Here is a 281,143-nt window from a genome sequence, read left to right on the forward strand (position 1 = left end):
GATAGATTCAAATTTGAGATGGTGTTGGGTACTAATATTTGATATCCTTCAGGAGCCCTTGTCTGTTGGAAGAAGTGGGGAATAGCGTGATATAGCTATTGAGAGCTCGAACTTTGGGGTCAGACAGACCTGACTTAGAATTCCCCAGGCTGCTACACTAGCTCTGTGACCTTGGACAAGTTACTCAATTTTTATAAGCCTCAGTTTCTTCATCTATAAAATAGAAACAATAGTATTTCTTACCTCTGATGGTTATTGGAAACGTTGAATAAGATAATCTGTGTAAGTCACCTAACTCTGTTCTTTTTTGGAGGATGTGAGTTAGAATTGACATCCAAACTGTTTATCTCAGAGGGAAGAGGAGAAACCTGGGTAGTAGACCTGTTTCTCTCTGCTCATCTGAAAGTTCCCCAGGACAAGGGCCGTGTCCGATACGTCTTGTGCCCATGGTGTCCCCTCTAGACAATGTGCGTGTTTGTCTAGATGCTTAGAAGTCCAAGGTTCTACACTTGCTCTTTTGGGGGGCCTTTCTCGTGGTAGCGAGTGGAGGCTACTCTCTAGCTGCGGTGCACAGGCTTCTCGTTGCAGAGCCCGGCTCCAGGGATGTGGACTCGCTGTCCTGTGGAGTGTGGGATCTTCCTGGGCCAGGGATTAAGCCTGTGTCCCCTGCGTTGGCAGGCAGATTCTCAACCACTGGACCACTGAGGCTGGGGCCCGCTCTCCTTGTCCTTTTTTTTCCCCTCTTTGGCCACACCTGGTGGCATGTAGGATCTTAGTTCCCTGCCAGATCCCTGTGGCCCATGGAATTTTTCTGGACCAGGAGTTGAACCTGCACCCTCTGCAGTGTAAGTGCAGAGTCTTAACCACTGGATGGCCAGGGGCGTCCTCTGAACTTGTCGTTAATGTTCAGGCTTGAGCCACGAAGCATGGCCCCTGAGTAGAGGGCACAGGAGGGAAAGCTCAAGCTGACTTCCCGAGCGGCACCAGGGCGCCCCAGTGCCCTGCACGCGCATCATTGGCAGGAGTCCAGGGAAGTCTGCTCAGCCAGCCAGCAAGGCCTACTGTAGGACCCGAAGGGCCCCAGACGTGGAGCGAGAAAGAGCGGGCGCAGTGGGGTCAGCTTTTGATCGGGCTCCTCTCCCCGCAGGCTGCCGAGAAGGGTCACACGGACGTCTGCTCCCTCCTGCTGCAGCACAGCCCAGCCCTGAAGGCCGTGCGGGACCGGAAGGCCCGGCTCGCCTGTGACCTGCTGCCTGGCAACAGCGACCTGCGGGACCTGCTGGCCAGCTGAGTCGCCGCCTCCCGTCTCAGTAGCGCTCGGAGGACTCGGACAGCTCTCCCAGCCCCCACCTGGACAGCACCCGAGTCGCAGGGCGAGAGCCCGAGGCCGACGGACCGGCAGAGCCTCATTCTGGCCCCTTAAAGGGAGGGAATTCAGATTGCGGGGGCTGCCAGGGTGACTGCCTGGACAGATGATCGTATTCTAAATTAGCTCATGTGGAAACATCTATCCATGTAGAAAAAATAAAGTTATCGCCTTACCTCATCCCCTGCACAAAAATAAATTTGGAGTTAAGACCCAAATCTGAAAATATAAAACTGCGTAAGCATGAGAAGCAGCTATGGATTACGTGACACGTGAAAAGCTGCTTTCTAGCCAGGTGACCTTGGTACAAGTCACTGTACCCATGGTGTCCCGTGGCCCCATCTCAGGTAGGAGTGACTGGTGGGGGGTCCCTGTGGGCACGAGACAAGTGGAGACCTGAGGAGCACTGACGGGGCGCCCAGAGCCTCGCAGGCAGCATTTGAGCTCCCACCTCCCGAAAACGTGGCCCACACCTGCATCTATACCGTAAGTTCATTCATGTTAACCGAGAGACTGCCGCTGCTGCTAAATTGCTTCAGTCGTGTCCGACTGTGTGCGACCCCATAGACAACAGCCCACCAGGCTCCGCCGTCCCTGGGATTCTCCAGGCAAGAACAGTGGAGTGGGTTGCCATTTCCTTCTCCAATGCATGAAAGTGAAAAGTGAAAGGGAAGTCACTTAGTCGTGTCCGACTCTTCGTGACCCCATGGACCGCAGCCCACCAGGCCCCTCCGTCCACGGGACCCTCCAGGTGAGAGTGCTGGCGTGGGTGCCATCGCCTTCTCCGTCTGGGACTACAGGTGCTGCTGCTTTATGTTGCGTCCATTGCCAGTTTCTAGTGAGGCGGAATGCCTGTCTTCGGTGACCTTGTTCAAATTTAAATTTTTCAATTTCTAAATTTTTTCCTTGATTCATAGGAGTCATTTATGTACTTTGGATATTGGTCCTTTGTTTTGTATATATATCCACATAGATCTTTTTCATGCTCTCTTAACTGTGTTTGTTGTTACCTGTTTATGAAAATTGGTACAGTGGATGGCAGTTTGGCAATATCTACTAAAATTTAAGTGAGCAAGACCAATACTTCTAATTTCTCTGTAGCTCCCTAGAGAAATATCCATGTATACAAAGTGTGTGTGCGTGTGTGTGTGTGTGTGTGTGTGTGTCTAGAGAAATATCCATGTATACAATGTGTGTGTGTGTGTGTGTGTGTGTGTGATCTTAGTTCTCGCACCCAGGATGGAACCCGCATACCCTGCATTGGAAGCACCGAGTCTTAACCACAGGTCCCCAAAGATGTCTATTTACCGATGCATTTACAAAGATGTGCACTGGAGCATGGGGTGAAATGTTGAAAACAGAAAATTAGAGCTAAACCCAGTGCTCCCAACAGGGGGACAAGTAAGACTCCGGCCTTGGAACCACATGGGCAGAGATGAGGTTCCCGCCCATGAGTGCAGCCTGTGCCGACGTGGAGAGAGTGCTGAGTCGTGACCACAGTAGAGGAGGTGGGGCCACATAGGAACACAAACACACTCACACACACTCAGGAGGAGTGTCAGGAGGAGGTGTGTGAAATTGCACCCACTGTTTCCCCAGGTAGGGATCCTGAGCTTGATTTGTGGACTTAGGTAATTTTTTTCTTTGATAAAGTAATACCAACAATAAATTAATACTAGTTAGCTCCATGTGAGTACCATCAGTCTTCCGCTGAGCATTTCAGATGCAGCGTCGATACCCTCGCCCTGGGATATTGCAGGAGAGGAGTCGTGGTGTCCGCGGCAGGCAGTGGAGTCTTGAGTTCAAATCCTGCTTATTTTTGTCGGTTTCACCTCACTCTCCTCCAGGTAACTCTTCCCTTCCTCAGGACCACAAGCCAAAAATCACCTTTGAGAAAAACACCCTGGGCTGTAAGCACAGAAGAGTTGCTCTAAAAAGCCCTGGGCTCCCCAGGTCTGGGAGCTCAGAAGCTGTGGTTGGGCCCTCAGCGGCCCTGGGCCCACAGCTCTCCCTCCCCCGCGCCCGTCCTGCTCAACTCTGCTCATGTGGCTTCAAGGCCAGAGTCTTACCAGCTATCAGGTTTCCTTTCAAAGGTCAAGGCAGAAATTCAAGGCACAGCTGGGTGGAAGGCATGCTTGGTGTCTTAGGGAGAATCAGGAAGGTTGACCAGTAGCTGCAGACGAATTGCTTTGCAACTGGGTTAACGGTTAACATTTGTTCTTGGACCTGGAGCGCGTCTGAACCTCACCTTGCTGGGGAAGGATGTGCCCCAGGCCCAGCAGGGTGTCTGGCTGGGGACCTGCATGTGAGCCATGGAAGTCTCTTCCAGAGGCGTGAGGTGCCAATGACAGACTGGGCTTGGCTCCTGATGGTGGCCTAGCTTAGTACGTTGACCTTGATCATTGGAGTGGTGAGGGGGCAGGGGGTTGCCTGGGGAAGGAAACCAGTGGGAGCAGCCAGGTTTCAGGTTGGAAACTGGCTGAGAGGTGGGAAGTCACTTGGTTTCTTCCTGTAGGAGCCAGGAAGCTTCCTGAGGCAGAAGTCAGCCTCTTTGGCCTCTCCCGTGGAGGTCCGCTTCAGGATTCTGGCCTCCTATTGCCAGGGTTGTCACGCCGTCTCCTGGGGTCTCCCTCCACAGCAACGCGGAGGCTCACACTTCTTTTTCTCCATGGTGTCTACATTTAGGAGCATGCCTGTGTGCCAAGTCGCTTCAGTTGTGTCCGACTCTGCGACCCTATGGCCCGTAGCCCGCCAGGCTCCCCTGTCCTTGGGATTCTCCAGGCAAGAAAACTGGAGTAGGTTGCCATGCCCTCCTCCTGGCTGACCCAGGGTTCAAACCAGCCTCTTCTGCATTGGCAGGCAGATTCTTTACCACTAGCGCCGCCTGAGAAGCCCACACCTGGGAGAATAGGAGACATTTCCCCTTGAGCCTGGGCTGGTGGCCCCGCGTCCGGGATGTGTTGATTGGTTGAAGCACCGCTGAGTAGGTGCGGGATGGGGGTGTCTGAGGATGCAGCTGACTCAGCTCAGAACAGCTCCTGCTCCTGCCTGCCCGGGCTAAGTGCCCGAGGCAGTATTTTGGTGAGTTACGGAGCCACAGAGTTATCCGGCCCAGGCCCAGGCCTCTGCCTTGCCCTTCTCCCGCCCGCCGCTGGCTCTACTATAAAAGGGTTGAGCTGCGCGGCTCCTCTCACTAGGGGCCTGAAGAGCGGGGGGACCATGAACTTCAGCATCCAGCAGTTGGTGAGGACTTGGGGCTGGGCGGCGGGGGCCGGGCAGTGGTCTGGGCGCCCCGGGACTGTCTCAGCAGAACGAGGGGGTCGGGCAGCTGCTTCGTGCGGCCTGAGGAGGTTTGAGGAGTAGAAACGTGCGGTTCCGTTCTGGTCGGTCTGCCCAGGTCTCACGTGAGGGGCTAGGGAGCGAGAGAGGAAGACAGGAAGGGGCCAGGCCACGGTCGTCAGGAAATTGTTTGAGTTCAGTGGGTTCTGCCCTTGACTGTGGTGGCAGGAGTGGGAAGTGGCACGCTACCCCGGGAGACACGAGTGTGGCCGGGCGCTGGCTGAACTCAGCTGTGCTGCTGGTCGTGGGGAAGCGGTCTGGAGGGTCTGCCCGCCTTGGCTCGGGAGGGGAGACGGTGCTCGCGTTCCCTGGGCAGTGAGAAGCAGGGACACCGGTGGCACTTCAGGCTGTCTTGCGGGAGGCCGGGCATGGAGGCCGCGGGCGTCACTTCACCCCACAGGCCCCACTGCCAGCCAGTTCAGCCTGTGCTGGGAGGCGGGTTGCAGGGCCCAGGAACTGTTCACTTTAGAAGGGAATGGAATAGAGTGCCATGTGGCTGGAAGCCGTACACTCTGCCATCCTATCATTCCAGCCTCTTCTCTCCCCTCAACTTGCTTCTTCCTGGGTGATGCCAGCTTCTGAATCCTGGGGGCGGGGGCCAGGGGAGGGAGAAAAGAAGAGTTTGCTGTACAATGGGCTCCACCCTAAGCACAGCCCCAGTAACTCACTTCATCTTCGGCACCAAGGAAAGAGCTAGCTTCCCAAAGAGCCGTTGAATGCAGGGATTTGGCATTTTACCCAGGAGGCATCTCCGCTGTCCCCCTACCCCCTGCCCCCACCTGGGGTCAGGTGGCAGTGTGGCGTGATCTGGTAGGAATGCAAGGACAGCCACCCACGAGGGAGGCCCTGAGCTCACCTGGATGCGGCCCAGCAGTATAAATAGATGCGGTGTCAGGCGCCCGCTGCTGGGTTCTGCTGACAGGACAGAGTGGGCAGCAGCCAGCTGCCCTCCTGGGTCTCAGACGATGCTGTAGGTGGTGAGAGCCCAGGAGCGGGTGGACCGCCACGGCACTCTGCACAGGTCCAGACAGGCTTGTTGATCTTCGTGTGTCAGCTCCTGGCAGGACCCCCCGTCCAGCACAATTGTGTTTTCTAAGTTTTGTCACTTAGTCGTGTCTGACTTCGCAACCCCATGGGCTGTGCAGCCCACCAGGCTCCCCTGTGCATGGAATTCTTCAGGCAAGAAAACTGGAGTGGGTAGCCATTGCCTTAGGGCTCCTCCTAATTTTCCCGAGTCTTTGTCCTCATCTGTCCCTACAGGTAAGTGGAGAGAGAGTTGAAAGGACGAAATTGGAATGTGGACATGGAGTTCCTGATCCTGGAGGGGGGCTTCGCAGCTGGAGGCTGGGGCCCCAGGAGGCCGAGGCCCGGGAGAGGCAGAAACTGGACGAGGAAAAGAGGAGGAGAGTGAGTGGCCGGAGGTGGCGGCCGGGGGGGCTGGGTGTGGGCACGCTGAGCGGCGGGGCTTGGGGGCTGATGGCCTGGGTGGGCACTCCTGCTGCCTAAAGACAAGGGTGAGACCAACCAAGAGATGCCCCAGGGCTCCAGTGGCTGACGGCTGGCATGGTCCTATTTCTGCCACAGCTTGAAAGATTTAACAGTTCCAGAACTAACTTGGAAAACCTGGCTGATTTGGAAAAGTTGGTTCAAAGACGGAAAGAAAAGCGACTGAAACGCAGGGTCCCCCCCAAGACACCCCAGCCTGAGGTCAAGGTGAGTGAGGGTGCCACACCTGGGCTGGAGTTCATGAGCCAGAGCCTCCTGTCCCCATGAGAGGCTTGGGGAGGAGCTGCCCAGCTCTCACCTGGAGACCACTTTGCCCTGGCTCAGTCTGCCTTAGCTGCTGGCAGAACAAAGTACAAGCTGGGGGCTTAGACACAGCTGTGTATGTAAGGTCTGCTCAGAGGCCGGCAGTCCGAGGCCAGGGGTTCATCTCTGATGAGGGCTGGTTCATCCCGGGGCTCTGGGGTGGATCTGTCCATGCCTCTCCCCAGCTTAGGGGTTGGTGGTAATTTGCTGTCATTTCCTTGGCTTGTGGACGCACTGCCCCGTCTCTGCTCTGAGCTCACACGGTCCACGAGGCCTCCCCCACGTGCATGTCAGTATCCAAATGTCCCCTTTCAGTAAGGACTTGTCGTATTGGCACAGGGCCCACCTACTCCAGGATGACCTCGTCTTTCAGTTACAGCTACAGGGACCCCATTTCCCAGTAAGGTCACGCTCAGAGTGCTGGGGTTAGGACCGTAACATATGAGCCTGGAAGGGACACAGCTCAACCCGTGACCCCACCCCATACCTGCTCAGTCTTCTGTTCTTTAAAGCTTGTATTCATTTACGTAATTGGCTGTGTGGGGTCTTAACTGCATCATTCTGGACCTTTGGTTGCAGCGCATGGACTCTCTAGTTGTGGCTCCCAGACTTTGAAGCGCACAAGCTCTGTAGTTTTGATGTGTGGGTTTAGTTGCTCCGGGGCATACGGGATCTTAGTTCCCTAATCAGGGATGGAACCCATGTCCCCTGCTTTGCAAGGGAGATTCTCAACCACTGGACCACCAGAGACGTCCCTGGGGGCAGGTTTTTTTAATCTGTTGTTTGTATAAGCTGATAGTGCGCTGGTCCTCAGCCGGCTCTCTGGTTAGACTGGTGAGGCCGTGCATCCCAGCAGCCTCTCGAGTGAGTGGGCCTTGTCCTTGAACTTACCTGGCTTTCCTGGTGGCTCAGATGGTAGAAGAATCTGCCTGCAATGCAGGAGACCAGGGTTCGATCCCTGGTTCAGGAAGATTCCCTGGAGTAGGAAATGACAACCCACTCCAGTATTCTTGCCTGGAGAAAACCCATGGACAGAGGAGCCTGGCGTCTGTAGTCCATGGGGTCACAAAGAGTCAGACATAACTGAGCAACTAACACTTTGAATTTACTCAGCCGCAGCCACAGGCCCAGCAGGAACCCGTGGGCCTGGAGGTGTTCCTGAAGGCAGCTGCCGAGAACCAGGAGGCCCTGATTGACAAGTACCTGGCGGACGGAGGGGACCCCAATGCCCATGACAAGGTAGCAAGGGTGGTGCAGGCATGGTGAGCGCCTTGGAAACCACGGGCTTTTGCTTCATGGGGCACAAGTCCCGTGGTGCCTCCTGAGTCGGGAGGGAGTGGGGCTGGGAGCAAGGTCATGTGGTGGGACCGCCAAGGGTGGCCAAGCTTCCCGCACCTGACCTCCCGCTCTCCCCAGCTTTACCGCACGGCCTTGCACTGGGCCTGTCTGAAGGGTCACTGTGAGCTTGTGAACAAGCTGCTGGAGGCAGGTGCGGCCGTGGACACTCGGGACTTGGTGAGACCCAGGGAAGGGCCACCCCCACGGCAAACCTCCCACTCGCTTCCCCAAACATCAGGGTGAGTTGGGTGCTTCTGTTTGCAGCTGGACAGGACCCCAGTGTTCTGGGCCTGCCGCAGAGGGCACCTGGACATCCTCAAACAGCTGCTTAACCGGGGCGCCCAGGTCAACGCCCGAGACAAGGTAAGGGCACAGGCCGGGGGGAAGCCCATGCTCGTTAGGGGTCGGGACGCAGCCGTGCCAGCCGGCGGTGACACCGCCGCCCTCACTGCTCCCTCAGATCTGGAGCACGCCCCTGCACGTGGCTGTGCGCACGGGACACTGTGACTGCCTGGAGCACCTCATTGCTTGCGGGGCCCGCATCGACGCGCAGGACAAGGTCAGTGTCTGGTCACCAGAGGTTGGGGCATCTCCCCACCCGGGGCTGGGGACTGAAGGAGCCCAAGCTCAGCCATGCGTGGTGCCTGCTGACCTGCCTGCCCCGTCCCTCTCGACAGGAAGGCGACACGGCTCTGCACGAGGCAGTACGGCATGGGCGCTACAGAGCAATGAAGCTGCTGCTGCTCTATGGGGCTGCGCTGGGCGTGCGCAATGCGGTGAGTGCGGGTGGGCAGCTGAGCGGAGTGGGCGGCTCGGGGACGAGAGTGGGCACTGAGCCAGCGCCCTCCTTCCAGGCTTCGGTGACCCCAGTGCAGCTGGCCCGGGACTGGCAGAGGGGCATTCAGGAAGCACTGCAGGCCCACGTCAGGCATACCCGGACCCGGTGCTGATGACCTGCGGGGCCGCTCAGTCTCATTCCAGCCCCATCACCTCCCGCCCTCCCCGTGGTCCTTCCTTGGTACACCCTCCCACCCCGGCCTGACCCCTCGTCTCCAGGCAGCCCTGTCAGACAGGGCCACTCCGAGAGGGGGACAGGTAAGAAAGCCTTCCTGCCTCCAATCTGCGGCTGAGCCGTGCCCAGCAGGGCGCTAGCTGGGGGCCAAGGCAGAGGACCCGGGTATGCAGGGCAGGGAACTGGGTCCAGACAAGGGGCAGCAGGGGGTCGGCGCCAGGATGGAACGGGAAGGGAGCGAACCTCAGGCTTCCGGGGCCAGTGCAGGATGCAGCTCCTGTGTCCGCTGGGCCTGCGGCCCGGAGACGACCAGGCTCAGCCCTCCACGAGGGCCCGCCTGCCGTCAGGGGTGACATGTTGCGTGGCCAGCGCCATCCGGGCCACACAGGTGCCCTTGGGCACAGGTTTCTCCAGGGGCCTCAGTTCCTATCAGCAGCAACCCTGATAGCGTCCGGAGTGGCTCCAGACGCTTTAGCCTTGAGGCTCTGAGCTGGGTCTGCTGTCTGGAGGGGGCTGCTCAGCGGGTCTGAGCCCCCCAGCACAGAAGGCCAGCCCCAGCCTGGTTGCCTCAGCAGCCCCAGGGCTGATGAGCTGGAGCTAACGTTAACCCCAGGGAAGCCTTGTGCTTTGGGTCAGGCCCGCCTGCCGCACTCGTCCGCCAGGTGGCAGCTCCTTGCAGAGGAAGCGCCCGGGTGCTGGGGGTTGCTTGTGGCCCACTCAGCTTCTGGGGCGGTGGCCCGTGACCCTGCTCTGCCCTGGGCGTGGACGCCCCCTGGCCCGAGCGCGGCACCGTGGCCTGGCCCCTGTGGCCACGCCGCTTCACCCTCCTTCAAGGCAGGACGCGGAGGGCTCTGAGCTCACCTGCTCCTTCCCCTTCTCCCCTGACGAGGTGGCCTAAGGCCCAGCCTGCACACACTCCCCAGGCTTCCTCTTAGCACCCTTCCCAGGCCACGCCGCGCACACGCAGACTTGTGCCTGTGCCGCTGGCGGGGCTGGGTCCTGTAACGCCAGAAGCCAGAAAGCAAGCCTTTGAGAACAACTTTGCCCCAAATGGAGAACCACAGGCAGAGTGACGGGCTCCCGGACGGAGGTCAGCCTCCGTCACATAAGGAACCTGGGCTGACAGCCGCTCTGCAGCAGTTATTTTTTGTCTCAATGGCCGGCCGCCTTCTCAGGCCGAGGACAAGGCAATTTCTACTCAGTGAAAAAGCTGGCGAGAGCTCCGAAGGACGGCCGCATGCCTTCCCCTCACACGGGCAGCTCCTGCCCTGTCGTGACAGAGCCCCCCATTCGCCCAGACATGGGGGCCATGGGTGAACAGGTGGTCAAGTCCACGGAGAAGACAACTTCCCATCTAGAAAATGAGGACACTTAAGTGACAGACAGAAATACCTTTTTATACACATCACTATTTTTTGTTCATTAAAACTGGCTGATTATCCATCGTGGCCTGGTTGTCCGTTCTGGGCCAGAAGGGCCAGTTCCACTGGCCCTGGGCTTCATCTTCCTCAGCAGCAAAGCCCAGGCCTGATCACCATGCTGGCCTGAGAGCAAGACCGGCCCCTGAAAGCACAGCAGGCAGGCAGGGCAGTGCTTCTCAGCTCGGCTGCCTGTGAGAATGAGGAGGGAAGGTTTCAGAAATCCTCCTACTGGGTTTCCCTGGTGGCTCAGTAGTTAAGAATCCACCTGCCAACACAGGCAACATGGGTTCAACCCCTGGTCCAGGAAGATCCCACATGCAGAGCAACTAAGCCTGTGAGCCACAACTATTGAGACTGTGCTCTCGAGCCTGGGGCAACAACTACCGAAGCCCACACGCCTAGAGCCTGCACTCAGCGCCGAGAAGCCACAGCTGCAGATGGCACCTACTCAGCCGGAGAAGACAAGCGCAGCAACGAAGGTTCGGCACAGTCAAAAAAATTCACTGAAAAAGTCGTGATGTTCAGGGAATTTCGAAAATTCCCTGGTGGCCCAGTGCTTCCACGGCAGGGGGGCAAGGGTTCAGTCACTAGTCAGGGAACTAGGATCCGGCATGCCACATGGCCAAAAGGATAAAACAACACAAAGCCTTGATGTCCAGCCTGAGTAAATCAGAATCCCAAGGTGAGCCCAGGAATAAGCATTTTCATACAGTTGACATGCCTGTCTATGAAGGTGATCCTAAGGAATCTTACTTTCAAAAAAAAACAAAAACAGCACCTAGGATGATCTCAGGATACAAAATCCTTTTTCTATATACTAGTGATGATTCTGAATACTAAAACACACAGTACTACTTATAATTTGCTAAAAAGGAAACCCACTTAGGTGTAAATCTTACAAAACATGTCAGGACCTACAGGCTGAAAACTACAGTGCTGATGAATGAAATCAGATTTAACTAGACGGAGACATACACACGGATTCAAAGTCATAACCGAGCAAAGATGTCAGTGCCACCTATCGATACACAGGTTTAACCAGTTCCTGACAAAATCCCAGCAAAATTGCTTTGTGTTTTTTTTTAGATTAGAGAAGTTATGTTAAAATATACAACTCTGGAGAAGAACAAAATGGGAGAAATCAGTCTACTGATTTCGGGGAACGACTGAATAGCTCCTAGGTAGCGCTAGTGGTAAAGAACCTGCCTGCCAATGCGGGAGACAGGTCAGAAATGTGGGCTTGATCCCTGTGTCAGGAAGATCCCCTGGTGGAAGGCATTGCAACACACCCCAGTACTCTTGCCTGGAGAATTCCATGGACAGAGGAGCCTGGTGGGCTACAGTCCGTGGGGCTGCAGAGCTGGACACGACTGAAGTCACTTGGCAGCACTCAGTGATCAAGACAGGATGGCACCAATGGAGAGACAGACACATCAGTCAGGGGAGCAGAACAGATGACCCAGAAATACATAAAACAAATACGCCAGAAGACCCAAAAGTTACTCACTGGAGAAAAGACAGGCTTTACAACAAATGGTACTTAAGGTAATGGACATCTATAGGCAAAAAAACACAAAAACAAACCCACCCTTTACTCAAAACGGATCACAAAGGGCTTCCCTGTGCTCAGTGGTAGAACCCACCTGCCAACGTACAAGACACGGGCTCGATCCCTGGGCTGGGAGGATCCCACACACCATGAGCAACTAAGCCCATGAGCCACAGCTACTGAGCCTGCATGCCGCGAGCCTGAGCACCACAACCAGAGCAGCTGCCACAGCAAGCCTGCAGCCAAGAGCAGCCCCGTTCCTGGCAACTAGAGAGAAGCCCGAGCAGCAAGGGGGACCAAGCACAGCCAAAGATAAATGATTAAAAAAAAAAAATCACAAACTTAAATGCAATGAAAAACTATAAACACTTTATAAAAACAATCTTAATGATCAAGTCTAAATTAAAAAAAAAAAACTAGGTAAAGATTTCTTAGGTGGTTTAGTTGCTAAATCATGTCTGACTCTTGCAACCCCATGGACCGTAGCTCCTCTGTCAATGGGATTCTCCAGGCAAGAATACTGGAGTGGGCTGCCATTTCATGACACCAAAAGCAAGATCCATAAAAAATGAGTAAACTGGAATTCATCAAAATTTATTTCTGCTCTATAAAAAATCCCATTAAGATTAAAAAAAAAAATAAGCTACAGACTGGGAGAAAATACTTGCAAACCAAAAACCCAATAAAGCCTAGTAATTCTCAAAACTCAGCAGTAAAAGAACCAAACAATCTAACTGGAAAATGGACGAAAGACATAAACAGACTTTTCACAAAGTGAAATAAGCACATGAAAAAATACACGTTATGGAAATGCAAATAAAATCCACAATGAGATAGCACTACACACCTACCAGAAGGGCTAAAATACTTGACACCACCAAGTCCTGGGAGGATATGGAAAAAAACTCAACATATTGCTGGGGGGAATGTAAAGTTGTACAGGTGCTCTGAAAATGTTTGGCAGTTTCTTTTAAAACCTAAATATGCAATAACCATACAGACCTGGCAACTGCATGCCTAATCATTTAGCTCAGGGAAAAGAAAACCAATGTTTGCATAAGAAGCTGTGATGAGTGTTCATAGCAGCTTTATTTGGAATAGCCAAAAACTGGAAACCGCCCAGATGTCCTCAGACAGGACAGTGAGTCTGTGGTGGAATACCACACAGCAATCACGGAGCAACAATTGACTGACATGTGCGACAGCCTGGAGGAGACTCCAGAACAATGTGCCGAGCGAAGAAAGCCAGTCCCAGCACTTACATACCATAGGGTCCCGTTTATACAACATTCTTGAAATGACAAAATTACAGAGATGATGTACAGATCAGTGGTTGCCAGGGGTTAGGGGTAGTGGCCGGAGGGGTGGGTGTGGCTTTAGGAGCGCCTGTTGGGGGAGGTCCTAGTGAGGAGCAGTTCTGTATCTAGACGGGAGCAGTGGTTACCCAAATCTGCAGGTGGTGAGACGCTACAGAGCTCCACACCCACACTGCGCCAGAGTCAGGTTCCCGGCTTCCATACTATAGTCTAACTGCGTGCGACAGTGTAATCAGGGAGGAAAACTGGGGGAAGGGTGCATGGGATCTCTATCTTTGCAACTTCCTATGAATCTGTCATTATTCCAAAGTAAAAAGTTATAGGAGAAAATAGGGGAAAAGGCAATAGCTCTAAATGCAACCTGGTGTCCTGGGTTGGGTCCTGCAACAGAAAAGGACATTATGGAAAATTAGATAGAAACCTAAGTGAAGTCTGTAGTTCAGTTAATAGTTTTGTACCAATGTTAATTTTTTAATTTTGATAAGTGCACCAAGGTTATAGAAGATGTTAACATTCAGGGAAGCAGGCATGATCTGTGAATAGAAAATAACTTTGCAGAATAAAATCCTGATGCCTGGACTGAGTAAATCAGAATCCCTGGGTGGGTGGGTTGGGGGGAGCGGCCGAGGGAGCAGTACGTTTAACTTGCCGTGTGTGTGATTCCAACGTGCAGCCAAGGTTAGCAAACACTCTTCTGCAGAGAGAAAATATTTTCAAGTATCTGTTTCCCACCTGGGTTTGCTCTTGGGAGAGAATTCCTTGAGAAGAGTTTCTAAGTGAGCATGCCACTGTTTTTTGGCCTTCACTCCCACTGATCCTGGATAAGGACCCAAATGCCACTGAGAAAGGTTCCAGAAATCCTCCTGCCTCCCTCCCCAGGGTCCCCACGATGCCCCAGTTTCTGCGCAGCTAAAGCACCATGGAAGGTGGATGTAGGTAACCGGAAGACGACAAAAACGCCTTCTTGTTGCCACTTCTCTAAAGCCCCAGAGCTGGGACGGGAAGAAAGCCGAGAGCTTAAAATGTTTCAGAGCTCTAAGAAAAGCTTCTGATGTCACCTTTTCTGCAAAGAAAGGTGACGGGGGTCGCCCTGGGCCACACCCAGCCCTGCCTCCCTTGCTGCTCCCCAGGCACCTTCCAGCCACTCAGCACCCCGGGGGCCGCCGGCGACCCACTCTGGGATCCGGCAACAATGGACCAGGGGCATCACAGCAGCCCTTCCCCCGACCTGTGACCTCCCTCCTCTTAACACGTGGAAAACTACAATACTGTTAGTGGTCACCGAGCCAGGCAGGTGGAGGCGCGGCAGGAAGAAGGGGCTCCTGAACCCGGCAAGGGCCAGTGTGCTCGCTCTGGGCTTGGGACAGGGCAGGAAAAGCCACCTCCATGGGAGGCAGCGGGCCTGGAGGGACACGGCTGCTTCCAGGTTTGGCACGTGGGGCAGGCCAGGTGCGTGCTCAGAAGCACGCTGTCCTAAGGGGAGCCAACGTGGTGGTGTGGCCAAGGCCGTGGGCGTGAACCCCCAGCCCACACGGTGCTCTTGGTTTGCTCGAGAAATGCTGCCCGCAGCAGAAGGTTGGCAAATAAAGCAGAGAGAGTGCAGGCCACGGCCACAGGAAGGCAGTTACCGCGCGCACACCGTGGCTTGCCCGGAAGAGGTATGAATACACTGTCACAGGGAGGCTGGCCCTGGGGACGGGAGTGGCGCTGTTCCGTTCATTCCGTTCGGAAGCAGACCTGGTGGGCTGGCCTCCACTGACCCCCATGTTCTAGGGGTGGGGAGGCAGAACCTGCTGAAGGCTCCTGGCACTGATGTCTGGTTCGGAGGACAGCCAGGACCTGCATGTACAAGGCCATCTAAAACGTGGCCTGCAGGGGACGCGATGGGCTGGCAGGAAGCTGCTTTCCGGCTTGCTCCAGTTCCCCACGTGCTTGTCTGTTCCCCAGACCTGGGGCTGCTTGACAAGCGGCTAAACTCCTGGGTTCCGCCCGGGGCTCTCCTCTGCTGGGAGGCCGGGTCTGCTGTGGTTGGATCCTAGAGAGGAAAGGAGGGTCAGCGTTAGAACATCAGTCAAGGGAGCGGGTCCTATGAAATCAGGTGTAAATCCTCTTTAGGAAGGGAGCGGGCGGGTGAGGCAGGGGAGCCTCAGGCCTCTTCAGGAGGCACTGAGGCAGAGCTGGGAGGATTTAGTTAGGGAAATGGTCAGCCTCACGAGAGAAAACCACGGTGAGGATGGAGGCCATCCAAGAGGCAGGGGAGGCAGGGCTGCTGCCCACGGGAGGCCAAGGCCACAGGGCCAGGCAGGAGACACCTGCTCTGGACAGCACACCTGGCACCAGAAAGAACGGTCACTGCCAAGCCTCCTGCCTTCCAGGAAAATGACCTGAGAAGCAGCCACAAGGGAAGGAAGTGCCACTCAGCCCCATGGAGGAGAGCCTCCCTCCTGGGGGGAGAGGTCTGCAGGGCACCCCCAGCAGCTAACAGGCTGGGGAAGGGAAACAAAAAGGAGGTGAAGTGAAAGGAGAGATATTTACCTGGGGTGCTGTCTTAAGCAAAAAATGCTCACTAGTCCACAGTCAATTATCAACTGCAGTTTCCAAATGTGCCAAAGAGGGAAAGGTCTACTGGAAAGGCTAGAGAGAGAGCAGAGGAAGAGGGGGGAGGAGGGGAGAGAGAGAGGATGCGAGCTACGGAGCTGAACCCGCAGGGCCCCGGCTCGGCAGCGCGGCTGAGGCGAGGCCGCGAAGCCAGAGGGGCCTGGGCGGCTCAGCACTGAGCGCAGCTCTCCCTGGCAACCCCGCTCAGGCAGCGACGGACGTGGTGAGCTTCCAAAGTTCAAACAGCAGCCCAGGGCTCAGAAAGCAGTGTCAAAGAGCGTGCCTAGGTTTTGTGGGTCTTGGTGACAACGACTCAGCTCCACTGTCATAGCTCAAAGGCAGCCGCATGCCAAGCCATCAGCAGATGGGCACCTCCAATAAAACACTATGAGAATGGGCAGACTTGACCCTCCGGCCATTTGCCGACCCAGCTGTATGCAGCTGCAAATTATGGTGCTTTCCAAGCATTTTAATAAAAGCAGTTCTCTGCTGGGGAACCAAGAGCCGGAGTCACTCAGAAGGCAGTTCTGACCTGCGCTGTTTCAGTAGGGCACTGGGACATGTCCACTGAGCTCCCTCAGCAGCAAAGCACAAGGTTAAGAGAGATGAAATGCAAGACCCTGAGAGCTGCCCAGGGCCAACATCAGGCTGCATTTAGGGAAGAATTAACATTGTGACTATCGAACAGGGCCTAATAATCCATTACAAAGAGGAAATGACCCAAAAGCCACTATAAACCATTCCCCAGCGGACTGTTCAACAAGTGGCTGAAACCACAAAAGGATTTTTTTAAAAAACTCTGGTAAAAGATGAACAGAAAAACCAGGATTCTTAGATTGGTACTTTAACTACAACCCGTGCAGTCTAAGTAGGAGATGGAGCCAGAAAAGGCTCACACGTGAGGAAACTAAAGCCAAGAGGCTCACACTCTGAAACACAAAACCACCCTGGCTTTTGAGACCTGAGTCTAAAGAGATGGTGTGAATGTCTGTGCAAGGGGTGTCTCACAAAATAAAAGGTCATGGTGGGTAAACATGGGAGTGGGCTGAAGGGAACGAAGGATCTGTTCATTCAGAAAGGGCCGAGACTGTGCCCGGCTCCAGGACCCAGCATAACCCGGGAGTCCTTCACCAGTACCAGACTCACAGAGTGGAGCCACAGCGAGGCCAGTGGGGTGGGCTCTGCCCCTCACGTCTCAGGAAGCACCTGTCCATTACTGAAACGTGTCTTCTTCTCAACTGTGGCTCCAGTCACCAGACCCATTTCCTGTGAAGCACCACAACCCACAGGCCAAGGGTACGCCCAGTTTCTAAGACAGAGTGCCTGTCTCTCCTGGCCTCCAACTCTCATCTGGAAAATGGGCGTAACAACTACCACTTCTCAGAGCTTCAGGGAAGTTATCTTAGCCGAGTCAGGACAAGGCGGGCTCTCAATGCAATGCAAGACACAGGCAGCCTTCAGGAAGATCTCCGTGTCCCCACTGCAGGGTGGGATGCGCTGGGGGATGGAGCAAGGGGAGTCAGACCCCTGCAGGCCCCCTGCGGCCTCTCCAAAGCCCCACCAAGCCCTGGCCCTCAGAGCCCCACCCGGGAGCCTCCTGAACAACCAGGGCAGGAAAGCTCTCTGGCCTGTCCTACCACTCCCACCCGAAGCCCCTAGTTCACGGACTCCTGCTTGTTTCCCCTCCTTACACAGTTAGGGTGGGGTTTACCCTCTCCCTTGCAGAGTCCTCTTTCTCGTTCTCCCAGGGGAGTCCCACGGGAGGGGTACCCTGAACAAACGCCTCGGCAGGTGCCCCTCCTGGTTCTGGGATGGGGTCTACTTGCCACCCAACCTCTTAGTCAGGCCCACTGGACCTAAATCTTCATTTTCCAGGTGCTGTGCTGTGCTTAGTCATTCAGTCATGTCCGTCTCTTTGTGACCCCATGGACTGTAGCCCACCATGCTCCTCTGTCCATGGGGATTCTCCAGGCAAGAATACTAGAGTGGGTTGCCAGGCCCTCCTCCAGGGGATCTTCCCTAACTGACTAATAGCGTGTCTGAATCCACACTTACTCCCATTTAGCAACTAGAGCTGACCCGTAAACAACTTAGGTATGAACGGCGTGGGTCCACTTACATGTGGGATTCTTTCCGACAGTAAATACTACAGCGCCGCACAGGCCATAGCTGACTGAATCTGTGGATGTGGGATTGCGGACACAGAGGACCAACCATGTGATATGCACAGGTTTTCTACTGCACAGGGAACTGACACCCCTTACCCATGTTATTCAAGGGTTAACTGTATTCCCTAAATAAACCAAACCCCCTGCAGGCCCTTGAGAGGAAATGCTAACCTCTGTGCTCTACTCAAAATGCCAGCTGGGCTGTAGCTCCGTATTGTCTAAATTATTAAAAACACAAGAAGGGAGACAGAAAGGATGAGGAGATGAAAGGAGAAAGAACAGACGGAGGGCAGGGCAAGGCAGAGAGCAGGGCCATGTGTGTGCAGCCAGGAGGGCAGAGGGCACACTCACCCTGGGTCGACACTGCGGGACCCGGGCTTACCTGGGGCTATGGCCGCCTTGTCACCGAGGAGCCTGGTCTGGCTGCCAGGAATGGCCAGAAGCTCTGTGTTCTCCGGGGACTGTGGCAGCGCCTGGGCGCGGGTGGCCAGGAGTGCGTTGAGGTACTGCAACCGAGTGACCTGGGGTGCAGGAAGCATTGCAACTCGTGCGGGCAGGCAGGCAAAGTGAGACGAGGGCCCACAGCACCCCCTCCTGCCCTTCAGCACTCAAACTTGGGGTGGAGCCACACCCTGCAGGACAAGGGGGAAGGAAGCACCCGGGGCCACTAGCTAATGGCTAAGATCCCCAAGGACACCGGGTGCCTAGGCCACCAGCAGACAGAGCGGCCAGGCGATCTGTCCTTCAGAGCAAGTACAAGGCTTTGCTCTGAGACTCAAACACAATTTAATCCATTCTAACGTGTGACCAGCCGCTCTAGCCCTTGGGGACACAAAGCTGGTTAAAAGCCAGCACTAAGGAGCAACCCAGATGGTCACCTTGATGAACTGTAGGTCCGAGAGGGCCCTCACGGTGTAGTCAGGACAATATGCAGACAGGCGGGTGCCGTCAGTGGGCTCGGGCGGTGGGTCATAGCGGAGGGACTGGAGCGAGGAGACGGGGGACTGGTGAACTGCAGAAAGCACAGTCAGTGATGCCAGCTGTCAACGGGGGAGCGGCCAGGCCCCCGCCCAGCCTCTGAGATCCACCCTACTGATCCCCCCAGCGAGGGAGTGCAGCCCGGCACTCTGGGCAGGAGGGCAGATGCGCCCCTCCCGGGACAGGTTTGGCAGGGGTAAGAACAGCAAAGGCGAGGCCTGAGGAAGCCCTGCCCTCCCCTCCACACAGCCAGGAGGCGGTAAGGGCCAGCAAGTCCCCAGGCAGACCGCCCTGCAAGAGGGGCCTGCGGAGCCCCCACAGTGCCCACCCAACCCTGCCTCCAGCGCCAAGAGGAGTACCCAGCTTACCTGAGGATGGCGCTGTCAGGGCAGAAACCCCATAGTAGGTGAAGGCCCCATTCTCGAACTTCAAGCCCTCCTTACCGATCTCCACCTCCACCCTGCCCTGGAGGTGCGGGGAGAGAGGGAGGAAAAGAGGACAGGGAGAGGGGTGGACAGGTCACCTTTCCTGCCAGCAAAGAGCAGGAGGAGAGAGCATGGACCCCCCTATCCAGGGGGCATGCACCTGGGTGTTCCTCTTCCTACACCCTCCCCACATCCTGGGCAAGCGGTGGGCTGCAGGCCGGCTGGCAAGTACCTGCAGGATGAGGATGAAGTAGTCCACTGGCCGGCTGCGCTGGTACAGGTAGTGGTGGGCAGCCAGGCGGTTGCTCTCATCAAACCGTACTTCCTGGTTGACACTGGGATGCTTCAGCAAGTGCAGAAGGACCTTCTCAGAGACCCGCAGCGGGCTGAAGACGTCCACCTCTGCCCCACAGTGGGAAAAAGGGATGGGGACACCGTCCTCTGGGCCCAGCACAGGCCATGTCAGCACACCACTGCCCGTCTCGGCTCCCCCAGCCTCCCCGACACCCACCGGACACAGCTTTCTGTTGTTGGCAGAGGACAGCCACCCTCCGGTGAACCGAGATACTGACAGGGCAGAAGAGAGGAGCGCCAGGAACGGCAGGGGGCGGTGGGGTGAGCCGGAGAGCAGGGACGAGGCCCACCCCGCCTCTCACCTCGGGACAGGAAGCGCTGGGTGGCCAAGAGCAGCTGAGGCGAGATTTTCACTTTACAGTCGTCGTCAGACACCTTGAACAAGGAGAACTCCTCTTTCTGCCTGAGAGGGGCGTTCAGAGACACAGGCTTCTTCTTCACTATGGTGTCTCCTGGGGTGGGGTGAAGAGGGCCTGCTGAGGCGCCAGGAGCCCTCCACCAACACGACCGGACTGAGGGGTTTGCTGCCGCTCCCGCCTCCAAGGCCTTGGGGCTCCTGGGGGAACGGCGTCAGGACCCCAGGCCCTGTCCTGGGCACCGCTGCTTTGCCGGAACCTGCCTTGCCACCCCCACCAGGCAATGATCCAGTACCCGCGTCAGGGGGGCAGTGGCCTGCGTTCCAGGGACGGCCTGAGAAGTAGCAGAAAGGCCTGCTCCCCTCCTTGGAGCTGGGAACATATGATGCAGACTAACAGCAAAAAGCTTACATAGGACAGCAGCCCCCTCCAGGAAGCATGAGTATGAGCACCACTCGTGCCAAACAGCCAGCCGCTCATCTGCAGACCCCATGCCTATGGCTGTCTGAGGAGCCGAACCAAGACGTCGCATTTGGGGAACAGGCACCCGGGCAAAGAGATTCACGTGCAAACTCACAGGGGCGGGCAGCTAGCTTTCTGGGGCCCCTGTGAGTCCCCACCAAGCACGGGCTGTGTTTGCCCTGCAGACTGCAGCCACCTGAGAGGCAGGCCCTCCTAAGACACAACCACAGGCCCCAAGATCATCTGGTTGGGGAAGAACCTCTCGGCAGTAAAGCAGGGGGTTCTTTGAGAACTTCTACAATGTACAACAGGACAAGAGGCCAAGGAAGAGGAAGACTGGGCAGCGCCCATTCAGGCCAGAGCCTAGTCCAGTGCCGGGACTGCAAAACCACCAAAGGGACGGTCCAGCCACAGGTGAGCCCCATCTCCAGTGAGAGGCAATTCCAGCCCCCGCAGGGGTAAGGACACGGGCCTGGGGGACGTGACAGCTCTGCCCCGAGATCCAGCCCCACTTCGAACAACATGGGCACCTCCAGCCTCTGATATACACGTCTCCGTAAACTCGAGACCAGATGAGCTGGAAACACACAGGAGCCCGGACTCACGGTAGTCTTCAGACTCGTCTAGGATCTCGGACTTGATGACCTCCTCAATGACGTCCTCCAGGGTGACCAGCCCCAGCACCTCGTAGAAGGGGTCACCTTCGCCCTCGTTGTTCACCTTCTGCACGATGGCCAGGTGGGACTTCCCTGCAGGGAGAGAACGCTCACGTTACAGCTTGCTGGAGGCCTCTTGTTTTCCCTCATCTCGACTGACAAGGCTACCACAAGGATGGAAGCTGATTTGTGTTCCCACGATGCGCCGTGCCTCAGGAGAGATCATTCCTAGCTTCTCACTACCTAAGACTCTCCACGTGCCCGTGAGGATTAAATCTCAGACCCCACGTCCACCTGCCCAAGAACCCCCCAGGCAGCGGCAGAGCTGGAGCCACTCCAGGTCTGCGTGACTCCACGCCGCAAACATGGTTTAGACAAGGAGGCGTCTGGACCAGAACAGACATGGTAAAGGGCAGCTGGACCGAGGACAAGGCCCTGACGCCAGAGACGCCGGCTCCCCAGGGACCATCTGGACGCAGGAGCCAACAGGGCCACATCGGAAGTCTCCAAGGGAAGCATTCCCAGTTCTGAATGCTGCCCTCTGTTTTCACGAAAGTCAGGCAGGGGGATGAAGACAGTGGCAACCTGGGCAGTTAGAGCCCAAACTGTGTGGGAGGAAGAGCATGAGGCTGTGATTCTTGTCCTTCCTCCTCAGGCCAGCCAGCTGCTTGTTTAAAGAGAAAACGTAAGCTTGAGAGAAGCCTAGCCTCAGAGTGCTGGGGACTGTTGCGGAAACCTCAAGAATTTACTCTGCTTCAGCTAAGTGCTTTCCTCTGTAAAACTTTGTTATTGTTGTTGCTTAGAAACTAAGTGGTGTCCAAGTCTTTGTGACCCCATGGACTGTAGCCCGCCAGGGTCCTCTGTCCATGGCAAGAATACTGGAGTGGGGTGCCATTTTCTTCTCCGGGGGATCTTCCCGACCCAGGGACTGAACCCACAACTGCTACACTGGCAGGTGGATTTTTTTTTACCACTGAGACACCAGGGAAGCTATAAACCTTTATGCCTGTCCAAAAGAAATAGAACGCAAGGCAAAGTTTTTGAGTAGCTGTGTTAAAAAAAAAAAAGAGAAATGAAATTAATAATATATTATGATGAACTCAGTACAGTCAAAATATCACAAAATGCAATCAACATAAACATATGAACAGATATTTTGCCTTTGGGGGGCACTAGATCTTGGAAATCTGCTACGTGTTTGGTGCTCACTGCACACCCCAACCTCAGTTAGGACTGTTGGTGACCTTTCAAGAACTTAGCAGCCACATGTGGGTAGTGACTACTGGCCCAGGCTGTGCAGATCTGGGATACAGAACTGGGAGCAAACTCATCTCAACCATGCCTTTTGTCACTAGTGAAAAAAGCGCAGGGTGGAAGCTGGCCTGGTGTGCTTGCTTCAAGAATCTTCTGGCAAAGCAGAAAGCGAAGTTCACGTCTGTGTGTGAATCTTACTCTACATGCCCTGGGTTCAGTGCCAGTGCAAGGGACTGGGTTCAGAAGCACATTCTTTGGAAGCATCATGCTCTGCCTCATTCTTTCAGCACCTATGCCCCACGCTCCTCCCCAGCCCATTCCCCTGCCCCCAGTAATCAGATATAGGAAGGCCTCTGCTCCAAAGCTGGATGGAATGAAACTGTCCAGAGTCAAGCAAAAGCTATTACTACTAGGCCACTAACCAGATGGTCAAGAAAGGCATAAGGGACTTCCCTAATGGCACAGTGGTGAAGAAATCCACCTGCCAGTGCAAGGCCCAAGGGCTCAATCCCTGGTCCAGGAGTACCCCACATGCTGCAGGGCAAATAAGCCTGTGCGCAACTACTGAGCCTGCAGGCCTTGAGCCCGTGCTCCACTAAGAGAAGCCACCGCAGCGGGAAGCCCGAGCACCACAACGAAGACCAAGCGCAACCACAACTGAATAAATAATTTTTAAAAACACATCAAGTAAAAAAAAAAACACAAAACTTCAAACCACTATACATATATAAAACCAACACAATGAACTCAACTAATTTTTTTTTAAAAAAGGAATGAGGCTGTAAAATAAAAAGATCACATTTACTGTATTTCATCAAATCCAAGACATCATCAATCACGAGACTAGAGAGATGTTGAAATGCAAAAAGACCGTGCATCTGAGCACGGATGAGATGCAGTACAGGCCTACATGGCTTCAATGTGCTCCACAGACACTGCACTTCTTGCAGATGGAAGGTTTGTGGCATCCCTTCACTGAGCAAGTCTGCTGGCACCATCTGTCCAACAGCATCTGTCCAGTGTCTGTGTCACACCTGGGTCATTTCTGCTGATTTTCAAGGCTTTTCACTGTAATAACAAAATATAACAAGATATAATAATATCTGTTATGGCGATCTGTGATGTTCTACTGTAACTGTTTTTTTTTTTGGGGGGGGGTGGTGGCACCACCAACTGCTCCTCCATCTTTGGATGCAAAGGATATAACCAATCTGATTTCGGTGTTGACCATCTGGTGATGTCCACGTGTAGAGTCTTCTCTTGTGTTGTTGGGAGAGGGTGTTTGCTATGACCAGTGCGTTCTCTTGGCAGAACTCTGTAAGCCTTTGCCCTGCTTCATTCTGTACACCAAGTCCAAATTTGCCTGTTACTCCAGGTGTTTCTTGACTTCCTACTTTTGTATTCCAGTCCCCTATAACGAAAAGGATGTCTTTTTTGGGTGTTAGTTCTAGAAGGTCTTGTAGGTCTTCATAGAACTGTTCAACTTCAACTTCTTCAGCATTGCTGGTCGGGGCACAGACTTGGATTACCATGATATTGAATGGTTTGCCTTGGAAACGAACAGAGATCATTCTGTTGTTTCTGAGGTTGCATCCAAGCACTGCATTTCAGACTCTTTTGTTGACCATGATGGCTACTCCATTTCTTCTAAGGCATTCTTGCCCACAGTAGTAGATATAATGGTCATCTGAGTTAAATTCACCCTTTCTAGTCCATCTTAGTTCACCGATTCCTAGAATGTCGACGTTCACCCTTGCCATCTCTTGTTTGACCACTTCCAATTTGCCTTGATTCATGGACCTGACATTCCAGGTTCCTCTGCAATATTGCTCTTTACAGCACTGAACCCTGCTTCTCTCACCAGTCACATCCACAACTGGGTGTTGTTTTTGCTTTGGCTCCATCCCTTCATTCTTTCTCGAATTATTTCCCCACTGATCTCCAGTAGCATATTGGGCACCTACTGACCTGGGGAGTTCATCTTTCAGTATCCTATCTTTTTGCCTTTTCATACTGTTCATGGGATTTTCGAGGTAAGAATACTGAAACTGTTTACCATTCCCTTCTCCAGTGGACCACATTCTGTCAGACCTCTCCACCATGACCCGTCCGTCTTGGGTGGCCCTACACAGCATGGCTTAATTTCATCAAAAAGCAAGAGAGTTCCAAAAAAACATCTATTTCTGCTTTATTGACTATGCCAAAGCCTTTGACTGTGTGAATCACAACAAACTGTGGAAAATTCTTCAAGAGATGAGAATACCAGACCACCTGACCTGCCTCTTGAGAAACCTATATGCAGGTCAGGAAGCAACAGTTAGAACTAAACATGGAACAACAGACTGGTTCCAAATAGGAAAAAGAGTACGTCAAGGCTATATATTGTCACCCTGCTTATTTAACTTATATGCAGAGTACATCATGAGAAACGCTGGGCTGAAAGAAGCACAAGCTGGAATCAAGACTGCCGGGAGAAATATCAATCACCTCAGATATGCAGATGACACCACGCTTATGGCAGAAAGTGAAGAACTAAAGAGCATCTTGATGAAAGTGAAAGAGGAGAGCGAAAAAGTTGGCTTAAAACTCAACATTCAGAAAACTAAGATTATGGCATCCGGTCCCAACACTTCATGGCAAATAGATGGGGAAACAGGAAACAGTGGCTGACTTTATTTTTCTGGGCTGCAGATGGTGACTGCAGCCATGAAATTAAAAGACGCTTACTCCTTGGAAGGAAAGTTATGACCAACCTAGACAGCATATTAAAAAGCAGAGACGTTACTTCGCCAACAAAGGTCTGTCTAGCCAAGGCTATGGTTTTTCCAGTAGTCATGTATGGATGTGAGAGTTGGACTATGAAGGAAGCTGAGCGCCAAAGAATTGATGCTTTTGAACTGTGGTGTTGGAGAAGCCTCTTGAGAGTCCCTTGGACTACAAGGAGATCCAACCAGTCCATCGTAAAGGAGATCAGTCCTGGGTGTTCATTGGAGGGACTGATGTTGAAGCTGAAACTCCAATACTTTGGCCACCTGATGTGAAGAGCTGCCTCATTTAAGACAGGCCGGAAGTTAGGCCTCATGCGTCAAACAGCCAAGTCATGAGAGCAAAGAATCAGTTCTTGAAGGAAATTAAAAGAGCTACTCCCTCAAAATAAACACAAACAAGCATATAAATAAATGCACTACTCAGAGGGCAAGAGGAGCAGGGGACGACAAGGATGAGATGGTTGGGTGGCATTACTGGCTCAATGGACATGAGTTTGAGCAAACTCCGGGAGATGGTGAAGAACAGGAAAGCCCGGCGTGTTGCAGTCCACAGGGCCACAAAGACTCAGACACAACTGAGCGACTGAACAACTCAATGAACACGTGAATGATAGGAAAACAAAATGGTCTTATTGCTGATATGGAGAAAGTCTGAGTGGTCTGGAGAGAAGATCAAACCAGCCACAATGTTCCCTTAAGCCAAAACCTAAGCCAAAGCAAGACCCAACCTGTTGTCAATTCTATCAAGGCTGGGACAGGCGAGGAAGCTATAGACGAAAATTTTGAAGTTAGCAGAGATCAGTTCATGAGGTTTAAGGATTGGAAGAAGATACCATGGAGAATCTCACAGTCAAGAGAGGAGAGGTCAAGACCTGGTTTCAAAGTGACCCTGCTGTCGGGCTAATGCAGTTAGCAGGTGACTTCAGGCCGAAACCAGTGCTCACTGACCAGCCCTAAAACCCTAGGGCCTGTGCAAACTACACTAAATCTACTCTGCCCATGCTCTACAAGTGGAGTAATAAAGCCTGGACGGCAACACAGCTCTTTACAACGTGGTTTACTGAATATTTTAAGCCCAGTTGAGACCTAGTGCTCAGAAAAGAGATTCTTTTCCAAGTAGTTCTGCTCACTGACAATGCATCTGGTCACCAAGGAGCTCTGATGGAGATGTCCCACAAGGTGAATGCTATTTTCATGCCCACTAACACATCATACTGTGGCCCACAGACCAAGGAGGAAGTCCAGCTTTCAAGTGTTATGATTTAACAACTACATTTCATAAGGCCATAGCTGTCATTGATAAGATTCCTCTAACGGACCTGGGCAAAGTCAACTGAAAAACTTCTGGAAAACACTCACCACTCAAGAAGCTATTAAGAACATTCATGATTCATGAGAAGAGGTCAAAATATCACACTAACAGGAGTTTGGAAGATGATTCCAACCTTCACGGATGACTTTGAGGGGCTCATGACTTCACTAGAGGAAGTAACTGCAGATGTGGGACCAGCAAGAGAACCGGAATTAGAAGTGGAGCCTCAAGAGTGACTGAACTGCTGCCACCCTGTGGTAAAACGTCCACAGATGAGGAGCTGCTTCTCCCAGATGAGGAAAGAAAGCAGTTTCCTGAGATGGATGCTATTCATGTTAAAGGTATTGCAAAGACTGTTGAAACGGCAAAAGAGATTTCAAACATTCTATCTAGTTACCTGATAAGGGGTTGGCAGAGTTGAGGGGACACACTCCCAGTCTGGAAGAATGTCTACCATGGGTAAAACACTACCAAACGTTTCTGCCGCCTGCTACAAAGAAACTGCTGGTGAAAGGGAGAGTTCATCGATGCAGCAAACGTCACTGTAGTCTTCTTTTAAGAAACGGTCACAATGGAGTATTACTCAGCCATAAAAAAGAATACATTTGAGTCGGTCCTAATGAGGTGGATGAACCTAGAGCCTGTTATACACAGTGAAGTCAAAATAAGAAAAACAAACATCATGTATTAATACATATATATGGGATTTAGAAAGATGGTTCTGATGAACCTTCTGCAGAGCTGCAATGGAGACACAAAGAGAAGGCACTTGTGGACACAGTGGGGGAAGGAGAGGGTGGGGCGAATTGAGAGAGTAGCAAGGAAACACATGAATTACCACATGTAAAACAGGTGCCCAGTGGAAACTTGCTGTGTGACACAGGGCGCTCAATCGGGTGCGCACCCTAGAGGCTGAGATGGGGCGGGCGGTGGGGGGAGGGGACATACGTAAACCTGTGGCTGATTCGTGTTGATGAGTAGCAGAAACCAACACAATATTGTAAAGCAATTACCCTTCAATTAAAAAAAAAAAAACTGCTGTGGCCATGCCAACTTTTAGCAGCCACCACCCATAATTATTAGCCAGCAGCCACCAACATGGAAGCAAGACCCTCCTCCATCAAGGTTTATAGCTCACTGAAGGCTCAGATGGTGTTAACATCTTTTAGCCATAAAATGTTTTTAAACTAAGATATATACATTGTTTTTTTCAGACCTAATGCCGATTGCACACTTAACAGACTACAGCATAAACGTAACTTTCATTGGCACTGAGAAACCAAACAGTTTGCAGGCCTCACTTTGCCATGGTGGTCCGGAGCCAGGGCACGTGGGTACCGTGCGCTTGCCTGCTGTGTGTCAGCCACCAGGTGCTTTACTCACTGATCCACCTACCAAACCTCTGGCAACAAACTCTATGAGGCACATAATATTTTTTATTTGCATTTTACGGTTTACAGAGAAAACTGAGGCCAAGAGAGTCAGTGACCACCCCCCGCAATCTGGCACCCAGACAGTTGGCTCTGGGTCCACTCTCCTAACGCCCTGCACAAGTGACTTTCACTGAAGAGAACAGACTGGACCTCAGGAGCCTCATTCCCTTCGGGTGACAGGAATGGCACCGAGGCATCGTCCTCAGCACAGGGCCCAGCTGGAGAGGAGCAAGCAGCCTTCCTCAGGGGGCTCCACCATCCTGGGACATCAATTAACGGCAGAAACGCCCACGTTAAGTTGTCTCCCCTCTTCCCATGAGGAACGGGTGAGGGATGCCTGGGGAACTGCCCGCCCAATTCCTGCTGAGAGACACCAAATGAGGAACTTCTAGGCCTTTCCCACCCCGTGATATCTGAGCTGGGAATGGCTGACACCAGTGGGTAGGCAGCATCGCTACGAGGGCCCCGGAGAGACAACCACAGAATATAAATCCATCAGGCCACATGAGGAAGGCTGAGCCTCAACACAGAATATCGGTCAGCAGTCTTCTTGGATTTTGAGAACCAAAGCTCAGGTTTGAGATGGCCACCTGGGAGCAGAGAGGACCCCTTCCTTCCAGGAAGCCAGTCCCTTTGGCAGTTTATCTGCAGAGATGACAAAGTCCTCCCATGCTGCCAAACTTCTATAAAAGAGGCTCAAGGTTCTCAGTGAGGAGATGACTCAATAATGAACAGAAGAAAGAAGATCCCTCAAACACTGGCTGTGTGACTTAACCTTAAGACAGAACGTTTGAGGGGTCCAGAAGGCAACCAGGAGAAAGGGCAGCTGGAGAGACTCAAGTTTCTCATCTGACTGGGTAAAATGCTCGCAAGACACGGGGCTCTGCTGGCTGACTACCAACACTGACACATACCCCAGGACAGAGGCCTCGGGCTCTCCCTGCACACCTGCCGCCACCGCCAGGAAGCCGGGGAAGCGCTCACGCTCTCACTTTAGTTAGCAGGCTTGAGAACACTCACCAACGACACGGACGCTGCTGCTAAGTCGCCTCAGTCGTGTCCGACTCTGCGCGACCCCATAGACGGCAGCCCACCAGGCTCCCCTGTCCCTGGGATTCTCCAGACAAGAACACTGGAGTGGGTTGCCATTTCCTTCTCCGACGCATGAAAGTGAAAAGTGAAAGTGAAGTTGCTCAGTCGTGTCCAACTGTTAGCAACCCCATGGACTGCAGCCTTCCAGGTTCCTCCATCCATGGGATTTTCCAGGCAAGAGTACTGGAGTGGGGTGCCACTGCCTTCTCCAACATGGATGCTAGAGGACCTAATTTCTAGAACATTCCTAAAACTGCAACTGGAGTTGAAATTCCTGTCTTCTCACTTCAGTTTTCTTTTTAACTGTTTGAATGTATCCCATGAGAAAAGTACTGTGTGATCATCCCTCACAGATGTCTGAGCAGGTCTAACTGTTTTCAGAGTTGGGACAATCCTTTGGTTTCTGCTAAACAATGAACCAGAACTAGTGAATCTGAAATGGACTCCGAAAAGCTCCCCTCTTTTAATTCCTCCTTTGGCTGAATGTCCTTGAGGTCGCTGAGGCTTGACAAGGAAAGCAGGGGTTGATGGCTTTACCGAAGATATGTGCTACTTACTACACCATCTGCTACTGACAGGAGTTGAAGACAGTAAGAGGAGGTGGCAAGAATACACAGAAGAGCTGTACAGAAGAAGGTCTTCAGGACCCAGATAACCACGACGCTGTGATCACTCACCTAGAGCCAGACATCCTGTGGTGCACAGTCAGGTGGGCCTTAGGAAGCATCACTATGAATAAAGCTAGTGGAGGTGATGGAATTCCAGTTATTTCAAAAGACGATGCTGTGAAAGTGCTGCACTCAGTATGCCAGCAAATTTGGAAAACTCAGCAGTGGCCACAAGACTGGAAAAGGTCAGTTTTCATTCCAATCCCAAAGAAACACAATGCCAAAGAATGTTCAACCTACCAAACAATTGGACACATCTCACACGCTAGCAAAGTAAGGCTCAAAATTCTCCAAGCCAGGCTTCAACAATATGTGAACCGTGAACTTCCAGATGTTCAAGCTAGATTCAGAAAAGGCAGAAGAACCAGAGATCAAATTGCCAGCATCCGCTGGATCATTGAAAAAGCAAGAGAATTCCAGAAAAACATCTACTTCTGCTTTATTGACTACGCCAAAGCCTTTGACTGTGTAAAAAGTGAAGTCACTCAGTCATGTTCGACTCTTTCCGACCCCATGGACTGTAGCCTACCAGGCTCCTCCGTCTATGGGATTTTCCAGGCAAGAGTACTGGAGTGGGTTGCCATTTCCTTTTCCAGGAGTCTTCCCAACCCAGGGATTGAACCTGGGTCTCCCTTTGACTGTGTGGATCACCACAAACTGTGGAAAATTCTTAAAAGAGATGGGGCTATCAGACCACCTTACCTGCTTCCTGACAATCTGTATGAAGGTCAAGAAGCACGTTAGAACTGGACATGGAACAATGGACTGGTTCCAAATCGGGAAGGGAGTACATCAAGGCTGTATAATGTCACCCTGCTTGTTTAATTCCTATGCAGAGTACATCAGGCAAAATGCCGGTCTGGATGAAGCACAAGCTGGAATCCAGACTGCCGGGAGAAATATCAATAATCTCAGACACACAGCTGACACCACCCTTATGGCAGAAAGTGAAGAGGAACTAAAGAGCCTCTTGATGAAAGTGAAAGAGGAGAGTGAAAAAGTTGGCTTGAAACTCAACATTCAAAAAATGAAGATCATGGCACTTGGCCCCATCACATGGCAAATAGATGAGGAAATAATGGAAACAGTGAGAGACTATTTTTTTGAGCTCCAAAACCACTGCAGATGGTGACTGCAGCCATGAAATTAAAAGATTCTTGCTCCTTGGCAGAAAAGCTATGATCAACCTAGACAGCATATTAAAAAGCAGAGACAAAAGCATTGCCAACAAACGTCCGTCTACTCAAAGCTGTGGTTCTTCCAGTGGTCGTGTATGGATGTGAGAGCTGGACTATAAAGAAAGCTGAGAGGGGCAGTCCTAAGATGGTGGAGGAATAGGATGGGGAGACCACTTTCTCCCCCACAAATTCATCAAAAGATCATTTGAATGCTGAGCAAATTCCACAAAACAACTTTTGAACGCTGGCAGAGGACACCAGGCACCCAGAAAGGCAGCCCATGGTCTTCAAAAGGAGGTAGGACAAAATATAAGAGATAAAAAGAGAGACAAAAGAGGCAGGGACAGAGACCCATCCCGGGGAGGGAGTCGTAAAAGCGGAGATGTTTCCAAACACCAGGAAACCCTCTCACTCCCCAGATAACCACCCAGATCTTAGTTTTTTGAATGCTGGGTTTCAAGCCAACTTTTTCACTCTCCTCTTTCACTTTCATCAAGAGGCTCTTTAGTTCCTCTTCGCTTTCTGCCATAAGGGTGGTGTCAGCTGTGTATCTGAGATTATTGATATTTCTCCCAGCAGTCTTGATTCCAGCTTGTGCTTCATCCAGACTGGCATTTTGCCTGATGTACTCTGCATAGGAATTAAACAACCAGGGTGACATGATATAGCCTTGATGTACTGGGGAGTTTTGGAATCTCAGAGGGCAACATAACCGGGAGGAAAAATAAATGAATAAATCAAGCCCACAGATGACGTGCCTAACGGCACCTCCCAGCAGAGAAGTTGGCCAGACGCTGGCATCCACCACCAGCAAGTGGGGGCTGAACAGGGAAGCGAGTGCTGCAGTGCGGATAAGGACTGGGCCTCCTGAATGCCAACCCAAACTGTGGGATAGCCAGGCCCGCTCACAGAACAAAGGACTGAGCGAATACCAGAGGAGAGCTAGCCGTCTGGGGACCGGCCCATCCCCCGCCAGAGGCAGGGAGGCAAGCGGGTGGCAGCCAGAGCCGGAAAAGGGCTATCTCGGCCCCAGAGGCGGCATCCTCTACCAAACTGCCGCAGGCTCCCAGTTGCTAGCCGAGTCTTCCTTCCTGGGATCCTGGACAGTGGACGTCCGCCAGGAGGGTCGCAGCCAGAGATCAGCTCCCCAGAGGAGACAGAGGGCACACCCGAGAAACCGAGCGGCTGGGACGGGGAGGCCATACGACACCCCGCCCCACCTGGGGAGAGTGTGCTCGTCAAGCACCTGGGCGCCTGAGCGGCTGGGACCTGGGAAGGGCACAAAACGCAGGCCCAACCGAGTCTGTGCCTTTGCGGAGTACCCGAGAACCTGAACCCAAGCGGCTCAGACCTGGGAAGTACACGCAGCCCACGGCCCACCTTAGACAGTTCCCCTGCAGAGCAACCTGGAGCCTGAGCAGTGTAGACCAGGAAAGCACACACACCGTGAGCGGGGGCAAACCCAGTGTGGCCCAGACACTGCGAGCACTTCCCACACACGCCAGTGATATTTGTTTGCAGCGTTCCTTCCTCCCCACAACACAACTGAACAAGTGAGCCTGAGTAAGTGACCACCTTTGCCCCCTTGTGTCAGGGCAGAAATTAGACACTGAAGAGACGTGCAAACAAGAGAAGCCAAAATAACAGAGGGAAGCTGCTCTGGAAGTGACAGGTGCCACAGATTAAAACCCTGTAGTTAGCACCGACTACACTGGAAGGGGCCTACAGACCTTGAGAAGTATAAGCTGGAACAAGGAACTATCTGAAACTGAACTGACCCCACACTGCCCGCAACAGCTTAGAGAAATTTCAAGATATATTTTTACTATTATCTTTTTTTAAGTTAAAAAAACATTTAATCCTTTATTACTCCTTTAATTTTCATTTTTGTAACCTATTCAGTTCAGTTCAGTTGCTCAGTCGTGTCCGACTCTTGGTGACCCCATGGATCACAGCACGCCAGGCCTCCCTGTCCATCACCAACTCCCGGAGTTCACTCAGACTCACGTCCATCGAGTCCGTGATGCCATCCAGCCATCTCATCCTCTGTCGTCCCCTTCTTCTCCTGCCCCCAATCCTTCCCAGCATCAAAGTCTTTTCCAATGAGTCAACTCTTCGCATGAGGTGGCCAAAGTACTGGAGTTTCAGCTTTAGTATCAGTCCTTCCAAAGAAATCCCAGGGCTGATCTTCAGAATGGACTGGTTGGATCTCCTTGCAGTCCAAGGGACTCTCAACAGTCTTCTCCAACACCACAGTTCAGAAGCATCAATTCTTCGGCACTCAGCCCTCTTCATAGTCCAACTCTCACATCCACACATGACCACAGGAGAAACCACAGCCTTGACTAGACGGACCTTAGTCAGCAAAGTAATGTCTCTGCTTTTTAATATGCTATCTAGGTTGCTCATAACTTTTCTTCCAAGGAGTAACCTATTACCTTGCAAAAAAAAAAAAAAAAACTATTTTTAAAGCAAATTTTATATATATTTTTATAATTTTGTGATTTTTTTTTTAATATTGTATTTTTGAGAGTCTAACTTCTACTCTAGATTTTTAATCTTTGCTTTTTGGTATTTGTTATCAATTTTGTACCTTTAAGACTCCAATCTTCAGTATCCATTTTTACTTGGGAGCGAGATTACTGGCTTGACTGCCCTCTCCCCCTTTTGACTCTCCTTTTTCTCACCAGGTCGCCTCTATCTCCTCTATCCAACTCTGTGAATCTCTGTGTGTGTTCCGGGCTGTGGAGAACACAGGGAACTGATTACTGGCTGGATCTGTCTCTCTCCTTTTGATTCCCCCCTTTATCCTCCTGGCCACCTCTGTCTCCTTCCTCCCCCTTCTCTTCTCTGTGTAACTCTGTGAACATCTCTGAGCGGTCCAGACTGTGTAGAGCACATAGGGATTTGATTACTGGCTAGCCTGCTCTCTCCCCTTTTGAGTCTCCCTCTTCTCCTCCTGGTCACCTCTATCTCCTTCTCTCTCTCCTCTTCTCCATGCAACTCAGCGAACCTTTCTGGGGGTCGCTCACTGTGGAGAATCTTTTCTCCACTAACCTAGATGTTTTATCATTGGTGCTATACAGATGCAGAACTCTTGAGGCTACTGTAAGAATAAGACTGAAAACCAGAGGCAGGAGGCTTAAGTCCAAACCCTGAGAACACCAGAGAACTCCTGACTCCAGGGAACATTAATCAATAAGAGCTCATCCAAAAGCCTCCATACCTACACTGACACCAAGCTCCACCCAAGAGCCAACAAGTTCCAGAGCAAGATATACCATACAAATTCTCCACCAATGTAGGAACATAGCCCTGAGCTTTAATATACAGGCTTCCCAAAGTCACACCAAACCCACAGACATCTCAAAACTCACTATTGGACACTTCATTGCACTCCAGAGAGAAAAAATCCAGCTCCACCCACCAGAACAGGGACACAAGCATCCCTAACCAGGAAACCTTGACAAGCCACTCGTCCAACCCCACCCACAGGGAGGAACCTCCACAATAAAGAGGAACCACAAACTGCCAGAATACAGAAAGGTCACCCCAAACACAGCAACCTAAACAAGATGAAAAGGCAGAGAAATACTCAGCAGGTAAAGGAACATGATAAATGCCCAACAAACCAAACAAAAGAGGAGGAGATAGGGAGTCTACCTGGAAAAGAATTCAGAATAATGATAGTAAAAATGATCCAAAATCTTGAAAACAGAATGGAGTTACAGATAAACAGCCTGGAGACAAGGATTGAGAAGATGCAAGAAATGTTTAACAAGGACCTAGAAGAAATAAAAAAGAGTTCATCAATAATGAATAATGCAATAAATGAGATTTTTTTAAAAAAACTCTGGAGGGAACCAACAGTAGAATAACTGAGGCAGGAGATAGGATAAGTGAGGTGGAAGATAGAATGGTGGAAATAAAGAGAGAGGAAAAAAGAATTAAAAGAAATCAGGACAACCTCAGAGACCTCTGGGACAATGTCAAAAGCCCCAACATTCGAATCATAGGAGTCCCAGAAGAAGAAAACAAAAAGAAAGGCCATGAGAAAATACTTGAGGTGATAATAGCTGAAAACTTCCCTAAAATGGGGAAGGAAATAGCTACCCAAGTCCAAGAAACTCAGAGAGTCCCAAACAGGATAAACGCAAGGCAAAACACCCCAAACACATATTAATCAAATTAATAAAGATCAAACACAAAGAACAGATATTAAAAGCAGCAAGGGAAAAACAACAAATAACACACAAGGGGATTCCCATAAGGATAACAGCTGACCTTTCAACAGAAACTCTTCAAGCCAGAAGGGAATGGCAGGACATACTTAAAGTGATGAAAGAAAATAACCTACAGCCCAGATACTATACCCAGCAAGGAGAAATCAAAAGCTTTACATAAAAGCAAAAGCTGAGAATTCAGCACCACCAAACCAGCTCTCCAACAAATACTAAAGGATCTTCTCTAGACAGGAAACACAGAAAAGGTGTATAAACTTGAACCCAAAACAACAAAGTAAATGGCAACAGGATCATACTTATCAATAATCACCTTAAATGTAAATGGGTTGAATGCCCCAACCAAAAGGCAAAGACTGGCTGAATGGATGCAAAAACAAGACCCCTCTATATGCTATCTACAAGAGACCCACCTTAAAACAAGGGATACATATAGACTGAAAGCGAAGATACTTCACGTAAAGGGAGGCCAAAAGAAAGCAGGAGCAGCAGTACTCATATCAGATAAAACAGACTGAAATACAGGCTGTGAACAGGGACAAAGAAGGACACTACATAATGATCAAAGGGTCAATCCAAGAAGATATAACAATTATAAATATATATCCACCCAACATAGGAGCACCACAATATGTAAGGCAAATACTAACAAGTACGAAAGGGGAAGTTAACAGTCACACAATAATAGTGGGAGACTTTAATGCCCCACTTACACCTATGGATATATCAACTAAACAGAAAATTAGCAAGGAAACACAAACTTTAAATGATACAATGAACCAGTTAGACCTAATTGATATCAGTGGGACATTTCACCCCAAAGCAATGAATTTCACATTTTTTCTCAAGTGCACACAGAACCTTCTCCGGGATAGATCACATCCTGGACCATAAATCTAGCCTTGCTAAATTCAAAAAACTTGAAATAATTACAAGCATCATTTCTGTTCACAATGCAGTAAGATTAGATGTCAACTACAGGAAAAAAGCTATTAAAGATACAAACATATGGAGGCTAAACAACATGCTTCTGAATAACCAACAAATCGCAGAAGAAATCAAAAAAGAAATCAAAATATGCACAGAAACGAATGAAAATGAAAACAAAACAACCTAAAACCTATGGGACTCAGCAGTGCTAAGGGGAAGGTTCAAAGCAATACAAACTTACCTCAAGAAACAAGAAAAAAGTCAAATTAATAACCTAAGTCTACACCTAAAGCAACTAGAAAAGGAAGAAATGAAGAACCCCAGGGTTAGTAGAAGGAAAGAAATCGTAAACATTAGGGCAGAAATAAATGCAAAAGAAATAAAAGAGACCATAGCAAAAATCAACAAAGCTAAAAGCTGGTTCTTTGAGAAGATAAATAAAATAGACAAACCATTAGCCAGACTCATCAAGAAACAAAGGGAGAAGAATCAAATCAACAAAATTAGATACGAAAATGGAGAAATCACAACAGACAACACAGAAATACAAAGGATCATAAGAGACTACTATCAGCAACTGTAGCCAATAAAATGGACAACTTGGAAGAAATGGACAAATTCTTAGAAAAATACAACTTTCCAAAACGGAACCAGGAAGAAATAGAAAATCTAAACAGACCCATCACAAGCACAGAAATAGAAACTTTAATCAGAAATCTTCCAGCAAACAAAAGCCCAGGACCAGAAGGCTTCACAGCCAAATTCTACCAAAAATTTCGAGAAGAGCTAACACCTATCCTACTCAAACTCTTCCAGAAAACTGCAGAGGGAGGTAAACTTCCAAACTCATTCTCTGAGGCCACCATCACTCTAATACCAAAACCTGACAAAAGATGCCACAAAAAAGAAAACTACAGGCCAATATCACTGATGAACATAGATACAAAAATCCTTAACAAAATCCTAGCAAACAGAATCCAACAACATATTAAAAACATCATACATCATGACCAAGTGGGTTTTATCCCAGGAATGCAAGGATTCTTTAATATCCACAAATCAATCAATGTAATACACTATGTTAACAAACTGAAAGATAAAAAACCATGATTATCTGAACAGATGCAGAGAAAGCCTTAGACAAAATTCAACATCCATTTATAATAAAAACCCTCCAGAAAGCAGGAATAGAAGGAACATATCTCAACATAATAAAAGCTATATATGACAAACCCACAGCAAACATTATCCTCAATAGTGAAAAATTGAAAGCATTTCCCCTAAAATCAGGAACAAGACAAAGGTGCCCACTCTCACCGCTACTATTCAACATAGTTTTGGAAGTTTTGGCCACAGCAATCAGAGAAGAAAAAGAAATAAAAGGAATCCAGATTGGAAAAGAAGAAGTAAAACTCTCAAAGCAGATGACATGCTCCTCTACGTAGAAAACCCTAAAGACTCCACCAGAAAATTACTAGAGCTAATCAATGAATATAGTAAAGTTGCAGGATATAAAATTAACACACAAAAATCCCTTGCATTCCTATACACTAACAATGAGAAAACAGAAAGAGAAATTAAGGAAACAATTCCATTCACCATTGCAACGAAAAGAATAAAACACTTAGGAATAAATCTACCTAAAGAAACTAAAGACCTATATATAGAAAACTAAAAAACACTGATGAAAGAAATCAAAGATGACACAAATAGACGGAGAAATATATCATGTTCATGGATGGGAAGAACCAATATAGTGAAAATGAGTATTCATTCTACCCAAACCAATATATAGATTCAATGCAATCCCTATCAAGCTACCAATGGTATTTTTCAGAGAACTAGAACAAATAATTTCACAATTTGTATGGAAATACAATAAAACTTGAATAGCCAAAGCCATCTTGAGAAAGAAGAATGGAACTGGAGGAATCAACCTGCCTGGCTTCAGGCTCTACTACAAAGCTACAGTCATCGAAACAGTACGGTACTGGCACAAAGACAGAAATATAGATCAATGGAACAAAATAGAAAGCCCAGAGATAAATCCACACACCTATTGACAACTTATCTTCGACAAAGGAGGCAAGAATATACAATGGAGAAAAGACAATCTCTTTAACAAGTGGTGCTGGGAAAACTGGTCAAGCACTTGTAAAAGAATGAAACTAGAACACTTTCTAACACCATTCACAAAAATAAACTCAAAATGGATTAAAGATCTAAACGTAAGACCAGAAACTATAAAACTCCTAGAGGAGAACATAGGCAAAACACTCTCTGACATAAATCACAGCAGGATCCTCTATGGCCCACCTACCAGAGTAATGGAAATAAAAGCAAAAATAAACAAATGGGACCTAATTAAAATTAAAAGCTTTTGCACAATGAAGGAAACCATAAGCAAGGTGAAAAGACAGCCTTCAGAATGGGAGAAAATAATAGCAAATGAAGCAACTGACAAAGAATTAATCTCAAAAATATACAAGCAGCTCCAGCAGCTCAATTCCAGAAAAATAAACGACCCAATCAAAAAATGGGCCAAAGAACTAAACAGACATTTCTCCAAAGAGACATACAAATGGCTAGCAAACACATGAAAAGAGGCTCAACATCACTCACTATCAGAGAAATGCAAATCAAAACCACAATGAGGTACCATTTCACGGCAGTCAGAATGGCTGCTATCAAACAGTCTACAAGCAATAAATGCTGGAGAGGGTGTGGAGAAAAGGAAACCCTCTTACACTGTTGGTGGGAATGCACACTAGTACAGCCACTATGGAGAACAGTGTGGAGATTCCTTAAAAAACTGGAAATAGAACTGCCTTATGACTCAGCAATCCCACTGCTGGGCATACACACCGAGGAAACCAGAATTGAAAGAGACACATGTACCCCAACGTTCACTGTAGCACTGTTTACAATAGCTGGGACATCAAAGCAACCTAGATATCCATCAGCAGACGAATGGATAAGAAAGCTGTGGTACACAATGGAATATTACTCAGCCATTGAAAAGAATACATTTGAATCAGTTCTAATGAGGTGGATGAAACTGGAGCCTATTATACAGGGTGAAGTAAGCCAGAAAGAAAAACACCAATACAGTATACTAATGCATATATATGGAATTTAGAAAGATGGTAACAATGACCTTATATATGAGACAGCAAAAGGGACAGAGATGTATAGAACAGTCTTTTGGACTCTGTGGGAGAAGGCAAGGGTAGGATGATTTGAGAAAATAGCATTGAAACATTAGATTATCATATGTGAAATAGATCACCAGTCCAGGTTCGATGCATGAGACAGGGTGCTCAGGGCTGGTGCACTGGGATGACCCTGAGGGATGGGATGGGGAGGGAGGTGGAAAGGGGGTTCAGGATGGGGAACATATGTACACCCGTGGCGGATTCATGTCAGTGTATGGCAAAAACCACTACAATAATGTAAAGTAACTAGCCTCCAATTAAAATAAATAAATTTTTTAAAAAAGAAAGTTGAGAGCTGAAAAATTGATACTTTTAACTGTGGCATTGAAGAAGACTCCTGAGAGTCCCTTGGACTGCAAGGAGATCAAACCAATCAACTCTAAAGGAGAACAGTCCTGAATATTCATTGGAAGGACTGATGCTGGAGCTCCAATACTTTGGCCACCTGATGTCAAGAGCTGACTCACTGGAAAAGACCCTGATGCTGGGAAAGATTGAAGGCAGGAAGAGAAGGGGACGACAGAGGATGGGACGGTTGGATGGCATTACCGACTCAATAGACATGAGTTTGAGTAAGCTCTGGGAGTTGGTGATGGACAGGGAGGCCTGGTGTGCTGCAGTCCATGGGGTCGCAGAGAGTCGGACATGACTGAGGGACTGAACCGAACTGAACTACACCTCCAGAAGTCTACACTCCTCCTGGCAACGTGTGCACAAAACAATCAGCTGTCACCTCAGGTCTGCACCCTGACTGAGGGGCACCTCACCGGGGAAGGGGCCTCTTCCAGACTCTAACGTTCCAGAACAAACCACAATCTGAAAGAGAAAGGAATGGGGCCTGAAATGGTACTGCCAAGATGCCAGGGCCTTTCGCCTCAGGGAATTCAGAGGGAACCCTGCCTCATACACTTGGCAGAGAGACAAGGGGACTGATTTCTAAAACCTTGTGCACCACGGAGGCTACAGTATGCTCTATGTTCATGAGCAGAGGGATGAAGAGGAGGGCTGGGTCAATGAGGACTTTAGCGAGGAAACATAAAGGAAGCTGCCAAAGGACTGCATGGCACAGGAGAAGCAGAGAGTTCAGGTGACACAGGAAAGATAAGGCCATCCTGCCCCAAGAACGGCCCTTACCCTCCACAGGAATCAGGAGGCCAAGGGGACCAAAGAGTCCTCCATTCAACCTCCACACTGCACCCCTGCACTACCTTCTAGAAGGGGGCTCTCCAGAGCTGCCCCAAGGCCACCAGCCCAGAAGAAGAGCAGCCTGCACTGTGGCTGTCCCTCCCTACCAGCAACTTCCTACCAACATTTAGACCTAAGCCCACGGGACTCCCACACATCAGAACCAAAGAGCAGGGCGTTCCTGGTGGTCCACTGGTTAACCAAGATCCACGCTTCTGGCCGCAGGGGCTACAGTTCAGTCCCTGGTCAGGGAACCAAGATCCCACATGACACACAGCCAAATTAAATAAAGAAATAAAAACAGCAGAGGAAGGGGACATATGTAAAATTATAGCTGGTTGGAGTTACTGTACAGCAGAAACCAACACAATATTGTAAAACAATTTTCCTCTAATTAAAAATTTTTAAAAAGCTAACAAAGGCGGGGAAACCCCACCAGAGCAGAAGGCCTCCCGCCCTGCCGGGCCTCTCCGAGCCCCCGCTCTCTAGCCTCCTTCACTGCTGGCCCCCACCCCAGCTTCCCCACACCATGCCACAACTGCTCTTGCAAGGTCAAGGGTATCCTGGCTGTTGGATCCAAAGGACATGATGCAAGCCTCCTCCCCTGATCACTCTCCTTCCCTCAGCTTCCGGGACATTCCAGGGCCCTGGCTCTCCTCAGCATCTGTCCTCACTGCCCATCTACCCCTGCCCTGCTAGCGCCTCTCTTTCGGCTTCCAGGATCACTCCCCAGGACCACCTCCCCACCGACATCCAGATCCTTCCCTCTTGCTTGAGACTTTCACTTGTGCTTCACTGTACATGGGCTGCTCCTAGCAACCCACGTCTCAGGCCACTGCACACAAATTCCAATGTTCACAACAAACTCGTCTGCCTGCCCCAGCCCCAACCCCAACCCCCAAGCCCTCTCTTCCCTGCGTGTGCTCAGCCTCAGGGAAAGGCAAGGCCACCACCAAGCCAAACCCAATTCATCCTCAGCTCCTCCTGCCTCACAGCCCCTCTGCTGCTGCTGCTGCTAAGTCGCTTCAGTCGTGTCTGATTCTGTGCGACCCCACAGACAGCAGCCCACCAGGCTCCCCCGTCCCTCGGATTCTCCAGGCAAGAACACTGGAGTGGGTTGCCATTTCCTTCTCCAATGCGTGAAAGTGAAAAGTGAAAGTGAAGTCGCTCAGTCGTGTCCGACTCCTATTGACTCCATGGACTGCAGCCTACCAGGCTCCTCCGTCCATGGGATCTGCCAGGCAAGAGTACTGGAGTGGGTTGCCACTGCCTTCTCCCACAGCCCCTCAGCAAACCACAAAATCCTAAGTTCACCTTTCAATGCCCTCTTGGGTGTTCCTTTTTATGCTCACTGAGCACCGTTGTTCAGGCTACCATCACCTCTCACTGGGCCCCCCAACCACGGGGACCCCCCCTACTCTGGTCTCCACACCAGTCAGTGATCTGTGGAAACCACTTAAACAGGGTGCTATGCTCTGCCTGCAGCTACCGCCCTGGTGGTCAAGCCTGGCCTCAAGCTGAAAGATGGCAGGGGCAGGATGGTACCCTCCCCTGCTGACTCCAGGGCCAGCCCGGCTGGCCACACAGCCACGAGAACCACCACTGCCTCAGAAATACCATATTACTCAGAGATGGAGCACTTGCTCCTAGGAGGCTCTGCCTGCCCGGATCCCGGGCTCCTCTCCTGCAGAGCAGGGCTGCATGGCTACATTCTGAGGAAACAACCAGAAGCACCCAGAGATTCTCCAGTGCAGCAGCCAGAGCTGCCCATCAAAGTCTCCCACCCAATCCTGAGAAACAGTAGTAACAGTAACTGCCTAATTCTTTAAAACTAAGGAGATGGTGCAGGAGGGTGCCCACTAGTGGCTGGCATGCACCAGTACTAATGGTCACTGCAGCAGAGCTTTGCCTCCCTGCCCTGACAGTCCAGGGGCTCACAGGGAACCTCCTATGGGATCCTGGGACCTGGAGACTTCACAGCTATCAGGAAGTCATTATGAGGGGGCCTTGCTCACTTCTCGGCCTCAATTATGCAGTCTTTATGGTCAAGCTCATTCAGAGTCCATAAGTGTCCTTCCAGAAGTTCAGGTGTGAGAAGCATGACCAAGCTCTGGGGAGGACCTCAAGCCCCATCACCAAGAGGGAGACTGCAGGAGAACCCGAACCTTCACAATGGGAGGGTCTCAGTTTTCACCTGAACCCGGGTCAAAGGAGAGGACAAAAATGTGGAGTTAAGAGGACTTGAGCCCTTACTTGGGTTTTGTTTTATTGTTTGTTTTTAAAGGAAGGGGAGACTGTCTGGCCTCCATCAAGTTGCTTCTGGTGAAATCAAAGTGGAAGTTTCTTTCACACTGCAGGAAGTAATGATCAATCATACCCTTTTCTGTAACCAGGAAGGCAACAGCCCATCACTGACCTTAACAAGGACGCCTTGAAAACATCACAAGTTCAGCTAGTTTGGTATTACATATGTGCAAACAACAGCGTCCAGGTATCTAGACCGTATACTCTACGTTCTTTCAGTTTCTATCCAGGAGTCCGAACCTGCCACAAAGCCCAAGCCCATAAAAATGATCCGGTAAAAAGCTGGAGAGTTAGAATCAAGCACACATATCTCCCCAAACTGGGGGCCTGCCCGGAAAAGCTTTTTGTTGTCTATAGTACTGTCATTTTCGGAACCAAAGGCTTTAAATGATATTTTGCAAGATTATTCAGAGCTAAAAAACCATCAACTTCACTAAAAGGGCGCTCAGAGGCCTCCCTGTCGTCCACCGGGTTGGGACCTTTCCCCAAGGCTTCCCTAAACCTCACTCTTTCTCTGGGGAGAGAGAGCTGACATTCGCGTCCCCTCCGCGATTCCCCAACAGTTACCTCGCTTGAACTCCTCCAGGACGGCGTCCAGCTTGGTGTCGTTGAAGACGAAGTGGAGTGGGTGATTATAGAAGCGGGTGATGGTGCTGAGCGGCGTGCAGTCTTCGGGGTCCACGAAAGCTAAGTCCTTGAGGTAGAGCATGTCCACGATGTTGGAGCGCTCGTCCTCGTAAACGGGGATGCGCGTGTGGCCGCTCTGCATGATGCTGGCCAGGACGCCGAAGTCCAGCACGGTGCTGGCATCTAGCATGAAGCAGTCCTCGAGGGGCGTGAGCACGTCCTCCACTGTTCGGCAGGGCAGCACGCCCTTGCTGAGATCGCTGTAGGGGTCGCCGCCGCCGCGCGCCAGCTCCAGCACGCGCTCGCGCAGCCTCCCTGGCCGCGCCGCCAGCTCCAGCAGCTGGCCCACCGGCAGCGCTACGGGCAGGGTGAGCAGCACCGCCAAGCGGCTGAGGATCAGCGCGCGCGGCGCCAGTGCCAACGTCCAGCGCCCGCTCACGGCGGCCGGCACCACCTCGCCCACCAGGAACACGAGCCCCGCGCTGCCTAGCACGGCAGGCACGGCGCGCTGGCCGGCCGCGCGGTACAGCAGAACGGCCAGCGCCGCCTGCGCCAGGCTGGCCAGCAGCAGCAGCGCGCCCAGGGCGCAGCCCGCCCAGCGCCGTGCGGGCTCCAGGCGCCGCGCCGCCGCACGCTCCGCCTCCGAGCCGCTCTCGCGCAGCACCTGCACCTCGGCGGGCGCCAGCGCCAGTGCGCTCAGCTGCAGGCCCCGCGCCAGGGCCGCCAGCGCCAACAGCCCCGCCGCCCCCAGGCCCAGAGCCCAGGGCGGCGCCTCCTCCTCGGCTGCCGAGCCGCCCGGCTCCACACGCACGGCCAGCAGCGCCGAGTGCGGGCGCGCGGCCTCGGCGCGCAGGCGCAGCAGCGCGCGCCACTCGCCCGTGAGGGCTGCCGCCTCTTCGGCCGCCGAGCCCCCCGGCTCCCCGCGCACTGCCAGCCGCACAGAGTGCGGGCGCGCGGCCTCGGCGCGCAGGCGCAGCAACGCACGCCACTCGCCCGTGGGAGCCGCCGCTTCGTCGGGCGCTGCGGCCGGCCCGCCCTCGGGGCAACCCGCCCCCTCAGGAGCCACCCAGAACCAGGAGCTGTTGGAGAAGCCCGAGCCGAAGAGGCGCAAGCGGAAGGTGGCCTCCGGCGCGGCCCGCACCTCCCCTTCGTGCGCCCACCCCGCGCCCGCCGCTCCGTCCTCCTCTAGACAGACGCCCAGCACTCGCGGGCCCGGCGCCGCTTCTCCGGCGGCGTTGCCCAGGCAGAGCGCGGCGAGCAACCAGCCTAGCCGACCCGCCGCCGCCGCCGCCACCGCCATCGCCTGCTACCCCCTCTCGGCCTCCCGCGCAGCCTACCTCTCCGCCTCCGCCGGGCCAATCGTCGCCAGCCCTGGAGCCTCTTCAGCCAATAGGCGGCGGGCAGGGGCGGGCCCCAGGGTCGGACTAGGCTGCGCCGGGGAGTAAACAAGCGGCGGCGCGATCCCGGGGCGGGCCGGGGGCGTGGGGCTCTGGGCCCTGTGGGCCTGGGCCGCGGCACCCGGAGGACGCTGGGCGGCCAGCTGGCCCGCTCTCCGTGGGGGTCTAGTTCCCTTCGGCCGTCCCCAGCGCCGGGAGGCCAGGCCCGTACTCTGGGAAGTCCCTGGCTCGGCACTTGGGCCGCCGAGAGCTGTGGCGCTCCTGAAATTGCAGATAGAGAGTTTAACGAAGGGAGATGGTCCGTTTCCTCAGAAACCGACGACCCAAACCTCGAAGAGGGCTAAAAGAACCGACGACCGGGCGTCGGAAGCTAAAGCTTATTGAAAGTATTCCTTGATCGCGCGCGACTCTGCTATGGGTCTGGGACGTGACACACTCAGTCCCTCCTTAGATGAACTTGCACCCCTGCCAGAGAGAACGAAGGACGTAAACACACGAAATCACCGCCTCATTGGATCCTCGCAGCTACTTCATTATTAATACACTTTACCAGAGAAAAGTGAACACTACTCGGGCACGGATGATGGGTTCCAAAGCGACCAGCCTAATATCCTGTCGCCATCCCAGCAACACTAGGAGTTGGCATCTCTGTCAGAAATTACTGTATCTGGTCACTTCACTTCTAGGAGAGCATCCTTGGGAAAGTAATTCCTAACGACCAACAGGAACTATTCAAGAGGATCCTCCCCGGATTGTTGTTTTAGAAGACTGTATGGTCCTTGACAGTATGGAATGTTCCTCAACCTGTTATATGTGAACTTTACCTGGTTGGAAGGAAACAGACAAGCTAACAAGACTTCTCTATAAGTGTCCCGACAAAATGTTTTTTTTGTATTTTACATTTTTATGTATTTTCAACTTTCCTAACATAAGTAGACTGATAAGAGCATCCATATACGTGTCATTTAAAATGGTCTTTGCAAGGGCTGTATAGAAACACATATGTTGTCATGAAAATACTATTAAAAAGCTTAGGCACTGTGGTCACAATTAAGTGAAATATACTTGTGTGGAAGGTAATGTGCAAAAATGAGTAAACCTGTGGTGAGTGACCAACAAAAGTATTGTGTGAAAAATTCCAGAATAAGCTGCCAGCAGAAGCAATTATGACCTCTGACCCTTTCCACCAGACTGGCATGCCTCTTTTGAAAAAATAATAGACTCAGTCCCTTTGGTTCACACTTCTGTCTCCAAGTCCAGATAAAAATGCTGACACAGATAGAATGGACAACAGCTTGAAATGAGCCACATGCCTGAAAAGTTAACCAGCAAAGAACAGTTCCAGAGGCAAGGTGGGAAAAACGCCCAGTACATCTACACAGGGCTCTGACCTCTGACAAGTTACTTTTCCTCTGGTCTCAGACTCCCTTGGAAAACAACCTTGTAACTTATTTTGGCAGGGAAACCTTTGGATAGAACAATCAGATCACACTTGGAAAACACAAATGATGATTTAAACCATGAGACCCAAAGGATCCAGTGCAGGGCAAATAAAGTTGCCCATGAATGACTTTCTGTGAACAACATAGGTCCCACACCACTTTACCAGCTTCTGTCTTCCTTGGCTCTGCACCATTCTTTAGCTCATTATCACAGCATCCATCGGTGGAGACACTTGTCACCAGACTTTCAGGTCCCCCATGGGCGATTTTCCTTTCTGGCCATTCAGCTCAAGACATTTCCATGTTTTATCGAAATATTTACTCTTGAGTTTTAAACCCATAACTAATGTGTGTGACCCCTGACTGACTCTTCCTCCTCTCAAGTCTATACGTCACTTCCTCCAGCCAGTTTTCCTCGACCATCATTACTAGGTTCAATCAAGGTTATAGGAGCAGCATGCTCCCCTCCAATAAAATCCGGTACTTACCTTCTGGTAAGGCCCATTCATTCATTCATTCAACAAGTATTTCCTGCATCCGGTGCTTGCAGTGCACTGGGACTGCAGTTGAAATAACAAATACCCTGACCTGCTGGAGCTTAAGCTCTAGTGTGAGGACAACAAAAAATACACAAATCCTTATTTTAATACGTGACAGTTAAGTTCTACAGAGAAAAAAAACCAGGCAAGATGAGGAGATGGACAGAGGGATGGGGGCCAAGCTCTTTTGGGTGGTCTGATGGCGGAAGGCCTCTTCAAGGAGGTAGCGTTTGAACAGAAGCTTAGATGAAGCAAGGAGTGAGCCTCACAAAGACTTGGGAGAATGTTCCAGATGGAGAAGATAGCCTGCGGGGTTGGTGGCATGTGGCATGTAGCAGAGGCTGAAACGTGTGTGGGACGGCTGGATGAATGAAATTTACTCTTGCCCACCTATACACAGGACTCTGCATTTGTTGCTCCTTTTGTCTGAAATGTCCTCTTTCCTTTCTGCCTACCCAATGCCTAACATCCCCCCAATTCCCCTCTTAAGCCAGGGTTCCTTGAGCCCCTGGCCTGGGTGCACTCGATTGTACCCTCCGGCTAGGCACATGGGGGCGCTGTGGGAGTCTGCCCGACTGAAGCCTCCAGAGTGGATGCAGTGAGGTCCCTTCTAGGTGGGCTCTCCGGGGGTGGGCACTCCAACTTGGAGACCACGACCAGCCTCCAAGTCTGGACCGAGAGGCAACTGCTGTTCTTAGACAATGTGATCCCAGTTTTAGATCAAGCAGCTTTCTCCTTTAGCCCCTAGAGGAGAGAGGAGGGGCAGTTTGCCCATTCCAGCTGCCCTTGGTCCTCTGGTTTCCATTTTACTGAATTCGTAACAGTGGCAGTTGAGCACACTTGCCGTACCGGTCTAGCAGCAGCTGGCACTCTCTAGCTCCTGTGACAACAGCCTTGATTATGTTTTTGTAAGTTACATGTCTCCATTTCATTATTTTTAGTGCTGAACAGTCCCAGGATGCTTGCCTCTTGCCCTGTCATAGCCAAGCACAGCCACTTCGAGCTCTGTGACAAGTCCTGAGCTCAGACAGGCCAACTGCAGGCTCTCCAAGATTTATCCATATTTCATTTTTTTATTACCAATCAAAAATAAATTCCATATATTGTTTAGCAAATATTATCATTGTTTTGTGACAAAAGACACAAGAGTCATAACAACAAAACTCCCCGAGAGTCAAAACTCATAACAATGCCAAAATAAATCACAAAAATATACAAATTAAAATCTTATGCAAAATAAATACGAGTTATTTGCTACGGTGGCTGTGACTCGCCTACCCACATGGAGGCCTGCTGTTTGCGGAGGTCCCCCTTCCACGGGAAGACGCGCAGGGCTGGGCCAGGTCCAGGGTACGGCTCAGCCCAGGAACCAGAGGCTAGAATAGGAAATGAGAAATTGCACTGGGAAGAGGAAGTCATCGGACCAGTAATATTTGGAAATAACCATGACCCTCCGCCGAAAGTGATTATAAATGGGGACAGGGAGAGGTGGGAAGGAGGGACCATCTCTTGAGAGCATCTGTGTGTGCACAGAGGTAGCAGTGGAAGTGTGTGCACCTGCTCCATGGACTTCACACACAAACACTAGGTTCGGGCAGTGCGTGGGCTCAGGCAGCACTCAGGCCCCAGGAAAACCACACTGCAAGACCCCACGTGGACGTGGAGAGCAAGCTCCTCCTGGAGAAAACAAAGGGGTTTCCCTGGACAGGGCACGAAGGTCTGGTGTCTTCCTTATGGCTGAGAACCCATAGGTGTCACCACCTTCTCTCCAGAATTGTAGGAATCACTTCTGTCACTGGGAAGGCCTGTTAAACTGACCAGGGCCCAGCATACTTGGTGCAAGGCATTTTCTGGTCATTGCCAACAGAGCACTTGGGGTTCCAGGTCTCACAGGTTGAGGAAAGAAGTGAATAAATAATATGCGGGAAGGCTTGCCGAGGCTCCCTCGTCTGTTCCAGGCCCCTCAGCAAGTGTTCCCAACCAAAGGGTCAGAGTGGACCTTGGTCCCACAGCCTCCCCGACAGTAGGAAGCCTGCTGCTCAGAAGATGGTGCAGGACTGCAGATGGGGCTGGGGCATTCAGGGTCCAGTACCACGGGCTTCAGCAAAGACTGGGATGACAGCTCACACTAGGATCTCACACGTGTAGGACAGGGCTGCTGGCTGAGTGCCTTCTAGGTGGAAACCTCCTTTCCTGAGTCTGTAAGTGCGTGAACAAGGTCAGGTGAGCCTCGGCCACACAGGAAAGGCCGTGAGAACCCACTTGGGTTGGCTTCCTACACATCCTCCTGACCTCAATCCCTAAGAGACACTGGGGTTTGGAATTAGAAGCACGGAGTCTGGAAAGAAGGGCTTTGTGGGTCAGTAACAAGACTGGACTTTGGCCATGGTGGGGGATAAACTGATTGCTAACAACGTAGATGCTCATGAGCAAGTTCCCTCCTGGCCCCGAAAGGAGCATCACAGGTAAGCCCCTCTCACACAGACACTCTCCCCACCTGGGGAAAACCTTTGGTGAAACTGAGGGCAGGGCCTGGGAGCAGTCTGGTTAGCAGTCTTAAAAGTGTGAGACCCTGCCTAACACTTGGAGTCAGCCCCATGACAAGTGGAGAGCTGTCCAAAGGGGTGTGAGGCAGATCGTGGGGACAGGGCTGAGAGGCCTTGGCCCAGCCCAACTCACCAGGAGACCCCATCAGCAGAGTTCTAGGAGGTTCCTGGGTCCAGCGATTGACAGGAGGCGGCGTGCTCCTCTCCACAGTTGGGAGTATCACCTCCCTGACTACGGTTCCCAGAAAAATCCCTTGGCCTCGGTGACGACAGGTGAGCCTCAGCGTGTGTCCAGGCAGTTTTTTTCAGCGCTATTTGGTTCTTTGCTTCCTGGGAAGAACTGTCTTCTCTCCCAAGAAGAAATCTTCCTCCAGGAAGCCGCAGCGGTGCCATCTCTGGAGGGCGTGGAAGAGGAGCAGGGAGAGGTGGCTCCCTGAGTCAGGGATGCAGCCAGGGGGTCACAACTGGGAGCACATTATGGCTATTGCTTCCTGGGGTGAGAAACCCTACCCCTTTTAAAGTTTTTGTGGGAAAAAAATTGCTTTTAAATAAAGTTCCTTAACCCTGTCTTCCCTTCCCCCTGTGATATTTAAAAAGAGGTGCAATGAGCTGAGTTTAGAAGCGCTCCTGGTCGCCGGTATACTACCCCACAGTCCAGGGCTGTGCAGCTGCCACCTCCGAGCTGTTCAGAGGTCCCTGTCAGAGACCAGATCCCCCTCAGGCAGGGGACCCTCCGGCTGCTCAGTCAGACAAGGTAACTGTACCCCTTCCGGCCTAACAGGCTCCCTGTCTTCTTGTGGGCCCACTGGGGAGGCCCCCGCGGGGCTGGCGGGGGACCCCGGGCCCTCCTGTCAGATGGCGCTCTCGTGAGACGTCCTGTGCAGCAAGGAGTTGCGCTCATTCAGCAGGTTCGTGGTCTCGTCCACCGGCGGCGGCTCGGCCTTGTCAGCTGAGTTCTCGGTGCAGATAGCACACCCGTCCAGGGGGAACTGGGGGCAGTTCTCCATGCGTGAGGCCAGCAGCCCGTTCTGGTACTGTTGCCGGGTGATCTGCAGGGGGGTGGGCAGGCGTGGGGTGGTCACTGAGAGCAGGGTTGGGGGGCAGGGATAGAAGCTGAGTCCAGGAAAGCGGGCATGACCCAGGGCAGAGGGTATCAGAAGCCGCCCCCCCACCCCCCAAAGACTGAGAAGCTAGAGTAGGAAGGACACACATCCCAGGTCCGGGCCCGCGTGCTGGGTGCAGGTGCCGTGTGCTAAGTCACTTCAGTCGTGTCTGGCTCTTTGCGACCCCATAGACTGTAGCCAGCCAGGCTCCTCTGTCCACGGGATTCTCCAGGCAAGAATACTGGAGTGGGTTGCCGTGCCCTCCTCCAGGAAATCTTCCCGACCCCGGGATCGAACCCATGTCTCTTGTGTTTCCTGCATTGGCAGGTGGGTTCTTTACCACTAGCTACACCTGGGAAGCCTATCCATGCTGGGTGCCGTGGATCAAAGAAGCTGCCGATGGCCTGGAGGCAGAGCGATCCAGACGCCCCGGAGGCAGAGGGTGGGGCTGCCCCAGGCAGAGGGCTCACCTTAATGTACTGGAGGTCCACGAGTGCCCGCACGCTGAAGTCAGAGATGTACTGGCCCAGGATCGAGCTGCCAAACTGGTTGCTGCTGCCTGCCAAGGGCACGGCGTTCGCCGTCTCGGAGCGGTCTGGGTAGCTGAGGGAGGCCGAGCGGCTGAGGGCCGTGGGGTGCGATGGAGAGCGGTCTGTGACGGGGACAGAGACCGTGAGGTCACCGGCCAGCCTGGCGCCCCGCACAGCCTGCTGGTCCAACCGCGTCCCTCAGGCACCTGGGCAGTGGTGCCCTCACGGGAAACGGGAAGGAGTTCTCGGGTGCAAACAAAGCCCTTACTGCAAGGTCTGACTTCATCAGAGCAAACGAGTTAGTTTGTTTAGAAGTGTTGTGCAGTAAGTGTTCAAAAGTCTACCCGAACAGAGAACAAAACAGAAAGCAAAAAGCTGAGACACAGAAAGTCTACGTCTACAAAAGCCCTCATTTCCCCAGACAACTAACGAGGCAGGGGCAACACAAAGGTGGCCCGAGTGTGGTAGATAGCACCGCGATGACCGCTTCTGTCAAGGGATGTGAACTGCACACTTTTAAACTATATGGAGAGGAAGAACCTCTTTGCACTCTCTCACCATACACATAGACACCCCCAACGTGAAACCCTGCTCGTATCTTACAATGCTTGTAAGAGCTCAAAAGCGTGTTCTGTGAGACTTGTGTGTGAAACAGTCCTGCCTGTGTCTGCTGAGCCCAGCCAGTCTAGCAGGGGGATGGAGGCAGCACACTCTTCTCACAGGAACCTGGAGGCCCCAGAGCTCCAGCTTCCCATGCTGGGGTGTCTGGAGACTGGTCCCAGTCTCTGTCCGAGGAGGCAGAGCCCTGGGGTAGCTATGCAGTGGCTCTTCCCATCACTAAGGGCAGAACAGGCTTCACTCAGCTGATAGTAACCAGGAAAGAGGAATGACTCAACTTCCAATGAGGAAGGAACCAGCTCCTTATTTTGCAAAAGGAAGGGCACACACATTATTGTACCTCATTAGCTCATATTTTGGGGGAACAGTCAGAGAACAATGAAATGCACCAAGAAGTTAACTGTGAAGGCATGCTGGCTTGTTTTAAACAAACAGGCAGTGGACTAAGCTGATCTGCTTAGTTACCTGCTAACTTACTAATGACTCAGTTAACTATTCTAACAAACAGCCCAGTGAAAAAAGCAACCACTGAGTCTGGGTGACTGACTGAATTTCATTCATAAAACCAGGAACACACAGTCTGGATATTCTATGATGGGTAGCATACAGCAGCAGTCCCCAGCCTTCTTGGCACCAGGGTCCAGTTCCATGCAAAACAATTTTTCCATGGACCGAGGTGAGGGAAGGATGGTTTTGGGGCAATTCGAGCACATTACATTTATTGTGCACTTCATTTCTATTATTATTACATCGGATCCACCTCAGATTATCAGGCATTAGATCCCGGAGGTTGGGGACCCGTGGTATACAACCACTAGAGGACCATGTGCATCTATCACTCATTCAAACTTAAGTAACACCCTGTAAGTTCAATATTTCTTATTGTTTAACATTAATTATTTGGATGACAGAATGCTTTTAATTAATGCTTATTAACACTCCAGAAACAGGGAGTGAACTTAAACCAACATACATTAGTCACATGGTGTGTTAAAACAGAGGTCCTAGAAATTTAAAAAATACAAAGTTTTGTTTCTGAATAATGAAATTATGATATTTAATTTTCTTAGGATTTTTCCTACTTTTCTAACTTTCTAAATAAGCTATGGTACTATTAAAACAAACCCAAAAAAGTAACAAAAAAAGAAAACCACAGGTAATTTTGACTTGGTAATTCCATTTCTGGAAAAAATATTCTAAGGACATAATCTTAAACACAGAAGAAGTTTTTCCATAAAGAGGTCTATATCATGCCATTATTTAGAATACAGACCCCCATGAACACGCATAAGGGGGAAGTAACAAATGAAGGCACCTCTGCTTGGTGAGACCCTGCACAGCTCTGACTAGAAAGCTTACGGAAAAGTCTCGGTTCCCTTATCAGGTAAGGACATTAGGATTCAAGCCATGTGTGTGTCAACCCCGCCATCTATGAGACAGGAGCAAGTGGAGGCAAGGAGAGGGAGGCTGAGGGGCTGGCCAGTGACACGGTCCACTCTTCTCATCAGGCAGCCTCCTGCTCAAAGGCCACTCATCACAGCCAAAAGTTGGCTGCGTCTGAATGGGACCAGTGACTGCTAAATCACCTTTTTACTTTTTTAAGAGAATCCGTTTGTTTTTTTTTTTAGGTGCGCTTTCGTATATTTAGGAAGGAAAGTAGCTCAACTGTATGAACATCAACAGGAAACAAGGGCCTGAAGTGACAGGTTTCTAGGATGGCCAGGGTCCCAGGAGCTGCTTGAAGCTTTGCACTGAAACTGGAGCCCAGAGACACTCGCCGTGCTCCTCACCCCCGGGCTCAGCAGCCCAGGCCACGGGTCTGCCAGCAGGACCTCTGCTGCCCCAGTGTACGTGGGATACGGGGATCCCATGGACTGAATGATGCTGGGCCAACACGGTTTCCGTCGACCCCGGTTCAGCACTCAGGAGTGTGACCTGTAGGAGGCCAGAAACAGCACAGGGCCTTTGGACTTTTCCCAAATACTTCCTGATTTGACTATAATAGAGAAAGTACAAGTAGTAATTGAGCTCTAGCTAAACATTTTATATCAATTCTCTTGCCTACTGTGGCCAACAATTCTTAACAAGTGGGCACATGTCTTGTTCCCGTTTCACAGGAGGAAATCAAGACTCAGAGAAGGTCAGTCAGCTCCCAGAACCATTCAGCCGGTCTTGGTGGAGACGCCACTCAACTAGGGCAGTCTGAGTGGCCGCACTTCTAACTCCCAGAGGCTGCCTCCCGCTGACCGGTGGACACCATTTCAGCCACAGAATAAAAAAAGCAAAGCTTGTGAGGAAAGGTGGGAAGTGTATTTTAGAGAAAGTTGCATATGTGTGTGCCCTGTCACTTCAGTCGTGTCCGACTCTTTGCAACCCTATGGACTGTAGCCCACCAGGTTCCTCGGTCTTTGGGACTTTCCAGGCAAGAACACTGACAGGTGACAAGTCATCCTGCTGAAGTCTGTGTGGCCCTGAGCAGCAGGGCTCACTTGGCCTGGCCAGGAACAGCCTTTCACTCCCAGCCTGTCACCTGCAGGGGTATGTGCGTGTGCACGAGTCTTCTCAAAGACTGAAGGACCTTCGAGGAAACCCTTCCAGGACCTGGGCAAAGGGACACAGTAACACAGAACCCCAGGTCAAGCAGAACCAACACTTGTCAGGCTGGCCCACACACGTAAACGGGCGGGGTGCTGGGAGGAGGGGGCACAGGCGGCCCCAGTGCCTGCTGGGAGAGGCTAACGCAGCTGCAGGGTGCAGGCTCAGGCGACAGGAGGCAGTGCACATTTTCCAGCCATGCCTTGTTACCTGAGAGCCAGGAGAGCAGGGAGTTCCGCTTGCCAGGCGGACACCCAACCAGGGTGGAAGGTACTGGAGCAAAAGAGGAGAAGGTCAGTGATGGGTGGGGTGGACACAGAGCCACAGGAACAGTGTGGAGAAGCAGCCCTGCTGGGGGCCGGGCTGCCTTGAGCAGAGAGGGGGCACCGGCTCTGCCGGGGAGGGCGCTCAGAGCCCACAAATGAGCCCTGATCAGAGAAGGGCGGAAGCTGGCGGAGTGAGCCAAGTTCTCACAGTGAACACAGAGCCCCCAGGAGTCATCTCCCCTCCCTGCCGGCCACTGCACGTGGAAAGCAAGGGCCTCCAGGTCAAGACAGGGCCCAGGCCCCCAACCCAGCTCTGAGGCACCGCTGCAGAGAAAGCGCTTAGAGGAACATCCTGTGATGGTGTGCCCTGCTTTAGAAGGCTTCCCCAAGCTGGATGGTAAGAGGTCCTCCTGGGAGGGGCAGAGACGTCGCCCCAGGCCTGGGGCACCTGGGCAGGGGCACCTGTTCCCAAATCTGGCTCTGGAGCCTTGTTTCCCATCCCCCTCCCTGCAGGTGCCTGCTCAGGCCGGTAGATGTGTGCCCGGCCGCCCAAAAGGATAGCAGCAGGCATAGTGTGGAGGCGCCCATCCCCCTACCACGCGCCGCTCAGCACCAAAACAGACTTTCCCCTCTCCAGCCCGCAGAACTGCGGCTGCTCTCAAGGCTTGGAGGCATCACACCACTAGCGAGATGCCAAGCTGGGTGACACTTGGGCCTTGTCTGCAGGGCACCCACTCCAGCCACAAGGCCCCTCTGGTGACAGGAGCCTGAGCCACCGGAGAAGCAGAGGGCACTGGGGCGGCAAGAGAGGCCTTCTCAGGGGCTGCCAGTCCTCTCTCTGTCCCCAAGCTCCTTTATTCCATTAGAGCCGACTCTCAACCAAGAGGCGGTGGCTCAGCCCCTTTCCTGCATGGCCAACAGGCCCTGGCCTGGCCCCCGGCCACGGGCGCCTCGGATTCCTTACCCCATCCGACGCCCCTGGCTGGGTCTTCACTAGTGAGGCCACACAGCCTCCTTCCACCTGCCTCTCTTTCAACTGTTCCCCACCGGATGGCGGCCTGCCTGCCCAGCTCGCCCGTCCTGCTGGCGTGGGCCCCCCTACTCACGGGCCACTAACGGCCTCCTGCTTTGTATCATGAGCAAACTCCATCGACTTCCTGGGCCTCCCTGACACACACCCACCAGCTCCCTTGTCTCCTCCAGGCTGGTCTCACCATCTCAGAACGCACTCTCCACTCCCCTCCAGGCTCTGCTCAGAATCCCCTTCCCATCTCCTCCCTCCACCCTCGGACCCCTGTCCCCATGGGCAAATCATCTCTCCAGCCTACCTCCTCAAAGCCCGGACCCTCACTGGCCTCCCCTCCCTGAGGGCACCTGGGCAACAAGCCTGTAGACGGCCCTAGGTTCCGGGGGGGCAGCCTGTCCATATCCCGACCCCTCCAGACGTGCTGGGGGAGGTCCAACGACTCACCAGAAGGGGCCGAGGACAGGGCCATGGTCCCATAGTAGGAGAAGGCACCCGTCTCAAACTTCATGTTCTCCTTCCCGGCCTCCACCTCCACCTTCCCCTGAAAGAGCAAGGGTCAAGGTCACAGACTGAGAACACCACCAGGGAGAAAAGCCTGAGGCACAAGGGAGGAGCAAGGCGTGAGTGGGCGTGGACCCCGGGAGACCTCGAGGAGGCCAAGGGGGCCCTTGGGAGGAGGATGGGCAATGGGGGGTGGGCAGAGGGCAGGCGAGGGGGCAGCACAGGCACGGGGGGCGCAGGCCCACCTGCAAGATGAGGATGAAGTAGTCGGCCGGCTTGTTGCGAGTGTACAGGTAATGACGGACATAGTACTTGTTGTGTTCGTCAAACTTGAGCTCCTGGATGACGTCTGGGTACTTGAGCAGCCGCAGCAGGATCTTCTCTGATATCAGAGAGGGGCTGAACTGGGGGACCTCTGAGGGAGGAGAGAGGTGGGTTTCACAGGCGGCCAAGCGGCACCTGGGGCCCGGTCACACCTGCGCTGGACAGCTCCTCATCACCTGGCCCTGCCTCCCTGGGGCGGGCCGGGGGTGCAGCCTTGGCTCCGGCCTCAGCAAACATGAAGCTGTCTGCCTGCTGGAACCACGGCTCCTGCACTGATAGAACATGACCGCGGACACATTCCTTCACCTGAGTATCAGGTTCCTCAACTGTAAAATGGGGATTTAAAACGTCATGGGGTCACTGCTTGCTGAAATGGGATAACAGACGTAAGACACTGAGACACGTGCCTGCCATGTGGGAGGTGCCTGGTACACATGACTAGTGCTGCTGTCAGAGTCCACAGCATCCATATCCTGGCAGAAAAATCACAGGATCACAGCTTCAGCAAGTGAGGGTGGGAAGGAAGCCAAGAGTGAGGGGAGAGGATGGGGCGGGCAGGCATGCTCCCATTTAATCACCCAGGTCTCCAAGGGAGCTATGAATCAGGGGTGAGAAGAGAGAAAAATGATTGACTGGGAGGTCAGGTCCCGTGGGACCCAGCAGATGCAGGCAGAGGGGAGGTGGAGAGATGAGAACAGAGCAGGGTCCAGGGGCTTGGAGAGGATGAGCCGGCAGGGCTGCAGGTACACCCACCAGGAGGCAGCATGTGGAAGGGCCTTCTTCTCCCTCCTCGGTGGGGATCCTGGTGCCCACCTCCCATCCTCCCAGTACAAAACCTCCAAAACAAACCCGGACGCTTCCTGGAAGTTTGCAGCAGCAACTCATTAATTGCAACTCCAGCAATCCCTGGAAAATAAACTCCAGGGATTGTCAGGGGGCAGATGGAGGGACAATGCCCTGCCCCCTTCCAGAGACAGGCAAGCTTGCCCAGGCCCTTCATCTGCCACAGCCCTCTGGGGAGGAGGAGACAGGATGTCTCCCTCCACGGCTATATTCTGGTCCTACCTAAAGGGCCCCCCTCTTGCTCTTACCCGTGGACAGGAAGCGATGAGCAGCCAGAAGTAGCTGAGGTGAAATTTTCACCTTGAGTTCATTGTCAGCATCTTTGAAGGCTGAGAAGTCGCGCTTGTTCTTCTCAGAGACCCGTTTCCGGCTTCGGTTGTCAGCTGCAAGAGAAAATCTGGAACTGAGGCCAGCGTCCCGCGAGGACTCGGGAAAAGACTAGAGCCCACCCGCTGGCTCCCAGCTGAGCGGGGCCTCCTTCCACCAGAAGCAGCACAAGCAGCGTCTGGACCGAGACACGAAGGCCGGGAGGAAGCACGGCCCTGGCCTCACACTCAGCCTTCCCACCCCAGGACAGCAGGGTCCGTCCCAGCGAGGCAGGTGGGGCAGGGAACTCACTGTACATATCAGACTCGTCCAGGATCTCGGACTTGATGATCTCCTCGATGACGTCCTCCAGGGTGACCAGGCCCAGCACCTCGTAGAAGGGGTCACCTTCGCCCTCGTTGTTCACCTTCTGCACGATGGCCAGGTGGGACTTCCCTGAGGAGAAAACGTAATGAGTTGGAGGAGCAGAGGGACCAGTCCTGAGACTCCTCGAGCAAAATATTAACACATTTGGGGTCACGAGTCCTGAAGTTTTACTGGAAACGGATATTGCTTTTACAGAAAAGAAAACCAAAAGTATTTTTTAATTTAGGATCATGTGTTTAAATAGAATGAAGATGGCAAGTCCCTGCTTGGTGTGGTGTATCAGGGGCTCCTGGGAAGGGGAGAGCCCCACCCTGACAACCTGCAGACACAGACAGCATCCGTCAGAGCCCTGTGTGCGCCGGGTGGACACGGGGCTCCCCAAGGGGCCCCAAGGGCCACCCACATTCCTTCAGCCAGTGCCCCTTGGCAAAACTCCTCTGCGTGTACCCAGGAGCCATGATCCTGCCCAAAGCAAGGCTCTCAGTTCCCAAAGCCATGAACAAATTAGCCCAGGCTATAATTAGGCCAGGAGGGTACTATAATTAGAGGAGGGCCACCCTTGAACCCAAAACAAGAGAAAGCTAGGAGGTAGACGGTGGGGAGGAAGGACCCTCCCACAAAGCTGAGTGGAGTGGCAAGGCTTCTCAGGCCTTCTTCTGGGGTCCCATGCTTCTCGCAGGTCCCGAACCCCAGCAAGTGACAATGACAGGGCCTGGCCCCCACTCTGGGTTCAAAGGGACTATGTGCCCCTCACACAGGGACACGGGTCTGGAAAGGCCTAAGGGGGAAAGAGCCGGAGGGCCGTGAAGGTCAAGTCAGGTCTCCCGCTCAGCTTCCCCTTCATGACCCAATCTTAGCCGTGACTCTGCACCATGTCCCTGGAGGAGGTTCTTCAGGTCTCCAGGGTCCCTGGGAAGCCCAGCCCACAACTCCCACGGGCCTTGGAGGGGGAACAGAGAAATGCCACTTCCTGTGACCAGCATTTTATAAATTAAAGCAAAAAATCACAGAGGACACCACATGTGACGGGGGAAGTATTGCCCCTTTCATGAAACTTTTCCACAATGTGCCAGTCACTGCGGTACACTGATTTCCAGTTGTGGTCAAACAAGGCCTTCCCAGGAGGCACTGATGGTAAAGAACCCACCTGCCAATGCAACAGACGTTAAGAGATCCAGTTTCAGTCCCTGGGGCAGCAAGATCCCCTGGAAGCCCCTGGAATGGCCACCCACTCGTGTTCTTGCCTAGGATATCCCATGGACAGAGGAGCCTGGCAGGCTACAGTTTATAGTCACAAAGGGTGGGACACAACTGAAGCGACTTAGCACGCATGCACATGGTCAAATAACTCTCAGCACCTTGCCAGGCAGAACCATGGCTAGAACCATGGCTTTCCCAAGGGTCTTGAGAGATGAGCCAGCAAGAGCTTGGCCAAGGTCCTCTGTAGGCAGCAGCCAGTCAGGGACTCAAGCCTAGGGTCCAGCCCCCAGTCTCTTCACCTGCTGGATGCAGCCGGTCCAGAAGTGCCCTCTGGAGACAGAAGCAGTGTCCCCAGGGGCCTGGGGCAGCCAGTTAAACTACGTCATGGGGCGGGGCGGGGAGCCAGGATTAAAGCAAGGCAGCTCTTACCACTTTCGGACTGACACGTCCTAATTAAGCCTGGCAGTACCCAGTGTCGGGGAGACACACAGGTCCTCACAGGCAACTCTGTTGGGCAGGTCGGTCGCTCATTTCAGCAGGCCAAACTGGCAGTATGTCTCAAAATTCAGGGTCCCCAACCTTGGATCTGGGAATTTCAGGGGTAGGAACTTTTTCTATGGATGTAATTTTCAAAATGCAGAAAAAGCAAAAGGGTTCATCAGAACATTCAACAATCTCAAACCTTAAGGGCAATGGATGGGGAGGGAGGTGAGAGGGAGGGTCAGGATGGGGAACACGTGTACACCAATGGCTGATTCATGTGAATGTATGGCAAAAACCACCACAATATTGTAAATTAATCAGCCTCCAATTAAAATTTAAAAATTAATTTATTTTTTAAAAAGGCAGTGGAGCAGGGGCCACTGCCGCTCCGGGAGGATGTGGCAGAGCAGGATGGACCAAGCATGGAATGAAGCCCTGGAGAGACTTCACGGCGACAGAATGCATGGCGCCGCCTGCAGTCATGCGGGGTGGGGGTGCTAAACCGCCCTGCCACTGTCGGGAGGCGGTGATGACGGTCACCTCTGGGGTATCTGGAGTTTGAGGGAGGGCCCAAGAACCCTTCTATATCGCTCTACTTGCTGGGCATGTTTCACTTCTACAGCTTTTTTTTTTTAATTGAGAAAAAAAATGAAGGGGAGAAACAAATTAAAGGGAACAAAGGGAAAGTGGTGAAAGAGGGTAGACAAGGGCCCTCCACGCCTAGCCCCTACCACAGACTGAGCCTCGGGAGCAGGTGCGTGTCGGACCCCCCTTAGGGGGTCCCTGCTCACAGCCTAGAAGTCAGAGCCCCTAGAGAGAAAGGACAGTTCCTCCCCTCCGACTGACGATAACTGCAGCCATGAAATTAAAAGACGCTTGCTCCCTGGAAGAAAAGCTATGACAAACCTAGACAGCATATTAAAAACCAGAGACATCACTTTGCTGACAAAGGTCCATACAGTCAAAGCTATGGCTTTTCTAGTAGTCGTGTATGGATGTGAGAGTTGGACCATAAAGAGGCTGAGTGCTGAAGAACTGATGCTTTTGAACTGTGGTGGTGGAGAAGACTCTTGAGAGTCCCTTGGACTGCAAGGAGATCCAGCCAGTCCATCCTAAAGGAGATCAGTCCTGAATATTCTTTGGAAGGACTGATGCTGAAGCTCCAATCCTTTGGCCACCTGATGGGAAGAGCTGACTCATTGGCAAAGACTCTGATGCTGGGAAAGATTGAGGAAAAGAGGAATAGGGGGAGACAAAGGATGAGATGGTTGGATGACATCACTGACTCGATGGACATGAGTTTCAGCAAACTCTGGGAGACAGTGAAGGACAGGGTGCTGCAGTCCATGGGGTCCCGGAGAGTCGGACATGACTTATGACTGAACAATGGCTGAACCCTCTAATTAACCCACAGGCTCAGAACTAGCCCTGCAGCACAAATGGTCACTGGTCACCCTGGGCCTCACTGGGAAAGGTAGGTAGCTTCTCTGAAGGACCAAAATGCCCCTCCTGTGGATGAAACGAGTAGATTCCTCAGTTCCCGCTCAGCCCTCTCGCCTCCTCTTTGGGGCACCTATGTTTGTGGACTCCACTGCTGGGTGTGGGCGCCCTCTAATGGCAGTACTTTCCAGCCAGGTAGGTACCCTGTAGGTGAGTGGACCTGGGGCACCTCCCTCAGCCAGCCCTGCCCTGTAGGCTGAGAGCATGGAGCCCTGGCGCCAACTGTGGCTGGCCAGTTGGGGCCCTGACACAGAGGTAAGCCTCTGCTGACCCGAGTATGGACCCTGGGCTGTGTTTGCCTTTTTCCTAACTTATGTGTCTCCAGAGAGGCCATTCTTCTAGCAGAACCTTCTCCTCCCCTGGCCAGAAAACCTCCCTTGCCCAGGTCACCAATGACCTCCGATGGTGGCATCTCATTCCCAGGAGACCGGCCCTGGCTGCAGTTTCTGAGCAACTCTCTCCCTCCTCCTGGAAACCCTCCCTGCCCTCGGCTTCCAGGCACAGCTCTCCTGGTGCTCCTCTGACCCCAGGGCTGCTTCTCCTTCCTGAGAAGAGTCCTGGGGCTCAGTCCTTGCACCTGGCCATTGCCTCAAGACTTTAAATACAAACTATACATCAAGGCATCTCCAACAACTGTTTGCAGCCCTCTCCTGTGCCCTCTAGACTCACATCCAGCTGCTGGCTGACAGCTAGCTCCACATGGATGTCTAATATTGGGGTTTTCCTGTAAGACGTTATAGAAAAAAACCTGAATCAACTTTTTGGCTAACCCAATATCTTGACCTTGACTCGGTCAACCTCCTGCCCCAGACCTGTGGAAGTGGATGGGGGCCTGGGGGCATAAACTGCTTCCACTACTTCTCTACCCTTCTGCATCCAGCCAGTTAGCGGATCCCATCAGCTCTGCCTGCAACGGACACCCAGAATCCAACCGCTTCTGGGAGCCTCCACTGCTACTGTCACATGCTGCTGCTGTTTAGTCGCTGAGTTATGTCCGACTCTCTGCGACCCCATGGACTGCAGCCCGCCAGGCTCCTCCGACCATGGGATTCTCCAACCAAGAATACTGGAGTGGGTTGCCATGCCCTCCTCCAGGGCATCTTTCCGACCCAGGGATGGAACCTGGTCTCCCGCATCGCAGGCAGATTCTTTACCACCTGAGCCACCAGGGAAGCCCAAGAATACTCGAGTGGGTTGCCATGCCCTCCTCCAGGGCATCTTTCCGACCCAGGGATGGAACCTGGTCTCCTGCATTGCAGGCGGATTCTTTACCATCTGAGCCATCAGGGAAGCCCAAGAATACTGGAGTGGGTTGCCATGCCCTCCTCCAGGGCATCTTTCCGACCCAGGGATGGAACCTGGTCTCCCGCATTGCAGGCGGATTCTTTACCACCTGAGCCACCAGGGAAGCCCAAGAATACTGGACCGGGTAGCCATTCCCTCCTCCAGGGCATCTTCCCAACCAGATATGGAACCAGGTCTCCCGCATGGAAGGCAGATTCTTTACCACCTGAGCCACCAGGGAAGCCCAAGAATACTGGAGCGGGTAGCCATGCCCTCCTCCAGGGCATCTTCTCAACCAGATATGGAACCAGGTCTCCCGCATGGCAGGCAGATTCTTTACCGTCTTGAGGATGCTGAGCCACGGGCATCTCCTCTCACCCAAAGAGCGAGATCCCAAGTCTTCACCCTGGACCTGAGTCTACTCTCCACACAGCAGCAAGGGGGGCCCTGCTGCACCCCAAACCCTCCAGTGGCTCTCTCACTCCACAGAGATGCCACACTCCCCACAGAGGCCTGGGCCCCAAAGCCCTTCACGCCGCCCTCCTCTCCAGCGCAGGTGACTCTCAGCCCCCGGCTCTTCCTCAAGCACCTGAGGCCGCTCCCTCCGCCTGACCTGCTCCTCCCCCAACACCTGCCCAGCTCAGCCCTGCTTCAGGCCTCCCTGAGTGCAGAGGGCCTCACTGAGTACTGCAACCCTTCCTCCAGCCCCACAACCGGGGTCTTTATCACCTAGAATAAACAATAGGAAGTGCTTGTTCATTGCAATTATCGTTTCATGGCCCATCTTCTCCCACTAGATTGAGAGCTCCATCATAGCAGAGGCTTTCGTCTGTGTTCCCAGAACTCAGAACAGCGAGCGGCACATAACAGGTGTGCAATGAACACGCGTGGAATGGATGACACAGTTCACGTGGTTGTGCCTTAGGAACCAACGGTGGAGGGGGAGAGGGACAGAGTCTGGGCAAAGAGTCCTTCTGAGTTTTAGTCATCAAGAAGCTTTCTGGATCTCCCAGGGGGCCCAGTAGGCTAGGACTCTGTGCTCCCAATGGAGGGGGCCCAGATTCGATCCCTGATCAGGGAACCAGATCCCATGTGCTGTAACTGAGACCCAGTGCAACCAAATGAAATCAATAGAATATATATATTTTTTAAAAAAAAGAAGCTTCTATAATTCAGGAATTACTGTTAGCTGATTTACCATTTAGAATAAGAGGATCAATTCCGGACTCAGACTTGTGACTCTCATTGTATGATATTTATTAAATCTAATGTAGAATTTTATTTTAAGGAGTCATCTCATTTGATTATGAATGTCCATTCAACTGGATAACTGGGTTTTGGGGGATGGTCTTGCCTGGAAAATCCCATGGGCGGAGGAGCCTGGTGGGCTGCAGTCCATGGGGTCATGAAGAGTCGGACACGACTGAGCATCTTCACTTTCACTTTTCACTTTCATGCATTGGAAAAGGAAATGGTAACCCACTCCAGTGTGCTTGCCTAGAGAATCCCGGGGATGGGGCAGCCTGGTGGGCTGCCGTCTATGCGGTTGCACAGAGTTGGACACGACTGAAGCAACTTAGCAGCAGCAGGAATGAGAAATGAAACATGTAAACTGACATAATGTGTCTACTCCAAAAACTGACAATCCCACATTTTCCAAAGTCCTAATTACCAGCCCCAGCACCCCCCCCCCCCGAAAAAATGTAGCAAAAAGATTACGTTTGGCTGAGCCATATGAAATTACTGATGTTTGAGTGTTTCCAATTGGAAAAAAAGAAAAAAGACAATTGCAATTCAAACAGTTTAACCAGTCTAGGAGGATTCAGTATGGCTTCTGTTTTCTTTTTTATACTTTCCTAAATAGAAATTCTAACATTTCCATAGTCAATAGTACAATCAGGAAGAAACACATAAGAAAGAAACTCTTACAAACATTCTCAACGTTGCTTCTTGGAGCTTAGGGCTTCCCATGTCTTCTACACTCAAGCACTGAGAGGACGGGGAAACTCCTGTGTGGCCGGAGGCACCTTGAAGCTGCTGTCCCCAGGGCACCTCTGGGCCATATCTGGCTGCAAGCTTGCCTGCTCCACCCTGGTCAGCCTTGGCCCAGGTTAGAAACCTGCATGTGAGACCTCGAGAAACCCTGGCGCGACTGGCAGGTACAGACTGCCAAGTAGCCCAAGCAAGCCTGGGCTTCTTTCACTGCCCTCTCCCACGGGGAAGAGGAGGCAAGAAGAGGGAGGACCCAGAACCTGCCCGAGTTCCTCAGCAACCCTCCCCCACCTCTCCACCCTTCCACCTGCCCAGGCTCAGCCCTGGGTGCCCTGTGAACACTCACTGCCCCCGCCGCGCCCCAGGTCTTCCTTTCAGTACTTGCAGGGCTTGTCTCATCAGCCGCCTGGCATCCAGCCAGGTTAGGATGCAGCTCGGCACGGCACGGTAACTCACTCCTCTTCAAGCATCCTCCCACCACCCCTCACCCAATGCCAGCACACAGCAGACACTCCAAAGCCTTTGCTAGAAACACACAGGGAGGTCTCCAGGGGCACCGGAAAGCCCATTCCTCAACCCGCCACAACTCCCATTTTAGCAACCGCCTGTGTCCTCTTCTCCATAAAAAACCTTTATAGTCTCTCAAAGACCATAAGAAAAACACACGTTACTAGGTGCTGGATTTCAAAGTCCACAAGAGCTCCAAGAGGCCCTACTCACCTGCTCTAGCCGCCTTTGCTCATGGAAAGATCCAGGGGCCCCAGGTCAGACGCGGGCATCCCACAACCCAAAATGGTGTCCTCGGCATCTCTTTCTGGCCTCCCGCAGGTCCCATCTCCTGCCAACCCAGGTTCCAGGGCTGGCCCTGAACTCTCAGCAACCCCCACCAGGAGAGGAGCTGGCCAGGCTGCCAGAAGATAGAGCCCTGGGCCAGAGGTCGGCACCTGCAGACAGGGGGCACCCCCATTTCCTGGGAATCCCCCTCCTCTGCCCCCCTCCATCCGGCCAGGGCAGGATTAAGCTGACTATTAATAGTGCTGACCTCAGCCAGCAGGAGGAGCCTCGGCCCAGCCCAGCAGGAAGGCAGGGCTGGGCAGGAGAGGGACCAGAGAGGCAAAGCACAGCCCTCCCAACCCCAGTGCCATCGATTCCAGAGGGTGGGAGAGTTACATGCAGAAAGAATACCGCAGAGCACCTACAGCAGGGAAGGCCTGACTGGGATGGGCCGGGAGGGAACTGTTTAATCAATGAGCAATTTAAAAGAACAGAGGGGCTTTCCCGGTGGCTCAGTGGGTAAGACTCCACCTGCTAATGTAGGAGACACGGGTTCAATCCCTGGTCCCAGAAGAGCCACGTGCCATAGAGCAACGAAGCCCCTGTGTCACAAGTACTGAAACCTGCCTGCTTCAGGCCCCCCAAGCTGCAACTACCAAGCTCGAGGGGTGCAACTACTAAAGCTCTCGTGCCTAGAGCCTGTGCTCCGCAACACAAGAAGCCACAACAAAGAAAAGCCCCAGCACTGCAATTAGCGTATTCCCCCACTTGCTGCAACTAGAGAAAGCCCACTCACAGCAACAAAGACCCAGGGCAGCCAAAACTAAAATTAAATAAATAAAACTTTTAATATATTAAAAAAAAACAGTGAAAAAACTTTTTAGTTTTTTAATGAAAAGAACACCGAGGAGGTCCTTAATTCATTAGAATCATTTTAATAAATTAAAATATGAGGCCATGGTGACTAAAAGAGAGCGCTATTGGAAAGAACAATGAAATTTTTCCATCATGATCTGACAGCATGCATCAAGACGTAAAACATGTAAGACCTTGGCCTAGCCAGTTTTCTTTCACTCCTAAGACCTTAACACAAAAGAAGTGCCCAGGCCATGAGCAAGGTGCGCCCAGGAGGGTCCTACCCAGTGTGGTTTATGACACAGTACGCCAGCCACTATAAAGGCTAATGTAGACACAGATTTATTTATTTACATTTGTGTAAAGCGGATAGCTCCAAAACAGGGCAGCAAGAGCGACAGTGGTTTCTTTTGCTTTGGCTTAATGCATTTTTAAGGGTAAGATGGTAAAGAATCTGCCTGCAATGCAGGACACCCTAGTTTGATCCCTAGGTCTGGAGGATTCCCTGGAGAAAGGAATGGCAACCCACTCGAGTCAGTATTCTTGCCTGGAGAATTCCACGGACAGAGGCTACAGCTCATGGGGTCGAATTTTAAAAGGAGTTTAACGTCAGCCTGTGTTACTTTTTAATGTTTCCATTTATAATCAGAAAAGAAAAGAAGTCTATCTCGTTTTGAAGGGGAGAAGCAATCTAGTTCGCTGCTGACTCACTGGAAGAAAACCCAACAAAAACCACAGTGGCAGGATGAGGGCGACTCTTTTAATTCTCAATCATTTCCCACTTTTCTGACAGTTTCAGTGATAAAATCCACTACTTCTATTTTTACCTGAAAATATAAGGCACACCTTTCTGCACCTGGCATGTTGCACTCGGTGACGTCACTGTAGCACAGGCCTCCTCAACTGCCCCGTGGAGAAATCCGCTGGTAGGGGCCAGGATAAAGCTTCTGCTGATGGACACACGATTGTTTCCAGGTGTCTTCCTACTGCAGACAAGCCCGCAAGGATAATCCCTCATTTGGCACATGTGAGATAACATTTATAGATGTGGAGTCACTAAGTCAAAGGGCAAATTTGACAGAAACCTCCAAACTGCCTTCTCCGGGATGTGTCCGCGTTTACACTCTCACCTATAGAAGTTATACTTGGTGGTTGCTGACTCATTCCTCCATGTCTAGATATACAGCAGGTACTCGGTAAGTAAGCTACTCAGTAAATATCACCAATGAAAATACTGCCTTTTGGTGGGTTTTTAAAAGGAAAGACATGAAAATGGATGGCAAGAAAAAGGGTTAAACAGAGCAAAGCAGAAAAAAAAAAAAAAGAAAGTGATATGGGGACAGCCTCATGGAAAAGAGAAATGGAAACGGAGACACGGGCGCTCACTTGCACAGGAGTGCACAGGTAAAAGGGGTTCACAGACTGACCAGGAAACCAGCCAGCCCAGCCACCCTGAGCAAGACAACAACCCAGGGACCTCCCCGGTGGCCCAGTGGTTAAGAATCCACCTTCCAATGCAGGGGACTGGGGCTCGATCCCTGAGCCGGGAACCAAGACCCCACAACCTGCAGGGCCACTAAGCCCAAGCACAACTAGAGAGTCTGTGAGCCACAACGGAAGACCCCGCATGACACAGAGAAGATTCCACGTGCCACAACTAACACCCCAACGCAGCCAAATAAAGAAAGATTAAAAAAAGACAGCAACGCAGACATGGCTTGTCAGGACAGGATCTCCCAAGGCGGTACCTATCCCCGACACTGTTTCCATGGATTTTTAATCCAAGATATATAAGCAACTTTAGCTTTTGTTACTACACAGACTGACCATGGGTGGGTCCAGACTAGGTCTGCAAGCCAGCAGGTCACCAGCCATCACGGTTGACCAAGGGGCTCCGGGGCTCCTGCACACTCTCACTCACACACTCACTCACTCACTCACTCACTCATATTCTAGCAAATCGAGAGCAAGTGCAGACAGGGATTTACACATGATGTGAAAAACATAACTGGAGCAAAGCTCGCAAGATAGAGAGCTGCTTACCAAGGAAATCCTGGGGTGAAGACAGAGGCCCCTACAAAGGCCCTCTTGCCACCAGCCGCCCCAACCAGCATTGGGGGGAAATCAGTAAGGATGGAGTCAGGGCTGAGTGACTGGCCAAAATAATTCACAACAAAGAAAACTATGTGAAACATAGACATACAGCCACTGTCACTATTGAGGGACCCCAGCACAAGGGTATTTTGTGCCTTGAGAAAATATATAAAGTATTTGCTAGAGATGATAGGAAGTGATAACTATTAGCAAAACATTTTAAAAGAGCGGTTATTCTATTTTTACTTCTTTAAAAATTTTTTCCTTTGTTTTATAATATTTGTATTAGTAAAACATACATGTGTACAGTGTTTGAACGGAAATAGAAATTTTAAAAATTTAGAGGCAGGACTTCTCTGGCAGTCCAGTGGTTAAGAATCTGAGCTTCTTACTCAAGTGGCAAGGGTTCAATCCCTGGTCAGGGAACTAAGATCCCACATGCCGTGTGGAGTGGCCAAAACAATTACAAAAAAAAAAACATTTTTTTTTCCTAATAAGGTCCATAATCCAAAAAGTTTAAAGAGCTGTTTAGAGCCTCCCTGTAAAGGTGGCCACACTTTCTTTGTCCCTTCACTTAGTGGACACTTGGGTGTCCCTCCCAGGGTCCACTCCCCCGCACCCCTGAGCAGTCAGGGCGAGTGAGGTGGGGGAGGGGGGCGGGAACTGTCCCCCTCTCCTCTCCCCCAGCCCTGAGGAGCACCTATGATGGATCCACTCTTCACAGGAGGGAACCCCTGCTCAGAGAGGTCCCTGCCCAGGATCGCACTGTGAGGGAGTGAGCAAGCTAGGATTCAGAAATGGGACTTCCCCAAAAGGCCTTCTTTAACCCAAGTGCCCCAGGGGTGAAGCTGTTGACAAGCAGATGCTGGGGGACCCTAAGCCTGGTCTCTCACGCTGGGGACAGGTCTTCATGCCTTTGATTTTTCAGTTAGCCAGTAGTCTCTAATTTCCAACCTTTTATGATGGAAAATAAAAGCATATACAAAAGTAGAGGAAATAATATAATTACACCCTTCACGTACCTCAAACAATTAACGACTCCTCTGGCCAATCTTGTTTCCTCTCTCCTCCCACCCACTCCACTGGCTTATTATGAAGGAAATCCCAGATCTTATCTGTAAACATCTGCTACTTTTACCCAAGCACTTCAGCGGTGTGCTTTAGTCACTCAGCCATGTTCAACTCATGCGACCCCATGGACTGTAGCCCGCCAGGCTCCTCTGTCCATGGGAGTCTCCAGGCAAGAACACTGGAGTGGGTGGCATTTCCTTCTCCAGAGATCTTCCTGACCCAGGGATCAAACCCAGGTCTCCTGCATTGCAGACGGATTCTTTACGAACTGAGCCACCAGGGAAGGAAGCCCAAACCACTTCACTGCTGCTGAGTCGCTTCAGTCGTGTCCGACTCTGTGCGACCCCACAGACGGCAGCCCACCAGGCTCCCCCGTCCCTGGGATTCTCTAGGCAAGAACACTGGAGTGCGTTGCCATTTCCTTCTCCACTTCACTAAGCATCTCTAAAAGTTAAGGCCCCTTTAAAAAAAGCAAAGCCACAAGAGTATCATCACACCCAAACATGTAACTCCTTAAGATCCTCAACAGTCAGTGCTCTAACTTCTCCAATTTTCTAGTAATTTTTTCTCACATTTAACTTATTTTTACATGATTTTTTTAATAGCAGTAACAACAGTAGAAGAAAGAAATTAATGTAACTTTTAATCTTGCCTTTCGTCAGAGGTAAGTACTGGTAACTGCATGTTTTCTTTGGCCTTTTAAAATTAATATACATAAATAAAACAGTACCATACACCAGGGGCCAAAAGGTTCATTTGTGTTTTTCCATGTATTCAAACACTTGAACTTTCTGGCCAACCCAATATATCTTCTCCATGCACTGGATCATCGGGTAAATAGTTTTGCACCCTGCTTTTCAAATATTCCACATAGTCTGTATTTGCCCATGTCGTAGAAATATCTGTAGAAACTGAATGGCCTCATAATATTTCATTGTACACATATACACATAATCCCAAGCCCCACTGGGTTCCTAAAATGTGCCCTTCCCCTTTTCTTGCCGTTATGAAAATCCCTGTAATAAACATATTTGGGTCTATCTTCATGTCCTTAAGATAGATATCTGGAAGGAGAATACCTGGATCAAAGGACAGGGGTTATTTCTTGTTTGTCTGAAGTTTTTCAGTTAGCTGAGGTGTGAGTTCAGACCTCGAGCTGGTGTCTTGGTCCTCAGGGATATAGAAACCTCTCCCGGAGGACACAGGCGGGGATGGTGCAGAAGGCGGGGAGGAACACGGAACTGGAGGAGCGTTACACAGCAGAGGAAATAGGAGAGAAGATGCTGGCCCGGCTGACCCGCTCTGTGACAGGAGGAAGGAGCAGCCAGCCTCCTGACTTCAGACACTTCCAGCAAACTGATTCTCTCTCGCCCAGTCCTCTGGTCTCAGCAGCCCCTCTGGCCTTTCCCCCTAGAACCCCAGCTCCTGGCTGCCTGGCCTCCCACCCCAGAGGCCCCCACCCCAGGAGGCGCCCCTTCCCCTTCACTCCTCGCAAGACGGCTCACAGACTCACAGCGTACTTACTGCCTTGAGAGGCATCCACTCTTCGGACCTGTTTGTGCAACCAGCTGATAATCTACAAGCAAATCAATCTAAAAACTGGACCACCGTCCAGGAATAGAGATGCAGACGTAGAGAACAGTCTTGCGGACACAGTGAGGGGAGGAGAGAGTGAGACGAGTTAAGAAAGAAGCACTGAAATATATATGTTACCATGTGTAAGAGAGCTAGCGGGAAGCTGATGTACTTACTCAGCGCTCTGTGATGACCCAGAGGGTGGGCTCCGGGGTGGGTGGGACGGAGGCCAAACAGGGAGAGGGTATACATGCGCCGTATGGACGACTCACCTTGTTGCGAGGCAGAAACCGACACAACATTGTAAAGCAATTATCCTCCCATTAAAAATAAATTTAAAAAAATTAAATGGGGCATCCATGGCCCACATGTCTCGTGTTAGCCGTGAAGACATAACAGGAAATCCTCTTAAATGCTGACATCAAGATACCTTAAGTCTAAAGCTGAAACTCCAATACTTTGGCCACCTCATGCGAAGAGCTGACTCATTGGAAAAGACTCTGATGCTGGGAGGAATTGGGGGCAGGAGGAGAAGGGGACGACAGAGGATGAGATGGCTGGATGGATGGACGTGAGTCTGGGTGAACTCCGGGAGTTGGTGATGAACAGGGAGGCCTGGCGTGCTGCGATTCATGGGGTTGCAAAGAGTCGGACACAACTGAGCGACTGAACTGAACTGAACTGAGGGCTGGTTTTCTCCTGAACTAACCTAGTAATCCTACCCCTTTCACACGCAAAAAAGGGGGGGGGGGTCCCTTGGTGAATCCCAGTTGGTTCCTGATAGTCACACATGTTCCCAAATAATTTGTAAACTATTAAAATAACTCAAGACCTTGATATCATAAACCTGAAGGAGAAAAAAACTAAAAAATGGGGGAAAAAAGAAAAAAAGACCTGCAGCAACATTTGCTGTGATGTAAGAGGCTTGTTGTCAGAAGGAGAAGCAGGTGAGGCGGAAGGAGAGGGTGAGAATATTACTTACTATGTTCAAATTTGCTTGCCTAAATTGGGATATTTTGAAAGAAGGGAAAAGATGTAATAATTAAGCAATTATTTTTCCTATCACAACAAACAAAAACCTAACAGGGACACCCTATACTAATATCTTTCTCAATTGTTTTTTTTTTTTTTTAATGGCAGAAGAAATAATTAGAGACCTATCTCCCTCATGAATGTAGATACCAAAATTCTAAAAAAGGTACTGGCAAATCCAGTGATGTGTAAAAAGAATACATCCTGACTGTTAGGTTTATTCCAGTTATGCAACAAATGTTTAAGGATTAACACTCAAAAATCAATCAGTATAATTCAGAAAAAAGGAGATTTATCATTCAATCATCTCAATAGATATTTAAACAAGGATGCCCGCTGTCACCAGGTCAACATAATCCCAAAGGTCCTAACCAGTGAAATAAGGCAAGAACAAGATATAAAATGCTTAAAGTTGATCAGTAGTGTTGTCATTATTCATAGGCAACATGTGTAGAAAAGCCAAAAGAATCTAAAATAAACTATTAGAATAGTCAACTTGGTAAGGTCAATAAATTCAGAGTCACTATACAAAAATTAACTATATTTCACTATACTTGTGTAATGTAATAAAGAATATATCTGAGATTTCCCTGGTGGTCCAGGAGTTAAGAACCTCCACTTCCACCAAAGAAGGCTCAGGTTTAATTCCTGATGAGGGAACTAAGATCCCACATGCCACACAGTCCAGCCAAATATATATATATATGTGTGTGTGTGTGTGTGTGTGTGTGTGTTTAATAAAAAGAATATACCTGGTCTCTGATCCTGCTTCCTGTCAAAGAGTTTGGAAAACGCTTGGACTTGCTGAGTGACAGCAGTGTCTCCGTGATGTTAATAAGGTGACTCTAGGCGGGACCCTAGAGGGAGACTGGAGATGGTCACCAGTTAAATACAAGAAGCTACACAAGGCCCTGCCTCCAGGGAAGCCTGATGACTGCACCAGTCATGCTAAGGAAGTTCTGACGATGAAAACTCTAGATCTCAAAACTCAGGGGAGCATCCTGGTTGGTGAAACCACTGATGGACCAGGAGCGTGACACACCCTGGCTCAGGGGGAGAAGGCCCGGAACACTCTGTCCCTCAGACAGACCCCATCCTAGGTACAGCCCTTAAAATAAAGCTGCAGTCCTGAGTGGAGCACTCTTCTGAATCCTGTGAGCCATTCTAGCAAATTCTCAAACCTGAGGGGGGCTCATGAGAACCCCGAACTTATAGCCAGTTGGCCAGACGCACACAGGTGTAGGGAAACCCGCTTGAGGCTGGCATCTGAGGTGAGGGCAGTCTGTGCAGGACTGAGCCCTCTGAGGGCACTGAGGCTACCAACTCCAAGTGGCTAGCACCTGAGCTGGACTGCAGAACACCCTGGTTGGAACAATCTGAAACAAACATTTGGAAAAAGAATTTTTTTTAATCACCAAATATCTAGCAATAAATCTAAGAAAAGCGTGAGACTTCTACACAGAAAATGACTATTATCATTGAAAGAAATTAAGAGAGTACAAATTAGGAACTTCCCTGGTATTACAGTGGCTAAGACTCTGAGCTCCCAACGCAAGGCACCTGGGTTCCATCTCTGGTCAGGGAACTTGATCCCACATGCTGCAAATAAGATCTGGTGCAGCCAAATAAATAAAATGTTAAGTATAGATTTGAAAAAACAGAGAGAGAGAGCATATACTAATACAGCGGTAACCATGTTTGGAGACTGGAAGATTCTTTACTATAAAGATGTTAAGTTTCCAAGTTATGTATTAAAAAAAAAAAAAAGATAGTGCTAAGTCTGATTCTTTCGATCCCACAGACTGCAGTCTGCCAGGGTCCTCTGTCCACGGGATTCTCCAGGCGAGAATACTGGAGTGGGTTGCCATTTCCACCTCCAAGAGAATCTTCCCAACCCAGGGATCAAACCCAGGTCTCCTGTATTTTGGGCAGATACTGACTGAGCTACACAGGAAATCAACGCAATTCCATACAGTTCCCAAGCAAGAGGTTAAATCTTGAAGAACAACAAAGAACACAGTGTTTAACATTAACCAAAGTTCACTATAAAACTATAGTTCACTATAAAACTACTGCAATTGTGGCAACGCAGTACTGGAAAAAGTAAAAAATAAACAGGCCAATGGAAGAGGATCCAGAGACAGACCCCCACATAGAGCACGTTCAGTGGAGGAACGAGTCTTTTCAATGAGTTCTGCTGGAGTAGTTGGACATCCATAGGAACAAAAAAAAAAAAAAAAATTTTTTTAACCTGTAACACATAAAAAACAAATTCCAGAAGGATTATAGCTCTCTAAGGTAAACAATACAGCTTCCCAAATATAACACAGGATTCCTCCTGGTTTTCATACGGGCAAAGAATCTTAATGCATTTGTGTGTGCATGCTCAGTCGTGTCTGACTCTTTGTGACCTCATGGATTGTAGCCCGCCAGGCTCCTCTGTCCATGGGATTTCCCAGGCAAGAATACTGGAGTGGGTTGCCGTTTCCACCTCCAGGGGATCTTCCCGACCCAGGAATTGAACCTCTGAGTCTCCTGCTTTGGCTGGTGGATTCTTCACTACTGTACAACCTGGGAAGCCCCAAAGAATCTTTAACACAGAATCAAAAGCATTAATCACCAAAATGGATGATAAGCAGCTGAAAATGTGATCAACAATAGTCACTAAGAAACTCTACATTAAAATCACAAAGAAAAGAAAATCACAGTGATATACTACCACCCACATACCTGACCGGTTAAATAACTTTTCTTTTTTTAATGTAGAACAGATAGTACATTTTTTAGCCTGGGGTTATTGGGATATCCCAATCTTCTGGTCTCATTTTCAGAATCTACAATCTCACTAAGTGACACAGAACAGCAGTTGAGGGCTTGGCCCCGGGGAGGGGAGCAGTCTGGGGCGGCCACTTAGCTGTCACGTGGCTGAGAAAGAAAGATTTTTGTCCTCTCTGAGCCTCGGCTCCCCGTCTACAGCGCTTGGAGGGTTAACCCAGGATTCAACAAAGGCTAACCATTCATGAAGGCACTTCCTTCTTCATGATCCCTGCTCCACCCTCTTCCAGACCGTGGGTCCCCCTCTTGCTCCTGCTTCTCTGTCACAGCCTCTCGCCTCCCTAGCCGGGGAACCAAGGAGGACCGGCAACTGGCAGGTCCTGAGATGAGAGAACCCACGCAGGGCGCAGCCACACTGCTTCCCAGGCCATCCCCCCAGGGCAGCGACCCCCACTCTGTGCTCCTGCAGTGAAGGCGCTGGCGATCGGGATGGTGGCAGGAATTTGCAGGAAAAAAAATTATAAGTAAATGAGGAGCATTTCCTCAGTTTTAAGTTACCGTTCTGGACTTTTCTTTTCCTTAAGCTCTGGCTTCTGTTACCCTTAACATACCCGCTAGGGTCCAGATAAGATGCCACCTTAAATTAAAAAGAATTAAAAAGAGCCTGTAATTATATAGCAGACTCTTTTTGACCTCAATGTCTTCATAATTCCAAGAAAGGCACCACGCCCAGACGGTGGGGCAGCTGCCAGCCAAGCTGGTACGTGAGAACCACCATGGCCCAAATGGGGGCATCTTTCGGACAGTAATAACAGTAATGTTTAAGACAGCTGACCCTGCATGACGACACGGTGTCGGGCCCTGAGCTAAGCCCCGTGCGTGCCTCACCTCATTCCGTCCTCCCCACAGCCTCTGGCTAGATGCTGTCATTAATGTGGGTGACCGAGTCACCAGCCACCACATAGCCCGCAAGCCAGTCACTGTTTTGAGCCTTTAACAAAATAAACTCCACTACATAAGCTTTTGCCCCTCTTTAAACTCCCTCTTGGGAAAGTCTGATGAGAGACGGCTGTACATTAAAGCAGGACTCCAAGGGACTTTGCATATGTGCACAGGCCTGCGTGTGTGTGTGTGTGTGTGAGTGTGTGTGTGTGTGAGAGAGAGAGAGAGGGAGGGGATCACCTGCCTGGAGGGGAGAAATGAGTATGCCTGTCTGCCCGTGTAAAAGCATGTCCCTTTGTGTAAGTGAGCCTGCCTGTGTGGGGTGTGTGTGGCTGGATAGGGGGATGTGCGCGTGTATATGGACGTGTGTGGGGTGTGCAGTGGGTGGGCAGGAGTTCTGTGAGTGTGCGGGTGTGGGTATGGGGCTGTGTGTGTGTGTGAGGGTGTAGCTTTGGGGTTGTGTGAGTGTGCGGGTGTGGGTATGGGGCTGTGCGTGTGACTGTGCCGGTGTGGGTATGGGGTTGTGTGTGTGAGTGTGGGTATGGGGTTGTGTGTGTGAGTGTGGGTATGGGGTTGTGTGTGTGAGTGTGTGGGTATTGGTATGGGGTTGTGTGTGTGGGTATGGGGTTGTGTGTGTGAGTGTGCAGGTGTGGGTATGGGGTTGTGTGAGTGTGGGTATGGGGTTGTGTGTGTGAGTGTGGGTATGGGGTTGTGTGTGTGAGTGTGTGGGTATTGGTATGGGGTTGTGTGTGTGGGTATGGGGTTGTGTGTGTGAGTGTGCAGGTGTGGGTATGGGGTTGTGTGTGTGAGTGTGCAGGTGTGGGTATGGGGCTGTGTGTGTGAGTGTGGGTATGGGGCTGTGTGTGAGTGTGTGGGTGTGGGTATGCGGCTGTGTGTGTGAGTGTGTCGGTGTGGGTATGGGGCTGTATGTGTGTGCAGGTGTGGCTGTAGGGTTGCGTGTGTAAGTGTGTGGAGTGGGTGGGTGGGAGTTGTGTGTATGTGTGTGTGTGGTTGTGTGTGTGTCAGTGTGGGTATGGGGCTGTGTGTGTGTGTGTGTGTGTGGCTGGTTGTTGAGTGTATGGGTATGGACGTGTGGGGGACTGTTAAGTGTGTGGGGGTGTGGATGTGTCTGGGTGTGCAGTGGGTGGGCAGGAGTTGTGTGTGTGAGTGTGCGGGTGTGGGTATGGGATTGTGTGCGTGTGTGGGTATGGGGTTGTGTGTGTGAGTGTGCAGGTGTGGGTATGGGGTTGTGTGTTTGAGTGTGTAGGTGTGGGTATGGGGTTGTGTGTGTGAGTGTGCAGGTGTGGGAATGGGGTTGTGTGTGTGAGTGTGCGGGTGTGGGTATGGGGTTGTGTGTGTGCATGCGGGTGTGGGGTTGTGTGTTGAGTGTGTAGGTATGGATATGGGGTTGTGTGTGTGAGTGTGCGGGTGCGGGTATGGGGTTGTATGTGTGAGTGTGTAGGTGTGGGTATGGGGTTGTGTGTGTGTGTGCAGGTGTGGGTATGGGGTTGTGTGTGTGTGTGCAGGTGTGGGTAGAGGGCTGTGTGTGTGCAGGTATGGCTGTAGGGTTGTGTATGTGTGTGGAGTGGGTGGGTGGGAGTTGTGTGTGTGTGCGGGTGTGGGTATGGGGTTGTGTGTGAGTGTGTGGCTGTGGCTGTGGGGTTATGTGAGTGTGTGGCTGTGGGAGGTTGTTGAGTGTGTGGGTATGGGCGTGTGGGGGACTGTAAGTGTGTGGGGGTGTGGATGTGTCTGGGTGTGCAGTGGGTGTGGGTATGGTGTTGTGTGTGTGAGTGTGTGGCTGTGGCTGTGGGGGTTGTTGAGTGTGTGGGTATGGGCGTGTGGGGGACTGTAAGTGTGTGGGGGTGTGGATGTGTCTGGGTGTGCAGTGGGTGTGGGTATGGTGTTGTGTGTGTGAGTGTGTGGCTGTGGCTGTGGGGGTTGTTGAGTGTGTGGGTATGGGCGTGTGGGGGACTGTAAGTGTGTGGGGGTGTGGATGTGTCTGGGTGTGCAGTGGGTGTGGGTATGGTGTTGTGTGTGTGAGTATGTGGCTGTGGCTGTGGGGGTTGTTGAGTGTGTGGGTATGGGCGTGTGGGGGACTGTAAGTGTGTGGGGGTGTGGATGTGTCTGGGTGTGCAGTGGGTGTGGGTATGGTGTTGTGTGTGTGAGTGTGTGGCTGTGGCTGTGGGGGTTGTTGAGTGTGTGGGTATGGGCGTGTGGGGGACTGTAAGTGTGTGGGGGTGTGGATGTGTCTGGGTGTGCAGTGGGTGTGGGTATGGTGTTGTGTGTGTGAGTGTGTGGCTGTGGCTGTGGGAGGTTGTTGAGTGTGTGGGTATGGGCGTGTGGGGGACTGTAAGTGTGTGGGGGTGTGGATGTGTCTGGGTGTACAGGGGGTGGGCGGGAGTTGTGTGTGTGAGTGTGTGGCTGTGGCTGTGGGGGTCGTTGAGTGTGTGGGTATGGGCGTGTGGGGGACTGTAAGTGTGTGGGGGTGTGGATGTGTCTGGGTGTGTGAGTGAGCCTGCCCGGGGCGGTGGCAATGTGGAGGAGGGGGAGACCTTCCAACCCAGGCTTCTGGCTGCCTGCTGGCCAGAGGCCAGGGTTCCGGAGAGCCCGGGGAAACCAGTCTTTCGAGCACCCTGCCCAGTGCACCCTGCCCAGCTCACAGTAAATGAGCCCTGCAGCAGGGGAGCGCCTCTGGCTGTAAGCTCTGGGGACCGCTCCAGCAAGCGCAGCTTTAACCCCCAACACAACAGGCTGGAGGCTGCACACCCCAGCCCTCTGGGCTCCCCTGTCAGCCACAGGGCACAGTCCAGCCCTCAGCCTTTGGGAATCCTCCTAGACGCTCCTCCTAAGAAACCCAGGGATAGAAAGGGATTTCATTTCTTATCAAAGGAGAAATCTGAAGAAGGGATCTAAACTCTGGTCCAAAGAGCAGAGCAGCAAACTGTGTACACAAACAGTGATTTCAATGTGAAAACACATAAGGACAGCTAGTGAGAGAGTAGAGTTAGTCACTCAGTCATGTCCGTCTCCGCAACCCCATGGACTGTGGCCCGCCAGGCCCCTCTGTCTGTGGAATTCTCCAGACAAGAATAATGGAGAGGGTTGCCATTCCCTTCTCCAGGGGATCTTCCCTCCCCAGGGATCGAACCCAGGTCTCTTGCATTGCAGACAGATTCTTTACCACTGTGCCACGTGGGAAGCTCAATGGAGAGAGCATGACAGTAAAAATGAAAATGGGTTTGACCCTGTTGTTTTGTCATAAGACTTTTTAAACTTAGAAGAAAAAAACATTTAAGGGACTTCCCTGGTGGTCCAGTGGCTAAGACTTCAGCTTCCAATGCAGGGGGTACAGGTTCAATCCCTCTCGGGGGAGCTAAGATTCTGCGTGCATCGAGGCCAAAAAAACCAAAATATGAAACAGAAGCAATATTGTTACAAATAAAGACTTTAAAATGGCCTACATCCCAAAAAAAAGTCAACAATCATTAAAAAAAATATTTTAGTTTCTTAAAAATTTATCACAATAGATCAAAATATCAAAAGTGGTTCTTTCTATCTACAAGATCACAGGCTTACAGATATTTTGGTTTGATTTCTGTGTGTTTTCAAAGGTTCTGATAATAATTGTCTCTTCAATTAACATCAGTGAAAAGAAATGGAACATCACATAATCAATGGAACCGGAATAGACTACGGAGTCTAGAATCCAGTCCATGAAATGAGCCAGGAGTCTGTGCTGTAGCCACGAAGCTTTGTACAACCAGATGTCCGTCCTGGATGCTCAGGTGTGATGAGGGGACAAGACAAGCTGTCCGTTCCCACAGGGAGCGGCTGTAGTAACCAGGGGCTCTGCCAGAATCAGTCACTAAGTCAGTGACAGAAGGGCCCGGTCCATCCTTCCATTCCGGGCACACTCCCCTGTTAGAGAGTGTCTGATAAACAGGCTTGCAGTGCCTTCCATCGAGGAGACAAGGAAAACGTCACAAGGCACCATTCCTTTCCCTCAAGGACGTCCCAGCTGTTCAGTTCCTGGCTCATCAGCAAGACAGCACTACCTGGGGGATGGGCACTCAATGCGGGAACCTCCCCGCCCCTCTGGGAAGGCCTGAGAGGCAGTCACAACACACAGAAGCAGCTTTCTCCAAGGATGGCACCCAGAGCTGAGAAGCTCATTTCCCACCCCGTGACCTCATCCAAGTGCTTGCAGCACGTGAAAAGAGCCGTGTCTACTCTGCTTTGAAAGCCAACTGAAACGTCAGACTTCTACTGACAACCCTCACTTCCTGGGAGTCTCCTGCCTCTTCCCCGCTTCTGTGGACACAGGTCTGCGGCTTGGGGTTTGATGTCTGGGCACTGTCCGATACCCCCTGTCCTGACCAGAGTGGTCAAGGAAAACTCTGGAGCTGGTCTTTTGAATTAGGAACACAAGACTTTTGACAAGCTCAGCTCTAAGCAGCTCTTACTAGGGCCTGGCTATAAGGCAGCACCTTCCAGGACACACACAAGAGCTATAGGAAGAGGTCTGTAAACAGAAGATGGCTCAAAGTGCTCTCAGCCCCAGCACCTCTGTGGTAGCTGTCCATGGGCTGCACAATGCCAGCGAGGGGAAGAGGTGCCCACAAGCCTCACAGTGAAGAGAAGCAGGCGGCAGCCTGGCCAGCATCTTTTCAGCTGCCCGCTGGCATCTCCCTCACTCGCTCAGATACACCGGCCCCCGGAGAGGCTTCTGGAGATCAGATCACCAGCTTGGATCAAGACTGTTTCTAGGTGGCATCGTCCAGGTGTGGGACTGCCTCTGATCTCCACTCTGGAGGCTGCCCTCTCCCAGCTCCTCCTGACGACTATCCCATCCCACACCTGGGCTCGCTTCAGCCAGGCCCCTCCATGCCTCACACACGCTGCTCGCTCTCAGCTGACTCCCAAACCTTTCAGCCCCACTCGGGCCTCACTCCCAAGCCCACGTGGGACCTGACCTGCACACCTACCCGGGTGGACTTTGCCCTCGTGCTGCTCAGGGTGGTCTAGGACCAGCAAGCACATGCTAGGACCGCCCCACTGAGTTCTGTTTGCGCCCCATCTGCACATGAACAGGAAGCCCAGGCGGGGATGGACGCTCACTGACCCACTGCCGCCCCTCCCCTCACCCTCGCCACACTGGCTCTGCTCCCTCCTCCACCCGCTTCCCTTAAATGACAACATCTTCAACCTGAATCCCAGGCAAAAACCTCACATGTTCACAAATACTTCCCAGTCAGACTTCGACATCTCTGACATAATCACTGGGTCCCATCCTTCTAACTTCAGAAGTTTCTGGAAGCCTAGGCCTTCCTGGGAGCCCCACAGCAGCTACCTAAGTTTTGTTTACACGTCTGTCTCCCTAGTAGACCGCGACTTCTGTGAACAGGGCTGTGTTAGTCCTCTGACTCCCAACAGCCAGCACACCATCTGACACACAGGATTCCAAAAATTAGATGTTTGTTGAGCAAATGGAAGAACAAGCAGGCGGAGGGAAACAAGATACTTTTAAGGTGTGCCAGATGGTAGGAACCAAAAGCAAAAATTATGCAGTGTTCTTTCCGGCTTTTATGAAGTTGTTTCAGGAATAAAATTAAGCTGCTGGGGAAGAATGTGATGTGGCATAGGAAAGACAGGAGGAGTTTTTAACGAAATCATTTCTAGCTTTTTCCCTCCAATATATAACCCACTATCTGTAAGGAGCAGTAATAGGTCTAAGGTTACCTCAGGAGTCAGTGACCAACCCAGAGTTTAAATCTTTACTGGGGGCCAGGTGGTTATAAAGTGGGTGGGGGAAGATAAGACGACTAAAGAAGAGCTCAGTGTCTGGCAGGGGGAGGGATGAACCGGAGGGAGGGGCAGAGCAGAGGCTGGAGGGTGGGTTTGAATCAGGGGCGGGGCTTCCAAACCCTCTAGTGGAGAGTTCATTCATTCCTGTGCTTCCAGGGTCTTTGGAGGCATCGGTGGTGAAGGAAAGACATGGCCAGCCAAGAGTCGCCCAGGGAGGCTTTGTTTTCAGATTTCCAGCTGTGGCCAAACTCAGCCACAACACCCGGTACTGCCAACAGTCTAGGGGAGGTTCAAGTAGAAGCAGGACCAAAGTTCCAACAGCAGGAGCCTCCCAGTGGCCTGACAGCCCCCACCAGCTGGCAGGCCTTGCTCCCAGGGCCCACAGCAGCGGGCATCAGGTCTCACACACTGTACAGGGCTCAGAAAACACATGGCAACAGCTGCCTTCTGTTGGAGGCAGAAGCAACTAGGAAGCAGTCAGGTGGGCATGCAGTCACTCAGCCGAGTTCAGCTCTTCATGACTCCATGGACTACAGGCTCCTCTGTCCATGGGATTTTCCCAGTAAGAACAAGAACACTGGAGCAGGGATACTGCCTTTTCCTCCTTCAGAGGATCTTCCCTACCCAGGAATCGAGCCTGTGTCTCCTATGTCTCTTGAACTGGCAGGTGTATTCTTTACTGCTGAGCCACCTGGGAAGCCCAGGAAGCTGGTACCTCCTTGCTTTAGTTTCAAGGCAAAGCTCAGAGCCGCAGGCTTGCAATGACTCTCTGCGCCTGTCTCTAAGTGTGCAGAGCATATTCATGATTCTTGCTGGTGAGTGAAGTCACGTCAGCTCCTGATGCTCAAAGACCTCTTATTCACTGAGAAACTGAGGCACAGGGAAGGGGAACCAGGACCCCAAACTCTGCTTCTCAGGCCGTGACCTGAACCTCTAACACATGTGTCTCTGCAGGAGCTCCTCCTGGCTTTCCTGGTGGAGCTGGAAATGGTCAAGTCCCTGGATAACAGCACCGCACACCCATTTGTCTTTATCCCTTATCAGCTCCTCAAAATTCTAACACTTCTGGAATGGGGGTAATTCTCAAATCTGACAGGTCATTTGTTCCTTCAGTGACTTTTTTTTTTCCCTTCAGTGACTTTTTAATCAAAGTCTTACTATGTACCAAGAACCATTTTAGAGCTTCCCTGGTGGCTCAGTGATAAACAATCTGCCTGTAATGCAGGGGACCCAATCCCTGAGTTGGGAAGATCCCCTGGAGGAGGAAATGGCAACCCACTCCAATATTCCTGCCTGGGAAATCCCATGGACAGAGGAGCCTGGTGGGCTACAGTCCGTGGAGTTGCAAGAGTCTGACGCAACTGAGGGAACTAAACAATGAGAACTATTTTATGGGTAGGGATATATGGGTGAATAAAACTTAAACCCTGCCCTTTGGTACAGTGGGAAGAGTCAGACAATAAAAATGTAAACTCATAAATCACACAGTTGTTAGAAAGTGATAGGAGAAAAAGAAAAATGAGCACAGGGTGGGTCAGGTTAGATCAGGAAGGTCAAGGAGGGACCAGGGGTTGCAGTTTTAAATAAGGGTGACAGGAAGGCCTCATTGAGAAGATGAAGCAGACACAGGGAGGGGAGAGTGAGCCACAGAGTCTGGGGGAGAACATTCCGCCTGCAGGAGCAGCCAGGGCAAAGGCTCCAGGCTGGGAGTGTCCTCAGGGCCAGCAAGGCTGGCCTGGCTAGTGGCAGAGCCACTCACTAGTTGCTCACTCATTGTTTAACAAACGTTTACTCTTCGTGTCTTCGCCAGGCAAATGAGTGGAGAAAGTGCTAGCACGGCACAATGCCCACCCTCAAGGAACTCACAATGCTGGTGGGTATGACCTTAAAAGAGGGTCACAGCCACAGCGGAAAGACTCTGGAGGGACTCAGGGCCCTCATCCAACCTGGAGGTGACGAAAGGTCCCCCAGAACACGGAAAAGCCTCTTGGCTCGACCAGGCAGGGACCCCGGCTCAAATATCTGTGCTGCTGACAATGCTGGCTGTGTTAACCTGGCTCATTGGTTTTTCTTAACAACAACAACAAAAGAAGCCTGGAACCTCCCTGGCAGTTCAGGGGCTAAGACTTCACGTTCCCAATGCAGGGACCTGGGTTCGATCCCTTGGCAGGGAACTAGATCCCCACATGCTGCTATTCAAGATTTCACAGGCCAAAACTAGAAAGATCCCATGTGCCGCAACTGAGACCCAGAACAACCAAATACATAAATATTTTAAAAAATGAGAAGCCTTCTAAATACCAGATTTGTAAAGAAAAGGCAGTAAGTTGCAGGTGTACACTGAGCATTGCCATGTCCAAGAGGGCCTCAGACTGAAAACGCAGATGCCCAAGGAGAAGATGTGGGAGAGATCACACTCTGGGGAGCCCAGCACAGCCACGAGTTAAAACTAGGAACCAAGAAGTGATGGTGTAATGCCCAGGGCCTCACAATGCAGGGAGCAAACTGTGCCTGCGCGCCCACAGAACTACCAGCAGCCCCCCCAGGCATCAGCCTCAGGCTACAGGCTTGATAAGGAGGAGGGTCCAGGGGACTAAAGTGTGTGTCTGCAGAGCCCCACTCAACACAGCTCTGCCCTCAGAGATGCTAGCTCTGTTTTCCCAGCTTCAGGAAGTGGTGGTATTTAAAAGAAAAAAAAGATGAGCCCAAAGATGGCCCTGCCGGGAGTCAGGAAGCTCCCACCCTGCTGGTCAGGGGCTGGGAAGCCTGACCATGCCAGTCCATACGGGCTGGATCCAGATCCGGGCTGGACGATGCAAACGTGCTTGTCGGGTGTGTCACCAGCAAGTCCCAGAGACCACAGAGGTGGTGAAGGAGGAAGCCGCCCTGGTGAGTCCCAACCCTGCTCCTGACCAAGCAACATAGGAAAAGTCCTCCAGGCCTAGAGGCTGCAGGGTGGGGGTGGAGCTCAAGTTCCCCCTGCTCTTCTGTTTGGACTTGATCCCTGGGGGAAACATTCCTGGGTCTGCCCACACTGAAGCTCCCCCGGGGCTGTGCCATTACCACCAGCCCCTCTGCAGACCACTTTACAGGCTGTCTCCCACTCAAGCTTATGTAACTGGAGTTCTCTCCTCAGCTCTGATGCTGAGATTCAGTCTGTCAAACTGAAAAAGGGAAGGTACCCAGTCCCCACCCTGGCTCTAACCCCAGCATCCTGCCAGGCCAGCTCCTCCCTATCCTACTCTGTCACCCACTGATCCAGCCAGTTGAGGCTCTCCAGAACTGAGCAACAACGGGCTGAGGTCTTGGGGAGTGAAACAGAGCTCTGGGGTTTAGGTGACCTCCCTCATTCCTTTATAAAGAGCTCCCCTTTCGGTCTCCTCTCCGCCTTTGGCCGAGGAGGGTTTTGCTCCATAATTGGCTTGTTTAGTGTCACTCGGAGTGGCAGAGGCAGGAGGAAAGTTTTGCTAGAAGTAAGGAAAGGGGTGTGTGCTCTGAGCGCTGAGGCTGCCGAGTAAACCCTCCAAGTGTCTAACAACCAAGAGCACGTGTGAGAAAAAAAACACCAGGCCGACTGAAGATACCCAGCAGACCACAGGAGGGAAGCTTATGTGGGGTGCCTGGGAAAGACAGAATAACCAAAGCTTAATCTGCTCGCTTCTGCTGAACAGTCAAAAGCGTTACTTGGCATTGCTCTCTGCAGGGAGCCAATGAGTGCCCTCCCAACTTGGCTTCCGTGGGCCAGGCGCTCCAGTGACACCGTTCTCGCTTGGCTCCAAAACCTTCCAGAGCTCCGAGAGCCCAGCAGACTGACTGCCCTGACTTTCAGGTTCTTCCCAAGGCCATGGGTGACTCGGTCTCTCCCCTACTGACCACTGATCAGCAGAGCCTGTACCCACAGGAAGGGAACTACCTGCTGAACCAGAAGCACATCGTCTGCTCCCCAACTCAGCTTCTCTGCTCAAGGGGTTCCCTCTGCCTCAAGGACCAAGTCTCCCCAGCTTTCAAGGATTTCCCCCAAATGTTCCCTCCGCTGTGAAGGTTTTCCGGGTTCCCCAGCCCCTTCCCCACCCGACCACAATAGGACCTGCTGGCTCCAGTACCACACCCTAATCTCCCTGCCCCGGTGCTGGCCTCCTTGAAGGCATTAGCCTCACTCCATCCTGCTCCCACGCAGGCAAGTATGTCTTGCCCTGCTTGGATCCACCTGGGGCACAAAGCACACTTCCTGGCAGATGCTTAAGAGCTATTTCTGCTGGTCTGAGTGCCCATCTCTGCCGAGGCATCGGGAGTGCTGGGCAAATGAACAGAGTCACACGAATGGAATGCTAAGATCAGCAGACACAAGACAGGTCAGGATACTCGAGGTACCGCATAGAGGGATGCGGGAGCCACATCCTGGGGCCTCACCCTTCTTGAACTCCTCCAGCATGGCATCCAGCTTGGTGTCGTGGAAGACAAAGTGCACTGGGTGGTTGTAGAAACGGGTGATGGTCTTGAGCGGGGTGCAGTCATCGGGATCCACGAAGGCCAAGTCCTTGACGTAGAGGATATCGACGATGTTGGACTGCTCATCTTCAAACACGGGGATGCGGGTGTAGCCGCTCTCCATGATCTCCGACATGGTGTTGAAGTCCAGGATGGCATCGCTGCGGATCATGAAGCAGTCCTGCAGCTGGGTCATGATATCCTCCACCGTCTTGGTCCGCAGTTCCAAGGCCCCCTGGATCATGTTCAGCTCCTCTTTCACAAGGTCGTTGTAGGGCTCCGTCACCTTCAACATCTCCATCAGCTTCTCCCGATTGTAAACGGTGCGGATCTCCTGACCCAGGACGAAGTCCAGGAGCTTGCTGATGGGGTAACTGAGGGGGAAGGTGATCAGCATAAAGAATTTGGTGAGGATGATCGTGTTGGCACCCACGGCCAGCCCGTGTCGGGAGCACAGGGCCTGAGGCACGATCTCCCCGAAGATGACAATGCCAATGGTGGAGGAGGCCACGGCCACGAGGCCGGACCCGATGAGGTTGTCTAGAAGGATGGTGAGGGAGGTGTTGACCAGCACGTTCCCCAGCAGCAGGGAGCAGAGCAAGTAGTTGCCCTTGCGACGGATGGGCTCGATCTTGCGGGCATACCGCCGCTCCTTCTGAGTGCCACAGTTCTGCACGATGCGCAGTTCCATGGGGTCCAGGGCCATCAGCCCCAGATTGAGGCCGGAAAATATGCCCGACAGCCCCAGCAGCACCATAATGATGAGGATGTGCAGCCAGAGGGGCAGGAGCCTCCCAGGCTCCTCCACCATGAGGAGCAGCGAATCCTTGTCCGTCCACCTCTGCCAGGGCCCGTCCACGCCCGCCCGGGTGCACAGCGCATACAGTTTCATGTTCTCACTCCTCCGGAGGAACTTAGTGAGCACCACCAGCATCCCCGACGTGTCCCCGCGGCTCACGTTGACCAGCTTCTGGACGACCAGGTCCTTGGTGAGCTCGAGGCAGTCAGTGGAGTTGTGGAAGGTCTCGGCGTTGTCCACCTCAGTGAAGGAGATCAGGTTGCTAGAGAAGGAATCCAGCCCCTGGCCGTACAGCCTCAGGTTCACCGTGCTGCCCTCGGACACGTAGATGATGCCATCCGTGTTTATCCCACACGATTTGTTGCAGCTCGTCAGCCTCATGCCCAGGATCGCGCTCCGCTGGGGGTTGCCCTGGCCGCGGACCCCCGGCGCCCACAGCGGCACCAGCAGCACCAGCGCCGCCAGGAGGAGGCGCCCTCGGGCCGGGCCACTGCCGGGGCGCCCGCCCCCGCCCACCGGCGCCATGTTGCTCCGGCTCGGCCGCCGCCGCCGCTCCCCGCGCTCCGCCGCGCAGCCCCGCTCGCGCCGCCACTCCTGCCGCTCCGCCGCCGCCGAGCCAACTGTCCCGGCCGCGGGCCTGACGTCAGGTCAGCGCCCCATCTGCCCCGCCCCGCGACCCACGCCTCTCATTTGCATGGGAGGCTCCGCCCCTGGCGCGCGGCTCGCGCCCTCCCTTAAGGAAGTCCGGCATTTAAGGTGGCGTGGCGTGAGAGCGCGGGAGCAGCGGGAGGCTCTCCGCCCCGCCCTCCTCATCGCAAGCTTTTCCGCCCTCTTGGCGGGTCCTGCTCTCCTCCGCGCCGCTTTGCTCTGCCTATCGCACTGTCCGCTTCCGCAGCCTATCCTGGCCTCGCTTGCTGGGCTCGTTCCCCTGCCCAAAAAAGCTGCAACGGAGGCGGTGACTCTTCTCTGTAAGAACCTCCGAAGCAGCACCACGTGGTGCTCGGGGCCAGAAAATTGCTTTTCCTGCTTTAAGAAAAGAAAAGGAGAACCGGAGAGCAGAGGCCTGAGGGAGGTCTTCACGTCCACAGACGTTGTTCTGACCTCTACACTCCTGGGGCTTTTGCCCACCTTGCCCAGAGGCCAGAAGTTGATCCCCCAGGACCAGGCCAGAGATCTCTGGGGCCAGTGGAGGGGAAGTCTGGGGGACCAGATGCAGGGAATGCAGATGGAAGGAGCATGGTCTTTCATTTCCCTTTAGGACACAAAGACTGAGCGCTCCGGTGCTGGGCACTTGTTCCAGGCTCAAACAATATAGCAGTGGATGAGCCAAAGATCCTGCCCCCTGGAGCTGGCAGTCTAGGATAGGAAACAGGCAACCAACAAACACATGCAAGGACTTCCCTGTTAGTCCAGTGGCTAAGAATTTGCCTGCTAGAGAAGCCCCTGTGCCGCAATGAAGACCCAATTCAGCCAAAAACATTTTTAATACAGAATATTTTTTAATCCTCCCAAACAACCCTAAGATATTTCCGTATTACAGATGAAGAAATTGTGTCTAGGCACAAAGCAGGGCCCATCTAGACTGTTATCTTAAGAGCAGGCTTGTGTGACTTCAGTAAGACAAGTTGGAATGTCTCTAAGCCCCAGCTGCTTCTTCTGTAAAATGGGGGTAAGAATGATAACACAGGGACTTCTCTGGTGGTCCAGTTGGTTAAGAGTCCACCTTCCAATGCAGGGAATGTGGGTTCGATCTCAGGTCCAGGGACTAAGATCTCACATGCCACAGGGCACCTAAGCCCGCAAAGCAACTGCAAGGAAGAGTGCACAAGCCACAACTAAGAACTAACGCAGCCAAATCAATAAATAAAAAGCAAGAAATGCTAACAGAGCACCACGTCACTAACCTTGTGGGAACAGCTGCCCTAGGCATGGGACAGGACAGGACGACTCTCTGAATGCTCTCTGACTATGCAGCTGTTATTGTTATTGTTGTTGTCGTTGTTATTGTTATTGTCTGCCCTTCCGGGACCAAACTCCTAACCCTAGATTGTGGTGACTGACCAGCTGGGACAGCTGCATGTGGAAACGAGCTGAGAGGCACGGCGCCAGGCCTAACCCTGAAATGACTGCTTCCTGGCCAGCCCTCCTCAGTGTCAGTCAGCAACTATGAATTGAGTGCCAAGCTCTCAGGGTGTGGGGGAAGACCAGCCGCAGCTGCCACTCCTGTTGGGGGTGGGGGGAGGAGAAAGACAGACAAACATCCTTATAATAATCACAGAGGTGTGCTGACGAGAGGATCAAGTACCAGGTTGACCACTGGGTCTTGAAGCAAGGATTTTGCTGGCCCTGGAGACACAGAAATCCATTTCACTCTCTACATAAACACTGGTGTTTATTTTTATAATGGCGTGCTGTTTGCCAGTAGAAGCAACAATCAATACCAGCCGGAAAGAGACTAAACAGAGAGGAACAATCATATAGTGTTTAGGAAGGTGGCAGAAGGCTGATTCAAATAAGCCCTGTTAGCAGGGGTAATGAATGTGGCATCCCAGGCCAGCCTAAAGCAATCCCTTGCAGGGAGGTCCCTCACTTCATATTTCACAGGGAGCACCCAGCTTGCCAGTTTTTCAGAAAACAGGACCCTCAGGTGGGCACTGGCCAACACAGAACACAAGCAGAACCTTTGACCAGCTGTTTCCACCTACCTCCTCCAACCAGCATGTGCCATTGCCTGGGAACAAGTGCAGTCTCAAGGGGTCTTCTGCCCTCATATCTTTCCAGCCAGTTTTAGGACCAGCGCCCTCCCTCAGGGTCCTCGGAGACTCCCATTCTATTATCAACCAATTGGCTGTTTTTATTTTGCCCTTTTCAGATGTCTGTACTCAGAATCGTTCTATGCATGCACTGAGCCAATAACAGAAACCAGCAAAGAGAAGGAAGAACAAACAGAAGCTTTCGAGATACTTAGGTTAAAAATGCAAGGGGTGGGTCTTCCCTGGTGGCTCAGTGGTAAAGAATCCACCTGTCAATGCGGGAGATGCCGCTTTGATCCCTGGGTCAGAAGAGCGCCTGGAGAAGGCAGTGGCAACCCACTCCAGTATTCTTGCCTGAGAAATCCCATGGACAGGAGCCTGGCAGGCTACAGTCCATGGGGTCGCAAAAGAGTCAGACATGACTTAGCGACCAAACCACCACAGTTCATCTAATTACACCCGTCCATGCTGTTATTCACACCAGTGATTAACTGAATACAGCCAATCCAATGAAGTCAAGAAATGAAATTCCCCTTTCTATGCTACCCCAGCAGGGGTCCATACAGCCTTGCTCTAGGTTCCCAGTGTAACTTAAAGGGAAACTTGCAATGTCCAGAATCCTTGATGTCCTGCAAATGAAGGAAGAGAAGGAATCTGTTATTAAATAGTTTATACGGTCTTAAAAAGAGGGAGAGAAAGAAGAAAGACAGAATAAAGAAATTCCTCTTTACCCTCCCAAGGCCTTTAATCTGCAGGTAAGACAAGAGTCGTTGTTGTTCAGTCACTAAGTTGTGTCCAACTCGGCGACCCTGTGGACTGCAGCACACCAGGTTTCCCTGTTCTTCACCATCTCCCAGAGTTTGCTCAAACTCATGACCATTAAGTTGATGATGCCATCCAACCATCCCACCCTCTGTCGCCCTCTTCTCCTCCTGCCTTCAATCTTTCCCAGCATCAGGGTCTCTTCCAATAACTCAGTTCTTCGAATCAGGTGGCCAAAGTATTGGATCTTTAGCATCTGTGGGATTCTCCAGGCAAGAACACTGGAGTGGGTTGCCATTTCCTTCTCCAATGCATGAAAGTGAAAAGTGAAAGTGAAGTTGCTCAGTCGTGTCCGACTCTTAGTGACCCCATGGACTGCAGCCCACCAGGCTCCTCTGTCCATGGGGTTTTCCAGGCAAGAGTACTGGAGTGGGGTGCCATTGCCTTCTCCATTCTAATGAATATTCAATGTTGATTTCCTTTAGAATTGATTGGTTTCATCTCCTTGCTGTCTGAGGGACTCCCAAGAAAAAGTCAAATGCAATATAACCCAGAAAATGGCAGAAGAGGTATTTGAGGCCCAGACTGGAGTCCATGTTCATTCTCTGCCTGGCTTTGGTCCCTGGTTAGGGCATTTAACCTTTCCTCATCTGCAGAGTTCCCACAGCATGGTGAGGACCACGTGGAGATGGAGGTGTTTCAATGTACAGAGCAGGAGGCCTGGGCCATGTCTGGCTCCTGTAAACCAGTCTGTGAGGATGGCACAGAGGGAGCTGCAAGTCAGAATCCTCTCCCCTTTGGGGGGCAGACCTGTTCTACCTGGGGCAGAAGCCTTTACTCACCTGAGTTTTCTCCATTTGCAAGTAAGGAGTTTAGAGAGGATCCTTCTCTGAGGGGTCCTGATACCTGACCCCCCCCCAAGCCTCACAAAGCACTCCATTCTTTATTAATTTATTATTATTATTATTTATTTGACTGCACCGGGCCTTAGTTGTGGCATTCGGGATCTTAATTAATTAATCCTAATAGTGGCATGCAGGATCTAGTTCCCAGACCAGGAATCAAACCTGGGCTCCCTGCATTGGGATCGGGCATCTTAGCTGCTGGACTGCCAGGGAAGTCCCCCTAAGCACTCTGTTCTTGACATGGGCCTGAAGCGTTCTTTCCTGGCCCTATGGCAGCATGTCTACAGCTCCTGTGTCTGTGTGTTTTTTTAATATATATATTTTTCTTAATATATATATATATTTTATTGAAGTATAGTTAACTTACAATGTTTCAGGTACCCAACAAGGTGATTTGGATATATATATACACATATATTGAAGAAGGCAATGGCACCCCACTCCAGTACTCTTGTCTGGAAAATCCCATGGAAGGAGGAGCCTGGTGGGCTGCAGTCCATGGGGTTGCTAACAGTCGGACACAACTGAGCGATTTCACTTTCACTTTTCACTTTCATGCATTGGAGAAGGAAATGGCAACCCACTCCAGTGTTCTTGCCTGGAGAATCCCAGGGACCGGGGAGCCTGGTGGGCTGCCGTCTATGGGGTCACACAGAGTCAGACATGACTGAAGCGACTTGGTAGCAGCAGCAGCAGCATACACATAAATTATTTTCAGACTATTTTCCATTAGGTTATTACAAGATATTGACTATAGTTCCCTGGGTTATATAGTAAATGTTTGTTCTTGTTGCATATCTATTTTTTAAATTAGAAATCTAGCATTCTATTCATACTAAGTCAAATAAGTAGAATCAAAATGCCATTAATATTTTAGGCAAAAGTTCATAAGTTTTCTCATATATATATATATATTACACATAGTATTTATATACTTGCATGCCAGGTGCTTCCGTTGTGTCTGACTCTTTGCAACCCTATAGATTGTAGCCTGCCAGGCTTATCTGTTCGTGGAATTCTCCAGGCAAGAATACTTGAATACAAGAATGTATTCAAGTCCCCACTAGTGCCACCTGGGAAGCCCTTACTGTTTGTATATATGTATACAAAAGTTTTTCTACTACCCTTGATAAGGGTTTGAAAAAGAACATCAAAAAAAAAGAAGAGATGGAGAAATTGGAAAACATAAACTGAATGAGACAGGAGCACAAGCATGTCTGCAGCTCCCGTGGTTGCGTCCACTCCTTTCTGGTCCTGTGCAGGGAGACAACCTTAAAGGGTTCTGCCCTTTCTATGCCTGGGATTGTGCTGACACTGAGGATCCTTGGTGAACAAGGTCTTCAATCAGTGACCTGGGGTCTCCTGCCCCTCCCTACTCCCTAGGCTGGGATCCTCCCGGGCTGGTTTCTTAGCCCTCTTCAACCTCTGGGTCTACACAATGGGGAGCTGCGGGCAGAACAGCTGCCTGTCCGCTGGTGGAACTCAGAGCCTGAGGCCTGCCACAGCCCCCATGCTGGGCAGAGCCCTCCAGGATGCTGTGGGCCTGGCGTATGAGAGCCTGGATAGCAGCAGAGTGAGACACGGGCCATCCTCAGTACATGCTGTGAGGACTTCCCTAGTGGTCCAGTGGTTAAGACTCTGCCTTCTAGTGCAAGGGACGCAGATTTGATTCCTGGTTGGGGAACTAAGATCCAACATGCCGCAGAGCGACTAAGCTCTCACACCACAACTAGAGAGAAGCCTGCACACTACAGCAAAGATTCTGCATGTTACAGCTAAGACCCAATATGGCCAAAAATAAATAAATTATCCTTTTAAAAAATACATGCCGTGGCCTGTTCACCACTGTCTGTAAGTCTACAGTGACTCTGAGCATTGCAAGATAGATCTGTGCTATTTAATTGTTTCAGAATGGAAGGGGCAGTTGTTCCTCCTCTGAGGGATGAAGCAAGTATGGAGGTAGCTGGATGCTGCTCTTTTCTGGGGGGAGGCACGCCTAGGGGCATGTGGAATTGTAGTTCCCTGACCAGGGATTGAACCCATGCTCCCCGGCATTGGAAGCCCAGAATCCTAACCACTGGACTGCCAGGAAAAAGAGTCCCTGGATGCTGCCTTGACTCACCTTCCAACTCAGGTCATCCCAGGGGGTCGGGTCATGGGGACCCCGTGTGTGAGAAAGACTCTTCATTGAGCCAGAGAAGTGGATGAAAACATCAGGTCAGCAGATCCAGGCCCATAAAAGGATGTGCCTCTGACAGGCAGTCAAATGCGGGAGTGGCAAGGGGGAGGCGCGTTTGTACTCACTGGGTAGGCTTCCTACTGCCATACGACAGGTTGCTCTCTTTTAGGACAGGCCCACAGGAGGCAGGATGCCCCACTATTCAGGGGATTCAGGTGGAGCTCTGGAGGCCCAATTCGCGGGTTGGCTTGTCCACAGATCACTTGCATGACCTAGGACTCTGGGACACCCTTGAGTGCCTAGTGAGAGGAAGTCTGGCCCGTGGTGAGAGCTCAGTACATGATCAGTAACCACGACAACAACGGGAAAGAGGTAGCCAGGATTTTCAGAGCATGTGCAGATGTCCTTAGCTCCCCTACGTCTCCCCATCCAACTCCAGCCGGTCTTCTTGTCCTTTCCGTTCCCTTCCCTTCCCTGCAGAGGGAGGAAATCAGTTGAGGATGAGCGGGAGATCACTAAGGCCTGAACAAGACCGCATGGGGGCCCTGTGGGCCTCCGTGGGAAAGGAAGCAGGGAGGCTGGTGGAGTGTAGCTGCAGGGAGTGTCACGCGCTGCTGGGAGGGAGAGAAGGCTCTCCCCCGGGATCCTGATCAGACAGACCTAACAGTGCGCAAGCTCAGGCTTGGGGAGTCCCTGCTAACCCAGGGTCCCCTTGAGAACCTCAGGCAGCGCTGGATGTGAGGGTGGCCCTCAGGCCCAGGCCTCTGCCCCCGTCCCTCTCCCCTGCTTCCCCCCCCCCTCAGAAGTACGGGGACACCTTCTGTCCCCAGGACTGGCAACCCCAGCAAGCTTTCCCTTCTGCCTCCCTTTTTTGATGTGGATCATTTTTTTAAAGTCTGTATTCGATTTGTTACACTATTTGTTCTGTTTTATGCTTTTTTGGCAGAGAGCCATGTGGGATCTTAGCCCCCAGACCAGGGGTTGAACCCGCACCCCCACCCCTACCCGCACTGGAAGCGGAAGTCTCTTAACCGCTGGACTACCAGTCCCAAGACCCTTTACTATTTTAACAAAGTCATGGCTCATTACTAGAGAAAAACTAGGAAGAGCAAGATAACAAACCCTGAGTATTTACAGAGACTTAAGAGCGGTTTTCAGAGTCATTGTCCCTAATCTCGGACTCTTCCTTGGAGGAAATGTCATGGGCTTTGAACCTCACCACCTGGTAAACTGGTGCAAAGTGCTTGGCCTCTTACGGCATTGGTTTCTCCACCTGAAAGATGAAGATCATAATTACATTTTACTGATTTCCAATAACTCTTCTGTAGACTGAAGACCTGCTTAAACTGATGATAATAATGATCAAAATGATGACCGTGATGTCTATCCAGAATAAGAATTCATATAGCTAAAAGAGGAAAATTGAAAAAAAAAAAAAAAAGATGAACAAGAAACTTTTCTTGATGTATTAAAAGGACCAAATAAGTCCAAGTTTGAAAGTTTTGCTCTGGAAACTTCCATTGTGGTCCAGTGGCTGAGACTCCAAGCTCCCAATACACGGGGCCTTGAGTTTGATCCCTGATCAAGGAACTAGATCCCACACTCTGTAACTGAAGATCCTGCATGAAGACCCCACAGAGCCAAATAAATAAATGAAAAAAAAAATTTTTTTTTAAGCATTGCTCTGTAAACCTTGGTTTATTTCCCTTTACCCAGGCTAGGACTTTCATATTACTATACCCTTCATTCATTTCTCCATTTGTGTATTTTTTTATATTTTTACTAGGCTTATAAAATAACCGAGTTATACATGTTCATTGAAATAAATTCAAATAGCACAGAGTGTATAAAGTAAAACATGGAAGTCCCCCTCACCCCCTTTCCACTGCCCAGGGGCTGTCTTTCTGCAAAGTATTCCGCCACTCTCTGCCTTCTTCATTTTCATCTCTTCCCTACTCTGGACTAGAGGTCAATTCCCACTGGGTCGAGAACACTTCAAGGACAAAAACTGTGTCATAGTCATCTCTATATCCAGAATATTCAGCGTTCCATATGCATCTGTAGAATGAATTGGATTTTCCTTAAAAAGAGGATGGGAAAAACACCAATGGGGACCAAGGATGGGAAGTGAGAGGAAAGCATTTAGCCAGTAGCTTTATGTATAAAATTGTAACTGAGAAAACTGTCTCATATTTGTCCCTTGATATCATTTCTCCTCTGCTCTATTTCTTAAAAAAAAAAGAAAAATCTGATCTTGACCCAACTAAATTGATGTCTTGACAGATTCACAGCTTGAAAAACACTAGTCTCAGGCACTGCTCATGAGCATCCACTGGAATTCCCTTCGGGAGTGCCTATGAGCATGGTGGGAATTAGAAGACTGTGTTTGTAAATGGCCCTCACACCCACAGTGCGTGCCATAATCCACACGTGGCAATAAATAAGCCCAGCAGATCAGTGAGCCAAGTTCCTGATTCCCGAATCTTACTGGCTCCCAGACTGACCCAGAAAGGAGACAGCCTTTCAGATATTTATTCCCAAGAGCTCAAACAACCGCCAAGTCACCAAACACCTGTGGAGCCTTCAGCAACCAGCTCATCTTGCAGGCCTCAGGTTTTTATCTTTAACCTGAGGGAACCGGATCAGATAATTAGGTTCTATTCCAATTTAAAGTCTTTGATCTTGGATTCTTCCTGGGTAACCAAGGGAGGAAGGTAAAGGCCAGACCAGCAAGATTAGAGGTAGTAGTGGGCCTCTGTTGCTCTGGTCTGCTCAGCTTCCTTCCCCTTCTCCTGAAAATGGTGCCTCCATTTTTCTCCGGGGCTTTCCTGATAGCTCAGAGGGTAAAGGATATGTCCGCAATGTAGAAGGCCAGGCTTCCTGATCCCTGCGTCAGGAAGATCCCCTGGAGAAGGGAATGACTACCCACTCCAGTGTTCTTGCCTGGAGAATTCCATGGACAGAGGACCCTGGTAGGCTATAGTCCATGGGGTCACAAAGAGTCAGACATAACTAAGCAACTAACACTTTCATACTTTTCCTCTGGGAACCTGTCCCACCAGCATTTTCATGGTTTCTAGTGGAGGTGGGCAACTGACCAGGCCTGAACCAAAGTACCCTAGGCCACAAAAGTTGACCTAGGGTGGGCAGGACACCAAGAAAGGCCAACTAGGAGTCTGGCCTAGGTTTTTATAAATAGCAGAAAAATGAAAGTGTTAGCCACTCAGTCGTGTCCAACCCTGTGCGGTCCCATGGACTGCAGCCTCCAGGCTCCTCTATCCATGGAGTTCTCCAAGCAAGAATACTGGAATGGGTTGCCATGCCCTCCTCCAGGGGATCTTCCCCAACCAGGGATTGAAACCCAGGTCTCCTGAATTGGCAGGCGGATTCTTTACTGCTAAGCCACCAGTGAAGCTTAGGAGGAAACTGCTATTGCAATTCAAATGTGAAGGGACAGGTAGCTATTAACAAAAAAAGCTCCCATCTAGTGAGTACTCTGTGCCAGGCTCTAGCCTTTGAACTGCTTTTCTCATTTAAATATTTATAGCAATTTCATGAATAGGGTTATTATTATTATTCTCCTTTTACAGATAGAAAAATCAGGTCCCAGGGAGGTAAAATAACTTGCCCAAGGTCATACAGTTAGGCAAGGTCAACAGAGCCATGTCCTGAACCTGAAACATGTCTACTGCTGATGCTTTCCAAGCTGTCATTTTCACTGAGAAGTGTTGAAACCAAAGGGCATCCTAAGTTTTCATGACAGAAAACAGAAATCTTTATTATGAAACAGACATACATGTGTGCTAAGATGCTTAGTTGTATCTGACTCTTTGCGACCCTATGGGCTGTCACCCGCCAGGCTCCTCTGTCCATGGGATTCTCCAGGCAAGAATATTGGAGTGGGTTGCCATGCCCTCCTCCAGGGGATCTTCCCCACCCAGTGATTGAAGCTGCATCTCATATCTCCTACATTGGCAGGTGAGTTCTTTACCACTAGTACCACCTGGGAAGCCCAGACATGCATGTGTATGGTTGTTTAAAGAAATTCTAAATGGAATACAATTTAAAGAAATAGAGCCATATTTTTATAACTGGGCTTCTTGCACATTAATCTTCAGGTTTTGTCCGTTAGTGTTTAGTCTAACCTTGACTTCTTGGCTTCCTCCCAGAGCCAACAAACCTCTACATGACTTTGGAAATGGCCATCATCAGACTGACTTAGAACTTCGAACCAGGTTGATTTCCAAAGGCAAAGGATGGCCTCCCTGGACCCCATGGCTCCCAGTCACCCTGAAGCGCCTGCCACTGCTGTGATGGGCTCTGAATTCTCTGCACAGAATGAGAATGTCCAACCTCATCCACCTCCTCCCACGGCTTCTCTCGTAGCTGTAGCTCAGCTGTGCCTAAGCACTTCCCCACTCATCCAGCTCCTGGAGAGGTCAGGGCTCCTCCACCCATCCATTTTCCACAGGAAGGAGAATGAGGAAAATTATACCCAACAAAGACTTCACTTGGCTGTTTGACCTTCAAAGCTATGTGTGTTAGTTGCTCAGTTGTGTCCGACTCTTTGTGGCCCTATGGACTGTATGTAGCCCACCAGGCTCCTCTCTGTGGGATTCTTCAGAAAGGAAAACAGGAGTGGGTTGCCATTCCCTTCTCCAGGGGATCTCCCCAACCCAGGGATCGAATGCTGGTCTCCTGCATTGCAGGCAGATTCTTTACCATCTGCACTACCAGGGAAGTCCTATAAAACTATAGCTTATTGTAATTAGAAACCCTAGTGATAAAATTTGCACATTACACAACTTCCACTCTGCATCCCAGATCCCTGAGCAATATCCTCAGATAAGCCAGTGGTTTCCACTTCATTTAGAAAGCAACTCTGACAGAGGTACTTTCTTCCAAAGGGACCAGAACACAGTGCAGAACACTGCGGACAAGGCATAACAAAGCCTTCCAAACAATAGTAACTTCTGTACTTAAGGCACTCTTCAGAGTCAGCAAGGTGCTTGTGCATCTTCTATGCATTCTTTAGTTTAATGCAGTCAGCAATCCAGTGTGGTAAGTTTCATCACACCCAGTTTACAGATAAGGAATTCGAGGCTCAGAGAGATTATATAATTTGCCCAAGGTCATACAGTGGAGCTGGGTTTCAAAAGGGCAGAGGTTTTCATTCCAACTCAAATATGCCAGGGTTCTCCTCCCTCCCCCACCCCCTGCCTGCAATTCTTGATGACACTTATGTCCCAACTCCGTGACAAACAGGCCTCGGGATGCCTAGAGGCCATCCCTAATCTGTAGGCGTTCTACCACTTCATCGAGTCATTGCAGATCTGAGTTCTGGTCCTGAGGACACTGACTTTTATTAATTCACTGATGAGTTAATAGATTGGGGAGGGTAGGCCACACTAATTAAACACATAACTAAGTGGTCGACCCAAATATGAATTTCCTTTTTAAATTAATGTATTCTTGGCTGTGCTGGATCTCCACTGCTGCTTGTGGGCTGTCTTTAGTTGCGGCAAGTAGGGGCTTCTCTTTGATTGTGTACGCAGGCTTCTCACTGTGGTGGCTACTCTCACTGGGGAGCACAGGCTCTAGGCACGTGGGCTTCAGTGCTTAGTTGCAGTTCCCGGGCTCTAGAGCGCAGGCTCAGTCATTGTGGGGCACGGGCTTAGCTGCTCCTAGGCATATGGGATCTTCCTGGATGAGGGATCAAACTCTTATATTCTGCATTAACAGGCAGATTCTTTACCACTGAGCCACCAGAGAAGCTCCCAAATATAAATCTCTTAACTAATATACTAATATTTACTATATAAAAATATACTAATACTAATTTCTTAATATGTGTGTGTATGTTCGATCGTGTCCAACTCTTTGTGACCCCATAGACTGTAGTCCACCAGTTTCCTCTGTCCGTGGAATTTTCCAGGTAAGAATACTGGAGCAGGTTGCCATTTCCTCCTCCAGGGGATCTTCCTGACCCAAGGATTCAAACCCACTTCTCTTGTGTCTCCTGCATTGGCAGGTGGATTCTTTCTCACTGTATCACCTGGGAAGCTCAATTTCTTAATATACTGAGAAATTAAACTGCTAAGAGTCTGTAAAACAACTGTGCTTCAAATAAAAAATTTAAAAAACTGCTAAAAGGGTTGGAGTGTTCAGTGGGAAATCCTCATGAATATATTAGTAAAATAGGCTTGATTTGAATACCCAACACAGGACATTTGGAAATAGCCTCTCTCTTCATGCCAAGAGTTGACTCATTGGAAAAGACTCTGATGCTGGGAGGGATTGGGGGCAGGAGGAGAAGGGGATGACAGAGGACGAGATGGCTGGATGGCATCACTGACTCAATGGACGTGAGTCTGAGTGAACTCCGGGAGTTGGTGATGGACAGGGAGGCCTGGCATGCTTCAATTCATGGGGTCGCAAAAAGTCGGACACGACTGAGCGACTGAACTGAACTGAACTGAACTGGACAGAATTGATACACCCTGACATATTTTCATCCCTTGAGTCTTCTTTTTTCTAAATTGTATATTCCTTTCTTTTTAGTTATGACAACATTGTTTTGGATGCGTCACAGTGATCTTTATAGGTTATAGCTAATCACAGTTTTCATTTTCTGCAGGAAATTTAGAAAACACCACACACACACAGACACACACAAATGTATACCCAGCACATTTCCTAATCATCTCCAAAGGAGATTTTATAAAGCTTTTTATTATGGCAACTGTCAAACATCTTTAAAGCTAGAGGGAATCCCCATATATTCATAACTCAGTTTCAATATTTATCAATATCCTGCTGCCTTTTTTTTCTTTCATTCTATCCTACCCTAGCCCGAACACACACCATATTCTCCCAGGGTATTTTAAAGTAATTCTCCAAGCTAAGCTTCAACAGTATGTGAACCAAGAACTTCCATATGGTCAAACTGGATTTAGAAAAGGAACCAGAGATCAAATTGCCAGCATTCACTGGATCATCAAAAAAAGCAAAAGAATTCCATAAAACATCTACTTCTGCTTCATTGACTACACTAAAGCTTTTGACTGTGTGGATCACAACAAACTGGAAAATTCTTAAAGTGATGGGAATACCTTACCTGCCTCCTGAGAAACCTGTATGCAAGTCAAGAAGAAACAGAACCGGACATGGAACAACATGGTCATAGTAGTAGTGGCGTTAGTCGCTCGGTCGTGTCTGCCTCTCTGCGATCCCACAGACCATAGCCTGCCAGGCTCCTCTGTCCATGGGATTCTCCAGGCAAGAATACTGGAGTGGACTGCCATTCCCTTCTCCAGAGGATCTTCCTGACCCAGGGATTGATCCCGGGTCTCCCGCACTGCAGGCAGATTCTTTATCATTTGAGCTACAGGGAAGACCCTATGGAACAACAGACTGGTTCTAAATTGGGAAAGGAGTACATCAAGGCTGTATATTATCACCCTGCTTATTTAATTCATATGCAGAGTACATCATGAGAAACGCTGGGCTGGATGAAGCACAAGCTGGAATCAAGATTGCCGGGAGAAATATCAATAACCTCAGATATGCAGATGATGCCACCCTTATGGCAGAAATCAAAAAAGAAATAAAGAGCCTCTTGATGAAAGTTAAAGAAGAGAGTGAAAAAACTGGCTTAAAACTCAACATTCAGAAAATTAAGATCATGGCATCAGATCCCATCACTTTATGGCAAATAGATGGGGAAACAATGGAAACAGTGAGAGGCTTTATTTTGGGAGGCTCCAAAATCACTGCAGATGGTGACTGCAGCCATGAAATTAAAAGACGCTGCTCCTTGGAAGAAAAGCTATGACCAACCTAGACAGCATATTAAAAAGCAGAGACATTACTTTGCCAACAAAGGCCTATATAGTCAAAGCTATGGTTTTTCTAGTGGTTTTGCATGGATGTGAGAGTTGGACCATAAAGAAAGAATTGACGCTTTTGAACTGTTGAGTTGGAGAAGACTCTTGAGAGTCCCTTGGATTGCAAGGAGATCAAACCAGTCAATCCTAAAGGAAATCAGTCCTGAATATTCATTGGCAGGACTGATGCTAAAGCTGAAGCTCCAATACTTTGGCCACCTGATGTGAAGAGCCAACTCATTGGAAAAGACCCAGATGCTGGGAAAGACTGAAGAAAGGAGAAGGGGACAATAGAGGACGAAATGGTTGTAGGGTATCACCGACTCAACAGACATGAGTCTGAGCAAGTTCGGAGAGATGGTGAAGGACAGGGAAGCCTGCCATGCTGCAGTCCGGGGTTGCAAATATTTAGACAGAACTGAGCGACTGAACAATAACTGATCCTTATCTCTAAATTCAGGTGCTGTAAACTGCTTGAAATTTACTCTGTTAACTGAGAACAAATGTCCTCATCTGAAAGGAGAGCAGTGGCTGCCTTGTCCACCACGCCAAGTCCTTGTGATGTTAAAATGAGGGACTGGAGAGGGCTGTGGGTCTGGAAACTGGCTGAGGCAGATTCTCTGGGAGGTAATTTTTGAAACCATATCCCTGGGCCCTACCCCAGACTTATGAATCAGGTGTCTGGGAGTCTCAGGCAACTGTACATAGCAAAAGCACTCCAGGTTATATAAAATTGTGACTTGTTGGGAAGTCAGAATTTATGCATTGCCAACTGGTTAATGTTCGAGCTACTGTCGCTTTCTGTCCTCCAGAGTCTGCTGGGAACGCGGTGGGTAGAGCCAGGTCAGGTGTAACTACAGGGCTGAAGATGAGCCCAACCGCAAGGCTCAACCTGGATTTCTGAGGATCAAGGAATGGTCTACCTGGAAGAATAGAAGGCTTGATGTTAAACCTTGCTCTGTGTCCTAGACTTGGGTGAGATTTAAATGGAATGTCAAGGTTTAGAACTGAAGGGTAGTACTAACACAATATTGTGAATCAACTATGCTTTAATTTAAAGAAAAAAAAGAATTGAAGGATGGGAGAGAGAAGAAAGGATGGGGCCAAGCTTCTACCTGGAGCCTCTTTCATGGAGGAGCATCAGGCTTCCAGGTGCTCCTGAGTGAAGGTGCCTGTCTGATTTTGAAGACAGGAAGCTAGGAATTATCCAGAACTCCAGAATGCACAGTTCACTTTGTACATGAATGCCCTGTCCCTGGAGATGTGCAACCCCAGGTCGTGATTCCATGGAGTAAAGAGGAATATTAGGCAGCTGAAAGGGTGATGCTAGTGGTAAAGAACCTGCCTGCCAATGCAGGAAACGCAAGAGACGTGGGTTTGATCCCTGAGTTGGGAAGATCCCCTGGAGAAGGAAGTGACAAACTTCTCCAGTATTCTTGCCTGGGAAATCCCATGGACAGAGGAGCCTGGCAGGCTGCAGTCCATAGGGTCACAAAGAACTGGACATGACTGAAGTGACTTAGCACAAAAGGGTGGTAGGTCAAGACCTGACCCAGCTTTCAGAAGTTGCGTCCATGTGTGTAGGGCCATGCTGGAGGGGGACATGGCTCCTTTCTCTCTTTCCCTCCACCTCCCCTCCACACCTGGACATGCTGAACTCTGTCTGAACCCTGTAATTCTGGAAAGCAGCTACGGTCAAGAAATGCCTTCCCTGTTTTGGTGTCCCCTCCCCACCCCATTTTGAGTTCTGAAAATGACTAACCTTAAAGGAGGTTAGTTACAGAATATTCTGTTAATAGAATATTCCAAGATAAGACTCACTTCCACACTTCCTCGCTGACTCAGATAAGCTTCTCTCCAGCCTTCATCGTGACGGCTCCTTGTCTACCTGCCCCTATAAAGCCCCAGGTCTCCCACTTTTCCTGTGATACACTCCTCACTAGTGAGCATTCTCCTTTTTGCAACAGTCTGATTTATGGCCCTGTGCATTTTGTCTTTCACACCCCTCTTTTATTCCCTTTTTATTCATTGTGATGAATTTTATAATGAGAGATCTCCTGACACAATCTACAAAAAAATCCAGCTGACAGGCTGCCCAACAATGTGAATGTACTTAATGCCTCTGAACCATATACTTCACGATGGTTAAAATGGAAAATCTTATGTCTATTTTACTACCATAAAAAATTTCCAGCTGACAGAGAAATACAATGGACATTGTTTATTAAAAACAATTAGAATCCCTACTATGTGCTGGGTGATGGGTTAAAGAGTCAGGAAGTGGGTGGGGCCTGGGCTAAGAAATGAGTAAGATGTGTTCCCTGCCGTCCAGGAGTACCCAGACTTGCTGGGGCAACAAACACATACTCTACTAATTGAGCTCTGTAATTCAGGATGACACACATTGTAATAGACACACGTAGACTGACTTGATGCAGGCGGAGCAGGGCCTTCAATGTTATACTAGGGAGTTTGAATTTTAACTCCTGGTAATTGGAGGCATGAATGATTTTAAAGCCAGGATATGACACAAACAGATTCATTCAGTTCCTAAGGTTTTATCACCCCGTCATCTGCTTTGTGTAAAGATCAATGGCTGTGACAACTTTAATTTTAAAAAATTGATTCCGCATAGAACAGGCTCATATTCGTGTGTTTGTGTGCTCAATCGCCTCAGTCACATCTGAATCTTTTCGATACCATGACTATAGCCTGCCCGGCTTCTCTGTCCGTGGGATTATCTTGGCAAGAATATTCAAAAGTGAAGTGAAAGTGAATGTTGCTCAGTCGTGTCTGACTCTTTACGACCCCATGGACTATACAGTCCATGGAATTTTCCAGGCCAGAATACTGGAGTGGGTAGCCAGCCATTCCCTTCTGAAGCGGACTGCGACTCCCTACTGCAGGGGCTCTTCCTAATCTAAGGATTGAATCCAAGTCTCCTGCGGCTCCTGCATTGGTGTAGGTGGATTCTTTACCACTGAGCCACCTAGGAAGCCCTCACAGTCATGTATCTCCTATTAAATATATTTATGCTCAAGAAAGAAAGATTTAACTTTGATTAAGTCTATCAGGAAGACAAGCAAATGCTGTGTAAGAAATGTTCTTGGAACACGGAAAGCTCAGAGTGCCTGAGAGAGTCAGGGAAGGCTTTCAGAGGAAGTGGATTAAGGGAAAGAAGAGGAAACAGGGAAACTGGAGCATATAGATGAAGGACGGGGGCTGCGGGTCAGATGCCAGAGGGCTTTGTGTGCTAAGTTGAGGGGCCTGAATCTCTTCCTCACGGGTGATGGTGAACCCTCATTTGTGTGTGTGCTCAGTTGGGTCCGGCTCTTTTCAGCCCCATGAACTGTAGCCTGCCAACCTCCTCATGTCCATGAAATTTTTCAGGGAAGAATGCTGGAGTGAGTTGCAATTTTCCTCCTCCAGGGGAACTTACCAACCCAGGGACTGAACTTGCACCTCTTGCATCTCCTGCACTGGCAGACAGATTCTTTATCACTAGCGCCACCTGGGAACCATCATGGGCTTCCTTAATAAGGATGATTCTTGGACTGCAGGGAGATCAAACCAGTCAGCCCTAAAGGAAATCCACTGGATATTCATTGGAAGGACTGATGCTGAAGCTGAAGCTTCAGCACTTTGGCCACCTGATGTGAAGAGCCCACTCATTGAAAATGACCCTGATGCTGGGAAAGATTGAAGACAAAAGGAGAAGAAGGTGGCAGAGGATGAGATGGTGAGATAGCATTGCCGACTCAATAGACATGAGTTTGAGCAAACTCTGGGAGGCAGTGAAGGACAGGGAAGCCTGGCGTGCTGCAGTCCATGGGGTCGCAAAGAGTGGGACAAGACTTAGGGACTAAACAGAAGCAGTGCTTACAACTTGCCAGACACTACTCTAATAGCTTTATCAATACGGACTGGCTTAACCCTGACACCCGGGAAAGAGCACGGCTACATGGTTTAGATCACTTGGATGGCCATGTTGATGATGGTGGCCAGAACAACAGTTGGGACACTTGTTGCTGTTGTTCAGCAGAAAGACAGAGGGAGGGATGGAAAGGCTGTGGTGGCTCTGAGAAATAATTAAGACTAAAACCATCAGTTATTTATTGGTTGGGTAATGGAATTGGTGCAGAAGAGAATGGAAGCTGGTGCTGGTATGAATCTCAGTTTTTTGGCTTCGGGGCTGGAGATATGAATATACTACCAGGTAAAGGATTGATTACTCTGTTTCCTTTCTCAGAGGACCTGCTGAAGTCCCCCAGAGCCCCCTACTCTCTCACAGATTATATAGAAGTGAGTTTACTTTCCAAACATTTGGGGATTTCTCAGAAATCTTTCTGTTACAGATTTCTAGTATAATACCGTCACGATAGGAGAATATCCTTCGTGTGCATTCAATTCTTTTAAATTTGTGGAGGTTTGGAGTTTTTTGGCTCAGATTATCTTGGTAAATGTTTCTTTTTCACAGAAGAGAATGTGTCTTCTGCCATTGTTGGCTGGTTTTATAAATGTCATCAGGTCAAGTTGTCTGATAAGTACTCTTCAAGCCTCTTATAAATTTGATAGTTTTCCAGCTCCTTGAGTTGTAAAGTTCTCTATTTCTCCTTTCAGTTCTATAGTCTTTTGATTGGTACCTCTGTAGAGTCAGGAGTGAGTGAGTGAGTGAGTGGCAGTGAGGCTAGAAGGTTTGCGTGGGGACTGGAAGAAACATTTTTTCTCCTTAAATTTACTCCAGAACGCAGACACAAAATGGAAATCGCTATGTATGCCAGGAGGCCTAGTGGCACTCAGGATAAATGCAAAAACGTAAGGGAGTCCAGGCGAGTTGGCAAGGCAACTGGTACTCAAGCCAGCCAATCGGTGAAAGTCTCACCTGCGGAGGCGGGGATTATATGAGAGCCAATAGGACGTGAAGCAGATGGTCCCACGGACCAATGGCTTGGAGGACGGGGCGGGCTTTTAATGAAGGGACGGCGGTGGGAAAGATGGCGGTGGCCCTGGGACCCTTTGGGTGGTGGCGGCGGTGGCGGCGGCGTTTGTCGGCACGGGAAGTTTCCAGGATGTTGCTCCTTCTCCTTTTGCTAGGGTCTGGGCAGGGGCCACGGCAAGTCGGGGCGGGTCAAACGTTCGAGTACTTGAAACGGGAGCACTCGCTGTCGAAGCCCTACCAGGGTGAGGCGCCGGGGGCGAGGTGGTCGTGCACGGGGAGGGCTTCGGGACCTGAGCTTGTCCGTAGAGGCGGGGGCGGCGAAGGGCTTCGTGACCCCGAGGAAGCTGGCGGCGGTGGGTGGGAGCCCCTGGGGACTCTCGCTGTGTTCGGGAGCCACGGATCCTAAGAGCAGGGGTCAGCTTTCTCTCTCTCCACCCCTCGGAATTAGTCCTGGAAGTTTCCAGCAGGTCCAAGCAGGGTTCTCAGATGCCACTAGCGCCGGGCGTGGATGAAGGGGATTTAGAGATGGACAGGTGGAATGTGGGCAGGGGAGAGAACTGCGAACGGTGGACCATGATTGAGGGCCACTAGCAGTGAGCTGGGCTCCTGATGGAGCTGCGGATGTGCGAGAAATGAAGCATGAGGCAGAACTGGGGTAGAACTTGGCCGCACTGAGAAGATAAAATTCTGTTGTCAATTAAGACACCTGTTCTTCTCCAGTCCGGGAGCCCTACTGATGAAAGAGGCTGGTTAGCTTTGGTGTGTTTAGTGTACATAGGCCACTAGGCACAACTCATCAACCAGCAAATTTACATGGTTAGCTGCAAAGAGGACCAAATCAGTGCAGATGGCTTAATTTGTTTCCCTACTGGAGGATATGGGGACAGCATACAAACAAAACACAAAGCATAAGAGAGTATACTCTGCTGCTAAGGGGGATCACTTATTCACTTAGAGGATGTCTCCAGTGCCTTCTCCTTGCTAATACTGTGGGTAACAGACTCAGAGTTCTCACTTGCAAGGGGCTGATAATCTGAGGTAAGGGGGAAAGTAGCTTCTCCTTCAAAGAAAGAATGTGATTAAGCCCTAGAGCCCCAGAGAGTCAAGCTCTTTTTGGTATAACTGGGGAAATTTTTTCTTTCATGGTGCTAAAGTTTACTCACATATAAAATGGGGAAGAATGAATCTGAGCAATGGTTACTGTGGCATGGATGAAGCGACAGCTCTGATGTGCTCTAGGGTCTTCACCTGAGAAAGTATTTGTGAAAAGAAGGAAGGTGGTAAAGAGTTAAGATTTAATGAGTGACAGGAGGTGGGACCTGAAGCGGGAAGAAGGATGACTCCAGCTTTCAGAGGGTCCATGGCGGTTTTCCAGATGGGTTGGGGTTGAAGAGAATGAACTGATCTACTTCCTCCCCGTAGGTGTGGGCACAAGCAGTTCCTCCCTGTGGAATCTGATGGGCAATGCCATGGTGATGACCCAGTATATCCGCCTTACCCCGGATATGCAAAGTAAACAGGGTGCCCTGTGGAACCGGGTGGTAAGAATCTTTCTCCCTCCTGTGCTGGTGACCCAGAAAGTACTAAAAAAAAGTTCAGTGGCATACTGACTTATTCTCAGTCCCCGCCCCCACCCCCGCATATTCTGTCTTCTGTGAATATGAAGTATTTTCATTTCAGAGATTATGATGACGTTCATATTGAAATCAGATATTTAGGGAGATGATCTCTCTTCCCGTAATTATAGCAAATAATTGGTTTTGATTCAGTTTTCTGAAATGTCTTTAGTTCCTGATTGACCTGATAGTGTTACTTTGGAGGATAATAAGTCAACTCACATTTAATTACTTTGCTTTATAAAATAAAAAACTACTCTTAAATTTATCCTACACTTCATCCCAGTATCCCTGACCCCCTTCCCCCCCAACCACCCCTTGTTATTTCCTTTTGAGTTGAATTTTAAATTTTATTTTCATGTAAAAGCCACTTTGAGCCCTTGGTCATTTTATTTGTCCTTCTCTGGGCCTTTTCTAGCGACATTGTCTTCCTTGAGGTATGGCGGCAAGAAGTGAATGCAGTATTCCTGGTGTGGCTGCACTGTGATTTGGTACAAGTGTAAGATGATGCTTTCTTTTCGGTTTCCAGGGCTCTTTGCAAATCTTTTATGATCACTTTACTTTGGGGAGTGACCTTGGCATTCTTGAATACTTCTTTTGGGTTCTCAGAGGCTAAGAACTTACTTTCCCATGGTTTTTATCATTGGTTGTGGATAAGTGCATCTCAGAAAAAGGAACAGTTTCTTGTTCCTGCTTATTTTATGTGGCAGAGAATTCTGAAGAAGCAGAGAGACAAGAAGTTTCTATGTGAGCTATTTGTACACTCTGGCCCCTTAACCCAGATTGCAGTGCTGAGCTCATTCTTGGACGGAATGCAGGGCAGTGTGTTCGGATAGAAGAGGTGGAGGGCTGGCAGCTGAAAGACTTGAGTTCTCAATCTAGTGGTCTCACAGACCCTCTGTGAGCCCTGGCAGTTATTTATCCTCTCTCAGTTTTCAGTTTCTCCAGCTGTCAAATGAGCTTCATCATATTGGTTCTACTTGCCCACTAGGGTTACTGTGAGAATAAAATAAGGCAATAGACGTGAAAAAGCCCTGGAAAGTTAAGATGGTTACAGAAATGCGCTGTTGTTTGTTACGTATCTGTTACAGGAGTCACTGATACAGGTCTATGGATTATAAATGATTTTGTCCAAGGCTTGATGCTTTGCTGTTATCTTGCTAGCTGTCTCTATGTAACACTTTTATGTAGCAGTGATTCTAGTCTAGGATCTAGATATCTTGCTCTTTTTCAGATGCTCTGTCACCTACATTTTGTGTTACCTGACTGTCAGAGTGAGCCTTAGCATTGTTTCTGAGTTATTTGAATAGGATGGATTTGTTTGAGCAGTAGTGCTCCAATTTGGTTGTCCTTTGGAGTTAGTGGCTGGGTCCCACCCCCAGAGATGCTAATTTAATTAGAATGGGTACATCTTGGACACTTGGATTTTTAAAAGCTCCCTAGGTGAATCTGACGTGCAGCAAAGTTTGAGACCCATTGTTAGACATAACCCCGAGCAGGGCTGTATAGCATTGAACTACACGAGGCCAAGGGCAAGAGCGTCGGACCCTTCTTGGCTCAGTGTCTTCCCAGAGGCGTAATACTTAAGCACTGGCTATGGGGGCAGCTTCCTGCCACTGAATTTCACTCTTGCCCTGAAATCAAAATGAAATAGCAGAAAGATGAGAACCCAAGATGACAACTGGGGGCTTGACTTATCAGAGGAGGGGAAGCTATTGGAGATTTCAGGGTTCTTTGGTGAACTCAGAAGTGTCCACACCCCTTTTCTTTTGACTATGTACTAATACTAGTACTTTCAGAGGATTTCCCAGAAATTGAAAATGGAAGCTGAAAATAATTGTTGCTCAAGAGCCAGAGCAATCTACTGGTTTTTTTTGTTTGTTTTTGAACAATCTACGTGGAGGGCCTCTGCCTGAACTGGCCTATCTGCTCTTCATTCCCCTCGTTTTTCAGGGTGAAGCTTAACTAGGAGCCTCTCTAAACCAAATACTTACTCTAGTTTCTCTTTGAAAGTGTTCAACTGTTTAGAACACTGAATTATCCAGTTACTTCTGTCTCTACTTTTTTTTTCCCCCCTAGGTTTTGATACAAAGTTCAAAAGAAAAACAGGAGTCCGTTTAGTGCCCACCTCCTTCGCGTTTTTCCACCAGAGGCTGTCTCTGGGGCTGGGGGTGTCTCCTTTGGTGGATTTCTGCTCCTTGGCTGAGGGCCTGACACTGGCGGGGGCATAGCTTATCCCTTCTCGTGGGAACTCTGGGTTGCCCCTCAGCTTGGCATAGGGCCAAGTCTAGCTAATTAGAGTTGTTTGTAGCAGATGTTAATTATTCCTGGAGACCTTTGCATGATGACTGAGGTTATTTTTTTCTTTTGTAATGGATGAGGCTTTGACCTTTCTTGAGATCCCAGCTTGTTAGAGTCCTTCTCTCAGAGGGGTGATCATAATTGCAGATGAGTATTAATTCAGCCACCTCTACCCTGGACGCTGAGATCTTTTGCTGGGCGGGTACAGGATCACAGCAGTCTAACATTAAGTGCTCTCGTCTTTTCCAACCTTGGGATGCTATCCTGTTTCTGTTGGGAGATGGTGACTGATTGGGAGGTGTGTTCACTTTTCATATTAAATACCGTATACAGATAAATGGCTCAATCTGTTTAATTTTACTACACAAACCCTTAGCAAGTCTTAAATTTTGGTTCTGCGTCTTAGCCTCGCGTGCCCCGCGTTTGTGTTTCCCAAGTCTGTAGGCCGTGGATGAGGGCCCGAGGCCTGGTGTCTCAGGCTCCTCTCTGACTGCAGCGTCTCTTTCCCTTTAGCCGTGTTTCCTGAGAGACTGGGAGTTACAGGTGCACTTCCGAATCCACGGGCAAGGGAAGAAGAACCTGCACGGGGATGGCTTGGCCATCTGGTACACCAAGGATCGGATGCAGCCAGGTACTGGGACCCTGGGCTGCTCTTGTGGGGGTGTGACAGGCCTGCTTTTTCATGCCCTCTTCGTGAGACGGGCACAACTTCACAGTGCCAGTGGTGTTCCCTCTCCCTTGATGTTTGGATAAACACTGGCCTGTCTAGTCTCTAGGATGGGGTCTGAGTCCTGAAAGCAGCTGACCTTGACTCATTCTGGGATGGTTTCTTGTTTATTGCTTACTTCCGCTTTCTCTTTGAAACTTCGCGGCCCAATTGGCTGAAGGAAAGCACTGGCCCTCCCAAATACTGACGCTGGGCATACTGGTTTCTCCTGGGCCCGAGTAGAGACCCATCGCAGAACTCCTGAGTCAGGAGAAAGAAGAGTTAGCTGTTTTTCCTTTTTGTATGGGAGGCTCTGCTGCAAGTACATGACAAACTGAGCCTGATCTGACCTGATCTCTTCTGCAATTAGAAGCAGAAACTTGGGAATTCATTTCACTCAGGGGCATAGTTATCAACAAGTGTTTGTGAAGCAGAATTCTTCAGGGGCACCTTAGCAACCAGGTCAAATCAGGGAGCAGCTGGAGTGCTAAGCAAGGAGACGCTGGCCTTCTCTCTTTCCCCTTTAATGACAAACAACTGCAGGTGCTTACTGAATGCTTGTTACAGGCTGAGCCCTTCACGGGGTGTTTCTTCAGCTGTGTCCTCATCTTAAAGGGACGCCTGGGGGTCCTTTGAATCTCACTTTTTCCTCCATCACAGTGATGTATTATTCCTTTGTCAACTCTTGGCTTGGTTTCACTGTTGTTCATCATCTGTTCTCTCTCTCTAGGGCCTGTGTTTGGAAACATGGACAAATTTGTGGGGCTGGGAGTATTTGTAGACACCTATCCCAATGAGGAGAAGCAGCAAGAGGTAATGGCCAGTGTCCTAGCTTAGGTCAGCCACACTGAACTGACCCCACAGCCCTTTGCCTTAGGAATGTTGTTCAGGCGGGAACACAGAAGAGGACGTGAGGGGTTTGGTTCTATTTTCTTCGTCTGTTGCACTTCAAGAGTTAATGTCTGTGTCAGTTTTTTTTTTTTTCTAGAAGAGAGTTGTTCATGGTGCACAGTCTTGGGAGTGGTCCTCGTGATGAGGGCTTTTCGGTGTTAATCAGTGTCCTCTCTCGCGCTCATTGGGAGCCGCTAGACTCGAGCATGCGTGGCCAGGTGGTGCTGTGGCTCCTAGGCCAGAGCGGGCTGAACTGTGTGCCTCCGCTCCCCTGACTTCCTGTGTCGCTGCTGAGCTCGCTTCTGCAGCTGCTCCCCCGTCGCCCGTATCCTTTTCTTCTTCCTCTTCTCAGACCTTTCCTCTAGGAAAGGCTGTAAAAGAAATTGATGAAATCTCAGCATTTCGTTGAAACCTGGTAGAGGATCCAGTCGACTTCCCTGGTAGCTCAGTGGTAAAGAATCCGCTTGCCAGTGCAGGAGACACGGGTTCAGTCCCTGGGCTGGAAAGACCACCCAGAAGAGGCAGCCTACTCCAGTATTCTTGCCTGGGAAATCACATGGACAGAGGAGCCTGGCGGACTACAGTCAGAAAGACTTAGTGAAGACTTAGAGTCAGCAATGACTTAGCGACTAACCAGCAACAGCAACAGCAGTCTGGCTGTTAGCAGAAGCATCCTGCGCTTCGTTCGCTGACCATAGGGTTCTCTAGTACTTGCTTATACCATCTGCAGGCCTGTGCGCTCTCTCCGCCTGGTGACTCTGCCAGCAGATGGTGGGAAGATGATTAGGACATGTTGTTGCTGGGTATCCTATCACTAAATAATATTTAGCAAGAAAGGCACAATTAGAAATGAAAGCAGAACTTAGTTTCTCCCCAAAAAGTTCTTTATGAAAAATTTCAAACATATAAAAAAAATTGGATGAACAGATCATTGTCTATGCAACACCCAGATTCAGCAGTTTTTCACATTTCCATAGAGAGTTTGGCTTAAAGGGGGTGGAAAGTGAGACCTGAGTTACAAGGGGAACCTTTCGTTGTGGGTCAGTTAGAGACTTGCTTCTCAGTGTCGCTTCTGGACTCTTCTTCAGTCTGCCAGACATCAGCCACTGTTGAGGTGCCTGGCCTGGGAATCAGTGAGCGAGATCTGCGTGGCCCTTGTGCTCGGTAGCTCTGGCATGTGAGCGTGCTAATGGGGGCTCTGCGGAGGTCCTCTTGGAAGACCTGGCAGGAGCATCTCACTGGTGGGGGGACTTCCTCCAGGAAGTGATATTGACTTTGAAATCTGCAGAATTAGACCAGATTAGATGCAGATAGAAAAGCGTATGTTAATGTGTTAAAGTTAGAGAAGGGACAATGAATGTGACGGGGAAAAGGCGGGGTGAGAGAGAGATGAGGCTAGAGAGAAAGAGGGCCCTCAGTCTCCCTGTGTTCCAAGGCTGCCCTTCACCTTGCGTTCTTTGCTGCTAATGCTCTTCTGTCCCAAGCGCATTCCTGGGCCACTGTGACTGAGCAGCGTCTCCTCGGGTGGCAGGTGACCTGACTGTTTAGACCAGCAGCAGAGCTATTTGAGTGTAGGTGACTCTCCCTCAACCATGCACACGGTGGGGCGAGTTCTGAAGGGTGCTGTACCTATCAGGGAGTCTGGAGCTAAAAGTATTTTAGGATCTTAATGAGGGGGATGTCGTGAGAAGGGTTTGCAGTCCCGCTGAGGAAATAGTGGTGGTTAGAAATGCATCTGAAGCACACATGGGCTTTAGGGCTTGACTAGAGTTTTACACATGGCTCTCTGTTTCTCCCAGAAATAAATCATTCACGCTCTCAGCTTCCATTTCACCATCAGTCAGGAGTCATTCTGCTTAAGAGGGCAGATCTGATGGGCCTTGTTTTGTAAGGAGAGGAGATGTTAACCAAAAATATCAGTTTCAGGTGGTTAAAATTGGGACTTCTTTTCTGCCTCAGCTGCAACTGCCCTCGGAATTATCTGCAAAGCATTTAAAGCTACTGCTCTCTAGACCCCAAGCTCAGAGAGTCTGATAGGCAGCTTAACCTTTTCAAACATCTCTAGGTGAGTCCCATATATAGCTGGTGTAAAGGACCCCTGGACGCAGAAACAGCTGGTTGGCGAGTGGCGTGAGCAGCTTACTGCTCTTCTCAGATCAGGCCAGCTTGGAAGTCGAGTTTGAGGTGCTTCCCATATTTTTTTAACGTAATGGTTGTTTTTCCTCTTTTGAAACTGGAATAAGCAATAATGTGCCGTGAATTTAACAACACATTCCCTCCAACCTTTATGTTGATGAAAACACTGATCCTTCTTGCTCTCTTCGTTGTTGGTGGAAAGAATTTTTACATTATTAAAAGAACTCTATAACTTTGTAAATTCTCTCGTTATACTATTTGGATGTGATTTAGTGGGGTTTGTTTGTTTTTTCTCAATCCTTGGTGAGGCAGTGTTTTCTAAGAGACACTCCTTTGGAAATTAGGTCCCAGGAATGTTGGCCAGCTCTCAGATGTCATTAGGGATTGAGGCTGAGAAGTAGAAATGTATTAAGGCTACAGTTGAATACAATAAGATTTTACATGCAATTTCAGGAGGTTCCTGGGTTCCCCAAAGTAGAACTGTAGACAAGATCTCCTCTTCCACAGAGTTGAACTATGTTCTCATTAACAAGAGCATTCACATACTGAGCTTTCCCAGTGGTTCAGTGGTAAAGAATGCGCCTGCAGTGCAGGGGACGAAGGAGACAAGAGTTCGATCCGTGGGCTGGAAAGATCCTCTGGAGGTAGAAATGGCAACCCACTCCAGTATTCCTGCCTGGGAAATCCCATGGACAGGGGAGCCTGGTGGGCTATAGTCTGTTCATGGGGTTGCAGAGAGTTGGCTGCACTGAGAGTTTACAGCACAGCGCAGCATTCCCATGCTCCCGTAACGGTGTGTGGCAGTGAAGGCTCATACGTGCCTCTTAGGACAGGGTAAACTCTCAGAAAGTGCTGGCTGTTTGTGTGCGCAGCGCTGAGTGACGTCCCCGGGGACATTTGCAGACATCTCGGCAGTGCTGCTGAGGCTGCGTGCTCTCCCTCTCCCGCCCCATGCTCCTTGTCTTCACACCTAGGTTCCAGAGAGCAGACCTGGTCAGCTTGCTCAAGTGCAGTGTTGTTTAGGTTGGTAAACCTGCTCTGAGAGTGACTCCTGGATGCTGGTTCATAGACTTGTGTTGGTTGGTAACAGAGCTTCCCTGGTTTGACAGTAGGAACAGTGAAGTGACTTCTCATAAATGTGAAATGTTTTATTATTTATTTATTATGAAATATTTCATTTTTTTTCATTTAAAATGTTCTTTTTAAAACTGATGTTTATTTTAGATGGCTGTCTTGTCATTGTATTTTAATATAGTTATTGTATTTTAATTGTATTTTAATATATTTAATAGGCAAAAAAAAAAAATCAAGAAAAAGCAAACCTATTAATCCCCAGAATGTGTTATGTGTTTGGAGATTTTTAGTGGTCCGTAACAGCCAGTGGTCTGGGAATTCCTGCTCTAAAAAACATATGTTTGGTTTTGTGTTTACATATGAGCACCTGCAAACAGTGTTTAGGTCTAGAAATTCACTTAGTCTTTGAATGAATGTCTGTTGACCCCCGTTGGAGTGCCGGGCACTGTGCTGAACGCGCTGTGTGTCTCACGTCATCTTCATGTGAGCCCTGGGAGCTGCGTGTTGGCCTGCCTGAGTACAGTGTGGAAACAGGATCTCCGAGGCCACACAGGCAGGAGTCGGCGCCTGCAGTGAGAGCCCAGGCCTCCCTGACTCCAGACGGCTGTGTGCGCCCCTTCCTCTACCTAGTGAGTCACAGCGAGTGCGCTTTGCACCTGTGGGGCTTTAGCATAGGAGTCACAAGTTCACGAGTCTCTTTTCATTCAAGGTGTGCTGAAGGTACAATAGTACCTTGTAGCACAAAAAGTTAAAAGCACATCCCCACTCTTCAGACAACCACCATTTGGACAGCAGGCAGGAGCTCCTAATTTTTGGTGGCTCTTCAAAGAGGAATGAAACCGCTACCTTTGCCCAGTCAGGGTGACTCTCCTGCCTTTGGTTCTGGCTGAATATAGGCTGCTTTCCAAGGAAGGAAACTTAGCTTCTGTGTGAAATTAGTGGGTACCCAGGAAACCCTTCAAGAACTCCTGACTAGGCATAGAAGTTAAAGTGGCATTTAAAGACTTATGGTTAATGTGAGGTGTCAAGTTGAAAGCCAAGCCATGAGTTGCTGAAGTGGACAGATTCCAGCTTTGAAGCTGTAGGCCTCTGTCTCGTGCTATGTTTCTTAAATTCGCCTGGCACATCCCAGTCATCCATAGTGCCTTTTTTTTTTTTTAATTAACTACATCAGTTCTTAGTAGCGGCACACAGGCTCTCTAGTTGGTACCCCAAGGCTGTGGGATCTTAGTTCCCCAACCAGAGATCAAACCTGTGTCCCGTGTTTTGGGAGGCAGCTTCTCAACCGCTGGACCGCGAGGGAAGTCCTGCCTTTTAAAAAAGACATAGTCCCATGCCCCATTCTAAACCTGCTGAATGAGGCTCTCTGACTGTAGTTCCCTCATGTATGCGCAGTTGAAAAGCTCCCCCAGGTCATGGTGAGGCCCAGCTGACCTCTGGCTGGTGCTAAAAAAAGGGTGCCTCACCAGCCTTGGGACCCTTAGGTTAAGGATCACTGTTCTCAGCACTCCCTCAAAAGTTACAACTTAAACTTCTGATCCCAGATACTGGGGTTGATACATCAAGCAAGCCTTGGGATCACCAGAGCTCCCGAGTGCATTTTCAATCCCTTCTTTTCCCTCATTGTTCATTGAAGTGATGCACTTCGTCCGAAACCCATTTCTGTAAACTGCTGACAACGCATTCATGATTCCCTTGTCCTAAATGATAGTTGTAGAAGAGTAGTTTTCCAGCAGTTTAATCATCCAGTGATTCATTTCATTCCTTGTGTAGTCCTGTACATAGGCCACTGGTGGTATAAGAGAACAGCTTGGGGAGCTGGTCTGAGGCTCCCCCAAGACCCTTACTGTAAGACCCAGCATGGTCTGGCTCCCACCTCAGCTCCCACCAGCCTGTTCCTCACTCATTGAATTGCAGACACTCCTCGTTCTGAAGATGCTAACCTCATGCTTCTTCAGCCCTCAGATTTCTTGGTAGATCCCCTCTGACTGCTTGGTCTCAGTTCAGATGTTGTCTCCTCAGGTATATTTCTCCTCTGTATTATATTACCTATTTTATTTTCATCAGTATTTATCACTGTCTCAAACAGTGACAGACTTTATTTTCTTGGGCTCCAAAATCACTGCAGATGGTGACTGCAGCCATGAAATTAAAAGATGATTACTCCTTGGAAGAAAAGCTATGACCAACCTAGACAGCATTTTAAAAAGCAGAGACATCACTTTGTCAACAAAGGTCCATATAGTCAAAGCTGTGGTTTTTCCAGTAGTCATGTATGGATGTGAGAGTTGGACCATAAAGAAAGCTGAGTGGCAAAGAATTGATGCTTTCGAACTGTGGTGCTGGAGAAGACTCTTGAGAGTCCCTTGGACAGCAAGGAGATTAAACCTGTCCACCCTAAAGGAAATCAACCTTGAATATTCACTGGAAGGACTGATGCTGAAGCTCTAATCCTTTGGCCATGTAATGTGAAGAACCGACTCACTGGAAAAGACCCTGATGCTGGGAAAGATTGAGAGCAAGAGGAGAATAGGGCGACAGGGGATGAGATGGTTGGATGGCATCATCAACTCAATGGACATGGGTGTGAGCGAACTCTGGGAGATACAGAAGGACAGGGAAGCCTGGTGTGCCGCAGTCCATGGGGTCGCAAAGAGTCGGACCTGACTGAGCAATTGAACAACAAGGTTGATTGTATGTCTCCTCCCCTGTAATGTCAGCTCCATGAGAGCAGACATCTGCCTGTCTTATTTCCCATTGAGCATCCAGTGTCGGGGACAGTGCCTGGCTCATACTAGGTGCATACCGAGTATTAGAGAAAGGAATGCTGTGGGTTCTACCCCTTGGCCCACAGTAGGGCAGAGCTAAACTGAGCTTGTGTAGGCGCCTCTTGTCGCTGGTGCTGAGAACTGTAGCAGTTTTTTTGGAGCAAAGCTAAGCACCCTCGAACCTCGTGACTTTGCTACGTCTGTCCTGCTGCAGCGTTCCCACGGAGCTCTTTCTTGCCCACATGTTGTAGGTTAGAATAACAATAACTGTTTGGAGACATATGCCCATAAGGCTCAATTAGAGGGTAAATGACCCCTTTGGATTAGAGTTAATTTGATAGTCTCTGAAGTGGGATTTTTGTCTTCTGGGCAAGAGCTATAGCCGGAGATCCTGGGCAGTAAAGGACACCTTGAGTTTGGAAGAATCTAGCCATATTTACCACCCTCGTCTCTCTCCTTGCTGCAGAAGTACTGTCATCTGGGCATAGACAAACTCACGGCCTGACCTTTGGACTGTCAGAGACATAAGTGAGGGCTGCTTACAGAATGTGATGCTGGGTGTTTTTGTAAAGTTGTGAAAGTTTAGGACCCTGTGCGTGTTAGAGAGGTCTTCCTAATGGGCCCCCTTGAGAATCTGATGATGGCAGCAGACCTCCTTAGAAAATGTACAAGCACCTGCTTGTGTAGTTTTTTCGCCTACAATTATTTTTGCCTATAGTTTTGAGGGGTCTGATGACTTATGGAATGCCCTCCATGGACCCTGAAATTCTATTTGGGGATTGAGGTTGGTGCTCTTCCACTGCAGCTGGGTCATAGCTCTTGCACAGATGTTTCTTTCTGACTTGGTCTCCTGTCTTCTGTGCCCTGTCTTGTTTTTATAATAACCTGCTGGACCCTCTCAGGCCCAGAAGAGGCGGTATTCTCCAGGAGTCCAGGTACTCGATTCTTGACTCACTGTGGCCGTCCCCGATCCCCTTGTGTGCCCATCCAGCGTTTGCGACTGTTCACAGTCAGTGTGGCCATTGTCTCCAGAGTCACCAGTCTCCAGTTCCGCCTGCATCTTCATCTTGCATGTTGATTGTCTAGAACCACGAGGAACTCCCCAGAGAAGTGGCATGTCTCGTGTGTCCTGTCCTCTCGTCACCCTGTCTCTCTCTTCACTGCCTTAGCCCCAGGCTTGTTATGAAATGGTTAGCTTGTCGTTTCTAAGGAAGAATTTGCTCCACAAGGGCTACTGGAGAGAGAGGGTCTCCGAAGTAGTTGGGAAGATGGGTGGGCTCCGGGGAGACTTGCAGTAGGAGAACCTTGCCCACTGAGTATTATTGGGAGAAGGTGTGTGTAGTGAAGGGCAGGAAGGTCTTTTGACTGAAGAGAGTCACCTGTGGCTGGAGAGTACCACCAGGCCACTTGGTTCTGGCACTGTCCTTGCTGAGTCCTGATCCATTTCACATCATGTGCTTATAGAATGTTAGAATTTGAAAGGTGCTATCCTAAATGGAAAGAGTTCCCTGAGCGAGCAGGTATTTTCGAACAGAATACTTGGGTGCACCAAATATTAGGTTGGCCAAAAAGTTCATTCGAGTTTGTCCATAAGCTGTTAATGGAAAATTAAAACTTTTTGGCCAACCTAGTACTTGCCCTTGTCGGGGAAGAGGTGGAGCTATGGTGGACACATACAAAGACGCATAATAAATGATTTTTCAAGAAGTTTACATGGCAGTTGGTGATACGTGTTTGTATGTGTGTGTATATACACACACACACACACATACACAGAGGGGCTTCCCCAGGGGCTCAGTGGTGAAGAATTAGCCTGTGATGCAGGAGTCACAGAAGACTCGGGTTCAGTCCCTGGGTCAGGAAGATCCCCTGGCAAAGGGCGTATTAACCCTTTTACCAGGGGATCTTCCAGTATTCATGCCTGGAGGAATCTGTGGACAGAGGAACCTCTGGGCTACAGTCCAGAGGGTTGGAAAGAGTCGGACATGACTGTAACAGCTTAGCACACGTGCACATACAAAGAAGAAGGAAACCAATCTTGGGTGGAATATCAGTGCCAAGTGCTGATCTCTGGGAGGATTCCAGTCAGACCCCAGAGTGTCAGAGGGGCCATTTCGGACCCACCCCAGATGGGAGAAGGATTCCTGGAGGCAGGTACTGAGGTCAGTCACTTCCGGGCCTTGTTCCTCGAGTGACCCTCCGAGCGTGGGCTCTGCGAGGCTGCTAGTGACAGGGCAGAGTGGTCGTCCGGCCTGTCGTGAACAGCTCAGCTTTGTGTGCAGAAGTCCTGTCACTGTTGGCACAGGCGTTCCTGCGAGCTCTTCCTCACCGCCCTCTGCTTTGCCTCCCCTGCCTTCCCAGCGGGTGTTCCCCTACATCTCAGCCATGGTGAACAACGGCTCTCTCAGCTACGATCACGAGCGGGATGGGCGGCCTACAGAGCTGGGGGGCTGCACAGCCATCGTCCGCAACCTCCATTACGACACCTTCCTTGTGATCCGCTACGTCAAGAGGCACCTGACGGTGAGTCCCCGTTCCGGGTGACGCCCGTCAGCAGTGTGGCTGTCTCGCTCCGCTGCCGGGGCCCAGCCCTGACCTGCCCCCGCCCCCCGCCTCTGTGTTGTAGATCATGATGGACATCGACGGCAAGCACGAGTGGAGGGACTGCATCGAGGTGCCGGGGGTCCGCCTGCCCCGGGGCTACTACTTTGGCACCTCGTCCATCACGGGCGATCTCTCAGGTACTGCCCTGCGCGCTCCTTACTGGCCCTAACTCAGGTCATGTCTCACGAGACAGGCCCGGGCGTGAGAGCCAGCTGGGCAGAGCTCTGGCAAGCAGGTGCCCACAAGTGCTCCCCTTCTTGCATTCTTGTGCGTAGAGCCCAGATTGCCCAGGCCTGGGGTCGTCTCGCACAGTTGTGTCTGGGAGAGGTTTGCTGCTAACAGCAGGCAGTGCTTGCCTCTTCATCAGGCCGGTGCTTCCAGTCTGTGCTCTCCTTTTTTTTGTGCCTGTTTCTGCAGGCAAGTCCTTTCACCCAATATGCTGACTTCCCCTTCTCCTCGCAAAGCTTCTCCTTGACTGACCCCCAAACTCTTTTGTGCTCAGAGTTCTTCTTTTTTTTTTTTTTTTAATAAAACCTACATTTTATTTATTTATTTATAGTTGGGCTGCACTGGGGCTTCTCTTGATGTGGCGTGTGGACTACAGAGCTTGCAAGCTCGGTAGCTGTGGCTCTTGGGCTTAGTTGCCCAAAGACATGTGGGATTTCATTTCCCCAATCAGGGATCGAACCTGCGTCCTCTGCATTGGGAGCACGGAGTCTTGACCGTGTGCTCGACTTTTGGCCGTGTCGGGTGTGCAGACCCCTCTGTAAATTACCAGCGTGGCGGATGCTGCATTCGGACCCGTGTCTCTACCACGGCCCTGCTCTCATGAAAGCCCCCTCTGTTTCTTTGCTCTGCGTGTTTGCTCTTTGTCTTTCTCTTGAGCTCATTTGACCGGTTACCCTGAAACTCCTGCCTTACTTGACTTACGTGACATGAACAGAACCAGGCTCTTGTATCTTCTCTGGATTTTCTACCTACTTGTTTCCAAAGTTTCTCTTTTATGTCCCTAAGCCTCAATCATGACGTCTTTCGAGGTAAAGAAACTTTTGGTTCTTTTGATTAATATAGTGTATTGTGAATGAAGCTGGTATGAAATGGAACTTTCTTGTGTCAAAACAGAAAGGCAAATGCCCACCTGAAACGGGCAGCATCTACTCGGTCCCAGCTCGTTGTTGCCAGGAGAAACTGTGGGCTGTCCTGTTGTTTAATCTCAGTCCTGGCACAGAAAACATTTTTTCTAATTGAAGGTAAATCCAGTTTGTTTGTTTTTTTTTAACCTGGTTTTACCTGCTAAAGATTCTAAGAGCCCAAACAGCCGTAAACGTCATCCTAATAATAGAGATGGCAAGAAGTCCCGTCTGGAGTAACAACCTAGGAGCACTGAGCACCTCTGCACTCCTATTTGTGGCCTGTTAATACCAGTTCCCACTAACAGGAATAAAAGCTTCCTGGAGAATGTGTCTGATGCCAGGTATAAGGTAGCAAATACAAGCTAAAAACTTTCCAGAAAAGCAAAGAAGATATCAAAAACTTGTCGGTTCACGTTAAAGGACTCAGGAGTCAACTTGAATAGGCTCCCCCTGGGTAAGGTTGGTTTGAGTTGAGCATCAGTAAGAGGTTCAACTTCAGTGTATTTTGTTGTTCGGTTGTCCAGTAATGTCCGATTCTTTGCCACCCCATGGATTGTAGCATGCCAGGCTTCCCTGACCTTCACTGTCTCAAAGTTTTCTCAAACTCATGTCCATTGAGTCAGTGATGCCATCCAACCATCTCATCCTTGGCTGCCCCCTTCTCCTGCCCTCAATCTTTCCCAGTATCAGAGTCTTTTCCAGTGAGTTGGCGCTTCACATCACGTGGCCAAAGGATTGGAACTTCAGTGTCAGTTCTTACAATGAATACTCAGAACTGTTTTCCTTTAGGATTGACTGGTTTGATCTCCTTGTTGTCCAAGGGACTCTCAAGAGTCTTCTCCAGCACCACAGTTCAAAAGCAACAATTCTTTGGTGCTCAGCCTTCCTTATGGTCCAGCTCTTACATCCATACATGATTGCTGGAAAAACCATGGCTTTGACTATATGGACCTTTGTTGGCAAAACGATGTCTCTGCTTTTTAATAAGCTGTCCAGGTTTGTCATAGCTTTTCTTCCAAAGAGCAAATGTCTTTTGATTTCATGGCTGCAGTCATGATTGAAACACAGTGATTGAAACACATCAAATATGTTTGAATCTGTGAGTTTATAATGTTACTTTAAAAGGGGAGAGAAAAAAAATTGAGCCCCTAACTCCTTTATCCTTCTCTGGTAATTAGTGGTGAGATTCAGGGTCATAGTCACAGGAACTGGGAAGAGCTAGCCACAGTCCAGAAGGGAAGTGTGCTCCAGGCCAGTAGCTGTGCCCTGCTCACGGCCCGTTAAACAGCTGCTGTGCGGCCCGCTCCTCTTTCGGTCACGTGTGTAGCCCATGTTAAAAGGAAGCTGCGGGGCTGCTGTGTCTCCTGAAAGGTCTTACCTGTGTTTGGGGCTTAGCTCTTGTATTATCTCTAAATTTTGAAATTATATAGGGGGCTTCCCTTGTGGCTCAGTGGTAAAGAATCCGCCTGCCAATGCAGGAGACACAGCTTCAGCCCTGATTCAGGAAGATCCCACGTGCTGTGGAGCGTCTTAAACCCGTACGCCACAACTCCTGAAGCCTGTGCTCTAGAGCCCGTGCTCCGAAACAGGAGAAGCCGCTGCAGCGAGAAGCCCGTGCGGCAGCAAAGACCCAGCACAGCCAAAAATGAAATAGACAAATGTGTGTAGGTGATGCGTGCTTGTTGATGAAAACTATATACATAGGATAATGTAGAATATCCCCTGTTACCTGACCTTATTTTTAGATGAGAAACAAGAGGATTGTGGTGGGTTGTTTTTTTTTTTTTTTTTTCAGGTCACTCTGAACTAGAAGCTTGAACCAAGACATTCTTCTCAGGGTGTCTTGAGTCATCCCTTTGTCATTCTGTCTGTCTGTAGACAACCATGATGTCATTTCCCTGAAGCTGTTTGAGCTGACGGTGGAGAGGACCCCGGAAGAGGAGAAGCTGCATCGGGACGTGTTCCTGCCCTCAGTGGACAACATGAAGCTGCCTGAGAGTGAGCACAGAGGTCCCGGGAGAGGGCCCCACGGCCGGCCAGGGGGTTGAAGGCTGCTGGGGGGCCGGGGGGCTGTGCAGCCCAGCAGTGGGGCCTGACTTGCCTCTGCTCTTCTCCGGGGCACCTGGGGCACTGGCCCCTGCTCTCTCACTGGTCTCCACGTTACCAATGAGCAGTTCAGGGCTGCTTAGGTTTAGATTTCGGCATGTGGAAAGGGTGTACTGGAGCTCCGGCTCCCAGAAACTGGAACCGCTCTCAGTCGGTCCTTCCCTCCCCGAGCGGCCCCCTCCTTCTGACCTGTTTCTCTCTTGCTTCCTCAGTGACAGCCCCGCTGCCTCCCCTCAGCGGCCTGGCCCTCTTTCTCATCGTCTTTTTCTCCCTGGTGTTTTCCGTCTTTGCCATTGTCATCGGGATCATACTCTACAGCAAGTGGCAGGACCAGAGTCGGAAGCGTTTCTACTGAGTGCCCCCCGCAACCGCGACCTGTGTGGCTGTGCCCTAGGTGGTGTGGGAGCAGCCGCGCTGACCTACCCACCCAGCCGGGTGGGCCTTCTGTCGCCAGCACCTGGTCAGGGATGCGGGTCTGTCACTGGAGCTGTGCGGGCAGGGACGCTGGCTCCCCCCGTCACCTGTGAGGACAGCCAACTCTGGCTCAGGAAGCCTCCCCCGGGTGACGCTACTGCGATGTGCCTTTTCCCAAGGTCCCGCCACTTGGGAGTGAAGAGGGCTGGCGAGAACCTGGGCCGCCGTGATGCCAGAACCACTGGAAGGAGTTACCGAGCCCAGGCTGCCTTGCTGTTGGGCTCACAGGGCCCTTGGGCTTCACTTGTAAGACTTGAAGGACTAGAAACTGGTGACTCCTCACACCTTCTGGCCAGCAAGCCACTGGTTTTTGCTTTTTGTCCAAGCTCCGGTCCACCTGAGGCACTTTCCTTGGAAATCTGGATGGAAATCTCTTCCCTGCCTCTCCCTCCTTCCATCATTCTCTGCAGATGCAAGCTGAGCTGGGAAAGACACCTGGCTGCCTGTCCATTAGGGCCTGGGACTGCAGGACACACTCGGGTGTCACTGACCCTCGTTAGGTGGCCATGGGGAGGGGGCATTCTGCAGGGGCTTGCCGCTCTGGCCTTTGTTCTTGAGGGTGGATCTTGGTTCTGTTGGTGTGTTCCTGACACTCCCAGTTAGGCCTCTTTAGGCCCCTGGTCAGATGTGTGAAGTCAAGAGACGCTTGGGAGATGTCACGGGTGCTGTGGGACTAACTGTGAAACCGCTCCACTTTTTGACACCGAAAGCAGCCTCTACCATGTGACCTGAGGACGTGGAGACGTTTCTGGATGCTCCAGAGCCTGCTTCGCTGCATGTTTTGTGTTCATAACTTTTGGAATCCTACTTAGAGTGTCAAGATGTAAGGAACCTTTCTACTATAGCCTCAGTTTGGATGCTCCCCAAAGAGGAACTCTTGCTTCCCTTTCTTAAGTGATTGGAAATGGTGGTTGTAAATCTGGGAGCAGTGGATCCCCGTCACCTGTGCCTGGAAGAGTTCAATGTTGTTTGAGCAGCAGAGCCTGAGCATCCTCCTCTCTGGGTCAGCCCTGATGCCACTGCCTTACCTGGCGAGGAGTCGGGCGCTGCTCGCCTGTGTGCCCTGTGATTCTGTTGCTGACAGGTGGGCTCTCCCTGGAGGGTCTGGACTCAGCTCTCCTAGCCCTGCGCTTCTGTAGCCCGAGGGAAAGTCTTAATGTGGCTGATGGAAACCAAACATGACCTTCTGTGTAGCCTTCCTTCCAGGGGTGGGTTCGGCTAAACCTTCAGCCCATCCACCCTTGCCCTTCTGGGATGGAAGAGCCCTCTGCTCAGTGCAGAAGGCAAGGGGGGGGTCCCCTCGGCCGGTGTGGAGGGGGGGGTGGTGATTTCTGTTGTCTTTGGCTTTCTCGCATCCTTCCCACGAGCTGTAGGTCTCCTGCAGGTGGGGTGACAGTGGGGCCCTCCCGACCTCCCCCATGCGCCAGGGCTTGGCCTTCAGACCAGTTTCTTTGAAACTGAGGAAGCAGATGGCTGTTTTGTGTTTTTGAGCTCCAGGGGAGATTGGACAGACGCCTGTGTTGGGGGCACAAGGTTGGGCTCATAAACTGGCCCAAACTGGGGTGCAGGAGGGAGATCTCAGCATTGAGGAGACCACACTTGTGTCTTTTGTGTGATTCTAGCTCAGGAATTTTTCGAGGCTCTGAGGAAGGCGAGAAGATGTGAAAGATGGTATACTACCCCCAGCCCCTGACTCGGGGCCAGCCTCAGAGCAACATGTGTGAGGTCTGACTAGCGTTGTAGCTTTTGCTTTGGTTCTTGCCTTCTGTTCTAGAAACACGCCAGTTCCCTTCTCCAGGGGATCTTCCCAACCCAGGGATCGCACCCAGGTCTCCCACATTGCAGGCAGATTCTTTACCAGCTGAGCCCCCAGGGCAGCCTTCCTGTCGTGAGTGGGGCCCAACATCGCTCTGGGCCCTGGAGTCCCAGCTGTGTCCCAGGGCGAAGGGGCCACCTGGCCACGTGACGGGGGAGGGCAGCGGCCTTACCCTCCAGGAGCCATCTCTCCTCACGGATGCTCTGGCCTTCTGTTTCCTCCAACCTGAGGCCCACACAGTGGATGAGCCCTGGAGGCTCAAAGAGGTTCCTCCTGCCCTTCTAGGTCTCGTCCCAGAGGCTGGCCTTGCCTGTGGTGGTGTCAACCACCCAGATACGAGGTGCCTCTCTGTTACAAATGCTCTTTATTTCAGTGGAAAATTACAGCTCTGCCCTGCTTGTTGGAAGTGGTTTATGAACAGAATGGCCAGACTATTCCAGGTCCCCAGAAACGAGGAACTGGTAGGAAGCTGAGGGGTAGGGCTGTTGGTGGGCCAGGAGCCCAGCCTGGCGGGTGGGGGGGGATTAGTTCTGTGGGGCCAGAAGTTCTGGAAGAATATCCCGCAGGTGTGTCACGTGTCCCTGGAGGTGTTTCAGCCTAAGGGCCGTTGTAGGTTTCAGGCTCTGCTGGGGAGTGGTGAGGTTGGAAGAGTTGGCACTACTGGTGTTTGGTGCGTTGATGATATTGGCGTATATTTGAATGGGGGCATTCAGCCGAAGTTCCGGTTTGATCCAGCTCATGGCCAAATAGTTCTAGAAAGAATGAGCAACAGTCAGCCTGAAGTAGCAGCCCAAAAACGCGCTTTCACATCATCCAAGAGGCACGGCCCCCTCGCCCCTGTCCCCCAGGCCTGTCCCTCACCGGAGCCGAGTAGACAAAGTTGAACAGCAGAAGCCCTATGAGCAGTATGATGGCGGCGGCTATGATCCTGAAGCGGTAGCGTCTCCAGACCACACGGATGAATTTCCCAATGGGCGACCGGAACCACATGAACAGGGTGTGGGTGCGTCTGTCCGGGAGCAGGGTTGGCAGAGAAGGGAAGAGGGCAGAGGGAACCTTCAGGTCAAGTAACCCAGAGCAAAAGGGCTTTCAGTGGAAAAAAAGCAGCTCTGCTTCTGCCCACCCCTCTCTCCCTGCAGCTGCACTCCCCTGGTTATAACTGAGCATTGAGTTGGAGTTGGGGGGTGGGTTAGGTATCCCTCTTTACTTCTCAGCCCCCTCCCCAGCACCACCCAACACAAACTGCCAGGCCCAGCAACTCAGCTTTATGAACCAGGAAGACAGCCTCAGTGCCTTTACCCTGCGGGACCCTTACAAGGGAGGATGGAGTGTAGGGTATTGGTTGGGTTCTGACTGGCCTCGTCCTGCCGCCTTGATTAAGGCTTCCTTCTCTGTCAGTATCTCCAGGGTCATCTTCACTTTACCCTAGAAACCATGGGTTGTGGGGGCACTGAATTCAGACGGCAGGAACAAGAACCTGCCTCTTCCAGGGTTCAGAAGGGAAAAGGGGTTCAGCTCAGGCCCCTAGAAGTCTGTTAGAGCCAGCTTATGTGGCATGGTGGGCTTCCCAGGTGGCTCAGAGGTAAAGAATTCACCCTCCAAGGCAGGAGACTTGGGTGCAACCCCTGGGTCGGGAAGATCCTCTGAAGAAGGAAATGGCAACCCTCTCCAGTATTCTTGCTGGGAAATCCCATGGACAGAGGAGCCTGGTGGGCTGTAGTCCATGGGGTCGCAAACAGCTGGACAGGACTTAGCGACCAAACAGTGTGGCTGAGCAGTCAGCCCTGTAACCCAGGCAACAGGCACCTGCCCCAGCTCCTACCGACAAGCGCCATTTGCCACCATCGAGAACCTGGCAAGGCCACCAGCCAGCCACATTCTTCATCTTAAAGAGAGACGAGTGCTTGTGCTGGAGGAAGTGGGGCCACTTGGGGTCAGCCTCCAGCATCCTCACAGAGCACAGCCTGGAGTGCGGGGCCGGGAGGGGCATGTCCGACAAGTCCAGCTCCAGGACCCCTGAACCCAGAGAAAGGTCGTCAGCGAGAAGGCACTTCCCTGCCCCGTGGCTGCGGGCCCTGCGCCAGGGTCTCACCTAGAAAGTCATCCGTGGAGATGATGTTGTTGTCCCAGACCTGGATGATGAGTTGGGCTGGGAACTTCGTCACCGTGGGGTCCAGGCTCCATATGTAGTCCTGGAGGGTGGCAGAGCGTGTGTTACCAGCCTGGCTCTTCTTGAGAGTTCACGGCCACTGAGCCGCTCACCACCCAGCAGCAATGGCACGGCCGTGGAGGAGGACGAGTGGCAGGAGGGTTTCTACCCAAGGCCACATTCCAAGTGTCTCCGTGCAACTCGCAGGCTCGGGGCGGGGTGTGGGGGGGTGGCGGGCGGGGGGAGGAGTGTGTCTCAGCCCCACCCCATCTCGGGCCTGTTGGCTGTGTGCTCGGTCCCTCAGTCGTGTCCCACTCTTTGCAACCCCATGCACTGCCCGCCAGGCTCCTCTGTCCATGAGATCCTCCAGGCAGGAATACTGGAGAGGTTTGCCATTTCCTCCTCCAGGGGATCTTCCCAACCCCAGGGATCGAACCTGTGTCTCCTGCATCAGCAGGAGGATTCCTTACCACTGTGCCACCAGGGAAGCCTGGGCGTGTTACCTTCTCGCTCAAGACACACGCGTGCTCTGCTGCCAGGTAGTCCAAGGCGAAGGTGAACCGCCAGTTGAAGATGCCCTCCCCCGTCACGGAGCGGTAGTGGATGTCCGTCTTCTGCATGTCCTTCTCCAGCCCGAACAGCCACCTGGGGCCAGAGTCCTCTCACCTGGGGTTCTTGGTTGATTGTCCCCACTCCCTGAGCTGGAGGGCCGCCCAGCACACCCCGAGACCGGGAGCACCCCCACTCCCTGAGCTGGAGGGCCGCCCAGCACACCCCAAGACCAGGAGCACCCCCAGGAATGACAGAACTAGGCACACCGGAGGCACCCTGTGCCCTCCCTCACCCTTTGACATAGATGTCGTTTATCCTGTCGTAACTTAAACTCTTTTCCTTCGGGTCCACGAGGGTGGTTTTCCAGATAACGCAGCGGAGCTCATACCTGCAGCCACGGTTGTCTGAAGCTTTGTGGAGGAATAGCTCCCCAACCGCAGCCTCAGCGAGGGAACAGGCCTGGGGGGCGCTGTGCTCCGTGCCCACCCAAGTCGGCCTGGGCTTGGGGGGGCCGCACGAGGCGGCGGCGCCCTCGAGCCCCAGCAGAGGGAAGTGTCACGTGACTCAGGGTTGGAGCCTGCTGGTGCCCCGCACACTGGCTGGGCCGTCCTGCCCGGTGTCACTCACCTTTTAGGTTTCCTGGGCCCAATGTTGACTGGGGGGCCGGGAGGCCCCAGCTTCTTGGGGAAGATGTCCACCCACATTTGCACCTTTCCCTAGAGTGGACAAGGATAAGCTGGGCTTGGCCACCCCCCCGCCCATGCCGCTACTCCCCACGCTCGGCGTGCTGGTCTGGCGGGGGTCCCCGTCCCAGGGTCTAGGCCTGCTGAGGCTGTGTTTCTAGCACTAAGCGTTGGGGGATCTGGGAGGTCAATGGACTTCAGACAGGAAGTCAGCGCACCATGCACCAGCTTCCACTGTCTTTTTTTGGTGGGGAGAACACGCTGGTGGCGTGTGATGGCTGTGAAGCTGGGGGCTGTGGTGCCAGGGCATCACATGTCACTGGGGTCTGGAGGGGGGTGCCATTTAACGGGCCCTGCCTGACAGCCTCTCTGCACAGGGCTACGAATGGGACGGGGGCTGTGTTGATTAACCACCTAGTGGCCCTGAATAAGGGTAAGCTCAGTGATCTCCAGGTCATTTCATGTTATGGAACCACATCCTAAGGATGTCAAGCTTTCACCACGCACAGAGGTCTAGGCAAGAAGGGATAGAACCAGTGAGGAAAGGGGAGAGAAGAAAGCAAGAAAGTAGAGTCACCAATACTTCGGCCACCTGATGTGAAGCGCCGACTCATTGGAAAAGACCCTAATGCTGGGAAAGATTGAGGGCAGGAGGAGAAGGGGGCAACAGAGGGTGAGATGATTATACAGCATCACTGAGTCAATGGACGTGAGCTGGAGCAAACTCCGAAAGATGGTGAAAGACAGGGAAGCTTGGCGTGCTGCACTCCATGGGGTCACAGAGTCGGACATGACTTGGCAACTGGACAACAGCAACAAAAAGAGCTACCAGCGGTGAGAGTCCTTCAAACCACGTGACCTAGTTTTATTCTTCTGAAACCGGCCCCACTGAATGAGAAGACAAGTCCAGTGAGGGTGGTTTTAAAAAGCGATCAGCAGAGAAGTTTGTTACGCAGAACGTGCTGTCAGGTTGAGAGATGGGGAGAATGAGCTGAGCCGTTCTGGTGGCTGGAGGATGGGGGATCACTGGGGTGCCTGTGGGGATTTTTATTCCTTTTGTTTGGGGTTCCTTGCTGTGCAGAAAACATAGCCTGCATTTCACAGCCAAGTCAGGGTTATGATGTCTGACCCTGGCGGGTGGGGCCCCCAAATGCTTCCACAGCAGACACAGGGCCTCGGTTTTTCATCAGCAACTTTTCCAGCTCTGACTCTCCACTCTGCGTGACATCGCTGCAGCTTCTTATTAACACACCCAGAACACATTCGTCATCTTTGCAGTCACACCTGTGCATGCCTGGCCTTTCCTGCCCCTCTCATCCCAGATGGTGGGCCTTCCCCACCTCCCGCTCCCCTCAAGTCTCATACCTGGTCGATGCCTGGCTGGCTGTCGCTGTACAGAGTGCGGGTCTCCACATGCTCGGGTACCAGCCCCTGGGTGTGCAGGAGGTACAGAGCCAGGCGCTCTTTCTTAGATCCCAGGAAGCGTGCTCTAGGGGGCTTGAGTTCTATATTGGAGGAGGTATCAGGAAGTCAGGGGCCTTCCCATGCCCCATGTGGGCCCCGCCTTCACCCTCAGCCTGGGAGGCGGACTTGGTTATCCATTACAGGAGGGTAGGGGACCCTCCTGCCAATGCAGGTAGACAGGTGTGGGTTCAATCCCTGGGTTGGGAAGATCCCCTGGAACAGGAAATGGCAACCAACTCCATGCCTGGAGAACCCCATGGACAGAGGAGCCTGGAGGGCTGCAGTCCATAGGTCACACAGTCAGACACAACTGAAGCGACTTGGCATGTGTGCAGGGGACAGGGTGGGGGGCAATGCCCTCTGGCAACGCCTCCATGCTGAGCACCACTGGAGGCAGAGGCCTGGCCCTGCGCTTGCTGGCAGGTGTGTACGCTTCTCACCAAAGCTTTGCAGTTCGAATTTTTTCCCGTTGTAATAAACAGAGTCACCCTCAGGGCTGAAGAGAGGCGGCGGTAGTCCCTTTCGCTTGGCATGGTGCTCCAAGAGCAAGCTTGGGGGCATCTGATCCCGCCACCTGAAGGGCCCTGACCTGTGGGGAGACCCGAGTCCTGGAGAAGCCCTTGCTACCCGCTGCAGGCTGACCGGTGCTGGGAGTGGGCATGCAGATGGGTTTGGGCCCCGGCGCCCCGGCTCGGGATGCAGGTGTCTTCAAGGGGAGCTGTGGGTTCCCTCCTCCACCCTCACCTGCTCCCTTGCCCACCACCCACCACCCCTCCACCCCTCCACCCCTCCACCCCTCCCACAACTCAGGTCCTCACTGGCAATAGGATTTGGAGAGCCCACAACGAGCTCCAAAGCCAGACAGGAGTCGGTCCTCCAGGTCAATGACTGTGGTTCCAATCATATCATCAGGTGAGAATAGGTCGAAGTCATAGAGCTGGATCTCTAGGTCTTTCTCCAGGGGGATGGTGCAGCTCAGTTCAAACATCCTAGGGGAAGGGTGTTGGAGATACAGAGACGGAGGACCGTGTGATCCACCTGCCTCCGTTTCTCCAGCATCCTGGCCCCGTGTGCCTATGCGCCCCTCTATTTGGTCCCAGTGAATATAGAGAGCAGAGCCTGGCATGACTGTCCTCTGCCAATAACCAGCCCCCAGTCCTGGTGGGAGCAACTTTTTTTTTTTTTTTTTTGGCTGCTCTGGGTCTTAGTTGTGGCACGCAGGATCTTTAGTTGTGGTGTGAGAACTCTTAGTTGCAGCACGTGGGGTCTAGTTCCCTGAGCAGGGTCAAACCTAGGCCCACTGCATTGGGAGTGCAGAGTCTTAGCCACCGGACCACCAGGGAAGTGCTGGGAGTAATTTTTGATAGGCCTGGGGTGCAGGACTCTGAGCTCCCTTCCAGGGCAGCGTGTTAAGGAGGGAGGGGAGAGCTGGGCTGCCCATTGGTGCTGGTGCTTTGTCCATCCGTTGAACACGGTGCTAGGAACGCAGAAGCCAGAAGAATTCTCTGCCTCCAGGACTGCTCCTGACCCACGAGGGATGAGAACAGGGGTGTGGGACCCAGCGCACTGGGCAGCTCACACGCCAAAGATGGGGTCCAGAGTGTTGGGCTGGTACTTGTCCCGGTTGCCAAGCATCGTCTGTCCCAGTTTCAGGATCACGTAAGGGTCACACTGGGGTTCAGAGAGAAGGGAGGGGAGGACAGGAAAGAGGAATCAGCCCGGCTTGGTGAGGGAGCGCAGGAGTGGGTCAGAGAGGAGCCCCTTGTACAGAGGAGGCCTTTGGGAAGTCGGCAGTCTCGGCGTCAGCCTGAGGGAGCCCCGAGATGCTGAAGTGCAGAGTGAGGTGTAGGGGTGGGCAGGCGGGGAGGCCCCGCGGCTCGGGGGTGCTGGTTACCAGGCCGTTGAGGTCTTGGGGCTGCAGGTGGAAGGCTCGCACCATGTACACCCGCACCAGGCACTGCTGGGGGAAGTCCTCTTTCTTAGGCCAAAGCGGGAACTGGCGAGGGGGCTTGGGAGCTTCCGGATTCTCAGGAAAGGGGTAGACGCGGAACTGGCCCTGTGCGTGTGTCAGGGAGGGAAGGTCTTGGCCGCCAGCCTGGCAAAAGCAGCCTGGCTGTGTAACTCCCTCCAGGAGGGGCCCCGGGTCCCAGGTCAGAGAAGAGTGGATTGTGTTGAGAATAGCAGGACCTGAAACCCACAAGGACCGGTGGGGGCAAGTGCTGCAGAGATGCTCAGCCAGGACCACGATGTTTAGGAGGGCTGATCAGGAAGGGCATTCAGAGGGGTGTTAACGCAGGAACTGAGCTCCCGGTTTCTGCTGAAGGGAGCTCTGTTTCCACCCCCATCCACCCCTCCAGGTCCACACTTCTTTTCAAAAGCTTGAGCCTGAGCGGGGATTGAAAAGCCCTAGTCCTTCTTGCATCAGGGGAGGCAACCCTGAGTCCTTGCAGAGGTCAGTCTCTGCCCCCCACTCCCAAGACTGTCAAGCCCTCCATGCCCGTCCTCACAATGAAAATATAGGACCAGGGCTCCTATCAGAGTCTTCCCCCGGGCGGAAGGGGCCCAGGGTGATGGGTGCAGACACGCAGGGCGGGACACACACCTTGAACTCCCCTACCACAGGGCTGTCCAGCCTGGGCCGTTCCTGGTAGAGTTTGAAGGTCTGGCAGAAGTCCTGCAGGCCTTGGAAGGCTGGCACAGCCTCCAGCTCACAGTCATACACCTGTGGGAGGGCACGGAGGACCCCGCTGGTGGGGGCAGCTGGCCAGGGCCCGGCCAGAGGGGACCATTCCTAGGATGGGGCGGGTGGAGGGACCCCTGGGGTCAGCACAGCTGCTGCCAGTGGGAGCGCTGGTTCCTGAAAGAGTGTGGCCAGGGGTCGTGTGGTCCAGAGTCTTGTGAAAATGGTGCGGGAACACCGCTTGCTGCCCCTCTCCCCGTCTCCACCAGCCTGGCCGTTCCCTGAGGCCTCGGTACCCGTGTGCTGGCCTCCCCCCGGACTCTCCCCATCCCTCAGCGGTCCTCGCTCTCAGGGGCCTGCGAACCTTCAGGGTGTGATAGTCTTTGTACTTGTACTTCAAGGTCTGGGGAGCGTCTCCCGTGGCCCAGAACAGCTTGCTCCACCAGTCTACTTCCTGGTCATATTCGTCCTGGCAGGGAGAGGGGGCATTTTGGCCCCTGGGGAAGGGGCACGGTGGCTTCCTCTGCCCCCACCCCTCCCTGAGCTGCCCAGGGTTGTTGCTTATTCCCCGAGGCTGAGCCTCCATCACCTCAGCTTTGCTGGACTTGAACCAGAACTTCTCACAGAGGTAACCTAGGAGCTGAAAAATGGCTGCACATGAGCAGGGCAAGGCCCAGCTGCCCATCACCTCCCACTGCCCAGGGGAGAATGGGCTCGAGGTCACGGCTCCCTTCCCATTCACAGAGGCCTCTTCATTCAGGGGTCCTCAGACATAGGATGGGGGCCGAGAAGGAGGGGAAGGTTTGTTCTAGGTTCCTGTTGCCCGCAGCCCAGATTGGACTCCGGAAGGCTCAGAAGTGGGCCTTAAGCCCCACCCCAGGCGCCTGGATCCGAGTCTGCATTTGTTCAGGATGTCCCAAGGATTCCTGTGCATTCAAAGTCAACAGGTGCTGCTCCAGGGCAGCAGTTCTGAAGTTCGGAAACTCTGGAGTCACTTGGGGTGGGGTGAGGGATGAAAGCGTTCGTCACTCAGTCGTGTCCTACTCTTTGTGACCCCATGGACTGTAGCCCGCCAGGCTCCTCTGTCCGTGGAATTCTCCAGGCAAGAATACTGGAGTGAGTAGCCATTCCAGGGGATCTTCTCCAGGGGATCTTTCCCACCCAGGGATCAAACCCAGATCTCCTACATGGCAGGATTTTTAACCATCTGAACCACCACGGAAGCCCTTGGAAAAAAAGAAAGAGATTATGCCACCTGGGTCCTACCCCCAGCAATTGGTTGGTAGTCTGGCCATCTGGGCTTTTTAAAATTCTCGAGCAATTCTAATGTGCAGCCCAGGTTGAGAATCGCTGTCCTTGAGTTTCCTCAAGTAGGCCTCACCCAGGAGGCACAGACATCAGAGCTCTGTGTAATCCACCCCCCTCAGGCACAAGGGCCATTTCCTGAAATGGCACAGGGCCTCCGGCCCTTCACTCACCTCCTGGTACTTTTTCACCGACAGCGCTGCGTGGAGAAAGCGCAGTCGTGAGTCTCGGGAGAGGGGATGAGGGGGAGGAGGAGGGGCACCCCCGTGGGTGAGGCCGGGGGAGGGGCAGGGAGAGAGGGTCATACTTGGGGGCCGCGGAGGCACGTAGTCCTCGGCCCAGGGGTCACAGAAGTAGGGCTGCAGAGAGTGAACGTTGGCCTGACCCACCACGGTCTCCTGGCCGAAGTCCTGATTGTCCACCACCTTCAGCACCAGGGGCAGCGCAAAGGTCTCCTCCGTAGGCATGTACTGCAGCCCCCGGACAGGCCAGGGCGTGAGGCTCCCCACGCGCCGGGCACTGTCCCAGCCCTCGACCAGGGCGTCCTTACCAGCGTGAGGAGGAGGGCGGACTGGGCGAAGTTGGGGTTGGTCTGGAAGTCCCTGATGGGCTCCGTCTGCAGGCACTCCTCCCAGCATTCCACCAGGAGCCGGGGCGAGCGCGCCTGCTTCATGTTGCGAAGGCCCCAGACCAGCATCTGGAGGGATGGAGAGCAGGTGGGGATGGGCACAGGCGGCGCCTCTGTGTCAGGGGCCCGGCCTGGCTGGGGGCCTGCAGGGCCAGGGCACGAGGCTGGGTGCTGGAGAGTCTGACAGCGCACCCGGGCCCCCTCTCCTGTGGGGAGGAGCGCTGGCGCCCAGGCCCGGCACTGTCCTCTCTCCTCCTTCCTCCCTTGCTGCCTGTCTGGCCTCTAATCATTTCTCTGGGGGGTGAGTTCCTGACGCTGGCTGCCTCCCAGGCTTACAGCAGCTGGTGTGGCCCCCAGGCTCCTAGGCATGGCTGTGCCCTCTAGCTCATGGCTGACTTGGGCCCCACAGAACCCCGGGGCCAGTCAGCGGGATAGTGCCCTGAGAACTCGCTCTCAGTGGACCCACACAGGGCACCCCACGAGCGGTCCACACCCTCCTCACAGAGCTGCCTCGGGGCAGTGTGGGACCAGCCACCGGGCCTGACCTGGGCTGCAGTGCTGGGAAGACCTGGCCATCGTCCACTCTTGGCCGGGTCTGCGGCAGGCACGTGGGTTCTGACATGGGGCCTTCCCTGCTACTCTCAGAAGAGGTGAGAAACGTCCTGGCATTTGGAGTCCGGCAGGGCCGGGCCTAAGCTCTGCTGCTGCCACTGAGCCCCTGCATCGCTGTGAGTGGCTGTGTTGTTTCTCAGAGCCTGAATTTCCTTCTTTGGAAGGCGGTAGTCCCTAATTTTTGCTCAGGGGCCACGTGAGGCTCACACACAGTAGGTAATGAATGCTGAAGCCCTTGGTCTACGACCCGCTGGGTGCCAAGCCACTCAGTCACGTCCGACTCTTTGCAGCCCCCCGGACGGTAGCCCACCAGGCTCCTCTGTCCGTGAGATTCTCCAGGCCAGAATACTGGCGTGGGTTGCCCTTTCCTTCTCCAGAGGATCTTCCCCACCCGGGGATGAACCCGTGTCTCTTACGTCTCCCGTATTAGCCGGCGGGTTCTTTACCACTAGCGCTCCCTCACGATATTTTGCTGCTGCAGAGATTTGCATTAAAATACTCAGAGCTTCTGCCCTTCACGTCTCTCCTGTCTCCCTGTGTCTCTCACAGGGTATCTTCGCGGGGTCCAAGCTTTGGATCAGGTCGGCAGAAGGCACAGGGGGGTCAGCAGAGAGAGCTCCGCGACGCTCAGCTGCTCTGGGGACAGCTTGTGCCCCGCCCGCCCGCCTGCCCCACTCCACACTTGATCACCTCAATAGCCATTTTCCGGAGCGTGGGCTGGATGCTCTTGGGGAGGATGTAGATGCCGTTCTTCCAGGGCACACTTAACATGGGCAGCTGCTGTCTGAGGCTCTGAAGGGATGAGGCAGGGGAGCAGGGACCATGAGGCCCCACTGGTCTGGTCCTATCGTGCCCCTCCCCGACTCAAGCAGGACCCTGAGAGCGCTCAGCTGAGGCGGCCCTGGAGCCCTTTGGGCAGAAGCTAGTGGCAGAGTCATGGAGAGGCTGGGCAGGTCGGCACCACCCAGCCCAGTGGTGTCTAAGCCAGGGCCCCCCAGGGCTTTCTTGAGGGACTGGGCTTGGGAGCTGCCAGTTGTGGGACCCCATGGCAGAGGAGTGGGGCAGGGTGGGGGCTCTGAGCACCCCACCTCCCAGCTGGTCCCCTCTCCTAGCACCTCAGTCTCAAGGATCAGCTCACAGGACGCCAAGATTTCGCCCTCTTCGTCCTCCAGCCCTTTTACAAGGGGGTGCCACCTCATGGGGGGCAGGATCCGGTCTTGGGCGTCCAGCCAGACCACGGGGTGCCACATGCTCCGTCCCCACAGTGTCTCATTGCCCTGGAGGGAAGGGGGAAGTCACAGAACCTGGGGGCCAGGCTGGCAGCATTCCGGCTCCTCCCGGGATTCTGATGACGCCAGGGTCAGGGCTGACATTTACGTTCTCAGGAAGTGCTCCGCGAATCAGCCTCACTGAGCACTTTCTGAATATTCTCCTCTACAGGAATGCCTCCTCGCAGGAATTCCCCGGTGGCCCTGTGGATAGGACTCCTCACTCCCACTGCAAGGGGCACGAATTCCATCCCTGGCCAGAGCACCAAGATCCCTTCATGCCACGTGCATTCATACACGCTGGCGCTCAGTCGTGTCCGACTCTTTCAACCCCACGGACTGCAGCCCTCCAGGCTCCTCTGTCCATGGGATTCTCCAGGCAAGAAGACTGGAGTGCCTTGCCACGCCTTCCTCCTCCAGGGGATCTTCCCCACCCAGGGATCGAACCAGTATCTCTTATGTCTCCTGCACTGGCAGGCGGGTTCTTTACCACTAGCCACACCTGGGAAGCCCCAATCATGCTGCACAACGAAGTAAATAGAATAAGATGAGTAAAATACAGTCTCCTCAGAGCTCTGCCCAGCCCAGCCCACCTCACCTGGGGGTCCCGCTGCCACAGTTCCAACACCACGCATGGCGGGCTGTCTCTGGTGTCCTGAGGGCTCTCGTATAAAAGGAGGTGCTGAAAGATGAGCGTCTGGGCCCATGTGGGGGCTGCAGAGCTCTTCAGGGTTTGGGTGCACTGGCTGTGGTTCAAGAAGACCAGCCTGATGAAGGGCCCTGGGGGCGGAAGTTGAGGAGGTGGTGCCTTGGAGCTACTGAGTGAAGCCCTCCTCTCTTCCAGCCACTGGCACCATCGGACCCAGAGCCCAGGGAGGCTCGGGCCCGCCAGCCGCAGCCATTCCAGCTCCCTCAGAAGGCCACCTCAGCGTTAGGTGCAGAGCCCGTGGGCTGATAGCCAGAGGCCACTTTAAACTGTCATGGCTTCCAGGCGTCACAGACTTGGAGCGCCCAGTGGCTTCTCTGGAGGGGTTCTGGGGGCCAGGCTACATGTACGTGGCTGCTCTTCCTCATTTCAGCAAGTGGCCTTGGCATCAGGGGACATCACAAGGCCCTTTGGAAGAGGGTGGTGGTGGTTTAGCTGCTCAGTGGTGTCTGACTCTGTGACCCCATGGACTATGTAGCCCGCCAGGCTCCTATGTCCATGGGATTCTCTAGGCAGGAATACTGGAGTGGGTAGCCATTTCCTCCTCCAGGAGATCTTCCCCAGCCCGGGATCAAACCTGCGTCTCTTGAATCTTCTGCACTCCAGGTGAATTTTTTTTACTGCTGAGCTACCAGGGAAGCCCTCTCGATGTTCCCAACGGACACAGCTCCCAGCGGGCACCCACTGCCCCGGCTAGACCCCGTTCAGCACTCTGGCCCCTGACAAAGAGGGCCACTGCCAGCCCAGGGCACCTGAAATCTCCATGTGGGGCTGGGAATTGCCAAATCTCATCCCCACCTGTCATCTGTCCCATGCAAGGGACAAGTGGGGCCCAAGCCTGTCGCCCTCTCTCTGGCCTGCGTGTCTCCCCCTCCCCCACCTTCTTCAAGGCCCAGCTAAGTGGTCTCCTCCGGGTGAAGCCTCCCCTTCTTGATCTCACGGTGTTGGGGACACACTGACAGACCACGCCCATCCTGTGTCCCCTCTTCTCGTGTCTTTTCCGCAAACCAGGGTCGTGAGCTGCTGGGGGCAGGGGTCTGCACGTTTGTCGCCCCCTTCCTTGCCATCCTTTGTACTGCTGAGGGGTCAAATGAGGGGGTCCCTGAGAGGCTGGCGGAGCAGGGGTGCCCTCGCCTACCCTGGAATGTCTGGACGCGGCTGGACATCAGGTTCCGGGCCTGGTAGATGTAGCAGAAGAGCTGGTAGCAGTGGGGCTCTGGTGGGGGAGAGGGGGGCCATGTCTGCACCTGCCTTCAGGCCCCCCACCCCCGGCCCCCTGCTCCCTGCCCTCGGGCACTGGGGGCCTCTGGGGCCGCCCAGGCAGACTCTCGCTGCACGCTCACTGTTGAAGACGCAGTAGATGAAGGGCAGGCTGGGCGTCTGGGTGATCCCTGGGGGCGCCCTCCGAGAACTCATGATTCTGTCCAGCCTCCGTGTGGACGACACCATGTCCACCTCCCTCCTCGCCTGCTCTTTCGTATCTGTGCTCTGTGCCCAGGACAGACTCCCTGAGGCGCTTGGGTGCCTTTCTTGTCACCTCCAGCCCAGGCCCAGGTACCCTTCTCCCCAGCCAAAGCCCAAGCATGTCCCCTCCACCACCCCACAGCGGTCACTGCATCTGACCACATGAGGCATCTCCGGCTGCCTGCCGCACCAGGTGTGCCCTGGCTCTAGAGGCAGGGTTGCGGGGGGGGTGGGACCCCTAGACCACTGGGGCTTTACCAAGGATCCCTCCAGGAGGAATATGGGTGCAATGCCCTTGACCTTGTTGGGGGCCAGCCTGCGGTGCCAGCAGCGGCGGCGGAAGCGGCTCTGGGGCTCAGGGTTCAGGTGGAACTTGGAGCCGAAGACACCGTACTCCCAGCCTGCCTCGTCCTCAGCCAGGCCGGGGTGGTGCTGCGGGGAGAGCAGAGGCACCCTCTCACCCGGCATGGGTGTGGGAGTGGGTGGGCCCCCTCTGTGGGCCCCTCTCCCACCCCGTGGTCCCAGCGGTCACTGTCTGGAGGCCCCTCACCAGCTGCAGGAAGGAGAGGGTCTCCTGTTCATGGCTCAGCCGCCCGTGGTCCCGGTAGCGCACTCGTGCCCAGCGCCGGCGCCGGCGTGAGTAGTAGGTCTTTTCCACCGAGTTCCAGACCTTGGGCAGCCCCGAGGGCGGGATGCCCACGCCATACTCCCAGCCTGCGGGGCCAGGACACGGCCCGTGGGTGCCCAGGCGCCACGGGCTCAGGGGCTTGGATGGGCCTGAGACACAGGACCTGGGAAGGGCAGGCCAAGGGGGCAGTGTGGTCCCTCAGGTCCAGGTCTGTCTGGCCACAGGGAAAGGTGTGGTCACCCAGCAACCCCCAGTGGCCCAAGCCCAGCAGCCCGTCTGGCAGATGAAGAAGGTGAGCTCGCAGATGTCCCGGGACCCACACCCATCACCCAGTTCATAAGTAGCAGAGCCTGCATCCGGAGCCCTGGTCTTCTGACTCCTAGCCCATTCATCTGTCCTTCCCTGGGGCCACTAGGGTGAACCAAGCTCTGGACTTGACCTCAGCTCATGTGCCCAGGAGGCATTCAGCACATGAGCTTCCCAGATGGAGGTAGTGGTAAAGAACTCGCCTGCCAATGCAGGTTAGGCAGAAGACACTCGAGTTCAATCCCTGTCCTGGGAAGATCCCCTGGAGGCATGGCAACCCACTGCAGAATTCTTGCCTGGAGAATCCCCACGGACAGAGGAGCCTGGCAGCCCATGGGGTTGCAAAGCGTCAGACACGACTGAAGTGGCTTAGCACACATGCACACACCTGTCCTAAAGCTGGGGCCCATGTCTGTGGCAAGTAGGGAGGCCCCACTCTCTGGAGGCTGGGGACCCCAGGGACACAGGCCCACTCCACCCAAGAGCTTGGCGGTTTTCAACTCCAGACCCTTCCGCCCTCAGCATCCAGAGGACTGACCCTCGTTGTCCACTGCATGGTTCAGCTCCACAGCCCAGGTTTGCTTCACATGCCAGCCTTGAGGGCACTTCGCAATCTCCCGGGCCTCCACGGGCTCTCCATTCTGTGGGCAGACAGACAGGGCAGGCCTACGGCAGCCGTCGTGGCCTCCCACCCCAGGAACAGACAGTGCTTGTTACGTCTAGGGCCATCCGAGTGTTCACTTAATACGCTTTTATGGGTTTGCCTTTCTGAACTATACATGCATTTTTAAAAGGAAACTTTATATAAGCACTATCAGTTTTATATAAACTTTATAGAACCACTCAACACAAATAGGAAATAACCATATGTATGACTATGAAAGTAAAATAGCGTGACTGAATCTCAGGTGGATGCTGCTACCTGCCCACACTCAAGCCAGCTCTGCCCTTGTGCAGAGGAGACCAGCCTGTGAGACGCGAGTTAACCTCGCTGCCCAGTCAGGAGTACGTCAAGGCTGTATATTGTCACCCTGTTTATTTAACTTATATGCAGAGTACATCATGCAAAATACCAGGCTGGATGAAGCACAAGCTGGAATCAAGATTGCCGGGAGAAACAATAATCCCAGATATGTAGATGACACCATCCTTATGGCAGAAAGCACAAGAAGAACTAAAGAGCCTCTTGATGAAAGTGAAAGAAGAGAGTGAAAAAACTGGCTTAAAACTCAACATTCAGAAAACTAAGATCCAACAGATGGGGAAGCAATGGGAACAGTGACAGACTTTATTTACTTTATTTTTATCCAGATGACTGCAGCCATGAAATTAAACGACGCTTGCTCCCTGGAAGAAAAGTTATGACCAATCTAGAGAGCAGACTAAAAAGCAGAGACATTACTTTGCCAACAAAGGTCCATCTAGTCAAGGCTGTGGTTTTCCCAGTGGTCTTGTATGGATGTGAGGGTTGGATTATAAAGAAAGCTGAGCACTGAAGAATTGATGCTTTTGAACTGTGGTGTTGGAGAAGACTCTTGAGAGTCCCTTGGAATACAGGGAGATCCAACCAGTCCATCCTAAAGGAGATCAGTCCTGACTATTCGTTGGAAGGACTGACGCTGAAGCTGAAACTCCAATACTTTGGCCACCTAATGTGAAAGAACTGATTCCTTGGAAAAGACCCTGATGCTGGGAAAGATTGAAGGTGGAAGGAGGAGGGGATGACAGAGGATGAGATGGTTGGATGACATCACTGACTCAATGGACATGAGTTTGAGCAAGCTCCGGGAGTTGCTGACGGACAGGGAAGGCTGGCCTGCTGTAGCTCATGGGGTCGCAAAGAGTCGGACACAACTGAGCATCTGAACTGAACTGATCCAGTCAGCAGCCACCAGCCTCCATGTGTGTGTGCTCAGCTGTGCAGTTGTGTTGGACTCTTTGCAACCCTATATACCAAAACCCGCCAGGCTCCTCCGTCCGTGGGATTCTCCAGGCAAGAACTCTGGAGTGGGTTGCCATTTCCTCCTCCAAGGGATCTTCCGAACCCAGGGATTGAACTTGTGTCTCCTGCATTGACAGGTGGATTCTTTACCACCGAGCCACCTGAGAAGCCCACCAGCCTCCTGGGGCTCCTTCTATTTAAGTTCACTAAAATGAAACAAAAGTTGGGAATTCCCTCGTGGTCCAATGGTTAAAACTCTGAGTTTCTACTGCCGGAGGCCCAGGTTTGATCCTTGGCCACAGAACTAAGATTCCACAAGCTGTGCAGTGTGGCCAAATAGAAAAGAAACAAAATTTAAAGTTCAGTTCCTCACTCCCACAAGGGCCACATTTCAGGCACTCAATAGCCACATGTGGACAGTGGTGATACAGAACATTTCTATCATCACAGAAAGTTCTCTGGGACTCACAGTCTTAGAAAGTGAACTTATGGTTGCTAGGGGAGAAGGGATAGTTAGGGAGTTTGGCATGGACACGTACACACCGCTGAACTGAAAATGGATGATCAACAAGGACCTACTACTGGCTAGCACAGGGAAATCTGCTTAACATTATGTGCCAGCCTGGATGGGAGGGGAGTTTGGGGGGGAACAGATATATGTATGTGTATGGCTGAGTTACTTTGCTGTCCATCTGAAACTCACAACATTGTTAATTGGCTTTACTGCAATAAAAAATAAAAAGTTCAAAAAAAAAAGTTCTCTCAGGCAGTGTTGGTTTAGAGCAGCCCCAGAGTCTCCCATTCTGGGTTAAAGCACCGCCTTTGCACAGGGGACAGGGATACCCTGTCATTCTTCCCTCCCACTTGGGGCACCTCTTCCTGCCACCTTGGGATACAAACCCCATCAGGGTCCCACTGATCCAATGCTCCCAGCTTCCAAGAACCCGCCCCCCCCCCACCCCGGGAGCATGAATTGCCTCCCATACCCCCTGCTCACCACATCCGTGTTGGGGATGGCGGCAGGCACCCAGGCCCCCACGGCATCCCGGCGCTGGTTCTCATACACCTCCTCCAGCACCCAGCTCTTGTTGATGTCCGTGTCCAGGAGCAGCCTGGGAGGTGGCGAGACCCCAAGTTCCCAGCACACCTCCCTGAGCTTACGGACCCCTGGGGTCCTCCTTTGCTGGCCAAGCACGGCCACACCTGGCAGCAGCACCTGCTCTGGGCAAGGCTGGGCATAGGGGGCCTAGCGTGCAGGGAAGGGGGTGGGCAGGGCCCCGGGACCAGGCTCCAGTGGCTGTATGCCTGTCTCCCTGAGTTGGGGCCTACTACCCCTCCTGGGTGAGATGAAGTACCAGCGCCAAGGCTGCCTGTCCAGGGGCACGCAGGCTCCAGCCCCACGCCCCAGCCTCACCTCCTCTGAGGCTCCACTGTCCACGGACCGTCCCAGTGCCATCCATGGGGCTCTTTGAAATCTTCCTTGGGAAGGGCCTTGTGCCCCAAGACATCCGAGAAGTTGGGGCAGTGTTGCAGGAACTGTTGTCCCCACTGGCCCTTAAACTTGGCCTGGTTCTCGTACTGGGAGAGGGGAAAACGCCAGCGCCTACAGCCCCCTCCGCATACCCGGCACCCTCCCAAAGCCCCCTATTGCTGGGCTGTACGCGCCTCCTAGAAACATGAAGCCGGGCAAGAAAGGGCGTGGGACCTTGCCATGAATCAAGTGCTCATGCGCAGGCCCCTTTCAGCCACACTCTCCCATTTCACAGGCGATGAGGCTGAGGCTCAGAGGTCACCTCTACCCCAGGTGGCTCAGCTATGGAGGAGTGGAGTGGGGTGGATGCCTGCGTTAGAGCCTGCTGGTTGCCTGCCACGTGACCTGTCCTCCCCACGTCACTGGGGAACCCCGTCCTGCTCCACCACTGCCACTGGGTCTGGAGCTTTCTTCCACATTCCCCTGAGGGACACTGAGCCCCTGCACCCTGCACTCATCCTAACCCCCGTCTGTCTCGGCACCTCCAAGTCCTGCCATCTCTCCATCCACAGCATGCAACATAGGAACCATGAAAACAGGTTTTAACTCAGTTAAGTCTGAAGTGTTGGTTGCTCAGTCGTGTCTGACTCTGCGAGCCATGGTCTGTAGCCCGCCAACCTCCTCTGTCCATGGAACTCTCCAGGCGAGAATACTGGAGTGGGTAGCCTTCTGCAGGGGATCTTCCTGGCCCAGGGACCGAAGCCAGGTCTCCTACATTGCAGGCAGATTCTTTACCACTGAGCCACCTGGGAAGTCTGAAACTCAAAACTTATTTCCCCTCTACTCTCAGGACCTTCTCGTGAGCCACGTCCCCCCCTTTCTGATTGTAGAGCAAAACCTCTGGCCGGCTGCTCGCCCACCCCCCTGGGTTTACGGTTCTGAGGGAAGCTACCCCGTTTCCAGTTCCTCTGTTTCAGAACTGCCCCTCCCCAGCTGAGGTGGGTCGGGGTCCCAGGCTGTCATGTTAATGATGGACAAGGACCCGGCAAGCAGTCTGAGCCTTGTTCTCCTCATGTGCCCTGAACTAACTGGGAGAAATTCCGCGTAAGCCTCCATCCCTGTGAAAGTGACTGGTCCCAGGGGACCACTCAGTTGCCCTCCTGTTACCAAGGCCATGGCTTGTCAACAAGGGACTCCTTTAGTCACTTCCCTCTAGCTCCTTTTACGGTTCTCAGATTCTGCCAGCGAACTTTCCTCCACCTTCGGAGTTGGGCAGGCGCCACGCCACACCCCCACCAGCCCCCGCCGCACCCCCACTCACCGTCTCTGCATACACGACCACTTCGCCCTGGCGGAGCAGCTCCAGGTCCCTGCTGTCAGTCACGTTGCCCAGCCACATGCAGACCCGGAGCTGGCCGGGGAGGGTGTCCTTCTCTCCTTCTCCCTCTGGGTACTGAGCCAGAGGCAGGTCAGCAACCGCAGGAGTTCGGTCCCCCCCGGGGCCAGGGGCATGGGTTAGGGAGGGGCACACACACCTGCCCCTTCACCCCAAGCCCCGGGAGCAGGGGCTTCACACTGAGCTGGGTGATGGGCATAACAGAGGCAGGAGTGTGGAGTGCGGAGGGGCAGGGCCACTGGGGAACCTGGGAGTGCCCTAGGGAGTGGTGGTGCTGATGGCGACACTGACAGTGGCACTTGCTGTGTGATGTGCCAGGCGCTGTGCTGAGCATCATGTGTCACGTATGCTCAGTGCTCATACACCACTACAAAGTGGGCACCTTCATCACAGGCCCATTTCACAGAGGAGCAGACTGAGGCCAGACACGGCTGGCCCCAACTCACACAAGCCAGTGAGCCATAGAACCAGGATTCAAGTCTCAGTGTTCTTGTAAGATAAGAAGGACTCAGCTGGGCACCGTTGGGACGGAGCCTTCCGTGACGGCAGGAAGGGCAATGCGGAGCCAGGGAGTCTCTGAGAGGGAGGCAGGGTCTCCCACCTGCCTCGCCGGGGGCGGGAGGGGGAAGGCTGGAAGTTAGGACTGTCTTCAGGACTGGAGACTCGCGTTCAGTCAGCCTTATTTATGGATTGCATCTGATAGGAAGGGCTGGAGCCCAAACCTTAAAGGCATTAAATATGTAGAGCAAAACCTCTGGCCGGCTGCTCACCCACCCCCCCTGGGTTTGCGGTTCTGAGGGAAACTACCCCGTTTCCAGTTCCTCTGTTTCCATGGACTGCAGCACGCCAGGACTGTAGATAGCAGCCAATCATGGACCAGGGGAGAGTGGACAGGGACAGGACCAAGTGAGGCTTGAGGACGATGGAGGGTACAAACTTGAGGAACATTTGTGATGGGCATGGACTTGGCATCAGCTACTTGCCGATGGCCCCAGGCTCCCGCCTCCCTTTGTTTAAACCCCATTTCTCCTGGTAAAGGGCTTGGCAGAGAGGAAATGGGCATGCCCTCCAGAGGCTCATGGGGGCTCCCTGGGGTGGGGCTGGGGGGCTCAGGGCTTCTCCCTTGGGGTGTCCTGGGCCCTCTCCTCCCCTGAGGACCCCTGACCTCCCCACCTGCAGGAATAGGGTCTGTGTCTTCCCACAGAACCTGCCAGAGTGCTGGGCCCCGTCTGGGGAGAACAGGACGCTGTGGGCAGGCACCTGAGCGTAGGCCACCCGCTGCTCCCGGGACATCAGCCAGATCATCACGTCCGGGAGGTTCATCTGCGGCTGTGGGCGCGAGAGCGTCAGGCCCGCCTGAGGAGCCGGCACCAGGGCCTGCTCCCGGCCGGAGCGCCCAGCGCCTACCTCGGGGAGCACGGCGTTGAGGCGGTACAGCCAGCCCTCTGCGGTGGCCACCATGTCCCTGGGGGGCGCCTGCTTGGCCTTCTGGGCCAGTTCCTGCAGAAGGAGGCGGTGGAGCTTCCACCTGTTCTTGTCCAGGTCGGTGGCTTTGGGCTGACTGGTCATGCAGGGCAGCGGCCGCCTGTGGCCAGAACCGGGGGAGCGGGGGCTGGTCTCCGTCCCATCTCACCTGCTCACCACCCACCCAGCCTCAGTGTCCTCCCTGGACCGGAGAGCTTTCCCTACTGGTTGACCCAGCTGACTGGTCCTCTGAGACCAAGTTGGCCGGAACAGCTGGTCGACCTGGTGGACAGGCCTGCAGACACAGAGTGCAGGCCTGGTGAGTGGTAGGGAGCCCTGCCTGCCCTCCTCAGGAAGCACGCTCACTGTGGGTCTGGCCCTGGGTTCCCATACCTCCTGCTCTGGTCCCCCCAGCCCCCGCGGTGTGCCAGGCCCGTGCTCAGGACCTCCTCATGGACAGAGGTGTGAGCTGTGAGAGGAGGGCCAACCAAACCCAGGGAGGAGGTGATCTAAGTGGGCTGCAGGCCCAAGAGAAGCCTTACAAGGGCTCCTCCAGAACAGACAGAAGCCTGGCGAGGGCCTTGTGGCGAGGAGTGATGGAGGAGAAGGTGTGGGCTGGGGTGTGCAGGGCTTGTCTGGACAATGGAGAGAAGCTTGGTTTGATAGGAGCATCAGGCGTGGAAGTAGAGGGGACAATGATGAGAGGAGAGACCTCTCCTCTCCTTTTTGTGGTCCCTGAATGGCAGAGAAGCAGCTCTGTCGTTTGGAGAGAGATCTGAGCTTGATTCCTGTGGAGGCAGGGGTGCGGAGGGAGGCGGGAGGGTAGCTGTTCTGCAGGCTCTGGTCTGCGCCCCAGGCCTTGTGTGGACTCGATCGAGCTCACCCCTAGCCCCAGGGGTGGGTGCCCCCTGCCCCTACTTGCAGTCTTCCACCAGCTCCCTCAGCAGTCTCTCCCACTGGGGAAGCAGAGCCGGGTCCCTCGGATTCCTCATGGACTTCAGGGTGTCCAGATTGGCCTTCTGCCCAGCAGGAGAGAAGCGGCGTGTGAGTGTGGGGCTCCCCTGGGACAGGCCGATTGGCCTAGGATGCTTTCAGCCAGGGCTTGGGGACCTTTGAGTTGGTGACGGACAGGGAAGCCTGGCGGGCTGAAGTCCATGGGGTCACAGAGAGTCGGACACGACTGAGTGACTGAACTGAACGGAGGGGTACCCTGGAGGTGTCCATATCCAAAGCTGTCACATACCACTGAAGGCTAGGATTCCCTCCCGACTACCCTACAGAAAAAATGGGTGGCAGGAAGAAGCCAGGATGTAGCATGACCATGGGTCACAGGGAAGGGGTCACAGGGTCTTGACCTCGGGCTTCCCTTCTGCTGGTGCGAGAAAGTCACATCTAAGGTGGGGGAGCCAGGGGGGCTCTGCTGCCTAAAACTGCTCAGTGGCTTCCCCCCTCAGATCACCTTTTGTGATCTGACCCTTCCCAGCTCCGCTGGTCTTATTTCCTCATCATCTCCATACCCCAGCCACCCATGAACTTCCTATCACTACGGCTTTGCCCAGTGTTCCTTTCTCTGCACCCCCACCACTGACCCCAGAAAGACTCTGTTTAAATGTCATCTTTTCCAACAGCTCCTCTGACTCTCCCCTCTTCATCTCACCCGTCCCACCTGAGTCTGTCTGCCCCTGTGGCTCTTAGCACCGGAATCTCCACTGCAGCCCTGCTGCTCTGTGCCCTAACTATTGCATGTCCGACTTCCCTGCTGGTGAAGACTGTGTCTCTGCATCTTCGTGTCTTTGGTGCTTCTGTCTGGCACCTCAGCTGGCGTGGAATGCATGAGAGAGCGGAGTGACCGGATTCCTAAGGCTGTGGCTCATTTTCCCTAGTCTCCCATCAATGGCCTGGGTCCTGGGACTTCCCTGGTGGTCCAGTGGCTAAGACTCCATGCTCCCAAGGCAGGTGGCCCGGGTTCCATCCTTGATCAGGGAACTAGATCCCATACGCCGCAACTAAGAGTTCACATGCTACAACCAAAGACCCGGTGTAGACAAATTTAAAAACCAAAAAACCAGGGGTCCTCCCCTGGCCCCCTCACTCCCCTGCCCACACAACTCACCAGGCGATCCCGCGTGAATTGGAGGAGGTTGAGGCAGTTCATACGGAAGCTGACGTCCTCCCAAAAGGAGGTCACGGCCACGACGGGCTTGGTATTGTACCAGGGCACGTAATGGTAGATGTTCCCTGAAACACAGAGCCACGTGTGTGGGGAGGGGGTGTCTGAGGGACATCCCTCGCCGTGTCTGCTCTCAGAGGACCTTCCCTGGGCCATTCCATTCCTCTACAGGGTGATCTGCTAAAGCATCCCAACTGGACCCCTCCCACTGGAGGGTAGGCTGTGGGCCAGTTCAGGATGGATATGCTTTGATGAGCACAGTGGCCTAACGGGGCCCTCACGGTGCTCCATGTCACTTGGGCTCACAAAGTCCCCCAGTTCACAGGTGGGAAAACCCAAGCTAGTGATGGGAAGTGGTTTCCCTGTGATGGCTCAGCCAGGTGGTGTGATGCAGGCATTCAGTTCCAGAGCCTGTGCCCCTAACTCAGGTGAGATGCCAAGGCCCGGGTCTGCCTTGAGGTGGGGTCTTCCTTCTGGGTGTCAGGAGGCAGAGGAGGAGTGGGCCCTGGGTTCAGAGACCCAGAGTTTGGTTAGGGTGAGCAGACACCTGGCATAAAGGGCCTGCTGGTGCAGAGGAGTGGGGTGGAGGGGCAGGCACGGTCAACGGCCAGTGATGGGCCTGGGAGACTCGGTCCCCCGGCCATGATTCTTACTGAAACAAGGGCAGGGAAAGCTACATGAAACACATGGTATTCTTTTTCTGAAACATTTTGCTGAGTTGAAATAAAATCCATAGGAAACCGAAAATAAAGTCAAAGCAGAAAGTCTGTGAGGCAAGTGGAAGCAAAGTGGACATTTGTCCTCTGAGTTTGTGGAAAATCTTGGAGAATTGGCTGCTCTCTGTGACAACTGCCAGGGCCCAGAGGTCAGGAGAGACAGCCGAGCACCATCTGAGGTGGGCAGTCTAACAGGACACCCCTGTGAAATAGGTTGAATGGCGTCCCCTATGAAGCTATGTTGGGGATTTCCCTGTGGTCCAGTGGTTAAGAATCTGCCTTGCAATGCAGGGGACTTGGGTTTGATCCCTGGTGGGGGAACTAAGATCGCACATGACTCGGAGCAACTAGAGAGTCCGTGCACCACAAGAGACCCCACGTGTCTCGACAAAGACCCGACACAGCCAAATAAATAAATAACTTTTTAAATCCAGAAATTAAAAGAAAACGAAAGAAAGGGTAAAAAATAAAAAGTTAAAAACCAGACAAAACTAATTGTCAGTTAGGAGGACAGCAGCCCTTGGTGTGGGTGGGGGCTGGCAGGTTCAAGGGGCCCCTGGGATGTTGGGATTTTGTTTCATGGTCTGAATGCTTTTATGTGGCTATGTTTGCTTTGCAATAATTCATTGAGCTGAATACTTTGGCTTGTGTACTTTTCCATAGATGTGTTATGTTTGAATCAAAAGTCTATTCAAGAATTATAAAAAAGAAACAACACTGGGATCAAAAAGGACAAAATATATAAAATACTGTGTGTCAATGGTGGAAAACGCTATGGAGAAGGATGATGTGGAAGAGAGTGAGGGAGCTGCCGGAAGTTTTTTAATAGAATAGTTACCTACGGCTTTTCCTAAAAGATCTGGAAGAAATTACGCAGAATGCAGCCCAGAGAGATGAAAAATACAGAAGGAAGATTTACAAATGTGTGTAACAGCATGAGAAGTTCCACAGAGGATAGAGTAAATTTGAGAAGGAGCTAGAAGAGAGAAGGGTAAGAGGTCATTTTCAAAGGGAAAGCATCTTATAATTTTCCTGAATTGTTGGAAGGACGCCAGTTTCAGACCCTCGCACTGCGTGAATCACAGGAATGATGAATACAGAGATCTAGGACTGGGGCTCTCAATGGCAATTTCCTTCTGCTGCTCCTGGACAGCAGACAAAAGCAACAAGGAGAAGGGAAAGAACTCCATTTTCAGCAAAACAAGGAGGCAGATACAGTCTGCAGGCTCAAAATATACATAAGGGCTGCCAGAATCAGCTGTGAGTGCCTGCGGAGCTGTGAGGGTTGAAGGGTGACAGAAGTCACCTGGGGGTGGGGGGTGAATGGCAAGACAGACAGCGGGAGCCACGGCTGGATGGGGGCAGAGTGCAGCTAAGAAACACCCCCGGAACGAACCCAGGACTCAGACGAGGGTATGCGAGCTGGCAAAACTCAGAAAAGGAATAGAAGAGAAAACCAAAACATTACAGGAAGGAAGACGGCATGAAAGGAAGCCCAACAGGGGTTAGACTCAGCAGACACTCCAGTGGGGGGCAAAGAAATAAGAAAGGCAACCAGGGGACCTCCCTGGTGGCCCAGCGGTTAATACTCTGTGCTCCCGATGTCGGGGGCCCAGGATTCGACCCCTGATCAGGGAACTAGATCCCACATGCCACAATTAAACATTCAGCATACCTCAGTGAAGACTGAAAATCCCATATGCTGCAACTAAAACCCAGTGCAGCCAAATAAACAAAAGTAGACATTAAAAAAAAAAAAAAAGAAAAGAAAAATGACCAAAATAAGATAGAAATAAAGAGCCAAAAAGGATCAGGGAGAAAATGACAGATGCAGAAGAAAAAGACGGATGCAGAAGAAAGTAAGGAGAATAGCCCATAAATGGAGCCCAGTAGTAGAAACCCTGAACGATGGAACAGAGTACTTAAAAACATAGTTTAAGAAAACCCACCTGGAAAAAGGATAATCTTCTGAACAAATGATTGAAAAACTAAGTACTCATATGAAAATTATTGATAATTCAAAAGGAACCATAGGGACCTTCCCTGGAGGTCCAGTGCTTAAGACTCTGCAATTCCACTGCAGGAGTCAGAGTTCGATCCCTGATCAGGGAACTAAGATCCCATATGCTGTGCCAGGGCCAAAATAAGAACCATACAGCTCAATGTAAGAATGAAACCTGTAAAATTTTTAGAAAAAAAAGTAGAAAATCTTTATGACCTCGAATTGGGCAGAGTTCTTAGACATGACACCATGAAAGAAAAAAAAAAAAAAACTGGACTTCAGTCAGTTGAAAATGTTTGCTGTTCAAAAGATACCATTAAAAAAATGAAAAGAAAAGCCACAGACTATTTGCAAATCCTATATCTGATAAGTATTTGTATCCAGAACATACAAAGGACTCTTACAACTCAATAATAAGACAAACAACCCAATGGAAAAAATGGGCCAAGACTTGAATTAAACATATAAACAAAGAAGACACATGAATGGCTAAGAGCATATGAAAAGATGCTCAGTATCATTTGATGTTAAGGAAATTCAAATTAAAGCCACAGTAAGATACCTGGCCATACTAATAAATAAATAAACCGCAGAGAGGAAGAAAATATTAGCAGAACCTATCTGATAAAGGAATTGTATCCTTGTAAAAGAACTCCTGCAATGTAATAATATAAAAAGACAAAGGATGAAAGATAGGCAAAAACCTGAACAGCCCCTTCACTAAAGAAAGATATGTGAGCATGAAAAGATGCTCAGTATTATTAGTGATTAGAGAAATGGAAATTAAAATTAAAATGAAGGGGAATTCCCTGGCGCTCCAGTGGTTAGGATTTGGTGCTTTCACTGCAGGGGCCAAGTCCCGCCCCTGGTCAGAAAACTAAGATCCCACAAGCCACTTAGAGCGGCCAAAAAAACAAAAATTACGATTAGGTACAATTTCACACCCATCAGAATGTTTCAAATGGTAAAGGCTGACCACACCAAAAGTTGACAAGGACTTTGAACAAGGGAACATATTGCTGTGAGCATGTAAAATGCTACAACCACTTGGGGAAAATGTTAGGTATTTTAAAACCAATTCCACTGCTATTTACCTGAGAGAAGTGCAAGCTCATTTCCACCAAAAGACTTATACCAGAATGTTTACAGCAGCTTTACTCATAATACTCCAAAACTTGAATCAATCCAAATGTCCATAAACAGGGGAATGGATAAACTGTCATAGTCATATAACAGAATGCTATCAGATATAAAAAAGAGCCAAATATGATATATGCAACCACACAGATGAATATTTAAAACACTTGTTGCCGTTTTTTAGTCGCTGAGTAATGTCTGACTCTCTTGTGACCCCATGGACTGTAGCCGCTAGGCTCTCTGTCCACGGGATCTCTCAGGCAAGAATACTGGAATGCGTAGCCATTTCCTCTTCCAGGAGATCTTCCTAGACTAGGGATGGAACCTGCATCTCCTGCATCAGCAGGCGGATTCTTTTCCACTGAGCCACCACCTAAAATACTAGGCTGAGCTAAAGAAGCTATAAGAAAAGAAAGGGTACCGTGTGTATGATCTCCTTTACATGAAGCTGCAGAACAAGCGGAACAAATCTATAGTGATAGAAAGCGAAGCATTGATTGCCCCCAGCGGCTGGGGAGATAACCTGAAAGAAGGCACGTGGCAGTTCTGTGGGATGATGGAAATTTCTGTCCATGATGCGAATGTGGATGCATTGGGCTGGTCAAAAAGTTTGAGTTTTTCCATAAGATGTTACAGAAAAACCCAAATGAACTTGATTGAGCCAAAATTCATCCAACTCACCGAAAGTCTGTGAATTTTATATTTCACAATACCTCAATAAAAAATATAAAGCCACCATTAAGAGAATGAAAAGCTTCAAACTTAGAGAAGATATTTAGAACATATTCACTTCTGACAAAAGATTATTCCCAGAAAAAATAACGTACAAATCAATAGGAAAAATAGAGCCAATAGTTAATAGTTGGGCTTTCCTCGTGGCTCAGCTGGTAAAGAATCAGCCTGCAATGGGGGACACCTGGGTTTGATCCCTGGGTTGGGAAGATCCCCTGGAGAAGGGAAAGGCTACCCACTCCAGGATTCTGGCCTAGAGAATTCCATGGATTATATGTAGTCCATGGGGTCACAAAGAGTTGGACAACTGAGGATAACAGATAAAAGATCTCGATAGACTTTTTACAGATGAGGAAAGACAAATGTTTGTAAACATATGAAAAGCTGCTCAACCTCCACTTATACTCAGGAAATTGTAGATCAAGATCATGAGAACACAGAGTAATCAGAACTCTCATGCCACGCTGATTAGAGTGTAATTGGATATAATTACTTTTGCTTTGAATTTCTCTTCCACTCCCGGGTATATAATTTAGAGGAAGTCTTACACTTGTGACCGACAGATATGTACAAGAATGTTCACAGCAACATCATTATTGTAGATAAAAGATAAAACCTCAGTGTCTACATATACCACATAACTTGTAGCATAATCAAACAATGGAATATACGCAGATATGAAAATGAACTTCAGCTATACATACCAATGTAAAAATTTAATATTGAGAAGAAATGCAGAACAGATGAATACAGACTGAAAGTTTCCATTTATATAAAAATGCAAAAATAGTATGCTCTTTAAGGTAGCATGCATAGGTGGTAAAGATAACGAAGGAAAGCAAGGATGTGATTAACATGAGACTCAGGGTTGTGGTTATTTCTTGGGTAAGTGGATCTGGGAAGAGCATACAGAGAACTTCTAAGATGCTGAGATAATTTTCTTCCTTTCTAAAAAAATTTTCTGCCTTTTAATCTGGGTATGACTTCATGGGTTCATATTTTATTATTTGTTTTGAACTACTCTTTATGATCAACCTAGATAGCATATTCAAAAGCAGAGACGTGCTTTTTTCCGGTAAGCGGCCTGAGGTGACACCTAAAAATGGTGCACTATTCACTTGACCCAGAAAACCCCACAAAATCATGCAAATCAAGAGGTTCCAATCTTCGTGTACACTTTAAGAACACTCGTGAAACCGCCCAGGCCATAAAGGGTATGCATATCCGAAAAGCCACCAAGCATCTGAAGGACGTCACGTTAAAGAAGCAGTGTGCGCCGTTCCGCCACTACAACGGTGGAGTTGGCAGGTATGCACAGGCCAAACAGTGGGGCTGGACTCAGGGTCGATGGCCCAAAAAGAGTGCTGAATTTTTACTACACATGCTCAAAAATGCAGAGAGTAATGCTGAACTTAAGGGCTTAGACGTAGATTCTCTGGTCATTGAGCACATCCAAGTGAACAAAGCCCCCAAGATGCGACGCAGGACTTACAGAGCTCACGGTCAGATCAACCCCTACATGAGCTCTCCCTGCCACACTGAGATGATCCTTACTGAAAAAGAACAGATTGTTCCTAAGCCAGAAGAGGAGGTTGCACAGAAGAAAAAGATATCCCAGAAGAAACTGAAGAAACAAAAACTTATGGCCCGGGAATAAATGCCACAAAAAATAAATGCAAATAAAAGTTAAAAAAAAAAAAAAAGGCAGAGATGTTACTTTGCCGACTAAGGTCCGTCCAGTCAAGGCTATGGTTTTTCCTGTGGTCATGTATGGATGTGAGAGTTGGACTGTGAAGAAGGCTGAGCGCCGAAGAATTGAGGCAGACAAGTGGGATGCACAGAAAAGCTCTCGAGTGATGAGAGGGTGAAGCTGACAAAGAAGAGATAGTGTCTAGAGCCATGGTCCTCAAACTTTAGCATGCCGCCCCTTCCCTGGTGGACAACTTGTTGAAACACAGATTGCTGTTCTGTTTTCAGATTCTGTAGATCTGGGGTGAGGCCAAGAATGTGCATTTCTATCAGTTCCCAGGTGATGCTGCTGGCCCAGGGACTGCACTTTGGGAACCTTACAGTGTCCAGTAAAAGTGTCCAGTGAGCATATATTAGATGAAAAGATGGGTGGGCGGATGGGTGGTTGGTTGGGTGTTCGGGACAGTGGATGGTTGGTAGTTGAATGGATGAATGCATGGTTAAGTGGATTCATGGATAGATAGAAGGCGGGCAGCTCTTTTGGGGGAAATACAATTCACAGACCATGCAGCTAATCCATGCGTAGCTGGATGAGGGTGGTTCAGAGTAGTAGGAGAGAAGATGGGACTGAGAAGCTGTGGTGTGGAAAGCATGGTAGAGAAGGACTTGAAATCAAAACCTAGTCGCAGCTCTTGGTATGGATTCACCACCTACTAGCTGTTTGACAGGTGACTTTACCTCCCTGAGGCTCACTTTCCTCACATCTAATGTGGGTTAACAATGTCTATGAATGTCCCTTGGGCTAAAACCCTTAAAAGGGCCAACCCAGAGCCCGACACGCGGTGATTTCTCTCTACCCTTCAGCTGGATCTGACTCTTACCATCGTATATCGCTGGGCTGTACTGTGTGGTTGAGACAAGAGGCTTGTAACTCAGGTCCATCTTGTTTCCATAGTGACCAATGCTGACTTCAAATTGGATCAGGTCCTTAAAGTCAGGCATCATGGTACAGGAAAGGAAGACAACGCACAGCCCATACTTCTGTCGGTTCTGGTGTTTCTAAAACAATAACCCCCAACATCCCCAGCATGAGTCAAGAGATGAACAAAGCTACAGAGACAGGCAGGGAGGCAAGCATGAGATGCCCTGTTTCTTTCATTCAGTGTGAGCCAGGCCATCCCTGAACTCCTGCCCCCTCTCAAAATTCTGCCTTGACTCCCACTCAGGTGGCTGATCAAGGGAAGTTCCTCCCATGACCTCCATCACCGGGCCCCTCCACCCAACCAGCCCTGGTCTTCTCTTCCTGAAGCCAGGCAGGAAGGGCTCCTGGTCCGCCTAGGCTCTGAATCGGCCCGCCCCACCCCTCTTCTTCTGGTCTAAACGCCTGCCTTGGATGAGACTGAGTGGGCGGGACTGTGTGGTGGAGGGTGCACACACGCACACATCTGCTCTTGGCTTTTCTCAAGCCCCGTCCCCCCACCATGAGCCCACCTCCTCAGGTCCTCTGTCCGTCGCGTGAGCCCTGCTCTCATTTCTGTTGCCACCCTCTGCCCTACTTTGGCATTCTCCCATTCTGTTCACCAACTCAAATCTCTCCTGCCTTAATAAATAACCCTCCCTCTCTCCTCTGAGCCCCTGTTTATCTAGGACCTGATCTTGTCTCCTGTAACTTGGCAGCCAAGTTTTATTTTTTTGGTGGTGCTGCATGGCATGCAAGATTTTAGGTCCCCGATCAGGACCAGAAATCGAACCATGCCCCCTGCAGTGGAAGCACGGAGTCCTAACCACTGGCCTGCCAGGAAAGTCCCTGCAGCCAGCTTTCTATAGCCTTGCCTCTACGCACCATAAATAACTGCTCCCTCCCGCCTTCGGCTTCTCTCCTGACCCAAGGCTACTGGTGCCTTCCTCATTACCAGCACACACTTTTGGGTCCTCAGCTTTTCTGTCTGCCACATTCAGACTGTTCTGCTCTCTCCTTTCGGCAACTCTCCCCTCCAGAGGCTCCCCTTTGCTAGCTCCTTCTCCATCCCCCTGCAACACCGACCCCCCCTCCACCCACCGCTTCTCCCTGCAGTCTCATAGGCTGTGATTCTCAATGGGATCCAACCTCAGGTCCCTTCTCCTTTCATTTCATCTACTCCCCCAGGGCAATTCCTCCATCATCTTGGGTAGATCCTGGCGTGCTGATGACAAATGTCTATGTCTAGCAGGCTTAGGGACCGGTCCTCGTGGGTGTCTCACAAGCACAGGTCAAAGGCGGGATTCACCATGATAAATGGAACATTTCCAGCCATACTGATGAACAAAACACATTACAGTCATCAGTAATTGCAGCCACCCCTGATGGTGAGCTGGTGAGCCCTGAGGGAACTCAGGAAGGAAAGACTCTCTGCCATTTAGCGCCCATCAGACTGCAGCCACTCCCCGCGGTGAACCCTGAGGAAACTCAGGATATGAAAACGCTGACACACCGGCCCCAGACAGGTGAGGTGCATATCAAAGGAATGAGGCCAGACTCTTGCATCTTCCCATACATAGAAAGTACCTAAATTCCTTAACTTGAGATGTCTGGTTTTCCTTTAACAATGATCTTTTGAGGTTCAGACTTCCTGCTCTTTGTTGTAATAGTTCTGCATGACCTGGCTCCCCTCTTGCCTCCTCAGAGCAGTTCTCTCAGGGTTGAGATGCTGCCTCCAGGGCCTGAAGTCCCAAAAATTCCCCTGAATAAAATATAACTCTCAACTTTTAGATTGTGAATATTTTTTTAAGTCCACAATCATCTCCCTAGACCTTCTTTTCCTTCAGGGAGCCCATGTTGATGTCCAGCCCCTCCTCCCCACCTGAGGCAGAAGATGGGCACTGGCCTCACTTCTTTTGTCCTGTTGGTCAGTGACTTTGATCATTGTTTCCAAAGGGTCTCTGGTGACAGCTCTCTCCTCTCCAGCTCTCCTCCCCTGTGACTGTGTCCCCATTTCTCCTGAGTAAGTGGGTGGCCCAATTTTACTTTCATTTAAAGCTATGGTTTTTCCAGTAGTCATGTACAGATGTGAGATTGGATCATAAACAAGGCTGAGCTCCAAAGAACTGATGCTTTTGAAATGTGGTGCTGGAGAAGACTCTCGAGAGTCTCTTGGACTACAAAAAGATCAGACCAGTCAATTCTAAAGGAAATCAACCCTGAATATTCATTGAAAGGACTGATGCTGAAGCTGAAGCTCCAATACTCTGGCCACCTGATGGGAAGAGCCAGCTCATTGGGAAAGACTGAGGGCAGGAGGAGAAGTGGGCGACAGAGGATGAGAAGGTTGGGTGGCATCACCAATTCAATGGACATGAGTCTGAGCAAACTCCAGAAGATAGTGATGGACAGGGAAGCCTGGTGTGCTGCAGTCCATGGGGTCACAAAGAGTCAGATACAACTTAGCAACTGAACAACAATATATCTATTTCTGACATGGCTCCTCCTGTCCCTTCCTGCCTCGGTGGTCCTCCTTGGCCTTCAGGAAGAAATGCAGACTCCTTAGAACATTATTTCTCCTTAACTAGATTGCATATCTCTTAAATCTAAACCTTGTCTTTACTGGGTCCCTTGACCTCCTGGGATTTGGCACAGCAGGAAGCCCCCACTGGGGCTTAGTAAAGACTCAGGTGGAGGGACTTCCCTGGTGGTCCAGTGGTTAAGACCTCACCTTCCCATGCAGGGGGTGTGGGTTCAACCCCTGAGTGGGAGCTAAGATCCCACATGCCCTGTAGCCAAAACATCAAAATGTAAAACAGAAGTAATATTGTACAGTTTCAATAAACACTTTATAAATGGTCCACATCAAAAAATTCTTTTAAAAAAGACTCAGCTGGATTGAGGAAACATCCCATACATCCAAAAAGTGCATTCCACTCCTGACCAAGGGCTTCTTGCAATGTCAGAGATGGGACCCACAGGAGACTAGAGGCAGGCACAAGGGGTCTTTCTTCCTGGGTTACCTGTCTCCTGTGGTTACCTCTATGCTGATCACATCTAGGGAGAGATCCTTCATCTTAGCTTCTTGACGGGATTTGACGTGGGTGATTAACTCCAGGAAGACCCGGCCTCGATAAGCTAAACCATCCTTGACAATGTTGGGAATATTCTAGGGTAACAGGAAGGAAAACAGTAGGAAAAGGAATGAGAGAAAAAAGGCAGGAAAAGTCTTTCCTGAAACCTTTGTGGCAAAGACAGGGTTGTTCTGTAACTTTCTGCCTTGGGCTGACCACAGTCCCAGGGAGGAATTCCAGAAACTCCAGTCACGGCCATACCTGGAAACCTCTGGGCCCTGAGCCCTCTTCCATACCTGAGGCCTCCTCTTCCTCTTCATTCATTCTATCTCCAGGCCCACCAAAAGTGCCCTGGTCCTGTAAACTCTTTTGGCTTGGAGGGGCCTGTGGTAACTATTAAATTATCCCAGGCTGGCCAATCAGGAGAGGCCCTGCCCCCTTGGCAACAGCGATTGGTCCAAGGGGAGCACACATGACCCAGGAAGGCCAATTAGAATGCTTCCTTGGCCTTCCCAATTAGAGGCTACCATGGCCCTGTTCCCATCAGGGAGGCCAGACTGTGGTAGAAATGAATGAGGCCCAGGAAAGAGCAGCAGAGATGAGAGATGGAGTGAGTGTGGGAGAGGCTCCTAAAGGCATTGAGGTCCTGGTTTCTGAGGCTCTTCCTCACTCAGAGGCCTTCCCAGCCCCATTCTCTTCTTTTGCCAATTGGCTTTCTGGTGTTTACCGCCATCCTCTCTTTTTTCTAAATTTTTACTGGAGGATGGTTGCTTTACAATATTGTGTTAGTTTATGCTGTAGGCAAACTATATATCCCCTCCTTTCTGGATTTCCTCCCCATTTAGGTCACCACAAAGCACTGGGTAGAGTTCCCTGTGCTATATAGTAGGGTCTCATTAGTTACCTAACTCATACACGGCAGTGCAGATACATCAATCTCAAAATCCCAATCCATCCCACCCCCTTATCACCAGTGTTGAATAACCCAGTGCTTTCCCACACTTACCTGCGCTGTTGCTTTTGCTGCCCATGACCTTTCCACCTGCCCAATCTCTTACCTGAGGTCTCATCTCAATGCCCCTTCCTTAGTGAATGCCCAGAGCACTCCATCTGCTCCTTTCTTGGGTCACAGCACATGCCCCTGGCTTATGCGGCCCTTATACAGGCTTCGAGTCCTCCACTGGAATGTCATGGACAGAAACCAGGGCCTGGCCCTCCCCAGGCATCTCCCAGGCCCTGGTGCCTGACACGTGGTTGATTTCACCTCCACTATTCCCTAGAGCCGACATAAGAAGCTTACAGTGTCTTCTTCCTTCATCCTGAAAGGGGCCTTTCTACCCCCACGGAGAGTCAAGAAGCTGGGGCCAAAGCAGGGTAGGAAGCCAGAGTACGTTCCTGCAAGGGGAAAGGGGTGAGAGAGGGCGGGCCTGGGTGGGAGAGGTGCAGCAGGCAGGGCACGGGGGCTTGCTCGCCTTCTGTTTCCGCTCCAGTGGATGAGATCTGGTTGAGGGACAGGCTGGCCGTCCCGATCTCATCATTGCACCTGTTCCTGGGGCTGGAGAGAAACACACCCTGCAGGTGGAGTCCGGTTCTGATGTCCTCCCCACTGCTGTGTTTTCCGGTCTCCACCCAGTGGCTCACCAGTCCAAGACTCTGAACTTGACGTAGCTGGAGAGGCAGGGAAGCTGCAAAGCGCAAGTGAGAGGGGCAGTGGGTGCCTGCCCAGATGGCCTGGTCTTTGCTGAGACTGGGAGCAGTTGGGAAGTCCTGAGTCTGGGTCAAGGTTTGGCTTTGTTACCAGGGAGCCCAGAGGGACTGACCGCTGAGGCTTACGGACCTTTAGCTGGGGGCTCCCCACTGTATAGGCCCTTTGCAAGGGCCTGGGGAAGGCCTTGGACTGTGTCCCACGATCATTTTATATTCTCATTCTTAAACATGGTCCCTCATTGTATCAGCTCCAGGGTCCGCGAGGTGTGGGTCTACCCAACTGTGGAGTCCATGACGCGGTCCTTACATGGCCCTTCAGTCTGGAGGCAGGTTTACCAAGCCATCTCACGGGGACGTTGTGGGCCTTGAAAGACTTCCTCACATTTAGCAGTTAACCTTTATTTACTATTTAAATTAAAAAAAATTTTTTTTGGCCACTCAGGGTGGCTTGTCAGATCTTAGTTCCCCAACCAGGGATTGAACCCAGGGCCCGAAGCAGTGACAGCACAGAGTCCCAACTGCTGGACCGCCACAGAATTCCCCGGCAGTTCATCTCTAAACAGCAGGACATCCGTCTCTTCAGGGAGTAACAATAGCTGCCACTCTGGGGGGGGTTTCCATTGTCCCCAGACTGTCCTGAAAGTCTCTGTGGATCACCTCAGTGACCCTTACCCCTACTGCCAACAACTCCAGAAGCCAGGAGCTGTAATCATTCCCATTTTCAGACAGGAATGCCGAGGCACAGAGAGGCCACGTTCCTGAAGTTCTTGTGTGCTGTGCAGAGCCCTGCCCACCCTGCCATAACCCAGCAAGGTATGACTGTCCTTCTTGACTGAGGGGGACTGAGGCCCAGAGAGGGACAGAATCAGGATGGAACCCAAGCTTCTGAGTCTTATCTCTGCTCTGTCCTCAATTATAAAAACAAAAAGTCGACGTAGAAAACACAGCTGTTGGGGTTGAGGCCTGAGTGGGCCCTACATCCTCACACATCCCTTGTTCATGGGGCATGGCTGGGGGTCCTCTGTTCTCCACTCCCCTTGTCCTTTGCCCCTTGCCGCGGAGGCTGAGGGTCAGGGGAGCAGGGGAAATAAAGGCCTTTCCAGGGACTTCCCTGGTGGCCCAGTGGCTAGGACTCCATGCTCCCGATGCAGGGGGCCCGGACTCAACCCCTGGTCAGGGTACTAGATCCCGCATGCCACAACTGAGATCCAGTGTGGACAAATAAACAAATATTTTAAAATACATATAAAGAGAAAGGGCTTTCCCACTGAGCAGCTGCTTAGTAAGCCATGAGATCACCCTGCTTAAGGAAGGACACTGGAAGTGGAGAGAGGGGGGGCCCTTGGGCACCCAGGTCTTCCAAAGCACCAAACCCTACAAATTGGTGGAACCATATTTTCATCCATCTTTGAGAATTCTCTTCCCCTTTCCCAGTTCTTTGTTTTGATTCCCCTCCTGTCTGCGGGCCCCGGAACTGCTAACTGGAACAGTTCCCCTCCTGTCAGCAGTGCCCCCTGCAGCCTGCCTTGCTCGGGCCCTGACCAGCTGGTCTCAGATGCCACTGACTGTGCAGGTGGTCATCTTGCCACTCCACAGGGAGGTCCAGAAGCCTGGAGACAGGCACAAGGGCTTCTCTGGTGGTCCAGTTGGTAAAGAATTCGCCTGCCATGCAGGAGACTGCCTGCAATGCAGGAGACCCAGGTTCGATCCCTGGGTCAGGAAGATCTCCTGGAGGAGGGGCATGGCAGCCCACTCCAGTATTCTTGCCTGGAGAACCCATGGAGAGAGGAGCCTGGTGGGCTACAGGCTATGGGGCTGCAAAGAGCTGGACATGACTTAGTGACTGAACCGCCTGCAGTAGTCAGGCCGCCCCCCAAACAGCCCCAGCTCTAGAGAGACTGCATCTACAGGAAATGGGTGAGAGTCTGGGGGTATCTGGACATCTTCAAACATGAGAAGGCCTTTTTCAGGGATGGGGGGCCTGCTCCTCCCTCACTGTTTTTGGAGCCCGGAGGAAGCTGAACATGAGAGAGGACGTCCAAGGCCTGAGCATCCACAGAGCACCCGAGGATTCCTGTCCTGAGCCTCATCACAGCCAGCACAGGGGGAGAGAGCAAGGGCGCAGGAAGGACTAGGTCCTTTTTTAAGAGTCTAGAAAATCACCCAAGAAGCTAGGGATGGAGAGAAATGGTTAAAAATGCTGACTCACAGAGAGGTAGATGGAGACGTTTCTGGGAGAAGCAGGGCGAAGGGTCCACAGAAAGGCAGAGGGGAATCTCCTTTGCTAACGTCACATCACACAAACGTAAGGTATGTTGTTGTTGGTGGTGGTGTTGAGTCGCTAAGTGGTGTCCAACTCTTTGCAACCCCATGGACTGCAGCACGCCAGGTTCCCTCTGCCACCCTCTCTCCTTCTGCCTTCAATCTTTCCCAGCATCAGGGTCTTTTCCAATGTAAGGTTTAAGGACAGCGAAACACTCTCTGGGTAGCCAAACAAGTGCCACACAAAGTTCTACACACTCACACGAGTGTGCTCGAGTCCTCTCTTAGATTGCTGACTCTTATTTTACACACAGTTTTTACAAGCCTGGCATGGAGTCAAAAGTCAGTCAAAGCCCTCTCAGGGCTTGGAGAAAACTGGCATCCACACTGCTGACAGGTGACTGAGAAGGACTGAAAAGCTGTAGAAATCAGACTAAAAGCCCCACCATGTTGAGATCATTTATATAGTAACAAACAGCCCCACACTGCACATATCCCAGTACATAACTATGCTCTTGTAGTGCCTCTAAAGCCATCAACAAAGAGATATAATTATATTCAGGGCACTTTGCTTAGAAGATAAGAAAATGCATAGTACAATTTAGAATGAGTCTTGAAAGTTTTTTTGTTTTTTTAACTGAAAGGGCATGTTTAAGCTCTCTGGAAAATTTAGTCTTAGGGCCCATTCATTTCACTTTTTTTCTAACCTGAACTTGATCATTAGTTGAAATCTGGGTCATTTATTGGTTTCCCTTTATTTTGGGGTTCACAGCACAGCTTGCACTTGCAAGATCTTCGTTCCCTGATGAGGAACCGAACCCAGACCATCAGCAGTGAAAGCGTGGAGTCCTAACCACTGGACCACCAGGGAAGTCCCCCATTCATTTCAAGTAAGGTTCACTCTCATATGTCCTGGGCTTCCTCGTGCCCCTATAAAGCAGAACCCCTTGCCCCTCCCACCCCTACATTCCATCTCATGCCCTTTACAAAGACCCCTTCTGTTTGTGGGCGGGTGAGGAAGAGAGAGCGTGATGAAAAAGCAATACCTGAATCCGGAAGGTCAGGATCTGGTTCCATATCGGGCTCTCGGTTTGGGTCTGCACATTTGTCTTGAGCTGGGAATATCCCAAAGAAATTTCAGTCCAGCCTCCCTCCACTGGCCTCACCTCCCAGCCCTTCTGGTCCAGCCCATGGGTGGACCCTGTCTGCAGCACAGAGCTGGTCATGGGAGTCCCTGGTCCAAAGACACTTTGACAACTTCTCATCAGCTACAACTTCAGTCCTTTGAGTAGCTATCTAGATCCAGACTCCTTCACATTTTCCCTCAAATCAGCTTTCAATTGATTTAACTTTTAAATAGAGGGTTACTAACTCTATTATGAGTGCAAACATGTTGCTTTTGTTAGAGAAATTCTAAAATCCCAACAAAAAGTCAGCAACAATGATACTGATGGCATACTCCTTTTCAAAGTATCACTTGACTTTATTTTTAACCCTAGCCTTATTCTGAGCAATCATGTCGGTAAAATCAAGGGTTAATTGGACTGGTTAAACTCTTTCATATACTCTCAGAAAAATATAGAAATATTAACATTTCTGAAAATCTGTGTGCCTCTCCCACCCAACAGTATCTCACCTACTTCCAGAGTACCAAACCACTCACTGGGAAATAGGTACTCAGTATGGTGCTCTTAAAATACGTCCACACACTCTTTGGTATGCTCCCCTTCAAAAGGTGGACACTAATCTCCCTCCCCATTTGTCTGGGCTAGATTTAATGACTTCTTCTAATAGGTAAGATATGGTAGAAACGACGCTTGATGAATCTTGAGACAAATCTACTTAATTTCAGCCCAGAATTCCCCAAATTTGAAGACAGGGTCCTTTTTTTTTCTTTTGCCCATGACATCCATCAGCACACTTGGGAAAATGCTACTGTGTGTTCAGAGAGCTTCAGGGAATGTTGCCCTGGCCCAGCACCTCCCATGTCTAGATGCAGAGACTGAGGTTCAAGGGGCTCAGTGCCAGTTTCAATGGGGGCACTTGGGGACTCGTCTCATTCACTGGTCCACTCATCCATGCATTTCGATGTTTGGTTTTCGGTGGGCATCTTCTCCCCTCAAGGCACTGGGCACAGCTCTGGGACACGGGCCAACTAAGCCACGGCCTCCACCTTCACAGAGACCCTCTCTGGCCCCACGGGGTCTCATCGCTCATAAACGGGATGAGACTCCTGGGGTCCTGGCCTCCGACCCAGTCGTTTCCTCCCTGCTATTTTTTTCTAGGTGCCAATGTTTCTAAGCTTCAGACCATTGTTATGCTTACCTTTTCCCCAATTAGTTCCACCTCCAATGCAGGACTCACAGAATAGTGTTTCTCTAAGAATAAGAAGTTACAAGATTTCTGCGGCAGCATTATTTTTTCAGGAGGAGGAGATAGAGAAGAGACAGGACCTCCTAATGAAGACCATCCCTCATAATTTGGTTTCGTGGCCCCTGGGCAGACCCCTCCCACTTTCACTCTGTTCCCCTGTGCCACCGTGTGCTCTGGCACACAACGGGGGTGGGGGCTGGCACAAGGAACCTGGACTATGGGCATTAAGGACAGGTCAGGGGCACGTGGCCCATTTTAAAGGCTCATTCATAAAACCATTCTCAGTGGGTTTCAGCCTCCCCCTCTCCCCACCCCAAATCTTAAGGTCAAAATGGAACTGGGGAGCCCAGTGAGAAACCAAGGTGGTCCCCGGTAGGGAAATTCAGGGCCACTCCCTCCCCAGCCCCGACTGACTGAGGTGGAGGTCCTCGGCACAGTAGATGAAGAACTGTAAGTAGGCTATGCTGATGGGCACCACTGACGACTTGAAGATCCGGGTGTCCGTGTCGTCAACCCTATAGATCAGTTTTTTATCGACCTGGAGAGACCAGAGAGCTGATAGGGTTAGAGTCACAAGGAGGTCACAGGCCACCAGATTTGGCTGGCTGGTTGGGGTGGGGGTGGGCAGCCTGGAAGTGACACAGTGGACAGGGGAAAGCATGTGAAGAGCAGTGGCTGCTTGCGGGCTGGGGGGCAGTCACCCACGGAAGCAGCCAGGGTAAGAAGTGTTCCTGAGGTGTGGGGGGGCAGCCTCACCGGTGCCTGGTCTCCCACACCGAGGGCACAGATGGTGACTTTCAGGTAGCCTCTCACACCACTGTTGGGTTCGTTTGGCTGGCAGAGGCCAAGCCATTTCCTCAGGAGTGTGTGACCTGGAGAGGCAGAGGGCCCGTGGGAGACCAGCCTCCAGTTCCCCCTGTCTTCCCTGGAACCAGTCTTTGCTTCTGCAGTGGGCGCAGGTGCGTGGGAAAGTGTCTCATATATTCTGGTTTCCACCCAGGGGCAGAGGGAAACGGGACTCACTTCTTTGTGCTTAGCCATTCAATCCTGTCTGACTCTTTGCAACCCTTTGGACTGTAGCCCGCCAGGCTCCTCTGTCCATGCAATTTTCCAGGCAAGAATACTGGAGTGGGAAGCCATTTCCTACTCCAGGGAATCTTCCCAACCCAGGGATCAAAACTGCACCTCCTGCACCGGCAGGCGGATTCTTTACACGAGGAACCGTTGGGGAACCCGTACAGTACAGTATCATTAAGCAAAAGCCATGAAGTACAGTGAAATGTTGTCAAGTACAGAAAATAACTCACACCCTACCCCCCCCACCACCATGTGTTGAATACACAGGAATTGTGAGATGATTTCAGCACCTGACTGATTTTTCCCAGAAGACACTCACATTTCCAGCAACAGTGACCTACCTGGACAGTTGTAGATGAACCCAATATCTGTCTGAAAACACAGGAGTAGAGAAAGGATTCGTTAGGGTCTCCAGCCAAGATTTGTAATGACCAACCAACTTGATGACAATTCATGTACTTTGCTGTCGCATTGCTAAGTCATGTCTGACTGTTTGTGACCCCATGAAACTGCAGCATGCCAGGCTTCCGGGTCCTTCACTATCGCCTGAAGTTTGTGCAAACTTATGTCCATTGAGGCAATGAAGCTATCTAATCATCTCATCCTCTGCTGCCCTATTCTCCTCTTGCCCTCAGTCTTTCCCAGCATCAGGGTCTTTTCCAATGAGTCGGCTCTCATGGACTCATCCCGCCCTAGCTCCTTCCATCTTTACAGCAACCTGGAAGTTGGCCCATTGTAATCTCTACTCTACAGAGGCAAATGTTGAGTTTGAGCCAAGAGCCCAAAATCTTAACAATGAGTAAGTAAGGTTTGGATTGAAAGGACCCTTGATCACCACCAGCACTGCTAACAGACACAGCCTTGTTCTTCCCTACGCCTGTGTGGAGGAAAGTGTTCATCCCATCCTGGGGAAGAGGACAGTTGAGGAGCTGGCCAACAGACTAGGGGTTTTCCTCTTTCCCTGGGAGATAGATGTTCTGTTTGTTTGTTTTGATGTGGACCACTTTTAAGGTCTTTACTGAATTTGTAACAACACTGCTTCAGTTGGGGGTTTGGTTTTTTGACAGCGAAGCATGTGGAATCCTAGCTCTCCAACTAGGGATCTAACCTGCGTTCCCTGCAGTGGAAGTCCCGAGTTTTAACCAGTGGACCGCCAGGGAAGTCACTATGTTCATCACCTTGATTGTGATAATGGTTTCAAATACAATGGTTTCAAAAATGTATCAAATTATACATTTAAAATGTTTATATATTATTGTATGTCAATTATATCTCAATAAAGCTGGAAGAAAACAAACCAAAACAAAACTTATTCACCTCTAACGGGCAATAGATCTAGGCAGTGATCATCAAAAGCTGTTAACAACAAAGAAAGAGACCGGCAGTCATTCTGTGCCTGTAGGTGATGTCATCTTGCCAAATAATTGACCGAAGTCTGATCCAGCCTGTAGATAGCAAATACCTGGGCGGAGGATCATGAGATGTGAGCCGCTGGAGGTACAGTCAGCAAAATCCAGACTGAGGGAAAACTCTGCAGGACAAACTATACAGTTGCTTCAAGAAATAAACGGCCAGACTTCCCTAGCGATCCAGTGCTGAAGAATCCGCCTTACAATACAGGGAACACAGGTTTGATCCCTGGTTGGGGAACTAAGATCTCATGTGCCGTGGGGCAACCAAGCCCATGAGCCACAACTACTGAGCCCTCGTATACTCTGAAAGTGCTTGCACGACACAATGAACATCCTGAGTGCCAAAACTGAGCCCTAAGGCAGCTGAATAAATAAATATTAAAAAAAGAAAAAGAAATGCAAAGAAAACTAGGGTGCAGGACCAACTGAATAAAATACACCCAAAAAATACATTTTAATCAACTGCAATATGTGCTCTTGGTTTGGATCCTGATTTGAATAAACTGTAGAAGGAATTCATGGGACAATTAGGGATATTTGAATACTGACTAGATATTTAGTGCTGGCCAAGAATTATAAACGTGTTTAGATGTTGTCATGGTATTCAATTATGCTTAATAAAGTCTGTATGTTTTTGAAATAGGTAATGAAATATTTTAAAGTATAATGATATGTCTGAGATTTGATTCAAAATGTTTAGGTTGGTACAAACCAATTGCAGTTTCGGACCTTCCATTTTAAATCAGTCATGTCAGACTCTTTGCAACCCCAGTGACTGTAGCCCACCAGGCTCTGTTGTTCATGAGAGTCTCCAGGCAAGAGCACTGGAGTGGGTGGCCATTTTCTACTCCAGGAGATCTGCCCAACTCAGAGATCCCCAACCATTCCAGAATCTCTTAATTCCTAGGCCTGGGCAGCTTCTTTGAGAGTTAGTTGGGGGAGGGGCAGGTTATGAACACTCACATGCTTATTACAAGTTGTGAGAAAGAAACCTTCCTTTGACTTGTCCTAAATTTGCCTTTCCCAAGGGTAGGGCCCTTTCCCAAGAGTTGCCAGATTTAGCAAATATAAATACAGATGCCAGTTTAAATTAGGATGACAGATAAATAATGACCTTTTTTTTTTTTAGTAAACGTAGGTCCCCAGCAATATTTCATGAAGAGCCATGAAATATTGGGGACATACTTACATTTAAAAAGCACCTGTTGTTTAAGATTAAAAATTTCCAGGGCCTCCTGGATTTAACCTGGCAACCCTACCTTTTGGTTAGCCCTTCATGACTGTGTGAATGTTCCTCATTTCTCAACCTGGGTCTTTCCCAAAGCAAATCTTTTCACGCTGTCTTCAGGGGCAGTCTTTCTCCAGGTTTTCCAACAACCTGGTGGACCTTTTGGATCCTCTGTTTCCATTTTCTGGAGACAGAGATGTGAGCTGTGTCCATAAACATTCTAAGTGTGGGGGAGTTAAGGTGGCACCCAGCACTCTCAGAAATGTTACCTACTTTAATCCTCACAAAAATCCTGTGGGTTGTGTATGTTATTATCCCCATTTTACAGATGAGGAAGTAAAGGCTCCGAATAACTTGTCTAAATCACCCAGTGGGTAGGTGGATCCACAGCTGGAAATCCAAGTCCTTTTCCCTAGCCTGGGGCAAGTAGCCCTGGGTGGGTCTCTAACTATTTCACCAAACCTCCTCCTCCATCCAGTGCTCACTTGGAATCTCCCGATCTCTGCATTGAATCTCATCAGTGAGGAATTCATCACCTGCAGGGAGTTCCCAGAAAGATTTGTTATTCACAACCCTAACCCTGATTTCCGCAACCCCATGGGAGGAATCGGCAGGGTACATGTGGGCTCTCCGGGACTGACTCAACTTCCTAATGACGGACACTTCCAAGCAGCGTTCCTCATTTAATTCTCAGAGGAGCCCTGAGAAGTTCAGATTTTCAGTCCCACTTTCAGGATGAGGAAATTGATCCGAGAGGTCAGTTCCCTTGGTCTCCACAAAGCACACTTGCTCTCAGCTTTCTCCTCTGCATCCTGCCTTGGCTGTCTCCTAAGAACTCTCCAAGGGAGAAGCCTTGCTCTCACTAGCCCTGTGCTGGGCACAGAGGAGGCATTTGATAAATACAAGTTCCCCATTGTTACTGGGCTCCCTGTGGTCGGAGAATGGAATGTCTCATTTGGAGGGGACATTTGGGGGGTCCTTCGGTGGCATGAAAATCCTGGCACATGGGAAAGGGTTGCTTTGTTCACCTTGGAGCTAAGCTCAGGGCCTATCATTTGGCATTTCATAACATTCATTGAGTGAACGAACAAATGGACGGATGGATGGATGGATCGGGCGGGCGTCTGGCTGCTAGGGTGAGGAAGGTGGCAGAGGTGCTGCCTTGGGGTCAGAAAGACCATCGGACGTGACTCTAGCTCTACGGATGGGGCTGGAGGGGAGTGAAGCACTTTTCAGAATTGAGGCGGGACCAGAAAGGCGAAGCTGTCTTGCCTGGCTCCTCACCTGGATTAAGATAATCTCATCGAAGAACTTCATGGGAGCCTCATAAAAATTCTGGAAGAAGATCTGAAGTAGAGAGAATGGGAGGGGGGCGGGGGTGAGAGTAGGAAATGTGTCTCCATCCCATCCCCCAGGGACTGAGCAAGCCTGAAGCCTCCAACTAAGAGGCTTCTGCCTGTCGTTTGTCCATTTCGGTGACCTTCAGCTCCTTACCACCCGCATGCTCCGCTTGCAGAAGCAGAGGCCCGCCAGGTCCTAAACGATTTTTTATCCAGAAAAGGGTGGTGTAGGGGATCCCTGGAGGGCCTGGGAGCAGCTCAGAGCCCATCAAACTGCCCTGGGATGGAGATGAAAGTGTCCGCCTCTTTCTAGATGGCCCTGTCTGTCCACCACACCCCCACTCCCTGCTGCAGCCAGAACCTCCTCCCCCCAGAGCAGACCTGGCCCTGTCACTCTCCTGCTTGAGTCCCTCCATGGCTCTCAAGTCCCATCCAAGATGAGGGCCCAGCACATTTTGCAGGCTTACCTACGGCCACGCCCGTCCCAGCTCCACCCACGTCCAGTTTCGCCAACCAGCCCTACTGTTTCTTCCTTCCGGGTCTCTGAGAACACAATTCCTTTTTCCTGAATTATCTTTCTCCATCTTGTCCCTCTTTCCTTGGTAGACTCCTCCTTCAAGGTTTCAGGAGACTTCTGAGCCCTCTCCACCCTCTGTTCCCTGTCCCCACTGCGCTTCTCTCTTTTCTTTGGTGGTCTAGTCACAAATTAATTCAGTGCCTATTTATGGAGTTCTTACTGCATCAGTCATGATGCCAGGAGGGGAGGCCCCAGCGGCGGCAAAGTCAGCATTGTTGTTCAGTCGCTCAGTCGTGTCCGACTTTTTGTGACCCCACGGACAGCAGCACGCTAGGCTTCCCTGTCCCTCACCAACTCCCAGAGCTTGCTCAAACTCGTCCATGGAGTTGGTGATGTCATCCAACCATCTCATCCTCTGTTGTCCCCTTCTCCTCCTGCCTTCAATCTTTCCCAGCATCGGGGTCTTTTCCAATGAGTCAGTTCTTTGCATCAGGTGGCCAAAGTATCGGAGCTTCAGCATCAGTCCTTCCAATGAATATTCAGGACTGATCTCCTTTACGACTGACTGGTTTGATCCTCTTGCAGTCCAAAGGATTCTCGAGAGTCTTCTCCAGCACCATAGTATGGAAGCATCAATTCTTCAGCACTCAGCTTTCTTTATGGTCCAACTCTCATATCCATACCTGACTACTAGAAAAACCATAGCTTTCAGCTATGCAAACTTTTGTCAGCAAAGTGATGCCTCTGCTTTTTAATACAGAGACAATGAAGTTGTCTAGGTTTGTCCTAGCTCTTCTTCCAAGGAACAAGTGTCTTTTAATTTAATGGCGGTAGACACCATCAGCTGTGATTCTGGAGCCCAAGAAAAGAAAGTCTGTCACTGCGGCCACTTTTTCCCCTCCTATTTGCTGTGAAGTGATGGGGCCGGATTGCTATCATTCTACACGGGGCCTGCACTTTCTGGCTGTATCAGCGGCCCTCCCAGATCGTTATCCCCAGGCCCTGTCCCCCCAGATTGCTGTTTCCCCAGATCTCTGTCCCCTCCCATTCCTGCCCACTGCAGTCTTGCCCCATCGTCATCACGTATGTGTTCACATGCTCTGGTCTCCATGGTGTTTGACCATCTGTGCCCAGTTTTGTGGAACGAACAGACGAAAGCAGCAGAGTCGGGGAGCAAGCGTACCGTCCACCAGCAGGAGATGCCTAGCCCTCAGCTGGCCCCTGTGACCCCAGTGCCCCCACTCAGCTCTGAAGGGCACAGGCCGCCCACCTCATTGAAGAAAGGGTTGTTCCCCATCTTGATCCGTGAGTGGTGCTGGTGGCCCCCAATGACCACCTTCACCACTGGCTTGATGTCGTTGCCCATCAGCTGCCGGGCTTCAAACAGCTGCACGCGGACCTGCAGGGGAGAGACCAGGGGAAACTGACTTTGGGGGTCCAGGCTCCTCTTTGTCAAGGGGGACTCTTCTCTGAAAGAACAATATGTTCTGGTAAGAAGCATCTACTGCTGATAGAAAGTGGCCCCAAAGCCCTGAGAAGGCTCTGGCTCCCTCTGTTTCTTCCTATGCGAACTGTCACCTCCACTTCGCCCTTTCATTTTGGGTGCACACAGGGTTTACTGAGTGGGAGGGACTTGTTACAGAATAGGGTCCAACATTTCTCAGTTGTTGTATCGTTTTGTTTGTTTTAAATATTTATTTGACTGCATCAAGTCTCAGTTACGGCATGTGGGATCTTTAGTTGCAGCATGTGGGTCTAGTTCCCCGACCAGGGATTGAACCTGGGACCCCTGCACTGTGAGTGCGGAGTCTTAGCCACTGGACCACCAGGGAAGTCCCAGTATATTGTCTTTTATACTTGTGATCTTTTTACAGAATTGAACACTTTATTTATTTTCATTTAATTATTTATTTTTTACCAGAGATAAAGAAGTTTATTTCATAGTGATAAAAGGACCAGTTAATGAAGAGGACATATAAAGATTATAAACATTTTTGTTTATACCTTGACAACAGATCTTCACAATGCTGCTGCTGCTAAGTCACTTCAGTCGTGTCCGATTCTGTGTGAACCCAGAGACGGCAGCCCACCAGGCTCCCCTGTCCCTGGGATTCTCCAGGCAAGAACACTGGAGTGGGTTGCCATTTCCTTCTCCAATGCATGAAAGTGAAGAGTGAAAGTGAAGTCGCTCAGTCATGTACGACTCTTCGCGACCCCCATGGACTGCAGCCCACCAGGCTCCTCCATCCATGGGATTTTCCAGGCAAGAAGTATAAAGAGAAAGAAAGAAGAACTCTTCTCCCCATTGGCATAACAGGTAGGCAGAAAATCATCATGGTATAATACATTTGAATAGCACTATCAATCAACTTGGCTTTCCCAGTGGCTCAGCAGTAAAGAACCCACCAGACAAGGGCAGGAGACTGGGTTCCATCCCTGGGTTGGGAAGATCCCCTGGAAAAGGTATGGCAACCCACTCCAGTGTTCTTGCCTGGAGAATCCCATGAACAGAGGAGGCTGGTGGGCTACAGTCCATGGGGTTGCAAAAGAATTGGACATGACTTAGAGACTAAACGACAACAATCAATCAACGTGACCTGATGGACATTTATAGACTATTTGATCCAACAGTGGCAGGATGGAAATTATTCTCAAGTGTGCACAGTATGTTTACCAAGAAACACCATATTCTGGTACATAAAACATGCTTCAATAAATTAAAAAATAATCATTCAGGTTATGGTTTGCTTTTTTTTTTTTAACCATAATGGTATTAATTTATGTTACTTTTTCAGTGTTTATTGGAGTATAGTTGCTTTACAATGCTGTGTTGGTAGGAACTGAACATTTTAAACTTCTGTGCAGTTGAATCTATGATCTGTGTTTCTTCTGCTCTCCTGAGACTCCGTAAAGGGCCTCACCTGGAAGTGCTGAGGCTTTGGGGACAGAGCCTTGTGCACTGTGGCACTGGGAAACATCAGCTTCTGCTTGGCCACCTCTTGAGCTGTTATGGCCAGGAGGTCTTCATCGCCTGGGGAAACAGCCCAGGGTGGGCTCTCGTGGGGGGAGAGCAGGATACTTGGGGGCACGTCCCCCATTTCATCGTTCTGTCCCCAGTGTCCCCAGTGCTAACTAAAATCACAGCCAAGAGGCCCTGGTAAGGGCACATGTCCTCCCAGAACCCTGCATGGTCCCCACCTACCCTCGGTACCCCTGGGCCTCACTCTCTATACATGGGCGGGGCACGCTCTGGGGAACGGTCATCCTTGCCTCCCTCTGCAGCCCATTTCAGGCTGAGTCTTACATCTATGGGGAGGTGTCTGGAGAGCTCACAATCCTATAGGCCTCAAGGGTTGGGTCTCCAAGATCGCCAAGAGCCCTTCCAGCTATGGCTGGAGAAGGGCAGGGCTCAGCCCCGTGGAAGTACATACCGATCTTCTCGATGTCCTTGTAGGTCATAAGGGCCGCCTGTAACGTGACAGTGCACTGCAAGGGAAAGGCAGGGGCTGTAAGATCCGGCCATCCCGGCAAGATCGTGGCACTGGAACCTGGCCCATCGTGGCAGGAGTCGCACCCAGCCCTCCTGGGTGGAGTGATGCTGGCCACAGCACAGGGCCCCACTGTGGAGACTGTGCAGTCTGGGGTGGAGGGAGGCTATGAACTGATGGGGAGAGAGCAACGGGTCACTGCGGACGGGGCTGAAGAACAGAGGAGGCGCGTGGCCGTGGTGGTGACAGAATAGAACGCCGCAGGGTGGGGAGGAGAGAGAGGTGACTTGGGACCAGTCTAGAACCACTGATGCTAAGCTCCTCGCCCAACATCTCATGACGCCCTGTGGGAACTCAGCAAACACCAACTGACCTCTTGCCTCCAAGCGCCCTCACTGCTCAGCCATCGTCAGAATTGACCCCTGAACTCCCTAAGTGCCCTAAACTATCAGTGTATCTGCGTAGACCCCACAAGGCCCTTCCCTCCTGGCCCCTGGCCACTGCCCAATCTCGGCTCTCCCACAGTCAAGCCCTCCCCGCCCCTCCCCCAGTGCTGGCAGAGCAGGCAGCCCACCCTTCTGCACATGCCGGGCTGCCTTTCGTCCCTCCAGCCTCCACACAAGCACCTTATATTCCTGCCAGGGGCTGTCTTTCTTTCCTATCCGTTGGGCAAACTCATGTGCTGCTGTGCTTCGTCGCTCCATCACGTCCGACTCTTTGCGACTGCATGGACTATATAGCCCACCAGGCTCCTCTGTCCATGGGGATTTTCCAGGCAAGAATATCGGAGTGGGTTGCCACGCCCTCTTTCAGGGGATCTTCCCAACCTGGGGATTGACCTTGTGTCTCCTGAATTTCAGGCGGATTCTTCACCGTCTGAGCCACCACGCCTCTCCTTAAAAACCATCTATAGGGTTTCCCTGGTGGGTCAGTGGTTAAGAATCCTCCTGCCAAAGCAGGAGACACAGGTTTGACCCCTGGTCCAGGAAGATCCCACATGCCGAAAAGCAACTAAGCCAGTGAGCCACAGCTAGTGAGCCTGTGCTCCAGAGGCGGGAGCTGCAGCTACTGAAATGCGCGTGCCCTAGAGCTGCTGCTCTGCAGCTACGGAGCCATTGCAATGAGAAGCCTGCACGCTGCAGCTAGAGCAGCCCTTGCTTGCCTCAGGTAGAGAAAAAGCCTGCACAGCAGCCAAGACCCAGAACAGCCAGAAATAAAACCACATAAAAAAATGTTTTTTAATCTATAAAAGTGGAACTCTGACCTACACTCTGTAGCAATCAGCTCAGGAAACGAACCTGATTACAGTCACCAGCCCAGGAAGTCAGTTTGCTGTGAGTCGGACCTATAGAAAGTCAGACCACCAGCTCTGGCGACAAACAGCCAGGACTTGATTAATAACTGACGAATCCCTTAATTTTGTTCCCACTTTTAGCTCAGGGCCAACGGGAGAAAGCCAAATATATACCCCTAAGCAATCACGTGGAGAAGGAAACGGCAATCCACTCCAGTATTCTTGCCTGGAGAATCCCAGGAACAGAGGAGCCTGGTGGGCTGCCGTCTAAGGGATCGCACAGAGTCGGACATGACTGAAGCGACTTAGCAGCAGCAGCAGCAGCAGCAAGCAATCACATAGGGTGCTCAGCTTCTGGTTGGTCCACTTACAGCTCCCCTCACATCAACAGCCTCCCATCAGGACTTACCTGAAGTCTTCCCTTTTTTCTACCATTGAGTTTTCTCGCTCCTCTGCCTACCTTTGCGTCTCTGTCAGATCCAAGTGCTGGTGGCTGACTCCCTTGTTATATCTGTTGTTGTTTAGTCGCGAAGACATGTCCGACTCTTTTGCGACCCCACGGATTGTAGCCCACCCAGGCTCCTCTGTCCATGGGATTTCTCAGGCAAGAATACTGGAGTGGATTGCCATTTCTTTCTCTAGGGGATCTTCCTGACCCAAGGATCGAATCCATGTCTCCTCCATTGTAGGCAGATTTGTTACCACTGAGCCACCAGGGAAGCCCCTTGTTATATATTAATAGCAAGCTCTGAATAAATCGCCTTTGCTTTTTCTCATCTGGTTGGTCCTCATCACCTCCTCTGTGAAGCCTTTCATTTTCTCTCAAGTGAAACCATTCATTCCCCCCTGACCTCAGTGAAGTAGCTTTACAGACCCCAGTACACATGTGCGGGAGTGCTTGCCAGGTGAGTGACGATAGATGTGGGCTTCATTCAAGTTTGTATCCCAGGCCTAGCGCAGTTGCTGACACCAGCAGACAATTGACTGAGTTCTGATCTCAATGGGTGGGTGAAGGGTAGAGGGGTGAGTTGGTAGATGGAGAGCGTCATGGAACTTGGGGAGATGATGACAAGTGTGATGGGGTCCCCCAGGGTAGAAAATGTTCTCTGGGTTAGGGGGGACCCTGAGACACTGCTGCAGTGCATGGCCCAGCTTCATCAGCTGCCCCCCACTCCTTCAGCCCCCCTCCCTGGGGCCTGACTCACCTCTGTGGGCATCATGGAATGGTTGAGCAGGGTTAGGTCATTCACAAAAAGGATCTTTCTTGGTTTTTTCACCAAGGGCTTGAGCAGTACTGTGGCCATGCCAATGAACCTGGGGAGACAGGGAGCAGGTGTGAGATCCTGAGCCAGGTGTCCTCTGTCTCAGGCATAGCTTTATCCAGGGATGTCTTTTCCCTCCTGGAGGCTGTGCTGTCCAGACAGAAGGAAGGATGCGGTGATGCAGAGCGTCCACTAGAGGGCGCAGGACTCCCAACTCTCTGGGAACTGGCTTGGGGGCTTCCTTGCCAGTGGGCACCCTAGTTACTGGCTCTGCCCTGCTGTGCCCAGCCCCTTTCCAGAAGCTCTGCTCCTACGCTCCTCTGGAACAGGACCTGTGCTAAGGAACAGCTGATTGGACCAGGAGGTGGGCATCTGACCAAAGCTGGGCCAATCAAATTCTCTGTCCTAGGAATTTTGACCTGGGATGCCATAGCTCAGTCTCAGTAGGGCACTAGCATGGGGCTGTGATGAGAAACCAGTGTTGGGCAGAAAGAAACAGGTTTGAGATCCTGTGTCTTCAAAAGAGACAGAAAGCTCCTGAGTCCCCAGTTTCCTAATTCTGTTTGATCTATCTATAATTCTAGCCTTGATACTTTTTTTTTTTCCTTTTTGGTATTCGCTGTCTAGAGTGGGTTCTAGTCCTTGCATCTGAGTGAGTTATGGATGAGAGACTGGAGACACAGCATCTGCTGTAGATTTGGTCAGAGAATCAGGCTCCTCCTGCCTCTCTCTCTGGCGGAGCCTTACCTTTCCTTCTTCATTGAGCCCATGTCTCGAAGGGTGATTTGCAGGAAAGAGTCCTTCTGCAGGGGGTGGTTCCAGAGGTGCCAGATGAGCGTCTGGGGGAGCCACGGAGAAGTCAGTACCCTCCCTCTACCCCGCCCCCTTCCCGTCCTTCTAGGAAACGAGAAAAGATGCAGTTGAAGCTCTGGCACTGTTGAACTGAGGACTTGAGGACTTGAAGTGAGGACTTGAACTGAGGACCCTCCCTCAAGTCCAGTTTCCTAAGAGGAGGCATTTGTTACCTTCACCCAGGAGCTGGGCATCCTACCTGAGCTCCTAGAGCTTAGCTGCAGTACTGGGGGCTTGTTAGTAGCTAAGGGGCTTAGGAATCAGGTGGTGGGACGAGGATGGATGGGAGATGAGAAGGGATCCTTCAGAGGGAGCCCTGTCTCTGGGAACAGCAGGATGGCTGGTTGGACAAGCTGAGTCCCTCCCTAGGGTGAGGGGGAAGGCCAAGAGCTCTAAGCAGCTGTGGTTACAGTGGCCCTGAGACCCCACACAGCCTTCTCAGCACAGAGGCTGCTCACAGGGCAAGATGCTCCAGCCATGGGAAGGCTGAGGAGGCCTCTGTCCCCTCCCTAGACTTCTGAGCACAGCCAGCCTGGACCCAGCCTGAATGCTGGGCTTGTCATGGTCTCATCTGGGCTTGTCCTAATGTGTTTTACCTCATTCCACACGGGGTGATTGCCTTCCACCTCACGAGTTGTCCTCTTGACATCTGAAAAGACACCAAGGGGCCAGCATACGCGATACGACATGTTTCAAAGTCTAGGTTCGAGTGAGCAAAGAGAGGTCAGACTCTCTAAGAAAACATCCAGTCTACATTGGCAGGTGCGATGTGGCACTGATTCTTTCTAACTTCGGAGTTTTCTAAACTTCTCACCTTTTGTTAAGAGTGACATCACCCCCATGTGACAGATAACGTTACGTGTTCATTTCATTTTCCTCCTGGGTACACAGTTCCCAGTCATCTCGCCCCAGGGTGGGGCCGGGTAACTCGTCCTGGCCAGTGGAGTGTGGGAGCCATACTTAACTGCTGCCTGGACCGGCTCCCGAAGCTTCCCACGACAGCGTCCATTCCCCTCCCCACTCCCGTGTCCACTCTCCCCGTCTGCGGGCAGAGCGATGCCTGGAGACTCTGCAGCCACCAGCAACAGGCAGCTGGTCCCCAGTCTACTGTTTGGAGGAGTCATTCAGGTTTGCTGCCTGATCTGTACCGTCAACGTTAGACTTGGTTGTAAGCAAGAGGTGAACTGCTGTGTTAAGGCACCGGGATTTAAGGGTTCTGTTGTTACCGTTGGGCAACAACCATCGGTAAAGCCAGTGTACCCTGAGACATCCTAAAACATCTAATGGGTTGAAAGGTCTTTATCCACTACAGTTTGTCTTTTCCAGAAACACCTTTAACAAAGAACAGTCCATAGCCCTGCAAAGAACCCCTAAATTGGTAACTCTGAGATTCTTCCCAAGGAATGAATATGTGTGTGAGGGCACGGTAACCCACTCCAGTATTCTTGCCTGGAGAATTCCATGGACAGAGGAGCTTGGTGGCCTACAGTTCATGGGGTTGCAAAGAGTTGGACAAGTAGCCATTCAACGGAAAAAATGCAGGCAGAGGAGTCATACTAAGAGAAATCACAGCAATAAGGATGATAAATTTGAAAGACCCGGATGATGTCTACCTTGCCTTTTGGTCACACGGCATCTTTTACATAGCAGGGCACCAATGGGTCTAGTTAGCACCGGACACATGTTGCCTCTTGGGGGGTCCTGGCTCTTACCTCTGAAGTACACGGACACGCAGGGTCTGGGTGGGGGGCTTAGGGGTGGGCTAATCTTGGCCGACTGCACGATAAGCCGCAGCATCTTCCCCATCTACTTCTCAATGTCCTTCTCAGGCAAAACTTCCTGCTTGGAGCACCTTAGTCCAGGGCTTCTCCTGGGGTGAGTAAAGTCTGTTGCTTAGCAACAGAGGTGATGTCACAAAGGCCGGTGGTTCTTGATTCTGGAGAGGAAGGAAGAGAATGGAAAGAGGAAGAAGTCATAGGGCATGATGGAGCCAGTGGCTTGAGGTGACCCGGGCTGTAGAAACAAAACAGCTTGGCTAAAGTTCATTTCCCCTTCCCAATTTCTTTGCTCTCTCGTTTTTACCGTTCTTCTAATTTCAAGATCAGGAAAAAGGGGAATACGTTCTCTTTATACAAGCAAGATATCTGGACTGAATCCTTGCCAAAGTCACACCGTTTCCATAAGAAAATAGAGAAGGGAAGTGAGTTGAGAAAAGGAATAGGGAACTCAAAGATGATTTCAGTGGTGTTTCAGAAGTCCTTCCTAATGTGGAAGCAAACATCAAGGCCTCCCTTTTTCTAAAGAGGACATGAGTTTAGATAATGAGTCTTTCTTTAACCAAACTAGCTTACTCATTAACAAATTCCTATGCCAGCCAGCTGGGTTTGTAAGGTTAAAGAAAGCTCTCGAAAGAAAAATCTCACTGACAATATAATCTTGTTGTGGTATCTTGCTTGCTCTCAAGGCCTCTCAGAATGAGAATGGAGCAGGTCATTGCTCTTGTTGTCCCTAAGCTTTTTCTACTTTAGAAGGTTGATCAATATATAACCTACATCTAACTACATCCAAGAGTTAGCATGAAAAAAAATTTTTTTGTCAATTTATTTGGCTGTGCCGGGTCTTAGTTGCGGCATGTGAACTTATTAAGACTTTTTTGGTTGTTTTTTGATGTGGACCATTTTTAAAGTCGTCACTGAATTTGTTTTATGTTTCGGTTTTCTGGCCACAGGGCGTGTGGGGTCTTAGTTTCCTGATTGGGGATGGAACCTGCACCCTTTGCATTGGGAATGGGGAGTTTTAGCCACTGGACCCCCAGGGAAGTCCTATTAGCATAAAAATTAACGAATGTTTTAAAAGTGTGTATTAATTGGTGAAACAATTTAGCACTAAGCTTACTACACATTCTAAAACATGCATAGCATTCAAAGAACAACAATTTAAAAAAAATAAACTGGATGTGTGATTATGGTGCTACGATTGCTTTTAGTCTTCCTGACAGTTTTTCTTGAAATCTAACAATGACACAATGCTTGTTGCTTTGTGAAAGATTTTCCAAACTAATCATGACACAAAAGGCAAACTCAGTAAAGGAAGAGGTTGATAGATTTGATCACATAAAATTTAAGATGCTTGTATAGAAAAATATACCTTAAAAGACAAATATCAAGGCAGGGAACGTCTGCAACAGTTCTTATAATTCAATAAGAAAAAGATGAATACTCCAGAGGGAAAACTGCCCAAACAGATTTTTTTAAAAAGATGCAAAACAAATTCAACCTATTTACTAATCAAAGTAATGCAATGAGATACTGTTCGTCATTTTGCCAAAGTGGACTCAGAAGCCCCCCAAACAAGAAAAATATGTAAAAAAAAAAAATTCAAGCTCATTAATAAGCAAAGAAATACAATAAGATAACATGTATCACCTCCCCGATTGGCAAAGATTGAAAAAAAAAAAATGATTAACTTGGTGTGCTAAGGAAGGAAGGGCAGAGAAAACATACCAGTTCATACACTGTGCTGATCAGACATAAAGAGAAAAAAGCAGCAGAATGCTGTAGCAAAATAAGTGCCAGGGCAAGAGAATTAAGGGTGGTGAAAGATGAACCAAAGGCTGCTCTTTTCCTGTCATCCTAATAATATTAACCTCTATATCTCTAAATAGCATATTTAAATTACATCTCTTGAATTTTTCACTTTAAGAGATTATCGACCAAGTCAGTTCTTTTATATCATCTTTCACTCCTTTCCCATCTCCCAGCTTTTCTCTTCTAACCTTTCCAACTCATCTTTAGGCCTTATCTACCCTGGAGGAGGGCATGGCAACCCACTCCAGTATTCTTGCCTGGAGAATTTCATAAACAGAGAAGCCTAGCAGGCTAACATACAGCCTATGGGGTCACAAAGAGTCAGAAACAACTGACTTGCCAGGCAGGCACAGTTGTTTATCTGCGTACTTAACTTATATGCAGAGTACACCATGAGAAACGCTGGACTGGGTGAAGAAGCACAAGCTAGAATCAAGATTGCCTGGAGAAATATCAATAACCTCAGATATGCAGATGACACCACCCTTATGGCAGAAAGTGAAGAACTGAAGAGCTTCTTGATGAAAGTGAAAGAGAGTGAAAATGTTGGCTTAAAACTCAACATTCAGAAAACTAAGATCATGGCATCTGGTCCCATCACTTCATGGCAAAAAGATGGGGAAACAGTGACAGACTTTTATTTTTGGGGGCTCCAAAATCACTGCAGATCACAATGACTGTAGCCGTGAAATTAAAAGACGCTTGCTCCCTGGAAGAAAAGTTATGACCAACCTAGACAGCACATTAAAAAGCAGAGACATTACTTTGCCAACAAAGGTCTGTCTGGTCAAAGCTATGGTTTTTCCAGTAATCATGTATGGATGTGAAAGTTGGACTATAAAGAAAGCTGAACACTGAAGAACTGATGCTTTTGAACTGTGGTGTTGGAGAAGAGTCTTGAGAGTCCCTTGGACAGCAAGGAGGTCCAACCAGTCTATCCTAAAGGAAATCAGTCCTGAATATTCATTGGAAGGACTGATGCTGAAGCTGAAAATCCAATACTTTGGCCACTTGATGTGAAGAACTGACTCATCTGAAAAGACCCTGATGCTGGGAAAGATTGAAGGCAGAGGAGAAGGGGATGTCAGAGGATGAGATGGTTGGGGGTCATCACCGACTCAATGGACATGAGCTTGAGTAAACTCTGGGAGTTGGTGATGGACAGGGAGGCCTGGCGTGCTGCAGTCCATGGGGTTGCAAAGTGTCAGACACGACTGAGCTGCTGAACTGAACTGTTGTGTATCCACACGATGACAGGTTTAGTACACCTGCCTTTCCTGCAACCTGCTTTCATTCATATCTCATTTGGGGGCTGAATCTATACTGTATTCAGTATTTTATTTTTATGATAATGAATTTTTTTCACCGGGCTTCCCAGGTGACTCGGAGGTAAAGAATCTGCCTGCCAATGCAGGAGACTCAACAGATGCACGTTCAATCCCTGGGTGGGGAAGCTCCCCTGGAGGAGGGCATGGCAACTCACTCCAGTGTTCTTGCCGGGAGTATTCCATGGACAGAGGAAACTGGCAGGCTACAGTCCGTGAGGTTGCAAAGAGATGGACACCACTGAAGCAACCAAGTACAACCACGAAGTCTAATCTCTGCCTTGAGGGTGGCAGTGCCTCGCTTTAACTTCTCAAGGGTAGGGCCATCTTGACACATCTTTGCAGAGACCAGAAAGCAGCACTCCACAAATTATTTATTTTTAACAGTTTTTTTTTTAGAGCAGTTTTAGGCTCACAGCAACTTTTAATTTTTACATGTATTTTTATTGTGGCTGTTTCTCGAGTAAATTTTTTTTTTTTTTTAAGTATTGTTGCTTTACAGTATTGTGTTAGTTTCAGGCATGCAGCATAAGAAGTAAATTCCTAAGGAACACAACCTGGTAGGTAAGGGCTGAGCTTTGCGGAGTGGAAAGTAGGTTGCCCTGCCTCCCGGCCCTGGCCAGACCATCTACAAAGCAACAGTGGGGGACAGCGAGAATAGGGGCTGCAGGAGCCAGCCTCCTCCCTCACCCTCACTTTTCTTGCTGAAGATGCAAGAACCCATACACCAGACCCCGTGCTGTCTGCAAGCAAGGCCCGTGTGCTTTCTCAATTCAGTTCAGTTCAGTAGCTCAGTCATGCGATCCCATGAACTGCAGCACGTCAGCCTTCCCTGTCCATTACCAACTCCTGGAGCTTACTCAAACGCATGTCCATTGAGTCGGTGATGCCATCCAACCATCTCATCCTCTGTCCTCCCCTTCTCCTCCTGATTGGCTAGGTGGATCTCCTTGCAGTCTAAGGGGCTCTCAAGCGTCTTCTCCAACACAGTCCAAAAGCATCAGTTCTTCGGTGCTCAGCCTCCTTTACAGTCCAACTCTCACATCCATACATGGCTACTTAAAAAACATAACTTTGATTAGACAGACCTTTGTTGGCAAAGTAATGTCTCTGCTTTTTAATATGCTGTCTAGGTTGGACATACTTTTCTTCCAAGAAGCAAGTGTCTTTTAATTTCATGGCTACAGTCACCATCTGCAGTGATTTTGGAGCCCAAGAAAAAGTCTCTCACTGTTTCCATTGTTTTCCCATCTATTTGCCATGAAGTGATGGGACCAGATGCCATGATCTTAGTTTTCTGAATGTTGAGTTTTAAGCCAACATTTTCACTCTCCTCTTTCACTTCCATCAAGAGGCTCTTTAGCTTTTCTTAGCTTTCTGCCAAAAGGGTGGTGTCATCTGCATATTTGAGGTTATTGATATTTCTCCTGGCAGTCTTGATTCTAGCTTGTGCTTTATCCAGCCCGGCATTTTGCATAATGTACTCTGCATATAAGTTAAATAAGTAGGGTGACAACATACAGCCTTGACATACTCCTTTCCTGATTTGGAACCAGTCTGTTGTTCCATGTCCAGTTCTAACTGTTGCTTCCTGATCTGAATACAGATTTCTCAGGAGGGAGGTAAGGTGGTCTGGTAATTCCCATCTTTTGAAGAATTTTCCAGTTTGTTGTGATCCACACAGTCAAAGGCTTTGGCGTAGTCAATAAAGTGGAAGTAGAGGTTCCCTTGGAGAAGGCAATGGCACCCCACTCCAGTGCTCTTGCCTGGAAAATCCCATGGGCAGAGGAGCCTGGTGGGCTGCAGTCCATGGGGTCATGAAGAGTCGAACACGACTGAGCGACTTCACTTTCACTCTTCACTTTCATGCATTGGAGAAGGAAATGGCAACCCATTCCAGTGTTCCTGCCTGGAGAATCCCAGGGACGGGGGAGCCTGGTGGGCTGCCGTCTGTGGGGTCGCACAGAGTCGGCACGACTGAAGCGACTTAGCAAGCAGCAGCAGCAGCAGCACGGGTTCCCTTGCAGCTGCATCGTTTCCGGGTTTTGCGGCTCACCGCCCCTCCCTTCCCAGCTGGAATCCACTTCCGCATTTTGCTCCGTGCCCTGGGCGCCGTGGCGTGGAGGCGGTAGCGCGCACGCGCACAGGGATCCGGCCCGGGCCAAGCGCGCGGCCGGACGATTGCGGGTGAGGGAGAGTCGGCCCTGGCCGGGATGGCGGGCCTGAGGGGTCGTGGCCCGGGTCGGAGCGGGCAGGGGGTCTCGGCTAGGATCTCCTGGCTCCCGGGGCATGCGGGGGCCGGGCGCTAGAGCCCGGGTCCTGGCAATCTGGGTCGGACGATCGTGTAGGGCCGGGGGCGGGCTCGGGCCGCCGTGACGCGGGCGCTCAGCCTGGCCGGGGCGGGCGGGAGGCGGGTGCGAGGCGGCTCCTTCTTGTCGCGAACTCGCTGTGACCTTGGCCAAGTCACTCCATCCCCTTGAGCCGGCGCCTGCGTCTGTGAAGTGCGAATTATGAGCCCTGCCTGCCTGCTGGAGCGGTTTTGAGGCTCGGGGGCGGGACCCCCGAGGGTACCTGCGGCAGAGGGCGGTTCCCCGGGGACCACCCGGGCCTTGGGTGAGGGAGAGGGGCCTTCCCGGCGTAGCATTTTGTTACAGGCTTTGGGAAGGACCGCTCATCTGTAGATTTTTAAAACTCCAGAGCATTATGAAGTAGTTACAAAACTTGTTTAACACAAAGGAGAGAGGTCAGGGCTTCCCCGAGGCCCACGTTGCGCAACTGTTTCGGCAATGCTCACGCTCCGGCCGGAGACGGCTCAGTGAGAATGCTTCGCAGCCGTCGAGACCCTTAGCTGTGGAATTAGTACTATTTGTGATTCCTCGTTTGCCAAAACCCGTTGCGCCCACCTGGGAAATTGTGGCGCTGGCCAAGCAAGTCTAGTATCTGTCCACGTGAGGCAGTCTTCCAGCTTCCCAATGGACTGAATTGTAGAGACTGAGGATGGAGGGGGCGCCATAGCCATTTTGGGTGGTGGAGTGGGATGTCAGGAACCCTCCCGACGCGGGCAAGGGTCTGCAGTGTGACAGATATTATGTAATTATATAATACGCAACTGCCAATGGTAGAAAGTCACTAAAATAAGCCTATTAAGATGTTCTAGGTTGGAAGAAATTCAGAGCATTTGAATTGACTTGAACTGAAACTTTTCACCGCAGGTGACTAGCATGCAGATAACCATTCTCTGACCTGCTGCCCCTCTTCTGACATGGCCCACCGCGGTGGGGAGAGGGACTTCCAGACTTCAGCGCGGCGCATGGGCACCTCTTTGCTCTTCCAGCTCTCGGTGCATGAGCGGGAACTGGACCTGGTGTTTCTGGATCACAGCTATGCTAAGCCGTGGAGTGCCCACCCCGATGCCAGTAGTGCCCGCCCCACCCGCATGCTCTTTGTTACTCCTCGGAGGCAGCACGAAAGTACCATGTGAGTTTGGCCTTCTCTCCTATGGGCTGCGGTCACCCTAACTGGGCAGTAATCAGTTGGGGATTAGAGTGTATTTTATTGTGGGAGATTAGGGATGGGGTGGGATGTTTAATTCAGCATCCTTGTTAACCATCCTGAGGATGTCGGGCCTCTTGGTGAACATCTGGATTCAAGACATCTAATGAGTTAGGAAGGCAGGATGTTCAAAGGAAAGCAAACAGCTGATTACATTTAGGATAAGAGGACTTGTGTGGAAAGAGGAATTGAAGATGATTATTTAAACGGAAGAAAAAGATGGAAGAGTTGACTTTTAAAAATTGTCACATAGGATTAGACTTATTCCTAAAATAGCCCAGTGTTCTGGCTCCAACACTGGCGAATAACCTTTTCATGGTAATTTGGTTTGTTTTTTCCTCCATTCACCTGCAAAGCTTGGGAGCACATGCCCACGACTTTTCTTTCCCTCTTAACTTGTTATGGAACTGTCACCATTGGTTGATCTTAATCCTTCTGAGATCTGGTTATATTTTCAGCTCACCTACATAATAGGGTCGGGAATTTTTTCATAAACTTACCATGTAATATGTGATACAGTTACATTTGGTCTGTGCAAACTTGTTTAGCAATTCTTTTGAGCTTTAAGGCATTCTGATTACCTTGGAACACAAGGTATTTCAAGATTTAGTGATATATTCTATTTTGATGATAAAATCATGCCCTTAATAATTTTATAAACTTTTCTGGGGAGGAGTTTGTTTTTGTTTGTCTCAATCTGACCTGATGTTTAATCTCTAGCACAGGTTTTAGGTTTGGTGGAAAACAGAGATCTTGTGCTTTGCTTCTTTCAATCCACCAGTGAGCCTTAATGAGCTTTAAGTGCCATGACATGTGTGTGTAACACATGTAGAATAGTGGTTTTTATTTCATTTCCCAGCGAGAGCCTCATTTTGTTGGCCTATTTTGGATGTGCAGGTCACAGGATCTGTGATTTTAGAGAATAATTGAGCATAATCCTGATGCTTCTGATCAAGGGCATCACTGAAGAGCTCTTTTAGATAGAATTGCAAGTCTCTCTCTTAGTTATGTAATAGCTTCTTGCAAACATTGAAACTCCTGTATTTAAATCTCATGATTGTTTTCTTAAAGTGAGATTTTGTGGACTTGGTCATTTCAGTACTCAGAAAATTACTTCCTCTTATAGACTGGCTCCATATATGAGCCCTAGAAGTGGGAGTTTGGCGTATTTTAGGAGCTCTTTTTAGGCCACTGGATCTAGAAGGTGGTTGCAGTGGGAGTGTAAGTGGGAGCTAGGGGAGAAGCTGGCAGGGGCTACCTCATGTAGGAATTTGATTCTCAGAGTTGGTAAGAAGTCACTGAAGGATTTTAAGCTAGAGATTAAATTTATATTTAAAAAGATCACTTTGAATTTTTGTTTAATAGATGATAGTGCTGAAGTGGAATAGATAAAACCTGGCTAGGACACCATTTCAGAGTGGTCAGGGTCAGAGATCATGAGCCTTGATGGGACAAGCATATTACAAGTGGGGAAAAAGGGATGGCCTTGAGGTGTATTTCTTGGGTAGATCCAACATGACCTGCTGTGGTGAGTTGGCAAGAGTGGCCAGGATTAAAGGGAAAGGAAAGGAGGATGACTCTCATGTTTCTGGCTCAGTAGTGCCATTAGTTGGGAGGGACCCTGGGAAGATAGGATTGGAATTGTGACATCAGGACTTCTTTTTCAGGCATCCAAGTCTAAGTACCTTGCCCAAAGTCTGGTCCACAAAAGATAGTCAGCTCTTTCACCCACCACCAAATCCAGCTGCACATTATTTCACTTCATTTTATAATGGTGTAATTATTCTAGCCATTGGGAGTGTATACAGTAGCATCATTGAGGTCAAAAAGTTAAAGTGCCATTTGCTGGATAGCCAGTAGACCAGTGCGATTGACATCATATTTTGGGTGACAGAGTTATTGAACTGAAAAACACAGCACTAGGATTTCATTAACGTTTTATTTATTTTTTTCATTAATGTTTTAAAATACGAAAGACCTTTCAGGTATCCACTTGTGTTTGTTTCTGTTGTGGGCTCCTTACAGAGTGAGTAAGCTAAGGTGTCTGTCTGCTTTCCTAGCGATCTGTCTTAGACAGTCATGGGCTTTTACAGCATATCATTAGCTATCAGTTGACTTGGTAAGGAAAGGAAAATTTGTATGAATAATTTAGAACTTTAGACCAACATTGCCTGACAGACTCTCTGTGGTAACAGAAATGTTCTGTACCTGCTTCCTCGAATATGGTAGCCTTAGGCAGACATCTCTTTTTTTTTTTTCTTGGAGAGAAAAAGAAATGCAAAAAGGCAAAATGGTTATCTGAGGAGGCCTTACAAATAGCTGTGAAAAGAAGAGAATCGGAAGGCAAAGGAGAAAAGGAAAGATATACCCATTTGAATGCAGAGTTCCAAAGAATAGCAAGAGGAGATAAGAAAGCCTTCCTCAGTGATCAATGCAGAGAAATAGAGGAAAACAATAGAATGGGAAAAGACTAGAAATCTCTTCAAGAAAATTAGAAATACCAAGGGAACATTTCATGCAAAGATGGGCACAATAAACGACAGAAATGGTATGGACCTAACAGAAGCAGAAGATATCAAGAAGAGGTGGCAAGAATACACAGCAGAACTGTACAAAAAAGATCTTCATGACCCAGATAATCAAGATGGTATGATCACCCACCTAGAGCCAGACATCCTGGAATGTGAAGTCAAATGGGCCTTAGGAAGCATCACTATGAACAAAGCTAGTGGAGGTGATGGAATTCCACTAGAGCTATTTCAAATCCTAAAAGATGATGCTGCAAAAGTGCTGCACTCAGTATGCCAGCAAATTTGGAAAACTCAGCAGTGGCCACAGGACTGGAAAAGGTCAGTTCTCATTCCAATCCCAAAGAAAGGCAGTGCCAAAGAATGCTCAAACTACTGCACAATTGCACTCATCTCACATGCTAGCAAAGTAATGCTCAAAATTCTCCAAGCCAGGCTTCAACAGTACATGAACTGTGAACTTCCAGATGTTCAAGCTGGATTCAGAAAAGACAGAGGAACCAGAGATCAAATTGCAAGCATCCGATGGATCATCGAAAAAGCAAGAGAGTTCCAGGGAAACATCTGCTGCTGTTTTATTGACTATGCCAAAGCCTTTGACTCTGTGGATCACAACAAACTGGAAAATTCTTCAAGAGATGGGAATACCAGACCACCTGATCTGCCTCCTGAGAAACCTGTATGCAGGTCAAGAAGCAACAGTTAGAACCAGACATGGAACAATAGACTGGTTCCAAATCGGGAAAGGAGTACGTCAAGGCTGTATGTTGTCATCCTACTTATTTAACTTATATGCAGAGTGCATCATGCAAAGTTCCAGGGCTGGATGAAGCACAAGCTGGAATCAAGATTGCCAGGAGAAATATCAATAACCTCAAATATGCAGATGACACCACCCTTATGGCAGAAAGAGAAGAAAAACTAAAGAGCCTCTTGATGAAAGTGAAAGAGGAGAGTGAAAATGTTGGCTTAAAACTCAACATTCAGAAAACTAAGATCATGGTATCTGGTCCCATCACTTCATGGCCAGTAGATGGGGAAACAGTGGAAACAGTGAGAGACTTTATTTTCTTGGGCTCCAAAGTCACTGCAGATCATGATGACTGTAGGCATGAAATTAAAAGACGCTTGCTCCCTGGAAGAAAAGTTATGACCAACCTAGACAATGTATTGAAAAGCAGAGACTATACTTTGCCAACAAAGGTCTGTCTAATCAAAGTTACAATTTTTCCAGTAGTCATGTATGGATGTGAAAGTTGGACTATAAAGAAAGCTGAGCACCGAAAAATTGATGCTTTTGGACTGTGGTGTTGGAGAAAGCTCTTCATAGTCCCTTGGACTGCATGAAGATCCAACTAGTCAATCCTAAAGGAAATCAGTCCTGAATATTCTTTGGAGGATCTGATACTGAAGCTGAAGCTCCATTACTTTGGCCATCTGATGCAAAGAACTGACTCGTTTGAAAAGACCCTCATGCTGGGAAAGATTGAAGGCAGAGGAGAAGAGGATGACAGAGAATGAGATGGTTGGATGGCATCACCAACTCAGTGGACATGAGTTTGAGTCAAATCCAGGAGTCGGTGATGGACAGGGAGGCCTGGTGCTGCAGTCCATGGGTTCACAAAGAGTCGGACACGGCTTAGCACCTGAACTGAACTGAGGCAGACATGTCTGTTGAGCTCTTGAAATATGGCTTGTGTGACTGAGGAAATGAATTTTTTATTTTATTTAGTTGCTATTAAGTTAAACATTTGCATATGGCTTATAGCTACAGTATTGAGAAGCACCTTTAGGCAATCAGCTGTATGCTTATGGAATATACTTGTCTTTTTAAAAAATAGCTCTTTGTCAGTTTTACATAAGCTCATTTAAAACAACTTTGTGTTTCCCCTTCATATACCAGCATGTCACAGAGATCTAGATACATGTGGGAGAGGCAACTTTGGATCATAATTTTCTGTGGACATAGTGTGCTTATGCATACTTTAACGCTGATTAAGGACTTAGCAGGCAGTCCAGTGGTTAAGACTCTGCCCACCCAGTGCAGGGGCCACAAGTTCTGTCCCTGGTCAGGGAGTTAAGATCCCACAAGCTGCATGGTACAGCCACAAAAAATACATAAAAAGCTGATTATAGTAAAGAGACATTTTTGGCAATGGAACAGTCATTAAATACTTATGTTGTGTGAAGTATGTGTGGCTGGTCCTATGTTTTCACCTTTACAGTGAATCAGATGTCCCAATAGATGTGGAGACAGTCATATCCACCCCTGTGCCGCTCTATGACAATCAGAAGGCACGCAGTGTGATGAACGAGTGTGAACGGCACGTCATCTTCGCCAGGACCGATGCGGATGCCCCTCCCCCTCCAGAGGACTGGGAGGAGCATGTCAACAGGTAGGTTGCTTCTGAGAGGCCTGGGCACTACAGGGTTCATGGTCAGTGCATTGTGAATATCTTAGATCGTTGTCATTGAAACATATTTTTAGGAGTTCATTTCATTCGCAGCCGTAGGAGTCAGAATGCTCTCCTGTCTTTGTAACTCTCAGCTCATTCTGCAGTGGGCTCCCTGGGAGGAGAGCTTGTGTCTCAGCCATCTTTGCATCCCTGACACCTCGGACATTGCCTGGCACATAGTAGGCAAGTAGTAAGTGTTAACTGAATGTATAAATGAGTCAAATTTGATAGGTGTGACTTGCTCTGTAGTGTATATAGTACACGTTATGATACGGGAGTTAGCCAGACTACCAAAAAAAATTAAATGTCCGTTTGTATGATACTGTGCTTATAGTGTCTATAACTAGGGTAGTGAAAATGTTTTGGAGTCGTGTGAAAGGCTAATAGATGTTTGACTTGAGTGACTTTTAAAGATAGATTTGTAGTCTGTGGTTTTGGGGGAGCACCTCAGCCTGTTTTCATGAGTTTGCTAGCTAGTTTTGCTCTCTCATATCCTACTGACCCTGGGGGCTCAGCATTGCTCTTTAGGTCATTCGTTGTTGTTTATTTGGCAAACATTTATTTATCTTTATTTGTTGCATAAAACTTTATGAAAGTAAAATTTACATAGCATACAATTCACTTATATAATACGTACAACCAGTGATTTTTAGTATATTCATCACTGCTATCAATTTGGTGAACGTTTTCCTTACCCCCAAAAGGAACTCCTTACTCATTAATGGTCACTTCCCATCTCCTGCCAACCCCTCCAACCCCTGGCAACCAGTCTACTTTCTGTCTCTCTAAACTTACCTTCTTGAAACATTTCATAGACTCATCCAGAACATGGTCTTCTGTGACTGGATTCTTTCACACAGCATAATGTCTTCAGGGTTCATCCATGCTGAAGCGTGTGTCAGTAGTCCATTCCTTTTTAATGCTGAATAATATTCCACAGTACGGAAGTGCCACATTTTGTTTATCCATTGATCTGTCGATGGATATTTGGGTTGCTGATGCTTTTTTGGCCACTGCATATGAATAATATCACTATGAATATTCATTTACGTGTTTTTGTGTGGGCATACATTCTCATTTCTCTTGAATATATACCTAAGAGTGGAATTGCTGTGTCATATGATAAACTTGTGCAGAATCTTCAGGTTCTTCTCCGAAAGGACTGCATCATTTTGCATTCCCACCGGCAGCGTATGAGGGTTCCAATTTCTCCACATCTTTGCCAACATTTGTTTTTCATCTGTCTTTTTCTTGTTATGACCATTCTAGCGAATGTGAAATGACATCTCATTGTGGTTTTAATTTACATTTCCCTCGTGGCTCTCTCTATGTGTATTTATCTCCTAAGGGAATGTTAAGGTCTTCACATCAGGAGTTGGAAAGTGGTAAACTTGCCATAATGTTGGAGGGTTCTAACTTAATGATAACGGAGGAGAAAGAAGTAATTTGGTAGGAAGAAGGGCAGGAAAGTTCGAGGCTCGTTGGAATGGCTCATGAGTGTGGTTGGAAGCAGGGAATGAGATTGAGCTGGTGTGCTTGTGTGATCAGGTGGTGGCTGGTGAAGGTGGAGCAGTTCAGCACCCTGGTTGAAGATCTTGTGGAGAAGTTCTTCGGGGTCTTGAATTGGAATTAGTCTTGTGCCCTAAGAAGGGGAAATGCTCTCCAGAGCTTCAGATAAAGAGGAAAATTGCTGTGAATGAAGAGCAACTACTAGAATATTGCTGGGGTCAATGAGTTCAGCAGAATTGTTTATCACCGTTGTTAAAGGTAATAAATACTGACAATGGTAGCAACAAAAAAGAACTCCCATTTGTCGAGTGCTTTCTAGGTGCCAGGCATTGTACCAAGTGCTTCTCATGCATTATCTCTTTTAAACCTCACAACTCTCCTAGGCATGCCCCTTCTTTATCTCTATTTTAAAAATGAAGAAACTAAACTCGGAAGTTGAAGAAAGCTTAGGAAGTGGTGGAGCAGGGGTTTGTTCAGAGCACACAGTCTGACCCTGGAGCCCAGTGTTGTCGGCTGCTGCACCTTTTCTTTAAGGGCAGTGGAAAGAGGCCAGTGATGGCTGGACCAGGTGACTTCACGCAGATATGTGTCCCCATTGTGTTATTCGTTGCCTTGTCCTCAGTCTGCAGTTTCAGAAAGCGCATAGAAGAAGTGCGTGAATTTTTCTATCAGTTCACCCTTGGTCTTGGACAAAGGGTTTTGGGTGCACTCATCATGCTTACCAAAGTCATCAGAGACTTAATAATATGCATGAATGCAAGTTTCTTAATTTATAAGGAGAGATACAGCTGCAGGGCAGACAAGATATTGGGGCAGCCTGGCCCAGAGCCTTGATGCTCAGTAGGAGAGTTTGGGACGCTGTTCTCGTCCAGAAGTGGGTGGCTAGCAGACCATCTGCACAGGGGGTGCCCTCCTCCAACACAGTAGCTGGATGGCAGAGAGGCCAAGGCACACCTCCACCTGCCCAGTCCTGCAGGAAACACTGACAGGCTCTACTCTTTGCTCCTCTTTCTCCAGGTGGCCCTCCATCCCTGTGCTATGCCATTGCCACAGATTGATATGATTAATTAGCGCTCAGTTTATCTCAGATTATTTGTTTTTTAGTGTCTGATGAGATTTTGGAGGCGTCCTTCTCTCATTAGCAACAGGCTTACATCTTCAGGTACGTCATTATTGCACACAGCTAATTTCATTATTTGATGATACTTACTGGCTTCAGTCTCAGAGGTCACCATTTTTATGACCGTGTCCCCAAATTCTGGATCTGTAGCCTGTTTGGAGGTTGTAGTTAGTTCTGTCTGCTCTGATTATAATCATCTGTTGCCATTCTTTCACTTGATTTTATTGTTAAATTGCTGCTTCTTTTCTTCCATGTATAAAATCATGTAAAATTACAGTTTGCTACATCAAGAACTCATATAGGACAGCTCCCTAGAAATGTATTTTTCCTCAGAGAGATGACTGATCTATCAGGGAGTCAGAAACTTACTTTTCTTTTTCAGTGCCCCATTTTGCCCTCCTGAATTATTTCAGTAGCAGATAGCTTCAGATCACTTCTTTTTTTTTTTTTGTCTGAGCCACGCAACATCAGGATCTTAGTTCCCTAACCAGGGACCAAGCTCATGCCCCCTGCACTGGGATCATGGAGTCCTAACTACTGGGCCACCAGGGAAGTCCCCAGATAACTCGCTGTATTTAGAAAATGCATCCCCCACCCCAGCTGACTCTGGGTTTCTCTAGTAATGCCTCATATCCCATGAAACATGATTTTAAATATCGCTCTCTTCTTGATTTAATTGTCTAGATCAGGGGTTGGCAAACTGTCCTGTGCGCCAAATCCGGCCCATTGCTTGTTTTTTCTATGACCCATGAGCTAAGAATGGATTTTACATTTTTGAGTGGTTGAAAAAAAATCACAAGAAGACACAAGAAATTCAAAATTCAGGGTACGTAAACAGTGTTATTGGAACACAGTCATGCCCACTCATTTAGGTATTGTCTGTGGCTGCTTTTGCACTACAATTGTGGAGTGAAATAGTTGTGACGGAAACTCTAAAATATTTAGTATCCAGTCCATTTATAGAAAAAGTTTGCTGACTCCTGGTCTAGATTTGTGTCTGCATGCCAAAATCATGCGACTTGGTGAACTTTTGAAAATGATATATATTTGCAGGTATGGTAATGTTTCCCAAAGAAGTTGGACCAGCTTTTTTCCCCAGATGTTTGTCAGATACCAAATTTAATTAGATGCACAGCTGTTCAAAGACATGTAACAAAATACTCCTGACTTATGGCACTTCAGGGCCTTGCTCAAATGGATTCAAGGACATTGCCAGCATTTCAGTAAAAGCGTCTAGTGTCCTACAGCAGATTGTCTGTCTTAGAAATCAGAACTTCTGAATTCAATTAAAAAATATTCTCTGAATTTGCTCTAACTGTATCTCTCAGTATTGTATGTGTAATATCTGTGTGTTAATCTCAGACAGATGTTTGAAATTTCGATTCAAGACCTTTGAGTTGTTTATTTTCCCTCCCTCTTTCCCCGTCATTTCTCTTCCTTTCTCCTGGTGTTTAAGCAAAGAATTTTATGATCTGAAAAAGTAAGTGTGACCTTTTTCTTCTCTCTGATGTTCTTTGTTTCTCTCTGCTTGACTTCTGGTTAAAGAGAAAAAAAACCTTTTAGACATTTTAATCTTGAATTAGTGTCAGAGAAAGAATTATCTTTGAAAATATCAGGCTCGTCTAGGACTGGTGTGACTTCTTGGCTGCTTTGGATAAGAGAAGCCAGAAGTCAGAATGTCATTCGGTTTCAGTGGGAGTGTGGAGAACATAAAATTGTCTGATCTCATCTAAGCAATGGAGAGAAGACATTTTTATACCCATGAAAATTGAATAGGTTTAGATGGGGGAGTATATTGACTCACCACAGTTCCCATCAGCTGTTTGACTGTTTAGACTTGTATCTAAAATTCTGTCTCCTGTTTTTAAATTTTTCCTTAATTATATCTTTTGCATACTCTTAATCTTCGGTTAGATCATTTTTTTCTGCCCATTTAATTTTCTAGCCTCCCATGAAGCACACAAAATACAGAGAATATATTTCAGTTCTTGGAATCACTTTGTTATATATCCAGCAAGAATCCTAAGAACTTTTTCTGGGGGTTTTAGACTCGTGGTTTTTCAGTTTAATTTCAGCTGTCAGTGGTGTATGGTAGTAATTTCTAAATAGCTTTCTAGTCCCCCTCCCATTTTGTTCACATCATTTTCCTTGCTCCCATCATTTTGGGTTTCAGAATAAATGCAGGGTAAGAAAAACAAATAGAGAAAACATCCTGTTGTATAATAAAGAACAAGATAATTTTGGAAATGCTGTCAGTACCTCATAAGTAAAAATTATATACACCTCATTCTCTTTCCTTGGGATTAGGGTTTGCAACCTGATTGATAGGCTTTGAGAAAGCTCAAGAGATTCTTGAACATAAGGAAATTGTATTCGTTGTTTAACCTGTTTGATTATCACTGAGCATTATTGCTGGGGTTAAGCGCTCAGTTGCTCTGTCTTGTCTGACTCTTTGCGACCCCATAGACTGTAGCCCACCAGGCTGCTATGTCCATGAGATTTTCCAGGCAAGAATACTGGAGTGGGTTGCCAAGTGCACCTCCAGGGGCTGGGGTTAAGGCTGCAGTGTAATACTGCTTTCAAGATTTTACAGGTTCTTTATGCATATTATTCACACAGAACTGGAAATTCTAAAATTTTAACACAGATCTTTCATTTCCACTTCAGGAGATTTATCCTGCAGAGAGATTTGCATGACCATGTGAAGATGCAGAGAGATATGTATATGAGTGTATTGGGAGAGGTGGGGTTGTCACTGTGACTGTTTATAATAGTAATAAAAGGGACAGAACCTCAGTGCCCACCAGTAGGGTAGAACCAGCCATTAAAAGCAAGGAAGTTTATTAATAAGGAAATATCCATGTATCTCCAGAGAGCTTTTTATGACTACTTGTGGACATCCTTTTTCTCCTACCACCACCACCAAAACCCAAGCCCACCAAAGAATCACTATACGTAAGAGGAGTGCTACTCATGTTAGTGTGTAATACTTTAAATAAAGTAAAGGAAGGTAAGATTATGAACCAGTGGACTGGTGATGCTAGTTCACACAAGCCTGCCTTGTCCCAAGATATCTTGAGCCCCAACCTCGAGTTAAAGCTTCTACTCCCCCATCTTCCAAGTCCATAGTCTCTCTGAATATCAAACCACAACAAAAACTGACTAGATCCTGATGCAGTAGCAGAAATTAAGCCAGGAGAGCTGTGGGAAGACAAGAAAATGTCAAGAAACCTGAGATGGCTGCTGGAACCCCACAAGAGGTTTATAAAAGGATGAGCGGCTTTGGAGGTTGAGACGGGCATTAGCTGTGGCAACAAAAGCTACTAAAGACAGAGGGCACTTCTAAAGAAAAAGTTCTGTGTCCGTGGACTTGGGCTGCTGTCATAGAACTTTTACTCCCATCAGTAATCGTAGCTAGCCTGAGTTTTATAGATCATCTTGTCCATCTCTTCTGCAGTCAAGGAGACTAAAGGTACACAGCCAGCTCCTGGCTCATAGCTAGTGTTTCCCTGGGCTTTGTGACTGTGTTAAGTTGTAAAACTAGAGCTGTAACGTGGTAGGTGGAGATTGTATTTTACAGAAGGAAAGGAAGTTGGACTGTTATTTTCCTCCTTTCTGGAGGGTATTTACTCATTTCAAGGACAGTGAGATGATGCTTGAGGTTGGAAGCAATGTCCTTGTGGTCCAGGCACCCTGATCTGGCGAAGGGCTCTTTTTACAGTTGCCCCCCAGGATGTGTCTGTTGCGCTGCTCCTCAGGACCTGAGCACCTATGGTGGTAGGGAGTGCGAGGGTTTGAATTTGTCCTCCGCTGTCCACCGGGTTCAGAATGTAGTGTGTGCACAGCTCCTCTATGTCCTTATCCAGCAGATGGTTAAAGCCCTGCTCTGTGTCAGATACTTTTAAAACAGACATGAATCTTTGCCGTCTTGGCCTTTCCATCCTAGCAGAGGGAGGCAAACCAGACGTAAATGAAATGGATGGGAGGTGAGGGGGGGTAGGGAGTCCCGAGGTGAGAGTCTTTGTGTTGGCAGTTTTAAGTAGGGGTGTGTCAGGGGAGCCCTCAGTAGAAGGCGACATCTGAGCAAGGACCTGGCGGTTGGAGAGGGCGCCGTTGTTTCAGGTAGAGGGAGCGGGTGGCTAGGGCCCAGTCTGTGCGGCGGGAGCGGGCAGGCTGTATGGGAGATAAGGGAAGGGGCGATGCAGGGCAGCATAGTAAGCTGGGGGCTGCCACGGAGGGTGAGGTTGGAGAGCCAGGGGCCCACACAGCCCATGGCGAGGACTTTGACTCTCAGCTGGCTTAAATGGGCTCGGCTCGCAGTTGTCACAGTCCTGCTTACTTTATCCCAACTGATGTGGAGTGCTGCCTTGGTGTCATTCCAGGCTCTCATTTGGGTCTGGCATCCACCTAAGTTTTTAAAATGAGATTTAATCACCAGTTTATTTTTATGGCAGGGAGAGCTGGTAAACAAATACTGAAATAAATGGGGCATCTTCTGTTACCTTTTTCTTGGTATCTGTAGGAAGATTACTGGCCAGAGTCGGAGTCTCAGAGTAATTAAGGTTGTCAGAAGTCAGGTGGAGAGGGTAAAGCTTTAGTCAGCTCCACACTGCTGTGCGGCCTTTCATGAGGTTGGGACGAGCAATAGGGTAGTTTTCTAATAGCAGGGAATTTATAGCTGAGTTGGAGGAAGAGCCATAAAGCCTCCCATAAGCAAGGTCAAAGTGTGTCAACCAGGGTCATACACCGGGTGCACAGAGCTGACTTATATGGGACAGTTGTTGTATGGCCAAAACGAGCACAATGTAAAGCAGTTATCCTCCGATTAAAGATGAATTAGAAATACATAACCTATTGAAACATTTTACAAAGTAAATTTGTTAATTGTGGGATATACAGAAAAAACATGGAGAAAAAAGGAAGGTTAATGAGGGGTGGATTATTTAGGCGTGGGAGACCAGTGCTTGGTTTTGTAGTGTTTTTATCCCTGACAGTGGTGTAAGTAGGCCTCTTGTCTTAGTGTGAGGTTTTAGCGCACTGAGTGCTTCCTCACCTGTCGACCTTTTTTGAGTAGCTTGCGAAATTCAGATGCGTCTGTGCAGTGCTGCCTTGCTTCTGTTCACTAATGGGTTATTTTAGCTGCTGGGTAATTACTGAGCTCTGCTAGCACCACAGAGGCGTAATTCCTGGTGGCTCAGCAGTACAGGATCTGTCTGCCAGTGCAGGAGACACAGGTTCAGTCCCTGGGTTGGGAAGAGCCCCTGGAGAAGGAAATGGCAACCCACTCCAGTATTCTTAACTGGAAAACCCTATGGACAGAGGAGCCTGACAGGCTACAGAGTGGACGTGACTGGGCAACTAAACAGCGAACAGCAAAGCCCCACAAAGACTTGTGTGTGTGCGTTAACACACGTGCTGAGGTGCTTCGCTGGCAGGACTGGGGCCAGAATCTGGGTGTTGTGCTTTAGCTTGGTACTCAGCTACTTGGAGTTACACTGTTTCACAGTGGGAACAAAAATCATGACATAATCTTCTTTGCAGTGTACTGGTGTGGGGAGTGTCCCCAGGGTTTGACTCTAATTCCTCAGAGTGTCTCTTACAGGACTGGCTGGACCCTGGCGCAGAACAAGCTATTCAACAAGATCCTCAAAGCCCTGCAATCTGACCGGCTTGCCCGCTTGGCCAATGAAGGGGTAAGACTCCAGAAATCTGCCCCCAGCGGGCCCTCGCTAGCTCAGGCCTCTCTGACTGACTCACTTGTTGGGTGCTATCCCCCACCATCCCCCAACCCCAGTTGCTAACAAGGTGACCCTCAGACTTTTCCCTCTACTTCCTCCGTTCAGGCTTGTAATGAGCCCGTGCTGCGTCGTGTTGCTGTGGACAAGTGTGCGAGGAGAGTGCGGCAGGCTCTGGCCAGTGTGAGCTGGGACACCAAGCTGATCCAGTGGCTGCACACCACCCTGGTGGAGACCCTGAGTCTGCCCATGCTGGCAGCCTACCTGGATGCTCTGCAGACGCTGAAAGGGAAGGTAAGGCTGGGATGCGTGTCTGCCCTGTCCTGGGGTAGCCAGCCTCTGCTGTGGGTTCAGGAAACGGGACTGGGCCGGGTCATTGCCTGGTCAGTCTGGAGGACATGACTGAAGCTAATGTGCTTACTATTAAAAATAGGAGACATGGTGTCATTTCACGTTCTCATTCGGCGTAAATGTCTTCAGCCCTCCTGTCTCTAGGATGAGGGGTGGCGCCCCCAAACCAGAGAACATGTTTAGCCTCTACAGCCCTGCCACTTGTGGTTTGAGGTGAGGTGAGAAGGGAGAAGATAGATGAAGGGTTTACCAGGGAGGAGTGTTAAGAGAGGAAAGAAGCAGACACTCACGGAGCTGAGAGTGGGGTGGGGCACGGGAGGTGTCGGAGCAAGGTGCGCAGGGCCGACGCCTCAGTCTCTGCTCATCATGACACGCCTTCAGTGGCAACGCTCTGGCTGTAATCGTGCTAATAGAGCGCCGCTGCACTTCCCCACTTTCTGACGTAGTATTGCAGTCACGCTGTTGCCCTTTGTGGCTGGAGTTCACTGCGGTCGTAGTTACTGCACTGGACTGTGTTCAGTGTGATAGAGTTCTGGTTCTGGACCCAGACTGCCTGGCTGATCCTTTCATCACTAATTAGCTGTGTAGTCTTGGGTTAACACCTCAGTTTACTCATCTCTAAAAAATGGCTGATTATAATAATACCTGCCTAGGATTTCTGTGATAATTTGTTAATCTGGATAGAATGCTTGGCACAAAGTTTGGCACATAGGAAACCCGGGGTAACTGTTAGTGATTTATAAGTGGTACCATTATATTTAGTGTGTTTTGCTCCAGCATGGCCTCAGATAACTTGGATTAATTCAGTTTTTTACTTTTGTGGGGGTTTTTTCTCCTTTGCAAGCAGCTGGCCAGCAACTTTCCCCAGCCATATTCCCCAAATTTCCAGACTTACTGTTTCCTATCTGTTTGTAAGTTGAAGGATGCTGAGTTTGTTTGAAAGCAAAAGAAGACTGGTTTAGCTTCTGGAAATAAAACTCAGGACTAGATGCATTAATGAAATCCATGGTAGGAATTTGACATTGATTTATACATTCTGCCTTTGGAAAGAGAATGGCATTAGTGATCTACCCTAGGGGACCAGTGTGGTCATGCCCCGAGTCCACATCCCTGCTTCTCTCTGTGTGCCCAGTAGGCCTTGGAGGTCTTTTTCCTCATAATGAAGTTGGCACTGCTTTCCAACCGAAGTTACTGTCTGGATGTTCCCAACAAATACGTGTTTTGTGTCTCCAGTGTGCTGGGTGTTGGGATGAGCAAAACAAATTCTCTGTCCTCTGATGGAGCTGATTTTCTAGTGGAGAAAGAGACAAATGAAAAGATGGCCCCAGATACGCCCCTGTGCTGCTCCTCTGCAGAGGTCCCCCTGGCTCGAGTGTGAATGGGGGCAGCGAGGGCACAGAGTGGATGTGGGGCCGAGACGGGCCCCTGCCAGAGAGCAGTGGCTTGTAGCCAGGCGTCTCTGCTGCCCTCTGCAGCGTTCCGCCTGTGGGAAGAGAACGGCGCTGGTGAGTCTGCTCTGGGGGCCCAGTAGTGGTGCCCAGAGTCCGCTTCTCGGCTTTTCTTTGCATGCCCAGTATGCCTTGGAGGTCATTTCCCTCGATGAAGTTGGCACTGCTTTCCAGCTGAAGCTATTGTCTGGGTGTTCTCGAGTGAGTGAAGGAGTGTTCAGATTGCCTGAGCGTCACGGAGCACTGGCGGTACCCCGCAGGTGTCCCCGGCGCGTGCTGCTGAGTCACAGTGTGGGCTAGCTGGGATGGCAGGGGGAGCACAGCTAGCAAGGGCCCAGACCACCAGGTGCGGCTCTGCTCTCAGTGGCATCTCTCCCATCAGGCTCTTGTTTTCCCATGACTGTTAGATTCACAGCCAATATTTAAGCTGTTCCCGAAACTTCCAGTGTACCAGCTGGACGAAATTGTCGATGAATGGGGTCATGCTCTAGGCCCAGTGACTTTCACCATCAGGACTGTTGTAAAGGGAGCAGAGAAGGTATGGGCCCCATCCTCTTCACTGTCTGCTGAGAGTGGCCCTGTGCTGGAGAGAATAGGGATGCGTGGTCTGCCTGGCTTCATTCAGGCAGAGGAGTCTAAGTGTTCTGTATTTACAGAAAAGTGAGTTTCAAGGCTTTGTCATTTCAGAAGTGTACTCTGCTGTGTGTGTGTGTGTGCGCGCACATGCACGCATGCTGTGTGCTCAGTTGCGTCTGACTCTGCCATCCCACGGGCTGTGGCCCGCCAGGCTCCTCTGTCCATGGGATTCTCCAGGCAAGAACACTGGAGTGGGTTGCATTTCCTCATCCAGGGATCGTCCCGACCCAGGGACTGACCCTGTGTCTCTTGCAGTGGCAGGTGGCTGCTCTAGCACTGAGCCGCTGGGGAAACTGCCAGATGAAAGGTTTTAAAATCTAATATTCAGTCAGATCCTCTACCTCTAGGTGTCGAGTGGCTCACAGTGACAAACCATCAATTACTTTTGAAGAAACAGCCAGTTCAGGGTGACGATCCTTTGCAGTTTGACACTGTCCTTTGTTACTAGCCTTATATCCTCCTATTTCCTTGCTTGAATTCTTGACTCCAGGCCATCTGTGCCTGGAGTGAGCCCTGGACGTTCTTGTCTCTATCTGGTGTCTGTTTAGAAAGCTTTTCCCCGTCTTCTGTTGGAATTCTTCCGAGCGCGCCTCCCTTCGCATGCTGTGTCTTCACTTCCCTCTTCTCTGTTGGATGGCTCAGATCACAGCAGTGAGGCTTCCGTTTCTTTATGGTACTTCCCAGCCGCTCCTCTCTGGTTATTTGTGTGCTTGCCTTCGTAGATTGTAGATTTAATTCCTTTGTAGTCAGCACTAGCCTGGTGCCTTGTAACAGCAGTGTTGCATAAATGTTTGTTTCCTGAGTTAAACTGAGACAGCCTCATGGTTAAGATATTCCCCTCATTTTTTGTGCAGAGCTCTTTTTAGTCTTGCTCTTTTAAAATTAAGAACACTGTCCTTTCTTGTCATTTCCAGGAATAACATCTTCTTGTGCTATCCTTGAACTTTTAGTTTTAATTGAAATATAATTGACATATAGGATTTCCCTGTTGGCTCAGATGGTAAAGAGCCTGCCTGCAATGCAGTGTTCGATCCCTGGGTCAGGAAGATCCCTTGGAGAAGGAAATGGCAACACACTCCAGTATTCTTGCCTGGAGAATTCCATGGGCAGAGGAGCCTGGCGGGCTACAGTCCATGAAATCTCAAAGAGTCGGACACAGCTGAGTGACTGACACACGTGCACACATACAATTGACATTTATTGACAAGTATACAATATGTTTCAATATTTGTCTTATGGTAAAATGATTACCACAGGAAGTCTAGTTGACACCTGTCACTGTACATAGTTAAAGAATTTTTTTTTCTTTTGATGAGAATTTTTAAGATTTATTCTTGTAGCAGCTTTTGCATATGGAGTATAGTATTATTAACTATAGTCATCATGCTGTATGTTACATCGCTTGACTTTATTTGTTTCATACTTTTTGATCCCTTTTACCGATTTAACTAATCTCCCATCCCATCCCTCTGACAGCCACCAGTCTGTTTGTATCTATGAGTTTGGTTTTTGTTTTGTTTTGTTTTTCCATATTCCAGATACACATTAGATGATTCGATATTTGTCTTTTTCCATCTGACTTACTTCATTTAGCACAGTGCCCTCAGGGTCCATCCATGCTTTTGCACGTGGCAAGATTTCCTTTTTGTGGCTGCATAATATTCCACATTTTCTTTATCCATTCATCCATCAGTGGGCACTTACGTTGTCTTCCTATCTTGCCTATTGTAAATAATCCAGTGAATATGGGGGTGCATATATCTTTTTGAGTTAGTGGGTTTTTTTTCTTCAGGTAAATACCCAGAATTGGAATTCCTGGATTATGTGGTAGTTCTCTTTTTAATTTTAGGACAAATGTCTATTAGTGTTTTTCATAAAAGTTGTACCAATTTACATTCTCACCAAAATGTACAAGGATTTCCTTTTCTCCACATCCTTGCCAGGATTTGTTAATGCCTGTCTTTTTCGATAATAGCTGCTCTAACAGGTATGAGATGATATCTCCTTGTGGTTTTGGTTTGTATTTCCCTGATGATTAGTAATGTTGAGCGTCTTTTCATGTACAGTATATAAGATCTGTATATCTTCTTTGGAAAAATGTCTCTTCAAATGTCCCACTTTTTAATCAGATTGTCTTACTGGTGTTGAGTTGCATGAGTTCTTTGTGTGTCTTAGATATTAACCTCTTACCAGATACATGTCCTGAAAATGTTTTCTCCCTTCAGTAAGTTGCCTGTCCCTTTTGTTGATGTTTTCCTTTGTTTTGCAGGAGTTTTTTAGTTTATAGTTCCACTTGTTTATTTTTGCTGTTGCTGCCTTTGCTTTTGGTGTCAGATCCAAAAAAATATTGCCCAGACTGACATCAAGGAGCTTACTGCCTGTGTTTACTTGTAGAAGTTTTATGGTTTCAGATCTTCATTCAGAATCTTTAATCCATTCTGAGTTAATTTTTGTGTATAAGGTAATACGATGGTCCAGTTCCTTCTTCTGCATGTAGCCCTCCAGTTTTCTCAGTACAATTATTGGAGAGACTGTCCTTCCCTTGCTGTGTTCGCTTGGCTCCTTGGTCGTAAGTTAATTGACCGTACATGCGTGGGTTTAGTTCTGGGCTCACTGTTCTCCTCCATTCTTCTGTGCAGACCGTACTGTGCCAGTACCGTACTGTTTTGATTACTGTAACTTTGTCAGATAGTTAGAAATCAAGAAGCATGATGCCTCTAGCTTTGTTCCTTTTTCTTAAGATTGTGTTTTGGCTATTTAGGGCCTTTTGTGGGTCCATACAAATGTTAGGATAATTTGTTCTGTTTCTGTGAAAAATGCCATTGGAATTTTGATAGAGATTGCATTGAATTTGTACAGTATATTGCTTTTTGGGTAGAATGGACATTTTAACAATATTAATTCTTCCGATCTGTGAGCATAGAATATCTCCATTTATTTGTGTCTTACTCAGTTTCTTCAGTTAATGTCTTACAGTTTTCAGGTAAGATGTTCCCATTCCTTTTACCTCCTTAGTTAAATTTAACCTGGGAAGCCCTAGTTAAATTTATTCCTAGCTATTTAATTCTTTTTGATGCATTGTAAATGAGCATGTTCTCCATTATTATTTAGAAATGCAACAGATTTTTGTATATTGATTTTGTATCCTGCAAATTCACTGAATTCATGTATTCTAATGGTTCTTTTGGTGTCTAGGGTTTGCTGTGTGTAATATGATGTCATCTGCAAATCTGTAGTCTCACTTCTTCCTTTCTCATTTGAATGCCTTTTAGTTCTGTTTCTTGCCTGATTGCTCTAGCTAGGACTTTCAGTACTGTGTTGAATAAAAATGGTGAGAGTGGGCATCCTTGTCTTGTTCTCATCCTAGAGGAAAAGCTTTCAGTTTTCACTGTTGAGTTTGATGTTAGCTATGGACTGAACTTTTCCCACCTGCATCACCATAGTAGCCTTTATTCTTATTTCTCAAAACTTTCCTTGTTTCTGGCTGTGCCGGGTCTCTCTCGCTGCATGGGCTTTTCTGTAGTTGTGGTGAGCGGGGCCTTCTCTTAATTGTGGACATTTTGACTTTCTGCGGGCAGTATGAGGTTCACACAGACGTTTCTTTTCAGTGGAATCATCAGCAAGTCTGTAATCTGTATTTACACATCTTTGAGGTCACATTTTTGGTAAATTGTAATGGTATAATGTGGAACCACTGATACGGAGAGCAAACTAAAATTACTCAGATTTTTCAGCTTCATTGGGGGTGGTTAGTATCCCAGGCCCATGTTTTTCAAGGGTCAACTGTATACACTGTATAGTAGGCTATATTACTTGGAGCATAGTAACAAATTTCTTTAACACTCCAGAGCTTGAAGGCAGTGTACTAGAAGAAAATGCAGAATTTTATTTTGTTTTAACTTACAAAATCAACTGAAGTTTGTTGAGGAAATTTAGAAAATATAGAAGGAAAGGAAAAAGCTTCTTCATATCTCCATAAAGTTTATTATAACAATTTTCGCATTTTCTTTTATTATATTTTTCTTAATTAGAGATGATTTTTATTTTTTCTGTTTTATCTTTAACATTTTAGCAGGGGACTTTCCTGTATTATTGCAAACTGTTTTAAGCATTTTAACTTAGTCCATAAGATCTGATTACGTAGATAATGTGGTTAGCCACTTCTTGTGCATGCCTCCATGTTGCTTCTACTCTTCGACTATTACTGAGAATGAATTTATCTTTTGCTTACCCCCTACCCCCGTGAGTGTGTGTGTGTGTGTGTGTACGTACGCACGCACGTGCACGCGTGCATGTGTGTTTCTGATACAGTTTTAGGAAAGGGATAGGAATAAGTTTAAGTCTCTTGATGCATATCACCAGATTGGTTTCCGAAGGACTGTATCCGTTTACCTTTAATGATGGAGGATGTATTTTTGGCCATCCACTTGTTTGTACTTTTTCTTGTGAGGAAAGTCTGAGAGGCGTCATTGGAATCTGCCCTTGGCTCACAGTGGGGCTGTGTCCTCCCGCCTGACCCTGGTAGTGGAGTCTCCTGCCTCACACTGGAAGCGTCTTCATTCTCCCTTGCTTGTAGATCCCCACGTTGATTGACCGGATGCTTGTGTCCTCCAACACAAAGACTGGGGCTGCAGGAGCTGAGGCCTTGTCCCTACTACTGAAGAGGCCCTGGGACCCTGCCGTGGGGGTGCTTTCTCATAACAAACCAGTAAGTTGGACTTCACTATGGCCCGTAAAGTTTATTTTAGATTCCAGTCTCAGAACCTTGGCAAGAGGATAATAAATGGCGTGTTTAACTGTGTTCACTAATAACTGGCTGTGTGTCATGCTTAACATAGTTTCCTGAGCAAATCAGCATTGGTGAGGATAAGATAGGTCATGGGGTACATGGGGTTCCGTGGGGGAGCCTCCCTCCCTCACTGGCTTCCTGATGGGGTCTTACTCTGTAGAGCAAACTCCCCGGCTCTCCTCTCATCCTCATCGCCTCCTCCGGGCCTTCCAGCTCCGTGTTCCCCACCTCACGCCGCCACCGCTTCTGGCAGTCTCAGCTGTCCTGCTTAGGCAAGGTATGTGGGGGCGGGGGGCGGCTTGAGAGGCAGGCAGATGCTCAGTGCTTAGTGCACTTAGCACACTCCTTCGTGTTCGAGAGGCGGGGGCCAAGATGCGAGATGGGTGGACTTGAACGTGGTGCACCCTCCAAGCCTCTGGACTGCTGAAGGTGCTCATCTGGGGCTGGAGGGGTCGGGGGAGGCCAGGCGGACTGGAGAGAAGAGCGGGGACTGAGCTCACGGCACGGCAGCCCCTGTCTCCTCCAGGTCGTCCCCGTCGCCACCCACCTGCTGCCCGGTGGGAGTGGAGCGGGAGTGCTGCAGTGCCTGGAGCACATGGTCGGGGCTCTGAGAAGCAAAGTGCTGGAGGTGAGGCTCTCCCCCGTCAGCCACCGCCGTTCTCCCCGCATCCGCACCTGTCTGCGGCCTGCTGTCTCACTGTCTGCTTTCTCTCCCCGCAAAGATTCACAGCCATTTCCCCCACAAGCCCATCATCTTGATTGGCTGGAATACAGGAGCTCTGGTGGCCTGTCACGTAAGTAACCCCGTCTTTTTCGGAGGTTGTCTGGGGATCAGCTGGTGCTGCTGCTGCAGAGGGCTACTGTTGAGCCAGGCACTGTGCTGAATGCTTTGCCTGCATACTTGGATTTTAAACTGTGGGAAGCAAGCTTTGTTTTTTAACTTTATTGTGGAAAATGTGAAGCAGAAATTTAGAGGATAGACTAGTGTAACAAACCCCTTGGGCTCCTCATTAAGCCCTACCAGTAATCGGCTCAGAGCCAAGGTCTTTTTCATCTTACCTCTGCCCACGTTCAGCTCCCTCCAGTTACTTTGAAAAAAAACACCAAGTATTTTGTTTATATATTTTAGTGTGTAGTTAAAAGACGGTTACTCCTTGGAAGAAAAGTTATGACCAAGCTAGACAGCATGTTAAAAAGCAGACATTACTTTGACAACAAAGGTCCGTCTAGTCAAGGCTATGGTTTTCCCAGTAGTCATATATGGATGTGAGAGTTGGACTATAAAGAAAGCTGAGCACCAAAGAATTGATGCTTTTGAATTGTGGTGTTGGAGAAGACTCTTGAGAGTCCCTTGAACTGCAAGGAGATCCAACCAGTCTATCCTAAAGGAAATCAGTCCTGAATATTCATTGGAAGGATTGATGTTGAAGCTGAAACTCCAATACTTTGGCCACCTGATGTGAGGAACTGACTCATTTGAAAAGACCCCGATGCTGGGAAAGATTGAAGGCGGGAGAAGGGGATGACAGCAGATAAGATGGTTGAATGGCATCACTGACTCAATGGACATGAGTTTGAGTAAACTCTGGGAGCTGGTGATGGACAGGGAGGCCTGGCGTGCTGCAGTCCATGGGGTTGCAGAGTCGGACACGACTGAGCGACTGAACTGAACTGAACTGGGCACTGTCTATTAATTTCGAAAGGGAGAGGTTTTCTTCACATAAGGGACAAGAGCAGCATTTGTGTTCTCTTGGTTGCATTTGTTCTTGGTGGAGGAAAAAGGAAGGACTCAAGCCTTGCACATTCCCATGATGGAAGCATTAAACTTCCCATCCTCGCAGAGGTTTAGGTGGGGTCCCCTGAGGGCCCCGGTTCTCTTGGTGGGGGCTGCTAGTGTAAGCAGACGTCCTGTGTCTGTCCTCTTACTGCCCTCCTGTGTGGCTGGTACACCTGTGTCATCACCTCGGGGTCGTGCCATCACCTGGGAGTTAACGACTGGGGAGGAGGAGGTGGGACCGGCCGGTGGCTTCTGGGTAGGCTGTAGCTGTGGGGAGGTCAGTTGGTCTTGAGGCAGGCCATGCCCTTATTTGCAGGTGTCGGTGATGGAATACGTCACTGCCGTCGTCTGCCTTGGGTTTCCTCTGCTTACCGTGGACGGCCCCAGAGGGGTAAGCACGGGGCCTGTGGGCGCCGGGCCACTGGCCAGTGGGAGGAGCGGAGTAGCAGCCTGCCCCTCCCAGGCTGCTGCTCAGAGACCGCGGCTCCCCGGGGGGCTCTGTTGAGTGGGCTTGCCAGGCAGTGTTGAGCAAGCATCAGCTGGCTGACTGTAAAACCGGACCTGCTCAGGATGTGGACGATCCCCTCTTGGATATGAAGACTCCAGTCCTCTTTGTCATCGGCCAGAACTCCCTGCAGTGCCACCCCGAAGCCATGGAGGACTTCCGGGAGAAGATTCGGGCGGAGAACAGCTTGGTGGTGGTTGGGGGAGCTGATGACAATCTCAGGTGGGTAGGGTCCCTGGGCGCTGCCAGAGTGCCGTGTTGGAAAGATTGTACCAAAAAATTCTGTATACTGTTCACCCAGATTTCCCAAGTGTTAACATCTTGCATAACCAAAAGTAATTGTCAAAGCTGGGAAGCTGACATGGGTATGACACTGTAATCTAGTTTGCAGACTCGCAGTCGTCACCGTGTCGTCTCTGTGCTCGTCTAGTCCTGGGCCGAGTCCAGGCCGCGCGTGGCTGCCGGTTGCTGTGTCTCCTCAGCCTCCTCCTAATGTGACGCTGCTCCTCAGCCTATCTGTCGTGACCTTGACGCTTCCTAAGAGTGCTGTTCTGTAGAACGTTGCTCAGTTTAGGGTTTGAGGTTGTCTCGTGATTAGGTTGCGGGCACACCTTTGGCAGGAATGCCACGGAGCTCGTGTGCCCTGCGTGCATCCTCGGGGCTGTGTGATGTTGCTGCGTCCCGTTACCGGCGAGGTCACCGTTGATCACGTCGTTAGGGTAGTATCTGCCAGGCTGCTCTTCGGTTGCTGGTTTTCCCTTTGCAGTTAGTAGTCGTCTTGTGGGGAGAAGGTATCTCGAGATGCTGTAATCATAGTCTTTGCCATTGGGCTTTCACTGGGGTAGGCATTTCTTTACATTTTCTTCCTAGTAATACTGAGGATGAATTTGAACAAAGATTTTATTTGTCACAGGCATCCTTTTATATTTGGAGTATAAACCACCAGAGTTTGGAACCGATTTTAAGGGGGCATCTTTAGTCATTGAGATGGCCATTCTTCCCTTTCAGGGTCTGCCAGCGGGGCCTTTAGTTGCATTTTCATGAAATGTACTGGAAAAGGGATTGTGTCCTTTATCGGCCTCCTTTCTCACATGCTCAGTCTTATGTATTAGCTTCCTATCAGTGTTTTTACTGGAGAGCTTAGAGTGAGTGCCTGTTCCCACCTGTCTTGTCACTTTCTCACCCAGAGATCCTTTGGAGAGAAGCCTTCCTGGCCTTTGTCATCTGACAGCTTCTTGTGGACCTAGAGTCTAATCCTTGGATGCTCAGGGCAATGCTTGCTTGTGAATACATTCTTTCTTATTAATTCAGACATTCTTGCCTATAGGAGAATAGGCTGTTGAGTCGTGGTGAGGGAGTGGGAGGGGTGAAAATACCGTTCGTTAGAGTCGCATCGTGAGGCTGCTTGTGAGACATATTTGCACGGCGCTGAGGGCGTTGGACTGAGAGTCAGGAGACCTCAGTTTACCTCCTGGCTCCTCTGCTTAGGTAAATCGCTTAACTTCTGGGGCTTGGTGTCCTCTTCTGTGATAGGAGCACGTTACATGACAGGGCTAGAGGCTGAACAGCAGTGAACTGGGGCCTCGGGATGTGGAGGCTCGGAGTGTCGCTCTCCGTCTTGTCACTTGGCACTGTTTCTGTCTCTGCTGAGACCCCAGGCAGAAACCAGGGCATTTAAGTCTGGCTTTCAAAGAGGAGAATGCAGCCAGCGGTGGTCGGTTTCTCTGATCGCTTTAGAACTAACCTGTGGCCACCTTTCCTGGTAATATCATTTCACAGTTCCTAGAAGTCTCAGGGTTTGGAACTGTATTGGGGTACCTCAAGATGAGGTCTTAGCAATCAGATAGAGTTCACCTGTGAAGCCGTAGGTGTAGGACTTCTGGGGTGAACAGTCCCAAGTGCCTCCCATGTTTTCTCTGGTTTGTTACCTGTGTTGCTTTGTGTCCTCCCCACAGCTCCATGAGGGAGGCACTAGGGTGCCTTATTTTGCAGATGTGGAAACTGAGGCTCAGAGAGGCTGCAGACCTGCCTGTGGGCTACCTTTATCTTCCTTCTTAGGCTTAGAAAAGAACCAACACAGAAGAGAAAGCCGTTCTTATTTACATTTGTTCCTGTGGAATGTTTGGAAAGTAAATATTTCCTCTTTTTTGTCTCTTAGAATAAGCAAAGCAAAGAAGAAATCGGAAGGGTTGACGCAGAGCATGGTGGACAGATGCATTCAGGTACACAGCTGCTTTCCGTGGGCCTCTCAGCTGGGCTTGTCTGTCTGTGACCCTTTAGGCTCGGTCTCCTTGGCAGCATCCTCCCGACTCTGTGGAGGATTGGGTATCCCCTGGGGCCTTTGGGGGACCTAGTCATAAGCAAAGAAAAGGGGGAAAGAGGGAGGGGAGGGAGAAGGAGAGTAATGATCGAAGATGTGAGCACAGCGGGTGGGGAGGAAGGGTTCACTGAGGAGTGGCGAAGTGCGACCACCCGGAGCGCCACCCCACACCCTGGGCACAGGGCCTGGGCTCCTGCAGGTCCCTGGCTGAGTGTAGGGCTTGTGCTGGGCTTTGCGAAGTAGGAGGGACAGCACACTGGTTTCAAAGCTGGGGTGACTCCATTTTAGTAGGAACTGCTGGGGAGCTTCCTGAGGTCTGGGCTTCTCCTTTCCCCAGGACGAGATCGTAGACTTCTTGACTGGGGTACTTACTCGTACCGAGGGGCACGTGGGCTCCGAGCCTCGGGATCAGGATGCCGAGAAGAAGAAGAAGCCCCGAGACGTGGCCCGCAGAGACCTGGCCTTCGAGGTCTCGGAGCGGGGCAGTCGACCTGCGTCACCAGCTGCCAAGCTGCCTGCCTCCCCCTCGGGCTCAGAGGTAATGCAGGCAGAGAGGGGGCGCTGTTGCTGGGGAGTCAGCAGAGTGGGTTCCTGTGCTTCCCAGAGAAGGCTGCTGGCCTTGCCAGGCCTCGGAGTTCCTACAGGGGGAATCCCTGACCGGGGAACTCCAAGGGGACTTGATGATTGACACTCCATCCGAACGACCTTGACTTGGCCCTTGTCCTTCTCCATCTACTCAGGATCTCTCCAGTGTGTCCAGCAGCCCCACCTCCAGTCCCAAGACGAAAGTGACCACAGTGGCCTCTTCCCAGAAGTCCAGTCAGATTGGAAGCACCCAGCTGCTGAAGAGACACGTGCAGCGGACAGAGGCTGTGCTGACCCACAGACAAGCCCAAGGTGCGGCCGCCTAGCCCAGGGGCCTCTCTTGGCTTCTGCCTTCTCAGTTGACGTCATGTGGCAGTTGAGAAGTATTGGCACCTGCCGCTTTTTCCAGACATATCCAGAATTAGGTTGGAATAAATACTGAGGGCTGCTTTCAAGGATAAACTGTGACACAAGGTCTGTGCGCTGGTGTGACTGTGTGCTCCACTCGTTATAGCCCCGTCTTGGCATTCAGGCAAGTTCTCCTTCGTGAGCTGACTCCATGTGTACTGGCCTCAGATGTTTTTTCTGACTCCCAGTTGGGGAAGCTGTGTCTTCTCTTCAGGCCCAGCCTTTCCTGCTGTCTGGGAGCTCTCCGGGTCCTGCAGACGGGGCTGGCCATGCTCATCAGATACCAGGGCAGCTCCAAAGCCTCGTGCCTGCCCTTGGAGAGTTAAGATTCCTGCACTGGGACTTCCAGTGATGTTTTTCAGGAATCTCTGGAGATAGGTTTTCAATTAGTCTGGGAAATACTTGTTCAGTTAAAATTAAGACAGCAGTGGCTGTGATGTAAGAAGCTGCCCTGCTCCACTTTGATCCAGTCAGCAGTCCTGAGGTGAGGCCTCTTAGGCCTGGGCCAGGAGCGGGTATCATCCAGGAGTCTCCGGCTGGGGAAGAGGCGGCAGCCAGAGGTGGCTGCTAAGCAGACAGACTCTTCGGCTGCGTTTCTTGTAGTGGAGCCACAGGGTCGAGACTTAGACCCAGGCCTTGTCCAAGGTTGCCCAGAGGTAGCTGTGAGTGTGAGTGGATCGATGGAGACACAAAAAGAGGCCAGCCCACTGAGGTCCACACAGATTCTCTGTGACCTGCACCGTCCCCAGTGGTGGCCAGAGTCACATGGGCGCTGTCCCCTCGGCTTTTGATGAAGGGAGAGACAGCAGTTTGTGATGTTTCTGGAGGCAACGACTAGTCAAGGCCGGAAGGCCTTCTGCAAGGCTGACTGGGAGCTGGGTGCGGAACGGGACCCAGAGTGGCGTGGAGGAGAGCCTCAGCACGGCCGCCTGGCACGGGCAGAGCTCGCGGGCGGCGGGTGAGGACAGCTGGGGTTCCTGGGCCCTCGCCAGGCGCCTCGCCTTCCTCTTGGCACTTGACTTGTTGTTGCTCATGGAATCCGGGCAGTGGCCCCATGAGGCAGGTACACGCATTATTTTCAGTTTATGGATGACTCCAAGGAGCTGCTAAGTGGCAGAATCAGGTTTCAAATTCATCAGTAATCCCAGGAAAAGCCTCTGTTTCCCATTTTTCAGAACATTTTCATACCTTTTCTTACTCCCTCTCTCTTTTCTCCTTTCTCTGGCTGGCTGTGATTCTGTAATTCTTTCTGATTCATTCCAGCTCAGTTTGCTGCTTTTCTGAAACAAAATATGCTGGTGAGGAAAGCTCTTCCTCCCGGCACCTCCTCCTGTCTCTTTGGTGAGTATCACTCTCTCCTCGCCTGCACCCTCCGCTCTCTGCTTCTCTCCTCCTCCCCAGCCCTGCTTCTCTTTTGTCTCGGATTCCCCCTGTTCTCTCCTCTCCGCATTTTTCTTTTTTCTTTGCTGTCCTTTGGCTTACTCCGTAGTCTTTGCTTTTCCGCCGTCCACTCTGCCCCTCATGGTGGTTCTCCCCTTCTGGGTCTCACTGTGGTGCTTGGCTCTGCCTCTCCCGTGTGTGCCTGTGGGCCATTCCCTGCGCGCCTGCATTTCCCTGCGTTTTTCTCCTTGCCCCTCATCTCCTGCTTCCATCCTGGCCTCTGCAAGCACTGAGCAGCATCACTATGTCTCCTTTCCCCTTTGCCCTCCTTCCTGTGCTGATTTTGGTCAATGCGTCCATCCCCTAAGCAGTCCTTCCTTTCAGCTGATTGTGGCCTCACGGTGGTCTGGATTGGTTCCCTGTGGCCCCACCCCAGCCTCCCCCTGTCACTCCCACCTCCCATTTTTCATGTGAGTCCAGCCCTCTGTCTCCTTCCTCCTGCCATTCCGCCCCTGATTGCCTGTGCTGAGAAGGACGGGGCGTGCTTCTAAGTGGAAAGAGGAGGGGACCTGTGAGCAAGGCTGAAGGATAACTTAAGCGTCTGGGAGGCTTCGTTCTGTGCAGGATGTGTCTGTTGGATTTGGTGGACAGGGTGGCCTTTCTCAGTCCTGATACCACTGACCTGGGGACTAGCTTGTGCCGTGGGCCCCTGTTGCCCTGTTACTTCAGGGTCAGAACTGTAAAGTCGTCTCAGCTGTGATGCCCCCGTGCCTAGTAGTTACTCAAAGCCAGCCTGGAGTCCTGGTGATAATCCTTCCCATGGTCAGCGTTTGTCAGGCAGACCCTCAGCCTTGGGCCCTTGAGGGGACTCAGAGCTCTGGGGACATCTGCCTCGTAGGGAGGACGGAATAGCCTGCTCCTCTATTGCTTGTGCAGAACACGTTGGCTGGCCTCCAGCCAACGGGGGGGGGGGGGGGAGGCTTGCCACATTCTGAGTCCGGGAATCCCTGTTGAGGTCCACTGCGGTGAGTCCCATTTGTTCGGCAGAGTCAGGATGGCATCTCCTTCCTTTCTGTTTCCACCGACTCAGAGCTCCTTCCTTCCAAGCCCAGGACAGGGGAGGGGAGGGGACTGTCCTCAGAGAGGGCCATTGTGGAGATGAGCATAGGTGGGCCTGAAGGAGTGGCCTTCTTTGTGGACACGCTAGGCCGGTTCTTCCCACGCGGCCATGCCGATGCTGGTCCCGGTCATCAGTGTCTGTCGGGCTTCTCTGGATCGTGGAGAACTTCACCACAGCTCCATGTCTTAGTTCCTATTTCATCAGAACAAACCGAGGAAGCTGAGAAAGAGGAGCTCAGGGTCCAGCTGAAGCGGCACCATCCCTCCAGTCCCCTTGCTGGCAGTAAGACCTGCAAGCGGCCGAAGATCAAGGTGTCCCTCATCTCCCAAGGGGATGCAGCTGGAGGGCCCTGTGCCCCTTCCTCAGGGGCCGCTCCAGAAGGTGAGTGTCTCTTCGCCTGCTTAAATAACAACCGACGGGACCGTCCCGGAGACACAGTATTGCCCTCTTGGTGGCTACTTGCTGGGCAGCTCCTCCTCTCCCTCGGCGCAGCAGGCGCCCAGAGAAAGACAGCACGGGTTGCACGTGGGGGAGAGTGGGCAGTGAGCTAGGATCAGGGAGGCAGGACAGGGATCAGAGGGAGCTGGGGGTCATTCCCAGCATCGTACTCTTTGTTTCCTTTTGCTTTCAATTAAAGATGATAAAATATTCCAGGAAGTTTAGAAAACAGAAGGAAAAGATAACCTCCAACTCTTCCCCACCCTAATGTAGAGTTATCCTTCCTTTTTCGCCTTTCAGTCTTTTCTATAATATTTTGCATTCAGCCTGGACTCTGGGACCCTGAAAGGTCAGCACCAGTCTGGACTGACCGGCGGCCTCGGGGTTTTCTGTTTTGCAGCCGCAGGAGGGAAGCCCCTCACCATGACGTTGGGACAGGCGTCCACAGGGGCCACAGAACTCACCGGGCTTCTCACCACAGCCAAGTGAGTCTGTCTGCTGGTCTGTCTGTCCCCTTCTTTCCCTTCACCTCTTCTCAGGGTCCAGTGAGTGCTTTGGAAGATAGTGGATTCTGGAGTCTGTCTGTCCTGTGAACATGACTTCTTTCTGAGTCGGGTGTTTTTCCTTTGGGTCAACTCAGAGTTGACTTTTACTTAAAGTTTACAAAGTGTCCTGTAGCTCTTGCTTCAAGACCTGAAGTCTTTCCTTTAGGCCTGACTTTGAAGGACTGGAGGCTGGATTGAGAAGGTGAGACAAGACACCGAAGTTCTAGCCTTGCGTCCATTGCTGAAAGCCTTGCTGGGCCCCTGCTGGACCCTCCTGGTACTGCCAGGGACCTTTAGGTGACGGAGCTCCTGTCTTTGTCTCCAGGTCAAGTGCTTCTGAAGGGGGTGTCTCAGCCAGCCAGGCGTCCTCAGTGGTCTCCAGCAGCCCCTCGCCCAGTGCCTTGCACACACTCCAGAGCCGCCTGGTGGCCCCGTCCTCTGGCGGCTCCCTCCCAGGTACCTGCTAACTCAGCACCCCCCACACCCCACCCTCACCTCCCAGCCAAGTCTCTCTGTCTGCTGCTGGAGAGTGGCCCTGGGAAAGCACTGTGGAGCTAGGTCTCAGGGGTGCGCCTCTGGGTCTCAGGCTTATTGTAGAGACTTGGCATGGAGCGGGAATTAACTTTGAGGTGGGGGAGTTCGGGGCCTTAACATCTGCAGGGAGTAAATGTCCTAGTTTGCAGGTGATGTCTCTTGTACTGTAAGGAAGGGGTCCCTAACCCACAGGCCTTGGCAGTCCTGGTAGGAGCTGGGCCCCACAGCAGGAGGTGAGCTATTGGCTAGCGACCCAAGTTTCATCTGCCACTTCCCATTGCTTACATTATGGCCTGAACCATCCCCACTGCCCCCGCTCCAATTGTCTTCCACAAAAAGTCCCTGGCGCCAAAAAGGTTATGGAACTGCTGCTGTAAGGAGAAATAGCAGGTAGGTTTCCAGCTGTGTTGGTGTTTTTCAGCATGTCTGGTTGAATAAAGCTGGAAATGGTACTGTATAGGGCATCAGCAGAATGAGACATGTTTCTGAGACATGGTCCCCTCACCCTGCATTGAAAGGCTAGTTGCTTGAGCCCAGCAGGGTGCCCCGTTCTTCCAGAGGACCTTCCTCTTTGCTCTCGGGCCACTGGACTGTGTGCAACGTGAAGTCTAAGTCAGGTATTGGGGATTCTTCTGGCTTGCAAGTGGGTCCATGTTTTCCTTGGTGTTACTGAACCCATTCAAATTGCAGGCCAGGTGGTTTGGAGCTGGCTGGGATGTGCAGAGTGAATCCGAGACAGTGTGTCAGGAATAGTGGGCATCGGGCACGTGTGCGTGCGTTCTGGCATCTCTCTGTGGGCACCGGAAATGTGCAGGGGAAAGAGTGTCGGTGTCTCAGTTGGTCACTGAGGATGGCGGGCACAGCTGCTCGTGAGAAGGTGCCCCAGCCCGCGCTGACGTCTCTCGTGTCCTCCCTTAGGGGCCGCGTCAGCCAGCAGCCTTCTCCAGGGCCTCAGCTTCAGCCTGCAGGACATCAGCAGCAAGGCCTCTGGCCTCCCGGCCAGCCCCTCCCCTGGGCCAGCCCCGCAGGTGCACATCTGCCTCCCCTGGGCGGGACAGGGCGGGAAGGGAGGCCTCCTCGGCTTAGCTGGTTCTGGCAGGGACACTGGGTCAGGGACAGGTAGCCTCTGACTCCACAGCGGGGCAGTACCAGAGGCTAGTGACAGGTTTCTAAATCTCTTTGTATCTTTGCTTTCTTGTTTGTAAAATGAGGATAATGATAGTACCTCCCTCGCAGAGCTGATGTGGGGATTAAATAAGAGAATATGTGGAAATGCCTGGCAGAGTGCCTTGCGTGGGGTAGGCGCTCAGTGCCCGGGGAGGTATCGCGCACGTGGGCCCACCACGCTGGACTGTTGCAGCTTCTGACTGGCGGGGCTTGCGCCTGCAGGCCGCCAGTGTGAAGCTGCCCACCCCCGCGCAGAGCCTGGGCGCCGTCACCACGGGCGCCGGCAGCATTGTCCGTGCTGTCCCTGTGGCCACCGCCCTCTCCTCCTTGGGCGCCACTCCCGGTGGGAAGCCCACAGCCATCCACCAGCTGCTGGCCAATGGGGGTCTCGCTAAGTTAGCAAGCAGCCTCCCTGGCCTGGCTCAGATCTCTAACCAAGCATCAGGTAAGTCATGAGAACCGTGGGGATCTTCCCCCAAGACCATCCCACCTTGCATGGGCAAAGTATGATGCTGAACCCAGCCCCACAGGGTCCTGGCCTTGCCCTCTCGGGATTCAGCTCTGTGGTTCCAATCCCAGGGAACGTGAGAGTACACAGGCTGTTCCTGCTGCTTTTGGACTGACTGACAGGGCCTAGGTGACCCAGCTGGGGAGGAGACCACGACGGGAGGCCGGGTGGAGGAGTGTCACATGGGAGGTCAGGGGGACGCTCCAGGAAAGGGAAGTGGAGGCTGGGACAAAACAGCCTACCACTCTCTGTCTCTCTCAGGCTTGAAGGTCCCCACCACCATCACTCTGACCCTGCGTGGCCAGCCCAGCCGGATCACCACGCTGAGCCCTGTGGGCACAGGAGCAGCCCCGTCAGAGGAGCCCGCCTCCCAGGCGCTGCCCTCCAACTCACAGGTGAGTCTGTCTGGGGAGACTGAGGACATGGGCCCAGCGTTGGGCGGCGGGGCCCAGCTGGCTGGCTGGCTGGGGGAGCTGGGCTGGTCGGCAGGCCCGCTGCACCTCCACTCTCGGAGTTTGTGGCTTTGTTAGTGTGGTTGGGTTTTGGGTTTTGTTTTTTAGAAGTATAGTTGATGTACAGTGTGTTCGTTTCAGGCGTACAGCACACTCAGTTGCACCCTTTTTCAGATCCTTTCCCCTTTTAGGTTGTTATAAAACTGTTGAGCACAGTCCCCTGTGCTGTACAGTGGGTCCTTGCTGGTCGGAGCTTGTAGCTCTGAGGCTGAGGGAGTCGTGGGCCTCTTGGCGGCTTCCTCTCTGTAGCTCCCCTGGATTGGGTGAGGATTAAACATGAGCTGTGTTCGGCGCCGGGTCAGTGCTCGTCTTCTTCCCCTCTCCGCCTTTTTCTGCTCTGCTCTTGGCTTCACCGTTCAGAGGTTACGTAGGAGCAAAGTGGTAATGTTCTCTCTTTGACTCTCAGCCTTGGGCCATCCCAGATCTTTGTGTTCATTGTTGTCTTTTCAGGGCACAGTTAGGTTTTTATAGCTCTTACACAGGAAAACACCATTAGTTTCTCTTAGCTCACCTGATTTCCATTGTGACCTTTTCAAGTAAAATGTTTCTAAGTTCAAATCGTGATCTGAGGGCCACCCAAAGATCAGAGGTTAACAACAGAAAGTCCTGACTCCAGCAGGGCACGCGCGCTCCTCGAGTGTCCGGTTTTCAGCCGAGGCCTCCTGTGTGGGCCCTGGGGTGCAGCTTCCACGGCTGAGGCCTAGCCGGTCCCCTGACTGCTGCCAGGCCAGCCCCACCCTGGGACTGGGCACCGGTGCCCTCCCACCTGAGCCTCCCCAGGGCAAAGTACTGCTCAGAGGTGGTTACCCTGGCTTCATGCAGAGAGGTGCAGGTGATTTATTTTATTCTCTATTCTTTTTAATTACAAAAGTGATTGCAGTTACTTTAAATAATCCAAAAGTTATAGAAATAAAATAATTTATAAAGTGAAAATTTCCCATGATACCACTCCCAGGGATGATAGCCCCTGTTGGTAGCTTGATATGCATTTTTCTAGATTATTCTTTCTACAAAATTCATTATTTTACTCTTTTGACAGAAATTGGACCACAGAATATGGCTATTTTGTAACTAACCTTGGTTTGTGAAACACATGGGCTCTTTCCCTGTGCTTTCCATGGGGACTTGTCTGTTTCTTGTCAGTGGCTGTCTCTTGCTTCCCTGGGCTGATGGACTAAAGTGCATCTCACCAGTTCCTGTTAGAGAGCTATGTTTTGTTTCTCAGTAGCGCAAACATTGATATGGTGACTACCCCTTGCTCACAATTTCTGTGTACCTCTGGGAGATTCCTATAGGCTGGAGACGGTAAGCTGGGGCCTGCACATCTAACGTGTGGCTGTTGTTGTTTAGTCGGTAAATCGTGTCCGACCTTCTCATGGCCCCATGGACTGTAGCCTGCCAGACTCCTCTCTGCATGGGACTTCCCAGAACATCTGGCTAGCTGCTGACTAATTGTTCTTCAGAAGGGTTTGTTCATTTACAGTTCAAGCCACAGAGATGAGAATACCTCTTTTCCTCTACCTTGTTGATTATGAAAATCAGTATTTTTAATTTTACTAATTTGATAGATGAAAAAAAATTGTTTTAATGTGCATTTTCCTGATTACTTATGAGGTTGTGTCTTTAATGAATTACTTGCCATATTCTGTATCTACTCAATTCATAGAAACTTTATATATGCAGATATTTATCCTTTTTACAAATATGCAAATATATTATACAAATTGTATATGCTTTATTCCAGTCAGTTACTTTTATATATATATATATATTTTTTTTTTTTTTTCTGTTGAAGTATTAAGTTGCTTGTCTTTTAATTTTTGTTTCTGGGTCTTTTATCAAACAGACATTAAAAATTGTTTATGTAGTTAAATCTTCAAATTCTTCCCTTTATGACTCTAAAGTTTTGTGTCTTAAGAAAGCTCTTCCCATTGTAAGGATATAATCTTTTTATGTTTTTAAAATTTTAATGCCTAAAACTGTGGTAAAATTTGCTTACAGACAGTTTACCATTTTACCCTTTTTAAACTGACGGTTCCATGCCATATCCATGTTGCTGTACAGCCGTCACCACCGTGCGCCTCCAGAACTTGCCCATCATCCCTTGCTGCGACTCTGTTTGTGTTCTCTTACATTGCTTGTGTTCATTTGCTTACCTTCAGTCCATTTGGAATTTATTTTTCACTCTGAGTGAGGTAAGGATCTGACTTACTGAGTCCATTCATCTTCCATTCATTTGAAGGGAGCTGCTCTCACATTCTAGATTACTTCCTGTACACACGGGACCTGTTAGTACCCTTGACCTAGTTCTGTACTACTGGATTATTGTTTGATAATGCATGTTCTTAAGTATCAATTATGTTTCTAGTTCCCTAAGATCATCTTTATTCTTTTCTTTTTATGAATAATGAGTTTTAAGATTTGTTCATTGCCATTTTGGAATCAAATGAACTGAATGAGCACAACTATTTCTTTTAAGTCAGTTAAAATGATTAATTACTTTCAAACATTTCCTAATATCAAACTGTCTGAATTCCAGATTCGGTATTTGTTCAGCATGTCCTGTTCTGTTTTTATTTTTTACACGTTCCTGAATTTTGTTGTATGCGTATAAGAAACAAGAACTTCAGAGGTAACGCAAGTCTAGCCTTGATTTACTTTTGCTTTCCTCAGGGTTTTGACGTCTACATCTAGTAGTAAGATTGGCCTACGGTTTTCTTCCTCTCTGCTTTGCTTTTTGATGTATGTCCTTTGCTTGTCCAGTTTTAGAATATGGGAAACATTTTCTTTCTCATATTCTAAAACATTTATATAGCACAAAAATTACCAGTTGTTGATGGTTGGATGGAGATGACCTGTGGGCCATTTAGGCCTGTTTTCAGGCAGTCTTAACCTTTGTTGATGACACGTTGATGTCCAGCTAGGAGACAGATCCTCACCAGTTATGTTCCTTTTCTCTTAGATGGTCCTCTCCAGCTTGCTCTGGCTGGGGACAGGTGGGGGGATCCAGTTAGAGTTGAGAAGAGAGCAGAGGTCAGCGAGAATCCTTTTCCATGGCTAAATTGAAGGACTTCTACTTGATGGTATTTACTTGAAAGCTAACTTTTTAGCTGAGTAAAATGGGTGTGTCAATTACTAGGAGGGTTCTAGTGGTGATTGTTTTCTTTTAGACAAAGGAGGTGTTTCTCGGTTAAGGCTTGCTGATTCAAAAGTGTTTAACAGTTATTTCAGTGTTGAGACTGCCAGACAGAATGACCTCAGGGAAAGCTCAGGCCTGCTGTCTTCAGTTAGCTGTGTGACCCTGGGCAGATTGCCTGGCCTCTCTGCATTTTCTCATCTGGTCTAGCAAGGAGGTTGGCAGAAGTCAGTGACTGTTGTGGTGGTGGGCTTAGTGGGGGCTGTCTCAGAAAGCTCTTCTGGCTCTGGGAAGGTGGATTTCTAAAAGCTGAGAAACAGCCACCCATTTCTGATGCTTATTTGAACACTGACTGGATTATTGTTTATTAAGAAATTGCTGATCTTTTTTAAGGTGTGATAATAGTTTTAAGTTTGAAAAATAATCTTTTTTAAATTTGGAGGTTATAGACTACAATATTTATGGAGAGAACGAATTTAAAAAAGAAAAGCTTGTGAACACGGATAGACTTCTCTAAGGTCTGCGCCCTTACTCATCTCTGCTGTTCCCGGTGGAGATGAACACTGACTGTGTGTTTCCTTATGAAACTGGGCCATTATGCGGCCCTACAGCTGCAAAGCTGCAGGAGAAAGGGGAGACAGTGTGGTGCCCTGCGTCAGGGTCCTGGGAATGGACTCCTTGACTGTGATCACAGTGCCCTCGTCAGGCTGGCAGGCAGCCTCCAACTGTCCGCCCAGCGGGGTCATTGCTCCCAGCATTCCTGGTCTGGACAGAGCTCATCTGTGTGCATTCCAGCCCACCCTGGGGCCGGGCCAGCGCGTGGGCCACGGAACCTTTCAGGTTTTGATTGTCAGACCTTCATTCCTCCTCACCTGTATCCTCCCCGCCCCCCGTCCCCGCCTTTACCGCATCCTCAGAGACCTCTTAGGAGTTTTCCATAGGCGGAACTAGAGAAATAGGGAGAACCTTTGTGGAAAAAGGCCAGCTCCCTCTACTTCTTTCTTCCCAAGCTGCAGGGCTCAACAATTCACGGCATCCTCCACAGCATTTAAAAAATGAACATGACCTAGAGCAATGATACTGCCAGAGCAGTCATGGAAAACTTATCTTCAACTCTGTCACCCTTAACAAGTCACCCGTTTCCTTTCTCCTGCATTCTTTCCCTTTTTTTTACATAACGATAGGAGCCAGTGGTTATGGTTGACACACAGGCGCTTTGTGCAGGTCGGCGTGTGTAGCCTCGCAGCAGCCCTGGGGAGCGGGTGCCCTGGTGTCTGGCTCACAGAGGAGGGAAAGGGGACCCAGAGCGCGGAGGCCACGGCCCTGAGAAGTGGTGGCGGCGGCTCTCTGGCTGCAGAGTCTGTGGCTGCCGGAACACCCGTTCTCGTACCTCTGCCTTGCCCTACCGAGCATTATTGCTGTGAATAAGTTCTCAGGGCGGGGTAACTGGCTTAGGAAGAGGGTCGGTTGTGCTAACCTGGCAAGCTGTTGACCTTGTTCACTGCCTCTCCCGCCACAGCGCCTGCCTCCAGCCCCCTGAGGACACTGTGCCACGTCTTCCTTTGCCAGGCTGGTGACGGCTGCTGCACGGTGAGGCCTGGGCGGCGGTGTGGTCCTGCTGAGCTGTCCATTTGTCCAAAGACCTCTTTAACACAGTCATTCTTGCCTCTCTGTCAGCTGTCTTCAGGGCTGGGCCTCCAGGTCTTGTGTAATCATGAGGCAAGGTGATACAGCACCAGCAACGGGACCCTGTACCCCAGTCGCTACAGATCTGATGCCCAGAATCTCCAGGTCCTCAGCAGACATGGCTGGGCACGGATCTGAGGCACTGCTTCCCCGTCAGTAGCTGTCACTTGACCCAGGAAGTGGTGTCAGACTGATTATTGCATCGTGATAAAGGAGCACCTCTTGGAAGTCTGTGCCTCCCCGCGCCAAGTTAGGAGGAGGCATCTCTGTGGTCTGGGGCTGTAGGAATTGAGGTCAAGATCCCTGTGCTGAGGGCAAGGATCATCCCGGCCCCCAGCTGGCAGCTCAGTGCCAGGGGGCTTGCTCTGTCCGTCATTGTCCAAGTCGTGGGCTTGCTCTGTCCGTCATTTCCAGGCGGCACTCACCGTGGGAGTCCCACTGGGTACCTGGTGCCTGCGGAGGCCTGGGGACACCACCCCCAACCCATGAGAGGGCGCAGAGAGCCGACTGTCTTCTCTGAGTCCCTTTGGCCGCTTCCAGACCTGGGGACAGCAGCTGCTGGGAGGAGAGAGCCAGCTTTTCTTTTTTCCATCGTGTTTGGGCAGTTCTTGTATTCCGAAAGGCTGAAGAGGACGAAGGGGACAGCAGACAGAGTGGCCTGGAGGGCCCGTCAGTGATGAAGACGTTGTGGGCTTGAGGCTTTGCATCTGGCACCTAAGGAACTGTGGATGCGACCGGAGATGAGAATTTGCCAGGCCAGAGGAAAGAAGCCCCAGCCCCTGAAATTTCTGTGCTCAGTGGTGGAGCAGGGACAGCCGCTAAGTGAACATCTTGGCCGTTCGTCCCGTGAAACTCGGACAGCAGGACAACAGATGCCGTGCCTCGGTGTTTCCGTTTCAGCTCTGTGTGTGATTCTCGTCTTGCTCAGAAGTGGGAGGATGATCGGCATTGACTCTCCTGTGCAGGGTGCTCAGTACCAACCTGAGTCCTGGAGGTGGAGGTCCCTGGAGAAGTGATTACTGAGGATGGAGCCCTGAGCCCTTCCTTACCTCCGCATGACACTTGTGTGCAAAAGTATTTTTAGATTTGGTTTAGAATCTATCCTCCAGAGCAGGCTTCTTTCCCTGTTGTACTCTAGAAAGTTTCCAACCCAGGTGTAAGGCATCCCACGTATGACTCTTCCGTTATCAGTAGGCAGGGAGGACCCACAGCATACCATGGCTGGACCTGTGGTGAGGGTCCTGACCTGGGGGCAGTGCGTATCCAAAGCAAGCCACCTATGTTCAGTCCAGGAGCCTCAGTCCAGTCTGAGTGGCAGCTGGGAGGGAGCCTGTGGTATAGAGGAGTCTCAGACAAGGCAGACTGGGGTTCCAGGCAGGGCCCGGGGCAGTGCACACCCCAGGCGTGGAGTGGGCAGGTTATACACTGTACCCTCCCCGACCTCCTGCCGAGCTTGTCTCCGAAGTGATTCACACAGAATTAGCCTGCATCCTTGCATTAGTGGGCAGGTAACTGCCTTCTAAAATTCAGGCAGCATTCGGTAAGTTGGAGGAAGATATGAAATGTGAAGACATCTGGGGTCAGGGGTGTGGTGGCTTTACAGGTAAGACCGTAACATACCACGAGGAGCCGAGGACAGTGAGGCTGTGAGGCCTGTGTGAAGCTTTTAGCAGTCACTCAGCGCAGGTTCCTGAACAACCCATTCACAACTTAGGCGTACATGATAGTCAGCACTGGGGGGCTGCTCTGAAAGATGCTGACCCCCCGTGGGCTGGGGCCAAAGGAGAAGCTGAAAAAACATCCCGCGTTTGTCTCAGTCCTAGTAAGCTTCCCACGAATGATTTCCTGAGGCTTGGCTTATACACCGGGAAGGATGCCAAAGCTGGAGAAGGGGAATAGTCAGAACCTTGGTTCTGCTGCACTGTGGAGGGACGGGCTAAAGGGGGAAGTAGTTGAAGTCCCTAGAATCATGCTCCCCAATTCCATACTTCTCTAGCCACATTTCTCGAAGTGGAGAAGGAGCTTTCCTCTGCCAATCACGTAACAGACCTAGAGTCCCTGACCTCGGAAGGTGACACTACTGGCCAAAAGTGTAGAAGGATCCAGAGGGCTTTAGCTGAGTTCTTGGGTGACAGGTACATGTTGATGCTCTGTGAAAACAGTCTTGAAGATGAGGTCGCTGATGGAGGAAGACCTGTCCTCAGCTCCAGCGCTGGGACAGTCCTGGGCTGGATGGGGTATCGAGCTGAGCTGCTGTGACAGTTCTGTTTTTCCATTAGGCAAAACAATTAAAAATAAAAACAGATTTTGGATTGCTTCAACATGTCTTCAGTTAACTTCTTCCTTTTATTCTGGTAACCACCCAGTGGAATGGCACAGAAAACAAAAGCTACAATATTATGGTAATTCCGCTGCCCATCCTCCTGATGCCCGCAATACCCACGAGGTGGGTGCTGTAACTCCCCTTTTACAGATGAGGAGACTGAGGCACAGAGAAGCCACGCAGCAGGACTGAACCGGACCGTCTGCTACCAGTATCTGTTCTTCTCGGCTCTGTGCTGGGATTCTGCAGTGGGAGACCACAAGTAGAAATAAGCGCAGGAGGTGAGGGGATGGTGGCTTGGCCTTCATGTGACTCCTTTCAGTTTAGACCCTAGGCCCACCAGGCCTAGAGTGACTGCTGCTGCCCTGGTGGGCTCTTGGCTGGGCCTGAGTCAGTAGGTGGGGTCCCTCACCCTTGATCCTGAGAGATGGAAACCTCTTCTCATATCCTGTCCCTCTGCTGCCCTCCAGTAATTAACGACTTAGTGATGAATGAAAGAATTCCAACCTCCGCGTTATCTGTGACCTTGTATCTAAGAAGGCCTTCCTGAAAGTAAAGTGAAAGTGTTAGTTGCTCGATCGTGTCCAGTTCTTTGCAACCCCATGGACTTTGCAACTTCTCTGTCCATGGGACTCTCCAGGTAAGAATACTGGAGTGGGTTGCCATTTCCTCCTCCGGGGGATCTTCCCACCCCAGGGATCCCACCTGGGTCACCTGCACTGCAGGCAGATGCTTTACTGTCTGAGCCACCAGGCAATCCCTTAAATCCCAGGTGCCTGCCTTCAACCTTGGAGCCCCCGTGGTGGAAACTGTGGTTCTGGTATACCGCTGAAAAGGCCTTCACATGCGAGCTCTTCTCATTCCCTTCCTTACTAGAGACCTCATCTCACTTCAACCCCAGTCTCACCAACTTGGGTGTGTCAGATGAAGGGGAGGTGAAGATTAGGTTGTTTAAATGATAGCTGTCTTAAACTTGAGCAGAATAAGGACAGGGCCATAGCAGATTAGGGTGCAGAAGAAATTCTGTTGCCTTTTCATCTCCCTTTCCAAAGCCTATGTTTTAGTTAGGGTTGATGGCTGCAAGAAGCAGGAAACTCTTCACTACCCAAATTAGTTCTAAAAGGCGATACTCTCACAAGGTGCCTTCACTGACGGGCAGCCTGCCAGTCTCCGCTGCTCTCCTGAGGATGCCCACTGAGCTGGCATGGCCAGGGGCCAGTTTTGACTCTCGTCACCGGGTTTTCCATCCCTTTGTGAGTGGCCAGTCTGTCTTTCATCCACATTCTGAGCACAGTGAGTCTGGTTGGCTCAATCCCACGTGCAGGTTGCTTCTTCTCATATCCTTTCTCACCCCAGTTTGGTAACATCCGGAGGATGAAGTCATATGGCCCATGTTTTTGCCTTTCTAAGGGATTAAAAAACAAAACTACCTGAGCTATTTCGGGGTGTGTGTGTGTGTGTGTGTGTGTGTTTAACTTACATTGAGAGCATAGGGACATCCCATGTTCAAAACTACCTGAGCTATTTCGGTGTGTGTGTGTGTGTGTGTGTGTGTGTGTGTGTGTGTAACTTACATTGAGAGCATAGGGACATCCCATGTTCAAAACTACCTGAGCTATTTCGGGGTGTGTGTGTGTGTGTGTGTGTGTGTGTGTGTGTGTGTGTGTAACTTACATTGAGAGCATAGGGACATCCCATGTTCAAAACTACCTGAGCTATTTCGGGGTGTGTGTGTGTGTGTGTGTGTGTGTGTGTGTGTGTGTAACTTACATTGAGAGCATAGGGACATCCCATGTTCAAAACTACCTGAGCTATTTCGGTGTGTGTGTGTGTGTGTGTGTGTGTAACTTACATTGAGAGCATAGGGACATCCCATGTTCAAAACTACCTGAGCTATTTCGGTGTGTGTGTGTGTGTAACTTACATTGAGAGCATAGGGACATCCCATGTTCAAAACTACCTGAGCTATTTCGGGGGGTGTGTGTGTGTGTGGGTGTGTGTGTGTGGGTGTGTGTGGGTGTGTGTGTAACTTACATTGAGAGCATAGGGACATCCCATGTTCAAAACTACCTGAGCTATTTCGGGGTGTGTGTGTGTGTGTGTGTGTGTGTGTGTAACTTACATTGAGAGCATAGGGACATCCCATGTTCAAAACTACCTGAGCTATTTCGGTGTGTGTGTGTGTGTGTGTGTGTGTGTGTGTAACTTACATTGAGAGCATAGGGACATCCCATGTTCAAAACTACCTGAGCTATTTCGGTGTGTGTGTGTGTGTGTGTGTGTGTGTGTGTGTGTGTGTGTGTGTAACTTACATTGAGAGCATAGGGACATCCCATGTTCAAAACTACCTGAGCTATTTCGGTGTGTGTGTGTGTGTGTGTGTGTGTGTGTGTGTTTAACTTACATTGAGAGCATAGGGACATCCCATGTTCATTTCATCCAGTTAAAGTTCCCATAACTAATAGTTCAGTCTAAGTAAAGATTGACACATTTGACTACATAGAAATTTAAAGCTGCGGTTTAAAAAAAACCACCTTTTTTAAAAGTGTGAAATAAATTGTGTATGTGTGTGTGAAAGAAAACAGAAAAGAATGGAAATATACATATCTACCTGTTGGCAGATATCCTGCAGAGGATAAAAGGATTAGGGAAAGAGAGATCTATATACAAACCCCAACAAATGTTAAACAACATAATGAAGCATCACAATACACCTAGGAGAAAGGCTAAAACAAAAAACAGAATGAGGATGCAGGGAAAATGTATCTCTTCTACATCACTGGTGGGAGCATCAAATGGGTTGCTCCAAGTTTTTGCTATGACTACATATTACTTTTAATATCCAGGTGGCTCAGTAATAAAGAACCCGCCTGCCAATGCAGGAGATGTAGGTTCTATCCGTGGGTCAGGAAGATCCCCTGGAGTAGGAAATGGCAACCCACTCCAGTATTCTTGCCTGGGAAATCCCATGGACACAGAAGCCTGGCGGGCTACAGTCCGTGAGGTCGCAAAGAATCAGACATGACTGAGCGGCTATACCACAGCAGCAGAAGTGAATGTTGCGTGGGCTGAATGCACCGTAGTTTTTGTTGACTGCTCCCTTGTTGAGTGGCATCTTGACTGTTTCCAGTTAGGGCTGCTGTGAGCATTTCCAAGGGGGTGTTTGTATAAACTTCCGTTTTCATGTCTCTGGCATAAATGCCCAGCAGTGCGATTATCAGGTCATATGGCAAATTTTTACCTTTTGAAGAAACTGTCAAACATTTTCCTAAGTAGCTCTTCCATTTTATGGTCCCACCAGTAATGTAGTCAGTCGCTCAGTCGTGTCCGACTCTTTGCAACCCCATGAACCGCAGCACGCCAGGCCTCCCTGTCCATCACCAACTCCCGGAGTCCACCCAAACCCAAGTCCATTGTGTCAGTGATGCCATCCAACCATCTCATCCTCTGTTGTCCCCTTCTTCTCCTGCCCTCAATCTTTCCCAGCATCAGGGTCTTTTCAAACGAGTCAGCTCTCCACATCAGGTGCCCAGAGTATTGGAGTTTCAGCTTCAACGTCAGTCGCTCCAGTGAACACCCAGGACAGTAATGTAGAAGAGATCCATTTTCCCTGCATCCTTATACTGTCTCTGTTTTTTGTTTGAGCCATTCTAGGTATATGGTGATATTTCATGTTGTTTAAAATTTGTTGAGGTTTATATGGTTTAGGATCTGGTGGTTCTGTCCTCTTGGTATATTTTCTGTAGGTGCTTGAAAGATTATACTGTTGGGTGGAGGGTAAATGGTGATAAAATTCTGTTGCTTGATGGTATTGAGTTCTTATAGCTTATACCCTTGCTGATTTTCGTCATGTTCTGTTGGTTGAGAGAGTGCTGTTGAAATTTCCAACAATAATTGTGGAATTGTCTCTGTCTCCTTTAAGTTTTTGCTTCAAATATTTTGCAGTTCTGTTATCTGGCGCGTACCACTTAGGATTTCTGTGTCTTTTTGGTGGATTGACCTTTTTATCATTATGTAATGTCCCTCGGACTGCAAGGAGATCCAGCCAGTCCATCCTGAAGGAAATCAGTCCTGAATATTCATCAAAAGGATTCATGCTGAAGCTGAAACTCAATACTTTGGCCACCTGATGTGAAGAACTGACTCATTTGGAAAGACCCTGATGCCGGGAAAGACTGAAGGCAGGAGAAGGGGACGACAGGATAAGATGGTTGGATGGCATCACCGACTCAATGGACACGAGTTAGCAAATTCCAGGAGTTGGTGATGGACAGGGAGGCCTGGCGTGCCACGGTCCATGGGGTTGCAAAGAGGCAGACAAGACTGAGCGACTGAACTGAACTGAATGTCTCTCTGTACCTGGTTATTTTCTTTGCCCTGAAGTTTACTTTTATCTGACAGACATTCACATGTCACATCTGATTCCGTTTCTGGTTTTGGTATTTTTTTATGCTTTAAGAATTGTCTTTCATTATTTTCGGCTGCTCTGGGCCGCCGACGCTGCTCGTGGGCCTTCTGTAGTCGTGGCGCGCTCGGGAGGCTGCGCTGCAGTGCACGGCTTCTCACTGCGGTGGCTTCTCTCGCTGTGGAGCGCCGGCTCTAGGGCGTGTGCACTTCAGCAGCTGTGGCTCATGGGCTTATTTGCCCCGTGGAATGTGGGATCTTCTAGACCAGGGGTCGAATCCATGTCTTCTGTGTTGACAGGCAGATTCTTAATCCCTGGACCAGCAGGGAAGTCTCATGATTATCTTTTTTGTACCCTTTCTTCTATTGCTAAACATCTCCAGTTATTTTCTACAATAAATTCCCAGAAATAAGACAGTCAAATGGTGTGAGTAATTTTTGTGACTTACTGTTGTCTAAGCAGCTTGTGATAAATTACGCCCTCACCAGCAATGCATAATGCTGCTTGTTGGTTTTTAACTTAACCTCACTTTTTATGTTTAATTTAGAACAATGGAACAGTGGGAAATGTTTCCTTTTTCTTTCTGCAGCTCAGTTCTGAAATTAGAAATTTCCTGTCGAAGGAACCACATATCCCAAGTTCTAATTTGGGACATACGGGAATGTGGAGATGGAGAAATGGGTAATCTTTTATTTGATGTCATAGCTGCTTACATACATGAACACACACCCGCACTCGACTCACACACATGAACATTACATGTGTGTACAGGCGTCCGTGCCTCACACCCTCGCAAGCACATCACACACAAGTAATAGCGTTTGTGCCCGCACCAGTTTACTCCTAGGTTTTGTCTTATTCTGTTTGGCCTGCTATAATAAAATGCCACAAATTTGGAGGCTTGTGAGAAATTTATTTCTCACAGTTCTGGAGGTTGGCAGTTCTAAGACCAAGATGCCTACAAATTCAGTGTCTGGTGAGGCCCCCTTCCTAGGTTGTCCCTTAGCTGTAACCTCCCTTGGCAGAAGGGGAGCTTTCTCGGTCTCCTTTATCAGGGCGCTGACCCCATCCACACGGGCTCTCCCTCATGGCCTGATCGCCTCCTGGAGGCCCTGCCCCCGTTGCACCGTCACACTGGGATTGGGCTGGGAGGCCATGACGTGAGACCACGGCAGACCCCTCACGGAGCCCTTGGCTGGGCGGGGGGCTCAGCATGGCCAGGGCATCCTTGGAGTCTGTCTCTGGCTTTTATTCCCTTATCCTTGCCCAAAGTCCCCGCCACTACCAGTTGCAAAAGTCTTAACCACTGATCTGGGAGCGGAGGTTGACTCTGGGACGGGAAATGAGGGTTTGTAGAGATAAGCCTCCGAAGAAGGTGAAACCAGAGCTTCCTCTCCTCTCTGAGATGGTGAGTGAGTTTGGCTAAACCCCTGGGTAGAGCTCTGGATGGTGACAGAGGTCTGGATTCTGACAGACCCGTGTCAGGAACCAGGGCTGACACCTGCCACATGGGTGGGGTTGAGTAGCAGCTTCGAGAGGCAGTTATGATTTGTGTCTGTGGTGTCTCCCTTTTGTTTTTCCTAACATTTTAACAGAGTTTTGTATCTCTCCTTGCTTAGTCTCAAGAGTGTGTGTGTATGTGTGTGTGTGTGTGTGTGTGTGTGTGTGTGTGTAGGGGGAAGCGGATGGGCTTGGCCCATATCTCTGCCCTGGTAGTCAAGAGTGGATTCTATCCCTTCTCCAAAGCGGGGTGGGAAATTGGCCCAGGTCACTGGCGGGAAGAGCTGCTCTTCTGCAGGCCCACCAGTGTCTGGGGCTGATGGGATAACCACTTCTCCAGAATGAACCTGGGCATGGCTCCTGTGTGGGTCAGAGCCCTCTGGGAGCCACTCAGAGGCAGGTGGGGAATTCTGAGGGGGAGGGTGCCGGGAGCCACCACGGGAGATCCCACCCATGACAAAGGTCATGCGGAGAAGATCTGACGGGCAAAGGCGGATCAGAATTCGAGGGACTCCCTGGATCAGCTCGAGCATCTACCCCAAAACCAGAATCTGTCTGTCTTACTATTTTGCGCCTTTCACCAACTCTCCTGACATTAACAGGGGGCTGTCCCCGACCACCTTTCTCTGGAGAATATCAACATTACTGCTGCTGCTAAGTCACTTCAGTCGTGTCCAACTCTGTGCGACCCCATAGACGGCAGCCCACCAGGCTCCCCCGTCCCTGGGATTCTCCAGGCAAGAACACTGGAGTGGGTTGCCATTTCCTTCTCCAATGCATGAAAGTGAAAAGTGAAAGTGAAGTCGCTCAGTTGTGTCCGACCCTCAGCGACCCCATGGACTGCAGCCTACCAGGCTTTTCTGTCCATGGGATTTTCCAGGCAAGAGTACTGGAGTGGGCTGCCAATGGGGCTCTAGCTAATAAGTCTCCTGGACATGAGAGGAGTATTTCAAATCAAACCCCCTCTGTTAGCATTCTAGCTTGCTTGGCAGGTTTATCCAGACTCTTGCAGCTACGCATGTGATTGTTCACAGCCTCCCAACTGTGAGAGGCACGGGAAGCCTAAAACATAGAGCCTTTCAAAGAGTTAAAAACTATTAGAGTAGTGCTGGTGTAGGATTTCACTGTTGAGCCAATGCTTGCTGCCAAGTTCCCATATCTCTTATCCACTGTGCACCTGGGAGTGCATTAGTTAACATAGTTGGAATGGAAGAAAAACAAGTGTAGCCTTGAAATTAACCACATCAGACCTTTGAGCTAATCGGTTCTTTCTTGTAACTCACTGCACCTTTGCTCCGTGAGAAATGTAACCCTGTTTAATACTTTCTGAGGCTGACATAGATTAGAAATATAAAGAAAAAACACTTCAAGGGAAAATAAGTTTTCTGGTTGAGCAGCCTTTATCAAAAGAGGGTCATAAAATGTTCACAGGCCTCCAAGGCCAGAAGACAATGTACACAACATTGTTTATGGGACAGGTTTGCAGAACAAATCCTGGCTTCGATAAGGGCAAAACTGCTGGAGTGTTTGGGCTGACTCTGCATGACCTTGCATCTTTCATTTCCCTCTATGTACAAGTCAAGGTATAAAAGTCCCTTTTGAAAATAAAGTTACGGGCCTCGCTCACCGAAGAAGCTTGGTCACCCCGTGTCTTTCTTTCGTTTTTTCTCTCTCTTACTCTCTTTTTCAGGCTGATCCCTTGGAGCATAGAGGCTCTCTCCGTTCACTTATCTGCCTGGGCTTCTAAGACCTGAACAGGAAGACGCTCTGCGTCTTCACTCCCCCGGGAGACCGGGAGGGCGCCTGTGGCCTCCGTAAACAGAGCAAGTCCCTTGTCTTGGGGCTTCATTAGCTTTCTGTGTAAACCAAGGAACATCAGCTTCTATTCTTTCCTCTCTCATTCATTCATTCATTCATTCATTCACCAATGCCGTTTCTCTTGAGGGTTCCCCTGGATCCTGTGGGGGCTGGACCCCGGCAGGAGGGGGGTTCTGATGCTGACTAATATGTACAAATACCGTAATAATTGAGGTGGAAAAGAATTTGGGTGGGTCCCGGACACCTGTCCTATGGCCTGCCTATAGTCTCTCAGTCATGCCCAACTCTTTGAGACCCCATGGGCTGTAGCCCGCCAGGCTTCTCTGCCCATGGGTTTCTCTGGGCAAGAATACTGGAGTAGTTTGCCATTCCCTTCTCCAGGGGCTCTTCCTGACCTAGGGGTTGAACCTGGGTCTCCAGCATTGCAGGCAGATTGTTTACCGTCTGAGCCAGCAGGGAAGCCCACTGTCTATGGAGACAGGTAGAATTGGGGATTGGTGGTGAGCAGGAAACGCTGACTGCCCTGAGGGAGCCTACATTCTGGGGCACAGATAGAGAATGGGTCTGGCAGTGGCAGGATGGGCGAGGCACTGGGTGCCTGAAGGCACGTGGGAGGGGTGCCCGAGCCAGTCAGGCTTCCCCAGATTCTTCTGAGAGGGGCTGGAAGGAAGAGCCAGAGCCGTGGAGGGATTGCTTTCCAGGCCAGTGTTTTCTGTGCTTCCCGGGCCGAGGAAGGGCCAGGCAGCTGGGGAACTGAAGTGGGGCCTCAGGACTCAGCCCAGACAGGCTGTGAGGGTGGGGAGGGGGATGCCATGAGGGTGTGGAGTCAGGAAACGGAGGAAGCAGGGCCAGTAAGGAGCCTTTCACACTAAGATGTTTGAGGTTTAACTTGAGGGCAGTGGGGGGTATTGGCCAGGTTTATGCAGAGCTGGAATGGGAATGAGTCTTCTAATTTGCCGTCTGACTTCCTCAATACACAAGGCCATCTCAAACGCGTTGCAGCTACTCTACAAGAGGCGCTACAGCCCCTCCACTCCAGCCTTGGTGCTTTCGTTCTGGCTTTCATCTCTGGCTGTGCTGGGTCTTCACTGCTGCATCTGGGCTTCTCTATTGCAGCACACCGGCTTCTGATTGCGGTGGCTTCCCTTGCTGCAGAGCAGTGCTCTCGGGTGCTCGGGCTTCCGTAGTTGCGGTTCCCGGGCTCTAGGGCACAGGCTTGGCAGTTGTGGCACGTGGGCTTAGTTGCTCTGCAGCTGGTGGGATCTTCCCTAATCAGGGATCGAATCCCGGTCTCCTGCACTGGCAGGCAGAGTCTTTGCCACTGAGCCACTGGGGACGCCCCCTACTCTTGATGCTGACTATAGCTAACCCTTCTGCACGCAGCCCTTGTAGGCCTTTTTATTCCCCAGAGTGGAAGGCAGCCTGCCTGGATTTCTCCCCAGAAGCTACCTGCTGACTACTACCCAGGCGTTGAACTCAGTAGCCCATCGGCAAGTGATGTCCAGCCCTGGTTCCTAGGGTTTGGCTCCCTGGCCCAAACCCTGCTCCCCCACAACCCTTGCTCATGTGGGAGGGGAAGCAGACAGCTCCGCACAGGACCTGCGGCTGAGACGCGGCAGTGAGCTCAGGGACCTGCGTTTAAGTGAGGCAGTCCTCACCAGGTGGTCACCAGCTAGTCCTCATGTGTACACACAGCAGCTTTGTGGCAGGTAAGCCTTCCCGGGCCCTTGGCAGACATTACGAATCCATTACGTCACCTTCACACTGAGTCAGCTGCAGACAAACCATCAATCAGAGCTGGTACCTGCCGATCTGCCATCCTTGTCCCAGACCAGACAGGATGCAAAGGTCAGGGTGACTTGACTCTGAGTCAGAAGCCACGGCGGAGGGCAGTGGTCAGTATGCCAGGGATTTCAAAAGCCCTGCGGTAAAGGCAGGGCAGGGCATGGTCGGGCTGGCCAAACAGAAATTCAGGGAAGGAGCTGATGATTCCCCTTCACCCAGAACCTCAGGCTACGAAGCACTTTCACCAAACGCCCATGACTCTCAAGGTGGAAATTGCTTCCGTGTTAGAGAAGAGGCAGTGGAGGCCCAGGGGAGCCTGTTCCCGGCGCCGCCAGTGTGGCAGCTACGGCTTTGGTCTGCCTGACAGCACTTCCTGTGAGGTGACAGGCCCACGCTTTTTCAGACCAGGCTTTTTCCTGAAAAGTCTGTCCTTGCACTGAGACCCCCAGGAGGGAGGGCAGCAGAGCTGAGCCAGAGGGCAGCAGCATGCTGACGATTGCCGGAGTACCAGCTCCCGGAGGGCGCAGTCCTCTCGCTTTGGCCTCGTTCCGGCTGCCAGTGTAATACTGCATGCAGGGTTGGGAAAGCGGAGCCAGGGGCAGCCAGCTGCAGCTCCCCCATGGCAGGGCCCACACCCTGGTTGGTGAGCTCTCCCTGCAGTCCCCTGAGCCGCGCAGGCTCTTTCCTGCCTGAGTGGGGATTCGCTTCTGTTGTTGGCAAGTAAAGGGCTTGAGACTCCTCCCTGAACCCATGGAGGAGTCGGTCTTAGGGCTGGGGATCTTCCCTCCCTGTCCCCTGCTCCCTCAAGAGAGAGGTGACCAGACCAGGCAAGTGGTAGGAATCAAGCCAAGGCGGCGCCCTCACAGTCAGGTGGAGGTAGGGAGGTGCCCGTCCCTGTTCTTCCCCAGTGGCCCCTTGCTGCCCAGGCGGCCTCATAGACAGGGCTGGGCAGGGACTCCACTTGCTGGTCGCAGGTGGTATTGGTTCTCCAGGAAGGGCCAGGGGCCCAGAGGAGCCGGCGCGGTCCTCTCGGGACCAGGGTATGTTCAGTGGGCAGGGAGGAAGGGAACTGCCCTTCTCCAGGCACTAGACCTGTCTGTCTGGGCCTCACACTGGACCACAGCGCAGAACCTGGAAGGGACCGCACTCATTTCCTAGATGTGCAGACGAAGCCCAGGACGGGGCAAAGGCTTCTGATGCCTGAGGAGTTGGGTGGGGGAGCCCACCCCCGTCCCTGTGGCCAGGGACACTGCACAGGCGACTGCCATGACCCACTTCTGCCCTGCTTGCCTGTCTGGAGACCTTGTTTCCCAGCAGGACATTCCTGGAGTCACTTGCTTAGGAAGCTGGCCTGGCTGGTCTGATGACAGCAGGACGAAAAGCGCCGCCTAGTGTCTGATCTGCTGAAGGGCTGAGCGTTGAACCGCCTGGGAGACCTGGAGGCCGGACAGGCCAAGCCCCTAGGGCCGGGGATGAGGGGCTGTAGTGGATAGGCGGGTACATCCTGCCCGAGGTGCAGCCGCCGCCACTGAGTGCCAAGCAGTGGCCCCCATGTGTCCAGAAATCCTGATTTTTAAAGAGCAGCCCAGTACCCACATTTTTATATAAAATTTCTTGATTTTTAAATGCTAGCAACTAGTTACAGAAACATTTAGGAAAAAGTCACGTGGATCAGTCAAATGAAACACATCTTCAGGCCATCGTCTGCAGCGTCTAGTTTTGAGCCTACGTGGAAATCACTCCCTTACCTGTGGGGTCTTCCCAGCCTCCCCTTCTAATACCTCCTTCCTGGCAACTGCCAGCCTGCATCTGTGCCCACCCAGAGCCCGCTCCCCTGTGGCCCCCTCCTACTCTACCCACAGTGGACTGAGAGACCTCCCTGCTTCCAGACCCTGTGGCTTCCCCTTTTGAAGGTCACACCAGGAAAACAGACATCCCCTCTCCACCGTGTCCTTGCTGCAGTCACCCACAGACCCTCGAGTCCTCCTCCCAGTCCTTGCAGACAACAGTCCTCGCCCCAAACCGCTGCTATCCTATCTGCGCTGATTTCAGGGCAGCCACAAGATTGCCAGGAGAAATATCAACAACCAGGTCTATGTGGCTGATACCTCTCTAACGACAGAAAGTGAAGAGGAGCTAAAGAGTTTCTTGATGAGGGTGAACGGAAGAGGAACCTGAAAAAGCTGGCTTCAAAACTCATCATTCAAAAAACTAAGACCATGGCACCCGATCCCATCACTTCATGGCAAATAGAAGGAGGAAAAGTGGAAACAGTGACAGACTTTATTTTCTAGGGCTCCAGAATCACTGTGGACAGTGACTGCAGACATCCAAGTAAAAGATACTTGTTCCTTGGAAGAAAAGCTATGACAAACCTAGACAGCGTTTTTAAAAGTAGACATCACTTTGCCAACAAAGGTCCATATAGTTATGGTTTTTCCAGTAGTCATGTATAGATGTGAGAGTTGGACCATGAAGAAGACTGAGCGCCGAAGAATCGATGCTTTCAAATTGTGGTGCTGAAGAAAGACTCTTGAGAGTCCTTTAGACTGCAAGGAGATCCAACCAGTCAATCCTAAAGGAAATCAACCCTGAATATGCACTGGAAGGACTGATGCTAAAGCTGCAGCTCCAATACTTTGGCCACCTGATGGGAAGAGCCGACTCACTGGAAAAGACCCTGATGCTGGGAAAGATTGAAGGCAAAAGGATAAAGGGGCGGCAGAGGATGAGATGGTTAGATGTCAGCTCCACGAGGGTAGAAACTTGAAAGTTTTGCCCACTGACGTGTCTATCCAACACCCAGAACAGTGTCTGGCACCCACTGGAAATAGACATTCAGTATTTGTCAAATGGCCTGTACTTAAAGACTGTCACCAGGAAAAGGGCCAGGACTGTAGGGACAGGCCTGCCAGAGTTGCCTCCACTCACCACCAAAACCGTGCAAATGCCACAGATGATTTGGAGGGGTTCCTAAAAATGACCCTGAAACAGTTTATGCCTCAAAGGCAGATGCTGGCCTGTAAGTCCCCAAGGCAGAGTCAGGGACTGTTAGCGGACATGGCAGGTAACACAAGGGAAAGAGTATAAAAAGCAAAGTGACGTGGGTGACCCGTCCACCTAGGGTGGCAGCGCCAGGGAACGTGCAGGGTGCCCTGCCAGCGAGCCGGCGCTCCGCGCAGCCCAGCCTGGCGTCTTAGCTGCAGAATCTCTCAGAGCTGCTGGTTCAGGATGGTCCCACCCCTCGGAATCTCGGGGCGTGAGAAAAACCACAGAAAGGTGGCATGCCAGAGCTGCAGGGCACAGAAGTCTTCCAGGAAGTAAGTCCACATTCGCCTGCAGCGTTTGCTGATTCCGGAGCAGAGCCATAGCGCGACTCCCGGGGACCAGTTCAGGACAGAAGACGCCCGTGCAGAGTAGTTCCCAGCGCAGCCTCCAGAGGGCGCCAGCGTCGCAGCTCTGCAGCCCGAGCTCAAATCCTGTTGCCAGGCCAACGGCCCACTTCTGTTGCTGGGAAAAGGCCGCTGTGGCTTTGCAAATGAAGGGGACCCCAGTGACCCTGCCCCACATCAGGCAGGGCCCCGCACACAGCAGATGCCCATATCCAGGGGATCTGACTCTAAAAGACCTGCAGCCCAGCACCCAGGACACTTGCAGGGAGGGTGGTGGGAGTTCTCAGTCCTCTCCCGACTCCTTGTCAACCACGGAGACCCCACAGGCTCAGAGATGGGCGCACGTGGGTGCCTGCAGGGGTGAGGAGCTCAGGGCTGGAGATCACGCGGCTACTTGGGCTGGCGTCTCCCCACAGCAGGGAGCAGGGGAATCCCTTCAGAGCCTGCGTGTTCACCCATCATCAGCTGATAATCTGAGACCGTAAGTCCGGACCAGGGGCCAGTAGTGGCACTGCCTTTCCAGAAACCTGTATGGAGCTTGGCCGGCGGCTGTGCCCAGGTTCTAAGAACAGGCAGCCTGAGGGGAGGGGAGCAATGCCTCTGACGGGGCACCCCTCCCACAGCGACAGGTGAGAGAGCACACTGTTCCACAGGCAGAGCCCATAGGAAGGAGGGCGTTAGGCTGCATGGTCTGAGCCCTGGGAACAACCGCATTAGGAAAAAAGCGGATGCCCAGGTGAAGATTCTGGTCGCCTTCATCCCCTTTTCCCTCCAGGTGCCCCCGGTGGGAACCACCTGCTCTCCCACCCCACACATGTGGCAGGCTAGAAGGGCTCACCAAGAAGACTCGGCAGCAGCCCCCAAGTCAGCATCCAGCACCAGGGCAAGCGACGCCAGCGTCCTGCTTGCACCCTCAGCCCCAGGAGCGCTGCCGACAGCTGCAGGGCACGCACGTGGTTTAGCTCAGGGTGCTGGATCACGCCCAGTGCACAGCTCTGCTCCCCCACGTATCCACGGGGGAACGGGGCAAGTCCCAGCCTCTCTGAGCCTCAGACTCCGATCTGCACCATGAGGAAGGGAACAGCTGGCTGTCCCCAGATTCAACCAGCCCAGTGGGCTGAAGGCACAGGACCAAGGGCATAGCGTGCAGAAGTATGAGCTGGAGGCTGGGTTTGCCCTGGCCCTGCTCTTTATTCCAGTGACAGCGTCCCAGGCAGGAGTGGGTGCTGGGCAGGTCCCTCTCCTTGGCTCCCCATCACCCTATGGGCGGCGCTGCCCACGAGAACACCCCCGCCTCACTGCTCCTGCAAAGGTCCACACCACACACACCTCAGGGCTGCGTGGATTCACTGGTGTTTTATTGGATTTTCCACAGGCAGCATGGACAGCCCCGTGGCCCTTCACCCGCCCCGATCCCTGCTCTGGGGCCCGGGCTGGGAGCTGGCCGCCTCTCGATGTCTTCTCCTGAGGCATGCCATCACTGGGCCCCAGCCCCTGGGCTCAGGCTGCCATCTTGACAGAGAAACCCAGTCTGCCCAGAGCCTTCTGGGCCAGGCTTCCCAGCCCGGGGCCCATCCCTGTCAGGCACAGGCGAGCTCTCCTGAGGGGCTCTGAGCCAGAGCCCCTGGCAGTGCCCACCCACCCCAGGCTGAGGCCAGACCCTGACTGCGCACAGCACAGCAGGCCCAGACCTACAGCTTGGTGTTGAGGTGGAAAGAGAAGTGGGGTGCTGTGTAGGCTGTGGCAGGCGGCACGTGCCACGGAGACGAGGCCGGGCAGAGTCTGTGGCACAGGGCACCATCAAAGGATGCCGGTGGGAGGTGCATCAGGCCAGCGGTCATGGGCGAGGGCGCTGTGGCGGCCAGCAGGTGGGCCGGGAAGGCAGGGATGACCAGGGGGCTGAAGGGGAGGGTGGCCTGGCCCTTTAAGGGGCCCAGGGTGCCAGCGAGGTTCAGTGGACAGTGCAGCATGGTACCCCTGTAGGCCTCCGGGAGGGCGGGGCCCAGCAGGCAGGAGACGGCCAAGTCAGGGCCCCCGGGCTTGGTCCCACACTCCTGGGCATTCGCCTCCTTCAGAAAGGGAGACACTGCCCGCAGTTTTTTGCCACCGTGGACCGAGCCCTCTTCCGCCAGGCTGCGCTTGTGGCCCAGGCCTGGGCTGCTCGGGAAGGTTGGCAGGGGCCTGGGGCTCTCAGCAGGGACCTTGGTCATGGGGGACACCCAGCAGGCTTTGGGTTTGGGGTAGAGGCTGCCCTTTCTGGAGCTGCCCTTGTGGAATGCAGAAGGGCGGCCGGCATCCCCGCCCCACACCAGCGGGGGCTCTCTGGCTGGCAGCCCCTCCTCCTTGGCAGGGGGCCCCAACAACACCCTATCTTTAAGACTGGGGAAAAGGTCCCTGGGACGCTGGCTGACAGGCTTCAGCACTTCGCTGGGGTAGGCGTGGAAGCAGCCGGTGACAACGGGGGCCAACGGGCGAGGGCCTGCCTGTGTCTCCCCCCAGAGGCCGCCCCCGGGGGCCTGCCTTCCTTCCAGAGGTGTCAGCCGGTCCCTGGAGTCCTCGGCCGGCCCTCCTGGGCTCTGGGGACTCTCCACGGGCGGGGCAGCTGGGGGTCCCTGGGGCTCCCCACCTGCCCCGTGGCGACAGCCCTCCTCCTGACACTGCAAGGCCTCTGCCTTGCTCACCTGGGCCAGGAGCTTCTTTTTGGCCAGCGGTGACATGATACCATGTGTCCCTCTGCAGTAGAAGCTAGACAGGAGCCGTTTGTAGGCCTCAGGACAGCCACTGGCACCCAAAAAGGGCAGAGAGGGCCCCACGGCTGGGCCTCGCTGCTCCATGCCATCCCTGGGTGTCTCCTGGCTAGGAAGCCTTGCCAGGTCAGGGGCATCTGCTTTGGTCTTTGCTGGCATCAGCTAGAATGAGAAAAGGCCAAGCCTCAGGGGACAGGTGGGAGCCAGCTCTTCTAGCACCTTCGTGCAAAACTGTCAAAAGGCGTCCCATCCTCTGAACAGACACAGCTTGGTGTCAGGACATGGGCCCTGGTGAAATGGGGTGCAGACTAGGACTCAAACCCCACGTGTACCCCCAACTTGAGGGCCCTCAAGTAATGAACCACTCTATGACCCTTGCTCCCCCGCCCCGGTGCTGCCCTTGTGGGAGGCGGGTGTTCTGGGGGTTCCAGGCAGGGAGCTCTGCAGCCACAGTGAGCTGGTAGGGGGCGCTTTGAGAGGTATGGCACGGGGCTTGGAGCTCACCTGGTCCACCCGCTTCTCCTCCTTGACCTTCTTTGGTCTCTCAGTGGCCCCATCATCCCCCCGAGGCTCCTTGGCCATCCTGTACTGCTTCCTGGGCTTGGAGGGGGGCAGGGGCTTGTCATCCTCCCCCTTCAGGTGCCGCACGTATGGGAGGACCAGCCTGGGGAGGAACCGGACATGTCGCCAGGCGGTCAGGCTGGCAGGAAGCTCCCACCCCTCTAGGCCCACCCCAGCTTCCCCCGGCCCAGACCGCCAACACCCCTGCCGGACCAGCACAGACACCCCCCAGCCGCGGGGGCCGCCGCCCGCCCCCAGCCCACCGCCCATCAGAGTTGCCGGGGGGCAGCCCAGGGCCCCGCACCTCTCGTAGTGGCGGCCCCCACCCCACCGCCCGTCGGAGTTGCCGGGGGGCAGCCCAGGGGCCCGCACCTCTCGTAGTGGCGGCCCCCACCCCACCGCCCATCGGAGTTGCCGGGGGGCAGCCCAGGGGCCCACACCTCTCGTAGTGGCGGCGCGTGCATGTGGCCGCACTGGTGCTGCCCGGGCTGCCCCCCAGCTCATCGTACACGTTCTTCCAGAGGCGGCGGCCAGTCACCTGCAAGGGCGCCACGTCAGGGTACAGCTGGTGGGCGCCCCCTGCCCACAGGGTCCTTGCAGCTCGGGGTCCCCACTCAGAGGCTGTTTCTAATTGCTTCTCCGCCAGCAGGGGCAGGGAGGTTGGAGGGGGCTCCCCTGGCCAGCAGCCAGCCAAGTCCCCCTCCCAGGGGCTGCCTGAGCACTGGCCCTTTGTGAGTGCAAGGACAGGACAGATGGAAAGGGTGACCATCTTGCTTGGAACAGCGAAGAACGGGCGGGTAGGGCAGGTCCCTCCTCCCTGCGGCGCACAGGGAGCTGAGGAAAGGGTAGGGTTTGGACACTGCCTCACCCTCCCGCCGACAGAGGAGGGCAGGTCTGCTGGGCTCCCTCTCTTCCCGGGGTCCCGGGGGCACAGCTGACATGCCGGGAGACGCGGCAGGGGAGGGCTCAGAGGAGCCACCCTTACCAGTTCATAGGCCCCTAGCTTCTCCACGGCCTTGTAGATCTTCCACAGGTTGACTGGGGACAAGAGGGGGCGGGGCCCCTGTCAGTCTTGGTGGGAGGAGGGGGCAGCCAGCCGCTGTCCCCATGGCCCCGTCAGGCTGGCACAGAACCAGCACATACCCAGACAGGGCCACCAGGATGGCTGGGCAGACCGCACCCTGTGTGCTGGGGGCCCAGGGGCCGGTAAGGATGGACATCTGGCCGCACCCACTGCCAGGCCAGTGCCTGGAGGGGGGCAACCGTTCTGTGTGCAACCCCTGTGGCACGTCGGGGGTTCGCCCCGAATGGAGGTCCCCTGCCGGGCCCCCCTCCCGTGCCTGCACCCCGGGGACGCACTCTGCTTGAAGCCGAGATGGGGCACCCTCTCGATGGGCGTGTGTCGCTCCTTCATGAACTTGTAGAGGCTGACCAGGAAGGCCTGCTCCTCCTCCTGCTCCTCCTCCCGCTCCCCGCCTGCCTCGGGGGGCTCCTGGGGAAAGAACACGGGGCAGTGGGATGAGCCCCCAGTTGGCAGGCGGCTGCGGAGAGGCGGAACCACTGGCTGCTGGGGAGGAAGGAGATACATGGCCAACTCCAGGCTCCCCGAGGAGGGAGCAGACCCTCACGCCCGACTCTGGGCTGCAGAGGTTGTTCCCGGGCTCAGAAGGACAGAGGTGTTCCACGTCAGCCCAGGACCCCAGGTCAGGGTCCACAGAGGCCTGGCTCCAGGGGCGGCCACAGGAGCAGCCCTGCCCCTTCCCAAGCTTCCGATCACTTCTTCACCTGGCTCTAGGTTGTCACGTCGCCATCTCAGCTCCTCTACCAGACTCTGAGCTCCTAGAGGCAGGCTGTGTGGCCCCGGGGCTCTCAGTGGCCCCTGTGGTCCAAACCAAAGGACAGTGCATCCCAGCTGTGTGGGGCCATTCCGCCAGGCTTGCTTCCGTGGCCCACCGTCCGTGTGCTCAGCGCGGGGAGGAGAGACCTTGTCCTGGGCTCCAGAGGGCCCTTGTGGCCAATGCACAGGTCTTTTGGTTTCTGCTCCCAGTGGGAATTTCTCCTGGTGCCCTTCCTGCAGCTGGTGGCTCAGGGCAGGGGGCTACTGTTGGGCTGGGGTTGGGGTCCCGGCTGGGGTGGCCCCAAACACGAGAGGGCTGGCAACCATCATCAGGGTGAGAACCATGCAGAGAGCCACGTGTTCCAAAAATACTCTATTCAAGTGTCATGACCGTAGTTTTGACTAATCAAAGACCTCGGGAAATAAACAAGCCAGCTTGCACGTTACCTATGAAATTGGAACACACTGCCGTGCCTCAAAACGGAGGCACTCTGACCACAGCTCTTCAAATGAACATGCTTTTCTGTTCCTCTTCTCTGAACTCCAGGAAATCTGTTAAAACCTGTTCCCATTTGCAGCTCCCTCCAGCCTGTGCCTCCGAAGCAAATGGCCAAAGAGCACTGATGCAGAAGCTGATGGCTGCGACTGTGCTGGTCAGCACAGCAGCATCGATCTCACTACGGGACAGAAGGATGTACGTGTAGCTTAACATTGTAGAACAGAGCTTTACTCTGTTTCATAGATCAGGGCTCCAGGTCAGCCTCACGCAATAAAAGGGTTCTGCTGTAAAAACCAAGCCTGAAAGTCCAGCCAGAGGTGATGGGCGAGCCCTCCTGTCTGCCCACCGCCCAGTGCAAGGCCCCAGACAGTGGGGCTGTGCCCCTCTCTGGACTCTTTCGGGGTTGGGGGGGTTAGGGAACTCATCTCCAGGGAGTCTCCAAGGTCACCTGGGAGGCTGCACACAGGTGGGGCAGGGTGAGGGAAGGGGCAGGGAAGAGGCCCCCAGTGGGGGAGGGGTCACCCAACTCACCTCCAGGCGCACAGGGCTCCGGCTCCTTCTCGGCTCACCATCGGGCTGAGGAGACACGGGTGGGTCTAGGGGCTCCCCTTCCTCTGACTGCTTCCTTTTCCCTTTGACCGGAGGTGCTGGAGGAGAAGAAGAAGGGGAGAAGGGCAGGGGAGAGCGAGGACATGAGATGCTGGCAGAGGAGTGGGTGCCAGGAGGGCAGTGTGGCATCCGGATGGCCTGGTGGGGTCAGTCTTTGCCATCCTCTGCTTGTGGTGCCCAGCTGCCGCAGGCGGCCTCTAAACCACACGGGCTCCCCGACCGAAGCTCCCGCAGCCCCACCCATGCCACACCGGCCGGTTTTCCTTACTCCATTCCAGCCCTCTTCCCAAAACTATGAAGGAGACCCTAAGTCATCCTGGGGTCACGTCAGAGGAGGCTGGGGCCATGGTGCTCGGGGAAACTGTCTCCAAACCCCACCTCTCCACATAAGAGAGTATTTGCAGCGGCTCAGCCAAACTGGCAGCTAAGAGAGCTGCGGAGGCTCCCATGTTTGTGGGCCCTCAAAGCACCATGGGAGCCGCTGGGCCCACAGCCCCTCCACGAATAACCAAGAAGAAAGTTCCCATTTATGAAGCAGCCAAGCTTTTCTTAAGCATCCCTCATGATCCCACGCATGTTCAGTCATGTCTGATTTGTTAGCGACTCCAGAGACTGTAGCCCACCAGACTCCTCCGTCCATGGGATTCTCCAGGCGAGAATACTAGAGTGGGCTCTTCTTGACCCAGGGATCAGACTCACGTCTCTGGCGTCTCCTGCATTGGCAGGCAGCTTCTTTACCACTAGCGCCACCTGGGAAGCTCAGCAGAGTCCTAACTGCCCCTAATTAGGCCACATACTCCCCTCACCTTCATGGCTCCTGGTGACCCTTCAGGTCTCACCTGACAAGCCCCAAGCAGGAAGTGGGGGGCCCTTCCCAGCCCTCAGCCAAGCACAGCACTTCTCTCTAGTCACCCTCACCTCCCCACACCATACGGATGGGGCCATCCAGACTGAGATACCCATGGCTTGTCTGGCCTCCTGGCAGCTCGGCGAGGCCGCCCAGCACCCCCACCCAGCAGGTGGCAGGTAAGGGAAAGCGTCTCCTCTGTCCATGGGATATTCCAGGCAAAAATACTGGAGCAGGGAGCCATTCCCTTCTCCAGGAGATCTTCCCGACCCAGGGATGGAACCCGGGTCTTCTGCACTGCAGGTGGATCCTTGACTGTCTGAGCTACTAGGGAAGTCCCATTTTGGAGGAGAGAATGGGTGAGTCTCACAACAACCTGATAGAGGGCCAGGAGGAACCAGGAGCTCGACTCCCCTAAGGGCGTCCTGAGAGTTGGTGGCTGCAAAGACATAGCCACTGGAAGCTGCTCTGGCCACGAAGAGGCTGATTAGCCATGTGAGACCACCCTTTCTTTCCTCCTTTTTGTTCACGTTGCATGCACTGTCCTGGTTCACTCCAGCTCAGAAAATCCACACTGCTGGGAACCTGCAAGATTTCTCCTCCATCCCAGGTAGAAAAGAAACTTGAAGAACAAGAAACCTGGGCTTCCCTGGGGGCTCAGTGGTAAAGAATCCACCTGCCGATGCAGGAGATACGGGTTCGATCCCTGGTCCAGGAAGATCCCACATGCTGCGGAGCAACTAAACCTGTGAGCCAAAACTACTGAGCCTGCGCTCTAGAGCCGGAGGGTGGGAGGGGAACAACCACTGAAACCCTCCAGCCAAGAACCTGTGCTCTTCAACAAGAGAAGCCACCACAGTGAGGAGCGTGCACTCTGCAACCAGAAGTAGCCCCTGCTCAGTGCACCTAGAGGAAAAGCCTGTGCAGTGACAAAGACCCAGCGCAGCCAGAAATAAAGAAGATACCCACAGCAGAGTGACCCTCGAGGCCAGCAGTACCCAGAAGCCTGAGCTGTAGACCTCTGACTGCTGGGCAGTGTCCCCTTGGGCAGCTGTTCACGGAAGTGCCATGCAGGTTCTCGGCTCTGTGTCCCTGGCCCTTTCATATGTATGTTCTGTCAGTGAGTCCCAGAGGGATCCCGTTTTAAAGAGAGATTAAGTTGCCTGCCTCCCTGGGGGACCACATTCAAAGCAAGGTCTGTCTGACCACCCATCCAGAGGCCTGGCCTCGCCATCACTACGGCTGTGGTGCTTATCACCAACATTCACAAGCTTTGATGGGGTGTCCGAATAAGCCTGTTAGAGAAACTGAGCCTAATGCTAATTGGGCCTGGGCCGTCCTTGCAGGCTGACTCCTGATCACCGGAGACACAGCCAATCTCCAGAAACAACTAATAGTTAGGAGATACGGTTCGATCCCAGTTCTAATAACTGACCCCTCCCACCCCTGACGGATGCCTTTCCAACCGGGCCCTTGGGCAACTCTGCACCTCCGTCTTTCCTTCCCTGAATTGGGGCGGGGGTGGGGGGGAGAAAGACACTGGGGTCCTTTGCTAACTATCTGTAAATCCTGAAGCCTTCAGCTAATCGGCTCTGTCCCCCCAGCTTTTCTCCTTTCCCTTCCTGCCTTCTCTGCTCTGCTTTCACACCCTCTCTCCCTTCTTTCCTGAAGGGAAAATGCTCGGCTCCGAAGGACTCTCTCCACCTGTTCCTGTGTTGAGGCTTCTCACTGGCACCCTCCTGCAGATCGGCTACAAAGCTGTCCTCGGGCCTCAGGGAAATAAGGTGGTGGAACCAGGGCCCACTGGATCACCAGGGAGAATTTAAAAGACATGGCGCCTGTCTCCCCCACCCTCCCCCAACATGAGTACGACTTAAGGTCCTGCACAGGGTACCAGGGGTTTCCTGGTGGCTCTGCAGTAAAGAACCCACCTGCCAATGCCGGAGACATGGGGTCCATCCCTGGGTCAGGAAGACCCCCTAGAGAAGGAAATGGCAACCCACTCCAGTATACTAGCCTGGGAAATCCCATGGACAGGGGAGCTTGGCAGGCTACAATCTGTGGGGTCACAAAAGAATCAGACAGGACTTAACGCCTAAACAACAACAACACGGGGCTTGGGGAGGGGGGGTTCAAACTCCCCAGGGGGCCTGAGAAGGCAGCCAAATTAAGGGCCACCGGGACAGAGACGGGGACGAGAGCCACGAAGGGAAAACACTCTGTGCGTGGCCGAGTCGGGGGTAACCGGCCTCCATTCTCGCCCACGTGGACCGCAGCCCTGGATGAGGGGCGAGGGGAAGGTCTTCGCCCCCCTTCCCGAGCCTGTCCTCTCCCTCTCTTCTCCAGTCATTTCAAGATCGCAGTTCCCGCTAAATCTTCATTTGGAAAAAGAGTTCTGCCTTGAGAAGTAAGTCTGAAACCCCCTCCCATAGGGGCCGGGTGAGTCCTGTCTGCCCAGCTCCTCAGACCCCCAGCATAGACCGAGTGATCTCCTCCCCACATAGTTTGAAATTCTACTTCCCCCACAATCTAAAGGTTTGTAAGGAACACTCTGGGAGCTGGTTTTGGACTTTCTGTTCTCTTTCATTCCTTATGGAACACTAGACCCATGCACAGTTTTAATTTCTGTCGCGTGTAACAAAACTTACTATCCAGAGCTCAAGTCCCCCATCATTACTCCTCTGAAAAAATTCCATCTGAACTTTAGGATAATTCTGTCACATTCCAGGATGAAAAAGAGAAAGAGGGAAAGGATGAAGGAGAAGAAAGAAACAAAAGCCACTGGGGTTTTGACCGAGTTGCATTTAAACTTAGAAATTACTCTGAAAAATGGTACCGCCTTTGCGCCGTGCACCCTCCTACGCAGGAGCAGTGTCTCCCCAGATGGAGGTTTCCTCCGCGGGGCTCAGGGGCTCCTCCTCAAGGGCCCTGTGGTCCCCGTTGAGCTTATTCCCAGTTGTCGTGCTGCTAGACAGCTGAGTGGGAAGAGCCCTGGCGACGGCAGCAGCCCCGGCCGCTCCTCATCCCCGGCCCCGTCACGGGCAGCGCGCGGGCGTGGCAGCGGCATGGCTACAGCCCTTCCTGTGCTAGCAGTCTGCTCAACTCCACAGCTCTGCGGAAGTCAAGCTTAACCCTCGATCCCAAAACCGAGGCAGTGAAGAGGTTAATTTCAGTCGCTAGCTGTGAAGGAGGGGGCTCCTGAAATGAAGCCCGCCTGCTCTCAACCCCCACCCCACCTCCACACTATGCACTTCACTGTCTGAAACCAGCCTCTCCCGGGCCCTAGTCTGGGCACTTCTGAACACTGGCTCACTACATCTTCCCAGCACTCAGTGGGTATTATCTCTCTGCCTCATTAACAGATACCAGAAGATCTGAAGATCTGAGAGGCTCAGTAACTCACCTGAGGTCACACAGCTTACCAGCAGCAAAGCTAGGATGTGCAGCCAGCGCAGCATCCCCGTCTCCAGACCCTGACTCCAAGGCCTAGAGTGTTTTAATGGGCACAGGGAGACCCCAGGGCTTCCCTGGTGGCTCAGTGGTAAAGAGTCTACCTGCCACTGCAGGAGATGAGGGTTCGATCCCTGGGTTGGGAAGATCCCCCAGAGAAGGAAATGGCAAGCTACTCCAGTGTACTTGGCTGGGAAATGCCATGGAAAAAAGAGCCTGGCAGGCTACAGTCCATGAGGTCACAAATAGTCGGACACAACTTAGCGACTAAACAGCAATAAAGCGAGACCCCAGGTTCTTTCTCTGCTCAGAGGGTGCAAACTGGCCGTCTCGCCCCAGGGGACCTGCAGTGTCACACTGCAGCACCCCTGTTAGTCTGCTGGCAAGAACCTGGGCCTGTCTTCCCAGAGAAGCTGAAAGCAGGCAAGGTGGGGCAGGAGGCAAGGTGGGGCGGGGGCTCTGACCCCACACAGGTGTTTCTGGCCCTTACTTCATTCTCCCACCTATAGATGGGTCTGTTAGACCCAGTGGGCCCAATGTTCTAAGCAGAATGAAGCGAGAAACGAGGCTCTCCTCCAAAAACACCACAGGTGGCTATGTTCATGCGTGTGTATGTGAGATCTGAGGTGTGCGCGTGCGTGCGTGCGTGGGTGTGTGGGAGATCTGAGGTGTGTGCGTGCGTGCATGGGTGTGTGTGTGTGAGATCTGAGATGTGCGTGAGATCTGAGGTATGCGCGTGCGTGGGTGTGTGTGTGTGAGATCTGAGGTGTGCGCGTGCGTGCATGCGTGGGTGTGTGTGTGTGTGAGATCTGAGGTCTGTCACTCTGCTGTGTCTCAGGGCCTAGAGTTCTGCACCGCAGGGAGCAGCTGCTTCATAAACAGGACCTGCACTGCCGGAGAGGAGCTGGGCTGCGCCTAGTCCAAGGCCTCTCTCCCGCTCCCTCTCTCTCCTTCTTGGAGCTGGGCTGCCCCTAGTTCAAGGCCTCTCTCCCTCTCTCCTTCTCCCTCCTTCTCTCTCCCTCTCTCTCTCTCACTCTCTCACCAACCCCCCCCTGCCCCGCCTCTCCACTCTCGGTGTGATGGAAAGGAAGCGACACTTCCTTTCATGAAAAGTCACCCACTGGGAGCACCGTGTCAATTACAACAATAATGGTAACAGAGGCCTCAATAACAACCAGCAGACACCACACCTTCTTGCCTGAGGTTGTTGGCTTAAGTTGCTCTTTGGCTTCAGCTGGAGCTGAAACAAAGACAACCTTTGAAGCGGCCAGTCCACTCAGCTCGGAGCCAGCTGCCTGGCGGAGCAGGGGTTTGGGGAGGGGGCCTGCCCAGGGCTGTGCTCCAGCCAGCACGGAGGACAGACAGACAACCTGGACACGTGCAGCTCCCCACCTGCCCTGCCTCCGAGTCTCAGGGGAAGGAAGAGGGGCCGGGGTGGGAGCAGCTGGGGCCAAGGTGTCAGCCTTGAGTGTAGAAAGGAGGGGGTGGGGGCACCAAATGTGAAATGACCAACTCCCAGAGCCCCGGGATCTGGTGGTCCTGAAAGACCTTGACCCAGGGTGGGGCTGAGTCCTCACCGTCTTGCCCCTCCAAGTCTGGGTGGTGTCTGGTGATAAAAGTAACAGCTCCATCTCTGTACTGCTTTCTGTGTCCCCACCAAACTGGGCTGGGTGGCAGCTTGTCCGAGACGTGGGTCAACAGTAGACGCACAGCCGGGACAAAGGAAGGCTGCCTGACTTCTGCATGGGGCACTCTTCTTTCTCTCTCTCCTAGCAGAGCTCTCCCAGAGTGGCTCTTGAAGCCCAGCCGGTAAAGCAAGGTCCAAGGCGGGTGTGGGCCATCCCAGGTCAATTTCCCACCTGGGAACAGGAGACCATTGGGAAGGGAGAGAGGGGCAGGGTCTCAGAGGCCTAAACTGTCCTCACTGTCAGACCAGGGCTGGTCTCTAAGCCTCAGTTTCTCAGACTGTAAGCCCCTCAGAGAGCGGGGCTGATTCTGTGAGGTCCTTTCTACCACTGCCATTCCAAGTTCGAGGTCCAAAAGGGTCCCTAGGGCTTGGACAGGCTCTGGAACTCCACCCTGGTGACCCAACCCACTAGCTGCCATCTCTGCCCTAGCATGGTCTCTGGGACCCCACACCCCCAACTTTGGTGCTCCAGCTGGGGCAAGAAGCACCTGTTATTCTCCCTTCAGCTCCGCGGAGACCTCTTCACTAGCTGACGACCTCGCAAAGAAAGGGACCCTGGCTCTGGCCAGTACAGTGCCGCCAGACCCGCACCCTGAGCCCCTGGGGGCCCGGCACCGGGCGATCTCCTCCCCTATTCCCAGCGTCCATCCGGCTGGCGGCCTGAGGCCGGCGCGGCCGCGCCCCCTGAACACTCTGCGCAAGGACCGAGACGAGGCAGCGATTCAGACTGAGCGCGAAGCCAAACGCTTCTCTCCTCGCAGCCTGCGCGTCTCCGCTCTCCACCCCCTCCCCGCCCCCCATCACTCGCGGGTCCGCCACGCTGTCCCTTCTGGAGCCCCAAGGGGAGAAAGAGACACAGGAGAAAGATGAGCGGAGCAAAGAAGGCAGTTACTTCTTCCCTGCCGGGGGTTGGGAGTGGGAGGGCACAGAGGAGGGTGGACAGGAGACAAGAGGAGAGACTACGGGAAAAGAAAGAAAAAAGGGAAGAGGAAAGAGCAGGAGAAAGGGTCGGAGGCGAGAAGCCGGTAACCGCCGAAGGATCAGCACGACTCTCGGCTTAAAGAGGAACAGTTGATTCTTCAAAATGCATTGAGCAAGTTCTTCAAAACCAGCGCAGAGTCACTTTCAGGAAACGGCGGCCGCAATGGAAAGCGCGCCGCGCGCCCAGCGGCCCCGGTGCCCCTTCTCGGCGGCGCCGGCGGATTCTGAGAACCGCCGGGATGTGACGGCGGGGAGGGGAGAGGGGAGGGTGGGGGGCGGGGGGTACTGCAGACGGAACTGCTGCGGACAGCTGTCACAACAAATTAGCTGAGACCAGCTCGAGATTGAAAACCGCAGCAGGAAGTGAGGTGACAGGGCCGTACAGGACTTGGTAAATTTCAGTCAAGAGACCACGAAGAGAGTTTCGAGATAAACGCCCGGGAAGCCCCTTGGCCGCCAAAACTTTTTGTCTTTCCTTTTTTCGAACAGCGCGCGCCCCACACTAGGCTTTGGCCCCGGCTCGCGGCGGGAGGACGCGGGCGTCCCGGGCCAGACTACCTCCGCGCGCTCTCGCCCCCGAGTCCACCCCTAGCCCCCGCTCGCCCCGCAAGGCAGCACCGACGGCCGCGAGCGCCGGGAAAGACTGGGCGCCACAAACTTGCCCTCCCGCGGGGCCGCCCGTCCCGTCCCGTCCCGGGCGCACCGCAGAGCCACTTACCCATGGTCCGGAGAGCGCGCGCGGCGCCACCACAGCACCCTCCCCCGGTTCCTCTCTCCGGACCCCGCGCTCCGCGCGCGACTGACCCAGGGGCGCCGCTCGCCGGCCACCTCCCCCCGGCCCCGCCCCTGCCCGCCCCCAGCCCCGCCCTGTCCGCCCCCAGACCCGCCCCCCTGTCCGCCCCCAGCCCCGCTCTGGGCTCCGGTTGGTGGAGCCAACCCTTCCGCGAGGGATGGGGACCGCCTCCTCATCCCGCAGAACTCTGGGAGCTGTAGTGTGCTCTCTCCCTCCCCAGGCTCACAAGCTGCGGAGCTGGGTTCCTCACCTGGAGGGGTTGAGGCAGGACAGCCAGGAGTCACGGCTTCCTTGCGCCTCTGGAGGCGAAACTCGAGTCTTGGAAATGTCCTCTTTGGTCTTAAGCAGGGCCCTGGGGTCTGGGTGGGGTAGCAAAGCGCTTCTGACTTTGACTTGAACTGGGTGGAAGACCTCTCCCATCTCCCTTCCAGCCCAACTTAGTAGAGATGGTTGGTGATAGCTAAACAAGGACCCCTTCCAAAGTAACAAGTCCTTGGCCAAAGCTCTGGGGGGGCCCAGAAATGCCTGGGGCAGCAAGCCTGCTGACAGGGGCCTGTGTCCACCTATTTCTCAAAGACAGAGAGGGCAAGCTACAGGGTGAGCAGTGGAAAGAGGGGTCATGATCCCTGTTTGGGGAGATGAGGCTTCCAGTGGAGTAGGGGCCTTAGGAGATGTTGAGCCAGCTGCAGCTGGGCTTCTGCCAGAGGGAGAAATAACTCAGCCATATTCACCTCACAGAAGAGAAAACTTGGGTTTTCTCTTGGGCTTGAGAGTTCAAGGTCTGGAAGCATTGTTCACAATAGCCAAAAAGTGGAAGCAATCCAGTGTCCATTGACGGATGAATGGGTAAACTGTGGTCTATATTCAGCTGCACCCAAGTCTTTGCCACTCTTTGGACCATGGCCCACCCAGGCTCCTCTGTCCATGGGATTTTTCAGGCAAGAATACTGGAGTGGGTTGCCATTTCTTCCTCCAGGGGATCTTCCCAACCCAGGGATCAAACCCAGGTCTCCTTCAACTCCTGCATTGCGGGCGGGTTCTTTACTGCTGAGCCGTCAGGGAAGCCCCTAAACTGTGGTGAAAGTGAAAGTCACTCAGTTGTGTCCAGCTCTTTGCGACTCATGAACTATCAAGTCCGTGGAATTCTCCAGGCCAGAATACTGGAGTAGGTAGCCTTTCCCTTCTCCAGGGGATCTTCCCAATCACCGAGGTCTCCTGCATTGCAGGCAGATTCTTTACCAGCTGATCCACAAGAGAAGCCCAAAAATAGTGAAGTGGGTAGCCTATCCCTTCTCCAGGGGATCTTCCCGACCTAGGAATATAACCAGAATCTCCTGCATTGCAGGTGGATTCTTTACCAACTGAGCTATCAGGGAAGCCCGAAACTGTGGTATGTACATACAGTGGAATATCACTCAGTCTGAAAAAGGAAGGAAATTCTCACGTGTTCCACAACATGGATGAACCTTGAAGACATTATGCTAAGTAAAATAAACCAGACACAAGCTACAAATACTGTATGATTCCACATATATAAAGTACTTAGAGTCAAATTCATGGAACAAATAGTATAGAATTCTGGTTGTGAGGCTTCCCTGGGGGCTCAGATGGTAAAGCATCTGCCTGCAATGCAGGAGACCCGGGTTCAGTCCCTGGGTTGGGAAGATCCCCTGGAGAAGGAAATGGCAACCCACTCCAGTGCTCTTGCCTGGAAGATTCCATGGATGGAGGAGCCTGGTAGGTTACAGTCCATGGGGTCGCAAAGAGTCGGACATGACTGAGCAAATTCACTTCACCTATGGCTGCCAAGGGCTGGCGGGAGGGAGGCAGGATAGGGAGTTAGTATTTAATAAGGCTTTCCTATCGGCTCAGATGGTAAAGACTCTGCCTCCAAAGCAGGAGACCTGGGTTCGATCCCTGGTTCTGGAAGATCCCCTGGAGAAAGGAATGGCAACCCACTCTAGTATTCTTGCCTGGAGAATTCCATGGACAGAGGAGCCTGGCAGACTACAGTAGATGGGATTAGAAACAGTGACATGACCGAGTGACTAACACACACACACACATTGAATAAGTACAGATTTTCAGTTTTGCAAGATGAAAAATTTCAGAAGATGAATGGTGGTGATGGTTGCGCAAAAATGTGGATGTACTTCACATCCCTGAACTGTATACTTAAAAATGGTTAAAATGGTAAATTTCATGTAATGCGTGTTTGAGCCAAGGTCTCACATATGGACTTGAACCCTGTCCTAACACAGAGTAAGGAACCGCAAATTGCTGATTAGTTTTAATACAAACAGCACTATGCATTTCCTAATTTTGTACGGTAAAACTGAGGCTCCAGAGGATGAATTAGCTCAGTAAGACAGCTGGTAAATGGCGGAGCTGAGCATCTGAGCTCCAGTCAGGCCCCCTCAGTCATTCCCCTCAGCGTTTCTTGGCAGTGCTGTTAACTGAATCAGGGAACACAGCCTGAGAAGGAGAAAGTGTGAAGGGGAAGACTTGAGCACTGGTGAGGACAAAATGGGCCAGTGAGATGTCCAGTAGTAGCTGGCAGTGAGGCCTGGAATCCATGACAAAGCACCGACTGGAAACACAGCTAGTTAAGGAGCCCTTGGCCCCGTGCACTTACCAGCCCTGTTTGCAGTCATCACCCAGCCATCACCCTAAACGAGCGGACCAGGGTTGTAGTTTGGTGACCCTGAAACTCTCCCTTATCCTTTGGCTCTGGGATGGAAGAACTCTCCAGGCTCAGTCCAGAGTGGACAACATGTGGGCTCCCTTGTCTACCTCGTAATGGGTCATTTTATAAAAGTCTGTGCCTGCAGATTTGGTAACAGGCACATCGTCAACAATAGTAACTGCCTCTAACAATCATTATAATAGTGATTATGATAGGGCCCCCACACTTCCCAGTTTATAAGCCCTCCAGGAGACCTGAGGCTGTGTTGGCAGATGCTGTGGTAGAAAAGCTTTGTCCATTCTTTTTTTTTTTCGGTGGCAGGGAGCCACAGCTTGCAGGATCTTAGCTCCCGTACCAGGGATCGAACCCTTGCCCTCGGCAGTGAAAGCTCTGAGTCTCAGCCACTGGACTGCCATCCTATTAGGATTGTTTGCCCAAGGTTTGGGATAGAGGCCTAGGCACTACCCTCAGCATCCCAGTCTAGGCCAACCCCACCCTCCCAGGCTGATTAGACTCATTGCCTGACAAAGCAGCAGATCATCCCACACAGGATAGAGTTATTCTGCCATCCCAGGCAGTCGGACACACTCTCACAGACAGTGGCTGTTGTGTAAAGCCTCAGCAAGTCAACACCTGCCTGTGTCAACCTGGGAACAATATGATCTAAATCTAATTGCCTCCTGAGGCAACTGTTTGCAATAGAAAGTAATTTACAACAGCCAATAAATCTTGCAGACGAATGACATCTCCATTTGCTTCCCTAAAATCAAACATGCTTGTTGGTCAAGCTACTATCTGATGTACCTTCACCTCCTACCCACCGCTACCCTCCTCGTGCCTCCTCTAACCATCAGATCCAGCCCCTGATGGCCTGAGAGAAGTCGCCTGGGCCCTCCATGTCCTGCTGTCTCAAATAGATTAATTAAAAAAAAACAAAAACCCACGAATGCACTCTCCCCATAAAGACATTACAAATAAATCATTTCTCTCTGACACCATTCCAAATTCAGTGCCCTCCCCAACCTAGAGATAAGGACTCTTATCACATTGGGTGGGCTTCCCAGGTGGCACTAGTGGTAAAGAACGTGCCTGCCAACGCAGGAGACATAGAGACGTGGGTTCGATCCCTGGGTTGGGAAGATCCCTGGACAAAGGCATGGCAACCCACTCCAGTGTTCTTGCCTGGAGAATCCCATGAACAGAGGAGCCTGTCGGCTATAATCCATGGGGTTACAAAGAGTCAGACGCAACTGAGCATCAGATTGGGTGAACTATTCCGGAACTTTCCCTATGTATTTTCATAAATACGTGGTGTAGAAAAACACGTAAATTTTTGTGTGCTTTTAAAAAGTGATTCCATTCTAATTGTTCTATTCTGCAACTTGATTTTTTTTGTCCAACAATATGTCTTGGAGAACCCTCTTTGTTAGGACACAGATCTGTTTCTCTCTTGTAGCTGCTAGACTGCACATCTGATATGGACGTACAGCAGTCTATTTCATCCCCTCTTCATGGTGCTTGGTCTTTTTGCAATTACAGGAACCTTCCAAGAACATTCTGGACCCCCTTAGAACATTTGCAGGGCTCTGTAACTTACAAAGGAGTCCCAGAGATTGACCTAAAAGCTGCTTTCTCCTAGCCTCTGTCCCCAAGACTCGGCATCCCTTGCTGGTCCAAATCTAGGAAGAAAACCTGGTCTTGGGAGGGGTGGTCCTCATCCTGGAACTCTCAGAGCTGGAGGCACTGTTCACGAGCTTCTTCCCACCTGGCCTTATTCTGGAGAGGAGGCCAGCAGGCCCAGAGATGTCAAGCGAGTTTGAAGGAGGTCACACAGCAAGTCCGTGTTGTTGCTCTTCCTCCTGGGACCCACAAACACATCCAGCGCACTCAGTCAGTTTTCTGCTCTGGGAAGCTCTGTTCCCAGGCTCCAGCGGTTGCAAAAGGCCCCCAGGGCTTTGTTTCCAAAGGAGAAATGAATCGGGAAGTATTTTTAAGTGCTGGCCCCGCCTGGCTCCTGCCTTGCTCCCTGGTGCCCTAGCTGTCCAGGAAAGGCCAGCTTCACAGTGGCATCCGCAACTCATGGAAAACAACAAACGCCCGAAATAGATGATACCCAAGCTCAGGAATGGAAAGAATTGGCTCATGGCTTCAAGCGCCTCTTTTAGAAAAAGGCAAGAATAGCTTTCAGCGGTGTTTGGGGAACTGCTGGAGGTGAGGGAGGGGGATCTGAGAGCTTTGGTGACTTTTTTCCACCTCCTCCTCCCCCAACCCCCGTGTGAACACTTAACTTCCCCAGCTCGATCCACTCTGGGAGCACATCCACACCTGGCTGCTGTCGGAAACTGGAGATGCTATGTGATTCTTAAGCTTCTTGAGCCTGAAAGGTAATGGTCGAATTCCTATGTGTGTCTGTGTGGGGAGAGGCGGGGGGGCGGAGGGTGACAGGGAGAGAAAATGCGGATTTTCATCCCCACTCAGACAGCCCAGCTGCTGTGTGATCATCTGCAAGTCACTTGACCTCTCAGAACCTCCAGTTCCTCACTGGCAAAGCAGGCATAATGATTCATTAATTCATTCATCTGACATTTGTTAGGACCCAGCTCTGTGCCAGCACTGGACTAGAGACTGGGGATATAGCCATGACCAGGACAAAGCTCTGATCTCGTGGAGCAACATATACAGCCCTTGACAACCTTACAGGTGATGAGAATCAGCCATTGCTTCTTCAGACAGTTCCAAAGTCACTCAAGGCCTGGTGCCGGAGGGGTGACAATACGTTTGACCAGAGTTTCTCAGGTACTGAACCTAGCATCTTACATGGCTTATTTCATTCAATGTCACCCAGCCCTACGAAGTGGCCACTATATATTTATGCCTATATTACAGTTGAAGACATCGAGCAGCAGAGAGTAAATACTGGACGAGGTAATAAAGAGAGGCCAGCTGTGGGCCAGCTCCCTGTTAAGCCTGGATACCTGGACAACCTGGTTCCTTCTTTAAGACACAAAGTAGTAAGTCTAGACTGAAGGTCAGCACAAATGCACTGGACAAAGGTTTTTTAAAAAACAAAACAAAAACACGGGGTTTGTAGAGAGCTTTTTAAAGAAATGTATTTTAAGTTGGAGGATAATTACAATTTTGTGTTGGTTTCTGCCATACATCAACATGAATCAGCCATAGCTATACATATGTCGCCTCCCTCGTGAGCCTCCCTCCCACCACACCCCACCCTACCCCCTCTAGGTTGTCACAGAGCATCAGATTTGAGCTCTGTTCATCAAATAGCAAATTCCTATTGGCTAGCTATTTAATATATGGTAATATATATATTTCAATGCTACTCGCTCAATTTGTCCCTGCTCCTTCACCCACTGTGTTCAGAAGTCTGTCCTTTATGTCTGCCTCTCCTTTGAAAGTGAAAGTGAAGTCACCCAGTCGTGTCTGACTCTTTGCGACCCCATGGACTGTAGCCCGCCAGGCTCCTCCATCCATGGGATTTTCCAGGCAACAATACTGGAGTGGGGTGCCATTTTCTTCTCCAGGGGGAATCTTCCCTACCCAGGGACCCAACTCAGGCCTCCCGCATTGTAGGCAGACTCTTTGCCCTCTGAGCCACAGGGAAGCCCTTGCTGCCCTGCAAATAGGTTCATTGGCACCGTCTTTCTAGATTCCATATGTGACTTACTTCACTCTGTATTATAGGCTCTAGGTTTATTCACCTCACTAGAAGTGACTGGCAGCACTATTTACAATAACTAGGACATGGAAGCAACCTGGGTATACATCCACAGATGAATGGATAAAGAAGTCGTACAGAGCTTTTGCTCTTATTTTAAAATAAGCTTCTGGTAACCCTTCATTTCCCTGGTGTATGACTGTCTCCCATTTGACAGATGAGTAAACCGAGGCATGCAGCGCTTAAGTGCCTCTTCGGAAGACTGCACAGACTGCACGATGGGAGCTCCTTACCACCTGCGGGTTCCCAGGACTCTGGCGGGAGCGGGGGCGGAGGCGAGCGGGGGTCGCGCCCCAGGGCAGGAGAGAACTACATCTCCCAGGATGCCATGCGAGGGGCGTGTAGGGGTGGAGCCTCCGCGAGCCCACGGCTGTCATTTCTTGGTATTTAAAAAAAAGTAGCAAAAGAAAAGAATCAAAGCCTCAAGCGTCACGTCTAGGAATAGCGTCGGAGCCAGGCCAAGTCATTATAGACGATGAGTAATCCGGTTAAGTCATTTCTCTAAACGCCGTTCCTTGTAAGAGAATTAAAATATCAGCTTACATCAGTCGGGGAGAGGCAGGCTCCAGGGGCCCCGGGCGGGAGCGCTGCCAGGAGGGGGCGCGGCTGGCGCGCCTCGGCCGCTCCGCTCGGCCTGGGGCAGCGGCTGGACGCCAGCGACCGACAGCTGGGCCCTGGGCTCGGCCTGACAGCCAGCTAGGGGGCGGCGGGGGAGCCGCCCGCCAGGCCTCAGTTTACCTTCTTGTTAAGAGCTTCTAGGAAAGTTTGGGCTGCCTCCTCTCAAGAGAATCAGTGTCCCTTGTAGGGGTGGACCTGCGAGGTGAATAAAGGCCAAGCTACTAGGCCAGATGGGAATAGGGTTCCTTTTTCTTCAGTGTCCCCCCTTTCTGTCAGATTCCAAAATTCCTATCTTGACAGCTTCAGGAGCAAAGAGCTGATGCTGGGAAAGATTGAGGGCAGAAGGAGAAGAGGGTGACAGAAGATGAGATGGTTGGATGGCATCACCGATTCAATGGACATGAACTTGAGCAAACTCCAGGAGATGGTGAGGGACAGGGAAGCCTGGCCGGCTGCAGTCCATGGGGTCGTGAAGAGTCGGACATGACTTGGGTACTGAACAACAACAACAGCCAGTGGGGGTCGGGGTGGATCTGGATCTCCTGGAGGTGTGAATTTTGCCCTAGACTTGCAGGAGTCATCAAAGCATCCTGAGATGAGGATTGCAATGAATTTAGGGAGGGTGAGCTGATCCAGAAGCTGACCCTAAAACCCGTCCCCTAAATCCCTCTCCAGGTCCAACAACATGAGCTGGGTCCTGATAGTGAGCCGGACACTCATCTCTCCCTCGGGGACCCTCACGTGAACCCTTGGCAGATGAGGGCACTGAGGCCCGGAACCTTCCCACTGGCTTCCCACGCCAGTCACAAAGCAGTAGAGAGTAACTCAAGCTTACAGATGAACGCTTGAGGCAGCCTCTCAGCAACTTACACACGTTCACACTTGAAATGAATCAGGCGCTTTTGAAATTCCCTTTTCACCAAAGGGCAGAGAGAAACCAAGACTTCCTAAGAAGCTGCACTAGGCTCAGCCAGTCCACTAAAACAGGAAGCTCCAAGGCTCTGGAGTCTGGCCGACTGATCCCCAGTCCTGGCACCCTCACTTGCAGATGCCCTGGGATGAATGACTCACCATCTCTAGTCCCATGTGTAAACCGGGATTAGCAATACCTACCTTGTGAGATTACTGTGACAGTTAGAAATAACGTAGACCTTTAACAATGCTCATTCTGTTGTGTTGGTGTTATGTGAAAACAGCCTCTGACCAAGCAGATTCTGTGTGCTTCTGAGCCTGTAGAAGTAAATACTTAAATAACCTGCTCCCTCAAACCCAACCATCTCTTAGCACAGCAGTCACCTTCCCTGCATCAGGGGGGCTGAGCCCTTGGCACACCTCTGACTCCTCTACACAGTCCTGGCCTGTGTGCACCCCAAGCCCTGGCCTTAGAGACCTGAGCTGGACCCTGAAACCCCCCCACCTGACCAGGTTTTCTAGGTTTACAGGTAGTAGCTTCAAGGTCCTGAGCTCCCCAGTTGGAGTCTTCACATTCGGCCAGGATGTTGGGAGGAATCATGGTCCAGGTGAATGATGTAGCTCTAACCTGAGTGGATCCATTAACCCCTTCCATGCTGGAAGCCTAGGCTTGGATGGGTGGGGTGGGGTGGGGGTTGCTGCTCTAATTACTTCTCCTGCTCAGTCCCCTAGCGGCTTCAGAGTCTCCCAAACCCTGACCCACACACATCTCTGCAAGAGGGAGATTCCAGACACACCTTAGCCTCACTCTCATGAGTGAGGCTTCCTGTGGCTGAGTGGCATCTGCCTTCTGCGCAGAGTGGGAGAAGCGACCTGCATTCTCCATAAGAAGACCAAGTGACCCAGGAATTCCCTGGCCGTCCAGTAAGACTCCAAGCTTCCAATACTGGGGGCACAGGTTCTATCCCTGCTCAAAAGTTTTGTTTTGTTTTAAAAAATAAAACCAGAGTGCCCCAAATCAGTTCTCCATGCTCAGTCTTCTCATCTGTAAAATGGTCACGGCACAATAAAAGCCCCCACACCTGCTAGTGCAGCTACAGGCACTAGATGAGCCATTTCTTATAAACAGCTTAGAACTGTTTGGTGGGAAGGCAGATCTCCATAAATATTAGCTCTTATCCAGAACCCAGGACCAAGCAGAAGGCATGGGGTGAGCCGGGGCTAGGGGAAGGACACAGGAAACCTGGGTTCCAGGGACCCGTGGGACATAGCAGATAGTGGTCCTGCCCACCCACCCCACCTTCCCTTCTTCTGCTGCTGTGTGTCAATGTGTCAAATTTTGTTGGCTTTACGGCTTTTTTTTTTTTAATTAAACACGGGCTGCCTGAAAACCCTAATATTCTGGTTAAGTTTTGAAACAGTTCAGAAATCCCCTCCTCCTCTTGTGAGTCAGAGCCGCAGGAGCATTAAGCAGAACTGCCAGTGGGGTGCTGCGCAGAACTGCAAAATAACAGCTGGGCAGCCCTGTGACCCCAGGGAGCTGAAATAGGGGCTCAAAAATATTAGGGTGCGCTGGCGTGGCACGAAGGCCGGAAGTCCCTGGGGATGGGGGTGGGGCACACTAAAGCCCCAAAGGATCGCCATGCCCACCCCCTGACCTCAAAACAGCTCGGAACGGTTCAGTTAGCCTAAGGAAGTCTCACAAGGCTGGCTTTTCCCGGAACCGCGATTTCGATGCTCGCCTGGAAATATCAAATCCTTTCCCAGTGTTTTTCTTTTTTCTATTTTGGTGCCTCAAGCACGTGCTTGGGGAAGTGATGGGTAGTTTTCTCTTTCCAACCCAGCCCGCGCGCAGGGGTCTTCACCGACCAGCTCCGAGGAGCTTGCGTCCCGCCTCGCCCACCCATCCTCTGCTCGGCTCCGCCTGGGCGCGGTGGGAGGAGCGGGGGCGGGCTGCAGGGTCCGAGGGGAGCCCCACCCTGGGGATGGGGGGGCGAGGCAACGGGGCCGGGTGGTCGGTCCGAGCGCCCGCTCCCCTCCCCCTGGGCTCGCTGAGCCGAGTTGGGGAAGGCGGGCGGGCGGGGGTTTCGGAAAGCGCTTTCCATGCTCGGCCGGATCTGAGTCAAAAAGGGGGAGCTTGTTCAAACCGAAAGAATAATTCGGTTAGCCAAGGCCGCCAATATTTCTCTGAGCCCAAATTATTGCTAGGCAGGGAGAGCCTGAGCCGGAGCATCACTGGCCCCTCGGGCCTTGCCGAAAGCCCCGGCCCCCCAACCCCCACCATAGTTCCTCTTTTTTCCCAGAAAAGGGACCAGGGGGCACGCCTCCTCCAGGCCCGCAGGCTCTGCCAAGTCCCTAGGGCCATCCAGACCCTCCTGAGGCCCGGAGTCTGGGGCCGGCAGAGATGAGTGAGGCCTCTCTCACCTGCCCTGGTCGGCCCTTCTCAGGCGGGTCAAGAGGTCCCTCGTGTCTCTGAGCATTTGCACCCTCTGTTCCCTGCGCTGTCCCCTCCCCACCAGCTGGCAAGTTCTTGCGCGTCCTCCTAGGGGTAGAGAGGTGACGCTTTTCAGAAAATTTTCTGGAAGTCTCATATTGACACTCCTGGGGCCTCTACCAGGTCTTAGAACAGGCCTGGCTTCCCATCAGAGAGACCTGCTTGAAGTAGGTTCAAAGTTCCCCATACAGGCCCCCCATGCCTTGTTTTCACTCCCAGGCATCTTTGCTTAAGAGGGCTCACACTCTGGCCTGCAACGCTAGTGGACCCAGTCAGGCCCAAATTAACAAGGCTTTTTGAGCTGACCTTAACGGGGAGAGGAACATCAATCTATGTGTAGGAGCTAATGATTTTCTTTTTTTTCAGGCTGGCCTCCCAGTGAGGAGTGGGCTATAGAGGGCCCAGGGTTTCTTTGTGGATTCTGACCTCTCAAACTCAGCTTCCCCAGCCTTTGCGGTCACAGAGACTCGCTGGCTGGGCCCGAGTTCATTCTGACCTTAGGACAGGTGTGGAAAAGAGATGCTGATATTTCATCTTCCTGGGCTACCCGCAACACCTGGCTTGGGCCTGCTGCACTGCCGCCTCGGCCCAGCTCATTGATTCAGCAGAAAATTCGCCCCGTAAGCAGGACCGTGGCGAGCTCCCAGGCAGGGCCAGCTGGCCTTATGCGGAAGAGCCCTGTAGACAGCCAGATGACTGAGGCATAGCGGGCACATCACACACAAGGACAAGTACAGAGCACGTTCAAGGTCGAGGGGCATGCGGGGTCAGCTGGGCCTATGAAGAGGACAGAGGTCCCGCCCCACCGCCACCCCAAGGCTCATGGCCCAGGCTGGCAGAGAGAGGTCAGCATGGCCACTGACCTATGAGAACACCCGGCATTAACCTGGCGTTACCCGCTGTGGTTGCTGTGTTGGGGGAAATTCTGAGGTCCTTGCACTCCCTGTACTCTGGCCAGCAGTGGAGACACACACATGGCGCCGTGCACACATCCGCTCGTCCAACATGCTCCCTCCTCAACCGTCGGGCCCACCTTTGTGCCAGGGAGCATCTTTCCTCTCTGTTTAGCGGTCACTGTTTCAGATTAACTCTAACCCCAGTAAAAGGAAGTGGAGATCAAGGGTGGCCAAGAAGACCAGGCTGTCTGCCAACTGCAGGGTGGGGGCTGCCCCCAGCCCAGGAAGCCTTGTGGAGGGAGGAGACACATATTCTCAGGGATCACTTCCTGTGAATGCTCCCACTTCCAAGGGCGCTCTGGACAGGGAAGCCTCCCAAAGGGCAGGGTTCTGGGGCCATCATTGAACTCCCTGAGGTCTCTCTCTTACCTGGGGAGGGGCTGGCTGGAGGGTTAGCTGGACGTGGAGGCCTCAGGTAAATAAGGCCCAGAGAAGTTTTATCTCAAGGCTCCCCAAAGTTTTGGTTTTGCTTTTAATCTCATTGTCAACTTGGAAAAAAAAAAAAAAAGGCGGGGGGGGGAGGGAGAGTTCTGTATAAAATTTTAGATTTCAGACTTCTCTTAAAATCAGATCTGCCTCACCAGTCAAGCAGCCTGCCCCCTCCACCAGCAGGTGGACCCTCTGTGGCTCCCTCAGCCGCTGTGCGCCTCCCCACCCTGAGGCCGTCTGTCAGTGGGCTCTGTCAGCGTTATCTACCAGGCCCCAGGGGGATTTGAGGGTGGCCAGCCCCTGAACGAGGCCTCTGCTTCACAGAAGACCTGGCTGGTCTTCAGGTGTGTTTTTGGTTTTGGCTTCTCGGGTCCTTTGTAACAGCACTCAGGCTTCTCTCGCTGCAGGACACAAGCTTAGCTGCCCCATGGCATGTGGGTCCTTATTTCCCTGACCAAGGATCGAGCCCTCATCCCCTGCATTGGAAGGCAGATTCCTAACCGCTTGACCACAAGGGAAGTCCCTGGTCTTTGTGCTTTTGAGCAGGGGAGTAACTGTTCACCCTGAGGGGTAAAGAGGGCCCTGGTTGCTGAGAGAAAGCTGGGAGCCTCTTCATTTTAAGGAACTAAGTGAGAACTTGGAGCCAAGATGGGGGTTCTGCCTTCTGGTACATTCTGGGGTGCTTCTCTGGCCTGGCTCCATTTTGATAGGGTTTTATATTTTTAAAGGGTTGTAAAAACAAACAAACAAACAAACAAAAAAAAGCAAGCAAAAACAAAGACCATGTGACTGAGATTGAAAGCCCCAAATATTTCTTATCTAGCCCTTTTTGTTACAAGCTTGCTGAGTCCTGGTTTTACAGATGGGAAAACTAAGCTCCAGAAAGGGCAAGTGACATGCTCAAGGTCACATATGATGCAGGAGATGCAAGAGACACAGGGTCAGTCCCCGGGTGGGGAAGATCCCCTGGAGGAGGAAACGGTAACCCACCCCGGTATGCTTGCCTGGAGACTCCCATGGACAGAGGAGCCTGGCGGGCTACGGTCCACGGGGGCGCAGAGTCAGACACAACTGCAGTGGCTGAGCAGTAGCAAGACCACACAGCCGACTGGTGACTGAGCTCTGTCTGTGCTGATCAGCCTCCTGCTTTTCCTTCAGTCTTGCAGTGAGCACGGGGAGGTGCTCGTCAGCCCTGGGCTAGCCCTCTGTGAGCGCAGGGGCTTGGAGGGGGGCCAAATGGACGCCTGTGCCCTTGATGGTGGCCGTTTCCTGACAGTTGCTTTGACAGCGCAATGTTTTGTTACCTTTTACCTGGGGATCTCCAAGCCCACGACTGAATTCAGAGAATATAGTTGCTGGTTTCTGTACATTTTCCCTCCTGTGGTTTGGCCTCTTCATCAAGATCTCTATGAATCAGAAAATTCAAGTGCGTGCAGACACACACAGGCATGCGTGTGGAAGGGAAATGACTTTTCTGGGTAACTGAGGGTTAACTGGAAGCCTGTGTTCTTCTGCCTTGTTGAATTTTTTTTTTTTTTTTCTACAAATGATGAGCATTTCCCCAACTGAGTATTTTGAAAAGTTCCACCACTTTCTAAATATGTGACCTTGGTCAAGTTACCTAACCTCAGTAACCTCAGTTTCCTTATCTGTAAAAATGCAGCGAGCGCCGCCTCTCTAGGCTGTGAAAGGCACTAGAAAGAGGAGCGTGTGCCTGAGGCGAAGGCGCCAGCACCGCAGTTATTGTTCTTAGTGGGTCAGCGGGGCGGCCAGGTTGGCTGAGGCTCTTCGTGGGTATTTAGCATTATGCTTTGGAATCCACTGTGCCTTTTGTACCCGTTGACGTGGAGATTAGCCAGAATTGGCTTTCATCTGCAATTTCTATCCCAACCAAGTCCTCCCAAAGAGATGGTTTTTCTTATGATTTGCTGCTTTCTCATAAAAGCCGGTGCCTGCAGCGCACCAAGGACTCTTGCTCTGTCAGGACCTGCATGCTGACTTTACCTGGGAAATGTCTACAGGTAAAGGGCAGGGCTGGGGCTCAGCCTTCCAGGTGTCCCATCGCACCCCTCATCCTTTCCCATCCTCCCTACTCACAAGCCAGGACCCACCCCCGGGCCGACGGTAGCCGGGAAACAGGGAGTGGGGAGCCTCCGCAGACCACTGAGAAGGCAGGAAGGCCTTGTGGGGGGAGACCTGGGCAGGTTCTAGATTCTCAGCAAGTATAGGGGGTGCTGGAGGAGTGGGGGGCCCGGTGGGTCTCTTGGCCCCGTGCATTCTGGGAAGCTTTTTCTGACTGGCCCTCAGATTGAGGAGCCGAGGGGCTGCCCTCAAGAGGGGAGCCCACAGGAGCCTCAGCCCCATAGGCTCGCTCTTGTCGTTTGTGGAGGAGAAGGAGGCAGCCCCAGGTGGGAGGGCAGCCACCGGGCACGCCGCCCTACAGGGGCCTCTTCCCTCTGGTCTGACCTCTGCTGCTCCGGCCGCTGGCCCCTCAGGATGAGGCCGAGGGGGCTGCTGGTGCTGCGAGTCGGGGGGCTCAGGTGGGTCTCTGGGCCCAGTGCACTCTGGGAAGACAGCAGCTGTCTGAGAGTGGACTGAGCTCAGAGTCAGATCAGCTCCCTGCCCGGTCTCTCGCTGTGTGGCCTTGAACGTGCCACTCAGCCTCTGGGCCTCACTCTCCTCACCTGTAAAGTGGGACTCCTTACCTCTCGGTGTTGGCATGAAGACAGTGAGATTAATGTGTGAGAAATGAGCCTCGCGTGGGTCTCAAGGCGCATAGCCTGCCCTCTTCTTGGGGCTGGGCCAGCTGCCTCCGGCATAGGTTTGGTTTCTGGGCTGTAGACGAAGGTTTTCTTTGGTCCTCATCTCTGCTCAGCCCTCCAGAGCCCCCCTTCTCCCCCCCACCGCCACTCAGCTCAGCCTGTCTGGGCCTCTCCGCCTCTCTGTGCCCCCGTAGCCCACCTGATGGCATTGGTGATGCAGGTTTCAACTTCTGTTTACCCTGCAGCGTGCTCACCACCCGAAGTCTAGTTTCCACCTGTCACCATGAAGTTGACCCCTTCACCCATTTTGCCTACACCTCCCACCGCCCTTGGCTTGCCCTCTGGTCCCCTCTGGTAAATACTGCTCTGTTCTATGTATCTACATGTTTTTGTTTAGTTTGGTTTATTCATTTATTGTGTTATTGTTGGTTTGTTTTTAGATTCCACATAGGAGTGAAATCATACGGTATTTGTTTTTCTCTATTTTCACTTAGCATTTCATCTTTTTTAATGGCTGAGTAATATTCCTCTGTGAGGCTTCGCTGGTAGCTCAGGGGTAAAGAATCTACTGGTAAAGATGCAGATTTGATCCCTGGGTCGGGAAGATCCCCTGCAGAAGGAAATGGCAACCCACTCCAGTATTCTTGCCTAGGAAATCCCATGGACAGGGATACCTGGCGGGCTACAGTCGATGGGGTCGCAAAAGAGTTGGACATGACTTAGTGACTAAACAACAATAACCAAACAATACTCACCTGCGTGCATAAACCGTTGATCTGTCTATTCATCCATTGCCATGCACTTAGGTTGTTTCTGTATCTTGACTATTGTAATTAATGCTTCATTGAACATGGGGGTCGCATATGTTTTAGAATTAGTGTTTTTGTTTTCTCTGGATGAAAGCTCAAAAGCAAAATAGCCAGATTGTATGTTAGTTCCATTTTTAATTTTTTAAGGAAGCTGCATATTGTTTTCCATAGTGGCTGCACCAATATACATTCTCAGTAACAGTGCAGGAGCGTTCCCTTTTTTCCTATGGAGATCGACTCTTATTTACCCCACCTAGGATTCGTGTGCCTCTTCTGTCTGAAGATTCATGCCTTTTTTTAATCCTAGAAATTTTTCTTTCGTTATTTCTTTGACTATTGCAAATGTTATTCCCGGCCCATTCATTCTGATTTTTTTCTTCTACAACTTCTGTTGGCTGTATATTGAACCATGTCATTTCATCGTCTGTCTCAACCTTTCTTTCAAATGTTCTCATCCTTTGACAGAATGTTGCATTCTGATTAATTTTCTCAGTTATCTTCCAGTTAATCCAATTATATCTAGTCTGCTGGTTTGTCCATCCATTTTGTTTACAAATTTAATGTCTATATCTTTCATTTCCTTGCTCCCTTTTCAAATCTGTTTCATCCTTTTCAAATCTTTTTCATCGTATCCTGCTCTTTCCCTGTCATTTTTATTCCTTTCTTATTTAAGTATTTCAGTATATCAGTATGATCTTTCAGCTCGTCCTATTACCCCCAGGTTCTCAGAGATGATTTTTCCATTTGCTGTATTTGCTGACTCTCCTTCGCAGTAGATAGGTTTTTTTTTGTGTAATTTAATTGGTGTTTTTGAACTCATCTTCAGGGAGTTTATTTTGCTCTATGGGAGCCCTATATGTCCTGGACTGTGAAAATGGCCTCAGAGATCTGTTTTTGTATTTTTTCATGCTAACTGCTCCAAGGGCTCATTAGGGGAATTTTTTTTTTTAATTTATTGAAGTATTATTTCTTTATCTTTACACAACTTTTTATTTTATTTTAGGGTTTTGGCCATGCTGCAAGCCATGCAGGGTCTTAGTTCTCAGACCTGTAGGGAAATCTATTTGTGTTAATTTCTCAACTTGGGAATTCTTTGCCCCATAGAGAGTATAAATTTGGATGTCACCTCCATGGATAGTTCAAGTTTTCAGTTCTGGTCTTTCCCAAGAATCTTTTCTCCCACCCAGAGCCATAAACCAAAACAAGATTCACTGTCCGTTCCCTAAATTGGTGGGTAGATTATTTCCTGATGGGCAGCCTTTTCAGGGTTCTAGCTTATATAGCAATCTCAGGTCTATTTCTTCTTCTTTTTAAAATATTTATTTACTTATTTGGCTGTGCCAGGTCTTAGTTGCAGAATCTGTGATCGTTGGTTGTGGCATGTGGGGTCTAGTTCCCTGACCAGTGATGGAACCCTGGCCCCCTGCATCGGGAGCATGAAGTCTTGGCCACTGGACTACCAGGGAAGTCCCCTGCTTCTTCTTAAGGCCATACCTCTTGACCCTGAGTGGGTGTTGAAGCTTCAGCCCCTATCATCAGGCCCATGGTCAAGGTCAAAGCTCACCTCTGATTTCAAGTCCTCTATGTACACCCAATACCTGGGTGTTTCCCCACCCTTTTTTCAAATCCTACTGTGGTTCTAACGTCCACTCTGAATGTCTCAGTGTTTTTTTGGGGAGGGGTGTCAGTGTTATTTCCATACACGATGTTGCCAGAGTCTGAAAGTAGCGGTCATGAGGTTTAGCAGAGCCCCTTGGGGATTGGGGAAGGGCTGGAAAAATCATCTTGGGGGTTATATCAGTTCAGAGGGATAGCTGAACATCTCTGCTTCAGAAACAAACAGAGACCACAGGGTGAGGAGAAGGGGAGAATAAAGGGCCTGGAGGTGTGAAGGAAGGTCAAGGCTTATAAAGCCGGGAACGGGGAGAAATCCCAGGGGAGAAACAGGACCTTGAAAACAGTGGTTGGTTGGGCTCTGATTTAACTTTGTTCTCTGTGCTGAGTGACACTGTGAGTCCCCCTCCCCTCACACAGCTTCATTGTTAGAGCTTATCTGGGGTGTGCTGGGTGGGCTGCAGGAAGAAAACCTCCATGGGAAAGGAGACCAGAGAGGGGGATTTGGCAGAAGGAGGCAACAGCCAAGAAACAGTGGGCAGAGAAGGGAGGCCTTTCTTAACCTCTCCCCAGAGTCCCTGGAGCCTTTGAGGGGAGGCACTGGGTTCCCCTCTGGCACTAAAAGGCTAAAAGGAGGGCTCAGGCTTTTTACTTCAGCTCTGCCTACCACTCCGCACTGGGCAAGGCCTGGGGGAGCTCACAGACAGCCCCACACTCAGAGCAACTCCCACAAACACAGGATTCACCCAGAGAGGTGGCAGCTCAATTATCCAGAAGTCTGAGCTTGTTTGTTTTTTCTAAGCCTCTTCATCTATCTGCAACAGACCTGTGAACAAGGAAATGTGGTTAAATAATCATGCTGCCGGGCACATGTACTGATTTTTGTACGTATATGTATTTTACTTGACAGTAGAATTTACTGTTCACATTTCTACTTTGGAAAATTGTCATTCTTTTCAGATTTTGGGTGTTTGTTTGTTTGGGCCATAGCACATGCCACACAAGATCTTAGTTCCCCTACTGGGAATCAAACTCAGATTCTAGGCAGTGAAAGGGACCTAATCACTGGGCCACCAGGGAACTCCCTACATGTTCTGAGCTTTTGCCCATTTTTCAAATGTCTTTGGGACATTTATTCAGGAGACTGAAAGCGAAAATCACTCAGTCATGTCCGACTCTCTGCGACCCCTTGGACTGTAGCCCTCCAGGCCCCTCTGTCCATGAGATTCTCCAAGAATACTGCAGTGGGTTGCCATTCCCTTCTCCAGGGGATCTTCCTGACCCAGGGATCTAACCCAGGTCTCCTGAATTGCAGGCAGATTCTTTACCATCTGAGCCACCAGGGAAGCCCTCAGGAGACTAGTTATCCTTATTTTAGAATTAATAAAAGAGTGGAGAACTTAGGAATCAGTTCTGATTTAACCTCTGCTAGTTACTCAAACTTGAGCCTCAATTTCTGCATCTGAAACACACCCAAGTCACACAGCCAGTGGTGGCTGAGACCTGACTCCACACTGCCAAGGGCACTAAGGCATCCTGTGTACTTAGCACAGGGCCAGCACATCAGCGGCCCAGGAAGTGTTTGCTGACTGTCCGGCTGAAGGACTCAGTGAGTTAATGAAGGTCTTGGAGAGGTCACACACGGGGGTGGACACGGGGGACTGGTGTCCTGTCGGGGTCCAGCCCCCTCAGGATCCAGGGGAACCCTCAGGAGAAACGGCGTCAGTGAAGAGAATGATTTAGAGAGAGAGAAAGAAAATAGAAAAGTTGCAGGTAAGAAAATAGAGGAGAGAAAGAAAGAAAGACACGGAGAGACCAAGCTTCTTTGGTGAGCGAGGCCCGTAACTTTATTTTCAAAAGGTATTTTTATACCTTGACTTGTACATAGAGGGAAATAAAGGATGCAAGTTCATGTAGAATCAGCCCAAACACTCTAGCAGTTTTGCCCTTATCGAAACCAGGATTTGTTCTGCATACCTGTCCCATAAACAATGTTGTGTACATTATCTTCTGGCCTTGGAGGCCTGTGAACATTTTATGACCCTCTGTTGATAAAGCCTGCTCAACCAGAAAACATTTTCCCTTGAAATGTTTTTTCTTTATATTTCTAATCTATGTCAGCCTCAGAAAATGCTAAACAGAGTTACATTTCTCATGGAGCAAAGGTGCAGTGAGTTACAAGAAAGAACCAATTAGCTCAAAGGTCTGATGTGGTTAATTTCAAGGCTACATTTGTTTTTCTTACATTCCAACTATGTTAACTAATGCACTCCCAGGTGCACAGTGGATAAGAGATAGGGGAACTTAGCAACAAGCATTGGCCCAATAATGAAATCTTACACCAGCACTACTCTAATAACTTTTAACTCTTTAAAAGACTCTATGTTTTAGGCTTCCTGTGTCTCTCACAGTTGGGAGGCTGTGAATAATCACATGTGTAGCTGCAATAGTCTGGATAAACCTGCCAAGCAAGCTAGAATGCTAACAGAGGGGGTTTGATTTGAAATATTCCTCTCATGTCCAGGAGACTTATTAGCTAGAGGCCTAAGTTGATTTTCTCCAGAGAAAGGTGGTCGGGGATAGCCCCCTGTTAATGTCAGGAGAGTTGGTGAAAGGCACAAAATAGTAGGACAGACAGATTCTGGTTTGGGCGCAGATGCTCGAGCTGGTCCAGGGAGTCCCTCAAATTCTGATCCGCCTTTTTCCCGTCAGATCTTCTCCACATGACCTTTGTCATGGGTGGGATCTCCCGTGGTGGCTCCCGGCAGTGTCCACTCACAGGTGAGAGAGTGAAGTGCAGGGTGGTGCCTGGAGCACTTGCTCGCAGTTAGTCACCCCAAGACCCACCTCCGCCCCCACCAAAGTCAACCCTCAGGACAAGTGAGACCCCTGGAAACAGAATTTGAGGACCTATCTTCCTTGCATATATTTTCACACATAATCGGGAGCTGAGAGAGGCAGCAAAAGTCAGAGGCAGCACGGCCCAGGGGGACAGACACCCAGCTGTTAAGCCCTTTATCCCTGGAGGATGGGTCAGTTCTTATCTTGCATCTGGAAGCTCAAGGGGAGGGTGGAGAGTCCCCTAGGAGACAGAATAAGCTGGTGCCCGCTCTGGTGCTGGACATCTTGGGTCGTGTCCCTGCCGGGGTGGAGGGAGAGCCAGGGGGCCTGGAGGGTGGTCACCCCTTGTCTGACGGCTGTGCCCACAGCCCGGGCAGTGGACACAGTGACAAGGGCCAACACGAGCAGTGACTGGGCAAAAGCTCAAACAAGTGGAAAATAGCTTTTATATATATATATATATATATATATATATATATATATTATTCATTTATTTGGCCCACCACTCTTAGTTGTGGCACACGGGATCTAGTTTCCTTGACCAGGGCCTCCTGCACTGGGGGCTCGGAGTCTTAGCTGAGGGACCACAAGGGAAGTCCCAGAAGAAAGACATTTCTTACTTTCTGTGTTATTTCGGCTTTGGTGTGGGGCCAGAAGGCCCTCCTAGGGAAACTTGAAAAATTCTTCTGGAAAGCTCTGGAATGTGTCTTCCTGGCCAGCAGAGGGCGTTCTCAGCACCACCGACTCCCCTCCCCACCCGCCTGCACCCCCCACCCTCACATGGATACACGTGGCTGGGGACCCAGGGTGCACCTGTGCTCGGCAGGGGCTCCCTGGGCAGAGCTCTCTCCTCCACTCACCCTGTGCTCCTGGCTGCCGCCCCTTCTTAGCGGGCACCCTATGACCGCCTCTCTCACTCCAATACTCCTTCTCTCCTGTGGTAACAGCCGGCCCCCACTCCACCTGGACACAGAGCTGTCCAGAATAAAGGCTGCCTTCCTAGGCCCTGTAGTGGGACGTGGCCAGTGGGATGTGAGCTGGAGTAAGGGCCTGGGTGAGCCTTCCTGTTGTTCAGTCGCTCAGTCATGTCTGACTCTCTGAGACCCCAGGGGCTGCATCACACCTGCTCCCTGTCCTTCACCATCTCCCGGAGCCTGCTCAAACTCATGTCCACTGAGTCGGTGATGCCGTCCAACCATCTCATCCTCTGTCGGCCCCTTCTCCTCCTGCCCTCAATCTTCCCCAGCATCAGGGTCTTTTCCAGCGAGTTGACTCTCTGCGTCAGGTGGCCAAAGTATTGGAGTTTCAGCTTCAGCATCAGTCCTTCCAATGCATATTCAGGGTTGATATCCTTTACGATTTACTGGTTTGATCTCCTTGCTGTCCAAGGGATTCTCAAGAGTCTTCTCCAACACCACAGTTCAAAAGCATCAGTTCTTTGGTGCTCAGCCTTCTTTATGGTCCAGCTCTCACATCCATACATGACTACTGGAAAAACCATAGCTTTGACTAGATGGACAATAATAGGATGGGGAATACTAGAGATTTCTTCAAGAAAATTAGAGATACCAAGGGAACATTTCATGCAAAGATGGGCACAATAATGGACAGAAACAGTATGGGCCTAACAGAAGCAGAAGATACTAAGAAGAGGTGGCAACCTTCCTGGCTCTGCCCTAAAAAGGAGGGGGCGAGCCCGTGCCGCGCCTGAGCCCTTTCCTCCCGCTGCTGGCACGTGGCTACTGGGCAGGCACTCTGGGCCGTGTGGAGGAGACAGGGCCCCAGTGAGGGAGAGTGCATGTTAGAAGCGGCCTGGCCCGGGATTTCCCTGGTGGTCCAGGGGTGAAGACGCTTTGCTTCCACTGGCAAGTGCATGGACTCATTCCTTGTTTGGGGAACTAAGATCCCACATGTATGGGGCGTGGCAAAAAACAACAACAAACACGTGGACTGGCTCATGATGGCTTCACAGAGTGGAAGTCCCCTTCCACTTGGACTTGGAAGGAAATGGAACATATCTTCAGCAATTCTGAGCCTCTGTCACAGCCTATTGGACGCAGCTGCCCCCTGGCTTCTGCCTCCACCCCTGACCTCGGACCTCCTCTCCTCTCCTCTCCTCCTCCAGCACTCCCTCTCCACTCTCCTCTCGTCTCCTCCTTCCCAACAAACCCAATGGCCTCTTCCCACCTGTCATCCCACCTGACCCCTGGACTGAGCTCGGCCACCTCCAGTTCCTCCCTCTGGGCTCATCCTTAGCTTCAGGATGCCAGGCACCTCCCCTGTCTCTGACGTTCCTCTCCATGTCCGTTGAGGGCCCTTATTCCTGTGCTTGTCCCTGACATGTTGGTTTTCCCAAATGCCGTCTGGGGTCATTTTGGGGATAAGGGCTAGACTGACCTTCTAAATGGAAGGGTTAAGCAGGGGATACTGTTATGGCAACTCACTCCAGTATTCTTGCCTGGGAAATCCCACGGACAGAGGAGCCTGGCCAGCTACAGTCCCTGGGGTTGCAATGAATCAGACTCGACTTGGCAACTTAACCACCACTGTCTACCAGACTCCAAGCCGGGCATTTTCTCCTGGTTGGACATTGCCCATGCCACACGCCGAACTCGTGCAAATGTGCGTGGGCCACTGCTCCACTCATGACGGCGGGCTGGGCCGCTCTCTCTGCCCCGCCAGTTATCTTCCTCAGTTTCCCAAACTGGCCCTCACCTTTCTGCTCATCTGTGTCCTGGCACACACACAGCTCCTTTTCCAAACCAGTGGCTTGGACTGGTGGTGCCCCTGCCTGGGAGATCTGCCTGAGCCAGGGGCTGCCCTGGCCATGCTGGGTTGGGGCTCCACAGGGCCCTGGAGATGCAGAGTACTGGTGACTCACTCCCCAATGAACTCATCTGGGGTCCCGGGGACCCTACCCTGCAGCAGGAAGGCTATTGGGCAGACTCAAGACCCTGAGAAAGGCACTGATGTCCCTCCAGCGAGGAGAGAGCTGCCCCTTTAATGGTGAGAGCTGGTGTTTACTGATGGAGCTGTTGCCGGGGCTAAGCACTCACCCATTGCCTCCTCCTATCAGCCCCTCGAGGTGGGTCTTCATCCCCACCTTGCAGCTGAGAAAGCTAAGGCTCAGGAAGACAAGCAGCTAGCCCAAAGGGTTACGGTTGTTAAGCGGCAGCCCTGTCTGGCTCCCAGTAGTGCGCACTTACCCTCACCCACTTCCTTGTCCTGCCTACCTGCTAACTCTGGAGGGTTTATCAGATTCCCCCTGCTCCACACACACCTCGGCACCGCTGCTGGCCACATCTCACACACAGCGGGAGAACTGGTGACTCCTCTAGTCGAATCTCCAGCACTGGCCTCTCGCTTCCACTTCTGCCTGGATCCTCAGGTGCCCTCGAGCCATCTGACCTGAAGGCTGTCTCGTATGTGCTGAACTCGCCCCGCCCCTCCCCTGTAGCTGGCAGTGCCTCCGCTTTCCCCGGGGCTCCGTCCCTGTTCTCGTCACCTTCTTCTTGCCGCCCCCAGCTCATCGCCGGCTAACCGCCCTCCTCCCCCGCCTTCAGCCCTCTGTTGGCCTGCCTCTGGACTGTTCTTTTCTGTTTAAATCTTTCCCCACAGGAAATTGCTCCAGACCCCTTCACCCAAAGCTCCCATTCGGAATCCTTTGGCGAGTCCCTATTTTCTACAGAATGAAGTCCATACCCTCCTTAGCATGGCCTCTGTGAGCTGGTTCCCTGCTCTCGCTTCTCTCCACACCCTGGAGGACCCCTGCCCCACTGCCCCTGGGCTGCACAGTGCTAGGTGCCCATATTCTCCTTCTTCTGTTTTTTAAATTTTATTTATTTATTTCTAATTGAAGGATAATTGCTTTACAGAATTTTGTTGGTTTCTGCCAAACATCAACATGAATCAGCCATAGGTATACATATGTCCCCTCACTTTTGAGCCTCCCTCCCGCCTCCCTCCCCATCCCACCCCTCACGGTTGTTACAGAGCCCCGGTTTGAGTTCCCTGAGTCATAGGGCAAATTCTCACTGACTATTTTACATTCGATAATGTATGTTTCCATGTTATCCTCTCCTTACATCCCTCCTTCTTCCTTAATAATGGAACCCTGTGTTTATCTGCTCCCTCAATAAAGACTGCATCTCTCAGTTTCCCTTGCAGCTATTTGTGGCCACATGACAAAATTCTGGCCAATAAAGTATCAACAAAAGTGTTACATAAATCCTCCCATATGTCAGCTTAACAAGGAGCTGACTTAGCTGAGAGAAATGTCTTGGGGATCTTTCCCCTTCCTGCTACCTGGAATGCTGATGTGCTGGCTGGAGCTCCAGCAGCCTTTTTGATCCATAAAGTGACCTTGAGTATGAAGGGTATCACTAGAATAGTGGAGAAGAAAAGTAGAGAGAACCTGGGTTCCTTATGGCCATAGAGCTGTCACGATTTCTTGCAACTTATTTTGTGTGAAAAACGGATGAACACCTCTCATTTAAGCCACTCTTCTTTTGGGTATCCTGTTATATGTAAGCAGTCCTAATTTTAATCGATACAACCAGAGAGCACTGTGTGTGCACGAGTATACTTCTGCGCCTTTACATGTGTGGTTTCTTCTTCCCGGAGTGCTTTTCTTTCTCCTACTGCTGCTTAAAGTCTAGTGATTTTTCAGGGATCAATTTTTAATATCTGTTGCTCTGCAAAATCACCCATTTCCTGTGCATAAGAGCTCCTCACTGAACCCGTGGTTTTCCCAGCCCTCAATCTGGCCTTCTTGTAGCACTTCTTTAAGTATCAGGGTGTACTTGAACTGAATAAAGGTCAGGTACTAGGCTTTCTTCATTCTCTGGTCACTTGGAAAAAAAAGAACAGTGCTTGACACTTAGTAGTTCAGTTCAGTCGCTCATTCGTGTCCAACTCTTTGTGACTCCATGGACTAGAGCACACCAGGCTTCCCTGTACGTCACCAACTCCCAGAGTTTACCCAAACTCATGTCCATTGAGTTGGTGATGCCATCCAGCCATCTCATCCTCAGTCGGCCCCTTCTCCTCCTGCCCTCAGTCTTTCCCAGCATCAGGGTCTTTTGTAACAAGTCAGCTCTTCACATCACATGGCCAAAATATTGGAGCTTCAGCTTCAACATCAGTCCTTCCAATGAATATTCAGGGTTGATTTCCTTTAGGATTGACTATCAAGAGTCAATTTGCAGTCCAAAGGACTCTCAAGAGTCTTCTCCAGCACCACAGTTCAAAAGCATCAATTCTTCAGCACTCAGCTTTCTTTATAGTCCAACTCTCACATCCATACATGACCACTGGGAAAACCACAGCCTCGACTAGACGGACCTTTGTTGACAAAGTAATGTCTCTGCTTTTTAGTCTGCTGTCTAGGTTGGTCATAGCTTTTCTTCCAAGGAGCAAGCGTCTTTTAATTTCAAGGCTGCAGTCACCATCTACAGTGATTTTGGAGCCCCCAAAATAAAGTCTGTCACTGTCCCCATTGTTTCCCCATCTATTTGCCATATAGTGACAGGACTGGATGCCATGATCTTAGTTTTCTGAATGTTGAGTTTTAAGCCAACCAAAATGGTATGGACCTAACAGAAGCAGAAGATATTAAGAAGAGGTGGCAAGAATACACAGAAGAATTGTACGAAAAAGATCTTCACGACCCAGATAACAATGGTGTGATCACTCTCTTAGAGCCAGACATCCTGGAATATGAAGTCAAGTGGGCCTAAGGAAGCATCATTATGAACAAAGCTAGTGGAGGTGATGGAATTCCCATTGAGCTATTTCAAATCCTAAAAGATGATGCTGCGAAAGTGCTGCACTCAATATGCCAGCAAATTTGAAAAACTCAGCAGGGGCCACAGGACTGGAAAAGGTCAGCTTTTATTCCAATCCCAAAGAAGGGCAATGCCAAAGAATGTTCAAACTACCACAAAATTGCACTCATCTCACATGCTAGCAAAGTAATGCTCAAAATTCTCTGAGCCAGGCTTCAACAGTATGTGATCTATGAACTTCCAAATGTTCAAGCTGGATTTTGAAAAGGCAAAGGAACCAGAGATCAAATTGCCAACATCCACTGGATCATCAAAAAAGCAAGGGAGTTCCAGAAAAACATCTACTTTTGCTTTATTGACTATGCCAAAGCCTTTGACTGTGTGGATCACAACAAACTGTGGAAAATTCAAGAGATGGGAATACCAGACCACCTGACCTGCCTCTTGAGAAACCAGTATGCAGGTCAGGAAGCACCAGTTAGAACTGGACATGGAACAAGACTGGTCCCTGCTTATTTAACTTCTATGCAGAGTACATCACGCAAAATGCCAGGCTGGATGAAGCACAAGCTGGAATCAAGATTGCCAGGAGAAATATCAATAACCTCATATATGCAGATATACAGATGACACTACCCTTAGAGCAGAAAGCGAAGAAGACCTAAACAGCCTCTTGATGAAAGTGAAAGAGGAGAGGGAAAAAGTTGGCACTTAGTAAGTAGTCAATAAATATCTGTTGAACACATACACAGACATAAATGACATCCTCAGGGCAGTGCCACAGTCTTCCCAGCACAGACACCCTGAAGAGGTGTGTATGATGCGTGGGGCACAGGGAAAAGGGAGACAGGAACCCAAAAGGGGAGAGGGTGTGCCTGCCCCTTGCCCCCGCCTCTGAGCTACCCTGCCCCTCAGCCAGGCCCCACTCCCTGGGCCCCCTCTCTGGCAGGCTCCACACCCACAGGGCGGAGGGGGCCCAGGGCAGGGGAAGCTGCAGCAGAATCAGAACCCAGGAAAGTCTGGACGGGGCAGCAGTGTTTAAGTAAGAGCACAGACTTAACTAGGGGCTGACGATTTTGCTGGCAACCCTAGCCTTCCTCTCTGACCTCTGGGTGGGGGTCCAGCTACTCACCAAAAGGATTTGGCGGACTCCAAAGAATTTCTAGGCGGGTCATAGACAGGAAGCAAGTGGGCAGAGACAGCCAGGGCCTGGGGACAAAGCTGGGAGCCCTGGTGGTTCCGACCATTTCCTTCCAGCGTATTCCACGGTCAGTTCCATTTCTATCCACCAGGTGGCAGTGCTAGCCAAGCTCTCTGATTTTAGGGCAGATTTTTTTTTCCAAGGGCGTGTGGATGCTTCCTCCACTGTTCATCCTCTCACTGAGAATCAAGAGTCTGTTATTCACCCAGGAGTGGAATCGCTGGGTGGTGAGGTTGGCTGATGGACAATTTTTAAAGAAACGGCCACATTGCACTGTTTGGCACTGACAAATCCTTGCTGACTACCTGCCGTGTAGACAGCCCTGATTATTCTAAGGGCTGGTCTCCGGCCTGGCAGCCCCCTTGTCTCTGAGATTTCCACGTGTCAGGTAACAGATGAGCACAGGCAAGGGGTCTCGGGGCCCCAACAGCAGACACTGAGGCTGGGCTGCCTAGCAGAGTTTCAGATTGGCTGAATTTCCAGTGGCTTCCTATTTCTGCTCAGTGACAGGCTGGTGTGAACCCTAGGCAAGACCCCAGCTCTCTTAGCTGTATGATGGGGACTGACACACCTGTCCAGAAGCTTCTCGGAGCACTTGAGGCATCTTAGGAGATGACCCGGGAACAGCCCTTTGTAATGATGAGGGTCTGGGCAAACTGATGATTGATTGCCAGTGAATGAACCCTGGCGGGGGGAGGGAGAGTGTCCGGGGAGCTTCAGGGTGAGGGAGGAGGGGCAGAGTCCTCAGCCCCTCTGACCTCTAGTCCTGGGAGCGCCCCTCCTGGCTTTGAGGATGCCAGTCTTGACTTTGTGGGCTCACCCCTCATGCAGTACCAGTTATAGCCAGCAGGGGCCGCCTCAGAGGACACCCTCCTCTTAGGGCCTGTCTGTGTTCAGTAGCTAAATCCAGTCGGACTCTGTGACCCCATGGATTGCAGCACTTCAGACTCCTCTGTCCCTCACTATCTCCTGGAGTTTGCTCAGATTCATGTTTATTGAGTTGATGACACTATATAATCATCTCATCTTCTGCCTCCCCTTTCTCCGTTTGCCTTCAGTCTTTCCCAGAATGAGGGTCTTTCCCAACGAGTCAGCTCTTCGCATCAGGTGGCCAAAGTATTGGAGCTTCAGCTTCAACATCAGTCCTTCCAATGAATATTCAAGGTTGATTTCCTTTAGGATTGACTGGTTTGATCTCCTTGCAGTCCAAGGGACTCTCAGGAGTCTTCTCCAGCACTACAATTTGAAGGCATCAATTCTTGGGTACACAGCCTTCTTTATGGTCCAGCTCTCACATCCATACAAAACTACTGGAAAAGCCATAGCTTTGACTATATATGGACCTTTGCCAGCAAAGTGAGGTCTCTGCTTTTTTAATACATTATCTAGGTTTGTCATAGCTTTCCTTCCAAGGAGAAAGCATCTTTTTTTTTTTTTTTTTTTAATAGCTGCCGTCATGGTCCTCAGTGATTCTGGAGCCCAAGAAAATAAATTCTGTCACTCTCTCCACTTTTCCCCCTTCCATTTGCCATGAAGTGATGGGACTGGATGCCATGGTCTTAGTTTTTTGAACATTTGAGTTTTAATCCAGCTTTTTCACTCTCTTCTTTCACCCTGATCAAGAGGCTCTTTAGTTCCTCTTCACTTTCTGCCATTAGAGTGGTATCACCTGCATATCTGGAGTTGTTGGTATTTCTCCTGGTAATCTCAATTTTGGCTTGTGATTCATCCAGCCTGGCATTTCACATGATGTACTCTGCACAGAAGTTAAATAAGCAGGGTGACCATATACAACCTTATGGTATTCCTTTCCCAATTGTAACCAGTTCATTGTCCCTTGTCCCATTCTAACTGTTGCTTCTTGACCTGAATACAGGTTTCTCAGGAGACAGGGAAGGTGGTCT

General features: G+C 51.0%; 8 protein-coding genes across 13 annotated transcripts in view; 4 read left to right on the forward strand and 4 right to left on the reverse strand.

Moving 5' to 3' along the window:
- ANKRD39 (ankyrin repeat domain 39) overlaps window positions 1-1,541 on the forward strand; it is a 6,314-nt gene extending 4,773 nt beyond the window's left edge. Inside the window, exon 4 of the mRNA XM_068985442.1 lies at window positions 1,148-1,541. Within this exon, the coding sequence (XP_068841543.1) occupies window positions 1,148-1,291 (144 nt within the window). The 3' untranslated portion in view covers window positions 1,292-1,541. The remainder of the gene's footprint in view (window positions 1-1,147) is intronic.
- A 3,044-nt stretch (window positions 1,542-4,585) lies between these two features.
- On the forward strand, window positions 4,586-8,802 carry ANKRD23 (ankyrin repeat domain 23). The gene is made up of 9 exons (XM_068987967.1): window positions 4,586-4,609; window positions 5,966-6,112; window positions 6,290-6,418; window positions 7,628-7,753; window positions 7,931-8,029; window positions 8,117-8,215; window positions 8,313-8,411; window positions 8,530-8,628; window positions 8,707-8,802. The coding sequence occupies exons 1-9, from the start codon at window positions 4,586-4,588 to the stop codon at window positions 8,800-8,802; spliced, it is 918 nt and encodes a 305-aa protein (XP_068844068.1).
- Window positions 8,803-12,084: 3,282 nt separating this feature from the next.
- Window positions 12,085-44,654, reverse strand: CNNM3 (cyclin and CBS domain divalent metal cation transport mediator 3). Of its 2 annotated transcripts, XM_068988002.1 has the most exons (9): window positions 44,390-44,654; window positions 43,295-44,248; window positions 21,097-21,240; window positions 19,976-20,125; window positions 19,552-19,721; window positions 19,263-19,359; window positions 18,795-18,928; window positions 18,299-18,437; window positions 12,085-15,185 (listed from the first exon to the last, which is right to left on the reverse strand). In XM_068988002.1, exons 1-9 carry the CDS (start codon window positions 44,652-44,654, stop codon window positions 15,121-15,123), a joined length of 2,118 nt encoding a protein of 705 aa, XP_068844103.1. In that variant the 3' UTR covers window positions 12,085-15,120. The 2 variants fall into 2 exon arrangements, with proteins under 2 accessions (XP_068844103.1, XP_068844143.1); XM_068988042.1 differs by lacking the exon at window positions 21,097-21,240.
- A 5,475-nt stretch (window positions 44,655-50,129) lies between these two features.
- CNNM4 (cyclin and CBS domain divalent metal cation transport mediator 4) lies at window positions 50,130-86,972 on the reverse strand. Its single transcript, XM_068971703.1, has 7 exons — window positions 85,571-86,972; window positions 57,704-57,847; window positions 57,334-57,468; window positions 56,164-56,333; window positions 55,862-55,958; window positions 50,852-51,033; window positions 50,130-50,327 (listed from the first exon to the last, which is right to left on the reverse strand). Exons 1-7 carry the CDS (start codon window positions 86,970-86,972, stop codon window positions 50,130-50,132), a joined length of 2,328 nt encoding a protein of 775 aa, XP_068827804.1.
- Window positions 86,973-105,926: 18,954 nt separating this feature from the next.
- Window positions 105,927-124,728, forward strand: LMAN2L (lectin, mannose binding 2 like). 3 transcript variants are annotated; one of them, XM_068972915.1, is made up of 9 exons: window positions 105,927-106,113; window positions 107,294-107,412; window positions 110,302-110,419; window positions 111,225-111,307; window positions 118,266-118,298; window positions 119,725-119,886; window positions 119,990-120,104; window positions 122,979-123,098; window positions 123,419-124,728. In XM_068972915.1, exons 1-9 carry the CDS (start codon window positions 105,927-105,929, stop codon window positions 123,559-123,561), a joined length of 1,080 nt encoding a protein of 359 aa, XP_068829016.1. In that variant the 3' UTR covers window positions 123,562-124,728. The 3 variants fall into 3 exon arrangements, with proteins under 3 accessions (XP_068829016.1, XP_068829009.1, XP_068829025.1); XM_068972908.1 differs by lacking the exon at window positions 118,266-118,298; XM_068972924.1 differs by lacking the exons at window positions 105,927-106,113; window positions 118,266-118,298 and adding an exon at window positions 107,906-107,986 and having other exon boundaries at window positions 107,322-107,412.
- A 1,292-nt stretch (window positions 124,729-126,020) lies between these two features.
- FER1L5 (fer-1 like family member 5) lies at window positions 126,021-179,301 on the reverse strand. The gene is made up of 53 exons (XM_068967380.1): window positions 179,217-179,301; window positions 178,101-178,153; window positions 177,400-177,491; window positions 176,596-176,704; window positions 174,040-174,094; window positions 173,530-173,639; window positions 171,879-172,007; window positions 170,036-170,098; window positions 169,237-169,287; window positions 166,453-166,483; window positions 165,791-165,906; window positions 165,449-165,572; window positions 164,987-165,039; window positions 163,708-163,776; window positions 160,334-160,377; window positions 160,165-160,247; window positions 159,993-160,087; window positions 158,659-158,787; window positions 155,542-155,719; window positions 148,328-148,452; window positions 147,133-147,233; window positions 146,158-146,335; window positions 145,924-146,079; window positions 144,676-144,807; window positions 143,298-143,461; window positions 142,881-142,995; window positions 140,480-140,582; window positions 139,558-139,721; window positions 139,266-139,439; window positions 138,887-139,031; window positions 138,682-138,759; window positions 137,436-137,617; window positions 136,658-136,846; window positions 136,260-136,349; window positions 134,880-135,026; window positions 134,637-134,799; window positions 134,503-134,528; window positions 133,614-133,664; window positions 133,389-133,493; window positions 132,947-133,066; window positions 132,239-132,400; window positions 131,924-132,015; window positions 131,163-131,333; window positions 130,785-130,933; window positions 130,246-130,385; window positions 128,825-128,913; window positions 128,490-128,585; window positions 128,149-128,290; window positions 127,589-127,688; window positions 127,319-127,512; window positions 126,812-126,921; window positions 126,358-126,505; window positions 126,021-126,248 (listed from the first exon to the last, which is right to left on the reverse strand). The coding sequence occupies exons 1-53, from the start codon at window positions 179,299-179,301 to the stop codon at window positions 126,021-126,023; spliced, it is 6,198 nt and encodes a 2,065-aa protein (XP_068823481.1).
- Window positions 179,302-185,658: 6,357 nt separating this feature from the next.
- On the forward strand, window positions 185,659-225,427 carry KANSL3 (KAT8 regulatory NSL complex subunit 3). 3 transcript variants are annotated; one of them, XM_068969932.1, is made up of 21 exons: window positions 185,659-185,893; window positions 190,722-190,892; window positions 199,184-199,274; window positions 199,425-199,610; window positions 206,328-206,459; window positions 206,701-206,817; window positions 207,067-207,168; window positions 207,263-207,334; window positions 208,634-208,708; window positions 208,887-209,044; window positions 210,981-211,044; window positions 211,480-211,680; window positions 211,883-212,039; window positions 213,399-213,476; window positions 214,825-215,016; window positions 215,474-215,558; window positions 215,944-216,074; window positions 217,071-217,180; window positions 217,542-217,764; window positions 218,089-218,222; window positions 222,995-225,427. In XM_068969932.1, the coding sequence occupies exons 1-21, from the start codon at window positions 185,679-185,681 to the stop codon at window positions 223,013-223,015; spliced, it is 2,715 nt and encodes a 904-aa protein (XP_068826033.1). In that variant the 5' UTR covers window positions 185,659-185,678; the 3' UTR covers window positions 223,016-225,427. The 3 variants fall into 3 exon arrangements, with proteins under 3 accessions (XP_068826033.1, XP_068826124.1, XP_068826214.1); XM_068970023.1 differs by having other exon boundaries at window positions 215,480-215,558; XM_068970113.1 differs by lacking the exon at window positions 213,399-213,476.
- Window positions 225,428-239,855: 14,428 nt separating this feature from the next.
- Window positions 239,856-252,408, reverse strand: ARID5A (AT-rich interaction domain 5A). Its single transcript, XM_068977345.1, has 7 exons — window positions 252,321-252,408; window positions 244,560-244,675; window positions 243,052-243,184; window positions 242,678-242,730; window positions 242,133-242,230; window positions 241,636-241,795; window positions 239,856-241,293 (listed from the first exon to the last, which is right to left on the reverse strand). The coding sequence occupies exons 1-7, from the start codon at window positions 252,322-252,324 to the stop codon at window positions 240,076-240,078; spliced, it is 1,782 nt and encodes a 593-aa protein (XP_068833446.1). The 5' UTR covers window positions 252,325-252,408; the 3' UTR covers window positions 239,856-240,075.
- Window positions 252,409-281,143: the final 28,735 nt, after the last annotated feature.

The sequence above is a fragment of the Capricornis sumatraensis genome, chromosome 1 (genome assembly GCF_032405125.1).
Source record: "Capricornis sumatraensis isolate serow.1 chromosome 1, serow.2, whole genome shotgun sequence".
In the NCBI taxonomy this organism is placed as follows: Eukaryota; Metazoa; Chordata; class Mammalia; order Artiodactyla; family Bovidae; genus Capricornis; species Capricornis sumatraensis.

Excerpts from the sequence above, each read along its gene's own strand:
- CNNM4 (XM_068971703.1), bottom strand. The coding sequence starts at position 86,972 with ATGGCGCCGGTGGGCGGGGGCGGGCGCCCCGGCAGTGGCCCGGCCCGA. Across the intron at positions 57,848-85,570 it reads GCTGGAGGAGTTCAAGAAGG|GGAAGTCCCACCTGGCCATC; the intron begins GTGAGGCCCCAG and ends TTTTCTCCTCAG. Across the intron at positions 55,959-56,163 it reads ACTTCATCCTCATCTTGCAG|GGGAAGGTGGAGGTGGAGGC; the intron begins GTGGGCCTGCGC and ends TTGCTCTTTCAG.
- FER1L5 (XM_068967380.1), bottom strand. The coding sequence starts at position 179,301 with ATGCTGCGGCTTATCGTGCAGTCGGCCAAGATTAGCCCACCCCTAAGC. Across the intron at positions 133,665-134,502 it reads CGGTGAAAAAGTACCAGGAG|CTCCTAGGTTACCTCTGTGA; the intron begins GTGAGTGAAGGG and ends GCCATTTTTCAG. Across the intron at positions 132,016-132,238 it reads CCCAAGACCTCAACGGCCTG|TGTGACCCTTACGTGATCCT; the intron begins GTAACCAGCACC and ends TCTGAACCCCAG.
- LMAN2L (XM_068972915.1), top strand. The coding sequence starts at position 105,927 with ATGGCGGTGGCCCTGGGACCCTTTGGGTGGTGGCGGCGGTGGCGGCGG. Across the intron at positions 106,114-107,293 it reads GCTGTCGAAGCCCTACCAGG|GTGTGGGCACAAGCAGTTCC; the intron begins GTGAGGCGCCGG and ends TCCTCCCCGTAG. Across the intron at positions 118,299-119,724 it reads GGTATTCTCCAGGAGTCCAG|CGGGTGTTCCCCTACATCTC; the intron begins GTACTCGATTCT and ends CTGCCTTCCCAG.
- ARID5A (XM_068977345.1), bottom strand. Across the intron at positions 243,185-244,559 it reads GGAGCCCTGTGCGCCTGGAG|GAGCCCCCCGAGGCAGGCGG; the intron begins GTGAGTTGGGTG and ends TTCTTTCCCCAG. Across the intron at positions 242,731-243,051 it reads CCATCTCGGCTTCAAGCAGA|TCAACCTGTGGAAGATCTAC; the intron begins GTGCGTCCCCGG and ends TCTTGTCCCCAG.
- CNNM3 (XM_068988002.1), bottom strand. The coding sequence starts at position 44,654 with ATGGCGGTGGCGGCGGCGGCGGCGGGTCGGCTAGGCTGGTTGCTCGCC. Across the intron at positions 20,126-21,096 it reads AGACGAGTCTGAAGACTACC|GAGACACCATAGTGAAGAAG; the intron begins GTGAGTCCGGGC and ends ACCCCACCCCAG. Across the intron at positions 15,186-18,298 it reads CAAGGCGGCCATAGCCCCAG|GATCCAACCACAGCAGACCC; the intron begins GTAAGCCCGGGT and ends TTTCCTCTCTAG.
- ANKRD23 (XM_068987967.1), top strand. The coding sequence starts at position 4,586 with ATGAACTTCAGCATCCAGCAGTTG. Across the intron at positions 7,754-7,930 it reads ACCCCAATGCCCATGACAAG|CTTTACCGCACGGCCTTGCA; the intron begins GTAGCAAGGGTG and ends CGCTCTCCCCAG. Across the intron at positions 8,629-8,706 it reads CGCTGGGCGTGCGCAATGCG|GCTTCGGTGACCCCAGTGCA; the intron begins GTGAGTGCGGGT and ends CCCTCCTTCCAG.
- KANSL3 (XM_068969932.1), top strand. The coding sequence starts at position 185,679 with ATGGCCCACCGCGGTGGGGAGAGGGACTTCCAGACTTCAGCGCGGCGC. Across the intron at positions 199,611-206,327 it reads TGCAGACGCTGAAAGGGAAG|ATCCCCACGTTGATTGACCG; the intron begins GTAAGGCTGGGA and ends CCTTGCTTGTAG. Across the intron at positions 215,017-215,473 it reads CTCAGGGGCCGCTCCAGAAG|CCGCAGGAGGGAAGCCCCTC; the intron begins GTGAGTGTCTCT and ends TCTGTTTTGCAG.